The 249,006-nt window shown below is 35.1% G+C and overlaps 15 protein-coding genes and 2 long non-coding RNA genes across 26 annotated transcripts; 13 read left to right on the plus strand and 4 right to left on the minus strand.

Annotated features, from left to right (window-relative positions):
• The first annotated feature begins 1,773 nt into the window (after positions 1-1,773).
• LOC104895456 (RING-H2 finger protein ATL78) lies at positions 1,774-2,767 on the plus strand. Its single transcript, XM_010681971.4, is given in 2 exon segments — positions 1,774-2,237; positions 2,239-2,767. Coding segments are annotated over 2 exon segments (762 nt in total). The 5' UTR covers positions 1,774-1,805; the 3' UTR covers positions 2,569-2,767.
• Positions 2,768-16,819: 14,052 nt separating this feature from the next.
• Positions 16,820-17,958, plus strand: LOC104895457 (RING-H2 finger protein ATL78). Its single transcript, XM_010681972.4, has one exon. It carries the CDS (start codon positions 16,890-16,892, stop codon positions 17,655-17,657), a length of 768 nt encoding a protein of 255 aa, XP_010680274.1. The 5' UTR covers positions 16,820-16,889; the 3' UTR covers positions 17,658-17,958.
• A 2,012-nt stretch (positions 17,959-19,970) lies between these two features.
• LOC104895463 (hypothetical protein) lies at positions 19,971-114,704 on the plus strand. 2 transcript variants are annotated; one of them, XM_057396046.1, is made up of 4 exons: positions 19,971-19,976; positions 111,454-111,517; positions 113,940-113,962; positions 114,276-114,704. In XM_057396046.1, the coding sequence occupies exons 2-4, from the start codon at positions 111,455-111,457 to the stop codon at positions 114,469-114,471; spliced, it is 282 nt and encodes a 93-aa protein (XP_057252029.1). In that variant the 5' UTR covers positions 19,971-19,976; position 111,454; the 3' UTR covers positions 114,472-114,704. The 2 variants fall into 2 exon arrangements, with proteins under 2 accessions (XP_057252029.1, XP_010680280.1); XM_010681978.4 differs by lacking the exon at positions 19,971-19,976 and having other exon boundaries at positions 111,382-111,517.
• On the plus strand, positions 32,448-33,525 carry LOC104895614 (RING-H2 finger protein ATL78). Its single transcript, XM_010682174.4, has one exon. It carries the CDS (start codon positions 32,575-32,577, stop codon positions 33,334-33,336), a length of 762 nt encoding a protein of 253 aa, XP_010680476.3. The 5' UTR covers positions 32,448-32,574; the 3' UTR covers positions 33,337-33,525.
• On the minus strand, positions 38,922-61,677 carry LOC104895460 (uncharacterized). Its single transcript, XR_007275060.2, has 4 exons — positions 61,456-61,677; positions 60,149-60,329; positions 59,111-59,192; positions 38,922-39,232 (listed from the first exon to the last, which is right to left on the minus strand). It is a non-coding gene; the product is annotated as an uncharacterized LOC104895460 (long non-coding RNA).
• On the plus strand, positions 49,885-50,888 carry LOC104895458 (RING-H2 finger protein ATL78). Its single transcript, XM_010681973.4, has one exon. It carries the CDS (start codon positions 49,983-49,985, stop codon positions 50,673-50,675), a length of 693 nt encoding a protein of 230 aa, XP_010680275.2. The 5' UTR covers positions 49,885-49,982; the 3' UTR covers positions 50,676-50,888.
• LOC104895461 (hypothetical protein) lies at positions 66,184-104,882 on the plus strand. Its single transcript, XM_048646030.2, has 26 exons — positions 66,184-66,545; positions 67,594-67,770; positions 67,861-70,050; positions 72,155-72,230; positions 74,966-75,088; positions 79,092-79,335; positions 79,654-80,130; positions 80,200-80,385; positions 80,490-80,786; positions 81,678-82,322; positions 83,238-83,634; positions 83,717-83,844; positions 86,875-87,045; positions 87,501-87,713; positions 89,167-89,718; positions 89,828-89,887; positions 90,014-90,342; positions 91,345-91,753; positions 92,692-93,114; positions 95,546-95,662; positions 95,757-95,878; positions 95,962-96,694; positions 96,871-97,125; positions 100,246-100,428; positions 102,524-102,865; positions 103,560-104,882. Exons 2-26 carry the CDS (start codon positions 67,596-67,598, stop codon positions 104,307-104,309), a joined length of 9,597 nt encoding a protein of 3,198 aa, XP_048501987.2. The 5' UTR covers positions 66,184-66,545; positions 67,594-67,595; the 3' UTR covers positions 104,310-104,882.
• On the plus strand, positions 105,592-108,768 carry LOC104895462 (fibrillin-5, chloroplastic). The gene is made up of 7 exons (XM_010681975.3): positions 105,592-106,096; positions 106,208-106,323; positions 106,672-106,794; positions 107,837-107,932; positions 108,056-108,100; positions 108,324-108,397; positions 108,500-108,768. Exons 1-7 carry the CDS (start codon positions 105,841-105,843, stop codon positions 108,585-108,587), a joined length of 798 nt encoding a protein of 265 aa, XP_010680277.2. The 5' UTR covers positions 105,592-105,840; the 3' UTR covers positions 108,588-108,768.
• An 11,891-nt stretch (positions 114,705-126,595) lies between the features above and the next one.
• LOC104895464 (trihelix transcription factor DF1) lies at positions 126,596-130,237 on the plus strand. Its single transcript, XM_010681979.4, has 2 exons — positions 126,596-127,287; positions 128,654-130,237. The coding sequence occupies exons 1-2, from the start codon at positions 127,010-127,012 to the stop codon at positions 129,885-129,887; spliced, it is 1,512 nt and encodes a 503-aa protein (XP_010680281.3). The 5' UTR covers positions 126,596-127,009; the 3' UTR covers positions 129,888-130,237.
• Positions 130,238-132,340: 2,103 nt separating this feature from the next.
• Positions 132,341-142,151, plus strand: LOC104895465 (uncharacterized). The gene is made up of 12 exons (XM_048646029.2): positions 132,341-132,561; positions 132,659-132,706; positions 132,820-132,861; positions 134,242-134,361; positions 134,461-134,606; positions 134,684-134,831; positions 134,922-135,005; positions 136,642-136,757; positions 137,301-137,359; positions 137,725-137,815; positions 139,071-139,322; positions 141,471-142,151. The coding sequence occupies exons 1-11, from the start codon at positions 132,465-132,467 to the stop codon at positions 139,302-139,304; spliced, it is 1,185 nt and encodes a 394-aa protein (XP_048501986.1). The 5' UTR covers positions 132,341-132,464; the 3' UTR covers positions 139,305-139,322; positions 141,471-142,151.
• A 6,588-nt stretch (positions 142,152-148,739) lies between these two features.
• LOC104895467 (hypothetical protein) lies at positions 148,740-149,624 on the plus strand. Its single transcript, XM_010681981.4, has one exon. The coding sequence runs from the start codon at positions 148,925-148,927 to the stop codon at positions 149,513-149,515; it is 591 nt and encodes a 196-aa protein (XP_010680283.1). The 5' UTR covers positions 148,740-148,924; the 3' UTR covers positions 149,516-149,624.
• Positions 149,625-161,298: 11,674 nt separating this feature from the next.
• LOC104895468 (hypothetical protein) lies at positions 161,299-169,624 on the minus strand. 3 transcript variants are annotated; one of them, XM_010681983.4, is made up of 8 exons: positions 169,534-169,624; positions 169,317-169,433; positions 165,599-165,628; positions 165,415-165,513; positions 164,459-164,579; positions 163,344-163,647; positions 163,188-163,242; positions 161,299-161,779 (listed from the first exon to the last, which is right to left on the minus strand). In XM_010681983.4, the coding sequence occupies exons 2-8, from the start codon at positions 169,428-169,430 to the stop codon at positions 161,705-161,707; spliced, it is 798 nt and encodes a 265-aa protein (XP_010680285.1). In that variant the 5' UTR covers positions 169,431-169,433; positions 169,534-169,624; the 3' UTR covers positions 161,299-161,704. The 3 variants fall into 3 exon arrangements, with proteins under 3 accessions (XP_010680285.1, XP_010680284.1, XP_010680286.1); XM_010681982.4 differs by having other exon boundaries at positions 169,317-169,599; XM_010681984.4 differs by lacking the exon at positions 161,299-161,779 and adding an exon at positions 161,988-162,198 and having other exon boundaries at positions 169,317-169,602.
• Positions 169,625-173,935: 4,311 nt separating this feature from the next.
• LOC104895470 (uncharacterized) lies at positions 173,936-178,678 on the plus strand. 2 transcript variants are annotated; one of them, XM_010681985.4, is made up of 2 exons: positions 173,936-174,368; positions 178,019-178,678. In XM_010681985.4, exons 1-2 carry the CDS (start codon positions 174,201-174,203, stop codon positions 178,334-178,336), a joined length of 486 nt encoding a protein of 161 aa, XP_010680287.1. In that variant the 5' UTR covers positions 173,936-174,200; the 3' UTR covers positions 178,337-178,678. The 2 variants fall into 2 exon arrangements, with proteins under 2 accessions (XP_010680287.1, XP_010680288.1); XM_010681986.4 differs by having other exon boundaries at positions 173,945-174,308.
• A 2,635-nt stretch (positions 178,679-181,313) lies between these two features.
• Positions 181,314-199,163, minus strand: LOC104895471 (WAT1-related protein At5g64700). Of its 4 annotated transcripts, none has more exons than XM_048646026.2 (6): positions 198,810-199,104; positions 198,185-198,247; positions 197,735-197,851; positions 186,802-187,060; positions 184,442-184,600; positions 181,314-181,513 (listed from the first exon to the last, which is right to left on the minus strand). In XM_048646026.2, the coding sequence occupies exons 1-6, from the start codon at positions 198,980-198,982 to the stop codon at positions 181,454-181,456; spliced, it is 831 nt and encodes a 276-aa protein (XP_048501983.1). In that variant the 5' UTR covers positions 198,983-199,104; the 3' UTR covers positions 181,314-181,453. The 4 variants fall into 4 exon arrangements, with proteins under 4 accessions (XP_048501983.1, XP_057251418.1, XP_048501982.2 ...); XM_057395435.1 differs by lacking the exon at positions 181,314-181,513 and adding an exon at positions 183,379-183,790 and having other exon boundaries at positions 198,810-199,136; XM_048646027.2 differs by lacking the exon at positions 181,314-181,513 and adding an exon at positions 183,809-184,350 and having other exon boundaries at positions 198,810-199,105.
• Positions 181,735-183,272, plus strand: LOC125498227 (uncharacterized). The gene is made up of 2 exons (XR_007275055.2): positions 181,735-182,773; positions 182,935-183,272. It is a non-coding gene; the product is annotated as an uncharacterized LOC125498227 (long non-coding RNA).
• Positions 199,164-220,922: 21,759 nt separating the features above from the next.
• LOC104895472 (hypothetical protein) lies at positions 220,923-229,944 on the plus strand. Its single transcript, XM_010681990.4, has 3 exons — positions 220,923-221,470; positions 224,284-225,715; positions 228,056-229,944. The coding sequence occupies exons 1-3, from the start codon at positions 221,104-221,106 to the stop codon at positions 229,155-229,157; spliced, it is 2,901 nt and encodes a 966-aa protein (XP_010680292.1). The 5' UTR covers positions 220,923-221,103; the 3' UTR covers positions 229,158-229,944.
• A 5,776-nt stretch (positions 229,945-235,720) lies between these two features.
• LOC104895473 (probable mediator of RNA polymerase II transcription subunit 26c) lies at positions 235,721-239,384 on the minus strand. Of its 3 annotated transcripts, none has more exons than XM_010681991.4 (10): positions 238,764-239,375; positions 238,153-238,670; positions 237,973-238,041; positions 237,806-237,888; positions 237,603-237,679; positions 237,399-237,460; positions 237,254-237,287; positions 237,015-237,148; positions 236,355-236,439; positions 235,721-236,236 (listed from the first exon to the last, which is right to left on the minus strand). In XM_010681991.4, exons 2-10 carry the CDS (start codon positions 238,567-238,569, stop codon positions 236,136-236,138), a joined length of 1,062 nt encoding a protein of 353 aa, XP_010680293.1. In that variant the 5' UTR covers positions 238,570-238,670; positions 238,764-239,375; the 3' UTR covers positions 235,721-236,135. The 3 variants fall into 3 exon arrangements, with proteins under 3 accessions (XP_010680293.1, XP_019105694.1, XP_048501978.1); XM_019250149.3 differs by having other exon boundaries at positions 238,153-238,694; XM_048646021.2 differs by lacking the exon at positions 235,721-236,236 and having other exon boundaries at positions 236,355-236,584; positions 238,764-239,384.
• Positions 239,385-249,006: the final 9,622 nt, after the last annotated feature.

Raw genomic sequence — 249,006 nt, forward strand, 5'->3', positions numbered from 1 at the left:
TCAGAAGGAAGGAAACTCTCTCCAATAGGATGGAATCACATAGAAGCTCCAAGAGATTTGGGCGGTCTTAGCATTGGAAACCCGCGTTTCAAAAACCTGGCGCTACTTGCCAAATGGATCTGGAAGTTGTTTGATGAACCAAACTCCTTGTGGTGCAACCTGATTCGAGAAAAATTCAAATATGGGCCGTCATTCTCAGTTCTGGATCTTGAAATCCCACATCAAAACAGCACTTGGAGGAATATTTGTAACGCTCTCTTATCCCATCCATGCTCAAAATCCATGCTAAAATCCTTTATAAGGAAAAAAGTTGGGGATGGACATAATACTCTCTTCTGGCATGAAGTGTGGTTGGGAGACCTCCCTCTCAAGTCTCTCTTCCCTCGTCTCTACCTTATAAGCATGACAAAAAATGCATCAGTGGGTTCTTTATGCTTTTGGGACGGCCTCGAATGGAGGTGGACCTTGAACTGGAGCAGGTCCCTTAGGCCCCGTGACAACGTGGAACTCCTCAGCTTGCAAAACCTTCTCTCCAACTGCTGCCTATCATCAAAGGACAGAGACTCTCTTATATGGACTCCACACAAAAAGGGTTGTTTCTCGGTGAAATCCTTCAACTACGAGCTTGCAAAATCAGTCTCGGATACGCATCAAAAAATCCCCCTGAATTTCTGGGGTGGTCTGGTTCCATTCCGGGTAGAGATCTTCGTGTGGCTCGCTATTCAAGGGAAGCTCAATACTAAAGACAGACTTGTCAAGTTGGGTTGCATTGAACCCCCCTCCAACGTGTGCCCTCTTTGCAGCATGGACCCAGAATCAAGCGTACACCTTTTCCTCCAATGCCCGTTTGCACACGAGTTATGGTGCTGGTGGCTTCGTGTGTGGGACGTCAAATGGTGTATGCCCTCATCTCTCATTGATGCCCTAGTTCAATGGAAGCACCCAAATTGCGGTGAGTTCATGAAAAAGGTTTGGAAAGCGAGCTTTTCTATAATAGTATGGTCTCTTTGGCGGGAGAGAAATAGCAGAACCTTTGAAAATGTGCAAAACTCCCAATCTCAAATCCGTGACCTTGTGCTCCTGAGAATTAGCTGGTGGATCAAGGGGTGGGGAGACCCCTTCCCTTATAGTGCATCTGATATCATCAGGCAGCCTCTCTGCCTCGACTGGTCCCCCTCAATTCATCCGAAGATTTCGGACTTAGCAACAAGCAACATCAGACATTGGTCACCTCCACCTGCCTCCATTCTTAAATGGAACGTGGACGCATCCATGAAAATTTCAGCATCAAAAGCGGCAATAGGTGGGGTTCTTAGAGACCACAGTGGGAGGTTCATATGTTTGTTTTCAAGCCCCATCCCTTTCATGGAAATTAACCATGCGGAAATCTTTGCAATTCATAGAGCACTTAAAATCTCGTCGACAATGGATTTTACCCGAAATTGCAAAGTCATTGTGGAATCGGATTCGGCCAATGCAGTATCATGGTGCACAGGAGAAAATAACGGTCCATGGAATCTCACTTTCATCATCAATTTCATAAGAGGTGTTTTGAAGGATGGCATGGTAGTTGAGATCATTCACAAAAGTAGAGAGTCAAATGTGGTAGCTGACTCATTGGCCAAACAAGGACTCACGAGGAGAGATGAATTCATAGCATGGCTCTAACTATTTCATGTATCTAGCCTTCTCTTTCTCAGCCTTTTGAGGCATGGCATTTTATGTACTGAGTTTCTTATGAAATAAAAACGACAACTATCAAAAAAAAATTACTCTCTAATTTGCATAACAAAACAACATAAAACATGGTGCCCTCAACTTCATTTACTTCTCTTCCTCAAGAAATCATTACCAAACTTCACTATTCTAGAAGGTTATTGCTTAATTCTCCGATTTATATTTCACCACCAACAAACCAAGCACCAACACCAACCTACCAAGTCCTAGACCCGGGTTCGAGCCATGGCAAAAATGGCTTTGATGCTAACATAATCATGATCCTCGCGGTATTAGTATGCGCGTTAATGTGCTCATTATGTATTAATACCTTCATTAGGTGTGTGATTAAGTGCTCAAGTATGATGAGTGGAGAGCCTAATTATTACCTAAGCATGATTAACAACCATGATGAGAAGAAGAAAAGTGTTAATGGTTTAGACAAAAGGGCATTGAAGACATTTCCAGTTGTGAAGTATTCAAAAGATGTGCAAATTCAAGGGTTAAGTACAGAGTGTGTGATATATATGTTTGTCAGAATTTAAGGAAGGAGAAAAAGTGAGGATTTTGCCAAAGTGCAACCATGGCTTCCATGTTAAGTGTATTGATGAGTGGCTTAGCTCGCATTCTACTTGCCCTACTTGTAGACAATCTTTAAGCGAAACGTGTCAAAAGATCATTGGGTGTGATGATGATCATCATACTACTACTACATCATCATCATCATCATCATCATCATCAACATCATTAACATCATCATCATTAAGGGATGTGGTTGTAGTAAGTATTGTGCCACTTGAAAGGGAAGATTTAGTGAGAAATTACAGGAGTACTGAAGTTGCTCAGAGCTAGCTAGTCAAGATTTATATGTTTAAATTTGAGAGTTAAAGAATTAGGGAGATCTTTTAAGTGTTTAAATTACATTATTTTTAGTTGTACAAATGATAGATATTAGTTCCTAGTTGTTCTGCTTGCAAGTGTAAAAACAAAGAGAGCAACTAATTAATACATTTTTCTCTGATTTTTGCCATATCTTTTGTCCTTAATTAAGCTCAAATAAATTATCTAGCTAGTATCGAAAAAGATTTGTTTAAAACGACTGAGATTAACTCAAATAAATTATCGAAAAAGTTTTGTATTAAACTTGAATGCTTGTTTACTTTAACATTGACAAATGAAGAAGCTAAATGACATTGTTTTGTTCTTTAAAATATTTAATTATTGTGAATATAGGGTCGTCTGAAGAAAATAGTTTATGTTTTTCTAGATCAATTTTAGACCCAGTTCCTCAGTTTTATTATTCATCGGATCCGAGTCAGATCTGGATCCATGCCAAAAGACATATATGGATCTGGATACTAAAGAATCTGGTCTAGATCCTACTCGTTGACATATGTAATTTGAATTTCTATATATGCATTTTATAAATATATATTATTCATTGCCATAAAAAAGAAAAGAGACTTGAATTGTCATGCCATATTAACCCACCTTCCATCAGAAATCCGACCATCCCACTAATTAAGTTCATGCCATTAATCCCGTCAAAAAAATAAAAATATCATGTCACCAATACTGTAGCAATTATAAGAAAAAAATAATTATTATCCTCACATCCCATGCCATTAGTGCAACAATCAAACAGAAATTAGTTACAATTATAACAACTCATGCAATTAATTATGCAAATCACCATAAAACACTCAGCCCATCGAAATACGTTTTCGGTTGACTACTATAGGTTTTTTTTTTTTTTGGTGAATAAAGGAACTAGATAAACTTAAATAATGTTATTACAATCCGAGATATATGCACTCATGCAAAAACTAGGAGGGTGAGGCAAACAATTAGTTACATTCATGCAAACATCTAATCTACGAGCTTCTTTAGCTAGTAAATCCGCCGTCTTGTTATGCCTTCTTGGGATATGCCTAATCTCCACTTCTTGGATTCTTCGGAAAAGCTCCCTGCACTCATTTATAATATTGGTAAACATGTTAAGATCTTCCCCCTCCTTTGTGAGGAGTTGGGTGGCATACAAGCAGTCTGAAAATACAATACATTTGTTAATATTATTAGCTAATACTAATTGCAATCCCTCCTTAATAGCCTGAATCTCGGCAAATAAAGCGTTGACGGCATAAGTTTGCTTGCAAAAGCCTACCACCCAGGTACCCTGTGGATCCCGAATGTAACCCCCCAAACCAACGGGGGTAAATGAACTTCCAAGAGCAGCATCCGTATAGACCGTGAAAGTACGCGGACCATGGGTGTGTATTGGGTTAGAGGGTGGCTGAATCTTCCATGACACTACTATAGGTTTGCTGAATTAATTTTCGACTTACCGAATGGCCGCCGAAAATAAATTTCGGCTAACACAAGGTGGACAGGAAAATATTTTCGACTCATGATAATTTATGGCCTACTTTGAGGCCTATTATATTGAGAAATAGAGTACAATGAAAAAACAATCATAGTCGAGAGTATCTCATGTTAATGTGACTCATAGGATCATGAGCCCAGTCCTCAGAATCCCAAGCGATAGCAGATCGTTAGGATTGCTCATGCGGTGAGACACGACACTCGTCGATGATTGTTCGTTGTCCGGATTGTGATCATTATCCGCGTCTTCTATCATTTTCATTAGCCATTCGAGGTTTCCATCACAAAGGCCTTTGTATCGGTTTTATTTACTTTAGTTTTAGGTGGTATGTACGAGCTTCTAAAGCTCCTTTAGGTTTATCTGTTTGTATTAGTTTAGATTGTATTAGCATTAGATTGTGCTTCCTCTTTTAATTGATGTACGATTTCTCGATGTCAAAAAAAAAAAAACAATCATATATATTCAAGGTGAAATATGATAATATAGAAAACCCTCTAAAAATACCGTAAATGGAAAAGGCAACTTGCAGATGAAATGTTGATAAGTGATAACTACGCTGTCATTTGATAAATCACAAGACTAAACAATTTACAAACAAGATAAAGGCGTAACAAGCCAGCACAAAACATCCCATTAGATGGTGCATGACTAAAGTGCTTCATTAGAATAACATTTAATACTTAATATCCTACTATTTGAGAAGGACAAGCTAGATCATGTTGCTTAAAGTTAAGAGTAATTAAATAATTAATCAGTGGTTGATTTTTGACGGCAGCATTTAGGATCTGTTCTCTCCAGCTTATTTTCAGTTCAGTTCACTTCAGTTTAATTCAATTTAGTTTATTTAGTTCAGTTCAATTCAGTTCAGTTCAATTAAGCTTTGGACAATACTTTTACTCTCACATATCACTATTCATTTCAGTTCAGTTCAATTCAATTCAATTCAATTCAATTCAATTCAATTCAGTTCAGTTCAGTTCAGCTGTTTTATGCCGAAAAAAACAAGCCCTTAGTTTATATACTTATTAACCATGAAAGTTTACTCAGATCTATACTAAGATATAGCAATATATTTATGATCCCTACAGTAAGCACCCATAAAGATCAACAAAATTTTGGGAAAATAACATTTGAGATCAGGGGATTTGCAGCAAATAAAACAACTTCTATCAAAATATCTTGCTTTTGGGAAACAGGCAGATCTACGCGATGTATTTTTTTTTTCCCAAAGACCAAGCAAAACTTGCAAGGATCTTGTATGAAGATTATATTCTTGGCAAGCATTAAACGATACATCCAGAAGCATCGTAAATGGTGCTTCCAAAGTAGTGTGCACATTAAAAAAAATAAAAAAATTTATCTACGCATGACAGTCTGGCTTCACACATTTATGCATGACTTGAGGCCTAAGGGCAGTGGTGGAGTCAGGAATTTCAGTTAGGGGTAGCATATAAAAACTATTAAGGGTCTGTTCTTTCCAGCTTATTTTCAGTTCAGTTCAGTTCAATTCAATTCAGTTCAGTTCAGATCAGTTCAGATCAGTTCAGTTCAGTTCAGCTCTTGACAATACTTTTACTACTCTCACATATCACTATTCATTTCAGTTCAGTTCAGTTCAATTCAGTTCAGTTCAGTTCAGTTCAATTCAATTCAGATTAGTTCAGTTCAGTTCAGTTCAGCTGTTTTATGCCGAAGATTTGGTGAAATATGATTCAAGACAAACACTTATAAACCTTTTTCTAAAAATAAGGTATGATATTATTATAGGAAATTATTTCCCATGACTTAAATGTGATCCATTTACAACTTTAAGACTCAAATTTAACATTTAATAGTTTTTCAATTGTATTAGAAGTTTGGGCTACTTGAAAGGAGTTTTTTTTTTTTGATTAAAGGGAGCATAAAATTAGATTATCATAATAGTTTTACAAACATGCAATTTTTAGTTTGCTGGGTGGCTATTGCCCCTTACAACACCACACAAATATAACTATTCAAAGGTTAGGTCCTCTAGTCTAATATTGAATTTCTCCCATGGTGGAGATGAAAATTGGAGGAACTCTAGACCTTCAGGGGGCGTTTGGTTCATATAATGGTATGGGTTTGGAATCAGGAATGAAACATTAGTATATCTATCTTGAATTTTTGTCTCTCCATTGATATTCTCAACAATCACCAACGAGTCTGATATGATTATGCAGTTGTTCCATCCTTTCCTTTTGATCCATTTCATTGCCTTAAGTATGACTATCATTTCAGCTTAGTTTTCCACATATTCCTTCAACCCATTGGCCAGAGCTATCCTTGCAAATTGCCCCCATACGTGCATTGTAGTTTATGTGGCAAAATGAAACATCTACAATAATGGTAAAGGAGTGATTTGTTGTAGCAGTTAGGGTGGTTAAGGGATTTAAAGGCTTCTCAAGATCAAGGGCATTTGGTCTGGAGCAAACATATTTCATAATTAGTAATGAGGACTGATGCTAGAAGGGAGATATTTGGTGCTAATTTTTCTCTATTTATACAAATTATATAATTTTTATATTACTTAATGGGTTGTGTTCAATTGTTGTAAAAAGTGGTGTAATTTGTACTACTGATGTTAAGAAAATGTACTATTATGTTACTAACTTTAACGAAATATCAACTTTGCAAAAATACTTGCTAGTTTATTTCAAAATATCAACTTTTAAAAAACCTACCATGCATCTATCTAAACAATACCCTCCATTACTTCCCTTATTTGTTATAGCAGTAATGAGAATTTCCCTCAAAATAAAATTTGTTGTAATCAAATGCTACTTAGAATATACAAGTGTATTTGAGACTTTGAGAAAGATGGAAAAGACAAGGGGGAAAAAGAACTAAAGCTAGAAGAATTGTTAGGTGGGACTCGAACTAGGAATGTCGGGACATCATTAATGCATCTCTATTATATTAGGCAACACATGGGGGACACCAAAAAATAGAAAAAAAGAAAAAAAGAAAAAAAAAACAAAGGATTACTAACTATTTCATTTGAATGAAAAAAAGGGGGGGAGGGGGGAGTAGGACATTTAAACTGAACATCAGTTTTTTGAGAAAATAAAATGTAAAGACAGTTTTTCTACCCAATTAATTTTATTTTCTACTTCATTTGTTATCACACGTTATCGTACGCATTGTGTGCATGTAAGACTAGTCTTAAAAAGAAAGCAACCAGTGCAACGCACACAAATTGTTCCAATATATATTGTTGGTTTTCTTATTATTTTTACTCAATTTTTTTCCCAACTAATTTTAATTATTTTTATGCTATCCTTTGTTACTTAATAGATCTTCCCCTGCTTGAGGGTGCTAACGCTCAACATTATTTTTATTCTTTTTTGGTAAACAACCAAGGTATCCACTGTCGATAGTAGTGACTAATAATCCCCTCGCTCCGAGTGCTCCACTTATAGGTAAAGGGCTGACCAATAATATATTTCCATTCCCAAAGCTTGAGGATCGAACCCCCAACCAATTGGGTAGCGGAGAAAGTGAACAACCACTATGCCAAGACCACTTGGATAACGCTCAACATTCTTTGGTACTAGCGCAACTCCATATAAATAGTCAAATTATAAAACTTAGGCTACCAGCAAGTTTTGTTTTTATTGTTTACAGTCCAGCCTCTTGTTAGGTAACGGGTGTGGATATGATAACTAGAGGTGTTTGTCGAACGAGCCGAGCCCGAATAGCACTGGGTTCGGCTCGAGCTCATTTAACTTTTCATGGGCTCGGCTCGGCTCGTGAACTCGGGTTCGATTATGAGATCAAGTTCGCTTGGGCAATTTATTTTGCGAAAAATCTGTATAAAGTGAGTTCAATAATTCTATCATCATTGATGATTCCAACATAAAGTATTTTTTTAATATAAATATTTTTTTTGGAATAAAATAATAATCGAGCTGTTCATGCACGAACTTTTCGAGCGAGCTTTGCTTAGCTTAGCTCGGCTCGTTTAAGTCTCGAGACGACCCCGGACTCGAGCCGAGTCACAACGAGCTGAGCCCTGACCGAGCCGATCCCGAACTGTTTGCGAGCTTGTCAGGCTCATTATCACCCCTAATGATAATCATGAATGAGAATGAAAATTATGCAAGAAAACGGAAAAAATGAATAGGAGCACCGGATGACAGCGTGATTCTTATCACATTTTTTTTTCTTAGATTCGAGGTAGAAACTTATGACCTATTGTGTGATGAGCTCTCAAGTCCCAACACAAGCCTAGGAGGGCTGATAAAGAGGAACGCTAGGAGAAAGTATTCGGCCCGCAAAAGCCTAAGGCCCGCAAAAGCCCGCTAAGCCCGGCCCGAAATAGCGGGCTTTGGACACAAAAATTCGGCCCGAATTTAGGCCCGGCCCGGCCCGGACAATGGGCAAATTTTTTTGGTCGCGGCCCGGCCCGAACCCGGCCCGGCCCGGCCCATGATCACCTCTAGTATATGTTAATGATCCCGCCTACTGTAAGCAATTAAGCATTCATTAAAAAAAAGTGCAATAAGTTTGATTGGGCAAACATGATATAGAATCTAGCAACACTAGTAGCACTTAATGAAACAATTTTAGTACAAAAGGGCAGATACGAGGTGATCTTTTGAATTATTATTATAAAAGACCATGCAAAAACCTGGAATGCTATGACTCACCTTTCTTTAATCATATCATAACCTTATCTTCCCACTTTTGCTCTTTGTACATCCAAATAAAGGATATCAAAGTATTAAATTACGTATATAGTTGTATGTAGTTTTAGTCAGTTAGTCCATTAACTCCTTAGATTATATATTTATTAATTAAATCTTATGAGTTGGATATTAAAGATCATCAACTGATCAAGGTATTTGAATGTTAATTAATATGTATATTACTCTAATTCCCACTTGATATATGCTTTCTAATAAAAAAATATGCAAGATCGATTTATGAAAGACATGACAACATAAATCGAGCATATTGCATGTCCTTTATTTGGATAAATAATGTAGCAACTATATCGAATATAAGTGTTATATAGAGCAAAAAAAGGGCTAAATATAACATCTAAATTACTTACCGAAGTAATTTATAAGGGAGTAATATACATTCTTAATTTTTAGTCAATAGTTATAGATTTGGGATCTTTAGCTACATAGAATCCTCAAAACTACTATTTCATCCTAAAGCCAGTTACATTCTCTGATCCCTCACATATGAATTGTTCATACTTCTGACCTATAGAAACAAGCTCAATGTAAACTTAACTACCATCTTCAAATTTGTCAAGCATTTAATGGATGTATGACGCAATCGTCAATAATGGAGGAGCTTGGACAATGTCAAAATCTAAATGAAGTTACATTTTAAAATCGATTGCAGCAGGAGGAATAACCCCTGAATCTTATAACTAAAGTTGTTTTTTCTTTATTCATTTTAATGTGAGATAACACTTTCACTCACATATGTATTGTCCATGAATTCTCAACATAAGAAATTGAGAAAAATTTGGTGGTTTAAGTACGAAAGCATAATTCTAGCAGAAAACTGAAAAGATGTTGGATAATCCTATAATTCACATTTTTCACTTTGACTAAAATTTGTGATTTATATATAATGAAAAACATCGTCAACTGTGTTAAGAATACTTCTTCTATTTGACAGTTAGTTAGTCTCTAACTAACTCTAACTAATTCTGTTTATAAGTTGTTAGAGTTTGTTAGTTTCTACTTGTATATAAGCTTAGCTTATTTCTCCTCCATGTACTGATTTTCATTCACATTACATCTTCTTACTTCTATAATAAGAGATGTCTCTCTCTCTCTAGAATATCAATACAATTCTTTTCTCTCTAGTTTTCAATGCTGGTTCATAAATTGTTTCATGGTATCAGAGCATAAGCTCCTGTGTCAAGATCAATTTCCGCAAAATATATCCAATCTGATAATCTCTGGATTTCATCCTTTTCTTGCTAAATTTCTCATTGAAATTCGTCTGTAAGTTTCTTTCTGAATCACTTCAATCATTTGTAGATTCATATCAATTTATGAATTAGCATTTCAATTCATCTTCTAATTGCTCAAGTAACATCTTGTTACTAATATTCTGAGATTTCTTAGTCTGCTGTTCATCTGAATTCTTGATTGAATTATTTTGTTTGTCATCTGAATTCGAAAGCATCTGTTAATTTCTGAATTGTTCGATTGATTGTTGATAGAAACAATTCATATTTCTGATTGAATTTCATCTTCTCATTCAATCATTTCTCCTGATTCTGTTTCTGAAATTCTTCATAAAACATCCTCAAAATGCCTGAAACTACAAATGAAACCAATAATGTGGTTAGAAATAACATTGATCCAGCACAAGATCCTTCCTCACCCTATTATATTCATCCTAGTGATTCTCAGTACAAATTGGTACCTAATCTGTTCAATGGAAGTGGTTACAATGACTGGAAACGTTCTGTTATCATAGGTTTATCTGCTAAGAATAAACTAGGGTTCATAGATGGAACTATACCTAAACCTGAAAACAATTCATCATTGTTTAAGGCATGGAGTAGATGCAACAGTACATTAATATCCTGGTTTATACAAGTTCTTGATGTGAACATAGCCAGAAGCATTTTATATTTTGATTCTGCACAAGAAGTTTGGAACAATCTAGAGGAACGCTTTGGTCAAACATCAGGCACACAGATATATAGCATTCAACAACAGATTGCTAATCTTGAGCAAGGCACAGATAGCTTGTCCAGCTTCTATACTCAACTTAAAATGTTATGGGATGAGTTAGATGCTCATAATCCTTTGCCAATCTGTACATGTAATAACTGTACATGTGATGTGACAAGAAAACTTCTAAAGATGCAAGAAGATCAGAGGTTAACATTGTTTCTTATGAAACTCAAAGAAGATTTCAGACAAGTTCGAGGCACTATACTCATGCAACAACCACTTCCTACACTTTCTCATGCTTATAGGCTTTTAATGCAAGAAGAACGCCATAAAGAAGTCTATGCTGCTGTTCATAATCATGATGAGTCCATGGCATTTGCTGTTAATAACAATAGCAAGAAGAGATTCTATGAGCATCCTACTGATTCTAACAGAAACAACTCAAGTTTCAATAAAACACCTGGATCTGGAAATTATGGTGGCTCCAGTGGATACAACAATGGTTTTCAATCCAGAAATTTTCATCAAAACAAAAGGCCTCACTGCACTCATTGTAACAGAATGGGTCACACTGTTGACAAATGTTATAAACTTCATGGATTTCCACCAAAGGATGGATGGAAGAACAAGAAAGTAGCAGCAACTGTCCATCTTGATGAAGAAACTCCTTCCAGTGATTCTCTTGATCTTAATTCCCCTATCACAGTTGCTCAATATAATCAGATAATGGCACTGATTGGGAGAGACAAGAGTGATGAACCAGTTGCCTCAGACAATCACACTGCTCTCTTAGCAGGTACATTCTGTTTTCTATCTCTCAATAACACAACTTGGATCATTGACAGTGGTGCTACAGACCACATGTGTCATGATCTAAGTTGTTTTCACTGATGTTATTGATATCACCTCTCAACATAGTACAATTACTATACCTGATGGCAATGCTTTACAAGTTCAAAATAAAGGCACAATTCAATTAGGATCCTACATTAAGCTACACAATGTGTTACATGTTCCACATTTCAAGTTCAATCTAATCTCTGTCCCAATGCTTTGTAAAGACATGAATTGTTCCATTTCTTTCACTAACCATGCCTGTCATCTTCAGGTCCCTTCACTGAAGCCCCTGCTTCTTGGTAATTTCAAGAATGGACTATATTGCTTGGATGAATCACACTTGCTTCCCTCTGTCAACAATGTTTCTCTTAATCCTAGCAATCTTCCTGTTAGTCCTTCATCATCCAATTCAGCTAGTCTTTCTGCAATTGAACAAGCCAAATTATGGCACCTAAGACTAGGTCATCTCCCATTTGTACATATCAATAAAGTCTGCCCTTCTGTAACTGTGCATGATTACCTTCATGAATGTATGTGTCAAGTTTGTCACTATGCTAGACAAACAAGGTTGCCATTTCCTCATAGTTCTATCAAAACTTCTAAAGCTTTTCAGCTTATTCACTTAGACATATGGGGTCCCTATAAGACTTCCACATCTAATGGTTGTAATATCTTTCTCACAATAGTAGATGATTTCACTAGACTCACTTGGGTTTTTCTTATGAAATATAAGTCTGATATTCTGCAAGTATTATCTGATTTCTTTGCATATATTAATACACATTTTCATACTTCTATCATGAATGTGAGATCTGATAATGCAAAGGAGATTTGTGAGGGTCCATTGAAGAAATTTTTAGCAGAACATGGTGTTTTCATCAGACAAGCTGTGTTGAAACCCCACAGCAGAATGGGGTGGTTGAGAGGAAGCATCGCCACTTACTTGAGACTGCTAGGGCTCTTTTTCTTCAATCTAGAGTCCCTGCAAGATATTGGGGTGAATGTATCTTATGTGCAGCATACTTGATCAATAGAATGCCCCTACAAGGTTTGCATTTCATGAGTCCATTTCAGAAACTCTTTGGCTTCAAACCTGATGTTTCTCACTTGAGGGTATTTGGTTGTCTCTGCTTCACATCTACACTGAAACAAGGAAGATCTAAGTTTGATCCTAGATCTGATCCATGTGTTTTCATGGGATATTCAGTTACTCAAAAAGGTTACAGAGTTTTGAACTTGAAAACAAATAAGCTTACAGTATCTAGAGATGTCATTTTCTATGAAAAACATCTCCCATTTCACTCTTCTTCTGCCACCTCCACTCTACATAACAATCCTATCTTTCTCCCTCTCTCTACACCCACAAATTATTCCTATGATATTGAAGCTCCTGATATTTTTCATATTCCAACCACCAATTCACAACCACATACTTCTCCTCCTACATCTCCTTCTTCAGATTCTATTCTTTCTTCTACTCCTTCTTCTAATACCACTATACCCAGCTCTACTTTACATGACTTATCTTCTCACATTTCTCCTCCTCCTGTTGTCAGGAGATCTACTAGGCCTACTGTTCCCAACAAACAATTTAAAGATTTTGTTTGTTCCACTGCCAGTAGTACTGCCTCCTCTAGTCATTGGTGCAATTTGGTTCACTTTGATTCTCTTCCACCTTCTCATCATGCTTTCTTGTCTCATATATCTCAATATGATGAACCTACTTCTTATCAACAAGCTGCACAAGATTCAAACTGGGTTGTTGCCATGAATAAAGAATTGCAAGCTTTAGAAGCCAACAAAACTTGGGAACTTGTTACTCTTCCCAAAGGCAAAAAGCCCATTGGTTGCAAATGGGTGTACAAGGTCAAGCTCAAGTCAGATGGTTCTTTGGAAAGGTTTAAGGCTAGATTAGTAGCCAAGGGCTACAATCAAAAGGAGGGGATTGACTACCAAGAAACCTTCTCACCAGTTATTAAAATGGCTACTGTCAGATGTATTCTCACCTTGGCAGCTTCTAAAGGCTGGGATATATTCCAATTGGACATCAACAACGCTTTCCTACATGGAGATCTAGTAGAAGAAGTGTACATGAAAGTCCCTGAAGGGGTTCCTAATCCACAACAGCAAGTTTGCTTATTAAAGAAGTCTCTTTATGGACTTAAACAAGCTTCTAGGCAATGGTTTGCCAAGCTTGTTCAAGAACTATTGTTACAAGGATTTGTCCAATCCAAGAATGACTATAGCTTGTTCATCAAACAACAAGATCATCACATAACACTTGCAGCAGTGTATGTTGATGATATCATTTTAACAGGCAATGATATCTCAAGCATCAACAACCTCAAACTTCATCTTCATGAAACTTTCAGTATCAAAGATCTAGGAAAAATGCATTATTTCCTAGGTATTGAAATTGGTTATCTACCCTCTGGTATTTGTATGACACAGAAGAAATTCACTTCTGAATTGTTGGCTTGTTCTAAGCTCACTGACACCAAGACAGCAGTAACTCCTTTGCCTCTCAATCTCAAACTACAAGCAAATGAGGGTGCTTTTTATGGTGATCCTGAATATTATAGGAAGTTAGTGGGTAAGTTAAATTTTTTAACTCACACTAGACCTGATCTAGCATTTATTGTCCAACATTTGAGCCAGTTTCTTCACTCACCAAGAGAACCCCATGTTCAAGCATTGCATCATACACTCAGATATGTCCAAGGTACAGCAGGACAAGGTATCCTCTTGAATGGGTCTCCTGAACCTGTTTTGCAAGCCTATTCAGATTCAGACTGGGGTGCTTGTCCAGACAGCAGAAAGTCTATCACAGGGTACCTCATGATGCTTGGTAATTCTCCCATCAGCTGGAAGTCCAAGAAGCAAGGGACAGTGTCAAAATCTTCTAGTGAAGCTGAATATAGGCTATGGCCTCTGCTGCCAGTGAGATCACTTGGCTTGTGCGTTTGCTTCAAGAATTACAAATTCCCAACATTACACCAGTCACTTTGCATTGTGACAATCAGAGTGCTATACATATAGGAAGAACCCAGTCTTCCATGAAAGGACCAAGCATATAGAGCTTGATTGCCATTTTACTAGAGACAAGGTGTTGGAAGGCTTGATTCAACTTACTTATTTGCCTACAACTAGCCAACTTGCAGATGTTTTTACTAAGGTGTTACCATCTGCACAACTTCAGTTTTTGCTTTCCAAACTTGGCATGATTTCATCTATGCCAAGTTTGCGGGGGGATGTTAAGAATACTTCTTCTATTTGACAGTTAGTTAGTCTCTAACTAACTCTAACTAATTCTGTTTATAAGTTGTTAGAGTTTGTTAGTTTCTACTTGTATATAAGCTTAGCTTATTTCTCCTCCATGTACTGATTTTCATTCACATTACATCTTCTTACTTCTATAATAAGAGATGTCTCTCTCTCTCTAGAATATCAATACAATTCTTTTCTCTCTAGTTTTCAATGCTGGTTCATAAATTGTTTCAAACTGGAATCTTGTTAAATTCGTCTCGTGACGTACAATTATAAAATGTAATTTTTATAATTTTACTTATATGTAATTATAGATATTTGTGATCAAAATATTACCTCGACATGCATTAAAGTGAATTGTTGCATTTAATTCGGAAAAGCAGAAGTATAGTTTATTCCAAAATATTACTATCATATATTTGTAAAGCATTACATAATATAGATAGAGGGACTAATGATATTGACACAATTTTTTATATATAATACTCCTTCCGGTTTTTATTAGTTTACCCCTATTTTTTGCACAAATTGATAGGAGAAATAATGTTTTGGGTCATAAAAAGAAAGAGAAACTATTATTTTATACGGTTTTTTCACCAAATACCCCCGAGTTTTCATGAAATTCACCAGGTACCCCCGCACTTTTGAAAATACACGGGGTACCCCTCAGTTTCAACATAATACACCAGGATACCCTTAATGACTAACGGCGTTAACTGCTGTTACTCATTAACCCCTTTTTTGTTATTTTCAACCCTAATTAACCCTAATCCTAACTCTAAACCCTAACCCTAACCCTAACTATAAACCCTAACCCTAAACCACCCTCCCACCACCTTAGCAAACCCCACCCTACCCACCACCCAGCAGACCCCCCTCCCCAACCACCGGCCGCCCCTCCCCACCTCCTTGCAACCCCTCCCCACCCCCCGCAACCCCTTCCCTAACCCCCTCGCAGCCGCTCCCCTCGCAGCCGCCCACCCCACCAATCCCCACCCCCGTTCAGTTTCAATCCCCTCCCCCCACCCTCGCCGGTTTTCGCAGCTCCCCCCTCCCCCACCCCCAACCCCCGCAGCTCCCCCCTCCCCTATCCCCGTAGCCGTCCTTCCCGCGACCCCGCCACCTCCACAGAGCAGCAACCCTCCGCCACCCAAGCACGACTCTCTCTCCTGATCTAATTGCGCGAAAACTGACAGGGGTGGGGGAAAGTGTGCGAAAACCGACGAGGGTTGGGGGGAGGGTGCGAAAAACCGGCAGGGGTGGGGGGAAAGTGTGCGAAAACCGACGAGGGTTGGGGGAGGGTGTGAAACCGGCGAGGGTTGGGGGGGAGGGGCGTTGTGCTGAGGTGGTGGGTAGGGTGGGTTGGGGGTGGGGGAGGGGGAGCTGCTGGGGTGGTGGGGTGTGGGAGGGTTAGGGTTAGTGTTAGGGGATTAGGGGTTAGGGGATTAGGGTTAGTATTAGGGTTAATTAGGGCTTAAAACACAAAATAATAGTTAATGACTAACGGTGGTTAACGGAGTTAACCATCGTTAGTCATTAAGGGCATTTGGGTGTATTGTTCAGAAACTGAGGGGTACCCCGTGTATTTTCAAAAGTGCGGGGGTACCCGGTGAATTTCATGAAAACTCGGGAGTATTTGGTGAAAAAACCGTATTTTATATTAAAGTTGAATGTATGTGTGATAAAAAGTTACTGGTCTCATTCCAAAAATAGAAACAAAAAAAAGGATAAACTAATAAGAGACATCACAAAAAAGAATACAGGTAAATTAATAAAAACAGGAGGGATCGGAGTAATATAAAATTGCCTATAGAACCCTTAGCTTACCAACATCAAACATGGCACGCAAAAAGGAGAGGATCTACAAAATCTACTTTTACAACTTTTCCACACTATATATTCATCTTCATCTTTCAACACAACCACAATTCCACATCCAACTCTATACACTTCTCTCAAAATTACTCTCTCAAACAAAACACACAACTAAATACACAAGTAAAGAAAACATGGTACCCTCAACTTCTTTTACTTCTATTCCTCAAGAAATCATTAACAACCTTCACTATTCTAGACGATTATTACTACTTAATTCCCATATTATTCATTCTTCACCACCTACAAACCAAGCACTAACACCAACCTACCAAGTCCTAGACCCGAGTTCGAGCCATGGCAAAAACGGTTTTGATGCTAACATAATCATGATCCTCGCGGTATTAGTATGCGCGTTAATATGCTCATTATGTATTAATACCTTCATTAGGTTTGTGATTAAGTGCTCAAGTATGATGAGTGGAGAGCCTAATTATTACCTAAGCATGATTAACAACCATGATGAGAAGAAGAAAAGTGTTAGTGGTTTAGACAAAAGGGCATTGAAGACATTTCCAGTTGTGAAGTTTTCAAAAGATGTGCAAATTCAAGGGTTAGGTTCAGAGTGTGTGATATGTTTGTCAGATTTTAAGGTTGGAGAAAAAGTGAGGATTTTACCAAAGTGCAACCATGGCTTCCATGTTAAGTGCATTGATGAGTGGCTTAGCTCACATTCTTCTTGCCCTATTTGTAGACAATCTTTAGTTGAAACATGTCAGAAGATCATTGGGTGTGATCATGATCATCATACTACTACATCATCATCAACATCACCATCATCATCATCTTCATCATTAATATCATCATCATCATCAAGGGATGTGGTTGTAGTAAGTATTGAGCCACTTGAAAGGGAAGATTTAGTGAGAAATTACAGGAGTACTGAAGGTTCTCAGAGCTAGTCAAGACAATTCATTGTCACCTTAAATTCATAGGACTAGTATTTTTGTACTTGTAAAAATGATAGACACAAATTCCCAATTGTTGTTCTTGCAAGTGTAAAAGAAAAAGAGCAATTAATACAATTTCCCTGGTTTGCCATTTTTAAACTTTGTGGTAGGACATTTTTTTGTTATAAACAAAAAAAAAAAAACAACGGAATTCGATACTTTGATCACAACTTACATCTAACACTTTCAAAATGTTAACAACTAAGTTGTTTATCATGAAATATCAATAGTCTACTTTATATATGTGAACTAATGTTAATGATATTAAGACATCTATACTAATATATTGGAAGACGTTTCTACATAAGGAATGGTGTCACGTGTCGCTCTCTCTAAAGAATTTTACTCCATGTAATTCACACATAAATTAAAAAAAAATAAAAATTGCATAATAGGAATTGATCTCGTCACTTCAAGGTCATATATTAAAGTCTCAAACCATTAGAGTAAGTGACATTTAATTTTATTATTTTAAAATATAATATTAATAAATGTAAATTTTTCTTTACTCGAAGTATACCCCGAGCATAAACCACATGATAACTAGTTTAATCTAAACGAAGGATTTATTTTAGTTATTATATGGAATTGTAGATGGTTGGTGAATATCACCTGAAACCTTATCGTGGTCTGTGGAGCCTGGAGGTTGGTACATAATTTAGGAAAAAGTTTCATACATTTAAACTCAATGTACTACTTTCCTAATGAATAGTAACAATTCCAAAATACAAGAGAAACATATTGTGGTTTCGAGTCAAGATAGTTCTATGCTCAACCTTGCGTTTTAAATTAAGGTACAATTCTTTCTTGATTTTTAAACATTATTACTCCATATTTATCTAACATAACCATACAAAATTGACTTACAATTAAAATTTAAAATTCATAAGCTTTTTTATCAAATGTTTTCAAAAGGGGAAATTAATTATATATGGGGGTAACTCTATATTTTAGGTCATTCTCTACAATAACCCTTATATTTGCACGCTTGTCTCATGTAACTCCCAACTTGTAAAAAATATAAAAAATAATGATTTTGGATACAATGTTTTTTTTTTTTTTTTGGTAAACATGGCTTTCATTCATTAACTAATAAAGTTGAAAATATTACAGTCCGAAAGTAAATGTTCCAAACAATAACTAGGGGGATTGGGGAAAATCCTAGTTACAATACTATCACCAGCCATGTTCCTACACTCCTTGGCCAGAAGATCCGCCACATTGTTGTGCTTCCTGCTACAATACTTAATCTGGAGATCCGGTCGATTAGTGATCCACTGCCTGCACATATTAATCAAGTTTGAATATAGGTAAAAAGTGCTATGTAATTATCCTTTTGCCACCCAAATTTTCTTACATTTGTAACCGCGTCTTCACATTAAGTTCAATTACATTTTATAAGTTGGGGATTACTTAAAAACAGGGGTACAAACATAAAAATCATTCTAAAAATAGTCCAAAACATGGGATTACCATAAATAATTTCCCATCCAATGTTACTAATTAGTTATCAAATCGAAATGTTTTAATTGATCCTTCTCACATGAAAACGCCAATTGAAACTCAAATCTACCAATTTTAATGCGCAAATTTCACTATATACAAAAAATTAGTTCCATCTATTTTTAACACTCTTTTCTATAATTCCATCTTGAACTTCCTATAAAAATTTTGAATTTTCTACTCTCAATATGGAGTAGTTAGCTTTTTCTTCCTAGAGTATGTAAGAGCTAATAGAGCTCCTGATACTGTTTATTTATGTCTGTTTGGTTGTATTAATATTAGACTATACTTCAATTTAATTAATACAAATTTTCTCGATGTCAAAAAAAAATAAAAAATCTCTTTGGTCCTTCAATTGAAAACCATTAGCCATGTTTGTTGTTTAGTCATCTATTTCCTGCCAGTTTTGATACTGTGGACGGACTTATGAGACCCACTCCAAGGCATAGAGCAATAATGCATGCATTTAAACAAGTTGCACTTTTCCACTGAAGTTGGTCTGCAAATAATATGGTAATTAACTATTGTCGAAGCCATATGAATTCCCAATCCATTATTCTCAATTGTCCACTTCTATTTTGCATTATTTGTCATTTTGTACTACTCTTATGTATTTGCATAACTAAATGCCATATGACTTGTTAATGTTAGTTGCTCTCCTTATAATTAAGGAGTAATCTTTTTGGGGGGATAATTATTAAGTGATTAGTGCCCTTAAATTAGTAATGATGTTGTGCTTTCTAAAAGAACATTTTAGAAAGAAATAAAAGTCGTGTATATTGTCTATTTATAACTCTAGCTTATCCGATCCATCCATTCCAACATGCATCCACAAGTTTTGTGATGGCGTTTATTCCTTCTGTTTCCACTACGCAACAACCTTCTCCAGGGCCTAATGCCCCTTTTTTTGGGGCCAAAATTGAAGAAATTAGGAAAAAAAAAAGGTTAAATTACGAGTTTATTAAAACACACGTACATTTGACCTAGTCAACGCTAATGTAGTATTTTACAACAAAAAATAATTTATTAAATTATTTTTCACAATATCTTTATTATTAGGTAAATTTCGCAAAAAATTAACTTATAAGGTAGTTTGTCGCAAAAATTCCCTATTATATTAAAAAAAAAAAAAAAAATTATTACTTCCTCCGTAACAGAAAAAACGCATCAAATCAATATTTTATACCTCACAAATAATACTCAACTGTAGTAACGAAGAGGTTAACAAAAACAGCAATTTTCTTCTCAGATTTGGATGCAATACTTGGGGACATACTTTCTATGTGTAATGCATTTTCTTTTGTTTCTTTTTCTCATATTAAAAGGGATGGGAATACTGTTGCCCATGACCTTGCTAGAGTTGTGCCTTTTGGTGTTGAACAATGTTGGGAGCATCACTGTCCTAGTACTGTAACACCTTATGTACTTATGAACACTTTGTCCCTTTGATTAATGTACTTCTCTTTTCCCTCAAAAAAAAATAAAAAATAATACTCAACTGTTGCATTTTTTCTGTTACGGAGTAAGTAGTAATAATGTTTTACAGTCATGGTCCATTTTCTAAAAATGAAGCCTTGAGTTCAAACTTTTAGCAAACAATTGAAGATGACACATGACTTTCAAGAAGTTGTGGCAACGTCTTTTACCACTCTGCTCTTTTTTTTACCACCTGACGGGGAGTATCTTCATATTAAAGCTCCTTCGTAATAATTTAATAAACGAATAAAAAAAAAGGTGATCAATGAGATGACCATTACCTACTAAACCAACTTTAGAGTAGCTTCCTAATTTGGCACTTGATTAAGACTTCTACGAGTTAAACAAAAGGGGGAGATTAATTAATTTAACGCGATAATCAAAAAGTTGGAGTTTCATGTGAATTCTCATGCATGTGCATGCACACTGATCAATTATTAATGCATGAACATAACTGTACGTGATAAGATTTTGCTTGTATTATTGTGTTGTCAATGTTGAAGGGACTTAACAATGAGGTGCAATTGAATCAACCCATGCTAAAGTATAATATTTGACATAAGCGGGATTAATGAAAATAACGATATCTAATAATTAAGTAATATGGAAGTGAAATGACATGATAAGGACACAATTTAGCTAAGTTATAGTCTTATTGAACTTTTAGATTAATTAGACGAATGTTTTCGGAGCGAGGCTTGTGCATTGAGTATATTGCTTAACCGTTTTATGTAAGTCAATATATTTTGATAATTATATAGGTTTTTTCTCAAAAGTATTTTGATCTTGCTCAATCTCTACCCGTTACGTATCGAAAATACTAGTGTCAAATATGACTTTTATTAGTTCTTTAATTAATAGTGGTGATGTATGTTCTCTCTTGTCATGGATGAGGTGTAAATATATATTCTTTTGATATGGAGTAGCCTATATTTCCTCATACAAATTATTATATAGGCTAGGGGAAGGACTAAGGAGAAGACTTATCTAACGCTTTTAAGATGTTCGTACTTGATCAATAAGTATAGGAAGTCTTATGATCCTATTGTATTGAACGATTCTGGTTGCTTTATTTCTGCCCCCGTCCCTTTCTCGTACTCCAAAAAGGCAGAGAAAGGGGGGAAGGGGCAGTCAACAATTGCTTCTGTTCGGTTCTGTGCCTGGACTTCAAACAATTTAAGTTTTAACCATGTTAATGATCCTACATTATTGGTTGATAGAGAATCAAAGTATATTTACCAACAAATCACGAAATGCTATGGTTCTTACATATGATTTCTTTATTTATTATTGATTCAGAAGTCATTCGTGAAATCATGCACCTTTCGCCCTAATTATAAAGAAAAAAGAGGTACAGTTGATTGAATCCAACCTATTCTTGAAATAAACAAACAACCCGCACACACTCCCTTTCCAGAAAAGATCAATACACCAAGCACTACACTGAGATTTATTAGATTTGGTTCTAAAATATCGGTATTAAACCCGAAACTAGAGAAGTTATGGACTTATGGTACCATGTTTGGTTTAAACGATATATGTTTGGATTTCTAAGGAGGATTGTGTATTGCATCAAGTATCTCTACAATCATAGGATATTTTATTTGGATTAGTATGAATTGTCTTAGAGGACAGCAACCTCGCATAGTCGCATAGGTTAATTCAGTCCCAATTAGCATTTTAGACACTCTGAGAATAAGGGGGGAGGGTAAGATAAATCTCTGCCTTCAAAGTACACCTAGTGGGAATTGAACCCTCAACTTAAAGGTCAAAAGGCATAATCCATTAGACGAAGTTTAGCTTGGTAGATTCGTAGTGACAGGGTTATAGGAGTATACATGCTAAACTGCTAACCAGCACTTCAATCCTTATATTATCATCTACTAATACAGACTAATTAATTTACTCTTTAAATTTCAGTGGGATTAATCAAACAAACAACTTGATATATGAAAAACCAAATAATAAGACTCTTTTTATTGCTCTTCGAGAACCCCATAAAGGGAAAAGAGCAAACTTTTTTTAAAAGGGAAGGGAAAAAAAGCAACTTTTCTTGGACTTTATCTGTATAAATAAATTATTGAGAGTTACTATGTCACTTGATAATTACAAGACTAAACAGTAAACAAACATCCCATTTGCTGGAGGCTGAAGTACTTTTGAAGATAATACATAATAGTAATATCCTACTGTTTGAAAAGGACAAGCCAGATGTTGCTACTTGCTTGAAGTTACAGTTGATATTAATCAATTGTTGATCTAGTAATAATGGCAGCATTAGTACATATATTAACAATAAAGTTTCCTGAGATACTAATATAATTATATCTATGATCCCTATCTATAGTAAGCACCCATGCATGAAGATAAACAAACATAATTAAATTGGGAAAATTTAACACATCTCAGATCAAGCAACTTCACAACTTGCACCAAATGAGAAAATTTTAATCAGCAAATATAACAAAGAATCGTGCTTTTGGGAAACAGGCGCGCAGATGTGGTACACCAAACGAAACTTAGAGGGATTTTGTATATCTGTAGTCTGTAGATACTTGTTATAGCTTATAGTACTTTGATGTTAAGTGTTAACTAGAGTATTGTAACATAACCAAGTTGGCTTGGTGGAGGTGGTGACATGGAAGGAAACTCACTTTTAAGTTCGAAACTCACAACCTACTTGTAATTGAGAGTAGGAATTCTCTTATATCTCTACTTTCCAGCGTTGATCTTTGTAGCTAGGTTGGCTGACGTGCGATATAGGTGTTGGTCCGATAGGATTCTCCGCTCTTTTTCTTACCAAGGGATTTCCAGTGGGAGCCTCAAGAAAAACTAATAGAGTATTATTGTAGGATGCATATATCGAGGAGCGAGCACGGCAAATGGTGCTTCTTCTAGAGTAGCGCATGTTTCAAGGGGATATTTTCTATGATTGCCGCTACATGAAACAATTAAGGTATGAATATTGGTAGTCTTAAGCGGAGTCTTAAGCAAAGACTCTGAGAGTCTTGAGCAAAGACTATGCAATAATGTTGAAAGAAAAAGATAACCTTAGACTCTCAAATTTCATATGTGAATTGTCCCATGTAAAGAAAGAATAGAGAATATGAGTTTATGACTCGATTATTGAATATAATAAAAGTTTGAGTCATAATTATTTCATCAATGGCTATATAATTTCATCAATGGCTGTATAATACTGATAGCATTATTAGTTTTCATTAACATTACCACAAAAAAAAACTATTAGTGGTTCATGTACATATATATATTTATGATTTCTACTTTAAGCATCCATATAAAAGAAAGTGCAACATATATGATTGGGTACTATTTATATGAGATCCAGCTATACTGGCTCATTGAAGCTAACGAATTAAAGAACTTAAACGTACTAACTTTGTACTCCTCTTTCAATCGTGCTTTAAGGAAACAAGCATATACGAGGTGAACTTTTGCATTTTCTATAAAAACATTATGCAAAGACCTAAAATGTTAGTTTAGTTTTATGTCAACTTGAGCTTTGAGAGGGCTGTGACTCACTTAGTCACCTTCGTTTAATTTGAACCACATTAACTACATCAACATAATGGGAAAAGCTAAGGGTATCTGCACTTTTTGCTCTTTGGCTACCTGTGGTTTCATTAATATTTTTGTACATACTACTAGGTATATTATAAATTACCTTGAGTATTTGATTAGTTCATTAATGCTAAATCATTAGAATCTATACTAATATATCAAAAGGCGTGCCTAAATAAGGAACGGTGCCACATGACGCTCTCCTTAAGGGCATTTTACTCCATGTATCCACATACAATAAAAAAAATTAGAAGTTGCACATGCTATATGGTTTCGATCGCGCGACTTCAAGTTGATATACTAAAGTCTAACCACTAGACCAAGTGTAATCTAGTAGTATTATTTAAAAGTATAATATTAATAAATGAAAATTTTTCTTACCCGAGACATAACCCGGGCCTAATAAAAAGTTTTACTATTATAAGATGGGTCTCAACGGCCATCAAGGTATGTAAATTTTGTTACATAATGTATAATTCTCCAAGTAGTCTTTCTCTAACACATACATCATCCTTCCAAGATCTAATTTATTATAGATATGGTGATAGAGATTAAGAGGATATTATAGATATGGTGAATTTGTGATAGAGATTATGAGGATCTTTAATGCACCACTATCAACTTCAAATTTTAATTGTATTTTGCAATAGTACTTTCATTATGTAGATATGTTCCTTTTCACCACCTTTCTTGCTTTTGTATTATTGTTGTATATACTTACTAATCAAGACCAGCTACACTAATCCCATGCCTAATAAGATTACTCGGACTATCGGATGAGTTCTATGATAGAATGATGCTTAATCTTGAGATATCACCTTTAATAAACCAACTTAATTTAATTAGCATATATTGTTTGTTCTAGGTTATCAAATTGTTGCATTTTTTGAGGCCTATTGCGGTTTTGACGCGCAGCAAATCAAGGGATTTTAATAGTTGGTTACTATTAAAATGAACAAAAATTATTAAAAGAAACGGTCTAATTTTAATATAAAATTAGACCTAGTCACTAAATGGATTAAACTAGTCACCGAAAGAAATTAACCTCTTCACTATTAGGCTAATTCTCTTTTTAATATTAGACTTATCATTGTCTAATCTTAATTTAATAGTAGGCGGTCTCTTACAAGACAAACTCTAAAATAAATGTGCTTTGAATTAACCGGTAAGGCGGTAACGGTATATATATATATATATATATATATATATATATATATATATATATATATATATATATATATATATATTGTTGTGCTTTAAGGAGAATTTGTAGCAATATAATGTATTGGTTTCAAAAAAATGTATTTGTTCCATTTCATATTACTTAAGATGTATTTTTGGACACACTACTTGTCAATGCATAAATTCAATCATTAATATATCTAAGTTCTTATAAGTTAAAATTTAAAAAGAATGATATTTTGAAACTATATGTTGAGATTAATATGCAAGATCCCACATAACTATTACTTTTCATCATTGTGAGAGAGAAATATAGTTTTGCAGGAGGGTGGAGAGAGAAATAGAGCATAAAATTAAAGCACAACAGAGAGGAGATAGAACTAGAACGAGGGAATTGGGACTGAAATAACATATCATAAGATTGCATTTGAAATTTTTACTCTCGACCGTTATGAGTTATGATATTACTCCTTCGTTTTTTTAGTTGTACTCAATGTGTCAGGTACAACTTTGAACAATAAAGTTTTTAATACTATAAAACTATATAAGAGACGAATCTAGCAAGATCTTACATAAGAATAAATAAGATCACATTAGAATATCTTAATAATGTCAAAAGTAAATATGATACAACTAGAAGAAAACGAAGGAAGTATATACACGTAATTAGGTCAATTCCAAATCGAAATGACTTCATCTCATGATTTTTCAAACAAGTAATTTTGGCCAAATCCGAAATTTCAAAATGAAATTGTGTATCCAAACCAGCCATAATTTAGTTTGGGGGTGTTGAGAACTGAGAAGTACAATGAAGTACTTTTGATGTTGTAGAAGGTACTTGTAAGTTGTAATACGACATACGAGTTTAGTAAACGTAAGGAAGAAAAAGGTTGATTTGCGTCGGACTTGGGACCCCTATTCGCGTCGGACTTGGGTCCGACGGCACAGGTCTCGACGCAGATGACCTATAATTGATCTATGTCGTATGCGAAAACGACGCAGATCATTTATCTATTTGCGTCGCACGTTGTATACATTGCGACGCAAATGGCACGGAATTTGCGTCGCACCCAGTGCAACGTGCGACACAAATCATTCATCTGTGTCGCACATTGCCAACATACGACGCAAAGCTCCACCCACATGCTGCCCAGGTTTACATACCCCTTAAACAGTGATTTGCGTCGGACATATCTCCACATCCGACGCAAATTGCCATTTTTTATTAAAAAAAAAATTTCATGAACCATAAATTACAGAAAACCAATTGGAATTTCAACAGTAATTATACATTGAATAGAAGGGATGTTTTTTACAAACCAAAAGGAGAAAATTACAGAAAATTAAAATGAGAAAATTATAGAAAAATCATAAAAGAGAAATTACATAAGAGAAATTACAGAATAAAATATACTACTCAGATCTTAAGAAGAGGGAGTAACTGTCAATATACTAAATATAATACAGAACTATAGATTTTTTTTTTTAAAAAAACGAAATTTTTTTAAAAAAAGCCTAATTACAGATCTTGTAACTGTCAATGAGCCTATAATCTTGCGGAGGCGATAACTTGATATCACGCTTGATTGTCAAACTTGATATTTGAGGCTTCCAATCAAGAGTCTCCAATCAAAATCGACAAAGAAAACATAAAATTAGAAGTTAGTTTTTACAAAACTGACAACAACAAAATCGAAAAAAGATGTCAACCAACAAAATCAACAAAAGCAATCAACCATAATCTATACAAAATTAAAAATTAAAAAAACGAAATCGCCAAAATCAGAGCAAACTTAAATATTCAGATCTAAAATATAAAAGACGAAATTAAAAAAATGAACCTAAAAAAACAAAATCAGATCTAACATGCAAGAATGAAATTGCACTAAATATATTTAAAAAAACCTAAATCGCCAAAATCAGAGTAAACCTCGTTCTTTCTTCAAATCTCGTTCTTCTTGAATTTGCGTTCTTGAATTTGAGAAAACAATAGCGAGAAAATCGCCCTTCAATTTGGGAAAAAATCGAGAAAATCTCGTTCTTCTTGAATTTTCGTTCTTGAATTTCAAGGAATTCGAAGGACTTCAGCGCCGTTGTTAGTATTGTCGGGTCTTCGGGGTCGTTGTTGGTGTTGTCGGGTCTTCGGCGCTGAAGATTCACTCGCCGGAAAACGGTTCGATTTAAGAGAAACCAGAGAGTGATGGATGATGGATGATGAAACGGCTGAGAGTTATGCGAGGAATGAAGGTTGAGTGAGGGAGAGGGAGAGAGAGAGAAAGAGATATGATGAAATGACTGAGAGAATTGATGCCAAAAATTAGGGTTGAGTGAGGGAGAGGGGGAGAGAGGAGATGAGTGACGCGGCATGCAAGATGAATAAGGTTTTTGAAATTTGGGCGCTAGGTTTATGAAATAAAAAGGAAGTGGGCCTCGTGGCTTTAGTGTGTGTGTCGCACGATGAATAAGGTATGACGCAAATTGGGCTTGGTATCTGCGTCGCACGTTGAATAAGATGCGACGCAAATTGGGTTTTAGCAACGCACCTAAGGCACGTGCGACGCATATAGCTCGTATCTAGTACTTAATTATGTACCCATGTTATGCCTCGTACTCCTCTTTACGTTCGACGCAAATTACATTATTGCATCGTTTTGACTTTCATGTGACGCAAATGAGGTGACGCAAATCGTCCTTTTTCTACTAGTGAGCTGTGTCAGGTACAACTTTGAACAATAAAATTTTTAATATATACTATGAAACTATATAAGAGACGAATCTAGCAAGATCTTATATAACAATAAATAAGATCACATTAGAATATCTTAATAATGTCAAAAGTAAATATGATACAACTAGAAGAAAATGAAGGAAGTATATACATGTAATTAGGTCAATTCCAAATCTAAATGACTACATCTCATGATTTTCCAAACACGTAATTTTGGCCAAATCCGAAATTTCAAAATGAAATTGTGTATCCAAACAAGCCATAATTTAGCTTGGGGGTGTTGAGAACTGAGAAGTACACTGAAGTACTTTTGATGTTGTAGAAGGTACTTGTAAGTTGTAATACGACATACGAGTTTAGTAAACGTAAGAAAGAATTATGGACTCTTTGTATAATAAGCGTGACACTCACAAATTGGCACGTGACACTCACATATATAAGCGTGAAAACCACGCGCCACACCAGAGTACAGTAGCTTTCACTCATACACAACCCTCAATCCTCAATTCCTCATGCTTGCCCGTGTGCCTGGACCCCGGAGGTAGGGGGTCTTTTAACATCCCTATGGGTACCATATAATTATCCCAGATACATAAACATATCATATGCTTAAATAATATACAATAGTTAATAGTAGTCTACAAGACTACAACTCATTGGTTATCGACCTTGTCGTTGACCCTTCTCGGCATGACTTTAACATCTCGTGTACCCATATATAGACTTGATCCGAACATTATCTAGATTCAAACTTGATTCGAGAACTTGACACAAACCAACAATAACTCGATCAAAAACAAGCCTAAAGATGAGATTAATCTGAATAAGAAGCAAAAACTTGAACTAGATTGCCTCGAATCCAATATTGGCCTAGCCTGAATATAAGTCAAACTGAATTGAACGACATAATTGGGACAGCTTAATGATGACGTGACACAATTTAATTAGACAAGAAAATAATTGTGGGGTAGGTGGGCATGGGCCGGGCCTTTTCACGGGCTCGGTCCGCGGGTTTGAGTAAATGGCGGGCCGGACACGACCCATGAGTGGCGGGTCGTGCCGGGCCGGGCTTGAAATTTTTAAAAATTTGTCCATGGCCCGACCCAGGCCCAAGGACCCGCGGGCCGCGCTCGTGCTTCCCGCGGGCCGACCCATGTTTTATGTTGTATTTTTGACACTTTTAGGGTAAAAAACAAAGAAAAGGAGTGTTCGGCCCGCGGGCCGGCCCACGCGGGCTCGTGCCGGTGCGGGCCAGAAATAAAATTTCTTGACCGTGACATGCTCGCGGCCCACGTAGCGGACAACGGGTCGTGCCGGGCCTAAATCGTGCCGGCCCGGCCCATGACCACCTCTAAACCCATGTAAAGCATAGAGTCTTGAAGAGATCAAAATCTTGATTTTCGATACTCTTCTCAAGACACAAGTAAAATCTCGAGTACATTATTATTACATCTACTCTCAAAACTTTAGCAAAATCTCGAGTTAAAACTCTCTTCCAAGACTTCCAATAATCTTACCCTAAAATATACTCCCTCTGTCCCAAAATATAGTTTCCATTTCCATTTTGGGTGTCCCAAAATATAGTTTCCATTTTCATATTTAATTCAACATTTTTTTGTAATTTGTCTAGAAAAACCGTGTCCCATTATTTATTTGCTTCTTGAATTTTGTTTTTTCCTTTGTGAATTTTGTTTTTTTCCTTTGTTTATTCAACCAAAATGTTACAATTAATGCTCTTTCACCAATTATTTTCCTCTCTCTCCTAAAATCATCTTTTCCCATACAACATTTTTTTAAATAAACAAAAAATCTTTACTATCCCTCTTATATTCTACTTACATAAATTACCGTGAAAAAAGGAAAATATAAAAACTATATTTTGGGACGAAGAGAGTAGCATTTACCTGATATTATATATTATATGTACCAAACCTAATACTATGAGTATCTGAATCGACAGCTTTATGTACCCCAACCGTGAATCATGCCATTGCCAACCAACCAACACATATTACCCCATTTCCAGACTTTCGGTTAAATCATCAATATACATTTCCGTGTTTGGGCCCAGTTTGATTATACTAGTAATGACACTTGTTATCAACAAACACAAGTGTAACTGTGTAATTAAGGCTTGATCCTATCAACTTTCAGGAAAACAAAAAGAAAATAAAGGCTTGATCCTAACAGAGGTTTATTTCTACGCGTTGGCCCCTTTAGGGCCTGTTCTCTTCAGCAAAAAACAGCTGAACTGAACTGAACTGAACTGAATTGAACTGAACTGAACTAAATTGAACTGAACTGAATTGAACTGAACTGAACTGATCTGAACTGAACTGATCTGAACTGAACTGAACTGAATTGAACTGAACTGAACTGAAATGAATAGTGATATGTGAGAGTAAAAGTATTGTCAAGAGCTGAACTGAACTGAACTGAACTGAACTGGTCTGAACTGAACTGAACTGATCTGAACTGAACTGAATTGAACTGAACTGAACTGAATTGAACTGAACTGAACTGAATTGAACTGAACTGAACTGAACTGAACTGAAAATAAGCTGGGGAGAACAGGCCCTTAGACAAATCTCTTAAGTTAAAAATTAGTAATGGAAATAGAGGACAAAAGCACATGTTTGTTAGTAACAACTAACAAGTAACGACTATTATTTTGGTATGAATCTCATGCTTGATTTTATTATATTTTCTTAATATTCTATTTAGTGTGAAATTGAAAAATAGACGTTATGTCATGATAAATTGTTTTTAAAAAACTTCTAAGGAATTAAGGAGAAAAATAACAATTTCAATGGAATTAGGTTAAGAAAATGTTATTACTTAATAAAAGGGTTAGAGATCAAAAAGTTTGTCTATCGAGATTAATTAGTAGCTGATAGCAGCGATGTTCAATGTCGGATATGGGATCCGATCCGAAAATTTCGAATCAGAGGAATCGCGATCAGTATTCGATCTGAAATTTTCGGATCAAATCACGGATTTCAGATTGAATACCGGATTTCCGGATCAGATCACCGGATTTCGATTCGTGGCGTTGAAATTTTTGAGAAATTTCGATCCCGTATCCGATCCGAATTTTTTCGGATATTCGAAATGATCGAAATCTTAAAATTGGATCGAATATCGGAAATTTCAAATCGGATCGGCGAATTTTTGGATCGGGTAATTCGGATCAGATAATTTTGAACACCCCTAGCTGATAGGTGCGGAAGATGCCCGAGTTTATCTGATAAGTCAAAATGATGTAATTGTTTGGGTTAATTGGTAATTGACATTTTGTCGCATTTAATGGATTATGACTTCTGCATCGAGGAGTCAAGAGTTCGAGACCACGCACTTACAAACATTTGTTTTAAGTTTAACAAGTAAAATAAAAGAATATTGGTTTGGCAATGTGTTTTTTTCTTCCACGTAGCAAGTTGTACCCTTGAATATTTTATTTGTTTTATGTTGTACCTCTACATAAAGTCAATGTTGAGTGTTTTTTTTTATTATATATGATAAAAGTTTTGAAAACTTACATTAGGAGGAAGATCCCACAAAAAAATTTACTCTGCTGCCCTATTATATCTTGCCCTTTTTAAGTCAAAGTTTCACTCTTCCATCTAATGTAAGTAAAATGAAGTTAGAATAAAAAAAACTTATGAAAACTTAATTCTTAGAAGTATTTAATATTATTCACCATAATTTCCCTTTTTTCATTGTAATTCAATCAATATTATTATTTAATCGTGATGTTTCAACGTTTAAATAGTTACCCAACTTTTTTAGGTGGGTGATATAACTATTTAAATACAAAGATCTAGTGATGATATAAAAACCTATAATTGGATAAATTTCATCTAGCTAAATGAAGTATGATCTAGAAAAGATAAGGACTCTATATACACCAAAATAAATTTAATCTAACTATTTCTTCCGTTTCAATTAAATTTAGACGCTTTTATTTCAGGAAGTTTACTTCAATTTAGTTAAAACACTTTTGTTTTGGATAATAATTTATCTCTATCTCTCTCCTATCACATGAGATCCTTTTATTTTCTTTCTCTATCTCTCTCCTCTCCAAAAATTGACTAGGAGTCCGTGATTTTAAAAGTGTCGCGACTAATTAAAACGGAGAAAGTAAAAGTTTTGCCAAATAGTCTTGTACTCTTGCCATACTGATATAATTGGAACAATTGTTTTTGGTGAAATGGTCTAGGAATTACTTAACCAACATCAAACATGGCACACAAAAAGGAAAGGATCTACAAAATCTTACTTTTTCCAACTTTCCCCCACTATATATTCATTCTTCTTCACAACCACAACTCCACATCTAACTCTATCCATAACTCCCACAATTACTCTCTTTTTTTTTTGCAAAAACAAACAAAAAACATGTTCCCTTCAACTTCCTTCACTTCTCTTCCTCAACAAATCATTACCAACCTTCACTATTCTAGACGATTACTGCTTAATTCTGATATTCATTCTTCACCACCTACAAACCAAGCACTAACACCAACCTACCAAGTCCTAGACCCAGGTTCGAGCCATGGCAAAAGTGGCTTTGATGCTAACATAATCATGATCCTCGCAGTATTAGTATGCGCATTAATATGCTCATTATGTATTAATACCTTCATTAGGTGTGTGATTAAGTGCTCAGGTATGATAACTGGAGAGCCTAATTACTATCTAAACATGATTAACAACCATGATGGTAAGAAGAAAAGTGTTAGTGGTTTGGATAAAAGGGCATTGAAGACATTTCCAATTGTGAAGTACTCAAAGGATGTGCAAATTCAAGGATTAGGTTCAGAGTGTGTGATATGTTTGTCAGAATTTAATGGTGGAGAAAAAGTGAGGATTTTACCAAAATGCAACCATGGTTTCCATGTTAAGTGCATAGATAAATGGCTTAGTTCCCATTCTTCTTGCCCTACTTGTAGACAATCTTTAGTTGAAACATGTCAAAAGATCATTGGATGTGATCATGATCATCATACTACTACATCATCAACATCATCATCATCATCATCATCATCATCCTCATCATCAACAACAGCATCATTAAGAGAGGTGGTTGTTGTAAGTATTGTGCCACATGAAAGGGAAGATATAGTGAGAAATTATAGGGGTGAAGTTGCTCAAGATTAGTCAAAATTATTAGTATCTTAAAATCATAGGAGTAGTATTTTTAGGTTTTTCCTTCAATTTCAGTGTTAAAGATGAGGGAGATTTTTCAAATTTAAGATTACTTTTGTTTTGTTGTACAAATGATAGATATTAGTTCCCATTGCAAGTGTAAAGAAAATGAGCAATTTATACAATTACCCTGCTTTGCTATCTCTTTTGTCCAATTCACCTCAGATTTGTTGTCTAATAGTATCTGAAATTGTGAAACTCTTGGATAGATAACCATTTTGTTTTGTAAAGTAAGGATGTAGAACTATAGTAATCATGTATAATCTTTACATAATTTTATACAACTATATATTATAGCAAAATAAAAATCTTTTACTAACATCAAAAGTATTTGAAATCACTGATCATACTAGTAAATAATAATCTTTCTATAGTATTATTAAATGATCCCGACATTCATTTTATTTCAAAACTTAACAATTTTAACTCGTGCATATATGATACGAGTCACGTGTCTAGTTCTACCTAAAAAGCTCATTGAAAGTGGGTGGACCACATATATATTTAGAGTAAAACTCTCATATTTTTAGAATCACGCATCTAAATTCATTCTATAGAGTATCAAATAAACATCAGGTTCATGCTCGACTTTGAATCTTAAACTATGGTACAAATCTTCCTTTTCCAATAATGCATTATATATAACTCTATTTATGCTTATCAACAACCTCATATATGTATCAGCAATACTTCCTAATACTTCAACTAACAATTTTAATTTGGTTTCACATATATACATTATTATTAATCCTCTATTTAAGCTAATTATTAGAACAAATGAATTAATCCCTTCCACATGAAAACACAAATTATGCCAAAGAAATCAATATCTTTCAAATCAAATTGACAAAGTTTCTAAAAAGATTGAGCTAGTGTTATGAATGAAGAGGCAGTTTTCCCACCTAGGACGGCCTCACATGGACCCTACTCTTTAACACTTTTTAACAAATGCATTGTAACAGAGTAGCACTTTTCCACTTAAGTTGGTCTGTAAATGTGATTAGCTAGTGCCTAGTTGTCAAAGCCATACTGAATTCTACTAATTTCTAACTCAATCAATTGCCCACTTCTGTTGGTAGTCATTTAATACTACTCTATATGTTTTTGCATAATTCAATGTCCTAAGACTTATTGGTGTAGTTAGTCTCTTCCTAATTAGTGCCCTTAATAATGCAGTTGTAACTTTCTGAAAGAACACTTTAAAAAATATACTTTCAATTATTATTTTTCGATTAATATGCCTGATCCACCAATTCCAATATGCATTTACATGCTACTATTGCTATTTGTGATGGCATATACTTCTTCCCTTTTTTTTTATACATGCTATTACAGATGGCCAACAGTGTGGGCCAATCCAACCCAGCCCACCTCGTGGGCCAATCCAACCCAGCCCACCTCGTGGGCCATGTGACCCGGTCCCGCAAAAAGCTCGTTCCAGCCCAACTTGAACCGTGAAATTGGTGTGTGAGCCATGGGCCAGATTTCTTGAGCCCAACTCACTAAAGCCCGCTACTAAAACCGCACAGTTCGGACCCAAAATCGATCTAGTCCGGCCCATAAATCGGACCAATCCAATCCATGTAAATATTGAACCAAAGTGTGTATCTTAATCAAATTGTATATATTTTAATCAAATTGCATGTATTATAATTCAATCAAATTTAAAAATAATGAGATTATTCATTAATATTAATAATATATATATTTTAATTCATTTTAAAGATTTTATGTAACAATAATTGATAATTTCAATGATTAAATAATTTTGAAAAAAAAATCTCATGCCGGCCCGCCGGTCCGGTCCAGCCCACCAAACCCAAGAACTGCTAGAACCGCTTCATGAACCGTGAAAACGATAACAGACCGATGTAGGCTAAGATTTTTCAGCCCGATGTCCGGTCTTGGGCCGTGAAATCTCAACCAGCCCGCTACGACTCACGGTCCGACCCGACCCGTCATCCCGCACCAATGGCCATCACTGCATGCTATATAAAGAAAGTGAGGGGTTTTTATAAAGTAGGAGACCACCACTTTTTGAATAATAAACAATTGTTAACTAAAAAATATGGGTATTTTAGAGGAACAGGTGAGGGATCACCAGCTTTTTAATAGTATTTTTAAATTTTTATGGTGAAAATAAATCCATTTATAATATATACCATCTATTATGATATTTCTATATAATGAAAATGTAACACCTATTAAATAAAAAACAAAGGAAGTATATTCTTTATGCTTCCATTGGCCTGCAACTTTTGATTTGGACAATAATTAACCAACTCAAGTTAATAGTGTTTTCGTTCCATATATTGCTATTTGCGATGGCATATATTGCTATTGGCATATTTTTCTATTAATGTTGTTCTTTTATTAATACATTATTCATTTAGCGCATCTTATAATAAAAATGGGCCTTTAAATAGTGATAATGAAAGAAATTTCAAAATAAGAGTCTAGCAATGTAAATTTTAGTAATTTGATGTCGATTCGAAATTTGTTCATATTCACTTTCTGTAATAAATAATTTGGTCATCCAATAACTACTATATTTCCTATCTTGAAGGGAATATGGGAGCATACCCATTTAGTAATGCTTTTATATATTACTTAAAAATCAAATTGAAAATATGATAATGGTAAAATGGTAAATTGGTAATGGTAATATATATTGCATATACTCTTGATTGATATCATGTTTTTTCTGGCGGGTTAGTTGATACTATGATATGTTTGACCGACGAATGACAAGAACCTGTTCTTTTGAGCTTATTTCGGTTCATTTCAATTCCGAATCAGTTACTCTCTACAATTCAATTTCTCTCAGTTCAATTCTATTCTATTCCATTCAATTTCTCTCAATTCAAAAGAACGAGACCTTACTCAGGATGCTTGTGTTTTCCCGAGTATGTGTGCATGCATTACAAATCCTTGCATTATTATCTACGATACAAACAAATTTACTTTTAATCTTTAATTTCAGTGGCATTAATCAAATAAACGACATCAAAACCATATATCACGCTCTATAATGCAATCCCAGAAAGTCCTTAAAAGGAAAATGCGACCTCTTAAGACCAATATCCATATAATTAAATTGTTGGTCAATGACTTTATCACTTGCTAATCACAAGATTAAATAGTAAACAAACAAGATATTAATCAAGATTAAACAGTAAAGAACTTGCCATTTGTTGGTGGCTGGAGTACTTTTTGAAGAAAATATCTAACAGAAATATCCTACTATGTGAAAAGGACAAGCTAAGCTAGATGTTACTTAGAGTTCAGTTAATAATCAATCAATGGTTAATCTAGTATTAGCAGCACTAGCTTATAGTATATTAACCATAAAATTTTACGTAGATATTTATACTAAGCTATATCAATATGAATATACTTCCTCCGTTTCAAAATACTCGCTACACTTTCTATTGTGAGAAGTTTCACATTACTTGCTACACTTCCTTTTTGGGCAATAAACTCTTTCTATCTCTCTTCTCTCACTTGAGTCCCTTTTCTTTTTACTCTCTACCTCTCTTCTCCAAAAATTGCCTAGGAGTCCGTGAATTGAGAAGTGTAGCGAGTAAAATGAAACGGAGGAAGTAACTACAGTGCCTATAGTAAGCACAGGGGTCGTTTTTGGCCTATGCAATCACGACGACAGAATAGGACCTCGGAAATATAAGGGTCTCAAAATATATTTATTTTTAATTGTTCGAAGATTAGACAAAAGAAAACATTTGGATCCGTAGTAAAAGCGTAAGGGAAAGAATAATGAGAACATGAATTTCATCACAGTTTTGTTGCTTTAACTTTTGAAGATAGTCGCCATTAGCCAACTATAGAAACGAATCTTATACTTTTATCTTTTTAAACTACAAATAAAAGACCAATTAAAAAAAATTATATAAAACTCTCGTTATGTTCGTCCATATTTATCCCGCCCCTGAATAAGCACCCACACAAATTAACAAACTTAATTTGGGTCAAAGCTCAAAAGCATCAGAAAAGTAACATTTTTTATCAGGATATTTATTACCAAGAATCTTGCTTTTGGGAAACAGGCAGATCCAATGTGTTTGTTTTCTTCCAAACAAAAATTGCAAGGAATTTAATCAAATTAACATTATACGATGCAACTAAGAGCACTGTAACACATATTTCTCACGAGTCACGATATCTAGTTAAATCAAATTAACATTTGTTTGTCGAAAAAAACTAGATCCAACTCCAATCTATTCAACTCATCTCTGCTTACTTCAAAGTGTTTCGATTAACATCTACTTTCACATTCACATTATCCAACATATTCCATCTCTAGAAACTTCTCTCTGTCAAATGTGGGCTTGGGCTATACCAAGCCCAAACCCATGAAAGAGTAGAGTTAAAACATATTCTATCTCATGAAAACTAGTACTTCCTCCGTTTTTTTATAGATGCTACATTTCCCTTAAATAGAAATGTCATAATAGATGTTACATACCATAAATGGATTCCTTCTCACCAACAAAATCTTAAAATACTATTAAAAAGTTGGTGGTCCCCCACCTTCTCTTTTAAAATACTCATATTTTTTCCTTAACAAATGATTTTTTATTCAAAAAGTGGTGGTCCCCTACTTTCTCTCTCTACCTTTCTTAAAAAACCCCCACTTTCTCTATATAGCAAGAATAAAAACACGGAGGAAGTATATATTAAGCTACTCTCCGTATTGTATTATGCGCAACAATTTACGTAATGTTACTTTCAAGCTTTTTGGAGGATATTTTGTGACTCTTTCAAGGTAATGGAAAAAAGTGGAAAATTTTGTAATTTTTTGAGAAAAAAAAGACTAATATAATAGTATTACTTTATAGTGGGCCAAGTACCCCAGTTAAAGAAAGTTTAAACAATGTAACAATTAAACAGAAACATCCATTCAAGAAAAATATAGCAATTAAAATAAAAAAAAAAAGTAATTAAGTAATTAGTAGGAAGCTTCCAAAGTTGCTATCTTGTTCTTATTTTTTGCTAAGAGTATAAACCTGAACATCTTATTCTTATACAAACCAATCTAACACATACCAAAATAAAAGTAAAATGAGCATTTTAAGAAGAAACATAGGTCATATGACGATTAGTGACAAAATGCTCATCGGTTATCACTACCGATTCAGTCATATATTATTTTTTTAAAAAAGTTGGTGTGACACCTTTATCAGGAAAAAAGAAAGTTATATATTAATAAAAAGTTGTGAGAAGCATTAAACTAATTATAAAAATAAAATGAGCATTTTAAGAAGAAACATGGGTCACATGACACATCCAAGATAATGTAGAAGAGTTGGAACATTCAAAACTCAACTAATATTCATTTACATGAACTATATTAAACTATATCAAGGATGTCTTGGTCTAGTGGTTAAGATTGAGGTGTTGTAAACGATAGCTCGTAGGTTCAAATCTCTCTTCCCCTTCTTTGTACTTGTACTGCCTTTGTGACTCATATGGATAAAAAAACCTATATTAAACTGAAACGAACAACTCACACGACCATAAGAAAACAATTCTAAACTATTAATTTGTATGTACATCTGTGTAATTTGTATGTACGTGTGTGGACTCGAAGTCATTCAACAGACATCAATATTCTCAAAGTCTCAAACCTTAAACATCATAATTCATAACAGAACCTCCATAATAGGTCCCGTCGAGCAGCAAATGTTCTAGTAGAGAAAAAGACCACACAGGCCAAAACTAGCTGAGAATTTTCAAGTTTCAATCATCCATGAGATGTAAAGAACATATACATGTGCACAATAGCAGCCGTTACAGCTCATTTTCCAGAGAGGCAACAATCACAAAGGACCTACAGAAGATAAGAGATTTATCACCAAGACAATAACAAAATCCGACGTTGTCACTTAGCCTATTATTGTTTGAGTTAGTCTAAAGCTACTTATTTATCATAGTGATTTTTTTTCCATACAATAACCTTTTAAAAATCTTAAGTTACACTATACAATTACTTTCTATCATTGTGATCTTTTTTTTTTTTTAATAGTCACTTTTTTTATATTAATTTATCATACCGAAATTTTCAATTTAAGACATATTAATCTTTTTTTTCACATCATCAAACTTTAGAATCTATATCTAATTTAGGATAGACCAGGTTCATTTTATATAAGACTTTTACTTATTGTTTTCTTTTGCGTCGTCGCTTGCTAAAGGAGTAACAAACAACCCCCCACCCCTTCCCTCTCTATCTATATCCCTAAGGTGGTCTCATCAGCTTTTGAGAAATAAAATCTTGCAAATATCATCAGCTTTTGAGAAACAAAATCTTGCAAATATCTAGCACACTGAAAACTCCTCAAATAAGTGAACTATTTGTTCGTACATATGTTCATTTGGTTGTTAACCAATAACCATGTATATATATGTCCATTTGACTTGTTATTCATGTACATTTGGCTTATTAACCATACACATATGCACATCATGCTCTTCGTACAAGCGTGTGCATTATTTCGGCTTTGCTAGATCATACTAGTCAAAGAAACAACTTATCATTGTGCATTGCTATTTGCTATCGATATCGAAAATAATTCCCAGTATCTCGTTTACGTAGGAATGTAGTATCAAGGATTAGACCCTTTTTTTCTTTGACAAGGTTAAACAGCTAAATACCATATTAATTCTACTGATGCTAGAGGATTTATCCTATAAAAATCTAATTCGATTAGCACTTGATAATACTCAACCATAAAAAATGACCCGATGCTATGTGAACAATAAGTGCTCGTTTGGTTGAATGTGGGGACTGCAAATTCCTTGGAAATTTGTTTTTCCATATAATTATATTTCTTAGGAATTGCTAAATGTTATTTGGTGATTCATGGAAAGTGAAAGTTCCATAGGAATTTTCGCTTACCTAGGTCCCCCTAGGTAAGTGATTTTCTCCATTTTGTAGGAAGTAAAACTTCCTAAGAAATTCTACTTCCCATGAATTTGTCAACCAAACAACACCAAGAAATTACAATTCCTAGGAATTCCAGCTTCCTATGCTAAACAATGTCAACCAAATAAAATCTAAGTAAGATGGTAAATACTTAAGATGGTAAATACTTAAGACAATTATTAGACTTGATAATACTATCTGACGAGACTAGCACCCGATTAAGCGAACCACAAATAGGTACTAGTAAGTATAGTTTTAGACCAAAGCATAAAAATTAGGATGGAAGCTTTTTTGCTTTGGTGGAAATTGACAGAAAGGTTGATATAGATTTCATAAAGGGATAATAGTAATATAAAGTTTGTGGGAAACAGGCAAGCACCATGTGTTAATTTTTATTTTACATGCAAAAGCTACCAAAACCTGTCGATTATTACAGATAGATATCATCCAACTAATCCTAATCTTTGGAATGCCAATAACATAACACCAAATTTTAAGCGCAGTTGTAACTTGTAACTAAGTACTCCTGATAATACCACCAAAAAAAGTTCACAAATTTACGAATATACTGTAGGCTAGATGGCAACACTTGGGCTGCGAGCTTATCAACTATGAAGGACTTTTAGAACGATTGAAAAAAATAAAAACAATTAGAGGAGTTGAACGGTAACAAAACTGTTGTCTTTTATTAGGTGTTTAGTTCAAGTTTTAGAATGAAAAGATAAAAGAAATCATGACCTAACAAATAGCTTTTGTTACTTGAGAAGGAAGAAAAAGTAATAAACTAAGAAAATGAATCACCGTCAAGTAATGGTAGTACAGGTTGAACCAAACAAAAGGCAAACGAATAGCGATTTGATTCCGTTTCTAATTGCATCCACAATGGTAGGTTGGTTCACTTTTTTTCATCTTTCTCTCTCCTTTCCTCACACCTCACATCCCACTGACTCCGTCTCAAACTTTGCATGAAAGTTTCTTTCTTCCCCACATATGGTGTGGCTGGTTCACCTATTTCTCTCTCATACTCTAACTATACCCTACCATATACTATACTCTCTTATATATCCGTTTTATTATTACATTCTACACTCTCTCCACCTACAACAAGTGGCACTCTATTAATGGCTTAAATTCAAGGACTAAGGGGTTGGGGAAGCAGGCAACACCCACCGCTTCCTCCCCTATTCATGCCTCAACACCCCCACAATGGTGAGGGTACACTCAAGAGTCGAGACTAATCTTTATCCTCGTGCCTTAACTAAGTATCAATCATTGTGGATGCTCTCATGCCTGTTTTTTTCGACATAAAACAATTGAATTGAACTGAAATGAATAGTGATATGTGAGAGTAAAAGTATTGTCCAGATTAGAACTGAACTGAACAGAACAAAATTAAATTGAATTGAACCGAAATCAAAAGAAAATAAGTTGGGGAAAACCAGCCTTAGAGCCTAAAAAAATTAAACCAAAAATGATTTAATCCTAAACCAAAATAATAATAAACGAAAGTACCTCCACCTAGGTTATTACTTTGAGCCGTTTACCTTGTTCATACTTTGCATTGAAGAATTGTCTAGGCGTCTGCTATCTATGTAGAAGGAAAGCGATATTATTGAAATTCGATTAAGTAGTCTAAAATATCTCCAACCTCTTCTTCGCAGATGATACAATCATGTTTAGTAAAGCCAACTGAAAAAATAAGAAATTCAGGTCTGGGAAGGCATTCCTCATCTTGATTCTTTAAGAAGAAAAAATAAATGGAAACCTTCAAAAAGAAAAAAGAGAGAAAGTGAAAGAAAAAAGATGGAAGTTCCTCCAACTGACAATGGCAATTACTACCACGCCTCCTCTCTACATGTGGGCTGCCTCTCACTAGCCGATCTCACAAGGGCCCAACATTATCTCCATTGTCCACTCGGATAACAATTACCCAACTGCTGAACATGCTAAGAACTAAGAAGGTCGAATAGTCTTATATAATTCTATGCTAATCAAGTGTCCTTTTTTTTTTTTTTGATAGAAGTCAAGTGTCCTTTACTTGCTATTTTATTCACTTAGTTCTTGTGTATAAAGTAATACTTCATCCATCCCAGAATATTCTTTACATTTTTTTTATCTGTCTCAGAATACTCTTTACACTTCTATTTTAAAATATAATCCACTATTATGTTAATCATTCCACCTTTTAACTATTGAAGCACACACTCTCTCTTCCATATAAAATAATATCATTCTTGTTACCTACCAACTCTAACCATAGTCCACATTTTCGCTCCTTAAAATAAAATAATACTACTTTTACTAACTACTAACTCCTTATCACATCTACTTTTCAATAAAATAACAATTGATAATCAAACTTATCATCTAAAATTACATGCATTGATAACTGTCAAGAGTATTATGAGATGGATGGAGTATCTTAATTTCAAAATCTCAAACAATCTATTTTGTTTTTAGTGGTTATTTTTGTACATAAGAAATTAAATTTTGCATACATTCACATTTTTAAAGAGTTCCGCTATAATGGGTATAAATATTGTTTCGTTAATTATAGGAAGTTGATTTCTTAAAAGGGGTCTCACTTATTTAGGGAAACTAGTTAAGTAACTTTCTCCATTTTGCATGGTAGTGTAACTTTCCAACCAACCGTATAACAAACACTTTCAAACTTTTTACGTTTAAAATTTGTATATTTACTTCTATATCAACCAAATTATCATTTTTTGTTCTTTTTGAACCAATTTTAATAAAACTCTATCAAAATTCTGGAAAATAGAATATGTTTTTTTGATCCATATGAGTCACGAAAGCAATACAAAGTACAAAGAAGGAGAGGGAAATTCGAACCTATGACCTATTGTTCATAGTACCTCAATCTTAACCACGAGGCCAAGATATCCTTGGTGGAAAACAGACTATGTAAATCTCATGAATTGTATAAGATAACTTCTAGTTAAATATCAAAAACATCGGCAACAGAAACACCGCATCTCTCTTTCCCTGTGTCTCGAGTTATGCTTCTTTCCTCTCTTCTTCCGACCAGCATGCCCTTCCTCCTCCCTCTTTATGCAACCAGTGGAACCCCATTACGCCATCACATTCAGCTAAAATAACGTCTTAACCACAAGCTTCCCTACCTTCCCTCAAATCCTTCATCGGATTTATATCATTGTTGAGTACCAATACAAGATAACAAAATCTAGCGAGCCCCATATAGTACAGCAATACTGCTCTGACATATGATTCATGTCTTCCTGCCTAAATTCATTTTGGCGATCAAACAAACTTCTACAGTTTACACTATCGACTTCTAGCAAAGCCTAGATACCAAGACAAATACTCCCTTCGCTTCTATTTACTCGCTTATAAAGGGGCTCCTATCTACTCGTCTATAAAGGGAATGTCTCAATTATAGAGTCAAAATTTTGAACATAAATTACCCCAAATATATAAGAAAAAATAATGATATATTATATTACTTAATTTTTACTGCCTTAGGACCTGTTCTCCTCAGCTTATTTTCATTTCGGTTCGGTTCGGTTCAACTATGGACAATACTTTTATTCTCGCATATCACTATTCATTTTAGTTCAATTCGATTCAGTTCAGTTCGGTTGTTTTAGGCCGGAGAGAACAGGCTTAATGCCATGTAATTGAAGATATTTATATTGTCAAAAGTGTGGTATGAAAATTGTGAAAAAAGCAATTAGGGGTAGCAAAAATATCAACACAAAAGAGTCCTAATGTTCTATCCTTGCAACTTGCAAGTTAGTATGATATAGCAGCAAAGTAGCCATCTACTTCCAGCTTTTAGTTCTCAATCAAAGCTGTAATGCACATACATGCAGCAAAACTATACACGGTCTCAGCTTTAGCAAAACTAAGAATCATGTCGACTTTTAATGTGGCAAAAGTTGTATCCTCAAAGAAAGCCCCTTTAAATCAGATTTTCTAGGCTTACAGAAAAGAAGGTGATCCTGGAAAAAGGTCAATTTGCTGCAAGAAGCTCCCCCGAGTGGGTTCTAGATATTTCGAATGATGCACAAAATCTTATCTTAACCACCATGATCAGGAAAGAAAGCGATAAGAATGTGGACAAGTCTAACAACTATCAACAGAAACACTCACCAACATTGAGCAAATGCGCCCTCCATCCTCCATCCCTATTATCTAACTTTCATCATGCTATACTATCACTTCCCCATACGACCATACCGATGATGATATAGTATTACGTACTTATCACCTTAAATCTCAAACATAAAAATCTAGTAACATTAAAGCACAATATATACAATCTAATAGTAAGTAATAACTAACAAATTCTTAATGTCAGTCAATAGCTTATAAAAACACTTACTAAGAAATGATAGGACTAAAGGAGTACATAACTGATAATACAAGCTCATGCCCTTATCATTTCAGGTCTTATCATTACCAAGTAAGCAAGTACCAACCTATCTCTCATAAGTCATAACTCATAAGGTTTTGCCCTATGCAGGTTTATACTTCATGGGGTCCCAAATTCCCAATCAAGAATTTCGATTGGACTCGTGAATGAAAATATATTGAATGGTATTCACAAACGAAAGCAAAGTACTCCTCGGAGAAAGGTATGTCAATACGAATTGACCACTCTTCCATGCATAATCAATTCAAGATAAGCTACCCCCCTCCGATGTTGAAATAAAACAGGCGCTTTTTGCCATGAAACCACTGAAAGCTCCGGGCCCAGATGGTTTCCACCCGATATTTTTCCAGAAACAATGGTCTATTGTTGGGCCTGACATATGCGAGTCCATTAGGAGTTGGTTTGTTGAAGGTAATATTCCTAGTGAGTTAGGGCATGCCCTCATATGCTTAATCCCCAAACAGACAAAACCCGAAACTGTCAAACAGTTGCGTCCTATAAGCCTTTGCAATACAGTCTATAAAGTGGTTACAAAAATCTTAGTTAATCGGATTAAACCCCTCATCCCAAACTGGGTATCCCCAAATCAGAATGGTTTCATTCAGGGTCGGGGAACGGAGATTAACCTAGTGGTGGCATCGAAAATTTTGCATTCCATGTTTAAAAAGAAAGGAAAGTTAGGGTGGTTTGCGTTGAAAGTAGACCTAGAAAAGGCGTATGATCGCCTGGAATGGGACTTTATTAGACAGTGCCTTATCGAAGCGCATCTAGATCCTAGCTCGGTCTCACTGATCATGAATTGCATTAATAAAGTAGACCTAGAAAAGGCGTATGATCGCCTGGAATGAGACTTTATTAGACAGTGCCTTATCGAAGCGCATCTAGATCCTAGCTCGGTCTCACTGATCATGAATTGCATTAATAAAGCGAGCTCATCAATCCTTGTGAATGGGAAAAAGACTGACACATTTAATCACTCGAGAGGACTTAGACAAGGAGACCCTATGTCCCCCCTGATCTTTAACATTTGTCTAGAATACCTCACCAACCTGATTAACCAAGCATGTAATGAAAAAGCCTGGACTCCGTTTTGGGTGGGAACAAAAAGAATCCCCATATCTCACTTGCTTTTTGCGGATGACCTCCTAATTTTTGGGAGGGTTGATGAAACAACTGCCTTTACGCTTAGAGAAATCCTTAATCATTTTTGTAAAGTCTCGGGACAAAAGATTAACGAAGATAAAAGTCGGTTGACTTTCTCCCCAAACACTAGTGAGGAACACAAACTCCTTTTCCAGGAAACAATTAAAGTTAAAGAAAGCGAAAACCTTGGGCTCTACCTAGGTATGCCCCTTTCACACAAAAGACCTAAGAAAAAAGATGTGCAGTTTGTGGTTGATAAGGTTAGGGGGAAATTAGCCTTATGGAAATCGAACTTCTTATCTAGAGCTGGAAAACTTACCCTCATTCAATCAACCATGAATACCATTGCATCCTATTATATGCAAGTGTCTCAACTCCCAAAAACAATTTTGCACGAGCTGGATAGGATATGCAATAACTTCTTGTGGGGCCAATCAGATGAAAAACAAAAGATACACTTGGTTGGGCAAAAACACACATTCCTCCCAAAAAGCAAAGGGGGTTTGGGAATTAGAAGTCACCACGACTTAAACCTTGCACTCTTGACTAAACTAGGCTGGAAATTGACCTTAGGCCCTGACAATTTAGCTAAAACTTGTGTGTCCTCGAAGTATGTCCGACCTAACTACATGATGGCTTTCAAGAAAGGCTCGCAGATTTGGAAAAACGTTGGCAAAGGATATGAAAATTTGAAATCTAGCATGGTGTGGTTATTGGGGGAGGGTACTTTGATAAACCTTTGGCTGGATAATTGGTTGGGTATAGGTCCTATTCGTCAGTATATACATGGGCCCCTTAACAAGGGGGAGGAGGAGATAAAAGTTAAGGACATAATCATAGAAAATAGGTGGGATATTGGCCAACTTTCCTTCAACTTTCCACATTTCATCGCCGAGAGGATAACATCTATGCAAATACCCTTCCAAATTCCTGATATTACCTTTTCATCCTTAGTGGACCATGATAAGTTCTCCCTCACCGAAGCTTATAAGAACATCATTGATCAGAGAACCCATCTTGAAGGAAGTGAGTGGATTTGGAAGGTAAAGACACTTCCAAAGCTCAATTTTTTCCTTTGGCTTATGTGGTGGGACCGGTTACCACATAATACTCTCCTTCATCTGCGTCATATAATACCTTCCCCCAAATGCCCTACATGCACGAATTTCAATGAAGATACTCTACATGTTATTAGGGACTGTACCAGGGCTTCTCAGGTTTGGAACCTTATATTATTACCGGGGGAATTCTGGGATTGCAACCATATAGGTGAGTGGATCAAAATGAATGTCAATACACAACATAACTGGAGAAACATTGCCTGGTCCCTTCTGTTCCCCTTCATCTGTTTTGAAATTTGGAAAGCACGAAATAAATTTATCTTCGAACAAAAACCTTATGGTCCTCCTGAGGTCACACTGAACCAAGCCCTCAATCTCGCAAAAGAATTTATTGCTAATCATGCCACGATCCAGTTACCAAAGACTCCACAAATCTCTCAAAAATGGAAAAACTATTCTACGTCGTATGTTCATGTGAATGTTGATGCCTCCTTTGTGAATATTGAAACCATAGCAAGTATAGCAGGTGTTATACGAAATCATCAAGGAGATTGGCTAACCGAGTTCAAGAGTCTATCATATGCTACTAACCCTTTTCATGCAGAGTGCCTTGCCATAAGGCAAGGATTACAGATTGCTAGACAAGAGAACTTTGCTTACATTGTTATATACTCGGATTGCAAGAAAGCCGTCAACATCATCAACTCTAACACTAGCCACATCGATCTATATAGTGATATTATACATGATTGCAGGGAGCTGAGGCACTACTTCATGGACATGGTGCTCGAGTTTGTTAGAAGACAAGACAACCAAGTAGCGGATGTATTAGCCAAGGAAAGAAGACATGGGGACATCCCCCCAAATGAAATTAGGCATTTTCCCCTACCCCCTAATTATTGTCAAGCATTGCTAGATTCGGATTGTAATAGGCTTTTTGGCCAAAACACTTAATTTAACTTAATGTTATCCTTTGTTCACCAAAAAAAAAAAAAAAGTACAGGCCAGCTGACTAGTTGAGGCATTTGGGTTAGGCTCTGAAGAAACAAGTGAAAGTTGAAAACTACCTAGCTTATAGCTTCCAAAGTAGCTGATTATCTAAGGCAAATTTTGAACTTTAACTGTAAATTGTAGAATAGCATAAAAATAACATGATTAATTTTGATTGAAGAAAAAGTAACATAAAACGTATTTTTACAAACATGAGCTAACTTAAAAGTTACTAGTTTTAACCCAAAAATGATATAGTTGACCCTTCGGCCTTCATCCAAAGTCTGTAAGTAATCAAGTAACCCTTTCTTAGTCTAAAGTGGTGAAACAAAATTCGGTAAACATCAAATGGGCAATCTCTCAATTGAAGAAGCATACTCCTATTCTCCTACCACTGGAGCATCCCTTGATTCTGCAAAGCTCAATTCCACTTATTATTAATATCTATCTCTAGACTCAAAAGTTTTTCTAGCAAATACCTTATGAAGCGAAGCCTAAATCTACGTCTACAAGACATCCAAATTTTACTCGTTCTAACGTCCTTACAGAATTGCCCTATACTAATATAGTAACATTGATCATGTCACCATGATTCATGAGGGTTCATTATTATACTCAATACTCACACATTCACTATTTGTGGTCCCAACCATATTATCTCTCATTTCATCCAGCTAAAAATTAAAAACATAATCAACCCTATAGAGAAAACAAAAGGCAAAGAGAGCGAGTAATAACCTCTCAGCTCTTTGCACAAAGAACCATTCAAGTCCATGTCCATGTCCATGTCACAAACGAAGGAAGTTTCTATCATACTATGCCTAGGAGAAGAGGGGCCCGAAAAAGAATTGAGAGAGATTGTGGTCCATCATAATCAACAATTTCCACATGGCAACGTTTTGCCGTAAAAGAAAGTGGACAGGACACATCTTGATTAGAAAATCCATTAAGAACTTTAGTGGGCGAGGTATAACATGAGTTGGTGGGATATTCAAAACTTATTCAAAATTTGCTTCATTGAAATTTGAAAGGGGTCAAAATATAAAACATTCTTATCACTAAAATATAGCCAGAAGTGGTAGAAGGGCAATAAGCCAATAACATTTCTCCACTTCTCCAGGAATGGATGGATAAGTTTAATTTCAAGAGTATTACTATAATCTTGTATGGTTTTAGTATATTACATCAGGTGAATCATGCTTCCTCCATTACTTGGTACTCGAAATTATACTTTTAAAATTATTAATTGCCAAAGTCTGAAAGATGTGTGTTCGCAAGCGTAACAGTCAAATGGTAGCAAGAGTTGATAAACAGAGGAAGTATATAAAATCAATTTACACAATGTATACTTCATCCGTCCTACGTTATTTTCTTTATTTCGGTTTGGTGCAAGATTAAAGATGATAACAATTGTAAAATTAATTAACTGTCTGGTGAGTGGAGAAGAAGAAGAAAAAAAAAAAGACAAAGTAATGAGATAGAGAGTGAAAAGATGATGTTATGCACAGAGAAAATCTGTTTAACTCAAAATAAAAAGTGATAAATAAGTTACCCCATACTTTTTTTTGGTATGAAGAGAAATCTTGACAACTTAGGAAGAGGATAAGGGATCCCAACTTCCCAAGAATGAAAATCGATCCCAAATCATCTTGAAATCGGAAAGGATTCTCTAATTGGAAGGGATGCTCTAACCATTGAGTTATCCTCACTCTCAATTACGCCATTAATATATGGCGATCATTGGTAACTTTCTGGGAAGATTCAAGAATTTTTCATATACTCGTAATATTCTCTACAACTAAAGTATAGAAGCAAAAATGACGTTTTTACCCTTGTGAGTGGAGGCACTACTAGTATACTCCTATCAATTCACAAAAGAGCAACTTTTAAAATAGGAAGCAATAATTCATTGTTGATGTGCCTATAAAGGCCGCATGACCAAACCCTTGCCTCTACGGTCTATAAATTCTTTCACAACACAGCCACTAAGCAGTAAGGACTACTAAGCCTCCTGCATACTTGAAACAAACACAAGAAAAAATAAGTGATGTTACCTTCCACTCTCTCTCCTCTGCTCCACCAAGAGCTAGTAGTAAACCTTCAATCATCAAGAAGGTTGCTACAACACCACCCTCTTTACCAAACTCCACCAGCAGCTGCGACACTGCAGCCACCCAGAACAAACAACCAAGTGGACCCCACAGACCCCTACAGTGGCACCAATGGGTTTGACGCCAATGTGGTAATGGTGTTATCAGTTCTATTGTGTGCTTTAATATGCTCTCTAGGGCTAAATTCCATAATCAAGTGTGCCCTAAGATGCTCATACTTCATTCCAAGAGACCCCTCGGCCACTTCAGGTTCAGAAAACACTGGCATCAAGAAAAAAGCTTTAAAGACTTTTGCTGTAGTGAATTACTCACCCAACTTGAAGCTCCCCGGTCTTGGTACTGAGTGTGTTATATGCTTGTCGGACTTCACTCCAGGAGAGAAATTGAGGCTCCTGCCGAAATGCCACCATGGATTCCATATCCGGTGTATTGATAAGTGGCTCAATACTCACTCTTCATGCCCCACATGCAGGCACTGCTTGATCGAGACATGTCAGAAGATTGTTGATTCTGATCAAGCTAGCTCGTCGCAGCCAGATACACAGGCACTTCCACTCCAGCCAATTATTATAAACATAGCACCATTAGAACGTGAAGATTTGGTAAGAAGCTACAGGTCTAATTGTTAGTAATAGGACTAATGATATCCCCTCAGCTTGTCCAAATTGTACATGCTCCAAAAGACAGAGTAAAGCATGTCACAAGCGGAGATATAGCTCTAGCTTTTAATTTTAGACTTTGTACAGTCAGGCATTATTGTTTGCATCAAGAACATAGTTTTAAGAAGTATAATATAATGTTACAAGTTACAACAGCCACAAAAATGTCCTATTATAGATCCAGCCAGTCCAATTTACAGTCGTTTCCTAGCCAATCAAGACTTAGAAAAAGGTTGTTTTTCCAGCAAACCACTAGCAATTATCAAAAGGAAAAGGCTAAAAATACACCTCTGTTTGATGGACAAGAGTGACAATAAATGTGAGTACTTTTGCAAGTTTAACCTCATGCTAAAGTCCATGGTAAACAATATCATCTCCAATTATGTTTTTTTCTTCATAGAATTTTTAATTTTCACTCAATACCACATTATCTTAAAACCGGTAATAGGGGTCATCGAAACTTAGAACCTTAGATGCAAAACACAAAAATTAAAGTAGAATTGAATTACCATGAACAATAAGAAGAGAACTTACAAAATTACATACAAACTTATTGTCATCTTCTTTTACTACAGCAACTGAACAAAACATAAGAGTTGGATATCCAACATACAAAATGACAATAGTGGCTTTCGGAAAACCAGTCAAGAAATACTTTTTCTTCAAAGTGGGAAAAAACACATCCTTGCTGAAAACAGGAATTCTTTAAAATATTACATAGCAGTGTAGTGTTAGAAATGCAGAATTCATAGTGAATCATGAGCACATCAAAAAAATATAGAAAGTCAATTTGAGTGGAAAATAATTATAACTACTATAACAGGAAGCAACATAGTGGCTCTAGGACCACAAGAAAACAAAAAAAAAAACAATGGGCAACTTAGCCCAGAAAAAAGCAAGTTAAGAGCTAAAGTGTGAAATATTGAAATGTCCACAGTCCACTTCACTGGAGTCTGGACATGCAGCCACTAAGTAGGCTACGTAATGTCGTGCTAAGCTCTTAAGTAAATGAATTCAAGGCAAAAAGGAATGGGTTATACTTAACTAATATACCCCAAGTCTCAAGAGATATAGTTTAGCGCATTATTGAGCATATGTCAACGGCTTTTGCCATACATTTTCTATGAATATGGAATTAGTTAATGATATTAACAATCACATGAAACCACTTGCATTAAACTAAACAAACATATGAAGCTCAAATGCCATTTCAACCTTGCCTACTAGGATTCCAAATCATCATAAGGCAACCGAAAGCGGTATGAGTAAGCAATTTATTAATCTATAAATAACAAGTGCAGAGTAAGTTCAGCCTCCAACAGGGTTACTTTAAAAGGGAATTCAAGGAAGGTGAGAAAAGATGCTCAGCTAAAAAATGTGGAAGTTGAGGATGAACCACTATGCGGCTATGCGCACCAAAAGGATGAATTTGTATCATAGTAATTAATACTAAACTGAACCAGGTCACACAGAAAGCCAACTGATTACAAATATTATAGCAATCACATCTCCTATGGGCTGGGCTAAACAACTAGCGCTTTCACTTTGTTTAGATAGGAGGAAATGGGAGGGGGGGGGAGACAGAAGAATGTACTTTTTCTTCCTTTTTGGTATTTATAAAACATCCTTCCGAATTGAAGAGATTTGGAGAAAAAACAGAGCTCCATTTTTCGAACAAAGTTTATCTAGCAATTAATCTACATGGGGAACTTCAAGTAATCTCAGTTGTAGTAGGGCCCAATGATCCTCTTCTCTCATTAATTAAGAGTTTAGCTATAAAGGGTTTTCCATGTTCGCCAAGGCAGGTTTCACTAACATGCGAAATTGCATGTGGGCCACAGACATAAAGAAAGTAATTGCACTAAGAAGCATCACTCAGTCGAATGCTAGAGCTGACACTTACAAAGCCCATTAAACTTTTGACACTGAATCAAGTCACCTTAAGCCTTATCTCTAGAGCCTGAAATACTTGTATCAAATGCTCTTCCCCTTTTTTTTCCCTGTCCTTTGTGCGGAAAACCATCAACTTCTAAGTGGGTCAGAGAACCACTCCAGCCTTTATCTTCTCCAATATCATACTCCCTTTCTCAACAAATACATATTTAAATATCAACTCTTGACAATATTTAATGTAATATGTAAAACTAAATGTCATTACTTTAACTCTAATTTAATTAGCCTCGATATTAGGGATGGCAATCCAGTCCGAATCCGAAGGAAAAAATCCGAGTTGACTCCGACAAAAAAGTAATCCGACTCCGACTCGGTTTAAAAAATCCGACTCCGAGTCGGAGGAGGGTCGGAGTCGGATCTCATAAAATAATCCGACTCCGACTTTGAGTCAATCAATCCTTTTTTCTTATTTATGTAATGTATTATTTATGTATAATCTGACTTTGACTTTCAGCCAATTGTATTATATAAGATTTTCCAATAGAAAAAATGATTGTTAAAAATAATAGTAATAATTAGATTATTTGTACTATATAAGATTTCTATATGATGACTAGAATAAGTTGTAATGATTAAATTATTGTATTATAGAAGACTATTCTATTATAAAAAATTGGAAGAAAAATAAGTCGGATCAGGTTCGGAGTCGGATGTTCGGATTTTAAGTCGGATGTCCGGATCTTAAGTCGGATGTCCGGATTTTAAGTCGGGTCGTATCTCGGAGTCGGATGTTCGGATTTTAAGTCGGGTCGGAGTCGGATTTTCAAAGTCGGAGTCGGACTCAGATTTAAAATCCGACTTTCCGGTCCAAGTCCGACCCGTTACCATTCCTACTCGATATACAATAACAATATAACTTTGTATAGTTACTAAAAATATATAATTAAATATTTTGATGGTCAAAATCATACATCGACAAATGTGTTCAGTCAATATGACGCATCTATTAGAAAACATAAAAAGTACCTACTTAAAACTCATGTTACTCGAACCCTCCATTCTCAAGTACACATGTCAGATACGCGACACTGGAACATGGGTGGAACACTTGGTAACTTCAATTTGAGCCAAAAAAAATTTATAATCTCCACAAGTAGCCGAATCAGATACTTTGCATGTACGGATGTACCCGTACCGGACATGGGCACCTAAGTCCGAGTAACATAGCCTAAAACTCTTCCACAACTTACAATGTCACACCAATTAACATTTTGTCAGCAGAATAGTCAATTTTTCTGTTCTATTACAAGATTAGTTCCCCTCTCCAATTTCTCGCACTTTTTAGGAACAAAGAAGAGAGATTAAAAAAAAATACTTACTCTGTTGTATAACAATTGCAACATACCTTATTGGCATATTTTTTAAGAAACCCATGTGAGGAGGAGAAAGATGAGATAGAGATAGATATAAAAAGTAGGACCCATGTGATAGGAGAGAGATAGAGTGAAGATATTACCAAATAAGGAAATGTTGCACTTAATATGAAACTTTCAAATAAAGATAACCTTGCAATTAAAAAAGAACAAATGAAGTAACAACGAAATCTTCTCAAACAAGCAATGGTATATACACACACGAGATAAGTCGTGCACTGTGCAATCATTTTAATGCTGCAAACCTTACTAGACAGGTGATATGCATATACTTGAATGACGAGTGAGCACTAGTGAATGTGAGGGGAAATTTTGGTGATCTATTTGGTCTGGGACCCATTCTAATTCCTCTCTCTGGTTCACTACTCACTAGTGGACATATTCGCCTTTGAATTTTTTTAGAAACAATATGAAATAGATAAAAAAATCTTAAGAACAAAAACAAGTGGTATTGGAAACATTTCCCCTATATGAGCAAATTAAATCGGGCACATCTTTACCCAGAGTAGAGCATAAACCTAAAAAAATAAGAGACCATATAAGAACAAGAAAATGACATCGTGATTTGGATTGGATCTCGATGATACGATACATCAATGAGCAAAAGTTGAATAAGTTTAACAAATTCAAATTTTTTTCCGATTATAATAGAACTTCATAACTATGACAGAACATCAAACAAAACGAATCAAAAACTAAAAAAAAATAGGAGAAAGGTGAAGAATGGGAGGTATATGTATACAAAAATGAAACGCAGGGAACATACCAAAGTCCAAGTCTCAAAATGGCAAATCAAAAGTTTGCACGGAATTGACCATATCGCAGACAACAAGAGCGCATGCGATGACACAAATATAACCATCATCACAAAGGAATTCCAGTCCTCCGTTCATTTACCATACCACTCTACCAGAAAATAACCGTACAAGATCTACCCATAAGTACAATACTTTAATTTTCTTATAGATCAAGCAGCATTACCAAGCTTAACTTTTAGTTTCCTACTACATCAGCAGATGTTCATGAAATTATCCCGACAGTTTACAGATTGTACTAAAGCCACCTTATTCCTATTCAACTCCTTGATTTGTACTTTCTCTAGGTTCCGTAAAAGACATGAAGATTACATCTTTCATAGATGTACGCAAATTAATCACTCGTGTACTGAGACAAGTACAGGTAATTCAGATAATGACTTCAGACTAATGAGTCAGCTCCCATACGACAGCAATGGAATCTACCATCAACGTAATTGTGTCTTTTCGCAAGTTATAAATTGGTCCATTATTTTAAATCTTGTTCGAACAAAGTTCCCACAAAGACTTATCAATCTCTTCCCCTCAAAAAAAAAAACAAAGATTTATCAATCTCTTCACCAATATATGATGTACTTTTTTTGCCCGATAACAACCAAACTAAAGAAAAAGGTTCCGGTCACAGGTCAAAACACATCATCTTATAGCTTTTTTCCAGTCAGAAAGATCATTCTCTAGCTTTCTTTAGAACAAATACTACACAAAAACCATGATGATGCGGGCCAACAAACAGGCGAAGAAAATCCTAATACTTTTAACAAAAAGTCTCATGTTTCTCAAAATATGACAGCTAAGCTAGGGGTACTGGAGAAAACTTTTCTCCTTTGAAACATTTTTTCCACATTGGCGAATACTTACCAAGGATACCAGTCTAAGCCCATATGCATATATGACGCGTAGGCGTGCCACACAAACCTTCCTGTCCAATCGTACAAGAAACCAAATCCATCCCTAAAGCATCCAATATAATATGCCAATCTGACACTTCGAGTTTGTGGAATCAAATAGATGAAAATCCCATGAATGAACAAGTATAACAGCCCAAAATGATTATTCCAGATATCAAGCCAAAGTGTGCAGCAGGAAAACTGGTGTTCAGGTATGGTCAGCTAACCTATCCATGGTTTAGAGACTTTTTTTGTGGATCAAGTAGTTAATATCCAGTATGCAAAAACTACTGTGGTAAAGCTGCATCACGCATCCACCAAGCACACAACTTATGACTGTCTCTTCGTGAACATAAAAAAGACAACTTCATTTAAACCAGGGAATCAAAGAAACGCTCTTCCCATCAAAAATCTAGCAACAAAATTCTCATGTCTACTTAATTGCTTAGGCATCAAAAGATCAAGGAACACAGACGAGCATCTAACCTCTAAATTAAATAATCAAGGTCATATGTGTACATAAATTCTGGATTACCAACAGAAGCTTATTCTTTTCAAACCCAAACCAACAAATTTTTCTTACCAGCCGCTCACAGCCTCACACTAGTACTCCAGTAGTCAAGCAAACTCAGTTCCTCATCACTTAATTCTGTGCTTAAGAAACTAAGCACAGAATCTCAACCCTCTAGAGAGCAATAACCTCAAGCATAGAATAAATTCTGGATTACCAACAGAAGCTTATTCTTTTGCAAACCCAAACCAACATATTTTTCTTACCAGCCGCTCACACTAGTACTCCAGTAGTCAAGCAAACTCAGTTCCTTATCACTTCTGTGCTTAAGAAACTAAGCACAGAATGTCAACCCTCTAGAGAGCACTAGCCTCAAGCATAGAGCATAAACTAGACACTCTCTCAGACATTCATGAGAATGAAATGGCAAACAGAGATCAACATTCAACAAACAGTAACAGGAAAGAGATAGAAGATAAACAATAAGATAAAACACCAAAGAAGCATGAAGCCAAATTTACCTAGAAAACGTCTAGCAATATTCACATTGATTTTCTCCATATTCTAGGACTCACAAATTTCAGGTCCTGATCAAGAACATTCCAGATTTCTAAAAGAGCTAGGCATATCGCCACCGTAAGAAAATGCATATTTTCAAGTCATCCCCACTGAAAATTAGAATCATTGCAGTCCTGCACCATTTCCCAGACCCCAACCAACTTCTCTCTTGAAGAGAAAGGATGAAGTCTACAAGGAAAGAGAATTCAGATATTCGGATTTTTGTTTCATCAGTCTATTCTCAAGTTAATTGGCATTTCAATCTTTCTTTGACAAGGGCTTACATAGTTACCTGTATCTCAATTCCCAAATACCACAGCAAGCATGACAATTGACAACACTAGCAGAGAAATGACTGGAGGAAGGAGGATGTTCAGGGGGAGATGAAGGAGAGAGAAATGACTGGAGAAGGAAGGGAGAAAAGAAGAGAGAGGAGGGGAGGAAGAGACAATGAGGTCCGTGAAAGAGATGAGCTTACGTTGTCAGCCGTAGGCAGCTGCAGGTACTAGCAAGGAGGCGACAAACCTATATCAGAATGATGATAGAGGTGGAGAGAACAGAGGACAGCAAGGGGAGGGAGAAAGGTTACCCTAGGAAGTGTTTAAAAATGGACGTATTACTTCGTGTAAAAGTGCACGTGAAATACCCCACATATGGAGTGATGGGTTCTTCTTGATTATCTTCCCATTCCAACCACTTATAAGAGCGAAAGATTAAACACAGTGATACAGAACGTTCAGACTAGTACAAACAAATTGAGTTAAACTAAACTAAAGTCTCTAAGCATGAATCAGTTCACAAGCTTCACTATTCATAATTCACATGAATATTCAGAAGTCAGTTCAAGAACCAGATCTGTTGCCCCTCACACAGCCAACAGTCAAAATAGGCAGTGTTCTAAGCCTTTATCAGAAAATCGAAAGAAACAGAACAGATCAAAGCGAGATTCTGGAAGTTGCAGCTACACATCAGAAATATATGGAAGGGGAGAAGGCTACCTCTTCAGCTCATTCTCAGTACAGTTTCCAAAACAAATTTCAGCGTTTCAGAGACCAATCACATTCGACAGCCTTGCGAAGTACTATTGTGTCATCCAAACATTTCTTCGTAGTTGAAGACATCAATCACAGCACCATATTCACCATTTCAAAGAACTTTCATGTCCAAATAAGGTTTGGGAAGACATTGGATGAACTCAAAACCACAATCTTGAGTAGCCAAAAGAGAAAGATAGTTCTAGCCATGGTATTAAACCTTAGCCACATTTCACGGCTGCATTACAAAAGGCATCTGAGCTTACCAGTCACCACATAAAGCAATATTATAATTATTCTATTAACTGATGCGGAAAAACACAATTCTAAGAAAACAATAGATAGAAGAATCAGCATTTCCCTGCTTTCAAGTACTTTATGGCAAAACACTAACTATGAACAAGGTCAATTACTCCTAAACACGTTAGTTCATACTCCTTTAACAAATTTCCTCCAACCCCACACCCCACACCCCACACCCCACTCGGCCACTCCCCAATCCCACCCCAAAAAAAAAAGCACTAGTCAGTAATTTTTAAACAATTATATTGAGTTGCGTCATTCTTGACTACCGGTGCACAGTAGGTCTTACACAAACAAGACTGCTTGAATACCCATTATATAGGTTTCCTCTTACTGATTTCTTACACTAGACCCACGACTCCTAAACGTAGGCCCATTGATAAGTAATTAGAATAATCTCATATAAGTGTAAACACCAATATGAAAGCACCAATTCGCTAAATGTTCTAACATAACTTCCACAAACTATGAAAAAAGTCTCTAATGAAAAATAATAAAATTAACCAAGAACAGCTACTAGCATTAGCCACAATATATCCAATTACAGAAAGGCTATGACAATATTCCTTGGCTGAGGTCAGTATCATCTTTGAGGAGGTTCCAACTTTATAGGTCAATGAAGACATAAGCACCACTATGAAGGACGTAATTATTAGAAACATAGCTACATAAAATGAACACATGAAACAGTAGAAAGAATAGTCTAATCAGCACAGTGCTCAAATGGTTGTGGTTCAAGTAGTAGTAACTAGGTTCGCAACACTTAACAAGGGAATTAGTTGAAGCTATCATTGATTCTGATAGTAAGGCATAAAGAGTGTGAAACTATGTGTCGAAAGGGATGAAGGACCATAACAATGTGGCAAACGTGAACTTCTTACATGCAGAAAACTATAATTTCATTCAGTCACACCTTCAGTTATAACAAATTTAGCATGGAATTGATATTCTTTAGAAAGAAAACGACAAACCTGGTATGCATGTAAAGATTTTGCACATTTAGGCCAAGAAGAAGCTTCAAGATTCTTTCTCGGATCAAGCTCGTCATCCAGCCTACATGAAATATGATATAATATTGTTCACAATTTAATTATACTTCTTGGAAGATCTAAACAGCATATCACCAAGGAAACAGCAAAAACATATCACCAAAAGAAAAAGAAGGGTTGTGCACATAAAGACCATCAAGCTCTAGAAACTAATCAACTATAATCAATTGAGATATGACTATATGAGAATCTAAAATTATTCTCCATAGCCCCCCCCCCCTTCCAACAGTCAAGATACAGGTTAACGGGTATATCCATATATGATCAGCTTGCTTAGTCCATTCAATCAAACTATACAATGGCATTGTGAGAGCAATAGATTTCTGAAGCAAAGATCCTCTCGACCTCTCCCAAAGTGTCCTCAAAAAGACAAAACTGAACTACTTGAACGTTGTCACAGAATGCAAGTTTTTCCTTTGATTCTCTTATTTCTTTCATACCTGTTCACCCTCCTATATCTCTTTCTCTTCCATTTCATCTCAGGGTAATATCCAATAGAATCTAGTCTATGTTCAGATGGTGTTTTGATGATAGGGTGGTCAGATCTTCATTTGGACATATAGATTGTAAAGGTTACCACCTACCATAACAAAAAAAATGCATGAAAAGAGAAGGAAAAGGCTAACAACCCAAGCTAGAAAATAAAAATAAAATTTGACTTTTTTTAGACAACAATAAATAAGTAGAATTCTGAATACTAACATTATAAACAAAATAATTACCAATCACATGGTGAACACATCAATATCAGTTTGCCTGTAGAATAGTAAAAGTTAGTCAAGCTAACACAGTGTACTATGTACGTCTCAAATCAGTATATACTGTATCTCAAGAAGCCAGCATACAGTAAATACCCATGAAAAATGAACAATATGCCAGAATATTACCAAAGAAACTAATACATCACAACAGAAGTCAGAAGAATGATATTCGCTATACACATATACTAATTAAACTGACCATTGCAGAAACCCATATCATAGTAGAACAGCATCAAGCATCAATCTACCATAGGATCAAGAAGTAAAGGATACAGAGGTTCACTCCAAACTTCTTAGACTGCCGCCTGCTTATGTGTCACATTTTAAGTCCACCCACCTATATCACGGTTGCTGGTTGCAGATGGCTTCTTACCAACATCCTAAAACCGCAAAAGCAACCTTCATTTATCTAACAAATTCAACATTATCAAGCATTATTGTATGGTTCACATACACAACCATTCAGTTAGGAAATAAGGTCCTCAAGCATAATTATTTTGCCTTTTGATGCCATGCATTGTTTCTTAATAAATAATAACTACAGCCTAATAAGCCCTTTCATGAATTGGCATTTACCCTTCCACAAATAGGCATTTATTCTTTGACAAAAAAAGACACTCTTGCTTTTAAGTTATAGATATGAGCAATGTTACTCCGACACCTTCATTTACCTCAAAAACGAGATGGCGTGTCGTGTCCGACATGACACTTTACTTGGATACTTCATTTTAAACTAAAAACTTGACTTTTTTCTACAAAATAGCCAAGTCGGACACTTGGACACCCGTATATGAGTAGACACTCAATCCGTGTCTTAGTAACATAGGATATGAGTCATCTTTCTCATATTTTTAAATGAACAGCAAGGACCAGATTTATGCAATCTCTCTTGAAATCGTACAATAACCGGTTTATAAGAAACGAAACTCGTTCCTTCCTCGGAGGCAATTTCTCAAGACCTTAGTATCCTAGAGGGATCAAAATTTCTTAACGACACAACATGTATTCGTCCAGCTCAAGGTACAAAAATCTCCAACCTTAACAAATCATAAGGTGCTTCCTATCCTTATTATACTATAAAATTATGTTAATATACAGATTTGAGATTACTACATATTATCCCATGACATTTTAAAATAATATCAGCATTTCAGCAAATATAAGTTACACAACAGTCTAATAATATGCATTGCAATATTGCATAATTCAAATGGAATAAGTAAGTTACAAAAACATAGATATCATACCTTTAGCACAAAAAATTGCATCATTATACTCCGTATAAAACAAGAACATATTCATGTTTAATTAACATAACAAGACAACCATAAAAACGGATTGTACGACGAAGAAACCCTAACTCGACGATTTAACATATAGAGAAAGGGAAATTCATACATGTAAAGTTTGAATTCAAGGATTCAATAACTGAGAATTTTAATGCGATTCAAATTGTGGAAAGAAAATAAAAGTATGAGATAAGTTGAAATTGAAAATTGTTCATACTGAGATCACGTTGCACCTTAGCGAAATGCTGCGTTCTTCATTCAACTCTTGCACATTGATCTGTTGTATGTGGAGTTGCGAATTTCGGTTGTATTGCGCTCCAATTTCTTTCTTTTGGCTCCAATTTTTATAACGTAAAGGAAATTAGGAATGGGCCGAATAAGACCACGTTAAAGCATCCTTACGATTTTACGAATGACAAAAAAAAACACGATAGCAAAGCCAATAAGACTAAGACTTGTGTCATTGGTGTACTATGAAATTTGTTGCTTGGTTAGCCTCCTGAAAGCATAAAACAATTATTGATAAAAGTCCGAATGAAACTTTTTTACCGTCTTGACCTGTATTCCCAAATAATGACGTAAGGAGTAGTTAATTTTCAAAGGCAATTTCCAAATATTTAGGAGGAAAGAAATTATTTTCCTCAATCTCACCATTTTACACTATTCACAAATTGCACTTTGACCCTCGTTTGTGATTTATACGTGAATAAAAACATAGTCATGTGAGATCTTGTTAGATTCGTATTAGTATGTATTTTATTAATATGTAGTTTTTATATTTTTTACAAATACAAAATTAGAGATGTAAAGGCTCAAAGTAGTGCATCGACATGCGTGAAAAGTATAAGTGTAACAATTAAAAAGAAACGGAGGTAGTATCTTAAAAAGAAAACCAGTTTTAACTTCTTCTCTAAGACCCCACGCTTCTATCACTAGGCAATTGGTTATGTTTTATTGTATGTTGGGTCATTTAAAACAAAATATTGAGTTATTTTCACTTGAAAACTCCTAAACTTATTTTATTTGAACTTATTGTATCTGATTGAACCTGACTTGAGCTTATTGGACCTATTTGAACCCGAATAGAGCTTATTGGACCTGATTGAAACTCATTGGATCTAACTAAAACTCATTGAACCTGATTCGAACTTATAAACTTTAATAGACCTTATTGAAACTTACTAGATGGTTTTGCAATATTTGATCCATTAAAAATCACAAAATTATTAATTAAGAAATTAATAATAATAATAATAATAGATAGAAAATTTATCTTAAATGTATTAATTTTATGATAATTATAAAATAAGTACATAGTAGTAGTATTAATTATATCTCCTAAAATATGTAATCAAAATTAGTGTAAAAGGAATTTTGCACATTATTGTAACAAAATAGAAATATACTTCTATGAAACTTTAGAAATATGTAATTTTTGCACATTTTGTTCATGTGAAACAACTATTGCAAGTAATGGACTCACTAACAAGTGATTGAGATCTCATAAGTCAGCTACAACATGGTTAAAACATTAAGATTATGATTGTTATTAATGTTAGCCTTAATTGATCAAAATTATGATATTGTATTACTAACAAAATCGACCGTCGTCCAGATCTGCGTAGTCGGCAACTATCTGCGTTGTTATCTTCAATATTGCGCGTCAGATGAGAGAATCGTACACGAAGATGAGAGGGTTGATGAGCGCTTTTTTTTGTCGATGAACGTCGGTCGACCTTTTTTTATTTCCATGGATATTTCGACTGCCGTGGTTGAGAGGGTTTAGAGGAATAGAGCAAGTGAGGGGAGGAGAGGAAGAGAGACGTGAAACTGATGAGAGAAGAGGAGTGGGAGAAAGAGTAAGATGAGGCGTGGAGGTGGAACTTATGAGAGGAAGAGGAGTGAAATCTTCGATGGTTCTTTTTAATATTAAATTTAAAATTCTATTGCTGTGGTTTTTAATAGGAACCACAACAATAGGTCCAAATAATAATTTTTTATGTTATTTTAATATATTGTTGCGGTTCTTGCTATAAATCGCATCAATATATTTGGTCAAATGGTCAAAAAATTCAACAAAATTCTGTTGAAACCATATTGCTGCGATTTTGGCCGAAACCGCAACAATATGGTTATTTTATATTTTTTCCATTTTTTTTACGTGATATATTGTTGCGTACGGGTAAAATCGCAGCAATATCACTTCAGCAAAAAACAATTATTCTAAGTGATATATATACTTTTCTAATAATAATCAGCCACTGGTTTAGATCTAATATGTGCAATCTAACTTAGTTGCTAAAGTCTTGTGGGGATGGTATCCAATCTTGAATCGAATCATAACAACGTGATTGCGCTCGGTCACTAATTTACACGAAAAAGCTATTTGTTACTGCTAATTATTAGCACATCACTTCTTCTAATATTAATCAACCAATAATTATACATTTTTAAAATTAACTTTTGAAATTTATTAGACCTAATTGGATCTTATAATACCTCATTAAACTTGATCGAGCCTCATTGAAAATGAATGGACATAATTGAAATTTATATAAACTTATTGAAACTGATTAGACTTGATTGAAACTTATTTGAACTTATTAAGCCTAAAACTTGTTTTAGGAAAAGATAACACACCAAATCAATAATATGATATATTCACTTAGGCTTATAAGGTTATGTGGTTGTTATTTCATGAGAAGAGAATTATATTGTATGTTCTGTTTGGAATGAAGATAACGACCTTGTTTGGCAATTAGTTGCTAGCTGATTGTATTAGTTGCTAGCTGATTGTATTAGTTGCTAACTGATTGTATTAGCTAATTTGACTAGCTGATTGTATTGTTAACTTAGTTGTTTGTATAAAGGTGTTTGGTAAGCTGTTGATAATTGATTGTTACATTATTGTGTAAAATGATCAATAAGGATATGTGTAAAATCTATTATTGTACCTTACTTTTTATTAATGTAATTTTTATCAAATTTATGACATAAATGTAATTGCTCCACTCATTCCAAACCTCTAATGTCAAAAAAAAAATCATACCCCAACTATTTCAAAAAGAGTTTTTTGGACTTAGGGCCTGTACTCCCCAGCTTATTTTCAGTTTAGTTCAGTTCAGTTCAGTTCAGTTCAGCTCTCTTCAGTTCAGTTCAGTTCAACTCCAATCAGTTCAGTTCAGTTCAGATCAGTTCAGTTCAGATCAGTTTAGCTCCATTCTTTTATAACCATTTTGTTAAATATTATTATTATGTTGGTATAATTTATTTTACTAATTACTCTTACGATTATTATTATTTAAATATATATCATTACTATTAAGTATTATTATTATTATTATTATTATTATTGTTGTTGTTGTTGTTGTTGTTGTTGTTTCTATATATTATTTTGTTTATTATATCTTTACTCATTATTATTACTATTATTATTAGGAGGAATATGGTTTAGGTTAAAGCACAAATAAACCCACTTTTTTAGCCCATAAACCAATCAAATCGCGTCAAGACGGTTTATGATGTAATTTTTGCGGTCCAACCCAATCATTATTTTTATTACTAAATATTTTTATATTATTAAATCTAATTATTAAAATAGTAATATTAATTTACTTCTTATATATTATTGTTATTATATATCATCATCAAGTATTAATATATTAATACAAATAATATAAATAATAATTATTAATTATCATTATTATCATTAATTATTATTATTATTATTAATTTATGATTATTAATGTTATTTATTTATAACTATCATTTAAAATATCCAAAATACTATTATTATTATTCATTATTATTACTTATCATTATAATTATTATTTAATATTCATATTATTATTGTTTAAATATTATTAATATATTTATTACATTCAGTTTATTTCAATTTAATTTAATTCAATTCAATTCAATTCAATTCAGTTCAGTTCAGTTCAGCTCTGATAAGTTCAGTTCAGTTCAGATCAGTTCAGCTCTAATAAGTTCAGTTCAGTTCAATTGTTTTATGCCGAAGAAAACAGACCCTTAATAAGCTAATTGAAACCTCTTTTTACCAAACACTCAAATTAGAGAATTGACTAGTCAAATCCTTTAATATGAGCTCAAACCTCTAATTTTACCCCAAACATCTCTATACCAAAGAAGATCAACATATCCTCCTTGCATATAAATGATATAATAGCTTTACGCTGACAACTTGTTTTGTAAATAATAGTAACAATAACAATAACAATAATAATAATAATAATAATAATAATAATAATAATAATAATAATAATAATAATATGTAATTTTTAGTTCGTCAACATTTATGGTTATGATTGTCTCCTCAAAATGTAACTACCACTCTAAGACCGCGATGAACGAGAATAAGAAAATGGGAAGGCAATCGATCACATGGTAGGGAATGAGATTCATTACTATTATGGCAATTGGCAATTAGTAGGTTTTTTCATTGTGAATTACATATGATGTTATCATTGCCATTAGTAACCCCCGAATGCATCGCAAAGTGTATGTATTTTTGTTATTCCCGTCGAAAATTTCCATACCCGCAAGTCCCGATTTAAAATTTATTTATGACCAATAACACCCCCAAAAAAACTAAGATGACCCAAACATACTACAAGAACCAAAACAAGCATGAATCAGAATTATCCAACTGAGCTATGGGTTGATGTCCAATCAATTAGTTATGAATACCATTAGCTCTATGCATGTCATTGATATCTCTATATGTTCTTCGTTGAAACGTATGTCTTCACTCTTCATTCTTACCCCATTTATTTCCTTTTAATTTTCTAACAATAAAAATAAAATATATCGAACCTAACTTAAATTTATTGGACCTTATTACTCCTCGTCGTTTTTTTTTTTTTTTGGAATTGAGAGCTTGATTTGTGTGTAGGATCTTACCCAAGTCCTACTCATCGTGTATAATTTTATTTGGCTCCTTTCTGACATCTTCTCCCGCTCTACTCCTTGTCTTCATATTACTCCTCTCACACTCTCCCATCAATCTCTCTCATAGTTTTACCCTTTCAATCAATCAATCAATCAATACAATAACTTCATACCAATTTTTCCTTCGAAATCCCTAAATTCCTAAATTTCTAAATTCCTAAATCCCTAAATCGATCGAATACAATCTCAAGCACTTCCACAAGACCAGAATTTTTCTATCTTCTTCACCAATTTAATGGAGTTCCATTTCAATTTCGCCAGCTTTCTTAACTTCTCATTAATCTCTAATTGAATTAATTTTGTTCAATCTTTTGCAGTGCAGTTCTACTTGCTGAGGTTAGTTCCGAATTTTTGTTTGAATTTCGTTTGCGTACTTTGAAAATTTTTCAAAAAGTTTCATCGGTTTATACTAATGTATCTGAATTCTGAGTTCAATGGAGTTGAGTTGTAAGATTTACTTAAAATTTTGTAATTCTTTATGCAATTTGCTGGATTTTGTGTCACTTGAATTGGCTGAATGATCTCTATGTTTATGTTGACATTGACTATCGAATTAGATGCTTAATTCATTACTTTGGCATAACCTAATTAATTGAGTTTAGTAACGAAATTAAGCAGAGGTTCTTTTGAAGTTTGATGTTGACGATTTTATTGGATTTTTGTTTTTAAATTCTAAAAATGATGCAATTACTCAAATGAAGCTTCCCTTGAATGGCATGAATTTGAATGTGTATGATTATATTGACATTGACTCGTACGGACGCGTACTTCATTAATTTTGCATAAATTGATAGAAAATTCAGCAACTGAAGTAAGAAAGATCGTTATGAAGTTTGTTTCTGAGTTTTTTTTTTTTAATTCTCGGACTTTCGATGTATGCATGGTGGAGTTTAGCTTTAGGGGAACCCTTGATTGGGGAAGCTATTGGATATTATGCGCTTTATAATTTATACAGGCTGATTCGGAAATATAAGTTGCTTTAGGCAATTTTTTATTTGATACTAAATATAAGTCACTCTCTACTTGCAACTTTTGAGGTCACCTTATGATATCAGTATACATTATTGGTTGTCATGTAATTTCAATTGAAGATTAAATGCCACTTTATAGTACAAACATAAGTTTAAAGTAATTATAGCAATTATTATGTGACAGATAATTCTTTGCATGTACACAAAAGGCTTACTTCTTATGTTTTTTTTTTGATTGGATGAAGTAGTAAATAGTTGATGGCGACTGGCATAGTAGTGAGACATTTGATTTAGTCGTTACAATTCAAAACCGGAAACTGTCCAATAACGAGTCTTCTAGCTAGTAGCTACATTAACTATTGGGAGTTGGTTCTATCATATGGTGCTAATTTCTTGGGTGCTGATGTAATCAGGCATGGGCTCCGGACAAAATTGCGAAGGTCCTGCTGTGCTGCAGTTGCACAGATGGGATCCTTCTCATATCCAAACGGACCTTTCGGAGTATCAGGAAGCTTTTCTCTCTCCTACAAGGGAGCTCTTGCTGTTGCTTTCATATCAAAGTGAAGCATTGTTGCTCCCTCTATCAAGAGGTAACACCATTTTGTTTCATTGTGTTTAACTGTTTTTTTTTTTTTTTATAAATTATCTTAAGTGTATCAACACATCTCAACTCTTTGCAGGCGACTCTTATTGCATAACCTCTCAAAGTTGTAAATATGAATGTCAAGACAGTGTAAATTTGTCGTCTTCGTCAGCTTGTAGGGCAGATTCATTGGAAAATATCCCAAGTACCTCTGGATCAGTTGGAGGAGGAGTTACTGATAATGGATTTTGTACCGAGAGCAATATTTCACTACCCAATACTTACCCTTATATATCTGATGTACATTCACTGGCTTGGGGCTTGTGTGGGGATACTTATAAACAGAACAAGGAAGCACCGTTTAAGGAATTTCTCATCGTGGTTGGCAATTCTGGTGTAACATTTCATGCTTTTCGTCAAGCCGATGAAACTGATGCCATTGCCGGGCAGTCCTTCAAAAGCGAACATAAGTTAGGGAGGTGGGTGGAATGGGGGTCTAGTAGTGTGTCTCCTCATGATAATAAAGCTTTTGGAGATATACCACCTGCAAGTAGGATGAATGGATCTGGAGGAACTTCATATCATGCTGGACAAGAGTCAGGGAGCCATTTGCCGAGTGCCTCTACCTCAAAAAAGTGGCTGCGGTCCTTTTTGAGCTCAGCCAAGTCCGTGGAATCTGATGGCACCAGTTGGACCCGCTTTCCTGAGAAGTCAGAGTTTCCTTGCTCAGCAACTGTTGTCTCTTTTTTTGTTGACTTTAGTGATTCTGTGCTTTTCGACTTCTATTCTGGTACCCGTTCTGTAGTAGATAAAGGAGCATATGACGAAAAAATGGATAGCATTCTGGTGGATAATGAATATAATGCTATTGACCATACATCACCAGATGGTCTCACATCTGATACGAATGTTGCGGCAAGCAGACTATACACGTGTTTCAAAGTATTTTCAAGTTGGTTTCATTACTTGATTGGATTTGTTTTATCTTCTGGGTTTGATGACAGTGAGAACAGTTGTGATTCTAGTTGCAAAAGCCAGGACATAGTGGTTCTTGTTGCTCTCTTAGACATAGACGGGCTCCAGTGGCTATACTCTGTTAAGCTTCCAGTAAAGGATGTGAGTTCAGAAGTTGAGTGGGTTGATTTCCAGATTTCTGACAAGTTCTTTATGACTCTGAACAAATTTGGATCCATTCTTCTTTATGGTGCAGTGACAGGAGAGTACATTGCATATCTGGATATCTTACAAATACATGGACTTAAACCCGAACATAATTTGGCAGAACAAGTTCTTTTATCAATAGATACAAATGATACTCCAGAAAATGATAGATTACATAATAAGTTGGATGCTGCTTGTATCTTAACTACTCAAACTTGTGGTGTTGCCTACAAACGATGTTTCCGGAGGTTGATTGTTGCTCCGTATTCCTGCCTATTCACTGTCGTCGATGAGTGTGGTGTACTTTATATAGTATGTGCTCGTGATCATGTGCCAAATAAATATGTTATGACCGAAAAAATACTTCCACATTATTTAAAGCTCGGTGTTTTGGCCCCATGGGTTGTTGGTCATTCTGATATAAGCCAACAGAAGGCCGTTTCTACTTCCTCACGCTCTGGAAAGTCATTTATGGGGAATAACTTTGAAAGTTCAGGGTTCCAACATGTTCAGCAGTGGCATGTTCAGGGCATCAATCAGGATGATTCAAGTTTGAGTGGTCTGTCTGCTGAATCCCAGCAAAGCTTTCTAAATGATCCAGATTCTAGATTTCCGCGTTGTACAAGGAAGTTATTTATTCCCATTGCAAAACATGGTGTGGCAGACATTATGTGTTTTTCTCCATCTGGAGTCACCCGCCTCATTAGAAGAAATAGTACCAAAAGTGAAAGGAATTGTATTGTTCATACTAGTTTGTACATAGAGTCAAACTTTTGTGATGACAAGTGCTTGAATCTTGTAAACAGTACATTTGATTTGCAACATGATGCAAATGTTGTTGATGAAGAGGCAGTTGGTTGCATTTTCCAGGGGTGTTTATATTTAGTTACTAGGAGTGGAGTTTCAATAGTTCTTCCCGCTGTCTCTTTGTCATCTAACATCCATACCGTTGACTCTATGAGCTACCGGTCGACGAAATATAGTGAAGCAGCTGCACTCAACTTAGAGAAGTCATTGATGTATGATAAATCAGAACAACCTGGGTCAGGATGGCAAGTGGCAGTAATTGATAGAATTATTTTATATGAAGGTCCTGATGAAGCTGATAGGTTGTGTTCGGAGAATGGTAAGTGCTTTCTTCTGCTTTCCTAGCTAGTTTGTTATGCTTCTTTGTTTCTTGGCCTTGATCTAAATGAATGAATCCCCCTCGCTCTGGCATTTCAGAGAAGGGGTTGTGTAAGGAAAAAGTTTGGGGATGTATTTATAATTACTGTCCAATATTTTATCAACTTGGCAGAGAGTCTGACTACAGCTATCTCAATTCTTCTTTGCTTGACAGGCTCTCTTCTGTCAGATTTTATCCCCCCTGATAAACTCTCTCTTTTGTGCCATTTCCCATATTTCGATATATCCTAGTTCTTGGAAAAATAAATGATAGGAATGATGAAAGTGATTATCATATTTGCTGATTAGATTTGATGGTTTCATTTAATACTGTAAACTTTTCGACCTCATTATATCTACCGTAAGATATTAAAAAGCACTTTTACAGGTGGGAAGAAAATTATAAAAGGAGGACCATCCTTCTTCAGAATAGTAATCAATAAAATAGAAGAAAACCCTAAGGTGCCAGGTCTTGTTAAGAACTCCTTTTTCTAGCCACAAAATCTCATAGATAATACCCGCCTTCAGATTCTTTGATTCCCTGTTAATGGTTTTGCTCCTGAAGTAAGTTTGTGTAACAGGATTAGTTTTTCTTCCTATATGGTCAACTAGCTGCACCTCTGATGTAGTGATAAGTTAGTTGCTTGTCAAATTGGCAATACTGACTTCGAGGTATAGGCTAAGCAGTTTAGAGTTTTTCTTTCTGAATTACGTTGAGGTATATCTTTATCTTCATTTCACAGAAATGGTCATACGGTGTATATTTTCCTTCGACTTTTGACTTGGTTTGCCACATATTTGTCGAGATAGGCACTTTTGGGACTTGTCATGCTATACACGCTCAACGATATGAAAGATTATAAACTTGTATCCTGATAAACGATTGTCGGCAATATAGGGACTTGAGATTTTTGTCTTAATTTACAACCCAAACCCCAAGTGTGAACAATATTTGTTTCAGCAAGATTGACTCATCTTTAATTAGACTTTACATGGAGAAATATTCTTACTCCCTATCCAGTGATTATATATTTATATCCCCTTGTGATAGATGTAGATGCAATCGAATTGTCAGCGACTGGATCATGGGATAAGATGATCCACATTCTGCTGTGCGAATAATTACTACCATCCAGTGAAGAAATTTCGGTCTTTTTTGGATAGCAAAACGTCATTTTGTAATATGTGGTTTACAGTTAGACCTACGTCCTTTTACTGCATTTAAATTTAAACATGCTGCTCCTCCATCTCAAATGGTTGAAACACTTTCTCTTCTCATCCGTCCTGGAATAGTTTGAACACTTGTACTGAACGCTTTTATCTTGGGGAATGGTCTCAGTAAATTTTTAATACTTCTCTCCTCTCTCCTTTTGGCCCGCCACACATTGTCCCTTTCAATAAAGTAATACCGCACTTCCTCTCTCCTTCAATAAAATATACCCCACTAAATCCTATCACATGTAACTTCTTTTATCAAAAAAGAAATGATGATCACTCAACAACTTATTTCCTAGAACGATGTGTCATGATAGTCGTTTGTACTTATTTAGGACGTTTGAAGTATTAAAGCTGTTACATTTTTTTGATGCTATTGGATTTCACATATGAGAATGCTTTAGATTCATATGTTAGAAGTACAACAAGTTTCGGAATCTATTGTTACTTTACAAACTAATAAGATAAGGTATATAAAAGTATATTTTGAAGTGTAACAACATAAAATAAATACGAAAGTTGTTAGCATCATATTGATGGGGCGAATATCTTCTAATTTCTTACGTGATGATATGTAACACATCGTAGATGCTGCTTTTGTAACTCCATGACATTAACATGGTCAGGATGAAAAATGGGGTCATCTTTTTCGGGAGGGGATAGAGGTTGGGTTGAAGGCAAAAGGTGGATGTGTGTGGAGAAGGAAACTGTGCGCAACTCAGTCTTGTTGAAGCTTTTTTCGTGTTCTGTGGTCTAATATAGTATCATTCTTCTATGTTCTATCATCCAAAATAAAATATTGTAGATGTGAATGATATGTATATATATGTATATGTTCTGATGGTACGCAGGGTGGAACCTCCGACTTTCCCGACTGCGTCGTCTTCAATTGGCATTGGCTTACTTAAAATTCGAAGAGATGGACTTGTAAGATGTGCTTCATCTTTGTTTTCTTAATATTTTCTCTAATTTCGATGGTGGCAGTTTTTTTTTGTGTTTCATTAATCATAATATGAACTGTTAAGTAATCAGATAAATATGGCACCAAGTAGCCAAGTAGGTGTCTTCAACTGTTCAAATGAAGGCTGGAAAAACTAACCAAAAAAAATACATATAATGGAAGGTCCATCCACAAAATCTTCTCACCCTCAGGCTTTTAGGTTGAAGAATATATTCCCAAGTCCAAGCGTAGATAATTGTCGTTCACAATTGCACACTTCAACTATGCAATAACCTCAAAATGTAAATTCGGATCCTCGATGGGGGAGAAGCATTCTTATTTTCTACGTAAGCCACCACATTGCCATAGGTTCCAAATAAGTTTTTCTACGTAAGCCACCAGAAATAAGCTTTTAGGTTGAAGAATATATTCCCAAGTCCAAGAGTAGATAATTGTCGTTCACAATTGCACACTGGCTTCAACTAGGCAATAACCTCAAAATGTAAATTTGGATCCTTGATGGGGGAGAAGCATTTTCAAAAATAAGTTTTTCTACGTAAGCCACCACATTGCCATAGGTTCCAAATTCCACACATATGTCTCAACCCTCCGTTTTCGCACCAGTAATAAAGAATATAATTAGAAAGAGACTAAGGGAGTGTTACCCTTATACTAGGCTCAAGGAAAAAGACTCATGCCTTCAAGCTATCATGAAAGCAGTATATCAAGTATCGTTGTGAGGCTAAAATATGACTCCCTAGTATACAAAAGCCTCAAAAAAAAAAAAGGAATTCGTAACCTTGATGAGGCAAGGTACACGTTCATAATCCGCCATTTTCTTTCTTCCTAAGACTCACCACCAAATTTCTAACGGGACATCTTTCACACTTCAATAAGCCAACCTTTCTTCATCCTTCCTTTTGAGTCCTAAGCAGATAACTTCGAAGAATGAAATGAGCTTTTCCTAACTAGGATTATCGTAAGTGCCAGTGAGAAATAACCCAAAGATGGAAGAGCAGAAGGTGATCAATGGATTCTTTGTCACTTCAAGAAACTACCTGGATTTTTAAGACTCAACTTTTTGCTTTTAAGCTCGTATTCTGTAGAACGTTACCTTTGATTGTGCTGATTTACAAGATTGTGGTCCTCTTGAAGAAGCTCAAGAAGCTATCTGAGTTGCAAGACTTAAGTTTCTCCTCTAAAGCTCATCCTCTATAGAATGTTATCTTTGACGGCTGCCCCAGTGATGACTTTGCATTTTCCAGAATACCTTTTAGAACATCAAGATAGTGATCCCCTTGGAGAAAGTCAGCAAAATCTTCAAATGAGTAAGACCACCTTGTATCCCGAATCTAATTCCTATCGTTGTTCCCTCAGGCTCAACTTATATCTTATTGAGCTTGGCTAGTCGCAACTTCCGTTTACTGTTGTTAGGTTATAGAAGGAAACATGCCAGTGCTTTTGACTCATGTTCCAAGTCGTTACCTCGTGGATAGTTGCATATCTGTAGTATTTTCTTTGCACCAAACATAGTATGTCACAAGACCACACTAGAGCTTATTTTCATCAATTTACTATTGTGTCAAAAGATCACCGTAGAGCTTAATTTCATCATATAATCCACCAATGATTTGAAGCTTCACTCACCTGTATTCTGGTATAATAACTTTGTCAAGGGAAGTCTAGTCTAAGAAGATAATGCTTCTCCTTTGCATGCATTATTATGGATATATGGCAAAAGATTACTGCATAACTTATTTACTTATAACGTCCATTATTAATTTTTTGTTAGAGCTTTACTCATGAACTATCTTCAGCTTGTGGCACTTTCTTTACTCATCCTTTAGGTGATGGCTGGATGACTTAATTGGCCATGGAGAAGTCAGAGATGAAGGTTACTGAGAGATTGACTGTTTAGGTAGTAGTAGTATGACCCTTCGAGGCCAGGGTGGGCTCAGGCGCTCAGCAGTCACCCCCATTGCGGAAAGTTCCCCACTGCTACCTCCCATAGGAGTCTGGGCCCTTAGATAGTTTGTCTCAGTCAGAAAGCTCTATCTTATTTGTGTTGTGTGGTTATTGCAACAGAAACTCGAGAAAGTGATTGTATGCTGTGTATAAATACAGAATCCTATGTAATTTAGTGTGCATCACAGCTTCTCTCTGCCCTTACTGATGGAAATTGTCACTAGATCATATTAGTCTAGTGCTTAAATTCTGATTGCACCTGAAAAAGTCGCAATATTTAGAGATACCCTAGGATTGTGATTTATGAGATGTTTGCTCCATGGATACAACTGATAACTGTAAGTCTGAGTGAGTGCTTTTCAGCGGGGAAAATTTGACGCCTAAGAGCTGTTTTAAATTCTGCTGGACCGTTTTGGTGTTAGGTGGGAGAAGAATGAATCTTTAAGGATATGTGTGGTCCTTTGGTGCTAGTCAATTATTAGACTTAAGGAGCCTTTGCAGTCTGGCTGATTTGGATTATGCACTCTGTTTGGAAGGCTTTGAAATTCTTATAGCATGTTTATGGAGTTTGATTGTTTTGAACTTTATTTCTATATTGAAAATTGTAGCTGATATTGTTAGCTTATAAGCTGCTGTTCTGTTATACCTTCTGGCAGTCTTTGATATAGATTTAACTTCTTAATATTTGAAACTTAATGATGTTGTTGTTCTTATTTTTTTGAAATATTTGTATATTAATGGTTTATTGAATGCGCAGGGCCTTAGAGATGCTTGCGGAGGTCAATATAGCTGAAGAAGGGATCTCGTTATTGATCTTTGCTGCCATTTACATGATGGTTCACAAAGTTGGAAATGATGCTGAGGTATCTGCTGCATTAAGGTATGATAAAAGCTTTGTTTGACATATATTTCCTTGGTTTGTTTATTGTTACCTGATATATACTATTCCAGCCATTTTGGCGTGCTCTAGGAGTGCTGTGTTTCTTGTGGTGTTTCACAAATAATTCTAGTCGATTGAAAAGAGAGGCAAGTATGTGCATGAGTTAGTTTTGCCCGTCGTGAATCTCATGGCTTCAAGATAAATGCTTAGCTGTCTGTCCATTGCTATCTGCTTACTACTTTACATTCCAACGCTCCTGGAAGAATATTACGTATAAATGTTAGTATTCACGGTCTCTGTAGATCCGAATTTCCAGAACTGCAGCCTTTTCTCTTGGCTTGGACATTAGATATTCTTGTTTCATATTGGTTTATTCTTTTTGTGTGCTAAGCATAATTTATGTGTCTGCTCACACATGTATGATTTGACATTGTATGCTTCGCAAAAAGGAATGTCGCATTGGCCTCTGAGTGATATGTTAGATTATATATGGATTATGATGGTTGGCAACAGAGATTCACTTGGTTGGGCAGGTTGAGTTATTATTGGAATGTTGAATTCACATTTTTTTTTTAAAAAATGGGATAGTTCCATTCTCTTTGAAACATCCTGAAATACATCAATGATGTTCTTTTACCTACAGGCTGTGTGATGCTTGTGGGTACTGGGTTATATTCCTACTTTTACAAGCTGTGGCTGAGTTCTTCAGGCGAGCTTCTATTATAGGTTCTTCCTAGATGCTTCCTGATTCTTATTGTGTGAATGAGTTCATAGTTGAGTCATCAAGGAACTCTTAAGAGGGGACTCGGCTCTCGAGTTGAAAGTTAATCCCAACTGGGAAGTTTGACCTTGACTCTATTGGAGGACACTTTGTCATTTCTCTCCTTAACTTTCTTGTCCTTGTTCACCGTTCAAGCTAGTGTTGCTTGATACGTGGAAAAACTGTGTAGAGATTTCTTGTGAGCTACCTACCTACTAATGCTGGTGAGGAAGGATTTATTTGGTTGAATTGGGACAATGTTGCTATGAATACTGAAGTTTGTTTGGGGGCGGGGGAAGGGACGATGCTTGGCTTATGACCTCTTCATGTTACAATTAAACATCTTCTTGTTGAAGTGACTCTATGGCTGTGATAACTGTAAGATACCTGGTCGGAGAATGTAGTGGGTTGATGGATTGGTCTGGTGGAACGACTTCCTGTTGTCATGAGGTTGCTAACTTGCTTTTTGAAATTATTTTGTCAGACTGAAGAATTTCATCTCTTTGGGATTTATGTGGAGAGTAATTCTATGGTTCCCTTTTAGTATGATGTAGATGTACCGTATAGGTTTTGTTTTATGAAAGTTCAGTTCTGAATATAGTTATAGATGTAGGTGTGAGGTTTATTCCTTTAAAGGGCATGACTAGAATGGAGGTATTAAAGTAAGGGTAATAGAAGATAAAATTAGGAGAAAGAAGATGGATGGAGATGGTGGAAGAGGAAGAGGAAGAGGAAGAGGAAGGGGTGGGTGAAATGTTGCCCTCCAAATGAGGGTATTAGTTCCCCCCCACTACCTTATGGTTATAGTTTTTCCAAAATGAGGTTGATAAATCCCCGATCACACCCTCATCCTTAAGCAATTTCCAGCTGTTATGGTAGCCTCTGGTACCCCTAATCAATTATCCATTGCATGCATGCCCGGAGGGTGTTTTACAATGAGACAAAGTAAAGAGCTGCCAATGGATCTTCGAAAGGAAGATTCACAAACCTCGATTTGGTTTTGAGACTCAAAGGGACAAAACAAAATGGACTAATTGTAAAGAGAGGCTAGTAAACAGTTTCACCCCTCCGTGCCCTTTTCCCTAAAGAGGGGCTTATGACTAGATTGACTATGAAACAAGATTACATATGAGCTGAGAGTTTGGACAAGGCCTGAGCCAAGTTTTGTTCGTAATACAACCTTTACTCCATCCAATTTGGCAAAAACATCGTAATTCAGATAACCATGCAAACCAGATTTGCAACCTAAAATAAACAATCATGCTAAAAGTGGGTTATTATTGGATTAAGATGTATCACGAATTCACGAAAGATCCTAAGTTGGATGTCCAAGGTACTTTATTCTGTTTGAGATGCAATTAGTAGATTTGATTATACTAGAATATCCATAATCAATATATAGTGAAATTACAAGGGGTGAGCATGATGAACATAATTGGAACCCAAAGTATTAGCATTCATTGAACAACTAATGGACAGAGATTTGATTCTAGAAATAAGGGATGCATTTTGAACTTACTATTACCGCCTGAAGGATTTGCTTTCATGTGTCAAAAGTCTTTTTGAATCCTTGAAGGCTTGAAGGTTTGAATTTGAAGGATTGGATGTGTTTGGGGATCGTGTGGAAGAAGTTTGAAGTTTTGAAAATTTGAAGGTGTTTTAATGGGGTTTCTAGGATTTATGGAGGCTTAAAAGTGTTCAAAAAGTTTTTGATGTATTGCTGCAAAGCTTATTTAGAGGGTTATGCGTCCATGTTGGGTGCAGGAATAAATCATAACTTTCTATGAACCAAACAAGTCCGATTTTTGGTTTGTTTTGAGTTATGTGGCTATCAAAGGACCACGAACCTTCTGATTTTAACATTTATAAAAAAATAAAATAATAAGGGTTATGGACATAGTCAGCCTGTACACTTAACTTGTGGCACTTAAATATGATGCTTTAAGGTAAAGACGCGTGTCCATCATCAAGCTCACGCATGGGCGGGGGAGAGACACTGAAGTGTCTATAGATGTTTTTTTTTTTCCAAAAAAAAAAAACTTAGGGGGGCTCAACGGTTTTGATGCTTTAAAAATAATTGACTTTTGTTCTATCATTACCATCAAATATATCAGCCTCAACTTTTACTCTGATTCATCAAGAAAAGGAACTCAATGTACTCTTCTTTTTTGTTCTTCAGTTTACTCAATTTTAGTCCACAATTTCCAACTTGGGAGATTGAAGCCTTGATTGTAGGAGTTTGGACTTTTTTCCTTATCTGTTTTGAAGGGATAAAGAAAAGTATTTTGATGACCTTGTTGTACAGATGTTGATGCTTTACGGGCGAGAGTGAAGTTCTCAGATAATACTTTGGCAAGATTTAATGAGTATCAAGGATTAGTAAATTTAAGGTGTTAGATGTAAACGGCAACTTATGCAAGGTAACAATCTTTGTATAGAGTTTGGGCTCAAACCAGGGTCCAGGTACATGCCAACAAGTTGATCAATCAAGCAATGTAGCTGTTCTTGTGAGCTGTAAAAGTGATGATACTTAGCTTGATTATTTATTAATTATCATTTAGTTTCCTAAGTAATTAGGTAGGTAGTTAGGAAGCTAGAAATCCTTTGGTATTGTTGCAAAATACTAGAATTACTAGTCATAGAAGTGATGTTGTGTTATTCCCTCTTTAGCCTGTAAAAGGGAAGTTACTGAAGATAGAGTGAAGATAGAGTTGTGTTGGCATTGTGGAAGGAACCATTAATTGAGGGAAAATCAAGTTTGTGAGGTACATACTTGTGAGCTGTCTTGTATTGTTCTATAGGAACTAAATAATACTTTCTTTTCGTTTTTTGATACTTGCAACATTGAAGTTTGGCACAAGAATTTAGGAAGCAGAGATAGATAGAGATAAAAAAGGATCCCCATGTGCTAGGAGAGAGAAAGAGAGAATATAGTGCCCAAAATGTTAATGTTACTCTTCCTTAAATGGGAAATGCTGCAAGTTAAAAAAGTAATGAAGTACACTACTATGCTGAGAGGAGGAGATTTTAGTTTCCTCATAAGAACGAGTCTCATTTTTTTCTTTTGATGCTACTCTCTGTTGTTGTGCTTGTGGGTTTGGTTTCTTGATCTGGTCTTGTCAAGTATGAGTGAGTTGTGCTTTTGCATTGTAATTAGTCTTTCTGCATATGAAATAACTCTGTTTATCTTTTATTGTATTACTTTTAATGCTATTCTGCTTCATGTCTCAATGATGGGTGCAGAATACTAGCATTAGGATCCCGCTTTTCAATAAAAATGCTCCGTAAATATGCCATTTTGGAACTGAAGAATGAAAAAAGCACAAGAGGGATGGACATTAGCTCACTACCTCTACTTCTATCATACAAAGAGAATCGTGATTTCACAGATTCAAGGAGGATACATGAGATGGCCTATTACTTGGAGATAATTCGTAATATCCAATGTCAACTTGCTGCAAAATTTAGAAGGCTTGGGAAAGGACTGGTATGAACTGTATGGTTTCCATGTGTTGTTTGAACCCCCTCCCCCCCTCCAGTCTTGATTATCACTTATGCATGTCTAAACTAGAGGTGATCATGGCCGGGCCGCGGCAAAAAAATTGATCGGGCCGGGCCTAAATTTGGGCCGAATTTTTGTGCCCAAAGCCTGCTATTTTGGGCCTAAATTAGCGGGCTTTTCGGGCCTAAATTAGCGGGCTTTTCGGGCCTAAATTAGCGGGCTTTTTGGGCCAAAATGGGCCGGGCCTAGACTCTAAACACAGGTCTGATTTGATAAAATGATTGTAATTGCTTGGAGTTACAGGTGGATATCTTGGAAGCACAACAGGAAGGCCCACATAACTCATTGCAGGATGATTATCAAGTTTCTGCTGCTACAGATGATGCGATACCAAACCAAGATGAACCCGCCTTACACAAATTGGATGTGGGCTCTAATACTTCTGAAAATCTTTCTTTAGTGCCTGTTGAACCCCTGGAATTTAGAGGAATTATGACTTCAGAAATGCAAGACGAAGAGTCAATCCCTGTGACAGGAGTGATCCCAAGAAAGAAACTTTTTCCTATGGAGAACCCTAAAGAAATGTTTGCACGCTGGGAGATGGACAATTTGGACTTGAGAAATGTTGTTAAAGATGCTTTATTGTCTGGCCGTCTTCCACTAGCAGTTCTTCAGCTGCATCTTCACCGTATAAAAGATGTTGATGACGAGAAGCCCAGCGATAGTTTTGCTGAAGTTCGTGATATTGGAAGGGCAATCTCCTATGAACTACTGTTAAAGGTAACTTTACCTGTGATTACATAAGTGGAAGACATACTTTTTTTGTACTAAAAGTAAACAAAATGATAGGGTGAGACCACGCTTGCTGTTTCCACACTACAAAAGCTTGGAGAAGATATAGAAGCATGTCTGAAGCAGTTGCTTTTTGGTACTGTGAGCAGATCGCTGCGTAGGCAAATTGCTGAAGAAGTGAAAAATTATGGATTTCTCAGGTCATATGAGCTGGCAATACTTGACAGGATATCGTTGATTGAGGTAATTGATTGGAGCTGACAATACTTCAAACTTAGTTGCTTTAGTAGTTGCTCTTGCTCACAATTCCGGTTGAGCTGACATGGGTATCTTTACTTGTCTGGCAGAGAATTTACCCATGCGATAACTTTTGGAATACATATGCTTCCCGAAGAAAGGAAGGAAGTGAAGTTTTGCTGCCTCCTGAAGTAGTACCTGGAGATTATAGATTGCATGTTGTGTCTCCCCCTGCTTTCAGAAATCTTATTATTGAGTGTGGTAACATTTATGGAGTAGTTTTAGGTTCATGGACAAATTTTAATGGTTCTGGCAGCTCTGAGGTCGATGATGACAGTGGCCATGCAGGGTACTGGGCTGCTGCTGCCGTGTGGTCTAATGCTTGGGACCAAACAACCATTGATCGTGTAAGTTGCATATCAAGTAATTCCTCTGTTAAATGCTTAAACTTTCTCGTGACCCGTGGATTTTATAAAGTTGTGTTACTAGATTTCATGGGCATCTGTTGAGGTATATTTATAAAATAAGGTATTTGGAATACTGTTTTCGTTTTTGTGATTGCTTTTGCTGACAAAAGACATCCTGCTGTTGTAGAGTATGTAATATCCCTTTTGAAATGCGGGTGGTAGGATATGTTGTCTTTTGGTTTAACAAACAAAATTGAAATGCTTATACAGGTGGTGTTATGTTTCTATTTTCTTTATTTGTTTTCGCTTTGTCTGTAGAAGTACCATTATCTTGGTTTCAGTTGAGAAAGGAACTTGCAGAGATGGTGAGCATCTTTTTTTGTCGGCTATTTGAAACACCTTGCATTAGATGTCAAGACTTAGATGTCCACCTTCGAAAAAGCTCAAATATGTCTCCGCAAAGACAATTGTCTCTCTATATCTCTATTAAAATACTTTATGGCTTCTTTTAGAGAATCAACGTGGAAGCTTTTAATTTGTGGATACTTGGATTGGTTCTATCTTCCTACCTCTTAGGCCTCAACCCTTACTCATTGTTCTTCTCTCGATAAGCTTATTTAATTGTGGCTAATACATAAATCTTCTCAACTATGATAGTGATTAACATCTAATTGAGGTTGTGGTTTGTGCTTTATACTAGTCCCATCTGGATCTGGTTGTCAAATTGCTTGTACATTCTCAACTTATACTATCATTGTGCTTGTGCATTATTCTGGATAGACGGAGTAGCTATATTTATCTTAATAGTAAGTCTACGCAGCTAAATTGACATATGATATGCCTAGTGAGAGATGGTAACACATAATTAAGGTCTGTTCTATTATTTTGTAGATTTTGCTGGACCAACCTTTTCTACTGGGTGTTCACGTGACGTGGGAATCACAATTCGAGTATCATGTATGCCATAATGACTGGGAGGAAGTATCTAAACTTCTGTACATGATTCCAAGCTCGTTATTAGCTGATCGAAGTCTCCTCATCAGTCTGGACAGTTTGCACTTTGCTCCTTCACACAGATGCAGCGTGGGCATGCCAGATTATGGCAGCTATGGTTGCTCTTCTGTTGAATTAGATGCAGTTTGTATAGACATTCCAAATGTTAATGTTTTTAATTCTCCAACGAATGAAATGTGCTCATCATGGCTGAGAATGCTCATAGCTAAGGAGCTTGCAAAGAGATCCATTTTTCTCAAGGAATACTGGGACAGAGCTGGAGAAGTAATCTTTTTGCTGGCCCAATGTGGCTTTCTTGATGGAGAACATGCAATGTTGGCTCTGAATGGATCCTTGCATCAACCAACCATCCTGGATTCTGCAAGTGGTGGATCATTTAACCCAAATACTTTGCAGGCCTTTCATAATCTTTTTGTGCATTACTCTGCACAATATAACTTGCCATATTTCCTAGACCTATATCTTGATCATCACAAGTTGGCCATGGACAATGACGCTATCAGTGCATTATTGAAAGCTACAGTAAGTTTTTTATATTTTATGTTCTGATTTAAGAAACTTTTAATCAATTAGTTTTGACCCTCTCCCCCTATGTAAAGGGGGGGGGGGTGGATGTCCCTTATTTCTCTTCTTCCTCTGTTGGTCGCCTTTTTCCTTGTAAAGGGAAATAAACGTTAGTGGTGTGATATAATTTTGTGACTTCCATATGTAGATAAGTTCCAGGGATTTATGGGTCCCTAGATGTAATCTGTGTGAGTACCGTCTCAATCTGTATTTCAGTATAATGATGAATTACGTTCTAGAGAGACTATTGTGGCTTCAGTAGCTTCTATAGAACTACTGAATTTGAAATTCTGAAATAAAAAAAAAGATCTCCTACTATTGGGTGTGTTTTGCTTTAGGAACTATGCAGATCCTTAAATACTAGTCTAATATGACAACAGCCTCAGCAATGACAAACTAGAGCAAATAAATAGTTCAAGTGATGATTTAATAAATTACTGTGGAAATACTAAATTAATTTACTAGGTTGGCAATGGGTAGTACTATCCAATTAGGATTCATTGGATGAACTTGATAGAGATGGTGATATGTAGAGTAAACACAGTGTGCTGTGCTGCTGCTTACTGTTAATTATTTGAGCCTTTTTTTGCTTGTATGGATGAAAATATGATGACTTAAGAGTGCTAATTTTGTGCCGCAAAAGTGAACCAAAGAATAATCAAATAATTTGCTGTTTCCGTTGCTTGACATTTACCTGCCTTATAACTTCTTTAACTCATGCTAAAAGTTTCAGAACAATCTCCCTGCTAGTGTTGGGTTTGTGTGTGCAGTTATTTTCGTAGCGTCTCTGCTCTAGATGGGATCTGTTTTGGGGTTTCTTGTTTCCTAGTAAATGCTGTTGCATAATTATGTACTTAATATGCTTCCTCTCAGGGAGACTGTCAATGGGCAAAGTGGTTGCTCTTTTCCAGGGTTAAGGGGCATGAATATGATGCATCGTTCTTTAACGCGCGTGCACTTCTAGTCCGTGATGTAGTCTCAGATAGTAGCCTCCCTGTTTTGGAGGCTAGTGAAATCATCTCTACTGTTGATGATATTGCTGAAGCTGGATGGTTGATGGCAGCTGTGGCCTCATTAATGTTTGCTCCTTTGCCTATGCAAAACTGCCTGACCAGTGGTAGTGTGAAGAGGAGCTGTAACTCTTTCCAATGTACACTGGAAAATCTGAGGCCTGCCCTTCAAAAGTTTCCTACTCTATGGCGCACACTTGTGTCATCTTGTTTAGGACACGATGCTACTCAGAGCTTTTGGGGTCATAAAGGGAGGAATGGTAAATCCTTATCGTCTTTCTTTCATTCTGTCACTGTTTGCTTAGTTTAAGGGAATCAATTTTTGTTTGTCAATTTATTCAGCTTTGTCAACCTATATCAACTGGCGGGATAGCATCTTCTATTCCTCTGGACATGATACATCACTTCTGCAAATGCTGCCTTGCTGGTTTCCGAAAAGTTTGCGGAGGTTAATTCAACTTTTTGTCCAGGTTAGTTTTTGTCTCTTCTGCATATCAGACTGATTTTTATGTGGACAGTAGAACCTATAACATCTGCTTGAATTTTCTGGAGTAAATGTTCTTGAACAATGAAATGTAAATATGTAATGAACTCTGTATTGGTAAAAAAGATCCGATAGATCTACTTGTGGTAGGACTGTATGTTTTTTTTTTTAATGCTTTGCTGACATATTAGGAAGTCTCTTGTTGATAAGCTTGTTCGGGTGGCATGAAGAGTTATGGGTTTTCTGAGTGTTGACTATTATAACAGCTCATTTTCTATGTTGCTATTGTAGGTAATTACCATTAGGAGAATCTTTTTTCGTTTCATGCTCTGTTTGTTAAGGGCTGCATGGTTCACCATATGGAAATTTTCATGATCCAAGAATGGGAAGCAAGGGGAAAAGAAGCAAGAAAGGGAAAACCATTTTATATTTCGCTTCAGAGGGGAATAGTAATGGGTATTTTCAAATTGAGATCTGATTAAAGATCATGAAAGATGTAATTTCATCTCATTGAACTTATGGGTGGGATTTTCATAATCTTTATGGGATTTAGTCTCAATTACTGCAAAGTAAAAAGAATGATGATATTATGCAAGTAAGAAATCTGATTTGTTGATACTGCATTATTTATTTTGGTTCTTACTAATTATTGTAACTTTTTATGTATGTAAAAGCAGTTGGTACGCGATGTAAGATGAGAATTTTGTCTTTAATTCTGTATTCAACTCAATTATGCACAAAAATGTAGAACATGTTGAGATTGAGATATTAAAGAAAAGGGAATCACTGTCCCTTTGCATGCTTCCCTTCTCTCGACCACCTCAAAGGCTCAAACTATGATTCTGCAAGTTTGACACTAAGTTAGGCGTGACACTAAAAATGTTCGCGTAGAATTTCACTTGCTACCACAGGCTGGACTCTTAGTTATTTCAGTTGGTGGGAACACGCTTTTATCACTACGGTGGTATGATTTTCGGGCCTTCTCCGTGTTCCATTCGCTGGCCTGTTGGGATAGCAGCCTTTGAACCTTATCAATGCTCTATTCTCCAAAATCAAGACAAAAGGGATTCGGACTTTCAGAGTCCTTATAGAGGGATCAGCCCATCTCAGGAGACTCTTCGGCTCTTCGCTGCAAGTGAGATAGCCAAGAAACGCAAAAGTTCCCCAATATTGGAAGCATAATTATCAAACTGTACCAATCTGGTTCAACTAGTGGCAACACCTTGTCACCCTCCTCATTCTCTCACATGAAATCCGCAACCACCACAATCACCACCAAAGCTACCTCCGGCTTTCATCATTCTTAGCCCCATAGGATAAATTGTCTATGATAAAGTGTCTATGACCACCCAACTTTGATTATTTACGCGAGAGCATGATGTGTAATATGCCTCTAGTATGTATTTTCTTCATCATACTGCATCCATTTCTTTCAATTAACTCACTTCACTTTGAGGGAGAACTAAGGAGGAAGTCCAAAAGTGTGAGAGAGAAACTGAATAGTGAGAGAGAGAAACTGAAAAGTGTGAGAGAGAAACTAAAAAGGTGGAGAGAGAAATTTTAAGGTGGGTTATTAACTTATTATATTAAAAAGTGGATCACATGGGTGGAAAAAGAGGAGAAAATAGATGGGACATGTTACTAAAAATGAAAAAAGAAACAGTGTAGATTAAAAAGAAATGGATCAAAAAGGAAAATGTGTAGATCAATAAGAAATGGAGGGATAGTTCTTTTACAACATGCTCTTTAATTATGAATTTTATGCTCTTTTGTGAATGATGATGATAATATGTGCTTTTGATTTGATTTGTATATTCTTTTACTATAATTGTATGTGCTTATGTGTAAGATTTAATATGCAACCACCACCACTTTTCTCTCTTTCTCTTTCCCCTCTTCCTCTTCCCACTTCTATTTGTTATTGCTGTACAATGGCGAAAGGCCATACACCTAATTGTGTCTTGTCTCCAACGCTATCATCTGAAAGTTTAGCCTCTCTTAATTTCTCTCTTTCTTCTTGATCATGGCTTGTGAGATTAGCAGTTTGATGGTCGAATCTGACCACTGATATTCTTGATTTTGGGCTTCAACGACCGAAAATATATCATCCATTGGTTGGATCTTGCAAGAGTACTGAAGAATCAAAACACTCAGTCCCTTCGTGAATGAAATGATGGGTTTACTCTCTACCTCTATTGTCTTTGATGTTTGTTTGGTGGTTGAAGTTGCTATTTTATTATATTTACTGAATTTTGTTTGGTTTGGAGGCTTGGAGTCAACACCTCCAGGATGTTGTCTCGCAGTCAAGCCTGAAAAGATGTGGTCAACTACCTGCCACTCTTCAAGCCTAGCTGGCCAGAGCTGGTAACTGCGGGTGAGCAGACTGAGCACTGTGCAAAAATGGTTGGTGGGTATAGGGAATGTCTAGTGGATATGTGGATTGGGGTGGTGGAAGCAGATAAAGGGGGGTGGCGACAGTCAGATGAACAGTGGCAGTTGGTGGTGGAGATAGTGTTTGTGTCTGGTAGGGGAGGGAGGGGAATAGATGGGTTATACTTGCTTGATTATGGTGTTTTGAATTTGTCTTGTCTATTTTTCTTCTGTTGTATAATTACTCAGAGAAAAGTAAAGCACATCCTTGGGATATCACTAAAGAGACATATGGGGTCATCCCATGCAACAATCTTTGTTTATAGATACGCTCTGGAATCTAGAGTTCATGTCTTCTATGGTCCTATTTTATCTCCCTTCATCAATGTCATTTGCTTATAATTGTCAGAAGAAAACGTAATCTCGCGTGTTCGATGCATTGTATGAAACAAGGAATATCTGCTACTGCTAGCAGTATAGTTTGAGATTTACATTGTCTCAGCTAGCACCTACTGTTTCAGTTTTTCTAATTGAGAATTTTTTTTGGTTCTTTTTAATCTGAATATATCTCTTAACTCTCCGTTGTAAATTATTGCTTCTTCGAGTGTTTTTCATCTTATGTATTGTTGCTGGCATGCTGGTCTAGGGTCCACTGGGATGGCAGTCAATGACAAGTCTGACAGCAGAAGAAGCTTTTCTGCAGCGTGATATAGAACTTCTTATGAATCTCCAGGATTACTCTGAGATTAGTGCAATGTCCTGGGAAGCAGCAATTCAGAAACAAATTGAACAGGAATTATATCCTTCTTCAGTAGAGGTAAGCCAAGGTTATTTCATGTATCCTTTTTCAGTTAATCATGCCTTATCTTGTCTATGGTGTCAGTAAGAAAGAGCTGAATTGTTATCTCTTGAACAGTATGTTGCCATGTGCAAAAGATACTTTATTCAGCTTATACAAGTAAATAAGCTGGTGTACCATGCATTTATAAAGGAAGTTATGTTATCCTTGGTTGAATATGGGATTGTGGTTGCGGAAGGGAGTGAACTTATGAGACTCTTCTCTGCCTGTATGATCCCAGCAGACTACTCTGATAGCTTTCTTGGTCTTGTCTACCTGCTCGCAGGCTACTTGATAGAGAATTGATGAATGATGTTAAATTTTGGATGTCAATGATGTTAAATTTTGAATATCCTTGTGAATGGCCTAGCTAAAATAATCACTTCATACTTTTGTAGGATGGCTTTTTCTTATTTACTTTCCATTAATGTCAGGAAACTGGATTTGCTCTGGAACAACACTTGCATCGAGGACGTGCATTGGCTGCCTTCAATCAACTTCTTGGCGCTCGGGTCCAAAGGCTGAAAAGTGATGTGATTGATCAAGGACAATCTAGTGCATCACTTCGTGGACAAGCAAATGTCCAGACAGATGTGCAAACGCTGCTTTCCCCACTGACGAAAAATGAAGAGTCTCTTCTTTCCTCGGTATGGTTTACCTTCTTTTGATTTTGGATCAATAAATACAGAGAAACCTAAATCTTGCAGTATTGTTGCTTCTCACTTGCATGGCACGTCTTCTTGCAAATTATTACATCATAAAACACATGCTCATATCGAGTATGTGGTGGCTAATTATGTATTAATTCTTGGAGATGTGCAAAAAATGATCTAAGAAGCTTGTTTGCAGCATCGGTTTCTCGTTTTTATACTTGCCTTCCTATGCATCTTAAAGTATGTCTAGGAAGATCTGTGTATGGAGTTAGTGGTAGTATAGTGTCAAAACTTGGGAGAGATAAATACACCCTTGAATGGAGATTTCAATTAGATGATGGAATTAGTTTTTAGTGTTTGTTGTAAAGCCGGTTCTTTTATACTCTGCTGAAAAATTATCATGAATTGTCTGTGATCCTTATATCCTGGAGCCTTTTGTATCCACTCTCATTTCAGCAGTAATGTCATCTTCTCTTATGTGGGGAGAAAAAGTGGAGAAACATGAATACCCGGATAACCTTATTTTTGTGAAAATAGACTAGGCTCATGGCTTTCCAGTTAGTGATAGTTAGCAGGTCACCCCCATGCCCAATAAACTTGATTGACCCTGTTATATCGTTGGCTGTTCTGAATCCAAAATTTCAGTTTCACGTGAAGGGCCTGAACTAGCACAAACATTTAGATTCAGGTGCACACCAAATTGCCAACTGACAAAATTAACTGGACACGCAGCTATGTTGCATTGGTAGGGAAGACCTAGTGCCATTAATAAGCATTAAGTCTGCAGTGCGAGAACACCTTGTTTGGGCTCTAAACGTGCAATTTCTCATAAGTATCGAGTATCTTCAAGGAGGCCACCTATTCAAAAGCTTTAATCTCTTAGGGATCTCGGCCTTCCATATAAAAGCGGAAATGGGATTTTAAGTGCATCTGGCCATCTGCAGATGGCTGTTGAAAACTACAGGAAAACAATTCACAAGTTCATTGTTTAGTCAAAGAGGGTTTCCATACCATTGTTGTCAGATTGTTTAAAACCTTTTGAGTTTTGTAATACACCAAAGCTTTCAATGTCATTTTTACTGTCAGCAAGTAGCCTTTGTTCTTGTTTGATTATGCTGCACTTTTCCATATAGTTTTGTTGGTATGGAGTATCTGTATCCATTCCATGTTATGTTTTGTTTGTTTCACCTGATGGGTGCTGTTTGTTGGATCTAGTATAACACGTGATTTAGAAGCTTGATCTTGCTTCCAAATATGAAATTTTATATCAGAAGTTTAAGAAAAGCAGATGAAATCGTCTACTATTGTTATGATTAAAGTTCTATGCTTACCTCTTTGAATACAAATGCATCCATTAATTTGTCACATACAGACATACTCAGATATGGACCACTATTGCTTTTTTTTGCTTGTATTCAGTGAGGTCAGTTTGCTCTCTATGCTTCAGGTTGTGCCCCTGGCTATAACCCATTTTCAAGACTATGTGCTGGTTGCCTCATGTGCTTTACTGTTGGAGATTTGTGGTTTACCTGCTAGCATGCTTCGTGTTGATGTTGCTGCGTTGAGACGGATACATTCCTTCTACAGATCCAATCAAATTCTGCAACAAAACCAACTCTTGTCCAACAGTGCCACGTTGCAGGCTGCTTCTAGTGAAGTGACTATAGCAGATTCTCTGGCTCATGCTCTGGCAGATTCTTACCTTCACCAGAGTGGTAGTGTAAATAAAGAGGACGATGCTCAGAAGCCTGTTAAGAATCACCAACCTTCAACTCTTTCGCTTGTTCTTCAGCATCTAGAGAAGGCTAGTCTTTTATCATATACTGGTGAGAGAACTTGTGGGTCATGGTTGCTGACTGGTGATGGTGATGGACATGAATTAAGATCTCAACAGAAAGCTGCAAGCCAGCGCTGGAATTTAGTAACTCTTTTTTGCCAGATGCACCAGATTCCTTTGAGCAGTGTGTACCTTGCTTCATTAGCTAGAGACAATGACTGGGTATGTAAAGGGTGAAATGTGGAGAGTTACCTCTGATAGAAGCAAGATGTTCTCCTTCTCCTCCCTCCCTTTTCGGCGTTGTTTGCTAATCAATTTACTGTTCTATCAGGTTGGATTTCTCTCAGAGGCACAGGTTGGTGGGTATTCTTTTGATATGGTGCTTCAAGTGGTAAGCAACTTTAATTTTCCTGGTTTAGTTGTAGAAAATTTTTCTTTCTCTTTAGCACATATGAGCATCTGTTAATGTCGATGGACTATTCTTTTTAATTCTTTCTCAATTATTTTTTCACTTCAGGCTGCAAAAGAGTTTACTGAACCACGTCTTAGGACTCACATATCAACGGTATTGAGAAGCATGCAGTCGAGGAAGAATGCTACCTTGCCTCCTAGTTCAGATCCTCTAAAAGGCTGGAGTGAATCTTCCCTTTCAGATCAAACTTTTGATACATCTGCAGAACTTTTTCAAATATTAGCTCAGTGTGAAAAAGAAGGAGAACCAGGAAAGGCACTTCTTATGAGGGCAAAAGAATTGAGCTGGTCTTTGTTGGCTGTAGTAGCTTCATGTTTTCCTGATGTCGTTCCATTGTCATGCTTAACAGTCTGGTTAGAAATTACGGCAGCAAGGTAATTCTTGACTCTCTGTATGAGCGATAATTGTGTTATGTTTTTGACGCTCCTTTTTTATTTTTTATTGTGTTTTTTATGTTGTGTGAAAAGTATCCCCTATAAGTTTCAAGTAAGGAAAAAATATATAAAAAATGTATCTGCATGTTGGTTATGTTGCATCATGCATGAGTGATTTATTTATTGGAGTATCACATTATTGGACTTAGAGATTTAGAGTATCAGTAAGCTATGTTGCTTAGTTTTTCCTATTGCTTCATGTCTTGCTGCACCAGTGTTCAATATAGGACACGAGTTAAGCTAGAAGTGAATCTTTAGAGCTGACAAAAATTGGTGATCATGACTTAAAGGTCTGTGTTTGGTAATGGTTGTTTCTGAAAGGAACTATTGGATGCCAATGACTTCTCAAGCATACTAATCCAAGATTTTAATGAGGTTGGAAGATACAGAAGTCAGAAATTTTGTTTTATATGACACTGGTGTAATAAATAAGTGGATATAAAGGTGTTAGACCTGACTGCCATGTCTTGTCAGACTTGTTTGAACCCACACTAGACCTGATGATTGTGACATGATCTTTACGGTCTCACAGGGTGATACAATATCAATCGCTGTGCTAACATAAATTATTCAGACCTTGTAGTCTTGTTTAGAGCCTGATCAGTTACTGGTGTTTCATAAGGTTTCCTAGGGATTGTCACCTATTAAAGCATGAAGGTCGGATTCCATGAATGATATGTGGTCTGCAGACATGTTTACTTGATTTTGAATTTATATACGAGGGAAAAGCATTGATTTTGATGCTGCTACTTCACTTTGGTTTATTGATGAATCATATGTAGATATTAAATGTGTTGTATTGATGAAAATTTCTTGTACCATCTAAAAGTGAGGTTAGTAATATCCCTAGACTGTGGTCCGATTGAGCATATTGATTCCATAAAAACTGCAGCATTTTCAAAGATTATACTTCTCGGATTGTGATGCTCTTGCTAATGACAGGGAGATCTCATCAACAAGAGAGAATGAATTTGCTTCTCAGATAGCAACTAATGTTGGAGCTGCTGTAGAGGCTTCAAATTCCCTGCCAGCTGGTGATAGAGACTCAACTTTTCAATATAATCGGAAAAGTCCAAAGCGTCGACGACTCACGAATCACGTGTTAGAAGAATTCTCCACTGCCAATGTGAATGGGACTTCAAATTCTCATGCAAGAGTACTTGTTGAAGAGTTGAAGGAATTAGGAACTAAGGAAGATGTCGAATTGATGAAGAATTCAGATGACTGGTCCACGTCTTTGCCAAAATTGGTTGCTTTACTCTGTCAACAAAATCAGTTCCTTCCTTTGCTGAGAGCTTTTGAAATGTTTCTTCCCTCTTGTCCTTTATTACCATTCATCCGTGCTCTTCAGGTTTGTTTGCTTAGTAAAGTTTTTTCCCGCTGCCTGATCTCTATATTGCTGGTGATTCAATTTCATGTGACTTGTGTTTGTGAAGGGATTTCACCCTTTATCCTGCAGGTGGCCGTGCTTTATTTCTGCATTTATGCCTTGGCATTATATCATTCCTTGTCTAGTCGTCATTGTAGGAAAGCAGCACTGGCCACTGTGCTTTCTTTTGTTGTTATTGAAGAACCTGCTCATCCTCTGAAAGTCTCTTTCTGTGTACCCTAACAGCCTTAGCAAGTGTAAGAGGAATAGAATGAAGTAGATGTACCTTCTGTTATGTATTAATATGAAACAGATAGCCAGCCATATCCAAGTACCAGATTATATTGTATGTGTATTTTCGTTTTAGGTAGGTAAGATGAATAGGACCCAGAAACTCTTGCAGGTTAGGCCGACCCGGGTTAGTGGGCTAGCCACTTTGGGAGTTGGGAGAAAGGGTAAGGGAATCCCCTCCCCCAAAGTTCCCCTAGTGGGATTATATCCTCAATCTTGAGATTGAAAGGTGCACTCCTTTCAACTACGCCAAGCTTAGCTTGATTTTGTATGCGTTTAATGCACCGCTTGCCTGAACAATGTATTTATTGCTTCATCTAGTGATATACTCTTTCTCTTGTTGCAATTATCAAGGTAAAGCATGCAGTGGGAAGATGTGCCATTCCTTCCTCTAATAAGGAATTCATTTTCCACGTGAAAAAAATATTTTCAACACGAGAAAATTGTGCCTCTCTGTTAGAACCAAAAACAGAGGGAAATGGCAAAGGTAGTTTTCTGAAAAACGATGTTGCCCCACCCAAAGTCAGCCATATTAATTGACGAAGATATTAGTAAATTGATGATTCGTTGAGCTTAAATTCAGGTCCCACTATATGTACATATAAACGTCATTGTTGCATTCATTACAGGCATTTTCTCAGATGCGTCTATCTGAAGCTTCAGCACATTTGGGGTCATTTTCATTCAGAATTAAGGAGGCAGCGTCTTGGATAAATTCGACTGCAGTGAAAGCTGCTGATGCTATACTTTCAACATGTCCATCACCTTATGAAAAAAGATGCTTACTAGAGCTTCTTGCTTCTACTGATTTCGCTGATGGAGGATCTGGTGCTGCATATTATCGGCGTCTGTACTGGAAAATCAACTTAGCAGAGCCTGTGCTTAGGAAGCATGAGGATCTTCAATTAGGAAACGAGACTCTTGATGATGCTTCTCTCCTCACCGCTCTTGAAAACAATGGGTACTGGGAACAAGCTCGCAACTGGGCCCGTCAGTTAGAGGTCACTGGCGAACCATGGAAGTCTGCTGTTCACCATGTTACTGAGAGACAGGTAGGGTTTTCCCCAATTTTTATTGCAGATTGCTGAATTTTTTTTTATATAACATTTGTGCTTGTTAGGAAATAGGTGTTGTAGTTTGATTAATGCGGAACAGAAAATCAATGAAATAATGAAGGTGAGAAAACTATAAAGATGAACAAACAAATAACACAAGGATTTACGTGGTTCAGTAAAATTTGACCTACATCCACAGGTGGGGGATTAGAGCTTCTTCACTATAATGGAGAAAATCAGAGAGAATAATACAAGAGTCCTAAATCTAGAGGCTAAAAGTGTTTCATAAGTTGTGTTAATAATAATGGACACTAAGAGCCCTTTTATAATCATAAGGAACCCGTACAAACCCTAAAAGATAACTTAAGAACGAAAAAATATCAAGATACGCGTTCAGCGCCCGATCCGCAGGGTGTACCCCGCGCCCGCGCGGCCAGTCATCCCCATTCTCACAGATGTTCTGCCCGCCCGCGGGATATAGCCCGCGCCTGCGGGTTTTCGAGCTCGGTACGAAACAGCTTCGTCAGTCATTCGTAAAACGGGCGTAACTTTCTCGTTTCTTATCGGAATTGGGCATATGACCTATCATTGGAAAGCTCTTTGAACAAGCTATCACCTTCAGTTTGAATCACATCAAAACCATTTATAGATTGGGATATATGTGCATTCAAAGTCAGCCTTATGCCATTCACAAGATTTCAAGTCATATTTAACAGTGCTTTATGCTTGGCTCCTGTTCTTGTACTTGTTTTTTGGATTCTGCAGCCTATATGTTCTTCTATGCATGGTTTTTGTGGATATTTTGTTAAGACAGTGTGTTTATTATATTTAGTAAAGTGCTTAAGCGCTTGTGAGAACTGTGAAAAATATGTGACAGGGTTACTAGAAGCAGCAAGTGGTGACATCTCCATTGAATATGCCATAGAATCTAATTATGCTCATCTTAAATGCACTCCATATCTTCAGGTGCAATACAATAGTGTGAGTTGTACAGTTGCAACCTAAGAGCAAATTGATTAGTTTATTACATTTGTCGGACTTTCGTTGATTGACTGGCTATGCTTACTTCTTTCAGGTTTTTGTTAAAGCTCATACTGTAGTTAAGTGATGGAAACTTTGATAATATAAACTATCATGGGTGATTGATCTATGTCATGAATTCATTATCCATCATACTGACCTCTTGATGTCTTGAGTACGGTGCTTTCCTTCTTTTGTAGAATCTTCCAGCATTTAGGGACCAAGAAATGGAAAATAATAGTGAAAAATTTTCGTATGTGGACATGATCATTCTAATATGTGAAATAGAGCATGGGGATCATGAGATAGTCTAGATCCCTCTAATTTCTGAAGTAGTGCCTCATTGCTGGGATACCCCCATGGTACGAATCTTGATAAACAGAAGCAAGAAACATGAATTGCATTACATAAAAGAAAAAACCACACATAATTAATAGGTGTGACAGGTGTTAATATATAGTTGGATGGAGCTGGAGTGTGATTGCTGTGTGTTTTGAGGCCGTGGAATATGGGTGTCAAAAAAGTAGGGTGATTTGCATGGACAGGAATATTGGCAGGCTAGGTTGGGGCCTGGGGGTGGTGGGTTAGTGACTAAGGGTAATGGTTTCTTCCATGAGAGAGATCTTTCTGCTTCAAAAGAATACTATTAAAAGGACACAAGGGGACTGGTTGCAACTTCTTAGTTTTAAGTACTCAAGTTCATATGTTCCTTCTTTTCAAAGAGCATTTTAGAGAGTAACTTCTTGAGCTAGAAGATACTTCTTTCATCAAGGATAAACATTCCTCATTGACTAAACTCACGTAAGGGAAATGAATTATGTGCTGGGGAATGACAAGAGTAACCTTGTATATATAACTAAAATGTACATGTGTGACAAGATGGTACAAAACTTAAATTGGACATAGTTCAGCTGGAAGATGCGTGTGTGGAGAGTGCTATTTCAAAATGTAATGAGTGGCAGTAGGCAAGATGGTAAAAAATTGCATATAATAGTTGACATGTTGGAACATTAGACAGAAGAAACAACTTAAGCTTCCTCCATTCGTTTGCTAACTAGTCCTATATGATATAAATGCCACTGAAAAGAAATTTAGCTTGATCTGGTATATGATCAAAACTATCTTTATGTTGATAAAATACATCTGAAAGTATTGCACTTTTGAGGCATTCTTATCATAGTATATATTCGCAGTCCTGCTGCTGCTGATAGAAAATTCAAAACGTAAATTCTTATACATGAAAGATGCTGCCATGTATATTCTATTCATATCTAAAAAATTTAGAAGCTCTACTCTTGCTTTTTTGAAGGCAAATTTATCCCTTATCTGGCATTATAGTTAGGATCTATTGTGTATGTTAAATTCACTTTATTACCATAATAACTAATCCCTTTGGCTCTCATTGTAGGCGGAGTCGATGGTTGCAGAGTGGAAAGAATTTCTTTGGGATGTACCTGAAGAAAGAGTCGCTTTATGGCGTCATTGTCAAAACTTGTTCATTAAATATGCATTTCCTGCATTACAGGTAGATTTTCTGCTTGCAATCCTCGTAAATGTACCATCCCAAATTCAATCTTAAGAAGGGTTTGAAAACTACTTATTAATCCTTGTCTTTTCAGGCAGGACTGTTCTTTCTTAAACATGCAGAGGTTGTGGAGAAAGAACTTCCACCAAGAGAGCTTCATGAATTGTTACTACTTTCTCTACAATGGCTAAGCGGGATAATTACGCAATCTAACCCGTAAGTTCCACTCTCAGCTGACTGTCTTGCTTATCTGTCTCCCACCAATCCCTTTTCTCTAACTTGCCTTATCTGTCTGTCAGAGTATGCCCTCTTCATCTCTTACGAGAAATTGAGACCCGAGTTTGGCTTCTAGCTGTTGAATCTGAAGCTGAACTAAAGGGTGAACATGTTTCCAATTTGAGTAGATTTAGTCAAGATCAGATGTCTGGAAATAGTGTCAACATTGTAGACCAAACTGCAGATGTTGTCATGAAGATGGATAGCCACATAAATATTATGAAGACTAGGGCATCTGATAAAGGAGGTATTAAAGAAAATAATAATTTGCATCACAAGAGCTCGCAAACCTGGGATGCTGGTATATCAATTGCAACTGGTAGTGCGAAGATTAAACGTCGGACTAAAGCATATGGGTCACCCAGAAGGTCTATGGCTGACATCTGTGAGAAGAGTGCTGATGTTGATGAGAGTTCTTTCCCTGCTTTGACCTTCAGGTATGACTTGCAGGATGAAAACCTGAGACTTGACACATCATTTTCAAGTTGGGAAGAACGAGTGGGACCTGCAGAGCTTGAAAGGGCAGTTCTTTCTTTATTGGAATTTGGACAAATAACTGCTGCCAAGCAATTGCAACATAAGCTTTCATCTGGCCATGTGCCTTTTGAGCTGAAAATTGTGGATGCTGCCCTGAATTTTGCCGTGCTGTCAACACCACCACAGAAGCAATCCTTGTCCATGCTGAATGAGGAATTACACTCTCTAATCCAGTCATATAACTTGCCCACTGAAGATCATCTTTTTGATCCACTCCAGGTTTCCAACAATTTGTTAAACTTTGTAGCAGTTTGCCTATGAATATTTTTCTATTTATTGAAGGGAACTTTATTTTTTCCCTCCGATTAATGCTTGGGACTCTTGAAAAATTTCTAGGTTTGTTATTTATTACTTCATGCACCTAAAGACGATCTGCTCTCGTTTTGGATTGATAGGTACTGGAGGGTTTATCTGACATATTGAATGAAGGTAGTGGACGTGGACTTTGCAAGAGAATCTTTGCAGTTGTGAAGGCTGCTAATATTTTGGATATTTCATTTGCGGAAGCCTTCGAGAAGCAGCCGATTCAATTGCTACAGTTGCTTTCTCTTAAAGCACAAGATTCTTTTGACGAAGCAAGAGTTTTGGTTCAATCTCATCCTATGCCAGCTACAAGTCTTGCAAAAATTCTGGCAGAATCCTTCTTGAAGGTATTGTTCATATTCTTGTCCTGGTGGAACTTGTGCTTCAGAGAATCTTTAGTGACCATTGAATACCTGTACCTTGTGTTTTATTTTTTAAATAGCTTGTTTGCATGGTTTTAAGCTATCTACTGACTTGCATTGCTGGCAAGAAGTAGCAGTCATCGGAAGAAAATGTGCTTAGTTTCGTATACTATTGTTATAGGATTTTCATAGTTTATTTTATTGCATTTGATGAAACATATTATCAAGGCTGACTGTCTTTGTTTTTTTTGCTATGCTGAAAATGCCTATGCACGATATAATTGAAATGTTGCGCCAAGTGAGAGATGTGCCTATAGCCAAATTGATGATTTCGAATTCCGAAGTCCATATTCATATTTGTGGAAAAGTTCGGAAAATTCCTCCCGAGGTTTTCCGATATACTTCCTCCGTTTCATAATAGATGAAACATAGAGAAAGTGGGGCGTTTTTAAGAAAGGTAGAGAGAGAAAAAGTGGGGGACCACCACTCTTAAAATAAAAAACCATTTATGAAGTGGAAATATGGGTATTTTAGGGGAAAATGTAGGGGTTTATCAACTTTTTAAGGGTAATATTGTAGGAAGTTTAAGAGTAAAAAAATGTCTATTTATGGTATGTAGCAAGTAATATGAGTAAATGACATTTCCATTCTAGGAAAGTGAAGCAAGTATTATGCAGCAGATGAAACATTTATTAACTTGACAATTTTTTCTTAGGATCAAAAGAGGTGCTTATCGCTAGCCATAAATATGTAGTCAAAGATACAACTTTTTTTGCCGACTTGGACAGCGGTCAAAAATAAGAGTACTACGGGAGATGTTCTTAAGAGAAGGAGTTTTTTCATTACTAGTCGTTGCATTTTGTGCCTTAAGGAGGAGAATTTTTTAATTGTCTCCTTCTCTTTTGTCCTTGGGTTCTTTCTCTTTGGGATTTATGTTTAACCTTGTTTGGGTTGAGCTTGAGCTGGGTCCAACCTTGTTTTCTGAATGATGCTGTTGTTGCCTGGGAAAGAAGGAAGAGAAAAGGTTGGCTTGTCGAGGTTTTAAAGATTGTTCTGTTGGCAATTTTATGGTGCACTTGGAAGGAAAAGAAACCAAAAGATCTTCGAGGGCTTAGCTTCCTCACGTGAAGCTTTCAAGTTCCATGTTTTGAGTCTTTTGTATTGCTGGAGTCAAGTTTTAGTTATTGAGATTCAGTTGACTTTCCTTGATTTTGTAGATAAAATGCTCCAAGATAGCTGGAGGGTTTGAACTTTTTGTCATTAGCCCTCTTTTTGTAAATGCGCGACTCCTCCGCCTTTCTGTATCTTTCTAATATTTTTTTGAGGGGAAAAACGAGCAAAGAAATTTTATATTACTTAAAAAATCAGTCCTTCTTGTGGCACCTTGCGTATCTAAACTGGATAGGTGGCTTAAGTAGGTTTGTAGCATCTTGAATCTCGCATTTTATAAACAATTGGCTTCTTTTGTTTCCAAGATAAGATTGCCATGTTTAATGCCTTCTATCTGTCCTTACTGTCACCCTTTCTTGAATTCATGTTTCCTTTTCATTCATTTTCATGGTTTGTCCTATACTTCTATTCACTTTCAATCAGATCAAGTGATATTAGTTTATTGTGACTACTGACTACATATGGGAAAAGAGCTGGAAGAATGCTGTTGCATGTGCTAATACTCCAAGTAGAATGCCATTTGGGGAATTCGATAGAACTTTCCAATAGAGTTGAAGGATTTTGTAAGTAAAATTGAGGGATATCAAATGTAAAGTATCTTTCTTCTCTATAGAACTAGTTATGAGGTGCTATTATGATGGTATTCTGACAACTCATTGATATCAGTATAATTCTATGGTTGAACTTGTTGATGTCCTTCCACAGCATAGTTCCTTAGATAGTTTTCAACTTTGCAATTATTCAATTGCATTCTTAGAGACTTGGAATACTGCAAAAGATACAATTTTTTTCAACTGCGCTTGTAGTGCTAATTGCTACCTCGTCAATGAATCTGAGGATTGTTGGACACCTCCTATTTTTTATGCTTGCTATCTCCTTCATTTCTTTTTTTTTTTTCTAAATTTCAACTACTTGGTCTTATTCATTGTCACCGCTCTCCGACTCTGTATGGCCATTTCTGCGTATTCGATTACTTTCATCCAGATGCTTATGGATGAGCGATTTCAATTTGAAATTAGCTAGCTTGTGGTGAGTTAGTCGCTGATACCAGACATTGTCTGCAAGCTGTGGTACTGCTGTACTCCCTCCAAGTACTAGAAATCTAGAATATACTGTTTGAGGAAACACTATCCATAACTCTTGAACCCTTGCAGGTTTATGTGCTCTATTAAGCTGTTACTGCGAGGAAGTTGGTGTTTCTGGGAGAATGAGAATTGTTTTCCTAGATTGAATCAAATAGAATGTCCTTTCATTTTTTGGGGGGGGGGGGTACAGTAGGATTTGGTTTAAAGAAAGTATCTTGAACTTCAGGCAATCAGATCTTTTTAGTCAAGGAGTCACTCCCTCCATCCCACACTACTCTTTACATTTGTCGTCTTTATTTGTCCCACATTTTTCTCTACTAATATACCAATATATTTTTCCCGACTACAAAAAAGTAAGGGTTTCACTCTCTCTAATTCAAATCAACATTTTCAACTAAAAGTACCCCGTTAACTCCTATGACATCTACTTTTCTTTTTAATAAATAACAATTGATAACCAAACAACAATTTATCTCCTAAAACTATGTGCCATGATTAGTGTAAAGAGTAATGTGCAACGGAGGGAGTACATATTTATATACTACCTATGTCCCGAAATTATAGGCTGCAGTTGATTTTTGTAGTTAAATAATGCTTTGACCTTTTTTCTTGATCATTCTTTATATTTGAAGCTATTGGATCAGGGAATTATGTGTTTGCACCATAACATAAGTATTGGTTCCAAATGCCAAATGCACCATAATGTAAGAGTTAATTTATATATGAGGAATTACTCAAGTTTATAAGTGTTGATGCCAAATGCCAAATGGAATATATTACTTTGGGACAGGAGGCACTAACTTTCTATCCAATAACAGGAATTTCTAACTATCTCTTTTAATTGTCCTAGGGTTTATTAGCAGCACATCGTGGCGGATACATTGATTCTCAGAAGGAGGAAGGGCCTGCTCCTTTGCTGTGGAGATTTTCAGACTTTTTAAAGTGGGCTGATTTGTGTCCCTCACAACAAGAGATAGGGCATGCGTTGATGCGATTAGTTATAACTGGGCAAGAAATTCCACATGCTTGCGAGGTACGGCGTTCACTATACTATTTACATTTTATTATGGGCTGGCATTTGAGGAACAAAGTCAGGGCGACCTTTCACTTTTGTGTAATGCTAATTTTTTATTATTCAAGTACTAAAAAGGTATGAAAAATGGATGGATAATCTCAAGTTTCCCCTTTAATAAAATTTGATTCCACCTTTTGATTATTCAAGAATGATATGAATTGTTGGGGGTACCTTCTCAGAAATATATCTGTTATCTAATCTTATTTTTATTTATATAAAGGCGAATAGATTCACCAAGGAACCGACCAAGTGTCTCAAATTTCATTTAGCTACATATTAGCATATATAGAAATATTTGATACAGCTAACCATATATAACATATTTGTTATCTATAGGTAATCATATTACATATTAGAATCTATAGATAATATGGAAAGTAAATTACTAATCACATATATAGATATACGCTTTCCATAATATTAATTTTTATCAATTGTTGTATTATTTAATGAATTTTTCAATTGATTGACGTAAATTTCTTTTTTTTTTTAATTTGTAAACAAAGAAGTATTATGAAAATTTAACAAATCCCTACCCGTGTATGACACGGTTCCCAAGTCTAGTATTTCTTATTGCTTGTTTATGTTGGGTCTACTGTATATAGGAAACAAAAATTATTAAAAGAGACGGTCTAATTTTAATATAAAAGTAGACCTAGTCACTAAATAGATTAAACTAGTCACCTAAAAAAATTATCCTAGTTACTATTAGGCTAATTCTCTTTTTAATATTGAACTTACCATTGCCTAATTTTAATTTTAAAATAGGCAGTCTCTTACAAGACAAACTCTTTAAGAAAGATGGGTGAAATTTGGGATTACTCATTTCGATTGCCTAACAAATGAAGGCTGGACCGCTGGAGTATTGAGCACAGTCTCGATTTTAAATCTACTTTTCCCTATTTCATATGTTGAAGTTTCCTTTTACCACCATGTGGTCTTATGTAAAGAAGACTGTGAGAGAACTACTTTCCCTTTGCAATGTACAACCAATGTTCTGAACCTCCATGATCCTTAGCTTGCATTGTTTTCCAAAATAGTGCACAGAAAATCACCACACATCACAACAGCCAGATTAGTTGCTACTTGTCTCTTAAAGGCTACATAAGTAGAGAATTAAATGCTGCAAGATTGTTGGTGGCGAGCCCACTTGACTCCAGTTACCTAAAAGAGCTTTTACCACCAAAAAAAGGACACTTATCCAATATAACAACAAGCACTTTTTTTAGACTTGAGAGACATGCAAGCATTGCTTTGCCATACCTTGTGTGCTAGTTACTTTGTAACAATAGGTAGAGTTTGCACAGGAATACCATACATACTACATTAGCCTTATTGCTGCACTTGTGAAGGGGAGTGAGCATTTAAATGTGTGTGTCCTATTTATATGGAGTAACAAGGACAACTTTTCAGTTCCGTCAAATACTACATTATTACTCGGTAAAATAGTAATTTATTGCATTTTCTATAGCATTTAAAGGGGAATGAAAATACGATGTAGAAAAATTAAATTAATTGTTAACTATATCGAATAAATTAGGGATACTTGAATTGTTGATGTTTTTTCTTTTTGTAATGTCTTTTTTATTTTTAAAATTAATTAGGTAGTTTTTTTTTTTAATTAAAATAAGTAGTTAGAATGGAGAGGTAATGAGGGTAAAATGGGGTTTTTAATATTTTGGTGTCCTACCCCTCTTCCCATATAGAATAGAGATTAGCCTTATTGCTGCACTTGTGAAGGGGAGTGAGCATTTAAATGTGTGTGTCCTATTTATATGGAGTAACAAGGACAACTTTTCAGTTCCGTCAAATACTACATTATTACTCGGTAAAATAGTATTTTATTGCATTTTGTATAGCATTTAAAGGGGAATGAAATAAGGGAGGTTTCCAATCATATCTTGTGTATAATAAAGACCAATATCACTTCCCTAAATATGCTACAGCATGGTTTTGGTTTGCAGTATCCAATACTCTACTTCACAGATTTATTTCTGTATGCATATATGCTAAATTAATCTTCAGCTAATTTCCCTTGTAATTTATATTTTAGGTTGAACTTCTTATTCTATCGCACCACTTTTACCAGTCATCAGCTTGTTTAGACGGGGTTGATGTTCTTGTAGCCCTTGCTGCAACAAGGGTGGAGGCTTATGTCTCTGAGGGAGACTTTTCTTGTTTGGCTCGTCTCATAACTGGAGTTGGGAACTTCCATAGACTGAATTTTATACTCGGCATTCTTATTGAGAATGGACAACTGGATCTTCTTCTTCAAAAGTATTCTGCAGCTGCTGATGTAAACACTGCAGTTGCTCAGACTGTCCGAGGATTCCGCATGGCTGTTATTACTGCACTGAAACAGTTTGACCCCAATGATCACGACGCTTTGGCTGTGGTTTGTATCCCTTTCATTTTTGCAATTTTAATGCATTCTATCAATGCTTTCGTAAGTACCTCCGTGCTATGTGAAAATATGCAAGAAAAAGGAGTAGGGAACCGTAGAACTTGAGTAGAAAATTGAATGATCAAAACCTTACGTATGGTATTTAAAACATGTCATTTATCTTCTTAAAGTTTGGTGCTCATTCGTGGAATCATTTTCATATAAAGTGATAGAATAAATGTCTATATATCTTTACAGAATAAATTCTGAAACAGAAAAAATCTAGACTATACTGAGTCTGAGTATCATCATATTAATGAAAATATCTAATTCATAACTGGTGTGTCAAAAATGTCTACATTGGTCACTAGAAGAGATTGCTTGTGTGGCACTCTTGATGAAAAATATCCATAAAGATCTTGGAAATTCTTTCAACTACTTGAGGAAGCAGTAGGAGAGCAGTGGATCTCCACTCCGGGCTCCAGGCATAGTGCCTGGGTTCGAACCCTCATTCAGCCGTAGGCTGGTAAGGGGGGGGGGGTTTAGGGGGCTGTTGTGTAATTCGGGCCTTGGGCTTCCCTCAGAGGAAAATCCAGCCCATAATCCATGTATTCAAAGAAAGTAAAATTTTCAACTACCTGTATTGTGAAACGGGTCTACTGTCACTGCTGTTTTTGATCAAGTTTCCGTCTTGGACTTTTGGCAGGTCTATAATCACTTTGACTTGAAGTATGAAACAGCTTCTTTACTGGAGTCACGAGCTGAGCAGTCTTACCAGAGATGGCACCATCGCCACAACAAGGACCACAACGAAGACCTCCTTGAATCCATGCACTTCTACATTGAAGCAGCAGAAGTCCATTCCTCTATTGATGCTGGCAATAAAACTCGCTCTGCTTGTGCTCAGGCTTCCCTCGTCTCTCTTCAAATTCGAATGCCTGATATCGAGTGGTCACATCTGTCTGAAACCAGTGCTCGCAGATTACTTGTTGATCAGACACGATTCCAGGAAGCATTGATTGTGGCTGAAGCCTATAATCTTAATCAACCTAGTGAGTGGACACCTGTGTTATGGAACCAGATGCTAAGACCAGAAGTCGTAGAGCAATTTGTGGCTGAATTTGTGGCTGTGCTTCCTCTCAAGAATTCTGTGCTTATTGAATTGGCAAAATTTTACAGATCAGAGATGGTAGCAAGGGTAGACCAGTCCAATTTTTCAGTCTGGCTGATAGGAGGTGGTTTGCCTGCTGAATGGGCTAAGTATCTGGGGCGATCATTTCGCTGTTTACTAAAAAGAACAAGAGATATGACGCTCCGTTTGCAGATGGCTGCTATCGCAACTGGGTTTAATGATGTGATTGATGCATGTAACAAGACCTTGGACAAGGTGCCTGAAAATGCCGGACCACTTGTATTGAGGAAAGGGCATGGTGGGGCATATCTCCCATTAATGTAGGAGAGAAAATGAAGGTAAATACATTAAGTGATGTTGAAGCGCAGCCGGAAATTTTGTGATAGTATTGAATTTTCAAGTTCTTTCCCTAGCCTTCTGAAATCCTCCGATACCGTTGCTGCAGAAAGACTTGGGGCCTGTCTTCTTTCGATGTATATGAAAATCGTCGAAGCCAGAGATTGTTAGGGATGTTAATAGCAAATGATGAGAATCCTGTCAATAATGCACGTTGTTGCTGTCCTGTCTTTACTAGGGTCCAATCTTTTTTTTTTTGGAATGACAGGCAAGAAACTTTTCTCTAGTCATTAGGCAATTTAGTACTAGTGGACAATGTGAGTGTAGAAAAATTGATTCAGGTAGAAAGCTGACTGTTTTTTTGGCTAGCAATTGGGAGAGGCCAATGTTATTCATCTTCTGGAATGATTTTTTGTAAGATGTGCTGAGTCTGAAATTTTGTAGGACAAATATATCATTCTTTCATAAGGAAGTGTAAAAGTTGTACATATCAGTCCTTAACTAAAGGACAGTTTTTGAGTTATCCAGTGCTTGTTCAAGTTACTGAATCATTAAGTGTCTCTATAGGTTTGTGAGTGTTAGAACTTGTTTTTCAGTTACCGGTGATGTTTCCTCTTATTGCAGGCTACAGCTGATTTCCTTGTCAATGACAGATTGTTGATTTAGCTTTCAGAAACCAGGAACTCCAATTTTGATGTTATACGACAGAAGACTAAATTTTCTACTTTTGGTGAACTGAATACTGGTCCCTAAGAATTTCGATGTGGCTTTGGACAATTAGACTTATTTAACCAGATACCTAAATCGTAAAGAAAAAATTGCCAATACTCCCTTTTTGGCATAATATAAAAAACATGCACGATAATCGAAGTCAAACTTTAATCATTATTTACTTTTAATTCATGTTGATAAAATTTCTAAGAAAATAACATTATTGCAATATTTTTAAAAATATATTTAATAGTATATTTTTTAGTTATCATATTATAAGAATATTTGTAATCAGCAAATTTTTGTAAAGCGTGCGCCTCTTATACTTCGTTCGTTTTTATTTACTTGCTATAGAGAAAAATACACATTTTTAGATAGCTAGAGACGGAAAGAAAGGCACCACAATTCCACTTGAAGTACGCCTCCACCACATATTCTAATATTGAATGAAGTTTGATTTATGCTTTTAAGCATGCAAAAATAGTACTTTTATGTAGCAACTAGTAAGTATTATCAACTAGGGCTGGCGTAGGTAGTTAAGGGTCTTTCGCTCCTTAACCAAGATTTCAGGTTCGAGCTTCGGGTATGGAAAAAATCACAGTTGGAAGGGATACTGTCCTTTAAAATACTTATGCAAACTCTCGCAGAAAATTAATCCACTCACTGAATGCTGTGGGAAACTCCTCAAACCAGAAATTCCAAATCTTGTTAGAACGTTCACCTTTGAACTCCTCAAAATATAAACCACCAAAAAAACACCACCAGTGAGTCACTGACCACCCATATAATAAACTCTATCCCTCCTTCCATGGCCACCAATCTTATACAACCACCACTCCCAGCTTCTCACTCTCATTATCCACAATTATCCAAAATAAAAAACCCATTAACCTCATTCTCATTATTAACTCAAAAACCCAACTCTTCAAGATTTAATCACTACCCATTTTCTGGGTTTAGACTCAAAATTGCTGCTGTTATTGAAGAACAGAGCTCAGATTTACATGAGCGTGATAATGACACTATTACCCTCACTAAAGCTAGCATTTACCAAGCTATAGAAGGTAAACTAAATTAAACTCTTGTAAAAATTTCATTCTTTTTTAAGTTGGATAGATTAAAGATTCAATTTTGGCTTATGGGTAAATTTGGAATTTTTGTGTGTGATATTGTAGGTATCAATAGAGGTGTTTTTGGGATTACTTCTGAAAAGAAAAGAGAGATTGAGGATTTAGTGATGGAACTTGAAGCAAATAACCCAACATCCAATCCATTACTAAGTTTGGATAAGGTAGAGTGAAGATTTTGGGTGAGAACATGTATAAAGTTGACAACTTTTTAGCTTATACTAAGGGTCTGTTCTCCCAGCTTATTTTCAGTTCAGTTTAGATTAGTTCAGTTTAGATTAGTTCAGTTCAGACTAGTTCAATTCAGTTCAGCTCTTGACAATACTTTTACTCTCACATATCACTATTCATTTCAGTTCAATTCAATTCATTTCAGTTCAATTTAGTTCATATCAGTTCAGTTCAGATCAGTTTAGTTCAGCTGTTTTATGCCGAAGAGAACATGCCTTAATTTGTTTTGGTAATTGGTTTTTTTGTTTCTAATTATTACCATATATATCTGTAATTGGAAGGTTAGTGGATGCTGGAAGCTTATATATAGTACAATTACTATATTAGGTTCAAAGAGAACTAAGCTTGGACTAAGAGATTTTGTCAATTTAGGGGACTTTTTACAAATCATTGATATTGCTGAGGTATGAGTAATTTCATGTTTTACACAGAGCTGAGCTAATTTTTTCTTCAGTTTAGAAGTGATTTATGCTTTCTTATCCCAAATTAGTTGCCACATACTCTTTTTTTTTTAGATGTTGTAGTTTAGTAGTTACATACTCACTTAACCACCTTTTTATTAACCTTACAGTTACTTTAGATGTGCAAAAAATAGTGTATGTTGCAATTCATTTGTAATGGAAAGAGTAGGTTCTGTTAATGATTGATATTGATAGAGCCAAAAGACCATTAATGGAAAAGATCAAGAGGGAAAATAGATTACTCAATTGGTAGGTTGATTATAACTGTATAAGAGGATTAGTTGCACTATTTGTTGGTTGCCACTCACCAATCAAAGCTCCAATGCCCATATTAAGATGATTAGCTAATTAGTTAATGCGCTCGAGAACAAGGATGGTGCTCCCATCAGCGCATTCGCAGAAAACTTAAGACACCTCTATTCGAGAGCTGTTCAAATTTATAAGGTAGTTATAATCTGTTATATTTGCTAATGTTGGAGTTTGGACAACTCATATGTGCTCAAGACATATGTATGTAGCTCAAGATTATCGTGTGTGCTCTTGGGTTCAAGTAATAAGGTTGGAGATAGGTCTTGTTAAGTTGCATATCTAGTTTCGCGAATACTTTAAATGTGTAATATATTGAGTTTCAATATGGTGAAGTATATGCAATGGTTGTTGCTTAGTTTTGTTTGATTTCAATAATATTTCAAAATTTCCCCTTGCATGACGTGGATGCATAATAATAGTTGTAAGTGTGTAAGCAAATATAGAAACAGGAAGTCACAAATTATGAAATTCATCGATGAACCTATGCTTGATGGGTATAAACTACTTTTAGGATGAAATCTTGAAATCTCATCTGAATTTTGGCATAAACTAGTTCATTGCTGCTTATATCTTGAGATTTTCTGTGCGCACTTCTTTTGGAGAATAGAATTGTATTTTCTCCAAAACTTGCATAATGCTATTGATTTTGCCTTAATGATGTCCCAAAAAAATGGAGGGCAAAGCAGTTAACATAATCAACTTCAGTGCAAGAGGATTGAACCTGTTTGGTCAGTTGAGAATCCAGTCTTCTTTCAGTATTGCATCGCCATCGGTAAACTTACATATCTAGCTCTCTTACTTTTCTGATAAATGTACTATATTCTTCTTCTGGTGAATTTACTAAAAAGTCTTTATTTTTAGTTTCTGCCTTCCTTGATCTTTTCTGTATGTGCAGAGAGTAAACATCAAGTACGACAGTTCGCAGATCACCCCGGAGCAGGTTTGTATACATATATGCCTATTACTTTGTATTGACTTCCTCGGTTCTTAAATAATTGCGACACTTATTCACTGTCTCCAACGCACATCTTTGACCATTTTACTAAAGTTTGTAAAGTCGAAACTTAAGAAAAGAAGTGTTGCAATTATTTGAGACTTCAGGAATTAGTAAAAAAAATGAAGAAAACAAGTGTTTCTGATATGAATGTCACTAAACCTGCAAGTTGATGAATCTGTTCGCAAAAAATTATGGACTTCTACTCAACATTTTCAATCCAGAAGGCTGGCTGGAGATCACGTATCCTTTTGGTTCAAGTTGCTTACTTGCTTAAATCATTTCTCGTTGTCCACGAAAATAGCTACAGAGAACAGTTGATCCTTTAACACAAATCAAATAAAGATTTATAGACGACACGATGAAAGTAGGAAGAGATGACAAAGGCAACATCTTCATACTAGAAAGAACAACAGATAGTGATGAGTTGTAGTTAGGTCTTCTCAAGATGGCCTTATTCTTTCATCTACTTGAAGATTACACAAGGGGCAATGTAAACCATTGAGATAATGTAAAAGTATACAGGAATAATCTTCATTTCTTCATGTACATGTCATTTTGCGAAATGTAATTTTCGACGCTCATTAATAATATACACCACAGATTCCGTTTCATGTTCTATGGATTTTCGTAGTGTTGGTTGTTTTATATAAGCACATCTGCACATGAAGTGCAAGCTAAGTAGTGAGAATGGCTGAGTTGTTTTTGTACAAGTGTGGGAATAATTGTGTGTTAACCTATTGTAGGTTAACCTGGCATTCAATATATATAGTGTTTATATTACAAACTTATTACTATGAAAGTATCATTCTACCCTTTACAATATAATATTATCCTTTTACCTATAATATTATCCAATACACCCCTCAATCTTTACGGGGTGAAACAACGGATAGATTGGTACGATGCTTAGTAAATAAATCAGTAGATAGGCCTTTAGTAAATATGTCTGCAACCTGAGACTGAGTAGGAACATGTCGAACAATAAGACCTCCCTTGGCAACCATTTCTCGAACAAAGTGATAGTCAACATCGATATGTTTGCTACGATCATGATGAACTGGATTAGCAGTGAGATAAGTAGCAGAGACATTGTCGCAATAGACAATCACAGGACGAGGAGAAAATGGCCAATGTCAGCAAGAAGTTGCTTGAGCCAAATGTTTCTGCAGCTGTGTAGGCAATGCCCTGTATTCAGCTTCAGTGGAAGATTTAGAGACAGTAGGTTGCTTTTTCGAACGCCATGAAATTAAATTCTTCCCAAGAAAAACAACATATCCAGTAGTAGAACAACGTGTGTCAGGACATCCTGCCCAATCTGCATCAGAATAGGCAATAACAACAGTAGGAGATGCTGCTATATAAATAAAGTCCATAATCCAGAGTGCCCTGCAGATATCTGAAAATTCTTTTCACAGCATGAAGGTGAGTAGTACGAGGAGCATGCATAAACTGAGACACCATATTAACAGCATAAGCAATATCAGGACGAGTCATAGTTAAGTACTGCAATGCACCAACCATACTACGATAATCTGTGGGATCAGCAAGAAGTTCTCCATCAAGCAGAGACAATGTTACTCTAGAGACAACAGGAGTGGTAACTGGTTTAACAGTATGAAGATGGAATTTACGAAGTAAATCAGAAACATACTTATGTTGAGACAAAAATAAACCAGAGAGAGTACGCACAACCTGCACACCTAAGAAGTGATGAAGATCCCCTAAATCCTTCATAGCAAATTGAGAAGAAAGACATAATGAATTTGGCAACAAGAGGAGGACACATACAGTAAGTCATCATACAATCAATATAAGAAGAATAATGAGATGACCACGATATTTGCAGAGTAAACATAGAAGTGTCACAACTGCTGCACTTGAAACCAAATAGATAAAAGAAAGTTGCTAAACCGAGAAAACCAAAGCTCTAGGAGCTTGCTTCAAACCATAAATGGACTTACGAAGACCACAAATATGAGTAGGTTTAGATGGATGAACAAAACCCGGAGGTTGACTCATATAAACCTAGGCTCTTATACCATGTACAAGGGTGGGAATAATTGTGTGTTAACCTATTGTAGGTTAACCTGGCATTCAATATATATAGTGTTTATATTACAAACCTATTACTATAAAAGTTCGTACCCTTCTACCCTTTACAATATAATATTATCCTTTTACCTATAATATTATCCAATAGTTTTTTCAAGAGTAAAACTTGACGTTTTGTCCAAGATTGTCTTATGCAAGACAATTTTAAGTTTTAACAAGGTTGATCATATATTTACTATTTGTAAAGCACATATAAATAAGCGAAATTTTGAATTTGAGTTACAAAATTCTATTGCTAACCCAACTATGCTTAATGAAACATTCTACATATCTATACAAATATATTAAAAGGCTAAGGAGTTTTAGTTCATGTAATCTATGTGCAATAATTTTTTTAGAAATTGCATAGTATAGGGTTTGATCCTGAGACCTCAAGTACATATACTAAAGTTTTAACCAGTACACTAAGTTATATTTAGTGTTATTATCATAAAATATTATACTAATAAATGAAATTTTTTCTTATCCGGGGCATAGCCCGGGCCTAATAACTAGTTAACTTATAAAGATTGAATTGAGGTACATTGATTGAGCAAATGTCAACTAGTTTAATTGTAAAAGGTTTGAATCATTAATTTTCGATCACTGAGAGCGAGGGATGGCCTGGTAATTAGAGCTTCCCTCCCAGTTTCAAGAGGTATTGGGATCGATTCTCACCCTAGGTAAGTTAAGATTTCCTTTATTTCCCCAACTTGTCAAGTTTTCACCTTACCTTATTAAAAAAAAAAATAATAACTTTAGCTCACTTCCACAAAAAAGGGATTGTTAACACTCAAATTAGAGAATTCACTAGTCAAATCTTCTAATTTGAGTTCAAACCTCTAATTTTGCCACAAACCTCTCTTTACTAAACAACGCATATAAGACAACTCAAACTATTTGTGGGGAACGTGTCCAGATCAAGAAATAGTAGAACCCAAAAAATCTTAATAATACGGACAATATTTAGATTTGGGGTAATGGATTAAAAAGGTAATAAATGTCAAACCACCTTAATAAAGAAAAAATCGAGGTGAAATGGGCCATAATTTAATGGGCCTCTTAGTCCTAAGCTTATATACCACGCAGAATTTTCCACATTAAAAGCATCATCTTTATCATTTTGATACTTATAAAAAAAAAGACGAAACTTGTTATTCAGCAAAAATCTAATTTTGTTCTTTATTATAAAGTTGCAAAAAACCAATGGGGGTGACAAAGGAAGAAGTGGAGTCTTCTCTCACGTCTAAGCTCAACCCTATTCATCTAGTACTCTCTCTTACCTTTTATGTTACTCTTTTTCTTAAAAAAAATTTGTTTTGAAGTTTTTATCTTGCTTAATTAGATTGTTTTTATATATTTATGTGTATGTGTATAATAGTACTACTTGATTTTATAGTAGCATCATCATAATTTATGGGATTGTTGATTTTTTTGAGAATGCAAAAAGATGGGTGCACTGGATTTGTTGAGATTTATATATTTATAAAGAATTGATTTTGATGAATTATAGCAAACTTGGAGATTATGGGTGTAATGTTAATATAATTATAGCAAAATTTTGATACTTTTTTGGTGCAATATTCTCCTTAATACATAATTACATTATAGAATATAGAACCGCTTTCCCTGCAAAAAAGAAGTTTGTATTTTTAGGGTATCATGTTTGTGGCAATTGATTGCCATGATCAACAATTAGTCCTAATCTATGTTACTCGAATCGAAATCGGGTATGTTCATCAATGGGTGTTTGTTTGATTGGAGTATTTGGACTAGTATGCTATTTTGAGGGAGTTGTAACAAGGACCATCGGGGCCATTGGTATGGCTTCCTATCTCCCATATGGGAGACCAAGGTTCAAATTTTGGTGGAATCAAAATTTTCAAATTTGTTGTGGGTGGGGGAGGGGAGGGAGGTTGGGGCTTGTCTGGGTGAGTGATCCTGTGCGAGGGCATTCATCTTACCACGAGAATCCTGAAAGTAGGGCCCAAAAAAAAATTTGAGGGAGTTGTAGTGATAGTAGTATTCAAGCTGTGTTTGAGGTGGGAAGATGGGTAGGAACTTTTCAGATGATGAGTCCAAATATTGCAATGCAAGTCGTGTTACTCATGTAGAGCTTAATTCGATTAAGTGGGTGAAATTTAGATTGCTAATATCTTAGACTATGTCAAATTATTGTGAGTTAGAATCTAGTTTGATTAAACAATGTTCTGATCTTTATCCGTTGTTTTTTTTTTGTGCATTTCTCATTAGTTCGAGAAAATGTACTAATAAACCAATCAGTTCTATTTGAATTTGTTTGTGGTGCTGTACATTCTTATGTAGATAGAGTTTGGACCCTTCTTCTCTTAGGATGGGTTAACTTAAGTCGTTCAGGAATCAAGATAAAGAGGTGCATGTACGTTTGCCTGGTTTTGATCTATGTGCTATTGTGCTGTCAACATGTTGAGTGCCATACCCATACTAACCTGCTAAGATTTTATAAGGTTCATCAATAGGATATGTGCAAAAATTTATTGAAAGCTTTGTTAATTATAATACTTTTTTGTGGAAATCCTTTTTGTTGCACCTATATGATCACAGTTATAGTATTATATGTAAATGTAAGGTCTAGTTGATTAAGCAACAAGTCCAACCAGTTTCTAAGAAATTGTGAATGAGCTATACTCTGTATAATCATACCGATATTGGCTATAATGCTGTCTGATTAAGCTGAAGGATCTGAAAGGGAAGAATGACTTTGCAATGTGGACCTTCAAGATTCACAATTCATGTTTAGCCTTCCTATAATGATACCTATTGTCTAACAGTCCATCAATCTAAACTTTTGTTTGAATTTTTCTATCTGCACTATTTTCGTTTTTATTGGATATTGCCAGAAACAAATGGCAATGTTAGATTATGGTCGTCCATCCATCTGCTTAAACTATTTCATTTAGCCGTAAATGGTGTTCTGCTAGCTGAAAGCTATGAATCTCTCTCACCTTCATGTGTAAGATCTAGCAATATTAAGAGCATTAGCCTTTGAATTATGTGAATGCAAAACTGGCTATTTCATACATTGTTAAAACCTACAACCTTTTGTAAGCCTCTAATTTTGTAAAATTGTAGCTTTTCATATCCGATGTTCAGTTGGTTTTGCTTTCTCTTTGCGGAGTACTGCTCCTTTGAGGTTCTGTAGCTTCTGAGAAAGCTATCCATTTCTGACATTTTTATGAGGGGTCTCTCAATTGATAGTTGCTTTTAAAATATGATCACATATACTTTTGCTTATGCTCTGCGTATCATTGTTAGGCTTTTTCATATACCACTTTAGGGGGCGTTGGTTCATATGATTTTGGTATGAGATATGGGTTTAGAATGAGCAAAACTCATACCTAGTGTTTGTTTAATAAATTAATAGATTTAAAACCAATACCTCAAACCTTTAAGGTATGGGGTTTAGAAACCCAAGAGGGGAGGTCGGTATGGCGCATACCAATACCTCTAGGTTTCAAATAGAAGGAATAATTTCATTCTCAAATAAAACCAAACACATGTTATTAGGTATCAAGTTCCAAACTTATACCACCTTGGTTTCATTCTTGATTCCAAACTCATACCATTATATGAACCAAACATCCCCTTAGTGCTATAAAGATCCTTCCAACTCAAATGATTTTCTAATTGAGTTCTCCCTTTCGTGATGCAGGAAGTAATTGATACCTCTGGAGGGTAAGTTTCCTCAAAAACACTTTTTGGTTAAGCAAACACAATGTCTTATTACATAGCACACACCTCCTACGTTACTCGGAGTCGTATACTTGTCTGTCCCAGTATTTGACCGGGCTATGGAAACTATCCATTATTTTGGCCTCAAATAAAGTATGGAAGTATCCATACCCGTGTCGAGGATCTGGGGTACTTGAGGTGAAATAAAGAGTCCGAGTAACATAGTGTCCACTGACCAGACACAAAAAGGATTTAATTCATGTGCCTCTTTATGCTGAACTATTTTTTCTCGAAATTTTCTCTATGCTGAACTTAGGTGTGGTGCAAGTTTTGAAATCAAGATAGTTTCCGGACAGTTTGAGGGCAAGAGATTACTGGAAAGGCACCGGATAGTTAATGCTGCTCTCGAGAAAGAGATGCAAGAGATCCATGCTTTGTCAATAAAGAAAGCCTTGACACCAGAGCAATGGAAACAACAGCAAGATTCTGAGAATTCGCAAGCAACTGTCTAAGTATGCTACTCCAAGATGTTTGATGCAGCTGATGAAGTAGGGCCTGAGTGTTCTTCACAATTTGTATACCAAATCATGAGAGTATGTGTTTGTGTTGCTTATGTTAATACATCCGACATTCCTGTTAAAACCTCGAGGTTTTGCTGAACAATGTAATAAAAGTACATTATTAACTAGCTTGTTCTACTGTGAAACTATATCTAATCATACTCTAATATAGTTCATTTACTTAATGCGAGGGATCAAACCTTTGGAAGATTCGGCTCTGTTTGTTTTGAAGGAAAACATTTTTTTGTCGTGAAATAGTTTCTCTTTTTTTAGTTGTTGATTCCAATTTCCAACTGTGAAGAAAAAGGAGCATTTTAGGTTCAAAATCCCTTTTCATCAATTTGCTTTGGCATTGCTTCTCTAGGACACAATTACTTTCCATGTAGTCGAACAATGGAAAACTTGTTTATAACATCCTGCCTAGAAAATATGGAAAAGCATTTTTACTTCCAAATGTTTTCCGTCTAATCAAACAAAATCTTAGGTTTTTAACTAGTTTTTGTTGATTTAACATGCTTGTTTACTTCCCTCGATGCATTGTCAATTCACATTAGAAATTATGGATAAAATTTCATTGCTCATCTTATGAAGTAAAGAAAATTGTTTATGAAAATTGGATTTTGTTACATTTAGTGATTGACATACTTTCATCCTAGGTAAGAATTTGGAGAATCCTTATTCACCTGAGCTTCTTCAACCTTTTTAGGATACGAGTCTTTTAATTAATAACTAGTGAGTGTCCTGGACGATGCTCTGGGTTGTTACTTTTCGTAAGTTTTTTGTCAAGTGAGGAAAAATTGACGTAATGACATGATAAGTAATTGTATGACTTTTGAAAAATAAACTCTTAAAAGCTTGGGGATGAAAGCAATAACTTAACTTTCTATATAAGGAAGTGAAGTAAGAGTTTATGTCTATAATAGTCTCTTGTTATTGTCGTAAAAAGGTTAGCTATCTAACTACTTGTACAAATCTTTTAATGATATATATTAATAAGACCTTATGATATTTTATTTTGAAAGACTAAACAATGGCGTTATGTTGGATTAATGGTTAAGCTTCCACTTTTCATTTCAAAGGTCACGTGTTCGATTCCTTGTAACTAGACACTATTATACTTTAAATTGAGGGTGTTTTACTTGCATTAGAACCTTAGAGGAGAGTGTCACGTGGCACACAAACTTTTTTATGAACGTCTTTTAATATATTAGTACTAAAATTTTTTGCACGCGATGCGTGCTTGAATTTTTTTTCGAAATAGAAACTCGATTTTTTTCGGCATAAGAGTCAAAATTTGAACATTAGACATTGTTTTAGTTGCAAAATTTGATTGGTTTAGTTTCTGTCACTTAAGTCTCTCACCATTCTTTTTTTTTTTTTTTTACTTTTCAAAGTTAAATTCTATGAACAAAATAGATTTTATTGAATTTATTTATGATTTCTAATATTATAATTTTTTAGTTGATTTTTGAATTAAGTATAGTACTTCATAAATTGTAAAGAAAGTGGACACTTTGATTTCAAGTCAATTTTTTCATAGGTTGTAGTTTGTGAGTGATTGTTATAATTATATTTTTGGTATTTTTGTTTGAGCCACCTTTGATTTGTAAGTAAATTTGTAATTTAGAATGGGAAGGGGTAACATAGTCTCTTCATTCGGGACACCATAGCCCCCCTTCCCTTATATAATAGAGATATGTTGTACTTTAATTCTTGAATGAAATTTTACATAAACCTTTTTACCTTGATAATTAATCGCTATATAATAGAAAAAGATAGGTCCAAATATATGTAAAAGTTTTATTATATATAGGAAACACTATAAAAAAAGTAAATAATTTTTTTCCTTGTCTAACTTCTAAATTCTGATTTCACTACAAATACACCTCTATTTTTTATCATGGCCCACCATTAATTGTGAATGGTCTTGAGAATAGTGATTTGTAAGTAAATTTTTGTAAATATTTTTGTATGTATTCACATTCTAGATTATTAGTTTTAGTTTATACGTTAATTTTAAGTTTTTAATAAAGTTTCCTGATTATTTGAGTGATTTGCGTGATTTTTATAACGTGATTTTCTCAATTGTATGAGTGATTTGTAAAGTTTCTTCTTTTAAGTGATTTGTGAGTGAGTGTTATAAATTAATTTGCGGTTGTTTTTTTGAGTGTCGATTTTGATTTTGACATTCCTTTATAATTTAGAAAGGGGAGGGGGGCAAAATAGATATTTCAAAAGAGGACACCATTGCTCCCCTTCCTTTATATAATAGAGATAGATGAGTTTATATGAAAAACATACTTTTCATATAGTTTAAGTGTCATTAACAGAAGGTAGGTTACTCTGAATAAACAAAATATGAAGTTGACTCATATTTGTTTTTTCACTCTCCTTTTTCAAAGGGGGTAGAAATTAGAATGGTGATGTGAATATAACATTGCAGACTTTTTATGCCATGTACTTTTCTTCGAGGAGTCCATCTCTTTTTTTTTTTTGACGGGAAAAAAATTTTTGGAATTAATAATCAAAGGACTTATCATCCAGTACAGCACTATGGATACTCAAAGGAAAATCAAACATCCACCCATTGCCTCCATATTTTCCTTACACTTTCGGGCTATAATATGGGCCACTCTATTACCTTGCCTCTTAACATGAGAGAAGCTTACATCATTGCATCTTGACATACCACTAATGATATCTGTAACACACTCTTCCAAAGGGGTGGCTTCGCACCGCTTTGCCTGCAAATACTGGTATAGTTTTAGGCAGTCCATCTCTACGACCAGGTTGAGAAATCCGGCTTCGATCGCACTATATACTCCATGTCGCACACTGAGTGCTTCTCCAGTTCAGCATTAGTATGGGTCAGCAGCCCTTTACTTATCACCATCAAGACTTCGCCATTTGAGTCACGAACCACTCCCCCTAGGCCAACTCGCCATTTTTAAATACCGCAGCATCGGTATTTAGTTTTACCATGCTGCCACTGGGGATTCCATCTCACCGCATCTTCACTTCGGTTATTTTCACCCCTTGTTCGTATTTGGGCTTGGTTATATTCCTGCGTCCCTTTGACTGCTTTATCCACCACCTCGACGAACTCAATTCTCTTTCGATCAAACACCCATTTGTTTCTTCCAAGCCAGTATTCCACGCTAACATCCAGAACATAGCCACCAATCTTCATTTGTGTTACGTTCCATAAGGTTTTCGGTCCATTCTCGAAAGGACAGTTTCCTCTCTATATCAACGTCTATGCGAAGAGGAGAGCTATACACACCCTCACACTCTCTCCACATGTTATCATCATATGCTCAATAGTTTCTTCCGCCTCCCACACCTTGGGCACTCATCATCTAGGACCATACCTCTTCGCCTTAAGTTATGTCGAACTGGGACTCCATTATGTAATATTTTCCAGCCAAAGAGCTTAATTTTCGGGGGAATCTTAGAACTCCATAGTTGTTTCCACAGTCGCTTATTTTGGCTATGTGAGGTTGAGGGACTGTGCCCTCGCATTTCTAGTAGTTCATGGTAATATGCACTTCGAACTGAGTATTGCCCATTTTTTGTATGAACCCACATCCATTCATCAGGTCTTCTTTGAAACGGACCGGTATGCATTTTATGGCTCGACTCCCAAGGGTTAAATAATCTATCCACCATAGTTACGTTCCACTCATTCCCTACAATCAAGTCACTCACCTTCATGGTCCCTTCTAATTCTTCTGCATTACGTGGAGACTCCACTCGGAAGTTATGCAATCCCGGAACCCAGGGATCATTCCATATGTGTGTTTCATTACATCCCCAATCACCCTGCACATACCTTTTTCAATCACTTTTCTAGCAGAGAAAAATTGATCGACATGTAAAACTCATGCTAGGGGTTGTCTTTGCCTCTAGAAACGTACTTCTAGGAAAATATTTCCCACGCAGCACTTTGGCCATTAGCGATTGAGGTTTAGTGAGTATTCTCCATGCCTGCTTTGCTAGCATCGCCTTGTTAAAAACCTCAAAGTTTCTGATCCCCAAACCCCCTTCTTTCTTAGGTAGAAACAGTTTGTCCCACGCGACCCACGCCGTTTTCTTTTCATCCGCTTTTTGCCCCCAAAAGAAGCTCCGGCACATTCGTTCAATCCCATCAGTGATACTTTTTGGGATCGTAAAGCATTGCATAGCGTATGTGGTATGGCTTGAGCAACTGCTTTAATTAAATTCCCGTCCCGCCTGTGAAAGGCACTGTCCCTTCCATCCTTTCAGCTTTTTCCAGACACGATCATGAATTATTTGGAAAACTCGTTTCTTTGAGCTCCCTATGTAAGTAGGAAGACCCAGTATTTATCATGTCCCTCTACTGCCTTAAAAGCCAACTTCGTCTGAAGGATATTAATCTTTTCCTGATCCAGATTTCGGCTATAGGACATTTCTGACTTTTCCATATTCAGTTTTTGCCCAGATGCTGCTTCATAAATGGTAAGAACCTCCATCACATTCTCTCAACTTCTTCCTCCGTAGCTCTAACAATAATATGCTGTCGTCCGCAAAGAAAAGGTGTGAAATAGGATCCACTCTTCTCCCTATCTTCAACCATGAATCAACTTTTGCTTTCACATCCCTAAGTAGTGTAGATAACCCTTCTGCGCACAACACAACAGAAATGGAGATAACGGATCCCCTTGCGCGGAGTCGCGGATGGTGTAAATCTCCGTGAGTGTCCATTAACAAAGCAAGAAAAAGTTGCAGACATAACACACTTCATCACCAGAGTAGTATAAATCGCAGGGAAACCCAACTTTAGCATCATTTGTTCAATAAAACACCATTCCACTCTGTCATATGCTTTCTCATGTCAAGTTTGAGCCCCAAATACCCCTTTTTTCCAGTCTTTTTTTTCCTCAAAAAATGAAAACATTCATACGCCACAAGCACATTGTCTGTAATCAGTCGACCCGGAATAAAACCACTTTGACTCTCATGAATGACCTCAGGCAACACAATTTTCATCCTATTAGCGAGAATCTTTGACACTAGTTTATACATTACATTGCACAAACTAATAGGACGGTAATCAACTGGAGATTCACAATGTTTCTTTTTTGGGATTAACACTATATGTGTCTCATTTCAGCGCTTATTTCATCAACGTTGTTTAGCATGTTTAGTACTTTATCAACAACATCATCACCAATATGATCCCAATAAGTTTGATAAAATAGAGCATTCATACCGTCGGGTCCGGGTGCTTTGTTCGGGTGCATTTGTGACAGAGCTTCGGATACTTCATCTCGCCTAAATGGAGCCGCAAGCTGGGCAGCCAATTCTTCAGTAACTTTCGGCCTCACAAGGTTTAGAATGGGCTCCATATCACAGTTGGAATTTGATTGAAAGAGATGTTCAAAAAAATTCACGAAACATTCCATGATGTCTTCCTCCTCTTCATAACATATCCCTGCTTCATTTTTGATGCTGCGAATATTATTTCTATGCGCACGTTGGTTCGCCTTTTGGTGAAAAAATGTTGTATTTTTGTCTCCGCTCTCTATCCAGTTCTGTCGACTCCTTTGATGCCAATACATTTCATCCCTTTTCTCCAGTTCATTAATTCTTGCATCGATTGCACGCATACAGTGCATAACCTCGTCCGTTGGCTCTTGTTCCATCAGCTCCTTCATTTGGTGTTGACACCTACGAATCTCCTTGGCTACATTCCCAAACATTTTCTTACTCCAACCTGCAAGTTCATTTGAAGTCCTAGCAATGTTAACTCCAGCATCCACCCCTTTCCGCCATGCTTCTTTCACTACATCACCGCTAGCTTCCTCCCTCAACCACATAGCTTCGAATCTGAATCTCTTCGTTTTTGTCTATGTCCTCCACGCCTTTGCTCACCTCTCACACTAACAACAAGAGGTAAATGGTCAGATTTTCTTTTAATGAGATGCGATACAAAAGATCCTGGAAACTTCATTTGCCATAAGGTATTCATAAAGAAACGATCAAGACGCTCTTGTATATTCGCGTCACCTCCGCGATTATTCGACCATGTATACTCATATCCCACAAAGCCCATATCCATAAACTTACAATCCTCCATTGCACTTCGCAGAATCTCCGCCTCCTGCACATTGAAGTCCCCTCCTCCCTTCTTCTCACTAGCCAATAGCATCAGATTAAAATCCCCCCAATAACCACGGAATCTCCGTAGCTCTCGCCAAGGCTTGCAGCAAGGCCCCGGTTTTAAACTTATTTTCATCCTCCGGAAATCCGTAAATTCCTGTAAATCTCCATTCCCCCTTTAATCCATCATCCACTATGACATCAATATGATTGAGAGAAAAAGAGGTAACCTGAATTTGTATTTCATGTTGCCATAATAGGGCCAGGCCACCACTTCGTTTTCGTCCTTCTCCACTACAGTCTACCGCTATCATATGCTCTTTTTTTATTTTCTTTCGCACTGCTTCCATCTCATGTACTTTCAGTTTTGTCTCCGAAAGGAAGACAAGTTGTGGGTTCTCAGAGGAGATTAATCTCCTAAGAGCACTAGTTGCAGCAGGGCTCCCCAACCCCCTGCAATTCCATGATAAGATGTAATTCATTGTCCACCGAGGGCCCAATCAGTGAGGCCCGCCACTTCTTCTTCAGCATTACCATGTTCATTTGTGTGTTGAGTCATATTACTCATCCCTACCCGCTTCAAGTATCTTCTCTCTTCAATTTCTGCTTGTTCAATCCCATTAATCAGCCCTTCCCTTTCATTTCGTTTGGTGCCACTGAGGTTTTGTACAGTTTCCCCCTCCTTCATTCGCTGCCTCGCCACTTTCTCCATTTTTTACCTCCTTTCCAGTGATAGGCTGCTCCATAACTTCTGTATTCGCCTCTATGATCACCATGTCTCCCCCCGATCCCAAGGTTCAGTACATCTGTCCAGACCCACAGTATTTACACCTTTTTTGCACATGATCTTGTCCCCCCCAGATGACTCCACACTCACTCCCTCTTCTCTATCATTTCCCTTCACAGTCTCACCGTCTTTTATGCCCCAAGAGCTCATTCTATCCACTACCTTGGCGACTATATTAGGATCCTCTACTACTGCTTTCTTTTTTGGTTTCGTAATAAACAAGGCCCGAGCACATGTTGTATCTCCGACTCTTCCTCCTGAGTTTTCCCCAAGATTACCAGTCTTCCAAGGTGATGCTTTCAGCCATCCACCATATTTCACCACACCTTCATCCTCCGCATCCTCGTCATCACAATCCTTCGTTCCATGTCCTACTTTCCCACAAAAGAAGCAATACAAAGGGGGTCGTTCATATTTTACCTCAAAAGTCTCCTCCAGCCCCGATTTCATTTTACCTTCACCTTCGTGACAAGAGGTTTTCGCACATCATGAAGAATCCTGATGCGAACTGACTTGTCTATCCCCATTGCACCCGAGCTGTCCATTTTCACAAAGTTCCCTATTTTGTTACCTATGGCATTAACATTATTCTTGTTTAATCTTCCCTTAAACGGAAGATCATACACTCTTGCCCAGATTGGGAATTCCCATAGTTGAATCTCCGAGGGTTTACAGTTACCCTTCACATCGCTCATGAGAATCACATGTTTGTCGAAATGCCACGGTTGCCCGTCAACCACCCGTTGCTTATCTCTCCAATGATGGAATTGTACTACATACAAGTTTTTTCCAATATTTTTAATATCCATATCAAATTTCGCCTGCCATATATTCTTCATCGTATTTATAAAGGCCATCTGATTTATATGGCGGTTCGTCCAGATTCGTATGACAAGCCCTAATTCAGTTCGGGCTTCATCTTCCTCCGAATCCTCTTCTTGCCATTCCACCGGATCAGCGGCATCAGTTTTGGTTTGCCCTAATTCTCCCTGGTCCGATTGGTTGTCTCCTATCGTATTATTAACTTCCTTTTCGCTATGAGTGAGATCACGGTTTCCATTGTTTTCAGCATCCATGATTACAATCATGTGCCGATGATTATCACAGAAGAACCCCCTATGAGGAAACCCTAGTATCGAGACTAGCAAACCCTCCCAAGGTTAAACCTAGAGGGAACTTGAGGAGTCCATCTCATGCTACTATAGTTGTAGTTTTTTTTTTTTTGACGGGTACTATAGTTGTAGTTGAAGATTACTGCACAAGGTGTGAACGCCTATTTCTAAGACTTTCCTTACATTGTAGGAATATGTTTTTTACCAGAAGAGAATAACTAGGCTAGTCCTAACATAGGACCAACTTAACACATTGTTTCGGATTATAGAAAGGAGAACAGGGTCATGAAATTCAAACCAACGATGAAAAGACCGTACCGAGTGACCCTTGGTAGCTAGAAGTAGCTCCAAGGGTTATGTGTTATTTTAAAAAACACATACACCTTTGTTGTGCAAAACCTTGTCATTGTAAACTCTTTTTTTAAACTTTAAATATAGTTTCTCCATTTTCAAATAATTGTCTTGTTGAATTTTTATGGCCAAATTTAATAATTTTATACTTCATCCGTTCTGTTTTAATTAAAACGTTTGTTTTTTACGCAACCCAACATGCTTCTTTAATCATTAATATCTTTGGTTGTGCACAGGTAAAAAAATCTGAAAAACTTATAATTTGATATATGCATCGAGATCATTGTTGTTAAAATCCCGATCCGAATCTTACGATTTTACGATCCTGGAGGACCTCACCGATCCCGATCCTACATAGGATCTTAATTTTGTAGGATCTTTCGATCCTGTCCAACCACAAAAAATCACATGGTAGGATCTTAACACGATTCTACGATCCTACGACTCTACGATCTGATCCTACCGTGTAAAAATCATAAAGTAATTTCACATATTATATTTCTCCTATTAGATTTTGGTCGTATGTTACGTCAAACTTATAGTATTGAAAAACTATCATCATTTGCTAATTAAAAAATTAATATTAATATATAATTATCTTTATTTCACTGAATTGTAGGATCTTACGATCCTACGATCCGATCCCACCGATTCGATTCTACCAACCCCTACGATCCAAAGTAGGATCCCGATCCTGATAACATTGATCGAGATGAATCTAACAAAATCACACTTGACTATGTTTTGTTGTTTTTCTTTATATAATGGCGATAAATTAGAGTCAAAATTGATCAATGAATTATATCATTTCACCCAGTGTTTCATTTAAAATAGAACAGAAAAAGTATTGTATTTTCGTGCCATCCATCATGATTATTGTAATCAAACTACTAAATTCTTGCTAAATTCATATCACTAAATATATTTAGTATATAAAAAAAAATTCATTTTTTTCCTCAAAAAAAAAAAGTTTATCATTTTTACTAGGGAAAATTCCTCAGGTACCCCTGAGGTTTGGTGTAATTCCCAAATTACCCCCCACATTTGGGGAATTCCTCAAATGCCCCTGAGGTTTGTGTTTGGGCTCAAAATACCCCTACTATGGACGGAACCCTAACGCCGTTAGGTTTTCCATCTCTCTCTCCCCAATTTTCTCTCTCCTCTCATTCCCCCACCCATTGCCAACCCTCCTCCCCCAGCCGGCGGCCTACAGCCGGCCACCACCACCCACTTCGGTGCCAGCGACCCTACCCTATTCCCTTCGCCTGCCAGAACAGCAACACCCCCGCAAACCCACCCTCTTCCCTTTGCCGACCAGAACAGCAGCTCCCGCCGGCGACCCCACCATCTCCCTTTCCCCCACCCTCGACACCCCAGCTTAGCCCTCCCTTTCCCCATTCTTGATTCCCCCAACCCAGCCACCCCGACACCACCCTCTCCCCCCTTTCCCCCTATCGGAAATGGCACCCCTTCCGTGTCTCCCATCGTGAGTCGACCCCCTCCCCTTCCCCACCCAGATACGCCGCCCCCAAACCCTTTAACCCTCCCTCGAAACCACCCTAGGCACCACCCTAGGCTGTTGTTCTACTATTTTGGCCGACGCCAACGTTGAGGGTAAGGGAATCGGGAATGGGGAAGGGAGGGGGTAGGGTCGCCGGCGCCGGAGTGAGGGAGGGGGGTTTGGCAGTAGGTGGCGGAATGGGAGGAGAGAGAAAATTGGGGAGAGAGAGATGGAAAACCTAACGGCGTTAGGGTTCCGTCCATAGTAGGGGTATTTTGAGCCCAAACATAAACCTCAGGGGCATTTGAGGAATTCCCCAAATGTGGGGGGTAATTTGGGAATTACGTCAAACCTCAGGGGTACCTGAGGAATTTTCCCTTTTTACTAATATTTAGTTAAAAATATTAATGATCAATATATTGCATTGGGAGATTGTAAAAGTCAAACAAGACAATTATTTAAGGATGGAAGGAGTATGATTTTAAAGCAAGGCTATATGTGAGAGGAGACCTGTTGACAGAGGGCGGAACATCACGGGAACCGGCGGGAGTTGCGACTCCTGCCAACTTTTGAATTTTTCTAAAAATTAAGGTCGAAATTGTATTTTTTTTTTTTTAATAAAATAGCTTAATTTTTATATTTACCCCCCTTTAAAATTACAAATTATATTTTTGATCCCCTCTAAAATATTTTTCTGATTCCGTTTCCGGCCCTATCTATTAAAAGACGATACCCAGATGATCTGTTAACAACATAAAAAGAGGATAAATTCTCTAATAGTTGGCTTCTATTGTTGCAAATTGTGTAAGACTTTTGCAACTTGTTGGCAAAAACAAGCCAACCTCTTGTTGCGTACACCGTCCAAAGTTCAAGCTCGAAAGCACAAAATTAAACGTGAAATAGTAGAGAATTGGTCCACAAAAATAGTTTTTTTTTTTTCTTTTTTGCGTGACAATGATCCCCTATTCGAACAAATAGTGCTAACCTTATAAAAAATGGTGCGTAACCTTGGTATCGATATCATCCCTTTTTACAAGATCATATGGAAAAGTGGAGTAAAAAGAAATGGCACCAATAAAGTACTTTGTTCTTCTTTTTTTTATAATAAATATACAAGTTTATTAGTGGAAAGAGCCATATCTTAAGAATAAAATCAAAATCAACTATCCTCTTAGAAAATAAAAATCAAAATCAACTAAAAGTTTTATGGTAAAATTACATCAACCACACATTTGAAATTTTATGTTTATGTAAAATGACAGTGTAACTCATCTATTATTACCGATGAATTTTTTGAAATCTAAGAATATAAGGCGATTTTTTAAGACAATTATGATCATTATGTTTCATATAAAAATGTTTACTTTGAAATTTATGATACAAATAATTGTAAGTTTGAAGTGGCACTTCAACCGTTCACGAGAAGAGTAAATTTGAATATTTCTACATCAAGGTTTTATGTAAATGTCAATTAATTTAGTTGCCAGAAGTTTAATGGTCGGTTTACAAGTCCTGAGTGCAAGGTTTCGTTTGGTAGAGCGTAAAATATTTTCTTGAAAATTGATTTTCTTCTATTTTCACTTATACATTGTTTGGTTTGCAAACGAGTGTAAAAACATTTTCCTTAGGAGTAAAATTGATCTCCCAATGATGAAAAACCATTTTTCCTTCGAAATGAAAGGAGATATATTTTCCTTATCTCTCTTGTACATTACTCTCACTACTTCCTTACATTCCTTTTCATCATTTTTCTTACATGAAACCAAACAACGAACAGAAAACTAATTCTGAAATTATGTATTCAGTAGCAAATTATTTTCCATTAAAATAATTTTGAATTGAAAATGCTTTACACCCAATCAAACTGAACCTAAAATTTATTTTCATCTCTATTTTTCGTAAATATGAGAATGGATAAATATGGGGAAAATAAAAGTATCTTTCAATATATAATTAATCAAATTGGTTGATGAAAAAGAAAGAAATAAAAAGTGGCTCTTATTATAGATGGAGCAAGTGGATTCTAAACCAAGGAATCAATGAGACAAATGTTACACCAACTTGTTTAGCCCTATTTTTTTTCCCCTCATGTTTATCCATTCACTGTTTTATGATGTTTTCTTCATTTTATTACAACCCAAAAACTTTATCTACTTTGTCAAGCCCACATACTTGACCAATCTCAATCCATCTTTTTTCTATTTAATAATTTTGTCTTATGGGTCCCACAAATGCAAAATACCAAAAAGTCAAAATTACCCTCATACAAACAAAGTTAAACCATTTCAATCTTCACTTACTTCATTTTAAGTTGAAAAAATCTAGTAAATCATCTTCATTTTTAATTTATTTTTTCTTACACATTTAAAGTTGAAAAACCCTAAATTCACCCATCTTATTCTTCCCCCTTTTTTTTTTCTCCAACTCAAAAAAACCAAACTCAAAAGAAGCCCATTACCTAACCAAAAAAACCTTCCCAAAAAAAGAAAAAAAAAATTTACCCACAAAAAAAAAAAAAAACCCACTTTTTTCACAAAAAACTCAACTTTTTATTTATTTATAAAACAATTAAATAAAAACAGTTTCCCTTCCCCTTTTTCTGGGCTGTAAATTCAGATGTTGGGAAATTCAGAAATGCAAGAAATTTCATTGGAGAGGCGGGAAAATGAAGTGGGTAAGTTAGAGAAAGTGAAAGAATGCATTGAGGAGAGAGAAAATGAGAAAGTGAAGGAAAATAATGGTGTTTTAATTGCAGTTGCTGAAGTTGAGAGTAATTCCGCAGCAAATAGATGGCCACAGCAAGAAACTATGGCTTTACTTAGGATAAGGTCAGAGATGGATGTTGCATTTCGTGATTCTGGGTCTAAAGCTCCTCTTTGGGATGAAGTTTCTAGGTATGATTTTAAGTTGAATTAAATAAATTTTGATTCTTTTAGATAGAATAGTGATTTCTAGTAGATTAGAATTTCTGGGTATGTTTGATATTTTGATTATGGATGAATTATGTCTTATGAAATAGTAGTAGTTTATAGTATCATATTTTTGGTTGGTAGAACTTAGAAGTATTTGTTTCATTGTATTTAGGATTACAGATGAGTTTGTTTGATTGTTTTATGTGGTTAAATTCTTGGGTTTTTGAAGTTTATGGGTGTTTACCTCTGATGGTGCATTATGTGTTTTTTCATTAGACAACTTCATGAGTTCATGTGACATTTTTCTTGGTTGTTGAAATTACTAGATGCTAATGAATCATGCCAAGGATAAAGAGTGTGTGTCTGAGATTTTTGCTGGTAAATTATCTGGCCATATGTTCATTTGGTCAATTATGTGAATGGTTATTGGTTCTTTTTATTTTTGGCGAAATACGAAACCGATGATTGAGTTGAGTTGAGTTGAGTTGATAAGTTCTACACAATCCGAAAGATAATCATCTAAAGATAACTAGGGGGCAGGGTGATCGGTTGTAGGTTAGTACTAAAAATTCATGGTTGATTGAGAATAGGGATGAATTATATATGAATGTGAGTGTTCATGTGAAGTTTGTTTGTTAGAAGATGCGGAATATCTGGGATGATGGTGGATGAACTTGGTTATGGGAAGATAGTATGTGTGACATTTTGGTGGTTATCAATTTTATAGGTAGTTGGGGTTATGGATGGATTAAATTTTGCTCTTCTAACTTTGAATTTTCTGCCTAATTTCCTTTTTCCTGTCAACAGTTAGTAGTGACTGTTCTTTTCTTCCTTGCTACATTAATTGCAGAAAGTAGCTACTTTTATATTAAAACTGTTTAATTGTGTCAATTTGCTTGCTGTTGATCATTTTATATGGAAGAGGATTTCTAGGATGGTTTATGCAAGAAGATGTGTTCTGTGGTGAGTTTTATCGACTGATGTGGTAACTCGTAGTTACTAGACCTTCAGACATAGATGGGGGTGATTTTTACAGTTCTACTTACTCATACGATTAAGATGACTTTTACTTTATTGTCGGATGACTTTTAGGGTGCGTTCTCTATACCTTATCCATCTTGAACTTATTAGAACCTACTTGAACTTATCAGAATTTATTGAAGCTTAATATATGAATTTACCATAGTATATGAAAATATGTGTTCTTCAGATATGGATGATCATGAAGTTGCTTGTCTTGCTTTGTATAAACTGAAAATTACCTAGGAAATTGTGATTATGTTGTGTATTTGTTTCTCTGTTCAAATTGGGGTTTTTGACAGATATAGAAGTTTATGTTTTTCTCCAGGAGGATGACTGAGCTTGGATATCAGAGAAGTGCCAAAAAATGTAAGGAGAAATTTGAGAACATATACAAGTACCACAGGAGACTTAAAAATGGCTCATATGGTCAGACAAATAAAAAGACATATCGGTTTTTTGATCAGCTAGAAGCTCTAAGTCACCATCAGATCTCTTTCCAAACTTCTTCTTCTGAGCCGACAGATACTTTTATGAATGACAAGCCATTTGTTGTGTCTCCCATCTCAAGCCACCCCCAATGTGTACCTCAAATGGCCATGCCCACTTCAGTAAACTTCGATTCTTTCACCATTTCAACATCCACGGCTTCCACTTCAGGAAGTGAATCTGAGGGTGCTCGGACAAAAAAGAGAAAATGGGCAGATTTCTTTGATACACTAATGAAATCTGTGCTTCAGAAACAAGAGGCCTTGCAGAATAATTTCCTGGAAGCAATAGATAAATGTGAGCGTGATAGGCAAGCGAGGGAAGAGGCCTGGAAAATGCAAGAAATGGTTAGAATCAAGAGGGAACAGGAGCTCTTGACTCAAGAGAGGTCAATATCAGCAGCAAAGGATGCAGCCATACTTGCGTTCTTGCAGAAGATTTCTGAGCAAGGAAAGTGTCCTGGAATTTCTGGGCCAATGCTAGAAAATGTGAGTCAAGAGATGAGCATCATATGTCAAAAAGAAAAAGATAATGGTGAAAATTCCTCTTCACGGTGGCCAAAGGAAGAAGTTGAAGCGTTGGTAAAGATTAAAACTAATATGGAGTTGGAATTCCAAAGAGTCGGACCAAAGGGACCTATGTGGGAAGAAGTTTCGTTTGCAATGAAAAACTCTGGCTATGATCGGAATGCTAAAAGGTGCAAGGAGAAATGGGAGAACATAAACAAGTATTATAGGAGAGTGAAAGACAGCAACAAGCAAAGGCATGTTGATTCTAAAACTTGTCCGTACTTTCACCTCCTTGATCAACTGCATAATCTGAAGACTAAGAAGCTGGATAATAACAAATCAGAAAATTCTGCTAATAACTTAAGACCAGAAGAGCTCCTGCTACACATGATGAATAATCATCCAAGGCAGCAGCAGCAGCAGGAACAGGTAGTTTTACACCGAGAACAAGGTGAATCGATTATGCTAAATGGCAAGTCTAATCATAATGAACAGACTGGTAATGAAGACACAGAAGATCATTATCCAGTTCATAATTCTTTGCCTGTGAATGCTGTCGAATAAAGACATCTGGTTGGATTTGTGTAATTGAAAATCCAAGGAAGCATGTGGTTGTGTATAAGAATCACTTAGTACTGTTGTGTTTGTACAAGAAAGTGTGACGTCTTCGTTGGTGATCGTCATTTGGCGAGTATATAGATGTAATAGAGTATAGACTATAGAGTCCAGGAAAGCAATGTATAATCTTTGTGTAGCAAACTATACTTTTTACCTCAGCTGTACTAGTTTTGGGCAGTCTTAGTCTTTTTTTTTTTTTTGTAGGAAAGTCTTAAGAGTCTAAATTTGGTGATTATTGTAGTGTCTTGTTTGTTTGGAGCAATAAAAAGTGTGAAAAAAAGGTCCTTTCTCGTTCAGTACTCTTGCGCAACTGACTTCACTCTGGAGGAAGATATGTTCTTTGTTTGTATTCAATAAACTTAAAAGGCAACGTCATAAACCCCTTAATCAAATACTACCTCCGTTTCTTAATAAATATCTTCTTTTCGGGAGATGATCTGGGGCTTGTTTAGCGCAAACTTTTGAGGTAGCGAGTCAAAACACTAATTAAGAAAAATATGAATATTTGGTATTATTGTGATATTATTCTATTCATGATTGAATTTTTTTGGGCAATTAAAAGACATGATATACTACTATTACCAAAATCCAAAGTTTACAACCTAAACAATAAAGCTGCTATAGTTAGAGATGTGCACAGGTCCAAAATCGGACCAGACCAAACCACGACTGTAATTGACCTAGATTGAAATCTGGAACTTTTAAGGAGCGGAATTCTGTTATGGTTTTGGTTTGGACTTGAATTTTGAAATAATTATCTATTTTACACAATTACAAAACCCTTCCAATTAATTTTTTTTCCTTCAAATTTTTAATAAAATTAGAAAATACTCGTATTCTAATAATTGCCTTTTTTATTCCTTATATTTACGAATTTGCCATTGTGAAAATCTATACAAATATATTAACAGGCGTGCGAAAGAAAGCCTATGTGTCACGTGACACTCTCCTCAAATTGTAAGTGTAAGGTTTCAAACATGTGATCTTTGAAATGAAAAATAAGAGCTTACCCATCAATACACTATGACTTTGTTGGTTAATGTTTATAATAAAATATGATGAAGTCTTGTAATAATTATAATTAACTAAAAAGATTTAACTTACAAGAGAATATTAATGTCATATTCTTTTATCACAATTTCTTTTAAGGTATTGTTTTCAAACTCAAGCCTTTTTTTTTTCTTATCACGTTGTGACGTGAAATTTTCAATTTTTCAATGGACAAAAAATATGAAAAGTAGCAAAATAAATTATAAAATTTTAAAATAATAAATAAACTCTATTATATAAGGGAAGGGGGGAGCAACTGTGTCCTCTTTTGAAACGCCTATTTTGCCCCCCTTCCCTTTCTAAATTACAAAAGGAATGTCAAATCACGTTATAAAAATCATGCAAATCACTCAAATAATCAGGAAACTTTATTAAAACTTTAAATTAACATACAAACTAAAACTAGCTAATAACCTAGAACGTCATACATAAAAAATATTTACAAAATTTACTTACAAATCACTATTCTCAAGAACCATTCACAATTAATGGTGGGTCATGATAAAAAATAGAGGTGTATTTGTAGTGAAATCAGAATTTAGAAGTTAGACAAGGAAAAAAATTATTTACTTTTTTATAGTGTTTCCTATATATAATGAAAATTTTACATATATTTTTGGACCTATTTTTTTCTATTATATAATAGCGATTAATTATCAAGGTAAAAAAGTTTATGTAAAATATCATTCAAGAATTAAAGTACAACATATCTCTATTATATAAGGGAAGGGGGAAGCTATGGTGTCCCCGAATAAAGAGACTATGTTACCCCCTTTTAAATTACAAATTCACTTACAAATCAAAGGGGTTTCAAACGAAAATATCAAAAATATAATTATAACAATCACTCATAAGTCAACTAAAATCATAAAATTGCATAATTTACTTATGCAAATCACTAAAATGAGAAAACTTTACAAAAGCTTAAAATTCACTTACAAACTACAACCTATGAAAAAATTGACTTGAAATCAAAGTTTTCACTTTCTTTACAATTTATGAAGTACTGTACTTAATTCAAAAATCAACTAAAAATTATAATATTAGAAATCATAAATAAATTCAATAAAATTTCTATTTTGTTCATAGAATTTAACTTTGAAAAGTAAAAAAAAAAAAATAAAAAGAATGGTGAGAGACTTAAGTGACAGAAACTAAACCAATCAAATTTTGCAACTAAAATAATTATACTTCGTATATCTAATGTTCGAATTTTGACTCTTATGCCGAATAAAATCGAGTTTATGTTTCGAAAAAAAAATTCAAACACGCATCACGTACAAAAAAATTCTAGTATTGTTTATTGAAACTTACTCGAGGCATCGTCCGAAAAAAAAAAAAAAAAAAAAAAAGTAGTTCATTTCTATTACTTGGAGAGAGTTTCTCTTTCTCCCAATAATTTGGCTGCGCACCTGAGAAAAGCCCTTGAAAAACCCTTCTCATTTCCTAATTCCAACAACCGAAACAAAAAAAATGAGTTCCCCAAGTAACGACCCAGAAACTGAAGAACATGGTGACGTATTTCTTGATGAATCTGATATCATTCATGAAATTCCTAGTGATGAAGAAGGTATTCAATTTTACATTAAAGTTTTTATTTTTCCTTCAATTTCTTTTTTTTTTTTTTGAGGTGGGCTGACTATATTCTGGATTTTTTTTGCATTTAGAGCTTCCTGAAGCTGATGATGAGCAGGGTTCTGATGATGAAGATATTGGTATGAATAATTTTATGTTAAGAAAATGAAAAAGGAAAGCCTTTTTTTTTATAAAATTGTGTTTTTTTGTTTGTTTAATGTTAAATGTTTTGGTGTCAATTGGGTTTTTGCAGAGGAAGCTGATGATTCTATGCATATATTTACTGGCCATTCTGGTGAGATTTTATCTTTATTTTGTTGGTTATGAATTGTTAATAATTTGCTGCTTTGTAGTAGTATATTCAACTTAAGCATAGCTGATTCACTTACTGATTTTGACAAATTTGATTGCAATTATTACTTCAACGGCCCGTTTGGTAAGAGGTCATAAATGGTGGGAATGGTGATGCATTATAGTGTAAATTTGTACTAAAATCCATTGTGATTACCTATCGTAATGCTACTTCATCCCAAGTTATCTTTTTTCTTCCTAAAATTTCATTATTATCCATTACTACTTGGGAAGGTGGTATTGGGTGGTAATGAAAATTTATAGAGGGAAATCCATGTTTTGTGATAAAGTTTCATTCTCATGGTCATTGAGATGAGAACTTCTTTTACAAATTTACACTAAATTTTATTACCATTACCACTATTTATGACCACTAACCAAACAGCCCGCAATTGTAAATTTTATGGGATATTGTAGCGAAGTTATGAGCTTTGGTTGCTAGGTGCTTATCAATAAGAGTTAAGTTTGTGTTAGAATAATGTATGATTAGGAATGAACAAGAGATTGGATATCTGTCTTTTAGGGACATGATCACGTGTTCACGACATTTTTGTGATAGTTTTATATGGCTTCTCTTGGGAGAACGATAAGAGTTAAATGATACAACTATTGGGAATTGGGATACAAAGAAGAGCAATCTCAAGAACACAGGGCTGGATTGTTGTTAAAAAGAAGAAGCAAGAGAGATGTGATAGTTACACTTTTCCACATCATTCACAAACTAATAATGCTATATCTACACTACCCCTTCCCGTTAGGCCAGTTCATGTCAAGTTGTTGATTTCTAAGCTTAATCGTGAATTACTTTGTTGATGATTTAGATAACCTGAACTCCTTTTGGTGTATGCAATCAAAGCCTTGGATGTCCCCTTTTAGAATCAGGAAATGTCGAGTGCATCAGGTGCAAAAATATGCAGTGGTTGAATTTCTATATTGCTTTCTTCTATTGATTTCAAGGACTTGAAACTTTACTCCGTTTATTGGTTTGAATGTTTTCTTTTCCCTAAGCTTTTCACCAGATTAAAACTGGAGATATTGGGGAGGGTGCCAAGCTGAATTAAAGTTCAATACAACATTAATTGTTTTGTTTCCTTATTGTGGATGAGTTGCTTTTCAAGAATAAACCATGATTAGGCTTGGAAAAACAAACATAAGAGAGTCAAAGAAGTTGCGAAATTGTGGCCTCCATAACAGCCTAGGCGTACACATGAAAGTCAGATGGTGTAGACTGCTGATCTGCGTATACTTGAAGTCTTGAACAATAACTTGTGCACGACGAACTGTTACTTACCATGGTCTTAATACTTCCTTCTCTTCTGCATAGATGAGCTTTACACGGTTGCCTGCAGCCCAACAGACCCAACGTTAGTTGCAACAGGGGGTGGTGATGACAAGGGATATATGTGGAGAATTGGTCGAGGAGATTGGGCTTTTGAGCTCCAAGGTAACCTTATTAGTTGATGAAATCTTCATATACTTTTTTTAAAAAAATTCAAGAGCTTATCATGGTTGTATGTTCGCTGTGAAATTGTACTTTGCTCAGGTCATAAAGATTCTGTATCCAGCGTCTCTTTTAGTGCTGATGGACAGCTCCTTGCATCTGGAGGCTTTGAGGGAATTATCCATGTCTGGGATGTATCTGCAGAAAAATTGAAGTGCACACTTGATGGACCAGGAGCTGGAATTGAGGTATTAGTGTTAAGGATACATGAGATTACATATACTCGGCTCATATACAATATTGATGATGAAATGTGATTGTTCAGTGGGTCAAGTGGCATCCTAGGGGACATCTTATCTTAGCAGGGTCAGAGGACTTTGGTGTTTGGATGTGGAATGCAGACAAGGGAGTCTACCTTAACATGTTTAGTGGTCATGGTGATGTGGTGACTTGTGGTGATTTTACGCCTGATGGTAATCTGATCCATCCATTCAAGGTCTTTTTTAGTGTACTATTTTAAAATAAATAGTTGTGTTCATACTTTGTTAATTTGTGCTCTCAAGGCAAAACAATATGCACGGGCTCAGATGATGCAACATTGAGGATATGGAATCCAAAAAGTGGTGAGAACATTCATGAGATTAGAGGTATGTCATGGTTGTTTTACTATTACTCTTCTAAAATACAGACTCTGCTTTTCTCCACATAATAAACTGATTTTAGTGTACTCTTTTCTCCACATGAAACATTCATGGATTGAAAATTACATATTTTCTCCACATAATAAACTGATTTTATAATTTGGTTTTGTTAGTTTTTTCTATTTTTTATTGTCAAGATTTATAAAGCTTTATAGTTTGACGCATGTGCAAAATTTGAAATGGCTTGTATGCTGTATGGAGTTGATAGAAAATTTGATATGCTCAATTTCTGCATGAAAGCAATATACATTTACTGATTTGTCTTTGTGACCTTAAGGCTGTTATGAGTGTGGTTATGTGTTTTCTTTTGCACCCTCGATGACATGCTCCAATGATGAGATTCCAAAGTTTGTTGGTGACATGTGAAGCCCTTTCAGCCTTTCTTTTCAACTGACTGTCACTGAAGTCTGAACTGAATTGATTTTGGCTGATAAAGTTGATTTTTCATGGATAAAAACTTATTTGTGTTGATTAAACCTGATTTTTACTGATCAAAATTGTTTTTCGCTGTTTGAAACTGGTTTTTGATGATCAGTCTTATTTTTACTGAAACTGATTTGCTAGTTGCCTGATATTTTAGTGTGGAAATTTTTTTCTTGATCTGTTTCAGAAAGCTTATAATGGCTTGTTATCTGTCAGTAGATATGAGTGCCATACTCAGCTAAAATTGTTTGTGCTGTTTGAAACTGGTTTTTAGTGATCAGTCTGATTTTTACTGAAACTGATTATGGTAGTTGCCTACTTGCCTGATAGTTAAATGTGGAAAGTTTTCTTGATCTGTTTCACAAAGCTTATAATGGTTTGTTATCTGTCAGTAGATATGACTATATTAGTGCCATACTCAGCTAATATGTCATGCAAATGAGCAATCTTATGGGCCACTGGCTATGTTGTTAAATGAATATAATGCCATGTGATGCACTGTTAGCTGATCACTTCAGAATCATCATATAAATTTGAGTTTTAACGTGTCTTCAACTAGATGATAAGGACGGATTAGAAAGAAGCATCGGTTGTCTCCTTATCTTGATACAAGTTTTACTCGTATTTGGTCTTTCTCAATGATGGAAAAGGTGGAAGGAAAGGAAGTTGGTGGAGAGACATCCAACCATTGAAATAGCCGAAGTTGTGAAAAGTAATTTGCAAAAAATATTCCAATGATCAATATCACTTCCCTTATGCCTTTTAAAATTCTGTACCAGTTTGAGCTTCTCTGTATTCCTTCTATTGTGCTATCTGTTGATGTACTAAATTTTTTTTCTTTGTGCAATTTTGGGTGTCTGAAATACTAAATTGCACTTTTCCAAATTTCTGGAGCCAAGGAAGATGTTTGACATTGATAATGCAGCCAATCCGTTAATATCAGTAGTTTTCTAAGTGATTCATAGTCTTTCAAAACAACTGATTGATGCTTGTAAGATAAAAAAATTGTCATTAAAAATATCACTGGCTCTCCCCCCCCCCCCCGGATTAGGAATGTATGTATGATTTAGTCGGGCTTTGATTATTTCCTCATGATACGTATCCTTTGAAACTTGAGATATCTCTTGGGATGTTCAGTGATGGCCTTCTCTTGATCTAGGCCACTTTTATCATTCTGATGGATTAACATGCATGGCGATAAGCCCTGACTCGGCTGTAGTCTTGACTGGGTCAAAGGATCATAATGTTCACATGGTCAATATTTCGTCAGGAAAGGTTAGATTTGCATCTTCTTTAATTAAGCATTCCTGTCTTTTGGTCCTCTAAATTCATATTATTTCTCTCCCCTTTTCCCACAAAACTTCCCTAGTTTTTCCATTAACATACCATGCTGTGTGGTTTGCTTTGGCGCTGAAACCGGTTTGGTCTCTAGGTGCTGGGTTTGTTTTCTGATATTTTTGATTTGCACCACCCAACTACCTTTCTTTCTTAACCTTATTGCCACCTGTAAACTGTGCAATGTTACTATTTCATATATACTGTCCTATAAACCTTTTGTGGCATTTGAGAGGCTTGTTCAAAATAAATTAGAGGATCTCTCTCTCTAATCTACTCTATTTGTAAAGGATCTAATTACTTTTTCCTCCTCCTAACTGAAGAACTTCCTTCCTCTTCAAGCTAATTCTTCTAACTAATTTATGTAATGACTACACTGCCCTTGAGTCCAGTTTATTGCAGTGTCTTAATTTTCTAATGTGAAAATCATGTTGCTTATGCTCTTTTGGGGGTCAGGAGCTTATAAAGATGCTGCTTGTGCAGGTGATCGGCACTTTGTCTGCTCATAAGGATTCAGTAGAATGTGTGGAGTTTTCACCAAGGTTTGTGAATCTTTTCTTCTTCTTCTTTTTTTTTGAAAAAAGTCGTTATTGTTATGTTGTGTTCTTGTTTGAAGCCAATTAAGTGTTCGAACTCATAAGGCATATTTTTAGTGAATTTTCGCCCTTGTGTCAAAAATATAGTGGTTGCTCTTTGGTATGGTTTACATGCCTACAAGACTGGTCGTGATTATTGGAAGTGTTATGATTCATAAAAAATTGAAGGCTACTTCATGCTGCTATGTGGGAAACTAGTTCACGATTTTAAGTACTGAATGTGTTCTTTAATTCATTTCTGCTACACTCTTGCTCCTTTTGTTTTGGCCATTTGAACATCAAACTGCTATATTTCACTAATGCTGCAACAGTGGGCAGTGGGCTGCAACCGGAAGTTTGGATCAGAAACTCATCTTGTGGGATCTTCAGCATTCAGAACCTCGCAGTACATTTCTCCACGAGGTTTGCTTATTTCTTTTGAAAGGATATTTTTGTAGTGAAGAATAATATTTGATCTTTAACGGAAAGTTATACTTTTACAATTTTATTACTTGGGCGAAGCTCCCATATCAACAACCTTTTATCCCATGAGCAGTCTTGGATAACTTTGCATCTTTTTTCAAATTAAAGGCTTTCACGATCTGTCTTGCAACTGTTTGGATTGAAGAATCCGTGAAATAAACTAACCTTGTGTCCTTGTATAATCAGCTGAACTCTCCAAATGCCTTGAATCAGGCAATAAAGAAAATTCATTATTCAAACGAGAGAATCTTCAAGAGAATTCTTGTATGAAATATGAATGAAATCTATTGGAAGAGATTAGTTGAGGAAATCTTTATGAGAACGGTCGTCAATTACCACTATATCGATAGGTCACTTTGCGATTTTTAAGTTGCAATATTTTCAAATAACATGTTGAATTACTACATCTTCAAACAATTACATCTGTTATCGCTACCTCTTGCCAAATTTCGGAGAAATCTTTTCCCCAAATTGATGTCTTTATGTGATTATGTAATTTTTAAGTTATCTGGTGATTTTGTCCCCAAATATTTGTTTTGGCCCAAAAGAAAACAATCCATTGAAATCCTGCAAATGGTAGCAACAATATATGTAAACTGTTTAATTGGTGGTAAGTTATATCTTTCTTTTTCTTTGAAAAGGGTTTAAATCACAAAGAACCTATTTAAAGATATTACTCAGGGAGAAATAACTTTTACTTCTATAATAGACCAAAGGGAGAGACTAGGTTTGTTAATATTTTTTTTTTGAGAGAAAGGTTCTTTAATATTTTGGGTTACCATTCCTGTTTGATAATGGAGCCTTGTACTCTTAGGGGTTGTTTGGTTCAAGCTGCGGAACGAAAAGGGAATGTGCACAAATAGAGGAGGGGAATGTTAACAAAGATGGTTAACTTTATTGAGTGTTTGGTTCCAGCCAAGGAATGGAAATGGATGGTAACATTACCACCAAGTTATGGATTTTGTTGAATGAGGGGGAGGGAAAGGTAAAAAAATTGGAGGAATCCATTACCATCGAGTAATGGTCTTGGAATAATGGATTGATTAGGGGTTCAACCAAACAAGAAAAAGCGAATCGGTAATTAATACCGTTTCTTGGACCCCAAAAATAGTGAACCAAACATGCTCTTAGTTGGTTTTGCCATTCAGTTGTCTTGTAGATCTGTAACTATGTTTTTGTTTTTATCCGAGTGCAGGATGGGGTGTCATGCTTGACATGGATCGGGACATCAAGGTATATAGCTACGGGATGTGTTGATGGTAAAGTGCGAATATGGGATAGTCTTTCCGGAGCAGAGACAGCTGTTCGGACCTTCAGTGGGCACACTGATGCTGTTCAATCTTTGAGTGTTTCCGCAGACTGTAATTTCCTTGTTTCTGCAGCTCTTGATGGGACAGCTCGTGTTTTCGAGATAGATGAACTAAAGTGAACTTCATAAATTTAGAAGGTATGCTTCTTTTTCACCATTCTGGGCAAAACCTTTAGCTACAGAAGCAAGTATGAATTGGTGAAATCAGAAGCAGGAATGTTGGGAACTTAAGAGAACCATATTGGGAAGGAAAGAAGGGAGAGAAGTAATCCTTTTTCTGGAACTTTTTCTTTTTTCATTCTTCTTGGAGTGAGTAGTTTTGAGGAATATGATTATATGATCTGCATGTTTGGACAGTACACTACTACACTGTACACATCATTCAATATGTATAATCTATAGCTAGCTACAATTGAATTTTTGGGGATTTTTTGTTATATTTTGCAAGTTTTCCTGGATGAATTAGACATGGGCATAATTTTGTTGTGCAAGACTCTTTTTTTAATCAAAATCTGTGGAAATTGAAGTAGAACTCTTTTAATACTTCCTCCGTTTCATAATACTAGCTACACTTTCTATTGTGGGAAGTTTCACATTACTCGCTACACTTCCTTTTTGGGCAATAAACTCTTTCTATCTCTCTTCTCTCACATGGTTTCCATTTCTTTTTACTCTCTAACTTTCTCTTCTCCAAAAATTGCCTAGGAGTTCGTGAATTGAGAAGTATAGCGAGTAATATGAAACGGAGGAAGTAGTTGAGATTCAGAAAAAACTATGGATGAACCGTGACAATGTGACATGCACATATTATATGTTAAGAGTTTATTCTTCTCACCTTCTAAAAAAAGTTTTAAGGAGCTGATTACATCCAATTAATTGTAATAAGGTAAAATGAAGATTAATTACGTCTAATAAATTCATTTTAGACTTTGATAGTTCATCTAGTATCCACTTTCTAGTATCCAATTGTCAGCCAATAACTAATAGTTTATTATTAATTTTTTTAGTGGTAAAAAGGGTGACAGATAAGGGAATCTCTACTTAAAACGGCAAATACTAAACTTGGTAAGATTTGAATCTGAAACTTCAAGCATTTAAGGTAAGAATTTTGTCAAGGGACGAAGTACTACTTGGTAGCTAATGACTTAGTGATTAGATCCTACATTAGTATTATCTGTCAACAATGGTAACACTAATGCTACAAAGCATGATTTTTTAGGTGTTTAAACTGTTTATATTGGAGGTGTCCGTTATAATTAAACGATGTGACATAATTCTAATCCCACCCATCTATATAATTCTAAAATCATTATGGTCTTCAAATTACTAAATTTTACATATCTAGGGATTATCATACAAAATCAGTACTCTAGGAGTTATTTGTGTTGTGTGGCAATAATTTTGGTTCATCCTAACTCATAAGTCACAAGTAACAGTTACATTGAGAGTAGAAAATGTTATTGTAATGTGTACGTTCACACAATCACTTTGCAGGGGTGAAACACGTGAAAGTAGCATAAACGTACTTGACAATACATTATTGATAAAGTACATAAATTTACTTAATTTCAAACTTTTTATATGGCGTTACACTTTTGATTCTAAATTAAATACTCCATGAAAAACCATCAATTCATTATTCAGTAACAAGTTACTGAAGCTTTAGATTTCTCTCTCTCTCTAAAAAACAAAGTTCCTTTAAGTAGAATTCATCGTATCAGATTTTTTTTTATCATGACGAATAAGGTTATGATCTTTATGTGCTCTATTTTCATATTGTTGGTCATTTTTCCTACAGGTATTTTCACTGTCTCCCTAAACTTAAACTTACTAAGTTTCTATTGGTTGATCCAAACATCGATAATGAATTAATACTTTTTCCGTTCTATAGTAAGTGCAGCATACTCTATTGACATATTTCTTAAGAAATTCATGTGTAGAGGAGAGATATAAAAGGAAGATATTACCTAATAAAGAAACGTTGCATTTAATATGAAACTTCTAGACTCTAGTTAAAGGAAATACTGTAATTGAAAAAGTAACGAAGGAAGTAAATTGCACTAAGCAAAAGACACTTATTTATATATGCATCGAGACAAATCCATAAACTTTTTATGTATAATGATATGTTTGCAACTTTGCATTAATGGAGATGTAAAGTTAAAATATGATATGTAAACAATGTCAAATTAAAACAAAGTTGCAATTAATTAGAATAAAAAACTTCCATGAACTTGTTTTAGTTGATTGTTTTGGTATTAACTCAATAATAATGTGCATATGTAGGAAGCATAGGAGAGGCAGGAATATGCAAGGATAAGTATGAGCTATACATGGAGCCATGGTGCATGAAGAACGAATGCCAGAAATTATGCGAGACTAAGAAGTTCTATAGATTATTGGCTTCAAGATGTATTGAAGATTATTGTGAATGCACTCATTTTTGTAGGCATGGCTCTTAAATATTTTCTCATCCTATACCATAAGACTAAGAGCATATTATAAAAGTACGGAAAATTTGTCAAAATAAAAAAGGTTCAATTTGCGGAAAAAAACTTATAAAGCATCTTTTGCAAAAAGAAACCACAAACTTAATTTTTCTTGCAAGAAGAAACCTATTCCCATTTTCTGGTGTGTTTTTTCTCAATTCCCAATTCCGGCGCTGATCCTTTGATTTTCTTTTTTAACCCCTTATTTCCATTAACTACGGCACCACTCTTATGCATCTCAAAAACCATACCAGAAAATAGGAATAGGTTTCATTTTGCAAGAAAATTTAAGTTTGTGGTTTTTTTCGCAAAGAATGCTTTAAAAAGTTTTTTCGCACAAAATTGAACATTTAAAGGTTTTTTTTTTTTGACAAATTTCCTAAAGGTATATCTTGGGGTTGTTCTTTTTGTGTACTTAAGAAACCTATGTGTACTATTGGTTTATGATGTTTAAAATATATTTACTGTGTTTCGTTAATTATTTTGGTTTTTATTATATCTGCTGTATTTTCTTGACAATATATGAAAGTTTCAAAATAGTTGTAGATCTAAGTTTTTGAAGTTGCAATTTGCCTTTTGAGGCTTAGATCCAATATTGATCAACATGCAATTAGAGCCAAGTCCGCCCACGTAAAACAAATTAGACGAGATGAACGGTGTTTAAAGGAAAGATTATAATTACTGATTAGTTTTAATCAACATATTAATTCGTATACAAACTTTTCATTTTGGGTGTGTTTGTTTGAACAGATAGATTATAATTTGGTTGGTTGGAGGGAAAATACGAAAAATAAGTGAGAGTAGAGAGAAGATATAGCTAATCATTAGTAGAATAATGAAGAATGAGTGAAATCTTCACGTCATGGTTGAAGAGAGTTTTCTTGTCAAGTGAAATGAATGGAGTCTTTGATAATGACGGAAAATGCAGTTTCACTTGTCTCACGAGAGAACAATATCTTTTCCTATTAAAACCCATATTTTCCATCTCAAATCCGATCAAATCCAAACAAAAAAAGTATGAAAACAGCATTATGTGAAAACACTTTCATCCCTTCATAGTTCATACACATACCCTTCATACACATACACATACACATACACATACACATACACATACACATACACATACACATAGAAATGTAGGATTATTACTTATTTACTTACCAATTTTATTAATGTTAAATTGTGACAGATTATGAATAAGCTGAGAAAAGTAAATGAAGGGAATATTGTGAAGAAGTCATTTTGTAATCATCTAGTCTGAAAGAGACTTGTGGGCCAGAGAGTTGGGCCTATCCTTTGGTCTTATATATTATGGGCCCTTGATCATATAATATGTCTGAACGATGTCTATCTGGGGCCCATCATGTTTTTATATCCCCTTATGATGGAATAGAAGGAAGTCCACATTTTTCTGTTGTACTATTCTTCCAGTGAAAATAACAGCGACCTATTGGCTAAATAGCTACAACTTTTTGTCCTCGGTTATTTTGGTTTTTCTCCTCCTTATTGATCCTTATCATTATACTCACCTTTGGAGGATATAACTAGTGTGTTAGCCCGAGCGTTGTCCGAGGTATTACCTTTTTTTTTTTCACAATTAATCTGTGTTTTTTCCACTCTTATAAAAATTAATTTAAAAAAATCTAACATTTAATACCGTATGTTTGTAATATATAACATTATGTGGAATTGTGAATTTATGAAGCACTAAAAAAAGTTGGTTGAGATAATAAGGACAAACTTCTATTTGCAAGAGGAATAATGGCAAATAGAGTAGTAATTATTTTGTAAGATGACGTAACGATCTACATAGCACATATATGATGTGGCGAAGCTACGTGGCGCATATATAGTGAATAGTGCACGTGGCATCTTTAATTTGGTAGAAAAACCTTTTAATATAGTATAAATGAATTCTTCACGCAGCACAAATGACACCTTATAAGGCTAAAGGCTAAAACACTTTATAAGAATCAGAAATTATTAGAATAGACGGTCTAATCTTAACATAAAATTAGACAAACCTAATCCTATATCATTCGAACAAGTCTATTCATCTCACTTTGACCCAAAATTATCCCTAGACATTTCTTGTCAACTTAGTCATCTCTTCTCTTTTCCTTCCTTGATTTCCTTTTGAATCTCGAACTACAATAACGAATAATTTTATAAATTAACCCGACAGTCTTACTACGTACATGGATTGAACGAGTCACTACAGAGATTATACTGGTCACTAAATAGATTAAACTAGTCATTATATTCACAAAGATGATTTGTTCTCTTCTTACACAAGTTATTAAAAAAGACGGTCTAATTTTATGTTAAAATTAGACTAACTTAAGTTTATCACTTTATTCAAAAAGCCCATCACTTTATTCAAAAAGCCCATTAATACTTATCTTCTTTCTATTGAGCTTAATATGTTGCCTAATTTTAAATTAAAATTAGACGGTCTCTTATAAGACCACAGCTCGTCTTGCAAGAGACCGCCTAATTATAACATGTTATAATTAGGCAGGCCCAAGTCCAAACAATATGAGCTAATCAGCCCATATTGCAAATTAAAAAAAACAAAAAAGAAACTCTCCTCTGTCTCTTACGCGTTCTCTCTCCTCTCTTCACTTTTCATTCTCTTCGATGGTAGAATTTTCCCGCCAAGGGAAATCCTCCATAGCAGCTCCATCATCACCTTCTCCGATTACAAGGATGCCGAATTTCACAGAGATAAGCTCCGAAATTTGACGGTTGCACCGAACGGACGTTCAAGCACATTTTCACTCGATTTTTGAAGAATTTCAATCCCAAAAACTGTAAAGGTAAGTAAACTACTTGTTTCATGCATTTTCGAGCTGATTTATTGTCAAATTTTGAGTTCTTAGCTCGTTCCTTCATCAAGTTACATGCATATGTTAAATTTGCTCAAGTTAGGGTTTTGGAGATGCTAATTCGAAGCTAAGTTTCAACTAATTGTACAATATTATTTTGAGTATCGCTTTTATATTCGACGAGATTGTTAGAATCAAATTGAATTGATGGAAGATATAATTTTAATTCGATTATCGTAGTTTTTTTTTGTTGAGCTGTTTATTTCTGTTAGTTTGATATCTTCTGATCAAATTCATCGAAGCGTTTTTTTTTTCAAGTTTTGGATATCTCCTTTATTTCTGCTGTTGTTGTTTAATTGATGTGGCATTGGAATTATTTAGTTGATAGCTAGTTGAATTTGACTCATAATTGAGTTATTAGTCTTGCAGCCTTTTGTTTAATAAGTATTTGTTATAATTATTAAGCAAAAAGTAGGAGCATCTATTGATGTGATGATATTGTTTTACAGTTGCGACCCTAATCGAAGGATCTGATAGTAGAATTGGTGATAAATGTTAATTGCTTGAGTAATTTTATACTTTATTTTGACCTGAAAGTGAGTTCCTATATGACTAGGTGGTTGGTTGAAAATTATAGAATTTATGCTCACATGATGGATTGTGTACTGTAACAAGATAGAGTCCTCCTGGGGGGTGGGTGAAGGTTAATTTTGATGCTCACTGTGTGGTAGGTAGATATGATGCTTTTGGGGTGGTGATCACTTCTTCCGTTTCACAAAAAAAAAAAGATACATTAGTAGCTACTGTAACTTGATTGGTGACCACTTTAAGTCATTTTGGAATCACTTTAAGTCATTTAACCTAAACTTGATTGGTGATCACTTTTGGCAGCAAGTTTTTGTCTATTTGTCATCACTTTAATTAATTTAGTATCCACTATAACTTGATTGTTGATTAGTTTCTTATTATCATTTTTGAGACTCCTTTATAATATATGAACACTAACAAGACTACAAATGAAACTTACAAGCATTAAGTATCCACTTTAACTTATTTAGTAACCAGTGTAGGTTTATTTGTGACCACTTTAACTCAATTCTCCATTCGTCAGTGAGAAGTTTCAAATTCAAATATCTTACTGCTTTCCTAATTCTTCTATAAGGCTAAACAAGTTCTCATTGCAACATACAACTCTCCTAATGAATTGTCATTTGGGTTCTTGTTATTTGAAAGATGCTTAATTTTTTGGCAATTTATTTCATCAAGTAACTAGTTTGCTTCCTTATGTGACCAGTTTAAGTTCTTTGGTAGCCACTTTATTTTTTTTGTAAGCGTTTTGAATCTTTTGGTTTTCACTTTAAATGAATTTGTTGTATAATTTGATTTCACTTATTTTTTGTTATTTGACTTTTATTTTTTGGATAACCCTTTGATCAAGCTCAATTGAAGTTGGGGCGTGACCTAGATGTTTGCTACAACATGCACACAAGAAGGTTGAAGGAAATTGATAAGATCGAGAAGCTCCTACAAACAACTAAGAAATCAGTTGCAGACATGCCCTCATTTGACTTGGGTATACCTGGGCTCCACGGCATACCACAGCCACACAAACAACAACCTTAAATTCCCACCAAGCAAGCAGATGAAGCTAATCAAACGTTTTGCAGGAGATCAAAAAGACACCAACACATACACAACACAACCACCGTAGTTCTGCAAAAGCTACAAAAACCATCTCCCTCGAAGCAAAACTCTCATGTGAAGCAGGAATCCGGACCAACAACTAGATCCTCTCCAAGAAGTAGTTTGAACAAAAATTGATTTGCTTACTAATAGTGATGATTAGTTAGTTTTGAACAAAAGTAGAAATTTATGTAATTAGTAGAAGTACAAACAAAACAATTACCACTGGTTTGTTATTTTGCAAAATTATGCTAGAGTGGTACTCAACTTTAGGTTCTAATTACAAGTTATGTTGATCAATAAGTTTTATGTTCTTAAGTACCTATTATATGTCAATTAGAGACCACCATGATATGCCAATTAGTCACTATTCCATGATGACTTTAGATTTTTTTAAATTAGAGACTACTTTAATCCATTTGATGCTTGGGAAATCAATCACCTATTCATTTGCTGATTACTTTGATTTAGACTCATATTGAATCTCACTACTGACAAAATTAACAAAATACCGAATCTATTTCAATAAGTGACTATTTAAATTCATTTGGTACCTAATTTAAGCTAATTGGTGCCCACTTTAATCTATTTACTGGATATTTAAGAAATCGAATGACAAAATATATAATAATAACTGAGAAACTTCAAATGTGAAATGGAAAGAACCAACTGTATTTATTACCATAATCACTAACAAAATGTCACTCCAATTACATGTGTGGATTTCTAAATGTTTAAAAAATAATAAATGACCAACAATAACCATTTGTCACCAACATAAATCATTATGTGACCACTATAATAATTCAAGAAGCTACAACAATCTAGCATTCTTTAACTCCGTTTCATGCTCAGGTTATGGAGAATCATAAAACTTTTGACGTTGTCTAGGTGGTGACAAATCATCACGCCCTGGTGAAGGAGTGTCGTTACGTTGGTGATACTGTCGTGGTGGTGACTACAAAAAAAAAAAATAGATTCAGAAAAAAAAAAAAACAATGCAATGCAGTACAATGGAACAGAGCAACTCAAAATCAGATGAAAAATTCGAAAACATAGATGAAAAACAGAGGATTTAACAAAACATAATTGAAATTACCTTAGGACTATTGATTGCAAGTAATCAAGTTTCACCTTCTCATATCTCATCAACAAACAACTAAAAATCAGAGATGGAAAATCACAAGCAAGTTGATGATGATACGAAATCAGCAATATAATCACCACTCCACAAAATCACTCCAACAAATTTAATCCAAGATATTTTTAAGCGTGGAGTATAAGAATCAACAAAACCACTCCAAAAGATTCTCAAAAATTAACCAAATCATCATTACAAATACAACGTTATGGACAAAATGCAGGATCAAAATCATACAAATTTCAACTACTTAAATGATCACAATTCCATAAAATCACCACGAATGAAAGAATTCAACTCGCAAATGTTCATCTAAAAGAAAAATGAAATTAACAACAAATGTTACTAAAATTGCGTCATTAGGAAGTAACTGAAACTCGAAATTCAATTCAAACATTTAAAACCACTCCACAAGAGTCTGTATAATCAACTAAATCATAATCTCATATTCAACTTATTCGACGAAATGCAGGATCAAACTCACAAATAAAAAAGAGAAAAAGAAGAGAGAGAAATTATCTGCAAAAAAGATGAAAATCACATTTAAGAAACAAACAGATCTAAAAATGAAATGGAAGAAACAAGATCGAAATTAACAAAAACCAAACCTCGAATTTCATCTGAATGTCGAACACACCTTCATCATCCTTCTAATTTTGTATCCAGAAACCCTAATTGAACAAATACCAAAAATCCTTTCAAATTTTCGAGTAGAGAGAAACTGAGAATGAGGTAAAATAGGAGGAGAAACTGAGAAAGGAGTGAGAAAGACGTGAGATGAGCAGAGAGAAAGAGGTTGGGATTCGTAGCTGTGTTGAAAAAGATTGGGCTTCTTTATTAGAATTGGGCCTGATTGGTCTAACTTTGATATTAAAGTTAGGCAGTCTTTGTAGATAATTTGTGTAATATTAGGCTTGAGCCGCTGCTTAATTTTAAATTATAAGTAGGTGGTCTCTTACAAGATTTCAACGAGATTGTCAAGTAATGATGTGATTGTATGAAAGATTCACATAACAAAATTTCATAAATAGAATATACAAAAACCATATAAGTAAATAATGGGCCGGGTCGCGCCTAAAAAATTGTCCATTGATCGAACGGGGCCAATATTAGGGCCAAATTTTTGTGCTCAAATCCTGCTAGTTCAGACCAAAATCGGGCCGGGCCAAAAAAAAATAGATCAAAAAGTCATTTTTGACTTGCCCAAAAACAAAAAAAAATTAGAACGGACCCGACCGCGGGCCAAAAAATTCTATCCAAACTCGTCCAAAATTCGAACCGAATCGGGCTGAAATTGATCAGCTCTAATAAGTCCTGAATCCATCGCTACACCGGCAACACATATCACACTATAACACATGTGGTATAGTTGCCACCTTGGATGCCTACAAAGCCAATTAATTAAGTGTGACTTAATATAGGGTCCACAAACAATGTGGTAATTCCAAGTTTATTACCGTTAGATATTACACTACCCTCCTTTCAAAAAAACACAAGAAGACATTATCTCCACATCTATCTATCTCTCTTCTATTAAGATTTGAGATGAGCACATCTCTCAGCTACAAATCTGATCACCTCTAAAATACACTAATAATGGGAGACTATGACTCCCATACTCAAACAGAGGTAAACACACAAACAATTATCCCAAAAGAAAGCGCAATTCAAAGCTTAAACACCATAATCCAACTTCACTTTGAAAAAACACTTGAGAAAAAACGAGCTGTAGACCTTCAAAAGAAGCAACTTTGGAAGCTATTTCAACTCTTCTTCCTCTTCCTTTCACTTATATTCGCTTCGCTTTCGATTAGCACCCGCCTTCAATGCCGCCATTGTTGGATCCCTATTGCTCTCCTTTCATTCTCTCACCTTATCTTCTATGTATCTGTTGCACAAACATTAAGGTGCATTAATGCACTTAAATATCAAAGAAGATGTCATAAACTTACTCTTGGACTTGCTACTCAGAAACTTAGAGACCTCAATAATGTTATCATTCATGATAATCATAATAATGCTCATGATGCTGCTTTTGTTAATGGGGAAGAATTTGAAATTCATTATCAAGAACCTCCTGAGAGTTATTTTGGTAAGTTTAAGAGAAATTGGGCTCTCTATTTTGGGTTTTTGATCTTACTTTATGCATTTATGGTTTCTTCTTCTGTTGTTCTTCTTTGTTTTTAGTTTTTTTGTATTTTTTTGTATTTTTGATTCAGATTATTTGTTTAGTTGGATAATTAGTGTAATATATACTTCACTGATTAATGAATATTTGTTTCTTTTCTCTGTATAAGTTCACACTTTATTAGTAAATTAGACTATGCTTTTTAGACTGAATTAATAGAAATACAGTTCTGTTCAATTAGTTCCTTCTGATAATTTTAATTCAATTCAGTTCAGTGTAGACAAACTACATTTATTTTAATAAAAGACGTGTTGAGCAACAGCTTTTGGATTAGATTTTAGGGTGCATTTGGTTCATATAGTGGTATGGGTTTAGAATCAGGAATGAAACTAAGGTGGTATAGGTTTGGAACTTGATACCTAATATAATGTGTTTGGTTTTATTTGGAAATGAGATTCTTTCTTCTATTTGATACCTAGAGGTATTGATATGAGCCAAACTCACATTTCTCCTTGGGTTTCTAAACCCCATACCTTATGGGTTTGAGGTATGGGTTTTAAATCTCTCAAATTATTAAACAAACACTAGGTATGAGTTTTCTCATTCTAAACCCATATCTCATACCAAAATCATATGAACCAAACACTCCTTTAGTGTTTTAAATGAATCTGACATAACGCGAATCTTCTCTTTGAAACAAACCAATTACTCTAACAGCTAGTTTTGTCGGACATGCCAAAAAAAAAAAGTGGTTAAAATACCAATAAGTGAATAATATGCGTGACAAAAAAAATAGATGAAACATGTTATAAAAATAAAATAAAAAAGCAATAATGTGTAGATTAAAAAGAAACAGACGATCGATCGTAAGGAGGAGAGAGAATGTGTACAGTAAATACTAATTAGTGTAACGGTTAGCTACTGTGCCTAACATCAATTGCATCAACTGTATCTCTTTTATCTCTCTTCCATCCTTAGGTCAAAAGGTGCACATTTTACATTTACACAATTGTGACAACTTCTATGATAATCAGTCAATGCTGACGCAACACTACAGAAAAAAGTACTCGTAACTAATTAGGAGTAATACAAAAAGAAAAGTTGTGGAGGATCCATTATTGGACAGAATTGCAGCTTTCACCAATGTTATTTTTGAGTCAAATTATCATTGATGTTCACCAGCATCTAGACATAACAAGAAGAGTGATAAAAACGAGTATCCAATTGTACATCTGAATTACTACTATAGTGTTTTTATGTCAAAGTAAAAATGAATTATTTTTGGGTTGTTGTGAGAAATAGAGAGAGAAGTTATGCAAATATATCAGAGAGTATTGTATTGCATTGATGTGTAAAACTGATTTCTTACACTGGTATATATAGGCAAAGTTTCTACTGTGCACAATTGCAAAATTTTCAACACGGAAGAAAATAACCTGACGTGCATTAAAAGCACGCAGGAAAGATGGACTTCACCCTATTGTGAATAGTGGACTTCACACATGTAAAAGTGGAATTGTTCATTCCACTGTTTCTCAACATCCCCTTGAATGTCCACTTATAAGTCATAATAGACGTTGTCTCATTAAGAATCTTTGTTAGGAAAAATCCGTGGGAAAAATCCATAACTAGGGAAAGAGTACAACTATTATGTATCCTTATATGCTTAAAATCAACTGCCTCATTAAAAACCTTGTCAGGAAAAACCCAGTGGGATAAAAACCTGATCGAAGGGAAAAAGAGTGCAGCGCATATAATACTCCCCCTAAATCTAGCATATATCATGAAGATGACGCATTCCAATTTTTCACTAATTCTTCAAATTTCTTGCCGGAAGGGATTTGGTGAATAAATCTGCAAGATTCTCACATGATTGGATTTGTCGAATGTTGATCGTCCCTTCCTTTTGGAGGTCATGAGTGAAGAAGAGCTTTGGTGATAAATGTTTAGTTCTGTCTCCTTTGATGTACCCTTCGCTTACTTGGGTGATGCATGCAGTATTGTCTTCGTAGATGATAGTTGGATTTGTTGTTATTGTTTCCATCCCGCATTCTTCTTGGATATTCTTGATCATTGACCTTAGCCATACACATTCCCTTCCAGCTTCATAAAGAGCAATTAATTCTGCATGATTTGATGATGCCGTCAAAGTCTGCTTCGTGGATTTCCAAGATATTGCAGTACCTCCATAAGTGAATACATATCCGGATTGAGACTTAGCCTTTGTGGGTCTGAGAGGTAGCCAGCATCTGCATATCCAATGAGTGACGCATTGGTCTCGATGATAGAATAATCCGAGATCTTGTGTTCCTCGAAGATAACGTAATAAGTGTCTGACTCCATTCCAATGTCTCTTTGTTGGTGCATTGCTGTATCTAGCTAACAAGTTTACTGAAAAAGCTATGTCAGGTCGAGTATTGTTAGCCAAGTACATTAAAGCACCAATTGCACTTAGATATGGTACTTCAGGACCAAGAATCTCCTCGTTTTCTTCTCGTGGTCTGAATGGATCATCTTTCTCATTCAGGGAACGCACTACCATTGGAGAACTTATTGGGTGGGCTTTGTCCATGAAAAAACGTTTCAGGATTTTTTCTGTATAGTTTGATTGATGGACAAAAATCCCATTTCTTAGATGTTCCATTTGCAGGCCAAGGCAAAATTTTGTCTTCCCGAGATCTTTCATCTCAAATTCTTTCATCAAGTATTTTGCAGTCGCTTCAAGTTCTCTAGGAGTTCCGATAATGTTCAAATCATCGACATATACAGCAATGATCGCGAATCCTGATTTAGATCGCTTAATGAAAACACAGGGACTGATTTGATTATTTTTGAATCCTTCTTTCAATAGGTATTCACTAAGACGATTATACCACATTCTTCCAGATTGTTTTAACCCATAGAGTGATTTTCTCAATTTTATTGAGAACATCTCTTTGGGCATGCAATTTTCTGGTAGTTTTAGTCCTTCAGGAACTTTCATATAAATATCTGTGTCAAGTGAGCCATACAAATATGCGGTCACTACATCCATCAATCTCATTTGCAATCCTTTCGAAACTGATAAACTTACCAGAAATCTTAGTGTAGTTGCATCGACTACTGGAGAATATGTCTCATCATAATCAATCCCTGGCATTTGCGAGAAGCCTTGGGCTACTAATCTTGCCTTATATCTAGTAACCTCATTTTTCTCATTTCGTTTTCTCACGAATACCCATTTGTACCCAACTGGTTTTACACCTTTTGGTATTTGGGTTATTTGACCGAATACTTCACGTTTTTCAAGTGATCTCAATTCTGCTTGAATTGCCTCTTTCCATTTTGGCCAATCTTTTCTACGGCGACATTCATCAACTGTATTTGGCTCTACATCATTTTCATCGTATGTCATTTCAACCGCTATCGAGTAAGCAAAAATTTCATTCAAGACAACATCTTTTCGATTCCATTGTCTCTTTGTAGAAACATAATTAATTGAAGTTTCATTGTTGTCTACGCTTTCATGTTCCTTTTCTTCTGGAACACGTTTTTCTTCATTTTTGTTTTCATCATGCTCTGTTGGGAGATTTATATTAATTTCGTTCGTTGTCTCCCCTTGCCTTTTCATTTTTCTCGGTTTTAAATCTTTAGAACCGGGTGGTCTGCCACGTTTTCGACGTGCTATTGACTCATTTTCAATTGCCTTATTGTCATTAGGAATTTCAATCCGTTCCGGAGCATTCGCAGCAGGTACATGTGACTTTGTCACTTTCTTAGAATCTGTGAATGCATCTGGCAATTGGTTTGCAATACTTTGCAGATGAACAATTTTCTTGACTTCTTGTTCACATGAATTTGTTCTCGGGTCGTCAGAAACGACATTTGCGATGCGTTCCATGTAATTTCCGATTTTATATTTTGTGGGTCCACTTTCTCTCCCCTAAGGATGGGAATACCGACTCATTAAAATGACAGTCGGCAAATCGAGCCGTAAATAGATCACCAGTTGTTGGCTCTAAATATTTGATAATTGATGGAGATTCAAATCCAACATATATTCCCATCCTTCTTTGTGGACCCATTTTAGTACGTTGGGGAGGAGCAATAGGTACATGTACAGCGCACCCAAAAATTCTCAAATGTGAGATATTCGGTTCTCGACCAGATACTAATTGTAATGGTGAGAATTTGTGATAGGCTGTCGGCCTTAATCTTATCAATGTTGCCGCATGTAATATAGCATGACCCCAAGTAGTAGATGGCAATTTTGACCTCATTATTAATGGTCTTGCAATTAATTGTAGTCTTTTGATTAATGATTCAGCAAGACCATTTTGTGTATGTACATGAGGTACAGGGTGCTCAACAATAATCCCAATAGACATGCAATAGTCATTAAATGTTTGGGATGTAAATTCCCCAGCATTGTCTAATCTTATTTTCTTTATTGTATGATCTGGGAATTGAGTTCTTAATCGAATTATTTGAGCCAAAAGTTTTGCAAATGCAACATTTCTGCTTGACAGAAGGCTCACATGTGACCATCGAGTAGAGGCATCAATTAATACCATGAAATAACGAAATGGTCACATGCAGGATGAATAGGCCCACAAATATCTCCTTGAATTCTTTCTAAAAAAATTGGAGATTCAGTGGCAATCTTATTTATAGATGGTCTGATTATCAATTTGCCAAGTGAGCATGCAGAGCATGTTAATTCATTTGACCGAGGAATTTTGACATTCTTTATAGAGTGTCCATTTGAGTTTTCAATGATTCTATGCATCATTCCTGTGCCAGGATGGCCTAATCGGTCATGCCATAGAGTAAATGATTTTCTATTATCTAACTTCTGGTTAGATATCATATTAATTTCAATCGGACGTATATATATAGTCCCGAGGAAATTGCTGGCAATTTTTCATAGATGTATTTCTTGCCGTTTTTCTCTGCCGTTAGGCATATGAATTCCTCTTTGTTCACTGTCATTGTTTCCAAATGGTAACCATTCTGACGTACATCTTTGAAACTTATGAGGTTCCTTCGAGATTTACTCGAATATAATGCGTCATTTATTATCAATTTTGTCCCATTTGGAAATATAATGCAAGCTTTTCCAGAGCCTTCAATTAGCTTGGCTGTCCCAGAAATTGTACTAACATTTGCTTGGTGTAACACCCCCAAAATCCATACACGTCTAAAGCTACGTCGCATCGACTTTGGGAGTGTTACCGCCGCGATGGAACGCAAGGCATAATTAGAAATACGGTAACTCAAATTCATTGTCTCAAAACCAAACTGCAGCGGAATAGAAAATGTAATTACAACTCGGGAATCATAGATGACCCCTCTTTACTCAAACTCAAACCATGTAACAATGTTCTATAAAATTCATTAATGATCAAACCAAAAGTTAACTTCAAACTACAGTCTAGCCCCATATGCTTGATGTCATGCAGCAGCCAGCTCACCTAGTGCTCCCATTGAAGTATCAATAGTTCATCACAGGACAACAAACACTAATAACAACAGGGTCAGCTATGCTGATACGTAATGAACCATTGAAACTATATGAACATAAGATGCATACATTACAACTGTTATATGAACCTACGTTATCTCACATCCTTTACTCTTTCATTATTTGGCATCGAACGGGCACCGTCATCTTACTAGAATCATACGGGCTACTGAATCCTTAATAGACACTTGGTCTATTAGATGAAATGCAAATACGGTTTTGTTCCGTCTCACACCCATCACCTTAGTATGCATACCCCCAAGATCGAACGGAACCTTCCGCCTACTTGAGTTATCAAAATATAAGGACACTACTGTCGTCACAGTAGGCCTGCGTAGGAGTGTAGGACAAGTCTCACTCCCCCCATTGTTCTATACTTGTAGGGAGTCCAACTACAAGTATGCCATAATCTTCTTTATTACCAATCATTCTTTTATAACTTTAAGGAGTCATTTACATACTCTCTTAATTAACAAACTCAATCTTATCCTAGTAACACTCTTGTTACTCTATAGATCAGATTAATAATGCTGATGTTACACTACGATAGAACTTCGCATTTCAATGCAACATATTTCAATGCATCATATTGATTTCACGTTATAAACGTCTAACCAAACAATCACAATCAAATGTTCCCTATCATGGTACTAGGTTCCAATAACATGAACTGCAACCTAAACATGATACTAAGCTTTGAAAGTAAACTGGTACGTACGTACCTTGTAGCGGAGAATTTTCGCTGACTTAATAGAACGAGCCGCTTATGAAATTGGGACCTAAATCGTTAAAACAAAGCTTTAGTGTTACGTCCTTGATAACACTAACAACTACTACGTACTAAGACCATAACGATCTAACGATTCGAATTACGCAATAGTTAAAACCTTATTCTAGAACTTTCGTTATAATTCTAATCTAGTGAATTTAACGTCTTTTAGAAGTCAGAATTAGTGAATAACTAAGTTATTTAGTAACATTAATCCACTAATTTACCAATCCAAAATGTCATAAGTCCAGCCTGTCTTATGTCCAAAAGTCAAGTCATATGTCCAAGGTAAGTCATATGTCCAAAGGTAAGTTCCATGTCCAAAGGTAAGTTCCATGTCCAAAGTCAGATTTCATGAAACAGATTACTCATGAAACAATAATAACTGTAACTAATAATAAGACACAATTTTCCTACTTCCAACTTATTCCAATTCAAACCTAACCAGAATTTATACTTAAAACAGAACAATAACTTAACTAGTTAACAATCTAATAAATTACTAAACACTCTAATTATTAATTATAAATTACAAACCTTTCTTAACTACGAAACAGTAAATATAAGAATAATTAATAACTGACATACTAAGTTAAGTACAAAATTATACCACTGACTTTCCGCCGGCACAAAGATTCCGGCGACGGAACTCCGGTGGCCTCTGCTGTCCAAACTCACACACGCGACCCCGGTTCCTCGCGCACAACCCGAACAGCGACCCCCCGTCGCAGCACTCGAACCACACGCACGCCGCACGAACCCGCGGACGAAAGCCTCGACACACCCGCGCAACCTTCGACACGCCCGCACCGAAACTCGCCTGAAATCGCACAAACCTCGAGCCAAACCACGCGCAGCACCAACCCTCGCGCGCTCGAACCACCTCGTCGCTCGCACAACTCTCGAACCGCACAAAACCTTCGACCCCCCTTCGCACCACACCCTCGCCTGAGTTCGCACAACCGCAGGCGACTAGAAGGAGGAGGCAAGAGGAACTTCAGCGAGGGTTTGAGAGAGAATCCGAGAGAGAGAGAAATCTGAAAGAAAGAAAAGAAAATTCGAAAGAGAGAGGAGAGAGATGAATGTCGGCTGAGGAGAGGGAGAAGAAAGATTTAGGGTTTTCTGAAATTCCCTCTCCTTTTCTTTTTATACTCCTTTCCAAAAGGTAGTAACCCTAGGTCAAGTGACGATTTGGTTATTCCTTTAAAACTCCGAAAATTCCTAACAAATTCATACTGACAATAATTTATTCCTATTAATTTGTAAATAAATTAAAATACCTTTTTATTAATTCTTTAATGTTTTCTTAATTAGTACGAAATTAGTATTAAAAATACGGAGTATTACACTTGGAATATTGTAAGTTTTGAAAAATACTCTTTATTTTTCAATATGGTGTGTGTTGTCCCACTGTCCAGGAGACATTGTTCTTTAGTTCCAACTTCTGATGAATTCATATCTTCATAAATAATAAATACGATGATTAGTATAAGAAAAATACGTATTTTTTAAATAATAAAGGAACAAATACATGAAAGTGGATATTGAAGCAGTTGAAATAAACTAACACATTAATCGATTGTGATCTAAACAAACTTATTTTCAACTTCAGCATCATCCATAAAAAAATCTGAAACATCAAGGCTGGGCATGGATGTAGTGGCTTCATTAACAAAGTTTGCTTCAGCATTTTTTCCTTTGTTTTTTATTGAAGCTTGATATAGATCTACCAAATGTTTGGCAGTACGACATGTGCGGCCCCAGTGCCCATTCATGCCACATCTATGCAAGTATCATTTCCTTTATAGGACGTCTGCCTCTGATTTCCAGATGATTGTCCCCAATTTTTATCAGAATGTTTAAAATTATTATTTCTTGGGGAAAATCGGCCTCTTCCACGTCCACGCCCTCGGCCACGGTAATTACCACGTCTCTCCCACGACCGTTGTAATTACCGCGTCCACCACTATGTATAGCATTTGCTTCTGGTGGATTAGAGCTTTCTATAGCATTTATCTCATGAGTGGCTGAAGACCCCGTAGGTCTAAGATTATGATTTTTCAGCAAAAGATCATTATTTGTTCAGCCACAAGTAGTACTGAGATTAGCTCAGAGTACTTTTTGAAAGCTCTGAACCTGTATTGTTCTGCCAATATGATATTAGAGGCGTGGAAAGTGGAGAGCGTTTTGTTTATCATTTGCTCTTCTGTGATGGGATGATCACAATATCTTAACAATGATACAATTCTAAACAATGTTGAATTGTAATCACTGACCGTTTTAAAATCCTGGAACCTCAGATTGGTCCAGTCATAATGTGCCTTTGGGAGAAGCACATTTTTGTGATGCCCATATCTTTCATTTAGGCTATCCCATAGTTCTTTTGGATCATCCACAAGTAGATATTCACTTTTTAAAATTTCATGTAAATGATGTCTTAGGAGGACTAAGGCTTTTGCCTTTTCTTGTACAGTCGCAATTTTAACTGATGCGGCTGTTGCAGTTGCATCCCCTTGTTGGGTTGTCACATCTTTAATTGTATGTTCCAGTCCTTGGGCTTTTAAATTCATTTGGGCGTCCACCGTCCATTCTAAAAACTTTTGCCCAGATAGATCTAGTATGTTAAATTGTCTTTTCACTAGATCTCCCATTCTTTTGACTACAAATAGGTAAATATTTGAAATTAGTAATGATGATAAATCACATATATATTATCTCCCCCTGATTTATATCATTATTATTATAGATAAATAATACAAACAAAAAAACTAAAAATAGCGTACAACAATAATGAAGCTAAGCAAAAAAAAAGCAAGAAAATACCAAAAATAGAAACAAAATACAACAAGTGAATAAACAAAAAAAACTTCCTAAAATGCACTAAAGACAAAAAAAAATTGATATTCATGTGCATTTTTCGCCATTCTTCCGGGGGAAATTTTTTTTTTTTGTCTCCTATTTATGTATTAGGAGATATATCATTAATGCCATGAGGAGGAAAAAGAAACCGGCTATAAGAAATAAGTAGAGTTTTATTTTCCTAAAATCCTCTTCAAAAGAAGAAGATGAGGGTGGAGGACGGTTGTCGTCGGCGTTAAACATGGTGGCCGGAAGGTTGAGGAAGAAGGAAAAAAATTTGTGGGTTTAGAGAAAGAAAAATCGGAAGAAGATAAGGGATATGTGGTGAAAATGGGGATGGTAATCTGCTTTTATAGAGGGTTATCCCTAACTGTGCAGTTCATATACAGTTAAAAAATATACAACGCAATAAAATTCTAATATTGACAAATATATATTAGAGCATGCTAGTAAATTGGTAATATAATATATGTAACTATAAATGCAAAAAAAAAATAGAAGATTAGAGACAATAATATATAATAATGTTCTGAATGCTTGTTCCCTGCATACATACGACATTATTGCACATATAAGACATAATAATGCTATCATTTCACTAGGCCGTCCATATAGGTGGCAATAAAAAAATTAACCTGTCCATATAGGCGGTTTAAGAGCAGATAAAATAAAATAACGTAAATAAAATGTCCTTGCCCTCCATGAAGGTGGCGTTAAAATTATTTGTTTTCTGCGTTAGTAGTATGGTGACGTTTACTACTAGTTTCTTCCTGTTCATCTCTATCTCTTTTATTACTGGGCGGAGGTTGATTTTCAGCTGGTTGTATAGGAGGATTATTATTGGTGTTGGGAACAGGGGTTTGTGGGTTTTCTCTGGTATGAGTATTTGTACCGTTGTTACGGTTACTGGGTCGGGGCTGTATTACAGTTCCCCTCGCTGGGTTGGTAGTGAATGGCACATTGTTTCGCTCTATCCAAAAATAAATACCCGAGACAGAGACATTGTGTAAAACAATGTTAATCCCGTTACTTTGTTGGTCCATGTTCGGGTAGTAAAAGGGTTGGGCTTGGAGAAAAAAAATTTAAACTTAAAAACAAAATGGATGTAAAAATTTTAAAGATACCTTAAAAAAAAATTTCCGGTAGAACACTCGTGCTGATAACGTGTTGTGAGAAATAGAGAGAGAAGTTATGCAAATATATCAGAGAGTATTGTATTGCATTGATGTGTAAAACTGATTTCTTACACTGGTATATATAGGCAAAGTTTCTACTGTGCACAATTGCAAAATTTTCAACACGGAAGAAAATAACCTGACGTGCATTAAAAGCACGCAGGAAAGATGGACTTCACCCTATTGTGAATAGTGGACTTCACACATGTAAACAGTGGAATTGTTCATTCCACTGTTTCTCAACATGGGTCAAAATTTTTTATGCTATTTTAAAAGTAGTCCACTAGGTTAATTGTATCTCGTTATCGTTAGTACTACTCCCTCTTTAACGAATTACGAGCAACAGTGAATATACCTCTTAGCAATGACACTAAATATTGATAGTAATTCGTTACGGAGGGAGTAGTTCATATATGCTAATTTAACCATGAACCAAAAAAGTCAATGAGTATGACCAGATTTTTTTCTTAATCATGAACCAAATAAAAGTTTGTCTATGAACAAAATCACAAACTTCTGGATATCCGTATCGTTCATGTAAACGGTTGAAGAGCAATACAAGTCAAAAATGAATTAACAAAAAGGTTGACACACATCCAAAAATAACTTTGATGCGCATCAGTTGACATGAGAAGGCAGAATGCAAAAAAAAAAAAAAAAATTCACTTTTATAGTAGTCTAAAGTTTTAAATGTTACAACATTTGAATTGTTTGTATCTCAAAAAATATATTTTAGAAAATAAAATTACCAAAATTCATATATTTTTCTATCTCTACACATAGATATTCATTTTCACATATTTTTCTCACATTTTCAGTTTTCCAAAAGTATGGAAAAAGAATGAGAGAGAGTGATGATTCTTTTTTCAAATGGTTAAGAAGTGAATTTGGAAATGGTTTGTGAAAATGATGTAGCGGAGAGAAAAGAAGGAGAAAAAGGGCGAACCATTTTCTTTTTGGTTCATAATTGATGTGCTTTTAGGAGTTAGGAAGCATTGTCTTCACCTTAATAATACTTTTGTTCCAAGGCTAATCCAATTAGACGTCAACAAAAGGTACAATCGTAGCTAATCAAGATCAATTAAGTTTAATAAGTTTAATCTAGACAAGTTTACGTAAATTAAACATCCCCTTAATCCTTTATTTATTTGCGTATTTTAGTATAGTAAGAACTATTCTACTATATCTGAATTTCACATATGTTTACTTGGCTCAACTTAATAAGGCTCATTAATAGTGAGAAGATACGTAATCAAATCTCTTGATATGCACCCATTAAGTGTCATTGATAAAAATGATCATATATATTAGACTTTGCCAACAATAATGTAGCTTTGTGTAGATTGCCCTGTTCGTAAAAAGTATACTAAATATGTTCAAAAACACCCGTCTTATTACTACGCAAAAGCTGAGTAAAATGGTAGTAAAAATTGTCGTGAACATATTTAAGAGAGATTTATTGTATGTAAAGCACGAACTAACGACGAAAACTAATCAAAAAGGGATACATGGGATTGAAAGAGAGATAGAGAGAACTTGATGTCAAATAAATTAATGTTCATTTATTTTGAACTTTTGAAAATGGAAAGAATTACGCTTATTTTATAACGGAGGAAGTATATAATATTAACTAAGTACAACACACGCTTGACAATGTATTCAATAAAAAGCAGACAAAATTTATAAAACATACATATACATCTAAAAAACACAACCTAGACAATTGGAGATCTTGTCCAAGAGGACCAAGACAAACAAAACAATGCATAACATCGACATTCAGCCACATTCAGCAGCAAAACATGGTGAAAACTGAATCTCATTATTGAGTGTTGAGTATACACATCTAACATCTCCACTTGTCTTGTCTCCCGAATTCAAGCCATGGATATCATTAAGGCCATAAAACCTGTAACAGTATGTCAGAACTCCAGTAAACAGCTCAGGCACTGGACAATGCACTGCACAATGATTTATACGCGGTCACGCACATCTTGAACTTTTCTTCAGCTGCGGCCTGCATTGATCGAAGAGTAACATAGGCAAGTGCTAGATTAAAGGCCTGTTTTTATGATCATAAACACCCCCAAAAATTTATATATACAAATAAAGATCTGCAGAAAAAGTTGATCTTGATAGGAGTAATTCACTATGTGAGAATCCAAGGTCTTCCAACAATGCTAGTGCTGGTGAGGAAGACACGAAAGAGGCATTGTTGTGACATCTGTAGCTGATTTAATCAGTACGGTCCGCTTGTTGGGTTATTTTGGGGGCGTGGCACAGCCGGTCACGTCTGATAGTGGTTTAAGGGTAGGCTTTAACCCATGCAATGATCCATCCCAGCCCAAATATATCAGGCTTGGGTCTGGTCTGGCCTGGCCTTTTTTTTTTGGCACAATCTTAGATTTGATCACCTAGACTGTTACTAATATAGGCCTGTAAAAATTGAAATTAAAGGCATAAATCAACCGAGAGTGACCAAGTCTATGAAAAGATGGACTTGAATATATTTCAAAGAAAACTCATTACCTATTTTACTTCTTTTGAAGAAACGAACACGACCCACCATGACCAAATTCTTAATCCAACAAACACTAAACTGATCTGCTAATTGTAGAATGTCAACATACTAATTCATTGCATACAGAGCAGTTCAAGATTACAAAGAAAGTTACGCTCAACTGGGTCTGTGCACTGAATTGAACAAGGGTTCTGGGCTACTCGTATTATCTTTGAAACTGCTGATCTTGTTGAAAATGGGATAAAAAAAGGCCTAGGGAAAAGACCTCTATTATAATTAAAGAGGACTTATGGGTCTCTAATTGTAGGATAAAATATGAATGAAGCTGCTCTTCAGATTACAGTTAATAAGCCTATTTAGGCCTCTGATATTATTAAAACCTATCATTCCTGATTTTCTGATCTAATATGGAACTGCTTCGAGATGAATGAAGCTAAAATCAGGACACTACTCAACAAAGACAGAGTATCAATTTCTATTGAGATAGCTTCTGAAAGAAGTTCTGTAAAGGAAATTAACATCAAGAGAGCACTTCTAACATGCAAAAATTTGTTGAAAAGAGGGATCATTATGGAGGGGAGCTAGGGAGGTGTGTATTGTGTGGGCATTGAACAGAAAGAGCTCAGCACAGCATTAGAGTTTAGAGATCGATGTTTGTCCTTGAAAAAAGGGAGCACGTAGCCTTGGAAAAGAGATTATTGGGATGATGATAGTTGGAATTGGGCAATGGGTGAAAAACTTCTTGGGGTTCCTAAGAAGCGAGGATGAAAAACAGAAGGTGGGAGCATAGATATTATCAGATCAAGCTTTGGAACATCTGGATTCATAAAAACAAAATTCGATCTAGAGGTGCCATATATGAACCCACATAGAAATTAAAATCATGAACTTGTTCTATGCTAACCTGTGAAGGGCCTGGATGTTTATCAGGGTGCCACTTCAGTGCCGATAAATGGAACCTGCAAGGATGAAATTGTCCTTTTAGAGAGCAATTAGAAAACCTCCATTATAATTCACTGTAACACTGTCTACGAGTTGATAATCCAGCCTTTGTTCTTACGCATTTTTCACATCTTTCAACTTCAGAGGACCATTTTTTGGCAGGCCAAGTTGCGCTCTATCTGAATGCAATCCTACATTAAAAGCCTCATCTTCAGAATCAGATACATTCGATCTCGCCCATTCTTCTTGATGATCACTTGTATGGTGAAAAGATTCTCTCCAGTCAAACCCGGGAGTTGATCTCCGAGAAGATTCATTCTGTGAGTTAGACCATGTATACCACCTATTTCCAAAAGTTGCCTGAAAGATAGTTTCGGGATGATCATCATCGTCGTCTGATAAATATCCTTTCCGAAACTTACCTAGATGTAGCATTAGCTTTATCAGAAAGACTTTCTCTATAACAATGAACCCTATGCAAGAACTTAGAGAGCATAAATATTGTACATAAGAGGAGATGACAAAAGAGAGAACAACCCATTTGGTAGCCATAATAAATGGTGGTAATGTTAATGAAATTCTATGTAATTTTGTAAAGGAAGTTTCACGTCAATGCCCATGGTAATGAAACTTCATCTCCAAACAAATATTTCTATTCATGGTACCAATACTAATCAAAATTCGTAAAATTTCACATAAAAGCTCATGTCAATGTCCAAGGTGATGAAACTTCATCCACAAACATGTGTTTTTTTTTTCATAGATTTTCATTACCACGCAATACCACATTCCCAAGTATTATTGGTTAGTAATGAAATTTTAGGAAGAAAATAGACATTTTAGGTGTAGTAGCATTACCATGATTATGAAATTATATCCCTTTACAAGTTCACACTAAAATGCATTAACATTACATTATGATCAATTATTACAAGGACCGTTAATGCTACTTCCAAAGTGGTAATGCAAATATATAGAGTAAAGGAGATATTTGGGGATAGACATGCAATACCATAAATATTGACAAGAATATCTATAAATCTATTACCATTACACTAATTATTAGGCTATTAACGCCTACCAAATGGACCAAAAGGGAAAGAGAAGGTGACGGGACATGATGGATAGACTAAGAAAGGCAAGAAAACTCTATATGGTAATATTCAGACGGCAATTAGCTAGCCTGTTGTGCATGAAGCGAAGAACAGATGGGAAAAAAAGTTGCAATCTCACGTCTCATTCTATGGTTGTGGATCTTTTCCGCACGATGAGATTCCGACTTTGAACGGCTCTTCTTTGCAGAGCTATTTGAACAATGACCAATGCCAGCATTGCCGGACAGGCGTTCACCATTCTGGGAAAAGAAATTGCCAAACAAATGTTACACAAGCTAACAAGGCTTACTTCTGTCGCGTCAGAATGCAGATAATTTCATTACAGAATTAGTAGCATAGGTTAATACTTAGTTCCAAAACAGTATGCATGCTATGCATGGATTCAAACATAATACTAATAAGAAATCATTTCCACTTCCCAAGTCGTATGTCAACCCTCATCATATATTATTTTCATGGAGGATTTTAAAGACTCCATTAGATTCTTATTGCTGATAAATGTGAAGGAAGTCAAATTTACCACTCCAAAGAATTGGCATTACAGGAGATTATACTATGCTTACATGCAGAAGGACAAAAAAGGTTCAATAACAATTGTGAAGACAACAAGCACCCAAGCAAATTAGTAACATCGCTCTTCTGTTTAACAGTTTGCAGAAAGGCTGAGAGTGCAGATTTTCCAGAAGAATATGCCTCTAATTTAGAGCTAATCAGATTGGTCCGAACAGCATGGCCCGGCCTGAAATATCAACCCTATCTCTCCAGCCCCCAAAGACTCGCTTTCTTCACCTCAAACAGGCTCGGTCTACCCTTTAAACAGCTCTAGCATATATAATGCATATCAACCTAATGAAGAAACTTGGTAATCCACCCAGATATCTCCTAAGAAGAAAATACAAATGACAAACCTCCTTAGACCCTTGAGTTGCTATGGCCTAGGTTATAACAACAGTACCATGGTTCCATCTAAATGCCTCAACCAGCTAAGATAAAGAACAGAATAATTTCCTGAATCTAATTACGACGGAATAATTTGTCAACAAAAAAACTACATCATGGTTTGGAGTGCAATACCTGAAAGGGAGTTCCTGAGTCCCCATACTTAGAGAGAAGACTCCAAAGCGCTTTCTTCGCATCAGCTCGTTTCTGACGTATAACATATCGGGTGTGATTCTAGAATTTTAATCCAATGGAGAATATTAGCAATCAAAGAGAAACTGAGAGACACGACATTTGAAAAAAAAAAAAGGATACGTACTTTAGATGGTTGCTGGGCTCCCTTGAAGTCCTGGCATGAAGAAAGGGGGAAGAAACACTAGTCACACACCTTTTCAGGACTTTTAAAAATTCAAGCAAGAATAGTGAAAGTAGTTCTATATTAAAGTTGAAGATAAATCTACCCCAACCAGAAAATACATTTACCGGCATGAGAGTGTTAAATCAATTATATGGAACACAGAAAGGCACACAAGTCGACCAATTCCCATTTTTAACTAGTACTAGTATGATTTAACTTAGGTATATTTTATTTTTCTCAGTTTAATGAAGAGATTTAAGATGTCAAGTAACCAGAGATGAAACTCATCAGTTGGTTGATTTAGAGCCAAAACACTTATTAAACCATTGTAAGCAGTTAACTCTTAATTAAGTAAGCTAGTTCAAAGTGACAATATAATCACTTGAAAATTTAATAAGAGGAGAGAGACAGAATAGCAGCAGAGGCATGTACCCTACTAAACTTTCCTACTTGACCAGAGTTATAGCAGAAATAGACATAACACATATTACAGTGGAATGGTGGATCCCTCTTGACACAAACAACCTGTCCTCTATTATGTAAATTCTGACAAACTGAGTTTCAACATCAAAATTATAGACATGAGATCTCCCCACCATATATAATCTTGGCCTAGTGATTAGATTAACACTCAGCTACCTTCTCTCAATGAACCAGGCAGAACCAGTGATCCAGATCAAGCAAAGGACACACAAGGACAAGAAAGCCACAGTTCAAACAATTTATAGCACGTGCTCTAAAGTGAAGACTATATGTAAATAGATCCTGTGCCTAAATGCTCCTTTGTCAAGTGTTATATGCTCATCAAACCTGATTTCTTCATATCATTTTACTTCCCTTACCAGTCATTTAATTGATGTCTAACATGCCCAAACCAGTATATTCCATTTTCTCTTATCTAATCCTATATATGCTTAACTTGGAACTTCTTCCGAAATTCTACCTCTAAAATTATTCAACATATGCATCTTTGCTGCCCCATCTCCTAATATCATTTTTCCTAAATGCCTAACACTAGAGCTCAAACAATAACGCTCGACTAATAGTTATGCTGTAAAACTTTACTTTTAACTTTAAAGGTCGCTATGGCACACATATCAATTGTCCGTTTCTCCAATTTAGCATCCCTAGGTGTATCCTATGAGTCATGTCATAGTCTATATCTTCATACCTAATGGATTCAACCCAAAGTAATTAAAGCACTTGCTGATTAGCAACTCTTTACCATCCAAAGTATGCTTAATAGCAAGTCTTTACCACATCTGAGCTAACTCCCTCTGAATACTAAAATTACACTCCATCTACTCAATTTTGCTTCCACTTAACCCTAACCCTCAAGATGCTAATGTTTGTCTCCATCGCTCCAACTTAGCTTTAGTCGCATCTCTTAACTCATCCATCAATATACATCATTTGAAATAACAAACACCGCAGTATCTCATCCTGGATAAGCCATTTCGGTCATCTATTGTCACTCTAATAGAAATCTCTGATGTAATCTTGTCGTACTAGAGAAATCTTTTGTCACTCTTCCATACTATCTAACAATTGTTTTTACATCCCTATACATATCCTTAACTAAGTCAATATATTTACATTTGGTATACCCTTCATCGACGTTGTCAATCAATCAATCATAGCAAGTCTTTTGTAATAAGCCTACTCTAATTCAAGAGAGATCATGTGCTTATCATTCTTCCGCACCCTATCATGTTTCATCATCTGTCTTATAATATGGCATTTATGGTTGATCATCTTTGCATAAACCAAATTGGTTCTACAAAATGCTCCTACATTTTCTCAATCCACATTGTATCACTGTCTCCCACAATTTCATGGTATGACTCATATAACTTATCTTGTGATATTTGAGCAATTTTGAGCATCAACTTTATCGTTTATGATTTGATTTATTTCTATTGCATTCATTCCCCTTCAGAAAGTAAGCAGAAATGTATCCCGCTTCTTTAACCATTGCTATCAAAGGTCAGGTCATATGAATGAAAAACTAAAGATGTTATCTTCTTTCATTCCTCCTTTCATATCAAAAATTGCACACTTTCAAACCCTATATAGCCATTTAGATCTCGACCAACAAATAGCTAATCCCAAAATTGATATTTAAGAACTTCATCTACACCAACCTAGGGTGCATATATATTACGACATCCACAATAGAGTATATACAAGTTTTACTCTCACAATCTTATCACACTTCCTATGTGTTTCAACTACATAGTTTACTAGCCTATCATTTGTGGTAATACAAACTTTTTGCCTACTCTAATACCAGGTCTTGTACACAAACGCCACACAAGTGACAAGAGTAAAACTAAAACATTAGAAGTCATCCTATCATCTAGCATATAGCAATGATTCCTAATACGACGCTCAAATGCAGCAATCAATCTTGCTAATTAACTGAAAAACAAGCAAATAACACCATACCAAGGCTCAAAGTCTTGAAGAAGCTTGTTCCTATTCCGATTTCACTCCTTGGATTCAGTAATTCTAACGCTCTCCCAAAATCACAAAAAAAAAAAGAATATTTAATGAAATAAAGGAGGGCGTAAGCAAAATCACTGCAACATGCAAATCTTGTCTCTTATGTTCTTGTGTTGATCAATATCATTTTCGGTACCTATGAATCCTAATTATAACAATACTCCCAAATCAAGAACCTGGCACGACCGGCATCTAGATCCGACTAGTAAAATTGCCCCCCAATGCTAAAAATATCTCCAATCAGCCAATATAAGTGGTGATACCCTATATTCAAGAAGATCCTCCAAACAAAAAGGATAATTGCTGCACTTTCTAATGAATTCAAAGATAAACAAACAAAAGAAAGCTTCTAACTTCAGAAGCATACTAGCATAAACAACTTCTACAAAAGATTTTGGACACGGTGTAGGAAATTGAACACTTATGTGACTACATTTTCATCTCTTACAGTATCCAAGCTTGTATTCATATATTCATTTGAATCCTCAACCTAAGTTTTGGTATTCTACCCATAAATTTAGTAACTACCCACAACAGCAGCTCATCATTTCAACTCAAAAACACTTAACGGCCCATTTGGTTAGCGGGGTACCAACCGGTGGTAATGGGAATAGTTCTAGTGCAAATTTGTGAAAGCATTCTCATGTCAACATCCATGGCAATGCTAGTATATCCTAAAACACTTATTTTCTTCCTAAAATATAATTACCATCCATTACCACTGGAGAAGCTGGTATTGGGTGGAAAACACATGTTTTGACATCGAATTTCATTAGAATGAATGTTAACATTGGAATATCTTCACAAACTTACACTAAAAAACATTACCATTACCACAATTCAGTACCACTAACCAAACATACCGTCAAAAAAGCCACTCTATCTCAAACTAGTAATGCAAAAATTCAATCCCTAATTTTACAATCAACATAACCAATTCCCAATTACCCACATACATAAAGATCCCATTTTTCTCCCTCCATTTCCACAACACCTCTAAAATAATTTAACCTACCAAGATTATTTTTTTATAGAAAAAAAAAAAACCAGTAATTGCAGCTCCATTTTAATAAAAATGGACCCAATTTCATAAATCATCCACACTACTATGTATATATACAATATACCCAAAAACATAACAATAAAAAACTAGAAAAATAAGGAAAAAACTTACAGATTTCCATTTGTTCTTCCATTTCTCGTTGCAAAATGGAGTTGAATGCAAGGAAGCAAATTGGGTTGAACATCGTGAAAATAATAATGTGCGCCATCTGGGAATCACCTGCATTTTCTATTGTTCTAATGTAAATAAATTTGACAAATTTAAATTTAAATTGAAGTATATTTATAATAAAATTTAAGAAATTATTCAAAAAAAATCCTATTTTTACATGTAAAAGTTGATGTAAAATCCTAAAATCAAGCAAAACTATTGCTTAATAGAATCTTTTTCAGAAGTAAATATTGAATTCCGACATTTTAGATTTTTGGGAGTTTGCAATTTTGCATAGGTGTTGGGCCCTAAATTTGAGGCACTTTAGGTTTGGGCTAGCCCAGTTTGATCAATATTGGACTTCTAGCGTAACATAGCCCAATTAGATTTATTTATGAGTTCAAGTTATAAACAATGGTCTTTGAACAATTATATTGTGTTCTTTGTTCAAAGAAATTTATTTATTCCTTGTATTTTTTGGAAAATGAGAATGACATAAGGTTAGGGCCTTTATTATTCGAAAGAATTATTATCGTGTATCTTGTTAACACATGGGATACCAAAAATAGAAAAAGGAATAAAAGAAAAAAAAGGAGATATTAACTATTTCATTTGAATTAGAGGTGATCATGGGCCGGGCCGAGCCGTGACAAAAAAAATTCCCATTGGTCGGGCTGGGCCTGAATTCGGGGTGGATTTTTGTGCCCAAAACACGCTATTTCTGGTCTATATTAGCGGGCTTTCGGGCCAAAATATAGACTAAAAAGTCATTTTTGGCCCGTCCAAAGCCAAAAAAATTCAGGTCGGGCCCGACCGCGGGCCGAAAAATTCTATCCAAAAACGGACATTTTGAATGAAAAAGGGGGAAAAGTAGGACATTTAAACTAAACATCAGTTTCCTAAAAAAAAAAAAACTAAACATCATTTTTTTGGAAAACAAATTGTAAAAACAGTTTTTCTACTCAATTAATTTTAATTCACACGCATTGATTGCGTGCATGTAAGGCTAGTAAATTAATTATGTGAATTCTTTACAATGGCAAGTATTGCTTACTCGACCAAATTCTCCTTTTGCATTCACGTTCAATTATCGCCAGCTATTTTTTACTAAGGGATTAATCTTTTGTACTAAGGGATTAATTAATCTTTATCTTTGATATGTAGTAGTCAATAGATTATCGCAATATATAATAAATAGTTTTTCTATAATAAAGGGATCTTTCATGTATTAAGATTGTGAGGATATGAAAGAAACCTTTGAATTTGAATGAATTACAAGTGTCGTATTTAAAGAAGAATCGAGAATATCCAACAAAATCAAATATCAATTGATAGTTAGTTTGACATCTCTTCACGGCTCTTTCATATCAAATATTTCCTCCGTTTCTAAATAAGTTAAACACTTCTTGTTTTCACGTTTGCCAATGCATTATTTTAACCATTAATATATTCAATTATCAATAAGTAAAAATTATAAAAAATTGATATTAAAAAAATTCGCATTCAGACGAATCTAACAAGATTCCACATGACTATGTTTTTCCTAAAATGCAAATCACCAAAACTAATTAAAGTTTAAACTGTGAATAGTAAACACTATGCAAATGTTGCACTTATTTAGAAACGGAGGAAGTAATAAATAATGTAAGCTAAGATAACTAATTAAGCAAATAAGAGACGAATTATCAGTCGTTAATCAGATGACAATAATAGAGAGATTTATTTCTCTGATTTTTTGGCAATTAGAGGGAGTACATAACTCATAGTATTACATGACATGCTCCCACGATGCAATGAAGTGATCAGGCACCACATAGAATGATAGAAATACCAAACTTTGATCTTGGTATTATTAGTGGCCCACCATAAATAGTTGTTAAGATAAACATGAATATAATTGGTTGTCCAATTACATGATGACTTCTTGGATCTTTTGATTTCCTCCTTGTTACAATTAAAATATTGTAAGTCATGTAACTAGGTTGGTCCAATATAAAGTACCACACTACCACACAACAAAACATAGAAAAGCATGAGAATAATGGCATATGTTTGAAACTATGGGTTGCCTCGACTATATATGAAACTAACACAAAAAATAAAGTAGCTGATTCATAGCACTGGCGGTAGGGATGGTAATCCAGTTCGGATCTGACTCTAATTTGCTTCGATTCAAAAGAAAAAATTCGAGCTAACTTCGACAAAATGATAATCTAAATTAGACTCTATTTAACAAGATTTGAACCAATGATCTCTTGCTATTATACATGACACAATGAACATCTCAACCAACTTTTATTGATGTTTTAAGTGTCCATATTATTATATTTGCACTTTTTAAATGTTGAATTTTCCTTAATATATTTTAATGGGAATAAAAAAAATACATATAAATTCGGAAAACAATACCAACTCGAGATAGCGCACGCATATAAATACTAGTTAAAGCTCACAATGAGCAGGTAAAAGAATTAGATATGAAAGGGTTATTGTCATTTGTCAATCAAGAAAATGATGAGAGAGTTATGATCGTCAATCAAGAAAATACAATGAATCATATTTTGTCAATCAAGGATAATAAACTCTCGTTGCACGTTTTAAGAATAAACTCGTACGTGCTCCATAAGATTATAAAGAAGCAGCCAAAACAAAACCAGCGATATGAATTTCTCCACATATTTCCAAAATAGACGTATACTGATATACATACATGTTAACGCAACAATTGTGTTTTCATGAACCATCCAATATTTAAATTTTCACGCTTTAAATTTTTACGTATTTTCAGAAGTATCTAAAACTATAAGTTTCCAAACATAATCTTTTGCACATTTGTCATATATTTTGCTCAAATGAGCGGATTGTAAAACGTGCAAAACATGCGAGAGGGAATACATATATATGATCTAGATGCTCCTGAAAACACTATGGACTTTGTTTCTAATGTACTACTTTAACCATTAAGCCTTCGTTTGATTGGATGCATGTAAAACATTTTCAATGTAAACTGATTTTTCATGTAAAATATATTACAATTGAAAATTCAAATGCGAAACTAATTTTCCTTTGTTTGGTTCGATGTAAAAAAAAAAGTTACGGAAAACAGAAAAATAGAAGGGGAAGAGAGAGTACGGATAAAAGGAGAGTAAAAGGTTACTAAGGAAGATGGTGAAAAATGTATTTTCCCTCGTATGTGCTCCATAAGATTAGTCCTTTTCTTTTACGTAGTTTGAAAGTTCACATTGAGACAAGTCTAACAAAATCTCACATGATTACATTATAATTCCTCCATTTTGAAGTGCATTTCACATAGTAACCTCTTTTTGTCTCCCATTGAATCTTATCTCATATTTTTTCACAAATGTTTAAGAAAAAAAATATAATCAAGCGTAATATTATTATTTAATTCATCTTTAATGCATACTTTCATATATCAAAAGATTAATAAGTATGGATTGTCCGAAACACAAGATACAACTTAAGCACAAAGGAAAGCACGATAAACATGACACTGTGCATGCCGTGTAATATTCGACTCATACGGAGTCGGGTATACTGTCACCAATGCGCATCCGGGACGAAGAATTGTCTTCAATAACCAATACAAGTTCTTCCGAAATACTGTAAAGTAACTAAGAAAATAAGTTCCCTAAAAAAAAGATACATTTTGTTGGAATGAGTATTACATGTCGAGCATGGGTCACACTTAGGTGCATTTTAAGATAGGGAACGCGACATGGCATTAGACATGAATTTCGACACAAAAAAGGATGACAAAATATAAACCTTAAACAGAGCCACAGAGGCATGACAATATATATATGAACCCTAAATAAATTGTCTTGTATACTTGTATTCAATAATTTAAAGGCAAACTTCATGTTTCAATCAGAATAAGATGAATTATATAATCTAAAAGGTCATTTCCCTCATAGTCAATATTTTACAAATAATTTAAAGGTTGTAAATTTTTAACGACGAGTTTAACATGAATATTCTTCTTAATTTTGTAACAGTAAGTAGAAGATGATTGATAATGATATTGTGATATATATACACATAATCAATACTTCTTAATTATTTATTTTGTTCTCAATACCATCAAAATGTAAACAAGTTATTTTCCATACGAATCCGTCAAAAAAAAAAAAAAACACATAAAGAAGACCATTCTAGTAAACAAGAATCACAAAAAAAAAATTCTACAGCCTGTGTCCTTAGCTAATACACCCTGTCCAATATAACATTCCAAAAACAAATCAAAATTCAAATAATCATACAATATATTTTTCAAGGGAGAGAAGGTAATTTAGTGGAGTACACCCCCGAATTTCAGGGCATTGTCCAGGGTTTGAATCCTCATCCCAACACTCTGGGCTGTTTAGTCTTGTACCTAATCTATGAACTGGTATAACCTGCACGTTAATAGCCTAGCAGGGATTGGTGTTCGGACAAATTATCTTTTCTAAAAAAAAATACAATATATTTTTTTTCAAAAAAAAAGTGCAAAAAAGTACACTAGCTGGCTAGTTATGTCTAACTTGTCTATATATTAATAACCTTATTATACCCCTCAGAATGATTGTCGGACCATCAAATATAACTTCAAAAATATTAACTTAACATATATGATTATATTCAACATCTCTCTTATTTTTTCTTCTATATAACACCTTTCTTTTCTGTTTTTTTTCATTGCATTCTTCTCTTATTTATTTTATTTTCCCATAAAACCCTCTTCCTCTTTTCCTACCAAAAGTTTTTTCATCAAAGCTTTTGCAAAGGAAGAGAAAGGGACAAAAGTGTAAATTCACTTTGTTAGTTGTTATACGTAAGAAAATAGTAATGGGAAACTGCGGTCTTAAGCCTTTGACAACCGAAGCAGAAGAAGTCCCAGCACCGGAGCAAAAGACTACGGTGGAGGAAAGAGAAATTGAAGTTGATCAAAACAAGGTAATTGATGCTGTTCATCATCAATCCAAGGCTCCATTATCTCTCGCTGAAATGTTGGAGGTCAATTATTGTTTTAATTATTAATTACTTCATGTTTTGCTAAGTGTTTTTTGGTTAATTTTGACTTTACTTTGTTAATAGTTTTGATATATGCGATTCTAAGGTTTAATAATAAGCGCTAGATCACATATACTTCCTCTGTTCAAAATAGTTGCATCATTTAGTATTTGGTCACTATTCATGAACCAACTTTGACGAGCTTTTTCTTACCATTATATAAGAAAAAATATAGTCAAGTGGATCATGTTAAATTCGGCTGAATACAAGGATTTCAAATATCAACTTTTTATAATTTTACTTAGTTATACACAATTAGAGATATTAACGTTTAAGAAAGCATTTTGGTAAATGTGAAAAAGTAAATGATGCAACTATTTTGAAACGAAGGAAGTATAGGATAAAATTACGTGTCGATCGATGATATTAAATGTTGTATAGTTTTTCTTATATTAATTCCTTTTTATAAGCTAGTCATAAAGGAAAAGCCTTTGAAAATTTTCCTTTTCTTTTCTTAGGTTTTTGCAAAATGGTAAAAGTACTAAAAACTAAAATTGTATTAAAAATTATTTTTATTTGTTTCAAAATGCAACGTTTGACTATTTTAGTCTAGAAAAAGCATCTTTAATCATTGACATATAAACATTCTTTAAGTGTAATTATAAATCGAAATGAATGCAAGATCGAAAATATATTTTATATATATATGCAAAAAATACAGTAAAAATCATAAAACTTATTGTTCTTAAAAAGTCAACTCTTGCATGAAATAAAACATAGAAAATATATGTTTTATCATTATAAAAGCACGAATGTATTATATATTTGCGTTCATTAGTATGAAACTGAGAGAGTATATTAGGAAAAGTTCGAAATTATACCACGATTAATGGTGTGTGTGACATCTATTTACTAAGGTTGTTCATGTTGTTTTTCATCATTATAATTAGGCATATTAGGAAGCATGCTTGATCATTAACCATTATAAGTTTGAAAATATAATTTTTCGAACATTTCAAAAATGATACTGTTAAGTCCTACGTGTGTATAAATTGTACGGTATGACGATATTGATTGTTGCCTTTTGTCGATAATTTGCTTTCCTAAATTATAGGATCTTTGAAATAATATATGGCCAAATATATCCTCCTAGCTGGCTAGCTAGTACAATCTAGCAATAATTGGAATTATGTCATATGTATGTGTAACCATTTCCTCGTAAATAATTTTTTTTATTTTTTATATACATATGAGTCATGAAGACAGTACAAAGTACAAAAAAAAGGAAGGGAAAATTCAAACCTAATCTTTCATTCACAACACCTCAATCTTAACCGTTAGATCAAGACATTCTTAACAGTGATACAATCAAATTTAAATAGTGGTAGGGTTAATCTTGTGCTCCACTACGGGCTATGCTCATTAACAAAAAGAAAATGCAACCAAAAAATATATCTTTGAGCTCTTTAGGATTTTTTTATCAAGCATACTTTTTGTGATAAAAGTACAAAAATATGATATTTATTATTTTACTTACTATTGCTGAAAAAACAAGGCTTATTTCAAAAATCTAATTGAAAATTTCGTAATCATAAAATAATTACTTGATAAACACAATTGACAAATGTTATAGTCTTGTTCATTTTCATATCAATTTATGACTTTATATACATGTTTGAGTACACAATTTGGAGACGCAATTTTGGACATTCACTAGCTTGACGTGTTACTTTGGATAAATCACTCTATCATAGTATGACGATAAGATAGTATCTAAGATCATCAACATCACCTCGTAATCAAACTACTCTTATAGCAGATTGCTTTGGGGGTTTATTTTCTTAATCTATATTTTCCTATTTCCAACTTATTTTTAGTTGTATGAACTTGTATCGACTTATATATCCTCCCTAATAACAAGGAATGATTAGTTGGTGGTTATGTTTCAATGTTTGTATCTTATAAATATATGTCGTGGAACTAAATCCAGCTACATATATGATTTAGGGTCCCATGTTCGGGCATGTTTTCTTTAGTATAAAACAGTTGAACTGAACTGAACCGAAATGAATAGTGATATGTGAGAGTAAAAGTATTGTCAAGAGCTGAACTGAATTGAATTGAACTGAATTCAACTCAACTGAGAATAAGCTAGGAAGAACATCCCCTAACATATCGTCTACTTCTACTGAGTCTTATCTGTGTCTGGGCTGAATCCACCCATGCAAGTTTTTGGTCGAGAACTTCTCCTTGCCAAAACAAAATTTATACTATCAATGTATAACCTCCTCTATTTATTTTTGTTATACATATCTAATTTGTTTTATTAACTTCCATTTTCTTTTTTAAGGACTTATATATCAAACCATATTGGAACTTTTTAACATCTTCAAGGCTTATATGAACTTATGTTAATGAAGCAAGCGGAAAGAGAGTCTCTGTTTTATATGTTTTCTTAATAAATCCATTCAAGACTTTTTATTGATTACACAAAATATAATTTCTGGTAAAGATTTTCATTTAATAAAGGGTTTTACAAACATTATTAAAAAAGACGGTCTAATTTTAATATAAAAGTAGATCTAGTCACTAAATGGATTAAACTAGTCACCGAAAGAAATTAACCTAGTCAATATTAAATTAATTTTCTTTTTAATATTGGGTTTATTATTGACTAATTTTAATTTAAAAGTAGGCGGTTTCTTCCAAGACAAACTCACGGTTATATTATCCACCAAACAAAATCTTTTAATTATCATATCTTTGATATTTGCTATGTAGTTTGAGTTTGTCTTGTAAGAGACCGCCTACTTTTAAATTAAAATTAGGCAATGCTAAGCCCAATATTGAAGCCCAATAGTTACTAGGTTAATTTATTTCGGTCACTAGTTTAATCCATTTAGTTACTAGGTCTACTTTTATATTAAAATTAGACCGTCTCTTTTAATAATTTTTGATGTAGTTTTATGTTAAAAAGACGGCCACTTAGATTAAATATAAATACCAACTCATACATTAGTGACAAATAAGTTGAGAGCACATCATATTGTATATATATTTCATGCTTAATATATAATTGCCGTAAATAGCTCTTAACTGTTTTCTTGTCTATATAATTGGCAATAATCTTTGGGAATCTTTTATATCCTTGAGAATATAACTTGAATGTTCAATTTGTGACGAGGAATCTTCTCCTTAAGTTCCCATTATACTCTGTTATTTTATACCTAGTATGTTTATAAATAATTGTGGTCCTTTTCTTTTACAGCTGTTTTTGGGACCCAATTATTCAGTTTATGTGTCTTGCTTCTTTTTCTTATGTGGTCATACTTAGCTCATTTTGGTTGTGGATTGATTTTTGAGTGAAAAATCACCAAAATTTTGTCTAAGTTGTCTCCTGCCTATTCGCTCTCAAGTCTCACCCTTCCATCTCCCATCTTTTTAAAGGTCTGTTCTCTTCGGCATAAAACAGTTGAACTGAACTGAACTGAACTCATAAAAATGCATGCATGCATGACATGACCTAACCTTAATAGGACATGCACGCATGACATGAACTAACCTTGATCATAATTCATAACAATAATGTACATATTAGATTATGTAAAACTCCGTAATCTTGAAGTATTCCATTGATCAATCTTTGTTTACAGGATGAAGGAAAGAAGCCAGAAGCCGAAGGAGCCGAGAAGCCAGCCGAGGTGGCGAAGCCCATAGAGCCGGTAAAGATTGAAGAAGTAGCCAAGGAAGTAGCTGTTGAGACAAAGAAAGAAGAAGCTCCAAAGCCAGTTGTTGAGCCGCCTAAGCCGGAGGCCTCGGCGCCGAAGCCAGCCGAGACAAAGCCGGCTGTTATTGCCCCAGCCGTAGAGATCACTAAGCCGGCTATTACGCCAGCCGTAGAGATCACTAAGCCGGCTGTTACACCAGCCGCTGTTCCAGTCACAGCTGAGAAGAAACCTGTGGCTAAGTGAAAATAATAACACACCTAATTAATGGTGATTATAAGGATTGTTATTACAAAAAAAAAAAAAAAAAATGAGATAAACTACAAAGAAAAAAAAGGGTAAAAAATAAGTTTATGATTGGATAGGAATATTTTGTTAATCAAGAATTAGTTTTATTTGGAATTTATTAAATATTTTGATTTGTCCATTGCTTTTTTATCTCATGTTGTGTTTTTGGATGGAGATCGAACTATTTCATGTATTTGTTATTTTTTTGTCTTCGATTTGTCCTTTGTAAACACTTTGGGTATGTTGGATTGTTCAGACTTCAAATCGGTCTTATTGTCATATTCTCTATCTTTATTTTAACTTGCAACAGTCGTCTTACTTCTATTGCTCTTAAAAGTACTTGATGACGTAAATTTTTAGTGTACAAATTATGAGATAATAATGTATGAATATAGACACTAATTAAAGTATGTATATGTTGAGAATAACGTAGTTATTATAGTTAACATCATATATGATATTTTATACTATAGCATCTGGAAAATGATTTATGGGTATAACTCGAGAAAAGTACAGAAAATTGATATCAGATCATGATAAAGTATTCTCTAAATCAAAAAAAAAAAAATATTGCCTAAAAAAGTTTCCTAGAGGCATAATTTGAGAAGTCATATATTTTTTGTGTCAAGTATATTAACCATTAAAATGATGCAACTTTATTTACAAAACTCAAAAGTAAAAAATGTGCAATAACACGATCATTCAAAAAAAAAAAAAAAAAAAAAAAAAAAAAAAACTTGTGAGTTGTGAGGCATATATTCACAAAGTTGGACCAAGGCCCGATCTTGCTAAGCATTGGAGTATTTCATACGTACGTTAATCCAAAATATTCTGGAAGGGTACATAAGTTGGGCCGGGCTAGCTATCTGGTTGGGCGCACTATATAAAAATGAAGATCTTTTGGGCCTTGGTTAAATTCTGAAATTTGGGCTCTTGGCTCATACAATTTACTGAAGAACATAATTTGTTTAAAGAAAAAAAAAACTTTAGTGAACATTGAACAATATAGAAGTATTAAATTTCATGAACTGGGATGGAAGAATTATTGAAAAAAGTCAGAAATAATTTAATTAATTTAATTAAAAGAGTCAACTTTAAAGATATACTTCCTCCTAATTAGAACATTTGCATTTTCACACCTGTCGAGGTCCAAATTTCACTATTAACAATAACTCTAGTTGTGTATTTGTAAAATTATGCAAATGAGATATTAAAAAACTACAAATTGAGACGAATCAAATAAGATATCATATGATTATGTTTACTCTTACGTATATATAGATCTTTATACACGGTCAAAGTATGAACTGCGAATAGTAGAAAAGCAAAAACATTGCAATAAAAAAAGAATGGAGGAAGTATTAGTGTCGCTGGCTTGCTGTTATCATCACGAGAGTTGTACAATTTATTCACTTTTTCGATCATCAAAATTTTTTGCCCAAAATTAGAAGACTGTATATTGTATACCAATCAATCCTTGATCTAATGGTAAGGTTTGTGTCTCACAACCTTAAGGTTGTGGGACTCAAACTCCACTTGAGGCACTTTGTGGGCGGGATTCCCTTACCTTCCTCCCCCACTTCCAAAGCTAGGCCGGTCAGTTTAACATATGTGCGTTGGGACGACCCATTTTTCTGTTTCAGGTTGAAACTTGAAAATCTCTGCTATCAAATCCGGAATTTTTCGGTTAGGTTCAGAACGGGTTAACAGGTTGGATCAACTTTTGCCAGAACTACTTGCTAGATACTATTCCAATTTTGTTAGCCACGTTTTTTATATAGACTTAAAATATTCGACGTTCTGTTTTGGTTATAAATAAAAGTTGTACATAGCTTGGTTGTTAATTGGATATCGATACACAATATATATTAGGGGTTAAGAATTTAAAATTGCTTACAAAGTTATATTTAGTTACTAAATTATAGATTTTTTATTTGAAAATTTGATAAAATAATTTACATGAACAATATACCCTCTCACGAGGCACCTAAATACTACTTTATACCCTAAATTCCCAACCCCCTTAATGAGAATCCAACCCTTCTACTTGCTCATTCTCTTGCTAAATACTTGGTAGATAAGGTGAAAGAATTAGCAAACAATATCATTACGTATATCTTATGCTAAGTAATATTTCCACGAAATTAATATCTTATGGTGGAAGATGATGCATGAGCATCCAGTATCAAAAGTTGATAGCAGATAACAGTATCCAAAGTATTTGTCTCCTCATCGCCATTAATCATCTCTGGTGCTCCTTTCAATTACCTATCATGGATGACAAGGACAACTTTTTAGACATAAGTAAATTGCATGGATAACAAAAAGGGATAATTAAAAAGGAATAATGAATTAATATCAATATTGACATATATAAAACAACCATTTATGTACCCACTTACTAATGGTGGGTAACTGTTTCAATTGATGGAATGTTTGGTGGAACCATTATGTACTAGAGTACTAGAGTAGTAGGTCATATCTCTAATTGACGACAGTGCTTATAGTCGGTAATATTTTTTTTTTGATTCGATAATTAACCGGTCAAGTAGGTCAACCCTCATGAGTTAGGGGGTAAAAAAGGGATCTTAATGCATAAGGAAATTTCTAGAGACTGGAAAGTGGGGATTTATACCCACAAGCAAATATCCACACAAACACCCCAAATTTGGGGTTAATGAGAGTCGAACTCCCGAACATGAGGTTAGGAGGTGGGAGCTCCAACCATTGGGCTACCACGTGATTCTCGATAGTCGGTAATAAATGATGGTAATAGGAATGAGTTTAACAAAAAATTCTTCCTATCGTGAAACTTAGTCCGTGTTTATTGTGAGATATAAAATATTCCTTTGTGCATTTAAAACGAAACGGAATTGTGAGATATAAAATATTCCTTTGTGCATTTAAAACGAAACGGAAGAAGTATTTTCTTTCATACCTTGTGAGCTTTGTACCAAAATCTTCACTTGGAGTACTTAAACAACGGAGGGTGAATTCTTGGTTCCTTCAATAATTTTGAGACCTTCTTTATCTGCTTCAACTGGTGGACAGCTTGATGGAATGCTCATTTGCTCTTTACTCTTTGCCCACAAAAAACAGTATAGCCCTCCAACTAACAAAATGCCACCTAAAACACTGAATTTAAATTTACACAAAAAAAAGTTTACTTAGCATCTAATTAATGATCAATTAATCAGCTGATCAACATAATCATTTTCATAAATTTCAGATTAGTTCTGACAAGAAAATCCATCCGTTGAATCGGACACATTCTTGATATATTAACTATGTTGCTCGAACTCTTCATTTTACCTCAAGTATCAGTGTTGGATACTCAACACTCGAATATGGGTGGAACACTTGTACACTTCATTTTAGGCTAAAAAAAACTATAAATAAAGAGTCTAAAGCCACTAGATTTGGAAAGATAATGGATAAATTTACCTGCCCAAAGTGGTGATCTCTCCAAGCACAAGTACGGAACAAAACATGGTGAGGACAAGTCCTAAAGGAGTCCATAGAGCTAAGAAAACTGGTCCCTTCTTTTCAATTACATATGCTTGTAAATAGTATCACTAGTAGAAAAAGGTCAATTTGCGTCGCCCCATTTGCGTCGCACAAACACGGAAACGATGCAAATATACTATTTGCGTCGCATGCAACAATGAATCGACGCATAAGACGAACTATGTGCGTCGTATCTAAATAATGTGCGATGCAAATCATCTATGTGCGTCGCATGAAGCCCATGGTGCGACGCACATAACAAAGTAATCTGCGTCGCATGAAGCCCATGGTGCGACGCAGATTACCAACCCAACACAAAGCCCCGTGTTTCAAATATATCCTCAAACCCTAAAAAAAGTTGCAGCGAACATTACAACCCAGCGCCTCTTTTTCAAAATCCTCTCTTTCTCTCTCACCTTCACACCCCCTCTCTCTCTCTCTCACCCTCACCCTCACCCTCACCCTCACCCTCCCCTCCCTCTCTTCAGCGAAAACACCCATAAACATTTTCTTGCTACCCATTTCTCTTTTTTCTACAAGAAAAACACCCACGAAAACACAAAAACCCCAAAAAAAATGGCAAACCCAGGTTGTGTTATGGAGTAATTTTGGTTCTTCTCACTTTCTTTGGTCAGCGAAGAAGACGAATAGAACCAGCGAAAACTCAGTTCTTTTTAATTTTGTAGATCTAATTTCGACTCACATAACAAAGTAGTCTAATACTTCTCTCTACTCGAAAAAACTTGAACAACGAAAATTGAAGAATCAGCGAAAACTCAGTTCATGCATCTGAAAACCACCATGGATGATAACTTCTCTCTCCTCGAAAACTCTTTCATTTTGTAGATCTAATTTCTGACGAAGAAGACGAATAGAACCAACCACCAGGTTCGTTTTTTTTTTCTCCGAAATTATTAATTTTGTAGTCTATTTCGTTTTTAATTTTTTAGATCTTTATTTTAATTATCAGATCTGAAAATTCATTCTTTTATCTACGCCATTTTCTCTCTCCTCCATTTTTGATGTTTTTCATTGTTGTGAGCTCTCAGTGCGGACTGTTGTCGATGGATTACACGAGAGAGAAAAAATATGCGGTATCTGGGTAGTTTTCTCGCCGGCGGAATTTTTTTGTTTCAAGTTTTGTTGCCGGCGTCCTCGAAGACGGTAGCGAACTCAAAATGAAGATGAAGCGTTTTGTTTTTTGTAATTTCTGTAACTATGTCATTGAACTTTTGTTCCTTTTGTTGATTTGCTTATTTTTATTTTCTGTGTTAGATCTAGAATATGTGCGAACTTTCCGGCGGTTACTGGTTTTTTATGGTTGTTTGATGGTGAACTTTTCTTTTTGAAACACAGAATTTGTGCGTATTTTGTATAATTTGTACAAGTTCTCATTTGCGTAATATAATTCTACTTTGTTTGATTTCTTTTTTATAAGTTTAGATTGTTTATCAGTTTATAATTTGGTTTCATAGTTTCAATTAACAGAGCGATTGTAGAAAATGATTATGGTGGAATTTTTTTACCTGTTTCAACTTTTGGAATAGTGGACTCTTTTTTTTTTGTTTGTTATAAAGAAATTTGCGTCGCACCCTTCACCATGTGCGACGCAAATCACTCATTCAAGATCAATGTGCGTCGCACATAGTGATTCATGCGACGCAAATCAGGCTGCTGGGGATGGAATTTGGGGCTGGTAAGATTCACTTGCGTCGTACCGTATACGGGTGCGACGCAAATAGCTGAACCATCTGCGTCGTTTCCGCATACGACGCAGATTGTTTCTGAATCATTTGCGTCGAGGGCTTTGGCGTCGCACCAGAGTCCGACGCAAATAGGCGCCTCACATCCGACGCAAATTGCCTTTTCTGTACTAGTGTATGCCAATCCAGTCACTACTATTCCCTGATGAGACACACACAAAACAAAACAAATAAAGCATGTGTTGGGGTCTAAATTAAATATAGGCTCATGTCCATTGCGACTTAAGCTTCATGATCATTGCAAAGCAATTAGGCCCAAGCGGAGGAAAGCGGAAAAATATATATACTTCATTTGGCACCAAAATAGACGTAACTTTATCTAAAATAACTTAAGAAACGTAACGATTGGATAATTGTAATGGGCTTTTAAAGCCTTAACTTGAACCTTTTATATTTGAATGCATGCCTTACTAACAACAACAAAAAAAAAAAAAAAAAAACTAAAGAAACACATATAATATATTTGACAATTTTCTCCATTCTCTTGCATTATATTGCTAAACCATCTGATTTAAGCATCGGATCGGAGAAGGCTCGTTCTCCGGCAAAACTCCCGATTAGTCTTCTTGTTATACAGATGACGACCATTTAAAGGTTCGACCCAAAATTCGTCATACTCACATCTAATAATCAAAGCCCTACTTGCTAATTCTACTCAAATTACTGGTCTACGTATTCGATTTATATCCTTCATTTTATTACCTAAATTAAGTTGAAAAGAAAGAAGTAGTCATTAGGAAAAAATAGGCAAAACATAGTAGAGAAAACTACGTAGAAAAGATAAGAAACATACACAATAAGCAACAGCTACTAGACGGATATTCCAACCAAGCATCCACTGAGAAGGACGTCGTTCCACAAGAATAGCTAGTGCAAATGATTGTATTGAACTGAAGAAGCAACTTAGTGCTGTGAACAGAAGTTTTGACGGGTACCCTTTCATTATCCGGGCCTATTTGCAAAAAAAAACACCAAAAGAAGCATCAAAATCATGGACTTGCTAATTGAGTAACCTAGTTAGTGACTTTACAATTCACAAGATATTTTTGTCGTCCTACTACGAGGAGTTTTTCATCGCTTTCGGCGAGTGGACTAATTTTTTGCGGGATTTTTTTCATATCCAAGGCTCGAACTTGAGGCTTTGGTTAAGGAGCGAGATGCCCTTAACCACTCACACTAACCCTAGTTGGTAATTCACAAGATATTAGGATAACTCATGAGTCACCATTTTAGTGGTGTATTGTTGAAGTGGTGTGTTATCTATAATATATGTAACTACTTTGGGCTTTAAGGGTACAACTAAGAGTCAAGGGTACTTCAACATATTTTACTTGTGTGCATTTTGTTGGATGCAAAGTCTTGAAAAAGTTTTACGCACGTTTATTTGTTGTAAATTGTAATAGAATGAAAAAAATAACCAGTTTCACGTCTTAATATGGGGGCATTCATTTTTACATGATGTTGAGTTCCATTTTTGTTGTATATATGTGAGTTGTCTCGCATTAGACAAAGAAGAGATAAAGTACCACGTTATAAGTTATACTTCCTCCGTTTTTTTTTAAGTGACACATTTCTTGTTTTCACGTTTGCCAATGCATTATTTTAACCATTAATATCTTCAATTATTAATAAGTAAAAATTATAAAAAGTTGATATTAAAAAAATTCACATTCAGACGAATCTAACAAGATCCCACATGACTATGTTTTTCCTAAAATGTAAATCACAAAAGCTAATTAAAGTTTGAACTATAGTACTCTCTTCCTTCTTCAATTGCCAAAGCCCATTATTTTTTTCCATTTTATGAGAAGTTTTTTTTATCAAAACATTTTATGAGAAGTAAAGCTTCCTAAAAATGTTGTTTCCTTTTATTTGTCGGCCAAATAATTCAACATTCTTTCACCTCCTAAAACTTTTAATTTATATTTTTTCACCACCACCCTTGAATTTTACAAAAATGGGTAAGGTGTCCTCACAGTTTTGAAAACACAAGTGCCTCTCATGTTTGAAAATTCATCAAAATACACTTGGTGACAAAATACCATCAACTTTCTTAGTCATTAAGGTCAAATCAACCTATAATCTGAAAAATTCTCTAATTAACCTAATTAATGTTAATTAATTTTAATTAACTCTAGTTAATCAAGTCCCCACCAACCACCACTTTCTCCCTCCTCCCCCACCCCCGCCCACCGGAAACCACTTCCTCGCCACCCCCACCCCGCCCACCGAAATTACCCCATCCTCTCTCCCCCACCCTAGTTAATTAGGTTAGTTTTTTTTGGATGCTTTAGCGTATCTAAAGGCTTGTGATACACGTTACAATTTGGATTGAAAAAAGTATGTATGTTCTTTTTTCTCTTTCTCATCTCTATTATAATATTGACAGTTATATCCTCATTTGTAAATTAGACCATCTACACTAATTTATTAAAAGACGTTTCTAAATAAGAAATGGTGTCATGTGGCGCTCTATCTAATGGTATTGTACTTCATGAAATGGACATACGATAAAAAAAATTGCATAGCATAGACTTCGATCCCGCAACTTCAAGTTTGTACATTAAAGTATTAACCACTAGACCAAGAGATATTTAATATTATCATTTCAAAGTATAATATTAATAAATGAAAATTATCCTTATCCGGGACATATCCCGGGCCTAATAACTAGTTTACATGTGAAACATGATTTTTTCTCAAATGATATTGACTTAACTTAATTTATTGACATTTTTTTAATAATTTATTAGAATTTATCTTAGCTTATTATTATCTCTAAAAATAGATCAAAATTAGCCAAACTAAACATTACTATATAATATGACAGTAGTAACTCAATCATAATTCTAACAGAATCACGAGAACTTGTCCAACACTTGAGATCGACAAAACCTCTAGATGTTAGCATTAAGTGGACCCTGGATAGGATTGACCACATCACTAAACAACTCACGTCATGTCAAGTGATTAAGGTATTGCGTTCACAGGTGGGTCAGACTCATCAGCTAGCTCGTTGGTGGCAACAATATTACAGGGTTGCTACTTGATTAGACATTTAAGGCGTTATTTCCCTTTAATCATTTATGTTTTCTATCTTTATATTGTACGTTGCTTTGATGTCAAAAAAAAAAAAAATCGAAAATGACTTACCTGCATAACAAGCCAGAGAGCCCAAAAAGTGTTACCACTAAGCAAGATAAAAACACCCTTAATCCAGGTGTGGCTAGAATGTACTCGATTATGAGGCTGTTGGCTGACTGATGGGTGACCAAAGAGCAAGTGAGAGTGGCTAAACAATTTGATTGAAGGCCCCTTGTAAAGTGCAAGAGTTGTGGCACCTCCCAAGCATATCACTACGCCTACTAGCTTTGCTATTCCAGAGGCAGTCTTTAATTTCCATATCTCTAACCTGTAGCAACATTTACAAATTAATATAATTTTTCGACATGTATATAGGTACGTGTTGAAAATTCTATAGTTTTTTTTTTTTTTTTTGATAATTTTCTATAGTGGTTATAAATAAAGATGATCGTGAAAATAGATTTTCACAAGAATTAGGATAATGCAAAGTTGTTTTTGTTAGTCAAGTCTATTAATATAATTGATATAATTATTCGACATGTATATAGGTGCTGAAAATTTTATGGTGGTCATAAATAAAGATGATTGTGAAAATAGATTTTCACGAGAATTAAGATAATGCAAAGTTGTTTTTTGTTAGTCAAGTTTACAGATTAATTAGAAGGACTTGGCCACGTGACAGATTATGACGCAGTCGGAAATCAATGGAGAAAAGCAAGCGCAATTCTCGAATCAAAACACACAGATTTACAAGCGATAAATCTGTAAAACTCCGGAATCCACCATAAAAGAGTATAAACTCTGTGATATTATTAAAAGTCAAAACCTGCCTCCAAACATTGACCTAATAATGTTTAAATACAATAAACAAAACCCTAAAATGAAATTAAGGAAATAATTAAAAAGCTGATTTCGGGCCTTAAACGGACCCGGATGGCCTAAAAAGCCTATACTCGTTGGGCCGTTCCGCTTCCGAAAAGGTATCACAATAGTCAATCGGACTCCGTCGGCCCATTTTTCGCAAAACTGTTTAGGCTTTGTGTTGCAAATCCTTTTCAAACTTTTCCGCCAATCTGCCTACGTCAAATTAATTGGCCACATGTACAATTACACGAGTGGCCTATATATTTAGGGTGTCTTGACCTAGTGGTTAAGATTGAGGTATTGTGAGCGATAGGTCACAGGTTCAAATTTCTCCTTCCCTTCTTTGTACTTTGTACTGCCTTCGTCCTTTCGTAACTCATATGGATAAAAAAAAGACACGAGGGCCCTATATAAGTGACATTTTTGTACATCAAGAAAGCTGATACTATTTTTTTTTAAAAAAGAATAGGGGAAATTATCTTTTATGTACGTAAGGTTAAGAAAGCTCATACTACTAGATACTAATTAACCAACCCCATATAACAATTTTATGGCTTTTGTAATAGCTCTATCCTTTGATTTATTGTCTTGTAACTATCCCACCTGAATCTCTCCTATTATTGTTATTGGATTCCTTTAATATTTAGTGTGGAGTTACAGTAAGATCATGACTTTTGATAATTGATGAGCATCACTGGACCCTTTCATTATTGCTCAATGGGTGAGTTAGAAATCCGATTATGGTAAATACTTCACCAACTTATTTTCACTTGCATTAATTTGACTTTCGATTATGCCATTCACCGATCAATATGGACAAGTAAAATGCATCATTTTAACTATTTACTAGTATTTTGGCTTGGGCGATGCCCCGAGTCAGTTACAATTATCAAATATATTATTATATATAAATTTATAATTAAGTGTATTAGTTTTTCATAATATTATGTCTAGTACAAAATTGGAAAATGGAAGTTATGGCATGATAAATTGTTTTAAAAAAACTTCTAAGGACTTGATAAAAATAATAATTTCAGTTGAATTACGGTAAAGAGAATGTCATTACTTAATAAAAGTGTTAGAGATTAAAAAGCTTGTCTATGTCTTTATAATTACATATAATTATATGACATTATTATACTTTACTATGAAACATTAAGTATTCAAATTGTAGTGTATTAGTGATTAAACTCTTACATTACATTTGAAAGGTCATCTTATTATACTACCTCCGTATTTTTTTAGTTGCAACATTTGGTTTATGGCACTATTCATCAACCAACTTTAATTTGATGAACTATCTCGCATTATTATATAAGAAAAAACCTAGTCAAGTGGGGTCTTGTTAGATTCGTCTCAATGCGACAAAATTTTTACTTACACCCAATAAGAGATATTAATGTTCAAAGAATCGTCTCGACAAATGTGAAAAAGCAAATGATGCAACTAAAAAAAACAGAGGTAGTATTTATTAACTCTCACATTAAGAATAGGATGCAAGTTCCGTAACAAAATTTATCAAAATTTGGTAATTATAATCATGCATTTCTACATTTGGCTAGCTAGAAGTTGAAATTCCTACAAAATTTTACTTCTTTTGTTTTGTCATGTTTATTTATCAACCAAACACCTCATCCATTTTCCATTTCTAGGAATTTCTAATTTATATATATTTTTTTCATGCCAACCAAATAACCATTTTTTGTTTTTAAGATTTTACAATTGACTTAATTAAGACAATAATGAGTGAAAACTGCGAAGGAGATAAGGTGATTTATTTAACATGATTAGAGACAATTCTTTGTAGTGCCCTAATTAAACTTTTAGCTGTCGTTTTGCAGAATTTAAGGGCTTGCTCGTTATCATTTTGTGTTTTTAATTTTGAGTTTTTTTGGAAATAAAAAAAAATAAAAAAATAAAAACCAGAAAAATTAGTTTAAGTTTTCAAAATTGACTTAAAAATATAACATGACTAATTTTAAGTTTATTGTACTCCTTATATCATATGAATTTTACATTCATTAAACGAATTGAAATACTAAAAACTGACATTAATGTCGAATGGGCACTAAGATATTCCATTATTCTCCCTATTAATCAATCTATAAATTCTTTTCTATACGACCTTCAATTAATAAAAATTTTACAATGTACTCCAACAGAAAGCTAGGATTCGATTGATTAGAATTCTCTGTACTCTGAAAAATAAAGGCTATGAATCTTTAATATTTCACCGGTTTTAAAATTGATCTTACATTTTAACTACTCATAAACTCTACTTTAATTACAATTTTCGACATATCTATAAGAATATATATAGATATACATAAGATGTTGCAGTTGTCGTGATGTTGATAATGGTATAAATCAAAATAAACCATCTATTTGATTGAAACAAAGGGAATATTACTCTAGTTGTTTTTTAAGGGGAAAAAAAAACATGGCGGGTACCTAGTTGTTGATATACATCAAGAAGATCTAAAGGAGATTTTGATGTCTAGCTTTACAGAAAGTGGTACTAGGTATTACGGCAGCTTGTGTCCGACTTTTGGTAGAGAGACCTATAATAGTCCCTCTGTTTATATTTAACCAGTCTTCTATATACGGAATTTTTTCCTTGAATAATGCAAAAGTGGGTTTTAATTCCCAAAATATGCCCAAAAAAATTTAAATTCCCTGCGTACCGTCCACGTAGGACGGCACGCGAGAAAATTATTTTTTTTTTGTTTTAACCCACGGAAACCGCTACTCAAAGTAGCGGTTTAATTTTAAAATAAACCGCTACTCTGAGTAGCGGTTTATAAATATAAACCGCTACTCTGAGTAGCGGTATATAAATATAAACCGCTACTCTGAGTAGCGGTTTACCTGCGGAAAATATGGTAAGCAGATATCAGTTTGCATAGTAAACCGCTACTCGGAGTAGCGGTTTACAAAAAAAAAAAAAAAAAAATTTTTTTTTTTTATTTTTTTTATTTTTTTATAAACCGCTACTCCGAGTAGCGGTTTTACCTAAGTTGAAAAAAAATAATTCTGGGCACTTGCAAACCGCTACTCGGAGTAGCGGTTTTACTAAAAAAAATAAATCTCGCGTGCCGTCCTACGTGGACGGTACGCAGGGAATTTTAATTTTTTTGGACACATTTTGGGAATTAAAACCCACTTTTGCATTATCCAAGGAAAAAATTCCTATATACGTGATACGTACGTCGATTGTTTGGATGTATTCTTAATAAATTTTATCAAAATATAATTATAGAAGTGTGATTTATAATTATTATTATACAAACTACTGTAATTTATAAAGTTTTTAGAAATTGAGATAAACATTTAGATGTTAAGTTTTGTAGTCAAATTAAATTTTTAATTTTTTTATTATTGAGTAACCATTTTTCGCATTATGTCAAGTTACTTTGTTAATGCTTATTTAGTTTATTATTGGAATTTTTGACCCATCTTTAAATTAGGAAATAATATAATTATACAAAATCTGAAGATCCAATTAATATAAATTTAGCTAAGGATAAAAAAGCCATTTTATTGGGGGACACCATAGCTCCCCCTTGGCTTATATAGTAGAGATTTACTTGCAACACATTTTTTTTTAAAAGCAAACTATTAACTTTAACTGATCATTTTGATTTTTCTTATAAGTAAATAATATAGTTATATGCGATTTTGTTAGATTTTTCTAAATATGTAGATAATATCAAATTTTTGTAAATTTTACTTAAATAAAATAAGAGATATTAACAGTTAAAAACATTTTGAAAAAATACGAAAGCAAATTTAGCAAGTAAAATAAAGATGAAGGAATGCACACGTTAAGTTAAATAAGGGTAATATATTTGCTCATAACAACCATTACTAAAAGTATATATGCTAAATCATAAATTAAAGTAGCAATTTTTTATAGTGTAAGAAATGATTTTACTAGTATCTGAACGCGGACGCAAGCTATGTATTGTAGTTTTTGAAGGATCATGGTTACTCAATAAAGAAATATAACAAGTATATAAAAATATCCTTTTTAAAAAACATAATAGGTTAAAAAGGAGGAGATAAAAGACAATAACAAACACAATCATTGCTTGCAAAGTGGGATCGACTCCATATCTATCGTGATAATAGGTTTAATGGTTTTTGTTTCTAGCTTGTACGATTCCTCGTTGTAAAAAAAATGTAACAATGATATATAGTTACTCCCTCCGTTTCATATTAATCTATACACTTTGACATTTTACACTATTCACAAATTACACTTTGACTCTCGTTTGTGATTTATACGTGAATAAAAACATAGTCATATGGGATCTTGTTAGATTCGTCTTAGTATGTATTTTATTAATATGTACTTTTTATAATTTTTACATATACAAAACTAAAGATATATATCTTCAAAGTTTTACATTGGCATGCGTAAAAAGTGTAAGTGTGTAGATTAAAATGAAACGGAGGGAGTATCATTTACCTATGACTCCTTGTAAATGGAATACACATTATATGAAAACCAACAAATATTATTGTCTGGTGTAGCTTGTAGCAAGCCTAGGATTAAAGTCACTTTCCAAAAAAAACTTAGACAATATATTTGTTGTCCCTATTATAGGGTTTTATAAGATAACAAGAAATATCCCCTTCTTTCCATTTGTGACTGATAGATGAATATATGAAATTGTGTTGGGATGCCAAGCAATGAAAAATAAAAAGATTATTTGTTCCTAATAATGCAACTTTTTGGCGATTCACAAATAATAAAGCAACTTTTTAATTATTTTATAATAAAGCAACTTTTATAATCCATTAACTTTGAGTAGGTTGAAATTGGATATAACCTCAATAATAGTTTAAACGAGACACGTGTCGCCTAATAATTGGTAAATTTAAAAACTAAAGATTAAAAAAAAAGTTTAAACTAGACATGTGTTGCCTAATAATTGGTTCCCTCCACTCGCAATCTCTGAGACGCATATTTTCTTCACAGCTTGGTGATGGTTAGTCGAGGTTGGAGGAGTTTTTCGAGGTCGGGGAGGTGGGACTATAGTCGGGGATGGAGGGATTGGGTTGTGGGTCGTGGATGGCGAGGAGAGAGAAAGAGATTCGTGGGAGGGGTGGGTTTGCGGGTGCAGGGGAAAGGGAGGGGGTTTTGGTGGTTGGGAAGGGGAGGGAGGGGTGGTAGTGGGTGGGGAAATGGAGGGAGGGGTGGCAGTGGGTGGGGGATGGGGTGGGTTTAGTTTAGGTTTTTTTTAAGTTTATTTAATACTACTAATTAGAATTTAGGTTTTAATTAAAAATTACCATTAGTTAAGATCACCGGTTAACTTGACTTACTCAAAGTTAATAGGTTATAAAGGTTGCTTTATTTTGAAATAATCAAAAAATTGCTTTGTTATTTGCAAAATGCCAAAAGGTTGAATTATTAGGAGCAAATAATCCAAAATAAACCCTAAACATCTAAAAGTTTTTTTTTTGGAAAAAGAATGAATTCAACCGACCACTATGAGGCGCCAAAGAAAACCCTTTTATATTTCATATGATGAGAGAATTTTTTTTATTCCTTACTAAATTCTCTCCACAACTAGTGATACTTTATTTTATGAGTCATGACATACTTGAGCACAGGACACTTTCTTCCAGCACAGTTTTAGTGATAATCATTGATGTTAGTTCTATTTAAGTTCTAACCACTGCTTTATGTAAGTATTCCCATCCCTCACAAATAATAGGCTTGATCAGAATTTTTTTAATTATTTTTAGTACGTATTAAATTCTATAAAATGATAAAATTCTAAGAATTTCTTCTAAAGATAAATTGTAGAAAGCAATTTAACTTATAGTGTGAGTGTGTGATTTTGGGCCTGTTCTCTTCGGCACAAAACAACTGAACTGAACTGAATTGAACTAAAATGAATAGTGATATATGAGAGTAAAAGTATTGTCTAGAGCTGAAATGAACTGAACTAAACTGAATTGAACTGAACTAAAAATAAGCTGGGGAGAACAGACCCTTTGTTGAAGTTTTAATATGCATATGCTTGTATTTATAATTAATAGTAGAGAACACAATTCTCTTCATTTAGGATATATTTTAATTTGCAAATATTATTCTTTCTTATTTTGTAAAGCTACAACATAAGGAAAGATAATATTTAATTTATAAAACTATCCTAAACCAAAGAGAATCATATTCTCACAACTGAACCTAACTTGTTATTTAGGACAAAGGTACTATTAGACTGTTAGCTAGATAACAAGTGTGTTTTGGTTGGTTTGCTTCCTACTTTATTGGAATCTTCATTAATGAACTTGATAAGTTGTTATTAAAAGAATCCAACTATCCAAACCCTAATTGATGACATTCGATATTTGATTCGTCAGTTTAGATTCTACACCATTAAGCATATTTTTCGAGAATTTAGTATATCGGATAGCAGATCTTCTATCAAGAAAATGTCACGATAATTCTGGTGCTTCGGTTGACGTGAATGTTTCAACTGATCCTTTGTTAAATAAATTTTGTTATTCTTGATTCCTTAGGAATCTCCCTTAAGAGAAAGGTGTCTTAACTTTCCTTATGTACCAAAAAAAAAAAAAAATCCAACTATCACAAATATAAATTAGAAGAGTGCATTCTCTTTGACTTTGATTGCACGTAACTTATTTAAATTTTTATGAACTTGTTAAAACTTATTGAAACTTATTTTATGAAGCGTTGGATATTATTGAAACTTACTAATACTCATCAAAATTTATCTGAACTCATTGGAATCAAAATAATTTTCTTAAGAGGAACAAGACGCGCCCTAGATTTTAAAACATATACCATCTTTATACAAAAACGACACTAGGTCAAGGGAACTTTTATCGTACACCTGGGTGTACCATGCTCATGGTACACCCAAGGCTATTTTTTTGCTCGTTGTTCATATGAAACCTACAAATGAGCATAATCACATAATAAGTAGAGCTCCAAATTAAATGAGCAAATGAACAAAAAAGATATACCATGTACACGATACACCCGAATATATGATAAATTGTCTCAATACCCCACTGCCTATCCAGAGCTAAAAGAAATGAACATGTTTTTTTAGAAGTTCAAAAATCTTACTTGTAAAAGGAAGTGATGAAAAGTAATGGATGAAGAGACATTATTTCTATAGAGAAAATAGCGGTGTAACTGTAAGTAATATATATAGTGCCTTCCCATATGGGCCTCCATCATATTCTACTTTAATTTTAAACTCCATGTCTTACAACTTCTATTGATAATTGATTTGGAGCACCTTCTGCAAATGGCAAAGTGCTATCTTACATGATACAGACAAGCAATTGAAGCAATCCAATCGTTACTTGCTTTGTGTTTCAAAGATTGCCTCATTTTCTTATCAGACACGACTAAGGCAATGTGCATGGTAAACAACTGTACAGGGCCCCAAAAATATAAAGGGCCTAATTCTATTAGTTTTACTCTTAAAGAGGAAAAAAAAACCTAACTCTAATTTTTTTTTGATAAGTAAAAACCTAACTCTAATTGACTATTCATTTCCAATTTTATAGAGTATAATGTTGGATGCAAACTTCAAAAAAATAATTTCTATTTGGGGTTTCTTCTCCTCCTATTCTCCAAAAAAGATCATTAATGACTCTCCCATCTCTTCCTATTCACCATAAAAATTTAGTTTATATAATTTAATTTAGCACAGGGCCCCTAATTTTATGAGACGATCCTTTTTTTTAAGTTTGTTTTTAAAAGGTTGTCTTATTATTTCCTTTTTAATGAATAATTATATAGTCCTTACAAATTTAACTTTAGGCTTGTTCCTACCTTACTTGCAAAATAACAAAAGTTTCTATTCACTCAATAAAATTCTTTGTAAAAAAAAAAAGAGATGTATGAGTCTAATAATAGGAAATGGAGAGAGTATAATCTTGCTAGTCCCCAGTTGATCTTTCTTTATATCCAAAAGTGGTATTAGTTACTACAAATAAGACCTTGTAATTATGTTTTTTCTTATTTGTTGAAAAAGGTTGAAAAAGTTCTTTTTACTTTTATAATTTCTAAATTCAAAGTGGATACATATTCATAGAGTGGAGGGAGAATAAGAATATATATATATATATATATATATATATATATATATATATATATATATATATATATATATATATATATATTACTTAAATTATAAAGAGTTGACTATATAATATATAATAATACTTATCTGAATATTTTACACAATAAAATATATATGTGCGCACACATATATGTGTATATATATATATCCACTTATATATAGAGAGAGTGTGTTAAAATCTAGAGAGAAATGTTCTTACTTTTTAGGTTTAGAAGTGAGAACGAATTAGATTCACATACACAACAAAAACATTAGAGCACAAAATTAAAATTATTAGAGTGGCAACATATATAAAAGCTTCTTACATATTTGTGAAGGATACATATTCAACTTTTTTAGAAACTGAGATTCCTTTTTTTGTGAAAAGAAAAAGATGTGTATTGTGTTCAAAAATATGCAAAATTGTTTTTCACATTTTAGAAACCTTTTCATTTGATTGTTATTTTATATAAGTCAATAATATAATTATATGGTCTTAATTATTAGTGTAAAAAGCAAGGTATTGCAATTATTGAAATGAAAGAAACAAAATATATTTTAAGGAAGTACAACCTAAACTTCAATTTAGAATTTTGTAATATATAATCATCATTATTAAGCCCGTATGACTACATAAAGGTTGGCAGAATTCCAACCTAAAATCAAATGGTGATAGGTGGAGTAACCAATCAATCTATATCTTAGTCGCTCTCTCTCTCTCTAATTGTTCAATATGGGATAATTATTCCTAACTCACATGTGAATTTTACCTTAATAATATCGGCGTCTTTAACCAAACACAGATTAATCCAAAATCATACTCCCTCCGTTTAGAAATAGTTGCATCGTTTGTTTACTATTCACATGTTACACTTTGATTGCCTTTGGTAGTTTATATTGTAGAAAAATTATGGTCATGTGGGATCTTGTTAGATGCGTCTCAACAGATATTTTCTTAATATTAACTTTTAATATTTTTTACTTATTGATAATCAAAAATATTAATGGGCGAAAACATATATCGACAAACGTGAAAACATGAAATGGTACGACTATTTCTAAAAGAAAAAGTATATATTACCTTCATTAGCATATTTTATAATATCGACTAGACAGTTGTGCTACAATACAAAAAAGAGCTAGTATCGCACTATAATTTGTGTCTGAAATCTCAATCCCTATGATTGAGAATTGACTAAAATTTTAACCTATCACCCTTTATAAATTATTCCTCCATCCATCATATCCATCTATCTAACTACCAACTATCTTAGCCAGGAAATGTGACAAATTTAACTTGATGTTTCCATATAGTATACATCTAGCAATTCCAGATGGAGTGGTATTGAAGAATGTGACCATTTGACTAAATTTTGTTAGTTATTTGTCCCACGAGGGTAACGACACATTTACACAACTTCATTATTTCACTATATATATGTAACTACGTAACGCTTACTAATTTATTTCTAACTTAGTTACGTAGAATAAAGTGATTTATCTATATGAAAGTCCGGTCTAATTTGCTTTGATATAGACTCTTGGTCTAAAAAAAACTTTGACCAAACTGTAAGCTCATTTATATGAAAATAACATATTAATTTAAGATTATGTTAAGTTCGTCTCCTTTTTCTTTTTCAAAATCCTAATTTTCATGAGTTGAATTAAAAGGTACTTAAAATGGAAATAAAATATTGACTCAAGCATTTATTACCTCAGTTGATGTGAAAATATGTCTTGAATTCTTAAACTGTTTCATTTAAAGAAATGTATTTAATGCTTATATGTAGCCCTTAACATTACTTTTTTTTTAAATCTAGCCTAGTTTTTCTTGCCTTAAAAAAAATGTTTGGTCTAATTATGGTCAAGATTTTTTCTTCTGTGCTGATTGAGAAGTCATCTAATCTAATTTTAATAACCATAAAAAAAATTAAGTTTCAAAGTCTTAACTAATTAACTAAATTTTGCCAAATAGAGTTGCTCATGCTATAAGTAGACAATTAAACATGATAATTAAGTACCTGAAAAGAACAGCAAGGAAAAAAGTAATGACTGGAAGACAATTGGTTGTAGCAGCACCCATTGTTGCTGAGGTATAGGTTAAGCCGATGCCATACAAATCCAAACTCAATGTTATTCTGCAACATCAAAAAAAGTGATGTATTGATGATCAATAATTCACATCAATATCAGTATATTACTAATATATATAGGTCAATACTTGTCATTAATATTTTTATCTTTCATTTTTATCAAGGTAATACAAGAAAAAGATGAGTCAATTAATACTCGTTGTTTACTAGTCACTATATTAATATACTAGACCTAGTATGTAAATAAAACGATGAATTAGGAGTTCTACTCGTACGAACTAGTATGCAGTATACTAGTACTACTATATGTTACGTGACCTTATAGAATTATGTAACTAGAAAAGAGGTTATTCTGTATGTTATTGCTTCAAAACTTACCCAAACAAAGACATCGCGAATATCTGCCAAAACGTCTTGAATGAGAGCGGTGGTATTTTATTCCTATATTACAACATATAATAGTAACATTAATTAAGACATCAAATGATTACAATATTGAAATTATTAAGTATAGTAGTATATGTCGACGTAATCTTCATATTATTGGATAATATAATAAAAGCTCACTAGTAAAAAGTTGGTATTCTTTCGTCCTTCCCTTCCTCTGAAAGGTAATGTCTTATAGTCTTGTAAAAGGTAGTGCTAAACTAATACACTTTTCATTTCGAATTAAAAACAACAAAAGAATATTTCATATTCATAAATAATACCTCTTTGTTGCATTTAATTTGAAAGGGATTTTAAAATTTAAATTACTAGAAATCCCTTAATAGTTTTTGTATAGACGAAGATATAAAGACGTCCCTAATCACAAGTGCGGTGAAGCAACTTCTGAAAACCCTAATGATAGGATTTAAATCCGTGATAAAAAGTAGGTATATATGCACATGCATATATATATATATATATATATATATATATATATATATATATATATATATATATATAGAGAGAGAGAGAGAGAGAGAGAGAGAGAGAGAGATAGAGAATGTATGTAACTTACCTCTCGAGAAAGATGGCAATAGGGGCAAGAAAGATGGTGGCAAGGGCTTGTCTATAGAAAGTGAAGATGAAATTATTCATGCCAACGTTGAAAGCAGCCTTAGAGAGCAAGAACATACCAGTATATAGGGTTTGTATGAAAAACACAACAAGAATTGGTTTACTAAGTGCCATTTTTTTTCTTTCAATAATATTGGTGAATTTCAATATATGAAGGAGAGTGTATTTTCTAGTGCTTGAATAACACTTATGTAAGCTCTATTGGTATGCTTTTATACATATATATTGTGTGTGATGAGGTTGATATGACATGAGTGGTTAATCAAAATAAAGCGAAAGAAGGAAAAAAAATCTTTGGCATGTGGACCAGAAAAAGTTTTTTGTAGTGCTGTCTCGGTTGGTTTAAGCATTGAAATATGGGGGGTTTGATTATATTGAACCATAGGCCAACAACAAGATATGATTCTTCTTTGTTTCATTTCCTTTCTCCTAAAAAGAAGGCATTTTATTGTCTACGTGTCAAGGGATCAACTCAACCAAAAGTTTAAGTTGATGGTTGAGGCCCCATGAATAGATTTATACTCTATCACGACCCCTCATGCAAAAGCCAATTGGGCTTGAAGTGTAGATGCAACACAAGTCTCCCTCATACCTAACGCTAAATATTCTACTGAAAATGAAGGGGTGGATGATATTCGAACCCATGACCTTTTTGCCACGCTAGCTGGCTCTGATACCATGTCAAAGGTCAGGGCCGTCTTCAAAATTTTAGGGCCCCGGTTCTAACATGAAAATTGGGTCCCTAAATTTATAGAAAATAAAGATGGAAGGTTAGAGTTCTAAAGATAGAAAGTTGAAAATCTAAAGGTAAATCTTAGATAAATTTATTAAGAGTGGAAAACAAGGGTGATTTTTTCAAAGATGAAGTAAAATTTTCAAAATAATATATTTTGGGACCTTTATAATTTTGAGGGCCCTGTGCTGTTGGGCTCCTTGCACACCCTCATCTACCCTTTTGTCAAAGGATCAATTCAACCAAAAGTTTAAGTTGATGGTTGAGGTCCTAGGAATAGATTTATATTCTATCACTATGTATTACTATATATATGTACTAAAATTAATGTTCAGATCTTGTAATTTACTTTACCTTTTATTGTCTTTGATATTGTATTATACTAATATATAGAAAGAAAAAGGAAGTGTGCTCGTATGTCAACTTGCAAAAGGTCGAGGCACTAAAAAGAATATGACAAATCATTACTACTCCTTGCTTATTTATTCATATAGTACTAGGACTTAGAAGAGTGTCGTATAATGAACCAACACTTAATCATATCATTTTTCTATGCATTATCATGACGAATTTGGCATCTATACTTTCTTAATGAGGTGAAATTAGGCATAAACTAACTTGATCATAACTCTAATAATTATACAGGCAACTCAATTATTATTAAAGATGGCCGGTTTATTGTACAACAAAGATAAAATTGGATGCTTGATTAGGTTAGATTGCGTAAATTTTTTTGGGGGAGATTTCCGTTGAGTATAGTATATATAGTTGCAAGACATTAATCCTAATAAATAGTATTAGGAGTCTTATTGAGACTTAGCTTGACTTTACAAAATAATATTCTAAACCTAATATCTAAAGGATTAATAGTGTGTCACTTCACCCGTTTCTACTTCATTGAGTAGGTAATTAAAGAAGGATAATTGTTGGTTATCTTTAAGGTAATTTGACCCTTGCGAGTAAGGGTGCTTTAACGGTCGAGCCGAGCCCGAACTCTTGTTAGCTCGACTCTTGTTCGTTTAAATTTATTCAAACTTGAGTCGAGATCGAAACTTGACGAATTAAGCTATGGCCGAGTCAAGCTTTGACCAAGCGTTTGACCGAGCCGTTATCAAGCTTTCACAAACAAGCTTGACCTATTATTATATTTAGTTTACCCGTCTTCTTTGTATATCTTTTTTGAATATTTTTGTTTTTCGAATTTTTTATTTGATAATAGAACTATTACCTTGTTATTAAGTATATATAAATAATACATTATTTTCATTTCTTTTTTTTTTTGATTCGATAATTTACTGGCCCGAGAAGGGGATCCCAACTCATAAGGAAACTTCTATAAAATGGAAACTGGGGATTTATACCCAGAAGCATAAATCCACACAAACGAACACTCCAAATATGGGGTTGAGGAGAATCGAACTCCCGACCATGAAGTTGGGAGGTGGGAGCTCCAACTATTAGGCTCCCACATGATTCTCTCATTTTTTCCATATATTTAATTGAGCTTGTTTACGAGCTTTTCGATCCGAGCTTGTCATAATTTAGCTCGGCTCTTTAAGGTCTCGAGTTGAACTCAAACTCGATCTAGCTAAGCCATAACAAGCTTGCTTAGCTTTGGTCGAACTTTAGACTGAGCCGAGCTCAAATTGTTCACTAACAGGCCAGGCTCATTATTTCTCGTCATACTTGCGAGAAACATAGAAATAAAGTCCAATAGAGGCAATGGTTTTTTTATGAAATATTATGTTTCTATTGAACGAAGTAATTAGGAAAGAATAGACGAGTGTGTTTTAGGGATTGTTAGAGTTGTGACCGTAAGGCTTGAGTTCAAAGGGGTCACGGGGTTCGGTATCGGCTTACTTTTTCTAAAGGTAAGGAAAAAGAAGATTAGGAGACCATTCGCGGGAGGGGAGCTCCAACCTTATCATTTACAAGTATGGAATGAAGAGTAGAATGTGTACAACTTTCAATATTAAACTGAGAAATTACTAAATTTAATGACCAACATTAGTTATCCAATCTCTTGCTTTCTTTGCTTCCTGACAGATGTGACAGAGAGTCTAGAACGTGAAGGAACAAAGAAAGTCTGGATGTGTTTAATGATGCATGTGAGCAAGTTGCTAAGATATGACCAAAGATCTTTAACTGCATTGATGACCAAGAAGTTATCGCCTTCGATGTGGAGGTGCTGGATATTATTTTGGATGGCAAGTTGATGCCTGTGATGGAGAGTTGTGGCTCGATCGGCGATGAAAACTGGAGTATACCCAAGATTGAATGTTGCTGCTTTGTGAAGTTGACCAGTAGTTAGTCTAGTAGTTACTCTAATGATGACACCTGCTGCTGCTAAACTACTACGAATCGAATCATCGAAGTTGAGTTTCTAAAAAGATTGGGAGGCAGCTCCCAAGCGACAAGGATGGAAAAAGGGACCTCTGAAATGGGAGGAGGGATAGAAGGATGAGAAAACGATGAATGTGAGGAGATGCAGAGATCAACTGCATTCCTGAAATTTCATTTTGTAAATAAAAATTTTGCTTTATGGATGACCCTGTGAACATCAAAAGAGGTAATATAAAAAGATTATATTATTTCTTTCTTTTTAGATGTTCTAAATAACAAATATAAATTTGATAGTGGAGGTTCTATACCGATTTACATATTACTTTGGTACATATAATCTATAAAACAAAATATTTTTGGAGTCCAAAAGACTCTAACAATGAGACGCCCATCCAAGAAAGTAGAAGAATAATATTATTATAGAATATATAAATATATAAGTAACTGCACGTAGAAATTGTGCGTCAATCAAAGAACAACGGCCTTCAGGATTGTACTTAACTTTGTTTCATAGTTGTTCTTTTCAAATTTCAAGTCAAAAGTACTCGTAAACTTCATGCTTTATTTGTTCGAACTCTCCACTAAGTCACTAACCACTAATTTAGAGAGACAAACACTAATTTAAGTCTCCTAGTCTAATGTAGCATATATTGTACAAAGCAATTTCATGAATATTCTGACATGATTATACATATGAATTAAGTATATTTTTGGTGATATGAATCTGTTTGATAAAACAGACATGGTTGAAATTCGAATTCACGGCATTTATACCTTTTTCCTTTAGTCTTTTAAAAAGAATGGCCTTGTTTAACCTTGCCATTAAACGTGACCTAAATCTAGCTAAACACACTTTTCATGCAGCTCGGAAGGTTTTATTTTGGTTCCTACATCTTGTTTTAACGATGTGATGGTTTCTTTTCGTTAGTTTTCGGGTAAACTCTCTTAATATATTTTATATTCTATCACTTTTATTCTTTCCGTCTGGAAAAAATGGTTTTGTTTTGAATATGCAATTTTAGGTTAGTCATATGGAAAGTAAAACTTGTGTATAATAAAGCTCAATTTGGAAGAAGTACTCTTCCATCCGTGACCTCTTATTATTTGCTAAATGCTACATACATTATGAATTTCAGTCCTAAATTTCACAAGCCAAAAAGAAAACAGGTCCAAATTCGAGGTGACAAAAGAAATCCCTAGAACACTATGTTTAAAAATGCTTAAAATTTTCAACACAGCAAGTCAATAACAAGGCTCTAGTGAGTAGAATACGGTTGTTGAGATATATTGTCACCTACAATAATGCGTTTGTTGAACTAGAAATTATCTAAACTGAATTCTATGAATTAAACTCGATCTTTTGGATATGATTTTATATTTCATTTTATTTTCTATGTTAACATGATTTTATGTAAAATAATCAACCCTTATTAGACCTGATTGACCTGAAATTTAATTTTATGAAGGTCAAAGGAATGCACCCTATGTATCCTATCTTTTTGTCAAAATATGTATCTTGTGAGCTCGACACGTAATTTATGAAATAAATTGGAGAAAGTTAACAAATAAAAAAAATTGAAATGATTGTAAGCTTAATAACTCAAAATTTTCTTCCTACCTAATGTGTAAGTTATTCTAAGGGTCTCTTTTAATTTGATGAACTATTATTCTAGTAAATGTGGGAAATTGTCTCATTGCTGGTTGGTTTTGGTGACGAAGAGTCATTGCAACAGCTCCTTTCTACGATTACGAAATTGGTCTATCTCCTTTTGATTATTGAGAAACTCTTACAAATTTCGGAATATCTACAAAGACTTGATATCTAGACTTACACAATTTCTTAAATATTCTCAAAGTTGGTCTGACAATACAAATTGGAAAAGGTATAAAATAACAGGGAACTTGTGTTGCTTTTAAGCAGAATGTTCCAACTGTTTCATTTGATTTTAAGGCTAGCCGCGTCTGAAAACAAATAAAAAGCTTGATTGGTAATAATATATATGAAAAATTATTTTCATTGTATTTTTTTTTAGACCAATAAATAAGAAATGTTATAAATAATTGTTAGTTGAGAATATGATGGTAAAAGAGGGGTGAATTTGTATTTTGTTAGTTAAGGGTATAATGGGTTTATAATTTTTGGTGTCCTCTCTCTCTTCCACTATATAATAGAGATTATTGTTTTCACCTAATTTTCAATCATTAAATATAAGTTCAGATAAATTAAATGGTTGTTTTTTTTTTTTTGAAGGAGAAATTTCATTAATTGAAGGTCAAACGGCATCTACAATAGATATTAAAGAAAAATAAGATATAATCAAACAAGGTTAAATCAAATTCGTCTTCGAAAAAACTACAATGAACCAGATCGAACAATACAGCGCAACCCCCTTGTATTTGCTGAATTAAACAGCTATTGATGAGGAAGTCTATCACTCTAACATATTTTGGGAAGAACATTCTTGATCGAGCCATGTTTACTGCATCCGAGATTCCAATACCTTCATGTTGAGTCTCAAACTTCAACCAATGAGAATAATTTCTCATACATAAAAACAAAACACCCTACTCACAATTCCCATATGGGAGAAGGAGATCTCCAAAATAGAGACTAAGGGGGCGTTTGGTTTGGGGGAAACTGAAAAGGGAAAGGGAATAGAACCTCTTGATTCCCTTTTATGTTGTTTGTTTTGGGGGTTTCTTTTCTCCCCCTTTCCCCTCTTTACCCCAAATCCCTCAATTTGATTATCCAACCCCAAGGTTTACATTCCTTTCTTTGACTCACATAGCCACTCCTTGCATCAACAACCACCAAACCAACAACCTAACCCAATCATTCACCACTAACCGGCAACCCAACCCATCCAACACTCCTGACACCACCGACGAACCTAACCAACAGAACCTAAATCACCGAAACCCTAACCACCACGAAACCCTAACCCAACCACCGTTTGAAGCTCTGTTTTTACAGACATGCTGGCGGAACCCTAACTCGCAACGCTACTGGATGGGGAGAGGGTGGCGGGCGAACGCGACGCAGGGGAGGGGGAGCGAGAGGACGCGACGCATGGGAGAGGGTGGCGGGAGGACGCGACAACAGGGGAGGAGAGTGGAGAAGAGTACGAGGGTGGCGGGCAGGCGGATGCGACGCAGGGGAGGGGGAGCGAGAAGACGCGACGCAGGGGAGAGGGTGGCGGGCGGGCGGATGCGACGCAGGGGACGGGGAGCGAGAAGACGCGACGCAGGGGAGAGGGTGGCGGGCGGGCGGATGCGACGCAGGGGAGGGGGTGCGAGAAGACGCGACGCAGGGGAGAGGGTGGCGGGCGGGCGGATGCGACGCAGGGGAGGGGGTGCGGCGGCTCGCGACGCTACTGGATGGGGAGAGGGTGGCGGCAGAACTACAAGGGAGGAGGAACTGGTGGTGCTATGGTGGAAGAGAGGTAGGAGGAAGAAAAAAAATTTATACCAACCAAACAACACTTAACATCTAAGGGTTTTGCTTTCCTTTCCCTCTCTACCCCTTTCTTGATTCCATTCCCTTTACCCCATGACAACCAAACGCCCCCTAAAAAAAATCGCATAAAGAGATACTAATTTATTCAATAAAACTAAAAACCGAAAATAAAAGGGGGAGAGGGGCTTATTACCATGGATGAAAACATCCATGGCAGCCCCTAACTGATGAAAAAGTGTAGGGGAGGCTAGGGTTTAGAGAGAAAAGAAAAAGAGAGGTCGGGGAGGGGGCGACTGAGCGGAACTTTTTAATTAAATGGTTGTTTAGTTAATATGAGAAAACATGAAAAATAGAAATTACTGGGAATTGAAAATTTGGTGAGTTATTTGGTTGACGAAAAAACAGCAAAATGAAGTAATTAGAAATTCCTAGAAATTTTGAGTTCCCCCACAATGGAGTAAGTTACTTACCTAGGTCCCCCTAGGTAAGTAGAAATTCTCATGAAAAATAAAATTGTCAACCAAACAATTAAACCAATTTCCCATGAATTTGATTAACAAATATATTTCCTATGAATTGCAATTTCGTGAGAATTTTGACTTTTCATGTAAACCAAACGACCACTAAGACTAGCAGTTATTAGATTTACGAAGTTAAGATAAGTAAAAATAAAGTTTGACACACTTACTTACAAATAATTTCCATTAGAATGACATTGTTACAAAGTTTTGATGTATAGTTGGAAAAATTCAAACTTTAAAAGGTTTTTGTATTATCTCGTATTTGTGGTGTCTGGTGGACAATTTGTATAGTGGGATTCTCCAATTGAAGTGTTCTGATCTACAAAATATGGAGGATATTATAAACAAACTCTTGCCCGAATGCCCGATGTTGTCATTTTTAGTCGCACACACACCGGCCGGCTTGGTTCAGCACGCATGTGTGATTGTTTTTGGAACCCACTTTAGTCAATCCCATCCCACTCAATCTATTTTCTATCGGAGTGCACCGGTTCAAGGAAGGTACGTTAACAATGGACTCGGTGCATGATAATATCACAAAGTCTCAACTTTTAGATAATCAAAAATAAGTCGAAAAGAATGGACCCTTCTTCCTCCTTCATTTCTATTTGTTTTTCATCATCTATGATAAAGCTAAAAACATTTATCCCTCTCTTGCGTGGATATTAAGTTTTAACTTATTCCTTTACTAGTTGTTTTACATTTGTCTCTCTAATGGGAATATTCTAATTTTCAATATGGATGTTCTTTATCTATATTATAACATTAGATTAATTTAGTACTATATATATATATATATATATATATATATATATATATATATATATATATATATATATATATATATATATATATATATATATATGAGACAAAGAGGCGAATAAAAGCACAGAAGTATAGTAAAAGCGTGATACCAAAAGCAATGGAGAGTGACTATGAACATAATCGAGCCAATTAAGTTATGGAGCATATACTCTTTTAACTCTTACCACGCTTTCTTACACTTTAATTGTTTTTATTTGCTGTTCTTTTGGAGGGAGTAATTGTTTTACTTTAATTTGAAGGGTAAATGCATATTATTCATATGATATTTTTTTGGTACATTAGAAAAAGTTAGAGCACTCTTCTCTCGACATGAAGATCGAGTAAATTCACTTTACTTAAGATTGTTGTACTAAATTTAGTGATACTTATTTTTGCATCAATAACAAAGTTAACCTGGACTTTAAATATGGAAGAATAAGAATCAATAATTACTTGAAAGGTAAAGAAACTTAACATATGGAGGTGTTTTTACTGAAAACTCCTCAAATTTCGAAGTAAGAAAAGGAGGTGTAGACTTGTAGGTTAGAAATATCAAGGTTTAAGATTCTCTTATTGCATACAATCTAATAACGATTAAGGGAGTAACTGTAGGATTGGAATCCTAATCTGACTCCTTGAGAAACATGTGTTCAAGTTCAAGTACAATTCTGATTAATTACAATCGTTTATGTAACTTTGCTTGCAATCTTGTGACTTTAACAATACACTTTATATCACCATTCCTTAAGTTTTTACCTTCTAACAATATATATGGGCCTGCCTAATAGGTCTATTAACACGGCTTGGCAGACCAGCTTCACATGTTGCTGGCTCATTTGTGTTCCCAAACATTACCTATGTTGTTAGTTCAACAATTAATGAAGAATTTGACCTTTATTCATTATTCATATAATCTAATCATACAATATTGAAAATGATACTTCCCACCGTCTTTTTTAATTAGTCAATTTTATGATTTTTAATACCAACCTTTAAACATACATCAATATCTTTATTTACGTATAACTTACGTGACCTAACAAACAATTTTTTGCTACTATTTCCCTTACTCCATTCTTATTTGATTTATAAAATGACATAAACGAAATTAACACTTCCAATTTTAATAAATTTAAATTAGAGGTGACTTTACTTTTGCTTTTGAGGGGTGTTTGTCAAATTGATAAACGCGCTCCAAATTTGCCTGCAAAGTTGCAATCAAGGTAAAGTTGAATGGACAAACAACTTCATTTCGTAAAAACCTCAATTATTAATTTCATTTCCTAAAAGCTTCAATGTATAATATGAGCAAACCGACCAACATATACACGTTCAGATTTATATGAAAAGCATGCATAATTGCATATATATAGTTTACATTAAACTTGGAGAAACTAAAGGCAATGATTGTTACTCATCAACTTTGGATATATACAAGTTATAAAAAGGTGAAGTTGGTTACCTGGTCAGAAAGAAAAGGTGAAGTTGATAAGCAATTTATGGAGGTCCATATATATGCTTATGTTAATTATATAAGACTGATAAATATTACAAAGTTCTGGCATATATATACTTTCTATAACCAAAGATGCATTAGCCTAATGTTTAAGATTGAGGTGTTATTATGAACGTAACGATAGGTCATAGATTTGAATCCATCTTCCTTTCTCCGTACTTTGTACCACGCACTTTCGTGGCTCATATAGATCAATATATATACAGTTTGGCTTTTGCACTATTTACATATGTCAATTTAATAGGTTTTCTTAAAAAAAAATTAATTAATAAAATATGAGTCAAGTAAGTGTCAGCCATGAGATTCATTAGGTTCCCTCTAGGGTTTCTCTTTGGGAGGATTTTTTTCTCTCTAGGGTTTCTCCTTGGGAGGGTTTTTTCTCTCTAGGGTTTCTCCTTGGGAGGGTTTTTTCCTAGCCTCCGTCGCTAGGATTTTCTTCTTTTTTGAAGGTTTTCCCTTCATTCTTTCTTCTTTCTCTTTGCTTTTTCATCACTTTTTCTTCTTGATCTCAATTGTGAATCTTTTTAGGGGCTTCCACTGGTGTTCGTACCGGTGGTAAGCCCCAAAAACCTTTTTGATTGCTTCCAATAAGTATATCCCATCATTAAGATGATATTTATTTTAGGACGATGTTCCATTTCTTTTTTTATTCTTCTGATGAAGAAGGAAGATCTAACAATCACTATTCTTGTAAGAATCTAGAAGACCACGGAAGTATTTTCACCCAAACAACTATGCATCAGCGGAAGTTAAGCCGAATCAGGGCGAACTCACAGATTGTATTGCTTCAGATGAAGTTTTTTATTAAGGCTATTTCTTATCAGATCTGCGATGTATCTAGTTCAGTTCAGTTCAGTTCAGCTCCAATAAGTTCAGTTCAGTTAAGCTCCAATAAGTTCAGTTCAGCTGTTTTATGCCGAAGAGAACAGGCCCTAAGTGCCGTTTGGCTATCCCTTATGAATGAAATTATTTTTCTTCCTGTCAAAAAAAAAATTTAATAAGTTTTCTTACTAATATATGAAAACAAAATTCATCATATAAAATTTTGTTGGATTTGTTTCATTAATATTGTCATACTATCAACTTTTTATAATTTTTACATATATATATATATATATATATATATATATATATATATATATATATATATATATATAAATAGATATTAATGGTCAAAATTGTATTGACAAATATAAAAGTCAAACTGTTATACTTAGTTAGAAATGGAGTTTAATATATCACGGAAATTCATACCTAATTGACTAGGAGCCGCGAAAAGGACCAATAATGAAAGTAAAGTTTATAGCGTTGTAGTTTCATGAGAAATGAAGATTTGCATGCAATGCAACTTTACTAAAAGCAACTAAAGTTGCTTAGCAAGGAAACAACATCAACAACCTACGAAAGAGGGGTAGCTGAATTACTTCGAAGAACCAATTATTGGACTTGGGCTAAGGCAAGCTTTTTAGTTCCATAAAACATTGTTTGTGTATAAATGTGAAAATAATTTTTTTTTTTTTTAAAAAAAAAAACTCAACCTCTTAGATACAATTCAAATAAGAGCCATGTAGTTATGCTTCATAACTTGAGTGGAATTAGATACAATTCAAATACAAAATATAATTTTTTAAGAAAAACTTATTTTAAATAAGTCAACTTTTGCGCAGTATTCCCATTTTAAGAATACCTTTTGATTATCCCTGATTGAGTTAAGCTTGTATGTCTATTTCTTTTATTGAGTTTTAACCTGTTTGTGACTTGTTTAGTAGGTTACTTATGATACTTTTTTTATTATCCATGTAACACGTATCATAAGTAACCTACTAAACAAGTCACAAACAGGTTAAAATTCAATTGACGAAAACAGACATTCAAACCTAACTCAATCAGGGATAATCAAAAGGTAAACTTAAAATAAAAAAAAACCGCATAAAGGTTGACTTATTTAAAACAATTTTTTCTTTTTTTATTTATTTATACCAACTTGGTTTTGATATTGTGGATACCAATTAATATAATTAATTGGTGAATTCTTAATTTGAATTGACCTAAAACCTAGAACTGGATCTCCTTAGTTATGCCGGTGTCATTTGTGGCTCTAATTAAGTTCTCTTTACAACCAAACTTATACTTTGTTCTCAATGTTAACACACAACAGATTCTAAATTTCGACTTTGATCCCGAAATTGGAATACTTGATTGCTTCATTTCCAATTCCATTACAATCCGTACGTAAAAAAAGATTAGGACTTGATTAGTATCTTTCCACAAAAACTTACTTTAATTTATGGCTTATCACATAAAGAAGTCACTTAATGTAGTAATGTCCCATTCCCATTGTTATATAATTCCTCCGTTTCTAAATAAGTGCAACATTTGCATAGTATCTACTATTCACATATTAAACTTTTAATTAGCTTTTGTGATTTACATTTTAGGAAAAACATAATCATGTGGGATCTTGTTAGATTCGTCTGAATGTGAATTTTTTTAATATCAATTTTTTATAATTTTTACTTATTGATAATTGAAGATATTAATGGTTAAAATAATGCATTGGTAAACGTGAAAACAAGAAGTGTTGCTCTTATTTAGAAACGGAGGAAGTATATACTCATATAATAATGATAATAATTATAAACTTTTTATCTCTATTATATAATTAAGGGAGGGAAGCAGGAAGATGGTGTTCTCCTATGAAAATACTAAGGAGGCATTTGGTTCACGAAGTGGTACAGGTTTGGAATAAGGAATGAAATCGGGGTGGTATGGGGTTGGAACTTGATATTTGATTCTATGTGTTTGGATATGTCTTGGAATGAATTTTTTTCCTTTTTATTTTTATACTTGAATGTTTGGTATGAGTCATACGACCCACCTCCCCCTTGGGTTTTTAAATCCCATACATAATGGGTTTAGAAATTCAAAATTTTGCAAACAAATACTAGGTATAGGTTTTAGTCATTCTAAACTCATACCTCATACCCTTTTTCTTGAACCAAACACCCCCTAAAGGGAATAAAATGTTTTATAAAGTAAACCAATTTAAGAACCCTTTCTCATTTCAACTTGTCATTCTAAATAAGTTAAAAATGGTATATGCATCTACTATTTCAATCGAATAATTAAATGGACAACATATATTGACCTTTTTCAAATAAGAGAAGATGATATACATTTACTACCTTTAATACTTTTTAATACGGTTAAACCAACTCATTATTATGTTTATTCTTTTTGTTCAAAATTCATCCCCAAAAAATTAATATTGAAATTCACTCACTTTTTTTTACATTAGCGAATTAATATATTTAAATTAATCTAACTATTAATCTTTCACATTTTAGTATGATCATAACTATACTATAGATGGATTATATAATAAAATAACATGTTTTGAAATTGACACACGCATCACGTGAATTTAGTTCTAGTGTTGTTTGTTGAAGTTAAGTAGGTAGGTCATAGTTAAATTTTTACTAAAGACATATTGAAGTCACATTGAGATGATAGACTAAAAGAATGACACGACAAAATATGTGAAAAAAAAAAATGTTAATCATGGTTTGGGACTTATGACTCATCTTTACTTTTGTGTAATTTGGCGAGCAGTCAGTCGTAATCAAAGGGTAAATTATTTTCAAGTTGAGATCATGTATGTAATAATGCCAAGGGTTGTTAAGCTTTTGAAGGATGGATAATTTCTTGTTGCGTAAGTAATTTATATTTGGTTGATTTTACTTTGATGAATCGGCTTGAATTTAGTTTGATTTTTAAGGTTGATTTTGGCTTTAGAGTCTGAGAAGGTCCTAACTTGTGAGTATATTCTTGGATTTTCAATAATTGTTTGAATTAAGTACTTTATAAATTGTTTACCGTTGCAATATTTTGATTAAGTTTAAACGTTTTCATATATGGTAGCTAGTAAGTAGTAACAAGTTAACATTTTCTATTATTTTATGAGAAAATTATTTGTAAATTGAGAAAATTTTGGGGTGTTAACTATTATAGGTAAGGGCAAGGCTATCTTAAACATTTAGGAGGCTCTGTTCTAATTTTACGATTGGGCCTTTAGTGTCATTTTTTTTTTTTTGCAACTTAGTTGATAAAAAAACTTTTATAATTTTTCAATTATGTATATTTATCTTGCAAATAAAAAAACTAAAACCTCAAACTCATTTGAAATTGTATGTAACAACTCAATACGAAACCAAAATATTATCGATGTTCTATTTACAAAGATAACAATAATAATTTGTCTATCTCACTTTTAAAAGGCACAACAGGAAAAGAAGATTTATTTAATGAGGTAGCTAAACATGTAAACTTATGGCCGCATATCATTCAATTCTTATTAGGCAAATACTCCATACACTTTCCAAAAAAAATACCCTGAAGAATTAAAAAAAAAAAAAAAGAGTGAGGGAAATAGTGGAAAAGTAAGTATGAAGTGGTGGGGAGATGGGTCAAATGCTCAAACTCCAAGAAAATACCACGATGACTTGCAAAAAGTAGTTAAGACATGCTGTGAAGAGATTTGAACTTGCGTGTTCTTGTTGGAATATTAAGCTCAGAGACCAACTCAATTAAGATATATAGTTGAATTTTTAGATCCTCAATCCACTATATACTTTGTATTCAGATTTTGGGGGCCCAAGAAGTTTGGGTCCCTGTGCTATTGGGCTATTTGCACAACCTAATAGATGGGCCTGGGTAGAGGTGCTCATAATTGATTACCCGATTGTACAGGTATACATGCAGATATGCAGACACCCACATTTGTCGATGTTTGAAGATCAAGGGGATGTGACTCGACCTGAAAAAATCGAGTGCCTTATTTCTCGGGGTTGGTTTATAACTTATAAGAAACCCGACTTAATTATTATTTTACAAAACTAAAAAGAAATAAGTTGGCAGTAGCTTGATAATATTGCTAATCACTAATAAATATCCCCTAAAGAGATTGTTAAAAGAGGGCCCAAGTTTTGAGAAGATTTACTTTAGTTTTTGGATGACATGTCCAGTAGACATGAGTAGTTAAGTAATCAAATCACCAAGTAGTACTTGGTTGAGTGGTAAGGAGAGCAACCTTCCAACCTCAAGATTGGGAGTTCAATTTCCATTAGAGGCACTTTCAGAGTAGGGATTTCTCTTATCCTTACTCTTCCTCCTTATTCTCAAGTGTCTGGTCCATTAAAACTCAAACGAGGTTCGGACTATTTCTTCTTAAAAAAAAAAAAAGTTAAGTAATCGAATGAAACCAGAGAAGTTCTAACTTCTACGTAGCTGAAAAGGTAAATCACTATGTACGGCAGTAAAGCTCTCAAATAAATCCTACGGTACTACGCCACTAGCTAATACACTAAACATTCAATGAGCCAGCGCCCAGCAGAGGAATGTGAAAGGCGACTAATGAGTGTGGAAAGAGAATTAGAGAGACACTAAATCTGTAGCTCGTGAATATACTCGATTACTTTTTTTATATACGGAAATAATGTATTATTTATGTATAAATAAATATATATTTATTCTATATATTACACAATAATAAGTTAATAGTTTCATTGTTAAAGGATATGCTCGAAAAACAAAGATATCTATATATAATCTATACAAATATATTAAAAGGCGTATGTGACAATATATACACGTCACCTGTCACCTCTAGGGATGGCAATCCGGTCCGAATCCGACCCTAGTCCGCTCCGATCCGAAGGAAAAAATTCGAGTTGACTCCGACAAAAAAGTAATCCGACTCCGACTCCGAGTCGGAGGAGGTCGGAGTCGGATCTCATAAAATAATCCGACTCCGACCTTGAGTCAATCAATCCTTTTTTCTTATTTATGTAATGTATTATTTATGTATAATCTGACTTCGACTTTCAGCCAATTGTATTATATAGGATTTTCCCATAGAAAAAATGATTGTTAAAAATTAATAGTAATAATTAGATTATTTGTAACATATAAGATTTCCATGTGATGATTAGAATAAATTATAATGATTAAATTATTATATTATAGAAGACTATTCTATTATAAAAAATTGGAAGAAAAATAAGTCGGACCAGGTTCGAAGTCGGATGTTCGGATTTTAAATTGGATGTCCGGATTTTATGTCGGGTCGGATCTCGGAGTCGGATGTTCGGATTTTAAGCCGGGTCGGATTCGGATTTTCAAAGTCAGATGTCGGACTCGGATTTAAAATCCGACTTTCTGTAGGGTTGGAATCGGATTATGCATAATCCGGTCCAAGTCCGACCCGCTGCCATTCCTAGTCACCTCTGTTACTCCACTAGAATTGTCGAATGTGTACATAAGTCATGTCGATTGACAAAAGTAAAATTAGCTTGCAACAAGATTTGAAGTCGTGAGCTCTTGCTATTATAACATGACACAATTACCATCTCAACCAACTTTTAATCATGTTTTAAGTGTCCACAATAAAAATTTAAATTACCATCTAGAAAAAGACATAATACAATAAGAAGTCACTAGAGAATCAACCCTCTTGGTAAAAATAAATCCGGAGGCCATCCCTTTGCATTATGAAAAAAGAAAACCTTACTTACAAAACTACAAAAATGGAAGTGATGATATGTAAATCAATAAACATTAAAAAAAACTAAAATATATTAGCATGGAAACTCTTTTGAAGATCATGGTTTCCATTTCCGATATTGGAGAGGACAATTTTTTTTTGAAAAACTAGTGAGTTTCCTGCCTCAATGTTCTTTAGTCACAAAATGATAGTTTTCCAACTAAATTTCTCTTAGCTAACTCTATAGTCTATGCCCTATTATATACATCTTTTGTCGGTAATAACCAAAACTACAACAGATTTCTTTGCAACAATAGTTCTTCAATCCTAAACTTTGGGTTTCACGAGAAATGAATAAATGGGGGTGTTTAGAGACTTTTCCAAGGCAACGCAAATGTGCCAAGCACTCGTGCAATGTTACAAGTCACATCGGATTTTCTATGAATGTTTCGGGAGAAAATATGACTAGTAGATAAGTCCAAAAATATCCCAAAAACAGCCAAAGTTGAAGGTTATAATACACGCTTTCGTACTTTCCCGTGGCCCGAGATCCGGACGGAACGGGGTGCCTTCTAGGGACATGACATATCATTGGAAAGGAGTCAAGTGGCTTGGAATGAATATATGGATGCATGTACGTTTACTTTGAGGCAATTTTGGGTTTCACTAGAAATGAACAAATGACGTATTCAAAGGCTTGTCGAGACAATGCAAATGGTGCGAAATACCCGTGTAACATTACAAGTCACGTCGGCTTTCCTAGAAATGTTTCAAGTAAATATATGACCATGACCGTTGAAGTCCAAAAATGTCCCAAAAACAACAAATATTGAAGGTTATAATACACGCTTTATGACTTAATTCCCGGGGCCATAGCTCCAAACTCCACAAAATGTCTCATAGGGACCTATGAGATCCTTGGTAAGGAGTCATGCGGCTTGGAACGAATATGCGGATGCCATTATGTTCATTTCGAGACAATTTTGGGTTTCACGAGAAATAAAAAATGGGGTGTTCAGAGGCTTTTCGAGGCAACACAATTGGTGTCAAGCACCTGCATAACGTTACAAGTCACGTCAACTTTCCTAGGAACGTTTCGGGAGAAAATATGGTCTTGCCGGGAGAAATCAAAACATGTCCCAAAGAGAGCCAAAATTGAAGGTTATAATACACGCTTTCGGACTTTCCCTGACCCCGAGCTATGGACGCCACGTGATGCCTCCTAGGGACATGGGAAGTCATTGGAAATGAGTCATGTGGCTTGGAACGAATATGTGGATGTCGTTACGTTAATTTCGAGACAATTTTGGGTTTTACAAGAAATGCACACATGGGGTGTTCATAAGCTTTTCGAGGCAATGCAAAGTATCAAGCACCCGCACAACGTTACAAGTCATGTCGGCACTCCTAAAAATGTTTCGGGAGAAAATATGACCATTCCCATAGAAGTCAAAAAATGTCCCCAAAACAGCCAAAATTGAAGGTTATAATACACACTTTCGGACTTTCCCGGGACCCTAGTTCCGAACGCCACGAGATGAATCCTAGAGGCATGAGAGGCCATTTGAAAGGAGTCATGTGGCTTGGCACGAATATGTAGATGCCTTTACATTCATTTCGGGGTAGTTTTAGGTTTTACGAGAAATGAAGAAATTGGTTGTTTGAAGGCTTTTCGAGGCAACACTAATGGTGTCAAGCACCCGCACAACGTTGCAAGTCACTTCGGATTTCCTAGGAACGTTTCGGGAGAAAATATGGTCAGGCCCGGAGAAGTCCGAAAATGTCCCAAAAACAACCAAAATTGAAGGTTATAATACACTCTTTTGGACTTTTCCGGGGTCCGAGCTCCGAACGCCGCGGGATTCCTCCTAGGGATATGGTAGGTCATTGGAAAGGAGTCATGTGGCTTAGAACAAATATGTGGATGCCTTTACGTTTATTTCGAGACAATTTTGGATTTCACGAGAAATGAACAAATGGGTGTGTTCAGAAGCTTTTCTAGACAATGTAAATGGTGTCAAGCACTTGTGCAATGTTACAAGTCACGTCGGTATTCCTGGGAATGTTCGTTTCGGGAGAAAATATAACATGTTCATTGAAGTACACAAAAATGTCGCAAAAACAACCAAAATTGAAGGTTATTATACACGCTTTATTTCAGACTTTCCCAAGGTCTGAGCTCCGAACGCCATGAGATGCCTCCTAGGGACATGGGAGTGCATTTGAAAGGAGTCATGTGGCTTTGAATGAATACATGGATGCCTTTACATTCATTTCGAGGCAATTTTAGGTTTCAAGCGAAATGAACAAATGAGGTGTTTAAAGGCTTATCGAGGCAATGCAAACTGTGCCAAGCACCCGCACAACGTTACAAGTCACTTAGGCACTCCTAGTATTGTTTCGGGAGAAAATATGATCAGGCCCGGAGTGGTGAAAACAATGTCCCAAAAACTGTCAAAATTGAAGGTTTTTATTATGCACGCTTTCAGACTTTCCCGGGCACCGAGCTCCGAACGTCACGGGATGCCTCCTAGCGGTATGGGAGGTCATTGAAAATGATTCATGTGGCTTGGAACGAATATGTGGATGCCTTTACGTTCATTTCGAGACAATTTTGGATTTCACGAGAAATGAACAAATAGGGGTGTTCAGAGGTTTTTCGAGGCAATGCAAATTGTGCCAGCACCCGCTCAACGTTCCAAGTCATGTCCGCACACCTATGAATGTTTCGGGAGAAAAAATATGAGTCAGGCCCCGAGAAGTCAAAAAGGTCCCAAAAAAGCCAAAATTGAAGGTTATAATACACACTTTTGACTTTCCGGGGGCGAGCTCCGAATGCCACAGGATTTCTCATAGGGTCATGGGAGGTCATTGGAAAAGAGTAACGTGGCTTGGAACGAGTATATGGATGTTTTTACGTTCATTTCGAGACAATTTTAGGTTTCACAAGAAATGAACAAATGGGGTGTTTAGAGGTTTTTCGAGGCAACACAAATGGTGCCAAGCACCCGCGCAACGTTACAAGTCACGTCGGCCTTCCTAGGAACGTTTTGGGAGAAAATATGACCATGCCCGCAAAAGTCCAAAAATGTCTCAAAAACAGCCAAAATTGAAGGTTATAAATACACGCTTTTGGAATTTCCCAGGGTCCGAGCTCCAAATGCCACGGGATTCCTCCAAGGGAATGGCAGGTCATTGAAAAGGAGTCATGTGGCTTGGAACGAATATGTTGATGCCTTTATGTTCATTTTAAGACAATTTGGGTTTCACGATAAATGAAGAGATGGGGTGTGAGAGACTTTTTGAGGCAATGCAAATTGTGCAAAGGACCCGCACAATGTTCCAAGTCACATCGAATGTTTTGGGAGAAAATATGATCAGACCCGGAGAAGTAAAAATGTCACAAAAATAGCTAAAATTGAAGGTTATAATACACGCTTTCGGACTTTTCCGGGGCCCGAGCTCTGAACGCTAGGAGATGACTCCTAGAGGCATGAGAGGTCATTGAAAAGGAGTCATGTGGCTTGGAACGAATATGTGGATGCATTTACGTTCATTTCGAGGCAGTTTTAGGTTTCACGAGGAATGAACAAATGGATTGTTAAGGGACTTTTCGAGTCAATGCAAATGGTGTCAAGCACATGCGCAATGTTACAAGTCCCGTTATCACTCTTGAGAATGTTTCGGGAGAAAATATGACTAGGCCGCCCAGAGAAGTCCAAAAATGTCGCAAAAACAACCAAAATTGAAGGTTATATACACGCTTTCGGACTTTCCCGGGGCTCGAGCTCCGAACGCCACGGGATACCTCCTAGAGACTTGAGAGGTCAATGGAAAGGAGTCATGTGGCTTGCAATGAATTTATGGATGCATTTACGTTGATTGCAAGGTAATTTTGAATTTCACGAGAAATGAATAATTGGGGTGTTCAGAGGCTTGTCAAGGCAACACAAATGGTGCCAAGCACCTACGCAACGTCACAAGTCACGTCGACTTTTCCTATGAATGTTTCCGGAAAAAATATGATCAGGCCTGGAGAAGTCAAAAAATGTCCAAAAATTAGCCAAAATTGAAGGTTATAAGTAGTAAAAACTAAAGGTGACCCAATCCGATTAAAATTTAGCCGAACTAATACTACCTCTGTTTTTTTATGTTACAACAATGCGTTTGGAGACAACTTTTAAGGATTTGGAACAAATGAGTAGTTTAGAATAAAAGTAACACTTTAATTGACTAGCTAGAGTATGAGATAAATCATCATTAGAAAATAAAAGCAATTTTATAAGGCAAAGTGAGTAATTAATGATGGTTTTAATAAGATAAAGTAAGGAAAATATCATCAATTAAAGTTACTTTTTATACCAAAATTGGAATTATTGCAATAGATGTGAAACTTCCCAAAATAGTAATTATTGTAATATAAAAAGAACATAGGAGGTATATTGTAACCTCGTCTCATGTACGATCTATAATATGTAAAATTTTGTGTATTATAAGAGCTTTAGTCCTTTACCATTTAATACTACTATACATCATCTATTCTAAAATAAGTAAGATGTTGACGGAGACTGTGAAATTAAAGAAAGCAAAGAGATAGAAACAAAAAAATTGTGACCTATGTGCAGAAATAGTTGGTCTTATAAGAGACCATCTAATTTTAATTTAAAATTAGGCTTTTTTTTGGTAAGATGAAGGAGACTCACTCGAAGGGGTAGGGGGATATGGGAAATTACTCAAATGAGTGCTATGAGGTTTGATCCATATATTTCAGGGATAACAGATTAGAAGTGATACCACTACTCCACCACCTCAGGCTCAATTAGGTAACTATTTAAGTTCAATATTAAGAAGATAACATACCACTTTTTAAATACAGTGAATAGTGTAAGCTATGTCGATTGACAAAAGTAAAATTAGCTTGCAATAAGATTTGAACCTGTGACCTCTTGCTATTATAACATGACACAATTACTATCTCAACCAACTTTTAATCATGCTTCTTAGTTCATATTATTATATTTGTATCTTTTAAATGTTGAGTTTTTCTTAATATATTTTAGTGGGAATGGAAAAAAATGCATATTAAGTCCGGAAACACAATAACAACCCGAGGCAGAGCCCAGGCCCAAATACTAGTAAATATATTAAAAGACGTTCCTAAACAAGGAGTTGTGCCACATGTCACTCTCTCTATGGAGTTTTAGTTCATGTAATCCATGTACAATAAAAAAAATAGAAATTGGATAGTATAAGTTTTGATCGTGTGACCTCAAATTCATATACTAAAGTTATAACCACTAGACCAAGTTGTATTTAGTGTTATCATTTTAAAATACTATATTGCTAAATGAAATTTTTTCTTGTCCGGGGCATAGCACTGAACATAAAATTTGCAATGAAAAGTATCGTAAAATATCATTACAAGTCCTAAATAATAAAAATTTCAAAGCATTGATCACCCGTTATTTATTGTATAATACTCCTTCTATCTCAAAATATAGTTCATGTGTCTATTTTAGTTGTCCCAAAATATAGTTCTTGATTTCTAAATTTAGTTCCAAATTTTTCCGTAATTTTCCTAGAAAAATCGTGCCCCGTCATTTATTTGTTTCTTGAAATTAGTTTTTTTTTTCTTTGGTTATTCAACCCAATGGTTACATTTAATGGCCTTTCACCAATTATTCTTCGTTCTCTTTCTTAAAATCATCTTTCCCCATACAACAACAATAAACAAAAAATCTTTATTATCCCTCTTAGATTCTACCTATATTAATTTCCGTGAAAAAATATAATCAGAAACTATATTTTGGGACGGAGAGAGTAGTATCTACGAGTAATATCTATTTTCGATTCCATATCTACTATGGTTTCATTGATGGTTTAAAATTCTCCAATTATCATTTCGCAGTTAACACCTCTCATATGTTTAGAAACACACAAATATTCCCATGCTAATCATGCACTTAACACCTCTCATATGTTCGAATCTCCCATCTCTTATTTGTACTTGATACTGCCTTCGTGACGCATATAGCTAAAAAATAATGTACAATTGGCCTCTTAATTAAATCCTAATGACAAATAAAGTCACGTGCAAAACACATGCTCCTAGGGCTTATGCAGGGTTTAAGCACACAAATTGACATTTCCCCCAAAACCAAAACCCCATTTTTTCAGCTCTTTCTCTCCAAAAAAAAAGTTCCATAAAAATGGAGCTCAAATGAACACTTCACTCTTCAATTCAATCTCACTAAACCTTTAACCTCAAATTCCCCAAATTTGTTACACAAAAAAACTGCAATATATACCAGAACACCACCATGAATTATCTCTCATTAAGATCAAAACCCCTATCCCAAATTCTCTCATCCTCAAGAAATGGAATTCTGTGCATCTCTCTGTTTTCTACTTCTTCTTCTTCCTCTTCTTCTTCTTCTTCGCCGTCTCGGCGGCACGACGAAGAGAGTAAGAATGTGAGAGTTTCAGTGTGGTGGGACATTGAGAATTGTGCCATACCAAATGGGGTTAATGTTTTCAAGATTACCCACTTCATTACTTCAGCTGTTAGAGCTAATGGTATTAAGGGTCCTCTTCAAGTTAACGCCTTTGGGGATGTTTTATGCCTTACTAGGTCTAATCAAGAAGCTTTGTCTAGTACTGGTGTTAATCTTGTCCATATTCCTCATGGTATCTTTTCTATCTTTCCTTCTTTTTGTTTTTTTCGATTTTATTATGTCTTTTGTTTTGTTCTAACTTCTAAGGTGTACTTAGGCCATGTTCTTTTCGACTTAATGTTAGTTCAATTCAGATACCCTAACATGTTCAGCTTTCTCGCAGTTTAGTTCAGTTTCTCCCAATCCAAAAGAACGGGGCCTTAATAACCCTTTTTTGTTCTAAGGTGTACTTAGTTGATTCCTTGTTGGAGTGGAGATAGTCAGTTGATATGTGTAATTAAGCCAATTTGGTGCATATACTATGATTGGTTTGTCTTTGATTTTTTCAACTGTAATTAAGTTGTGAAATCAGGAAGAATTATTGTAGCTCGTGTTAGAAAAATTTACACCTTTGATCTCAATGTAGCCATCATGTTTATTGTAGCTTTTGTTAGGAAAATGTACGCCTTTGATCTCAATGTAGCCATCACGTTTATTGTAGCTCGTGTTAGGAAAATGTACACATTTGATCTCAATGTAGCCATCACGTTTATTGTAGCTCGTGTTAGGAAATATACACCTTTGATCTTAATGTAGCCATCACGTTCATTGTAGCTCATGTTAGGAAGATTTACACCTTGATCTCAATGTAGCCATCACGTTTATTATAGCCTTTGCAAAAGCTTCAATTTCAATCATTTGTGGCATAATCTAGATAGCCTGCACTGATTTTCATCCACACCATGTTGGGTTGATGAATCAGCACAAGTGGATATTGTAGTTCGGCATTGCCTTGTCTTGCCTTTTTGGTTGCTTGAACGATAGGTTAGTGGTTATACTCTTACATTCATATTGATATAATTTGATATCGTGCTGCTCTTACATTCATATTGATATCAGAACTTAGAGTATGTCTTTTTTTTAAAAAAAAAAATCATTGTTGATCAATCTCCGCCTATTTTGCTCTAATGGACCTTTTTTTTTTAAAGAATATCTAAGAAACAACGGGTAAAAACTATGGTCTGGTGAAGGTACATGTCCATGGAATTAGTGCAAATGTGAGTAATTTCTGTGCATTGTTTTCGACAATATCTAATAGACAGGTATATACTAGGTTGTTTGATGACATTATACTAGAATAGTAGATGAGAATATGCTGGAAAGAGTTCACTGAGAGAAGCTAGAAACCATTTGATTCAATCAAATTTTTAATTTTTAGGATGACGTAGAAATATCCATCTAATAGAGGAGCAAAAAATTGAAGGAATATGACTTAGAGCTCCGATGACAATGTGTCTGACAATACAAGTTTTTTTTTTTTTTTTTTTTTGCTTAATTATTTCAATGCAAAGTGCTAATGAGAATCAGATCAAGGATGGAACAAAAATTATTGCAGAAAAGTCTATTAGGTAACATGAGATCATGTGCTCTAACGTGATTTCGTCGCAATCGGGGAAAGAAATAAGAGTGCATCTTGCATTTTGTCCCTCAAGTGTTTTCGGATGTTTATTAGCTCATGTTGGCAAGTGCGTTAAATTATTGGATGTTTGCAGCTTCTAAAAATTTAAGTACCTGGTTAAATTTGCGACTGATGAAAAGGGAAGCTCTTTTCATGGTTAATTGATGTCAGCTAGACACTATAATGTGGACTATAAACTACGGGGAGGTGAGGAGAATGGAAATTGCATGGCCTTAGCTCACATTCTTCTTGTGGTCATGTTCACTTGGCAATACTTTCCATGTAAAAGCTCTTGAGGAGTCTATTCACGATTTTTTGATAATGTATTTTTATCTGATGACTCGGATAGTTATTAGTTAATCATTCTCGTATCTTTATGTATACTACATGCTTCAGACTTGCATTTTGTTGTTTCAGCATGATTTTGTCTTGAATGTTGATGTGATTGCATAGTCATCTTGTGTAAGTGCTAAGTACATATTTCTTAAGAATTCCGGGGCTCAAATGGGAGTAGCAAACTATCAAACAACATATTTATGAATTTGAGATGAGCTGATGAGATGTGAATCTGGTTGGTTCAAATTCAGATCTGGCATGGGAGGGTCATCCTGCAACCTTTTCCCTTCGGGACCCTACTACCAAAGAAGTAGTAGGTAAATTGTCTTTTTAAGGTATGTTGCCACTTATATTTTGTTGCTGATGGCTCTGTTGCTGCTGAAACAGAGTGATCGTCATAGGTGGTAAAAAATGTCGATGCTATTCTTATCTTCACCCCTTCCTGCAGATCATATTACTGGAGACAGATCCATTCCTGTCGGAATCCTGATGAGTTGTTTTGGAGCCTCTTTATCAATTGCTCCAAAGACTCACACCTTTGCATGATTTCTCAAATAATTTTGTGGAGTTTTCCAATACCTGGTCTAGGCTGACCCTTTTGTCCTTCTAATGGTGCTTGACAGGACAATTTCTCCTAATACGATCAGTAATTTGATCAGAATCAAAGTGAGCGAGATTGTAACCAGTGTTGAAAGTTTCTGTGCTTCTTATCTTAAAGTCCTTTCCTCTCTTAGTTTAGGATGTAGGGAAATAATACTCCAATGGACGACAGAGAAAAGTATCCTATTTGACACTTTCTAGATGAATTTTGTTGACTGAAAGATCTGATTGCATCAAATTGGAAATTCAATCGCTTCTGCTCAAAGTTAGAGATATTGGTATAGGACTGCTAATTAGTTTCTGGAAGTATGATATGTAAAGGGATTTTGTTGATTTGCTCTTGATGCTTGCAATGTCTAACACTTTCAATTGAAAAACAACTGCTTCGGTCAATAAGGCGAAGCCGACATTCTTTATGCTGATTTCTTATACTGTTCCCTTGTTTCTTCCAGGTGGCAAGAACAGTGCCGATAGGTCCCTTCTTGTGGACCTTATGTATTGGGTATCTCAAAATCCACCACCTGCACACGTCTTTTTGATATCTGGTGACAGGGATTTTGCTGGAATTTTGCACAAACTGAGAATGAACAACTATAATATACTGCTTGCTGGTGAAAGCAAACATGCCCCCAGTGTCCTCTGTAGTGCTGCAAGCATCATGTGGCGTTGGAATGAATTAGCTAAAGGAGAAAACCTTTCTGGTAGGCATTTTAACCAGCCACCAGATGGCCCCTTTAATTCTTGGTATGGTCACTACAGAGGTCCCCTTGAAGATCCATATGCTGCATCTGAGCAGAAAATCCGTTTGGAGGCTGACAATGTGTCTAAAGCCGATCTGTCCTTAGAGTCTCATCCAGTACCTGTGACAATTTTGAGGCAGGTTCGTCGTATTTTAAATGCACATCCAAACGGACTTAACATTCTAGAACTTCGATCTGAGATGACAAAGAGGAATGTATCTATTGATAAAAACTTCTATGGTTATAAAAAATTTTCTCGCTTTCTGCTATCAATGCCCCACATTGTAAAGGTTAAAGCTTGTGCTGATGGTCAGTTCTTTTTACGCCCTGCATCTCCAAAACTTCGAGAATCTATTAAGGGCAATGGTACTTCTGTAAGATCCGTGACTGAGAATAAGAACCAGGATGTCAAGGAGACTGGAAAAGCAAATGATCAGACTCACACAATTACTAGAATGGTGGATGCCAAGCCACAGTCACCCGTGTTCCCTTACATTGACGGTAGAGAGAGAACAGTGGGAGAGAAGTCGGCGAAAGTGACTCCTGAGGAAAAGGAATTAGATGGTCTTCAAAGAGACAATCAGGTTGGTTCTACTAAGGATTTTCCCGGAGATGCTTCTACTATGAAGGAAGTTGAGATTCCTCTTTCCCCTAAGGACAAAGAACATTCTGAAACCAAAATTGGTCTATTCAAACGACTATGGTTTGGTCCCAGTGCAGATTCCAAGAAGACAAGCGCTGATACATCTGGTAAATTAAATACATCTAGTGGTAGCCCAGAAATGTCCAAAGAGGAGACTAAATTAATCAACCAACACAGTTCTAAACAGCCAGCACATTCTTCTTCCATTACTGCATTAAATGAGGATGCCAAAACTAACATATCTGATGAATCTGAAGCTAATCTAGGTTTCATAACAAGGGTAATAAACTGGTGCAAATCTTGGCAAAAATTTTCTGCCAGTACATCAACTGAACAATCCAGTGAAGTGCCTGAATTTATAGAAGAAAATTCAAAAAAGTTTGATGATGCTTCAGACTCAAGGAAGCATGAGCTGTTCTCTAAGGATACTTTCTGGAGTTCTCTTCATATGTTTCTTAAAACATGCAGAGGATCGGACATTGTCTTAAACTCGAGATCCAGGTATTATTTCTAAACTGTTTTTCCACATTATGCGTTTGACATTGTATCAACATTCAACACGCTTGTGTTTCCACTTCCCACACCCCTGCTTATGGATTTATGAACCTTTTATTCTCAATTCCTCCAGCCTGAGCTGGGGGAATAGGAGTGTTAGAGACTCTTAAGAAGTAACTCATTATGTGCTTGTTTTCTGTGTAATTCTGGATAGTCTAAAAATTGTCAAAACAAGCAATTTAAATCAATTTCATATTCTTTTTTTAGAAGAACATAGAACTTTTGAAAATCTTATATGAAGGTTTCCAGATGTCTTGTACTTATTCCTTCTGGCTGGCTTCTATCTGTGAACGTATGAACTATGAATTATAGCTTATAAGGAAACTTTATTCTGGGGATTCTCTCTAGATGTTTATCCAAAGTCTTTCTAAATTCAAGACGACTATTAACAATAATCTTCCACCATTGTTCAAAAATTTAGTGTCAACTTAGTGGAAGAGAGAGGAATATGGAGTTGGGGAATAGAAGTGTTTGAAACAAGGGCTGTGTTACCACTTCCCACACCCCAGCTTATGGATCTATGAACCCTTTATTCTCATTTCCTCCAGCCTGAGCTGGGGTATAGAAGTGTTTCAAAGAAGGGCTGTCGGAAGGGACTCTTAAGAAGTAACTCATTATGTGCTTTTTTTCTGTGTGATTCTGGATCGTTGTAAAATTGTAAGGAGGTAGTATAACTGCGGAAAATCTTATATGAAGCTTTCCAGATGTCTTCTACTCACTGTTTCCTTCTGGCTGGCTTCTTTCTGTGAACTATGAATTATAGCTTATAAGAAAAAGTTTATGCTGGGGATTCTCTCGAGATGTTTATCCAAATCATCCTAAATTCAGGACGAGTATTAGCAATAATTTCCCACCATTTTTTGATTTGGTGTCAACTTAGTGGTAAAGAGGGGAACAAGGAGTTGAAGGGAATCATTCCCTGATCAGCCCCAGTCAAGAACAGGAATTATTCTTGACACATTAATCTTACCCAAATAATGAAAATTCTTTTTCTCACTGCCCTATAGGCTTCATCCAGGCATAAGTACAAAGCTACAACCAAGGTATCCGCCTGAAAAGGTCAAGGGTGTTTTGCGAACACCAAAAGCTTAACCCTGTTCTAGAACATTAAATTTTGCCAGGATGGAAATTCCAGTGCAAACTTCATAAACGTTCTAGACAGAGGCCTTCCATGCACAAAATACATAGATAGGAGACGTTAGATCTACTGGCAGATCTACATTGTCAATAGTGGGTCAAAGCACCACTTATAAATTAAAGTTTTGAGAATTTTTCTTCTAAATATGTGATTGGAAAATTATTTTTAGTTTTACCACTTTTATCCTAAATAAAATTGTATCAGTTCCCCCCCCCCCCTCTTTCCAACCACTACAGAGACGCTAATTATTTTTAACAGATGTGCCATGTTTACATGCTCCAAGGAGCCATTCGTGTTGAGATGAACATTCTATGGACACTAATCACCTTTCAGTGTTTTAAGTGAGGAAGCCAAAATACTTAATAGTTTTTTATGTGACAGGGGGTAACCTCTGCCTCTTAGTTCAGAGAATAATACAATCTCCTAACGTCAGTCTTGAACACAGCTCAAAGAGAAGCGTCCTTCTGTCATATTTCTTGCTCAGTCCAAGAGGGAACATAATTAGTTGCAGAATATGCCTTCTGTGGTCAGAGACCCTGCTCAGGTGCCTCTAGAGCCTAATGGTTTTCCTGAATTCCTTTTTCCTTGCCAAAGGGTAAAACATCTAAATGATCACCTTGTACATTGTTTCTGCATGCGAAAAGTCTCCCAGAATAGAGCGATTGTTACTTTGAAGGATAAGAGAAGCTACAAATATGTATCTTTGATCAGCCTTCCTCTTTGAACAAAGCATTTTCAAGCAGTTTCCTTATTATAGTAGATTTATTCTTTATCTTTTTAGTCCTGTTGTGGTCATGGAACCGGTTATCATTGAATATGTGATCATCAGTTGATGCAACTTCTTTACCATCCAAGTTTCCAATATTTTACATAAATATAGTGTTGAAGTTACCACTGCTATGTCGCTATTTTCAGGAAACTCCTTGAAATGCTCTAAACTGCACCAATTGGATTGTCATAAAAGATTTAATGGCATACCTTTCGCGGAATAGTCTATTACTGGTTCACGAAAGTAAAGTGGATTGAGCTTTTGAGTGTTGCTTGAGTGGCATGAAGCTACTTAACAAAAGCTAACAAACGAATTTAATTTTTTTATGCTACTATGTTAAACGTATGTGTTGTTTGGTAATCTTTGTCTTCTGTCTTAGGGAGCACTTCGCTGAAAAGATTCAGAAGGAAGGACCTTTAATCCTTCGATCTCTTGAAGAACCTGATCTTCGTCACTTGGTAGATCTATTAGTTTCAGAGAAGAAATGGATTGCAGAATTTCCAACTAAAACTCCTCGATTTAGATTTATTCACCCTCCTGCAGAAAGTTCAGCAGAACCTCAACCTCAGAATGCCCAACCTCACAGTTCAAATGGGTTAAGTTCTATTTTTATGGGCTCATCTTCTGAAGAAAACTCTTCATTGAACGTATCCTCCCCCTTGCAGAAGAAGCCTTCTGAAAAGCCCAGAAGTGAAGTCCTAGCAGACTGTCAGAAGCTTTTGGATGAACTTCTATCTCAGTACCCTGAAGGTTACAATATGGGTCTCTTAAAAAGCCACTTCGTTGACAAATATGGATATGCTCTTGATCACAAAAAGCTTGGGTACCCAAAACTGGTATCCCTCCTACAGATTATGCCTGGGGTGAAAGTAGAATCTTCTCATGTTTATCCGGATCATGTGGTTTACTCTTCCGGCATTGCATCCTTGGGCCTCAGAGAGAAGTCTTCAGGTTCAGAAGACGATGTGCCTGATTTACCACGGAAGAATGAGGATGGTGAATGTCAATGGGAGGAACTTGGACCTGTTGCAAACCAGGAGCAAAAATTAACTTGTAATAATTATGAGCCTTCTGTATCAGATGATGATGACTTTTCTGATATGGAAGAGGGTACAAATTCATCGCTGGTCAAAGTAGAGGATCAAAACAGGTCAACGGTGAATCAGGAAGACAGTTCGTTGCTACAAATCTTGGATTCATGGTACAGCACCAAGGATGAAAGTGATACTCAGGATCATGGCTCTCGTGCTGAGGATTCAGTAGACTGTTCTAAGGAGGCATCTGAGCTGCCCGAATCATCCAACAGTACTGATGTCAAAGGTGAAGCTGCTGCTTCTTCTGCAATCAACCCTGCACGGAAGCAGAGGCCACAAAAGAGCTACACATTTGTTGCAAATCCTGTTGAGACGACTAAGGACAAGCTGATCGATGGAATTTTAGGTAGCTTGAAGAAGTCAGGAGAATCAAAGATACAAGAGTGAAAGGAGTCTTTTTCCTCCTTGAGGTAACACAAATATCACCCAAAATTGCTAGTTTCCTTCAATATATAGTACATCAGAATGAGAGTATACTACTCTTCTTGCTCTTAAAATAAGATCATTACTACAAAATGCTTATTCTAGTCGTTCAAGTAGTTCATCGATAGTCTTAGCAGAAGTCGAAATTATGTGCTTCATCAACAAATTGATTTTAGAAACCGGTTCGTTAACATTAAAAACTCTAACATCTGATGGTTATTGGCATGCGAAGTTGATTATTCCCTGGTAGTTATATGTTAAACAAGCCTATTCTTAGTTACCACTGTAAACTCCTAGCTCAAGTAACTTTTATTCTAGGATGATTTCATGGAATGGTATATCAGAATATCGAATGTAGCACAACTGGCAACAAAGAAATTCGAGTTCTTAGTCGAGTTATGCTTCAAAATAATTTAATTTTTCGGTAAACAAAGTCATTAATTCCTTAATAATGTCGAAAAATATTACAATTCGAAATTAACTGTTCAATCCAATAATTAGGGAGTAGGGTGTTTCAGAATAATTTACTGTCATGGAACATTGAGAAAGGGATCTTACTTAATTGGACATGCAATTTGCTAATGATACTATGGAATTTGCTTGAAAGACGCTGCATCCTTTAGTTTGCTTTACTTGAAATAAAGAAAGTACTTGTCTGTATTACCTTTACTGATGCCTTTAACTGAAAAACAAGCTTGTTATAATTACATCCAAAACATTGAAATAGTACATACTATTTCCGTTCATTCTTAATAGTTACACTTACACTTTTCACGCATGCCGATTCAATACTTTGAGCCTCTATATCTCTAATTTTGTATTTGTAAAAAATATAAAAAGTCGATATTGTAAAAATTCGTATCGAGACGAATCAAATAAGACTCCACGTTTGGAGAAACTTGTGGATATTTTAGAAATTTTCCATGAAAAATATGGGGTGTTTCGACCAAAATGTCACCGATATATACACTATTTACGTTTATTGGATATAATTTAAGAGTTTCTCCTGAAAAGCAACGTATGATTCTTCCTAGAGAAGAATGTTTATAACAAAAAGTTAACTATGTATATTATGTCAAGTTAGTATTATATTAACATGACAATTTAGTATTATGTTGAAATTATATTTATGGTAGCTAACAAATTGTTTGTTTATATACAAATTTTTTTATGAGACGGAGGGAGTACTTTGTTTATCCCCGATCCCTTGCCGACCTAGCTAGTGATCAATTAGTTGTGCACAGTAAGGGAGTTGTTAACATGATTTTGTGAGACACATTTCATTTCAATTTCTACGTAACTGTTTAGTTGTAAGCCTTTGGTGACAACCACGAGTGGGGCTAATTCAAACCCCTCGGGTAAAATAAGAACAACCTCCACACTCAAACCTCTTTTTTTGCGGAAAATAAAAGTAAATTTCATTGTAAAGCCGTATGTAATGCGAAAAAGATACACGTATTCAAAAGGAAATTAAAAAAACGCGAAGAGCATCTTTTTTTTCAACTAAAACAGATCCAATTTTGTGTACTCTTATGTCATTACTACTAATTAGCAATGTCAGGAAACTACTAAGTCAACTATGTGATATATATGGCCCTGCATATTTGGTTTTAATACCATGATTTTGTTTAGATCATAAGCAAGAAAGATTTTGCCACATAATTATATACACAAATTCATATCTTTTACTGAATCTTTACGTAATCTATTTTACATACTTAAATATTTGCATGCATATAAGAATTTATAGGCCTGACTCAGTCGATTTTGACTTGGTCGACTTGAAATCATCACATTTATGGCTTGTTTAGTTTTCGAATATAATTTGACAATTTTGGCGATATATTTATATGTACTGTGATAAAAGTCTTATGTCGATATTTGTAATAATTGAATTTTATTTCCAATCATATTTCTTTTGTTTATAGATTTTCATTATCGCTCAGTTTTACCCTCGACGTGTTATTAAAAATTTATGAAGGAAAACTGATATTTGGAGTGGGCAAGCATTGTCATAAACCTCTGCAAGAGACTTTCTTCGCAGATTATCTATTACTTGTTATCACTATATATTAACAACACACAAATGAGCCTGTAAATATGAAATAGATCATGTGCACAATATAGATTCAGCTATTAATGTTGTTGAATTTAACAAAATATTTATTAGACTTGGACATCATATATATGCTTGGTTTAAGTCATGAAGGATATTAGGATAGCGCTACATTTTTTAAGGGGACCCTACTCAGGGACCTCCTTGGTAAGGAGAAGGATCCTACTGGATCAACACCTCTTGCGGGTCAACCAGCCTAATTACACAGGTCAACGTTTGAGATTATGGGAGATATAGTGGAATTCGAACTTGTAATCTCAAAGTTAAATGGTGAATTTCCCACTATCTTCACCAAGCAAGCTTAGTTAGGATAGTGCCACATGTTAGTGCTTCTTACGCATTCATGAGTGTATATCCGCATTTCTTGAAGAAATTGTCTTTGTACGCTTGTTGCTCAATTTAACAATTCGTGCCTTATTTGAAATTAGGATAGTGTTACATGTTAGTGCTTCTTATGCACTCCATTTGACTATGTTTTTTCTTATATAATGATGCGAAATAATATATTACCTCCATTTCATATTATTTGCAACGATTAGACACTTTCTACTCACATTTTATGTCAAATCGTTGCAAATAATATAAAACAAATGTAGTAATAAAGTTGGTTGATGAATAGTGTCATAAAAGCAAATGATGTAACTAAAAAAATACGGAGGTAGTATATGAATTATACAATCAAGATCGTTATGTATTTGTTTTAGTGAATAGAGACAATTCCCACTGCAAAACTTGTCATAAAAATTGTCCAGCGCCGAGCCCACACTTTTAACTTGCCTTATAAAGGCCAATGGTTTTTTTTTTAGCCCACTTGACAGGAACATAATAGAAAAGGTAGATGTAGACACTTTTAGGTCGAATTCAACCATTTTCATTTATTTTTCAAGCTTGGTTGAACCAATCACATAGGCGAAATTAGAGAACCGTCAGTTTTTTTTTTTATCTATATAAGTCACGAACGCAGTACAAAATACAAAAAAAGAAGGAACCAAGGAGGGATCCGAACATGTGACCTATCATTCACAGTACCTCAATTTTAACTACTAGGCCAAGATATCCTTGAGTAATTAGAGAATCGTTGGTGGATTAGTGATATGATCATATGAAGATGTTAGTTTAGTGGTATGTTCATTCATTTAGTAATATGTTTGCATTATTTTATTTTGAAATAAAATGACGATAAGCATATAGCAATAGGGAAGTACTATAGCTTGTTAAAAGGCATTTATGTGTACTAACAATTAAGAAGTAAATCCTAGCTACAAGAACTAACTACAAAAACAAGAGCAACATTAGCTACAGGAAAGGAACGCCCGTCTTCATAAGAGTGTAGAAGTTTTGGTACAAGAGGAAAGGAAGGATGAAATCCAACCACTCCTACACTTGGTTTCGCTTCCTCTATTTTTTTGAATACCGAGTCGGGTTCTTCTCCTACCTCAAATAGAACATGCTGAGCCATACTCTATCTTCTAAGTGAATTGGCATTACCTGCAATTGCGGTCAGTCTCGCTACCTCTTTAGTTGCCGCCCCCTACTTGCTCATTCGCAATTACTACCACTTCTACCCCGGCCAAGCAACCAAAGCCGGGGACCCAGGTGAGAATAGTGAAAGAGAGAGAAGAAGCGGGGTAGAGTAATTGGAATACTTACCAGTTTTGACTGGGGCGACCCTCCATTGATCTTGGATTGCTTCTTTGTTCTTGGCTACTGCTTGGTTAACTATTGCGAATTATTATTTTATATAAGCTTGGAGTAGGCTCGGAACCACCTGTGTGATGCAGGCCGAGACCTACTCATTTTTCGGGTTTTTATATACTAAGGCGTGAAAAGACTCAAGACGGAGGAGTGGTGACCTCCTATAAGCTTGAGACCCCTTCACATGCTCCTATACTTGACGTGGCTCCATACTGCATCAAAATTCCACCACGAATAGAAAAACAAGCTGGAGAGTTAATTGTTATGATTGGATTTATAAGATCTTTGACTATTAAGATTTTGTTCTTTCCATCTAAAAGTTCGGCTTGCGAGTACAAGAGCAATAAAATCGTCAATAAAAGATAAACTAAAGGTCACATTTTTCATGTTCTTCATTTAAATTACTGTAATTGAATATGGGATTTTCATCATATACGGATTACCATTCTCATCAAATGCCCATGCCTACTCAAACACCATCAAAAATATACATTTTCCCAATCTAACCATATACTAAATCTATTCTAAATTAGTCTACGCATTTTATTTTTCACTACAATTAACGAAAAAATAAAGTACTTCCTCCGTTTTTTTAGATGTTACACTTTCTATTTTAGGAAGTTTTAAATTAGATGTTACAGTTTTATTTTGGGTAATAACTTCTCTCTATCTCTCTCCTATCACATGTTCACATGGGACCCTTTTGTTTTTCATTCTCTCTATCTCTCTCCTCTCAAAAAATTACGTAAGAGTCCGTGATTTAAAAAGTGTAACATCTAATAAAAAACGGAGGAAGTATGAGAATGAGGATTGTGGGGGCTTACCTTCAAAAGTGGTAGTGAAAAGTTACTAAATTAAAAAATTCTAACAAAATATACACCTTATTAAAAATCATAGAGTCTAAGGTGTTATTTAGTTGACATGTTAATTTATGAGTGAATTAATTTCTTAATACGTTAGAACTTAAAACTAGAGAGTAAAGAGGTTGTTTTTTAGACAATATAAAGTTCTAGTACTTCCCACAAAATTAGAGACAATTCCTATCTAGCCCGTCAAATAAGTAGATTTATTCTTGAGAAATTTTATTTTCTATACTCAATTAATAAATAGTACTCCCCTAAAAAAAACTAAACAATAGTACTCAATTCTTTGAAATTAAAGATACATAAACATTGCAAAAAAAAAAAAAAACAATTGAAATCTAAGGCCCTTTTTTTAAATATATTCTCAATTCAGTTTAATTTCTCCCTATTCAATTCAGTTTCAATTTCTCCCGATTCAATTCAGCTTCAGTTTTTTATTCTTTCAATTCAAAATAACATGACTAACACACACTTAAAAATGGATCAAAACTAGAGGTGATAATGGGCCGAGCTGGTTCGGGTCGGGCTATGTCTTGAAAAATTGCCAATTGGTCAGGCAGTGTCAAATTTTTGTGTCCAAAATCTGTTATTTCAGACTAAAATAAACGGGCTTTTTGGACAAAAATCGAACCCGGCAAAAAAATAGACTGAAAATTCATTTTTGACTTGCTCAAAGTCCGGCCAAAAGTAAAAAAAAAAAAATCGAACCGAATTAGACTCGACCATGGCCAAAAAATCGAACTGGACCGGACTAAGTTGATTAGCTCTAAATTCAAAACCCAACCAAAGGCACATACTACCTGAACACGAGACACATCAAACTTTCATAATCACAAGAGAACAAAGGATTCATGAGTGTGACCCACATATAATGTTCTATTTTGCAGTAAAGCCAAAGGGTCCCACCTATTATTATGGAGTAGGAGCCACGAACATGGAAAAAGTTGCAGCACTGTCACAAAATGACAAAAATATTTGTACAATAAATACATTTGGCACTAACATTTTGACTTTGTAAGCTAAACCTTGAAACTGATAGTACTAATAACTAAAATCTGGTATCTAACAGTTAAAAAATAGTTGCTTTTTTAATGTAACAAAAAATAGATGCAAATTTTAAGGAACAAACTCATAGTTCCAGTTTACATGCTCAATTATGGATCACATGAAACTCATTACTGTTAGTCTGTTACCACAAACAAGGAATATTCTTGTATCAAACGGTTTGACGTTTATATTATACACAACGAAAGAGATTATATACAACGAAAGTTATCAAACGGTTTGACGTTTAGATTATACACAACGAAAGAGATTATACACAACGAAAGTTATCAAACGGTTTGACGTTTAGATTATACACAACGAAAGAGATTATACACAACGAAAGTTACAAACGTTACATTTTTTTTAGAAGAAAAAAGGACTACTACACAAAAGGTATACAATTGATTTTAAGAAATTAAAAGTAGACAAAATATATCTAGAAAATTAAGCAAAGTAGTATCTTATAAGTTAATTGGAGTGAAGAAATCATTTGGTAAGATCTAATAGAAAGTCGGATAAGAGTGATGGGCAAAACCAAACTAAGGAAAAAAATGCTACATTTACACACTCCAAACTAAGTATACCATAGATTCACTCTTTAACGTTCAATTACGGTTTCCGAAGCTACTCTAGCAAAAGTATCGATCTTTTTCTCTGAATGGTGTTATGACATTTAGGATTGTCATGTCCCATTTGATGTCGAATCTGTACCCAAATACATCTCCTTCCGCCATGACAAAACCTCGGAAACTCGTTTGGTTTCGAGGGTAAACATGGTTGGAAGGGAAGAATTGGGGTACAATGGATAACAAAAGATCTTAATCATCTCTTATAGTTGATGAGTGCAAAAAAACCACCTCCATTTTTTACATGTAGGGTACAATCTCCCTAAGAAAATCCTACAAAAACAAAGAAGTTTTAAAGCTTTGTACAAAATTAGTAAAATCACCACTTGGGGAACCCCCCTTATACTCAAGTCAGTCCACAATTATTGTAGAGTTGCTTCAACAAATTACTAAGAATAATCGATGGGGGGAAACCATCAAAACGGGGGAACATTGTTCCAGAAAAATTCATACTCGAAATGTCACGAGACAAAGAGAAACCATTACTTTCCACCTCGTTTTTCTTCTTGGGTTTTCATCCTATTTGGTTCCGGAAAAGCCTCACGTATAGGAATGTCTGTTTCTCTATATCTTAAACTCGATAAGACAACATATACTAGTGCCTCTGAAAGCCACCTTTGTTTCTTCCAAAGAAGGCATTCCTGGGTTTTGGTATCTCGTGGATGTCCATCACTTGGATTGTTCTTTGCTTTTTGGCTTCAACAAAGACAAACCAAAATGCAAAGAAAAAGCATATACATCAGTATGGCAACGAAAAACACGTACTAATAATTGTTAAATCAAAATTGAATGGTGTTTTTGTCAAGCGTCAAACCATTTTGAGCTTCTTGGTAGTTCTCCTGAAGCCGTTTCCTAGCAGAAGCCAGCCTGTCTGCGTCCGCTTGCACCTGTTTTTGCCTCTGCATCATCCCAATGGAAGTTTTCCATTAAAAACTTATGAGAAAACTTCTCCAGCTCAGTTCCTCAAAAGTGAATATTAGAATGCAAACAGAAAGCTTTCAACAAGCTTTGATCATTTCAAAACCATTTCCAAAGACTTGTCTCCTGAAAACAACAGATTTCAGTAGGATAATGGATCAAATTCTCTGAAGTGGAAAGGCCATTAGCTAACAAGACCCTGTTCTTCCATAATACTAACTTAATTCCGGTAAAACATAAAATTTTCAACCACGCCCGAGAAAGAAGATGAAATGTTGGTCGAGCATTTACCTTATATTATTTTTCATACAGTTTCCGCTATACCCTCTATAAACATCCAAATTTCAGAAAAATATTTTGATGAAAGTCTACAACTTCATTGCTGTGCGAAATCAGTTGAGTTAACAACAGTCTTCAAATTCAGAGTAAAGTCAAATTTGAGATTTTGGAAAATGCTGATTGTGTCAGGAAAACCAAAAAGGGTTATTTTGAAATTACTAGTTGCACTAATTTTCTCATCAGCCAAGAAGCAAATTAAAATCTTAAAAAGGTGTACATTGGGTGGAGGAGCTGATGCTGGAGAAGCACTCTTCATGGGCTTAGCCGGAGGGTCTCTCCGGGGAGGGGGGAGAGGAGCTTTTCGCTTAGGTTCCAACTCCGAATTGTTCTTATCGGATCCCGAACTTCCATCTGTTCAGAAATGGAATTCAAGAAACCATATGAATTAACAGAACATCAACCACACACAACAAACTAGTGTATGTTAGCCTTTGGAGAATCAGATTCTCTTCTTACTGTGTGGATTTGGAGAGTAAGCAAAATCAGGAACCTGTAAAGAGAAAACAACAAACTAAGAATCTTGCATAAAGAAAAAATAAAAAAAGAAGCAAAGAAAGCTTTTCAGCATATTCATCTTCTTCATTGCAAAAGAAAAATATACCTGATTGTGATTACCGTTTTGGTGATTCCTTGAAACAGTTTGCAACGGCGAGTCTCCATCAGCTGAAGCCCATAATTTACAGTCATACATTACAAAGCAAAGAAAAAGATTCAGCAAAAGGATAAATTCACAATTTATTTTCGCCTCCGAAAAACGATTCCAGAATTATAATCTAAATCAAACTAAAAGAAGGAAGAGAGAGACCAATAAGATTACTAGAAGATTGGACTTCACCAGGTGTGTTTGACCTAACCCATTCATCAACCAAATCCTTCCATTTTCTACCATGAAAAGAAACACACAAAACCATCAAAATCAACAACTACATAACTACTTTTTCTTTTCATTTAAAACATCAAACTTGTTTCACCACTTCGAAGTAACCCAAGTTTGATCAAAATCAGAACCTGACAAGCAGCTTGACTAATCTCCGAACATCGCCAGACGGGTGTTTCCTCAAATGGTTCACATGCCTTCCAATATCAGTTTCCTTCATAATCAATCACCATAAACTTGAGAATCTACAAAGTATATAATTCTAATGCAATTACTCTAACATTAGCTTAACACTAACCTTAAGAGCTTTGAATGTGATATCCATATCAGCTAAACTTTGAAGCAAATCAACCACTGAATCCTCAGACTACAATTAAACAAAAAATCACATATTCATGTCACAAATTCACAATAAAACCAATCAATTCAGAAACCTAACAACACTACTAATTAACATAAATCAACAAAGAACAACAACCTGATGAGGATCTTCAATCTGTTCTTTAATAGATAAAACTCTTCTGAGCTCATCATCTTCATCTTCCTCATCCAGATTCTCAACAAACCTTCTATTCTGCTCCTGTTCCTGCCCCTCCTCCTCCTCATCATCGCCACCACCGATCGAAACCGGAGTCGAAGGCGAAACAGATTTATTGGGCACAATCTCATTCTCAGTCCCAAAAACAGCATCAACCACAGCATTTGTGGCAAACCCATTAGAAGGTGGTCTTTCATAGTTATGACAATTTGTGTATAATTTCTCAACAATACCATCTCTCCTAACTTTAAGTTCATCCCTATATTCCAATGATGCTACTTTTATTGCAGTTTCTATTAACCCCCATATATCCACCCCAGAATTCCCCAAAATCATTCTGAAATCATCCAAATCCATCCTAAAAACACTCTATTTACACAATTAACAAACCAAATCAAAACAACCCAAAAAAATTAAAAATCCTTACTTTCTCACTTTATTAACAATACCCAATACTTCTGCAAAAACAACAATAAACAGATCTACAAAATCAAAACACACACAAAAAAAGACAAATATTTATAAAAACAAAACATGAAATTAATGATTACCTGTAGATCTGACTTTGAAGTTGTTCTTAAAACATGATAAAAATCAAAACTTTTTATGAGAGACCTCCTTTCTTCGCTTCTAATGGGTCTTCTTTGTTTGCTTTTGCAGGAAAATTTTGCTATAGAAATTTTGACATAATTGGGTTTTTATTTAATTAATTTGTAGAAGTATATATTAATATAACTATTGAATTTGTATTGGGTTGTACTTGTATACTTATACTAACTAATAATCTAATGCAGTGTGATTTATGATGAAGAATACTACTATATAATAATTATTATTATAATAACAATAATAGTACAATTATATGCTTAAACTCGGGAAAAAAAAGAAAGAAGCAAACTTTTTTTTGTGAAGAAGATGAAGAATAAGATTTTGATGAGTTTTATTAATTTTAAGAAAATTCTCTTTCTTTCTTTCTTTCTTTCTTTCTTTCTTTCTTTCTTTTTTGTGGGATTTGTGTGTCTGTGGGTGCCAGTGGGAGAGCCCAAGAGACAGAATTCTAGGGGGGCTGTTTGGATTTTTTGTCAGATTGTATGAGGGGGGAATAATTAGGACTTTAGGTCTCCCATTTTTCTTTCTTTTTTTAGGTGTTTTTTTTTCAACCTTCTTCTTGTTTTTGAATGAGTTATATTACTTACTCTTATATATGTGGGATATTGGTAGCATTTTTTTTTTTTTTTTTGGACATCAGTAAAATGTATATTAATAAAACAAAAGCAATTAAATACGAAGTAACGGTAGATGGCCCTTCCTGACATGTGTTGCTAGATCGTGAGCCTTTTGAACCTGTAACCGAGAGACCTTGGTAATCCTACACCATACAAATTCCTGGGCAATCAAACGAATATCACGGAGTGTCCAAGTAATCGAAATGGGAGATGCCAGTGGTTTTAATAAACTTCGGACGATAATTTCGGAATCCGTGTACAAGGATATTTGTTGAAAACCTTGACCTTGTGCCCAAAGCAAGGCCTGAAGACATGCCTTAGCTTCTGTGAGGAGCGCAGAATCTGCATGAATACAAGTCCTTCTCCTGTCTGAATCTGATTGTTAGCAGTCTCAGCCACCCAAGCAATACCTGCCAAGGTCGACGTAGAAACCCACGACCCATCCACTTGAATTTGTAGTTGCGGACCCCTCGAAAGGAGGAACCAAAATGTACCATAAGGAATTCTGGTGGTCCAGGACCTTCTTCGATCATTTGAGGAGAAAACATCGGCCTAGCCAGAAATGTTATATGTTGCTGTCTGACCTGTTGTGTAAGGACATGTAAACTATCTCCATCAGGCGTGATATTATTAAAAACCAAATTATTCCTACACTGCCAAATCGTCCACAGTGTGGCAATGAAAACCGGAATACGATCCCCCAAATACCCATCCGTACGATAGAAATATAAAATCCATGCAAGAAGCCATTCTCTAAAGGGAACGTAACTAACTAAGTTCGAAATAATACCCAACTGACTGGTCCGCCAGGCAGTAGTAGCTAGGGGGCACATTCTGAATAGATGTTGGCAGGTCTCGGATTCCATCTCACAACAAGGACAGTCACTCGGGACTGACAGCCCCCGAGCTGACAGATTAGCAACTGTTGCTAAACTGTTATGCCAAAGTTTCCATAGAAAAATCTTCCACTTAGGCATGATGCGCAATCCCCATAAAATCCGAAAAAATTTCGAATTTAGAGGAGGTGTCATGCTGCAGATGTCAATTTGTCGCGAAAGTAAATAGTAGGTAGACTTAGTAGTGTATTTACCCGAAGCTGTGTGAGGCCAATACGGAAAGTCACACTGAGTTGCCAGACTTGGTAATTCTAACCCTCGGATAGCGCCTATCGTTTCTGTAGTGAATAGAGAAGTAATTCTGGGAATATTCCAAGCTTGCTGAAGCGGTAAAATGAGGGACCCAACAGTGACAGCAGCTGTTGTTCGCAGTGTTATCCGATCACGGAATATCGGTATTTGTCCATTGACCCATCGATTCTGACCAGCCCGTAGAGTTGAATTAGACCCAATTTTCCAAGCATAATTATCAGTAAGGATCCTTTCAGCCTGATTTAAACTCCGCGCGCCCCAAGAACTCTGTCCTTTTAAGGAATGTAACATAGAAATATGCGAAGTAGGATGTAGGGAATTTGATGCAAAGACTTGGCTGACTAGTAACTTCGAATTCCGATGAATACGCCATACTTTTTTCATCAGCAATGCACGGTTATGATTCGTAACACTACGTAGTCCGAGTCCCCCAACACCTTTAGGCATATGCAGACAATCTTTCCGTCGCCAAGCAATTCCTTTCCCTGAAGGTTTGGCCCAAAAAAATCTCGATACCATGGCATCCACCTTGTTAGCAATGGTTGTTGGAAGCAAAAACACAGAGAGTATGTGAGCAATTGAAGCAATGAGAACCGAGTTGATAAGAATCAGCTTGCCAGCTTGTGATAAGGGGTATGACTCCATGCAGTAATACGTTGTGAGATTTTATCCAGTAAATAAGTGAAATGCTGAGTCTTTTTCCCCTGAATATCCACTGGTGTACCAAGATATGTTCCCATAGAACTTGTAGCCTCCAATTTGAGAATACTTTTATACTCAGTGAGCAGCCCTTGAGGAATATTAGGACTAAATTTCACATATGACTTGGTGAGACTTATCATTTGACCCGATATCAAGCAGAAACATGCGAGGATTCTTGAAACTTTCGTACAAGAAGCAGTAGTAGCCTTAAAGAAAAGAAGAGCATCATCAGCAAAAAAAAAAAGGGAAATAGGAGGCGCATACCTGTGTGCTTTAATACCATCAAAGTGCCGAATATCTGTGGCTTGTGTTAACATACGGGACAAGATATCCATACAGAACAAAAACAAATATGGGGAAATAGGATCCCCCTGCCTTAGCCCACATTGAGGAGTGAAGGCCTCTGAAACCTGTCCATTGACTAGAATTCGATATGTGACAGTAGAGATGCATTGTTTAATCAATCGTAACCAATGTTCAGGAAACCCATATGCTCTGAGAACTCTTAAAAGAAACACCCAGTTAACACGATCATAGGCCTTATTCATGTCTAGTTTAATCCCTCCAAGATGTACATTCCCACGACGATGTTTATTGATGACGTGAGTGAGCTCATGACTAATCAAAATGTTATCGTCCATATGCCGTCCCGGAATAAAGGCACTTTGATATTCACTGATCAGGTCCTGTAACAATGGCCGTAATCTGTTTACCAGACATTTTGACGCACATTTGTAAATGGTGTTGCATAAACTAATCGGCCGAAATTGAGTAACCTCTTCCGGATTAGGACCTTTAATTAGGTAGTAAGACAATAAGCGATTGGTTCCATTCCCACAGAATGAATCCCGTGGTAAGAAATCGACTAACCGCCTGGAATACCGGTACCTCTAGCAAGCCCCAGTGCGTTTTGAAAAATTCTGCTGTAGAACCGTCTAACCCTGGAGACTTAGCATTCCCAATTCCAAACATGGCATCATGAATTTCTAATTCTGAAAAAGGAATAAGGAGTTGTTGTTGCTGGATAGCAGAAAGTTGTGGAAGATTTAGTTCCCGAAGCAGCAATCCAATATTTTCATCATACGCTGGATCAGACTCCGTAAAAGGTGAAGGTATGTAAGCCTTTTTAAAATGTCGCAAGATTTCAATGGAGATAGCATGAACATCATCAGTCCAATCACCCTCCGCAGTTTTGAGGAGATAAATGTAAGCCGAACGTTGTTTCTGTTTCAATTTATTAAAAAAGAACTTAGTAGAGAGTTCACCATCCTGAAGAAACTTATCCTTAGAACGTTGCGACCAGTAAGTATGAGCCAAATTAGCCTGACGCATTAACTGTTGTCGTTGACTCATAAAATCATTTCCTTGCTGAAGGTTATCAATAGGCACAGCGCAAGTAGTTAATTGTGCAGAAATATCCTTCCAATCAATACCCCATACTACCTTGTGATCCAAACACCATCTCTTTAGATCTTGACGTAATAATGAAAGATGTTTGGTAAAACAGTACATAGAAGATCCTGCAATGGCCCTTTTCCACACAGAGGTGATAATATTCGGAATATCTGAATGTGTAAGGCACCAATTTTCAAACTGGTAGGGTCGCCGCCGAGGGATAAATGGTGGCGCTGACTGGTAAAAAATTGCGGAGTGATCAGAATGGAGGATTGGAAAATGTTTCACATAACTAAGCGGATATTTATCAATCCATGCTGGCGACCCATATGTACGATCAAGACGCTCAAGAATCAAACCTGACCCATATGCTAATCCTTGATTTTGTGTTGCATATTAGGTAAGCTACCTAATATCGATATTATTCTCCCGTTTCATAATATAGTTGCTTACGTTTTATTTTGGATGTCCCAAAATATTATGTCTACTCCATTTTATATTAATTTGTTTTGATTAAATTATCGTCAATTTTTACACAAATTTCTAAAAATATTTTTGCATTTCTCTCAAAATATTTGCTCATATTTATTGTTATACACCAAGAAAAATTTATTGCTTTTTTTTGAAGGAAAAAGAAAAGGAGATTGATTGAGTGACCCTAAGGGTTGCCAACCCTCTTATTACTAGTCTTACTGTCTTACATGCACGTCATGCGTACGATAATGTGTGATAGTATATGAAGTAGAAATAAAATTAATCGGGTAGAAAAATTGTCTTTTAGGGTCATCGAGTTGTACCACTTTTGCTTTGATTCCGTTACGAACTTCATTCTCCAGTCTGGCTCTTTCTCCTCAATCGGGGGGAATGCTCTTCTTAACATCTTTCGCTACCTTTCGAGTTGCATAATAGGTCTTGCTTCCTTAAATGGAGTTTACATCTTGTTTTCTCAAAAAACTGATGTTTAGTTTAAATGTCGTCCTACTTTCCCCCCTTTTTTCATTCAAATGAAATAGTTAGTTATCTCCCTAATTTTTTTTTTTATTTCTTTTTCTATTTTTTGGTGTCCTCCATGTGTTGTCTTATATAATAGACTAGCCTTACATGCACGCAGTGCGATAGCGTATTGTAGCATATGAAGTTGAAAATGAAATTAATTTGGTAGAAAAACTGTCTTTATATTTTTTTTTCTCAAATAACTGATGTTTAGTTTAAATGTCTTACTTTCCCCCCTTTTTCATTCAAAATGAAATGGTTAGTTATCTCCTTCTTTTTTTTCTTTTATTCCTTTTTTTATTTTTTGGTGTCCCCCTTGTGTTGCCTTATAGAATAGAGATATTGAATTTTCATTGGTTAGAAATACATTAAAACATTACTTTTATATCTCTTCTCTCCTTATTTATTACATACATATCAATATATTATTCTTATGTGTCTAAGAGGATTGGCAACCCTAAGGGTTACTCGAACATTTTTCAAAAGAAAATAAAGGGAGTAGTTTCAAGATAAAGGTACTTTATTAAAAAAAAATTGAAAATCCTACTACTTCCTCCAATATCCTTAATTTCCATGAAAAGAAAGAAGCAGTAAGCATTATATATTATGAGACGGATGGAGTAATATGTTGAAATGTGTTCCTAAATAAGGAACTACGACACTTTATACTATCCCTTAGAGTGTTTTTCATGTAGTCCACATACAATTAAAAGAAATTAGAAAATGCATTATATAAATATAATTTTCGATTTTATTATTTTAAATTAAATATTAATATATAAAAATTATAATTAAGCAGGACATAGCCTAGACCTAAATACTAGTTGTCTCTTATATCAAGGGGAAAAAAAAATACTTCCTTTATGAATTATATTCATATAAAAGTAATAGATAGAGTAGTTAAATGGATAAAGAAGGGAGGAGGAGGGAGTAAGGTTAAAAGGCGTAAAAGTTATTGAATGTTCTCTAGATAGTGACTTAAGATAAACTTAGCTCAATATAAATGGTGAGGCTAGAAGAATTAAGATATGAAAAATTTTCAATATTTGATTCTAAATGGTCCAATTCAACCCAATTATTGACTAGTCCTTTTGGAACATTTCTTTTTCCAAATTTATAGATGAAATTTGAATAGTAAGCATACCCTTATTTAAGGGCTTTCTCTTCGACATAAATCAATTGATCCGAGATAAATTGATTATAACTGAACTGAACTAAATTGAATTGAACTGTTTGCAACTGAACTAAACTAAATTGAATTAAATTAAGTTATAACTAATAGAAATGATAAGTTGAACTGATTGCAACTGATTTGAACTTATTGCAATTGAACTGAATTGAACTAAACTGAACTGAAAATAAGTTGGGGAGAACATGTCCTATGTCATATAGAACATAATAGTATTGCCTCATATTGCCTCTGTTTTTTTAGTTACTCATTTCCTTTGAGTATACTTGTCAATGCTCTATTACAGACCCTTGCATTGAGACAAATATAATAAGATCTCACTTGACTATATTTTTTCTTATATAAAATGATGAAAAAGTTTGTCAATGTTGGTTTCTAAATTGTACCTAAATGTCAATTGATGCAACTAGAATAACAAAAAAAAGTACTTTCTACAATTCTTTTAAAATGATTAACTTTCCTTATTTGAAAATGTCGAGATAAGTGACTAGTTTAATCTCTAAATGGCAAAAAAAATGACACCAACTTCCATTGTTAATTAATTCACCTACTTATTTCATTCAATACTAATATTTGATTGTTTAAACAAAATGTTCGAACTTTCTCTCTTTATCCTCTTTGATTTTCACACATATTTTCTCTCAATCACTTTAAAAAAATAGAGAAAATATATTTTATTTTGTACTTTTATGTTTTTAAATCTATAAATATTATATACAAAGACCAGATATAATTTCAAATTGTTATTCTTGTCCTTTCCTCTCCTTTAAACAAGAATTACCAAATAAACTACAGTAGTTAGCACCCAAAATATGTTTAAGGATATGCCGATATGATATCATGGCGACGTATACATCTCTATGCTGTAGTTTCAAATCCAATCAAAATTTTGTAATGTCCGTAGTACCAACTTGATGGATGTCCGAGTTTGCCATGCAAAAGAACACATGTATGATGTATATGTTATGCTAGAATTAGATTTATTATCTGCTATGTCATCGTACTGAAACAATACATTCCACAGCATGATTTTGTTACATAATTACATATAAATCCATCGTTACTACCATCACATACCAATTATGGATCGTAACTCCAATAGAAAATGTTTAGCATACATCTAAAGATTAAAGTAGCTACCAAGGATGTCTTGGCATAGTGTAGTTAAAATTGAGGTATTGTAAATGATAGGTTACAAGTTTGAATCCTCCCTCTCCTTCTTCGTAATGTGTATAGTCTTCGTGGCTCATATGGATTAAAAAAAAGGACTAAAGTAGCTAGGGTTAAACCTGATCACTGGATCGGATATTGTAGCCAAGAGACAGAGTGGCAGATCTATAACTAATATATAGCGGTGTCACTTATACTGCTGACTGCTGCAGACAAACGTTATACATATTGCTATGTCAGATACTTTTAATTGATTTATCCATTTTCGTAATGCTTTAGAGATTTTTTCCTATCAAGTGGGTGCAAGTTCCCCCTTACTTCTAAAGTGGATCCGCCACTGCCAAGAGAATATAAGAGTTTAGTCAGGTCAAAAAGATTTTTGTAGGATTGGGTTTCTAACAAAGAAAACCTTTGTTGGACTGTATCAATTGAATGGTAGGCCAATAATTTTATAAGTGAGGAAAAATATGGCTAAAGGATTATACTTGTGGTAAAGTTTTTTTACATGAGTGCATTTGTGTTTCTCTTATCCCTTATCTTATCTACTTATGCTTACATTTACAGGAGTGCATTTGTGTTTCTCTTATCCTCTATCTACTTACTGTTACATTGATATGCATCGTTCTGCTCTGAGTCCCAGTTAATACGTCCAGTTTCCAAGTCTTCCTAGTAGGGGTGAGCATAACCGGGTACTCAGTAGAATTTCATAGACCCGGACCCAGTGGATATTAAAAATGTGGAATTGAAATTGGTCAAACCGGGTCCTAAATTTTCGGACCCAGACCCGGACCCGATGGGTACCAAGTCCATAACTGGGTACCCAGTTGTAAGTTTAACAACATACTAAGATGGGCCAATTGAGCTGTAAAATTTTTTAAAAAAAATTAAATGGACCTAAAGGCCTACTAAGTACTAACTTTTTACTTAACAACTATTATCCTATTACCAATTCTATATGAGTACATGAAAAAAACCAATTCTAAGTACCGGGTACCTGGTCCTAGACCCGCTTCAACTAGGTACCCAGAGCTGGAACCGGTCAAACTGATACCCACCAGGTACTGGGTCCGAAAAATTTTTACCCATAATTGAAACCAGATGCAACTGGGTCCAATTTTTTGGACCCAGACCCGGACCCAGTTGGACCCGGACCGGGTCCTGACCCGGCGGGTCCATGCCAGGACCGGGTCTGGGTACTCGGAATTTCTGCTCACCCCTACTTCCTAGTGCCTAAGGTGTACCTCTTTCTAAAATTATAATACTCCCTTTACTCTATATTTTTCACTTTATCAAAATTTGTATTTTTTTTTTTTGTATTGATGTATTACTTTTTGTCTTTTTCTAGGTGAGACATTAATTTTTTTAAAAACACATGTCTTATATGAAATATAGGCTTATCACAATACTTTAAGGACAAACTAATCTTATCAAACATAGGGTATATATATGTTGTCTACATGTCTTCTAATTTTAGCAAATTCCCAAATGATACGGTCTCAATTTTAGACAAGACGACTTCTTTTAAACCAACTTAATCTATAGACTATAGTTCTATACTAATATAGGTGTGCAACAACAACAAAAACAATAAAATTATTATAGTCTCATAGTCTGTTTTCCTTAATACCAAAGATAATCTTGGTCTATTGGTTAATATTGAGATGCTGTGAACGATAGGTTACAAGTTTAAATTCTCCTTCCTTTCCTTGTACTTTATACTGCTTTCGTGATTCATATTAAAAAAATAGTTTGTTTCCGTTAATTTTACTAATTGCCAAATAAACATCACAGCACAGCACCTGTGAAAATCGGAAGACAAGGGCATGCAATGATGCAAATCGTGCTCTAGTTTCAGAAAAAGCTCGACTCTGTGCCAGAAACATTTTTGCAATGTCTACAAGTTTAGGTTTTATTTTCAAAGTTCAAACATGAAATCAAAGCCCAATATAAACGGATGTCAACATCAATCCAACTAAGATTTGTGGTCCAAAATTGTCAAATGGACTTTTAAAATCCACTCTTTGAATATATGATTACTTTTTTGAAAGAAAAAAATAGTATTTTTTACAAGATATACATACATGTCAATTGTCTTATTAGCGTTTTTTTTTTCAATTAGTTATTAATTAATGTAACAAAAAATTGATTTGAACAAACATTTAAATTTTCTTAAATTGTTTTTATATATGTTTTTCTTACATTAATGTTTTGTTGGTTCTTTTACTTATTTGTTTATCACTATTTAAGTATAGTATTGAGAGAAGGAAATATAAAGGAGAAGAAAGCTTATGCTCAAATAAAGTGGAAGATTTAACATATTAGTAAAAATTATAATAATTGAATAATAATAAAGTACTCAGTTAGACGAATCAAACAAGACCCCACATGACTATTTTTTTCTTATATATTGAGAAAAATATGAAAGATTCTCTCTAATTGTGAATAGTGTCAAGATTCTAAGTGAGCAAGTTAAAAAAAATTATATAGAGGGAGTACTATAATAGAGATCTAGCACTATGTGAGTATTTCTTTAAGATTAGGAGTATATAATTTAAGCATAATACTCCATCAGCTCCATAATATAGTGTGCTTGTTTTTTTTTTTTTTTACACGGTCTCCAAAATGAACATTTGACCTTTGATATCTTCAATTCCTTATTAATAAAAAAAATATAAAAAGTTGATATTATGAAACTATATATTGAAACAAATCTAACAAGATCCAACATGAGTATGTTTTCTGATATATATTAATGAGAATATTTATTCCCAAATTTTAATCTTTGACCCACCTAAAATGAAATAGACGCTATATTACAGCACAAATGGAGTATCCGCCCGAAAAGGATAATATCTTCTTGTTATCCTTGTGATTATCTTTTCCTTATTTGTAAGTAATCTTTTATGATTTTCTATATTTTAGGCTGTATATACACTTTACAAGCCTTGAATATCTAAACTTTCCTACCATC

This window comes from Beta vulgaris, chromosome 6 (assembly GCF_026745355.1).
Source record: "Beta vulgaris subsp. vulgaris cultivar EL10 chromosome 6, EL10.2, whole genome shotgun sequence".
In the NCBI taxonomy this organism is placed as follows: domain Eukaryota; kingdom Viridiplantae; phylum Streptophyta; class Magnoliopsida; order Caryophyllales; family Amaranthaceae; genus Beta; species Beta vulgaris.

Bases quoted from the DNA above. Each gene is read 5' to 3' on its own strand.
- LOC104895457 (XM_010681972.4), top strand. From the start codon at position 16,890: ATGGTACCCTCAACTTCTTTTACTTCTATTCCTCAAGAAATCATTAAC.
- LOC104895614 (XM_010682174.4), top strand. From the start codon at position 32,575: ATGTTCCCTTCAACTTCCTTCACTTCTCTTCCTCAACAAATCATTACC.
- LOC104895458 (XM_010681973.4), top strand. From the start codon at position 49,983: ATGTTACCTTCCACTCTCTCTCCTCTGCTCCACCAAGAGCTAGTAGTA.
- LOC104895461 (XM_048646030.2), top strand. From the start codon at position 67,596: ATGGGCTCCGGACAAAATTGCGAAGGTCCTGCTGTGCTGCAGTTGCAC. The intron at 95,663-95,756 runs GTAGATTTTCTG...TTGTCTTTTCAG, and splicing joins ATGCATTTCCTGCATTACAG to GCAGGACTGTTCTTTCTTAA. The intron at 100,429-102,523 runs GTACGGCGTTCA...TTTATATTTTAG, and splicing joins AAATTCCACATGCTTGCGAG to GTTGAACTTCTTATTCTATC.
- LOC104895462 (XM_010681975.3), top strand. From the start codon at position 105,841: ATGGCCACCAATCTTATACAACCACCACTCCCAGCTTCTCACTCTCAT. The intron at 108,101-108,323 runs GTTTGTATACAT...TAAACCTGCAAG, and splicing joins CGCAGATCACCCCGGAGCAG to TTGATGAATCTGTTCGCAAA. The intron at 108,398-108,499 runs GTATCCTTTTGG...AATCAAATAAAG, and splicing joins GAAGGCTGGCTGGAGATCAC to ATTTATAGACGACACGATGA.
- LOC104895463 (XM_057396046.1), top strand. From the start codon at position 111,455: ATGGGGGTGACAAAGGAAGAAGTGGAGTCTTCTCTCACGTCTAAGCTC. The intron at 111,518-113,939 runs GTACTCTCTCTT...TTCGTGATGCAG, and splicing joins AGCTCAACCCTATTCATCTA to GAAGTAATTGATACCTCTGG. The intron at 113,963-114,275 runs GTAAGTTTCCTC...TGCTGAACTTAG, and splicing joins GTAATTGATACCTCTGGAGG to GTGTGGTGCAAGTTTTGAAA.
- LOC104895464 (XM_010681979.4), top strand. From the start codon at position 127,010: ATGTTGGGAAATTCAGAAATGCAAGAAATTTCATTGGAGAGGCGGGAA. The intron at 127,288-128,653 runs GTATGATTTTAA...GTTTTTCTCCAG, and splicing joins CTTTGGGATGAAGTTTCTAG to GAGGATGACTGAGCTTGGAT.
- LOC104895465 (XM_048646029.2), top strand. From the start codon at position 132,465: ATGAGTTCCCCAAGTAACGACCCAGAAACTGAAGAACATGGTGACGTA. The intron at 132,862-134,241 runs GTGAGATTTTAT...TCTTCTGCATAG, and splicing joins TATATTTACTGGCCATTCTG to ATGAGCTTTACACGGTTGCC. The intron at 134,607-134,683 runs GTATTAGTGTTA...GTGATTGTTCAG, and splicing joins GACCAGGAGCTGGAATTGAG to TGGGTCAAGTGGCATCCTAG.
- LOC104895467 (XM_010681981.4), top strand. From the start codon at position 148,925: ATGGGAGACTATGACTCCCATACTCAAACAGAGGTAAACACACAAACA.
- LOC104895468 (XM_010681983.4), bottom strand. From the start codon at position 169,430: ATGCAGGTGATTCCCAGATGGCGCACATTATTATTTTCACGATGTTCA. The intron at 164,580-165,414 runs GTATTGCACTCC...TTCTTTTCCCAG, and splicing joins ACTCAGGAACTCCCTTTCAG to AATGGTGAACGCCTGTCCGG. The intron at 163,243-163,343 runs GTAAGAACAAAG...TCATCCTTGCAG, and splicing joins TTGAAAGATGTGAAAAATGC to GTTCCATTTATCGGCACTGA.
- LOC104895470 (XM_010681985.4), top strand. From the start codon at position 174,201: ATGGGAAACTGCGGTCTTAAGCCTTTGACAACCGAAGCAGAAGAAGTC. The intron at 174,369-178,018 runs GTCAATTATTGT...CTTTGTTTACAG, and splicing joins CTCTCGCTGAAATGTTGGAG to GATGAAGGAAAGAAGCCAGA.
- LOC104895471 (XM_057395435.1), bottom strand. From the start codon at position 198,982: ATGGCACTTAGTAAACCAATTCTTGTTGTGTTTTTCATACAAACCCTA. The intron at 198,248-198,809 runs GTAAGTTACATA...GTTGTAATATAG, and splicing joins ATTGCCATCTTTCTCGAGAG to GAATAAAATACCACCGCTCT. The intron at 184,601-186,801 runs GTAAGTCATTTT...TTTTGCAAATAG, and splicing joins CTCTCTGGCTTGTTATGCAG to GCCCGGATAATGAAAGGGTA.
- LOC104895472 (XM_010681990.4), top strand. From the start codon at position 221,104: ATGAATTATCTCTCATTAAGATCAAAACCCCTATCCCAAATTCTCTCA. The intron at 221,471-224,283 runs GTATCTTTTCTA...TGTTTCTTCCAG, and splicing joins TCTTGTCCATATTCCTCATG to GTGGCAAGAACAGTGCCGAT. The intron at 225,716-228,055 runs GTATTATTTCTA...CTTCTGTCTTAG, and splicing joins GTCTTAAACTCGAGATCCAG to GGAGCACTTCGCTGAAAAGA.
- LOC104895473 (XM_010681991.4), bottom strand. From the start codon at position 238,569: ATGGATTTGGATGATTTCAGAATGATTTTGGGGAATTCTGGGGTGGAT. The intron at 237,461-237,602 runs GTCTCTCTCTTC...TATGGGCTTCAG, and splicing joins ATCTTCTAGTAATCTTATTG to CTGATGGAGACTCGCCGTTG. The intron at 236,440-237,014 runs GTACACCTTTTT...GGGATGATGCAG, and splicing joins CATCAGCTCCTCCACCCAAT to AGGCAAAAACAGGTGCAAGC.